At 50.8% G+C, this 253,196-nt stretch overlaps 2 protein-coding genes, 1 long non-coding RNA gene and 3 pseudogenes across 11 annotated transcripts; 4 read left to right on the forward strand and 2 right to left on the reverse strand.

Annotated features, from left to right (window-relative positions):
• Positions 1–7,424: 7,424 nt before the first annotated feature.
• ALPL (alkaline phosphatase, biomineralization associated) lies at positions 7,425–63,228 on the reverse strand. Of its 4 annotated transcripts, none has more exons than XM_084787928.1 (12): positions 63,089–63,228; positions 27,565–27,718; positions 22,764–22,883; positions 20,054–20,169; positions 18,846–19,020; positions 18,366–18,541; positions 15,130–15,273; positions 13,126–13,195; positions 11,763–11,897; positions 9,098–9,289; positions 8,861–8,980; positions 7,425–8,390 (listed from the first exon to the last, which is right to left on the reverse strand). In XM_084787928.1, exons 2-12 carry the CDS (start codon positions 27,623–27,625, stop codon positions 8,125–8,127), a joined length of 1,575 nt encoding a protein of 524 aa, XP_084644054.1. In that variant the 5' UTR covers positions 27,626–27,718; positions 63,089–63,228; the 3' UTR covers positions 7,425–8,124. The 4 variants fall into 4 exon arrangements, with proteins under 4 accessions (XP_084644054.1, XP_084644053.1, XP_084644055.1 ...); XM_084787927.1 differs by lacking the exon at positions 63,089–63,228 and adding an exon at positions 52,371–52,613; XM_084787929.1 differs by lacking the exon at positions 63,089–63,228 and adding an exon at positions 39,502–39,619.
• LOC311600840 lies at positions 12,187–16,722 on the forward strand. Its single transcript, XR_014780377.1, has 2 exons — positions 12,187–12,824; positions 16,385–16,722. It is a non-coding gene; the product is annotated as an uncharacterized lncRNA (long non-coding RNA).
• A 7,007-nt stretch (positions 63,229–70,235) lies between the features above and the next one.
• On the reverse strand, positions 70,236–70,918 carry LOC311599129 (aquaporin-3-like; annotated as a pseudogene). The gene has a single exon. The product of its transcript is annotated as an aquaporin-3-like (transcript).
• A 28,519-nt stretch (positions 70,919–99,437) lies between these two features.
• On the forward strand, positions 99,438–100,333 carry LOC311599704 (large ribosomal subunit protein eL27-like; annotated as a pseudogene). Its single transcript has 3 exons — positions 99,438–99,519; positions 99,823–100,014; positions 100,232–100,333. The product of its transcript is annotated as a large ribosomal subunit protein eL27-like (transcript).
• A 33,822-nt stretch (positions 100,334–134,155) lies between these two features.
• Positions 134,156–240,983, forward strand: ECE1 (endothelin converting enzyme 1). 3 transcript variants are annotated; one of them, XM_084788163.1, is made up of 19 exons: positions 134,156–134,295; positions 182,437–182,523; positions 188,583–188,724; positions 194,037–194,249; positions 203,529–203,650; positions 205,404–205,550; positions 206,254–206,319; positions 207,774–207,965; positions 215,237–215,379; positions 216,281–216,395; positions 218,426–218,536; positions 219,256–219,354; positions 219,894–219,971; positions 222,602–222,705; positions 231,330–231,440; positions 232,048–232,115; positions 233,501–233,691; positions 236,711–236,806; positions 238,759–240,983. In XM_084788163.1, the coding sequence occupies exons 1-19, from the start codon at positions 134,293–134,295 to the stop codon at positions 238,933–238,935; spliced, it is 2,265 nt and encodes a 754-aa protein (XP_084644289.1). In that variant the 5' UTR covers positions 134,156–134,292; the 3' UTR covers positions 238,936–240,983. The 3 variants fall into 3 exon arrangements, with proteins under 3 accessions (XP_084644289.1, XP_084644288.1, XP_084644287.1); XM_084788162.1 differs by lacking the exon at positions 134,156–134,295 and adding an exon at positions 174,536–174,558; XM_084788161.1 differs by lacking the exon at positions 134,156–134,295 and adding an exon at positions 182,147–182,292.
• LOC311600962 (large ribosomal subunit protein uL30-like 1) lies at positions 224,430–226,410 on the forward strand (annotated as a pseudogene). Its single transcript has one exon. The product of its transcript is annotated as a large ribosomal subunit protein uL30-like 1 (transcript).
• Positions 240,984–253,196: the final 12,213 nt, after the last annotated feature.

Here is a 253,196-nt window from a genome sequence, read left to right on the forward strand (position 1 = left end):
GGCTCTAATTGCGGCTTCTAGTGGAGTCACAAGTGACCCATTCCCCCAGCTGGTGTGAATCAGTGAGGTTGTCCTGGCCTGCCCCCCAGTCCCCAGTCCCACCCCACCCCACCCCTCACACCCCCCAGGGCCTGTTTTGGCTCTTATGGAGCCATGATGGGGCTGTGGCTGATGTCTCTTAAGGAGCCACTCTGTGCCATGCCCTGGGCTGGGTATTTTCTGTCCAGGGGACTATGCCATCTCTCCATTACTCTGTGACACAGGGACTATGGGAATTTTTTTTTTCCTGTAAAGGGAGAAACTGAGGGTCCAAAGAGGCAAGGATCCAAGACCCGTTAGCTTGGATGTGGCCGAGTGTGGATTTGAAACCAGCTTTGTCTGATTCCCCGAAGCTTTGTTCTTGGCTTGAGGCTAAGGAAAGCTCCGCCCCAGCCATCAAAGCCTCCATCCCGAGGGTCTCCCAAGGCATCCCAGGTCACTTGCTCTCCCACCACAGCCTCCATTCACACTTCTCTCAGCCATCTGCCCCATCGCCTTGGTCACAAAGACCCATCTGCCTGCTTTTTGCTATGCAGTTCTCCTGCCTCCCCAGTCCCCAGCCCATCCCCCCCCCCCCCCCCCACAGAAGTGGGAGCCAGGCCTGGAGAGTGGGGTGTGGCTGGGAGCCAGAAGCAGCTCCCTCTTCGGTGGGCAGGAGAGGAGCCTGCGGTTCCATGTTTGTTCTGGAGACCCAGCCGCTTCCCAGAGGAGACAGCCAGTGGTTCTCAGGCCGCCGCAGCCCCTTAGGCGGAGCCAGACCACGGCTGGCCAGCCCTGACGGGCTCCGCCAGGGCCTGGCGCTGGGTGGTCTGGGCAGCAGCCAGGGAAGCCTCAGTCTTGGCCTCAGGGCAGGGCCCATGACCAGAGCCAAGCTGAAGGGGACCTTGAGGGGTCCTGAGGAGATCTTGGGAGGTGGGGCGGTGGGCTGGACGCAGGGCAGAGGCAGGCACCAGGCAAGTGGCCAGGAGAGACTTCGGGGCCCCAAGTCCTAAGTCCAGGAAGGCACCAGGAAGGTCACAGTTGGATGGTTTCCACCCAGCTCCTGAGTTGGCCCAGGCAGAAGCCCACCATAGAGTTGATGGCAAAGTCAAGTGGGGTTTGTCCACAACCTGACTCTAGGCCCACCTCTTCTGGACCTGGGCTTTTCCATCCATGCCACAGGGCAGAGGACAGCTCAGAAAAGGCTCCTCCAACTGGGCAGCTCGAGGGTGGGTGGGTAAGTGGCCCACGCTGGAGGGCTATGTCTCTGGGTCCATACTTAGAGGCTTCTCCTTGACCCACTTGAGTCTGTCCACACAGATATCCCATACGTCATGCCTGGCTCTCCTCACCCTCCCAGAGGTGGATAGCCCGGAATAGAAGGAACGCCCTGGCCATTGGCGCTCTGTAATGCTGGGTAAATCACTGTGTGCTTAGAACACCACCATGACCCTGTCTGTGGGCACCTGGGGTTCTCCCTGTGCCCCAGGCTCCCCTGACGGACTGCCTCTCCACCCCCAAAGTCCAATGTGTGCCACCATCTGACTGTACTTACTCTCCCCAAATCTGGTCTTTCAGTATCTATAAATGGCACCTTCATCCACCTAGGCCCTGGGCCAAAACTTAGAAAGGACAGCCCCCAATTCTGCTCTTCCTTCCCCTCTCCACATGCCATCCGCCAGACAGCCCTGCTGGCTTCAGCTCCGCCACCATGTCTGTGATCCAGCCACTAGCCACCATTCTCCACCACCCCGTGCCACCACCACCTCCAACCCCGAGGACACAAGGGCCTCACAGGCCACACAGCAGCCCCCACTGCTGTCCAGGCACCATTCACAAAGCAGAGGAGCAAGTCAAGGCCCTCCACTCTCTGGGCTCCGTGGTGGCTTTTCCCTCTGCTCCCAGAAGTACACAGGCGGCTGTGTGGCCACAGCGTAGGGCCTGTCCCTACCCTCCTACACCCACTGTCCTTCCAGCCTGTCACCTTCTCTCTACCCCTCAGACATGTCAGCTCCTCCTCGCCTGGCTTTGTTCTTGCTTCCACTGCTCTGCTTTTTAGGGTTTTTTTTGCAGGGCCACCAACTTCCTGGCTGCGTCCCTGTTCATGTCACTTCCCCAGACAGGTCTTCCCTGACTACCAGCTACATGGCAGCACCCTCAGGACTTGTTTCTTTTCCGCAGAGTGGGGCCTGTCCCAGAGTTCCACCCGCCCTATGACCTGAGTTCGCTACCTGGAACCTTCGGTGGAAGAAACACAACTCCTGAAAGTTGCCTTTTGACCTCCGCACATGCACTGTGACTTAGATTCATGCCCATGCACACCCATCATGCACACATACTGTTAGGATTCTGCTACCTGCGATGTCATTGCCTACCTCCCACTGGGCGTGGCCCTACCCAAGATTATAAAAGGACAAACTCACCTACTGCTCTCTCTCACCTTCTCTTCTTCCGACCCACCTCCCTCTTACCTCTCTCTTCTTCTCTCTCCCCATCTCTCTGTTTCTCTCTGGAGGTACCCCTCCCTCCTTTCCTTCTCTCCCCATGCTCACATAATAAACTCCTCCACATCAGATCTGTTGTGTGGGGCACATATTATATTTCGTAAAATTGGTGGCCCATACGGGGATGGATCCCACCACCTTGGCGTCATGAAACATACAATAATAATAAATTACATTAAAAAAATTTTTTTTAAAGCCCGTGCCTGAGTTTCTGGGCTTGGCCTAGAGCCCTGGCTCTAACCTTCGCCGATGCTGAGGTTTCCCGTAGCTTATGACCTTTCTTGTCTGATCCTGTTGGTTCATCTGTAAAGTGGGGATAATAGCCCTGGTGTTCCAAGGGTGGTTGGTAAAAAAAAAAAATAATAAATAATAATAATAATAAATGAGCCCAAGCAATTCAAGGAGCTCTTGTGAGCAGTGTCTGAGACAGAGGGGGAGGAGGTGTCATAGACATAGCTGATTGGAGTTGAGAGTACTCGTGAGGGCACTTATGCTCCTACTGTGCGGGAAGCCTACTATGTGCCGGGGCCTGTGCGTGTGTTCCCACGGGTGGGATGGAGGTGGTCACTCAGACAACCCTGAGGAGCCCGGAAAGGGCACCAAGATGGGGGCAGAGGAAGCCATGCAGGGACTGGGAGCCTAAATCCTTCAGCCTCCAAATGCTTAATCATCACCCCCTGCATCCCCGGGAGCATCGCAGTGGGAGGTCTTTAGTTTAGCCCAGGGGGTAATTACAAACTTTGCTGTCTGGCTCTCTCCCCCAACTCTCCCCAAGGAACCCACAGTCCTGTGGCTTGTGGGGCTGGGGGACTTGTCCTTGGATAGATTAACACCTTAGAAGCAAGGGAGGAGGTAGGACCTTGGTATCACTTGTACCAACCATCTACAAGTGATGGGGCCTGGAGCAGGCTATCACACCCTTTGACCCTCAGCTTTCCCATCGGTAAGTGAGGATGATGCCATGTACCACATAGGACGATGGTGGGTTACGTGTGCAAAGCATGTCCTCGAGGCAGCAACTCACTTCCGTGTCTGGGCCACTTAGTATGGTGAGTAGCACACCAGTAGGTGCCTTGCTGCCTCTTGCTTTTGATCTCAGGGCATTTGGTGTGCTGACACCACTCACCACTCAGGCACTGGCCTAAACTTTTCAACAGCCAGGAGCCAGATTGCCGTGGGCGGAGTCTGAGGGTCCCCCCCCCCCCTTCCCACAGCCCCAGACTTCCCTGACTGGTGTGATGAGGCAGTGAGGCAGTCTTAGTGTGGCTGCCCAGCCTCCAGCATCATAGAAATGTCCTCCAAAACTGCCTGCTGGGAGGATGTTTCAGCAATGGTACTCATTATCTAGTACTTTCTGTGGCTCCCTGGGGTCTTCTTGGGCAACCAGCAGGCTTCTCAGAATGGCACCTGAAGCCCTGCTGCCCCGCTGTCCCAGCTCATCTCTTCCCGTGATGCTGCTTCTGAACTCTCTTAGTCCACAGGCCCACAGCCCTCCCCATGTCATCTCAGCTCATGAGCTGCCTTCTCTGTCCCCCTTGCCCTGTGCCTACCCTCTGGGTCCCCCAACTAGTTAGGTGTCACCTTCCTGGCACTCAGGCTCCTCGTCTTCCCTACTCTAGGATGGTGTCACCAGGCAGGGCCTTGGGGACAGTGGGTTTGTTATCTGTTCAGTCACCAGGGTGCAGCACAGGCCATGGTATCCATGAAGAAAGGGTCAGAAACTCGGCTTCCATGGCGACTCCTGAAGGAGCTGAGCAGCAAGATACAGGGGATGTCAGGGCCCGCAAACAGGCAGTTAGAACGCAGCTAACGGAGTGAGCAGCCCCGCAGCTCTTAGCTCATGGTTAAGCTCATGGTTAAGCCTGCGGGGCCTTCCAGCTTTCCAAAGAAGCCAGAGACTCAGGTCTTCCAGAGCATTGAAATGGAGGGTGTTCTGAGCATTAGTGGAGCTGTCCCTCAGACTTCCCACCCATCTCCCTCAGCTGGTACAGGGAGCAATTTTTGTCCTCCAAAACTTTAGTGACTAGAAGCCAGGGATGCACTCCCAGCTCCCACTGCACTCACCGGGTCCTCAGCGTCAGTATGCTAAGGGTGAGAACCTGGTGTGTTGGTAAGAGGTGGCTGCCCAACCAAAACTACATTTCCCAGCATCCTTTGCACTTTGTGGGCACGTGACTAGTTCCTACCAATGAATTTCGAGTGGAAGTTTTGAACGCTCAGATTGTAAAGCAGGGTGCTGGCTCTCCTTTGAGGTACTAGCCAGATAGATAGGACACCAGGCACATAGAGGTGGCTGCTGCTGCTGTGAAGAGCCAGGGTCTATGCCTCTCAGCCACGGTGCCCATCTGTTGACATGAAATAGGTTCACACTGTGTTATGAAGAGGACCTGCCAGCCCAGCTTTGTCCTTCTTGCCTGAGACTCCTGAGCCACTGGATGCCGATTACAATGGCGGTGGTTGCTGGAGGCAGAGCGGGGGGCCCACTGCCTAGACCCTTTTCTCAGACTGGGACTCATATCCCACGTGATCAGCAGCCAAGGTGACAGTGGTCCTACAATGTGTGTGAGCCGGGCCCCAGCCCTCTGGAGCGCGAGCACCTGGACATCTTTGACAGCAACCCAAAGAGCTGTGTGTTCACAGTGGGGTCTTCAGTGCCCACAGCATGCGAGGCTGGGATGTCAAAGAGCTACAAGCCTCTATCCACTGGGCTGAGAACGGCGGCGTGGGCCCCATGGCTCTCATTCAGCCGTGCTCCCCAGCCGTGCTCCCCTCCTGTAGCACAGGGCAAGGTTGTTCAGCTGATGTGTCTGTGCCCTGGAGGATCCTGATTCCGATACCTGGTCTGGGGTTCCAGCCCTTCAAGAAGCAATCTGGCAGCTCGATGTGACCTGGAGGTGGCACAGCCCTTAGCCAGGGAGGGAGGGGAGATGGAGAATAAACGCCCCACTTCCTCCACACGCCGGGGGGTGGGGGTGACTCTGAAGTGTGCCTCTCGCTCCCTCCTGCCTAGCCACACAACTCCCTTGTTCTCTTTCTTTCTCGGTCTCTGCTTCCTCACAGCTCAGTAACTCATGTCCAAAGCAGCCTGAGACACAAAGGCACGGTTCCCGGCCCCCCCCCCACCGCAACCCCCCCCCCGGTCCCCGCCCCCATCCTTGTCTCCAGTCCTTGTGGCAATCCTGTTCTTAGCATTTGCACTGGTGGACTGCAGGGGGTACAGCAAACAGCTCCCATGTGACTATATGGAACTGCTTAAATGCTGCTCCAGAGAGGACTGCAAAGGCATTTATGCTAACACCTCAAGGCACTGTGATGCACAGTTCAAGATGAGGCCCAAATCTCTGTCCTGGAGAAACTACCTACAGCTGCCTTTTCCATCCCTGCACCAGCTTAGCTGTGCTTCCGTCTTTGCACTGACTGCGAGGAAGCTCAGTGAAAACTTTTCTCAGTGTCCTTTCAGACCTGGAGGACGGTTCCTGTTTAACTGGTGTGAATTGTGAGTCACCGGCACTGGCTGTGTGACTGGGTGGGCAGGAATTTGGAAATGTATTAGAAGCAAATAAAAGATGTCATTAAGCACAGGAACGTTGGCATCGGGCAAATCTGGATTCAAGTCCTTGTCCCGCAATGTGGGGGACCTTGACAGTCATATGGCCTCCTGCGCTGTGGGTGTCCTCATTCATAAAAGCTGACTGACTAGACACAAAGCATCAGGCTAGCGTCACTGGCTATAGGCAGGGGTCAGTGTTCATTCTCACAGGCACAGGGACTTGAGGCAAGAGGGGCAAACTTGGGGGGACTCTGCACCCCAATGTCTGTAGCGTTCCCATGAGAAGTGAGAGTGGAAAGATCGTTTGCTAGGCTGCTAGACGTGCTGCAAGAGAAGGCACGCGTGCACCCAGTCACCAAGAACCTCCAGTAGAATCGTGTGCGCGTGCCACAGCACGCGTGTGGGAGGTTGGAGGACAGCATCGCGGAGTCAGCCTGCTCCTCCTACCTTCCTTGGGTTCTGGGGATCAAACTCGGGCTATTATGCTTGTGAGGCCTCAACGAGCATGGCCAAGCAGTTATTGAGCCTTTATGCAGTGCCTGGCACGCGCTCAGGATTTGCTGATGAAGGCACCAGGAAGCTGATACCTTGCACTAGGCTATGCAGTGTGTCTTGCAGATGACATGTTGTGAAGGTGCCGTGCTGCAGGGCACTGAAGCCCTCCCTGCTGCGGGTTTAGAGACAAAAGACTCTCTCTCTCTCTCTCTCTCTCTCTCTCTCTCTCTCTCTCTCTCTCTCTCTCTCTCCCCTTCCCTCCCTCCCCCCCCCTTTTTTTTTTTCTCGAGACAGGGTTTCTCTGTGTAGCCTTGACTCTTGACTGTCCTGGGCTCGCTTTGTAGACCAGGCTGGCCTTGAACTCACAGCAATCCGCCTGCCTCTGCCCACCAAGTGCTGGGATTAAAGATGTGTGCCTCCACCGCCCAGCTAAGACTCTCTTTTCTTTTTCTTTCTTTCTTTTTCTTTTTTGGTTTTTTGAGACAGGGTTTCTCTGTGTAGCCTTGGCTGTCCTAGACTCACTTTGTAGACCAGGCTGGCCTCAAACTCACAGTGATCCGCCTGCCTCTGCCTCCCGAGTGCTGGGATTAAAGCCACCACGCCTGGCTAATACTCTTTTTCTAATCCTCACGGTAACTTGTCTCCCATTGCCGTACACGGGGGCCCTGAAACATAATGGATCCACACCATGGCAGGCGATGATGGTAAAGTGCCACCCCTGCCCCGTCCCCACTTGGCTAGCAGGAGCCCTGGCATCTCTGCTCCCCATACCCTCACCCTAGGATCCAGAGTCCAGTCCTTTCCTGAGCGATGAGCCTATTTTGGTCTCTTTCCCACTGACCACAAAGACTCAGTGCTGGCCTCAGAAATATTTGGGACGTTTTATTTAAATGTCTTGTGTTCTCTTTTAACCAACACCAAAAAGAGAAATTAAAAAAATTTTTTTTCTTTTTTCTTTTTTTTTTTTTTTTCCTGTTCCAAACAGGAGAGCCGCTTCAGTCAAGGGTTGGCGAGCGTCTCTGGAGCTGGGTGGGGAGTGTGCGTCCTGTCCGGCTGGGCTGCTCTTCCCAGCCTGGCCACCCTGGGTAGACAGCCAACCCCGGAGGTGGCTTCCTGGGAGAGTCTCATCCTGAGCAGACCTGGTCTCCCCTTCAGGGAGGGCTGGACTTGGGGACTGGCCGTGACTATGGGGCCCAGTGTTCCAGAGGGAAGGGATGGGGGAGAGGAAAGGTCAGATCTGGAATGTTCCATGGAGGTTGCAGGGTCCAGAGAATATATTTGGTAGAAAAATAAGGTGCTTTGGGAATCTGTGCAGTGTGTCCTGCCTGCCCAAAAGAGAATCCTACCCTGCTGGCCAAAGGGCTATGAGCAGAGAGTAAAAGCAGGGCCAGGAATCGTCTGGCCGATGGAGGGCTCCGGATGAAAGCGAGGCAGGTAGTACCCTTCTGTTCCTGCTGGAGGTTGCCTGGGCCTCTCCTTTGAGTGTGGGCTACCAGGTGGTGGGCCACATAGGGAGGGGAGCTGGCTGTCCATTGTGGGCTTGTGGGACCTGGGCCCTCAGAACAGGGTGCTTAGTGGGAACAGAGCCAGTGGGAGCAACAGGGGCCCTAGGGTGGGGCTGCTCGCCGAGCTGGACCAGGCACAGTGGTCAAGGTTGGCCCCAATACAGGAGGCATACGCCATCACGTGGGGGATGTAGTTTTGCTCATGGACGCCGTGAAGCAGGTGTGCCATTGGGCCCTTGGCAAAGACTGCCACATCTTCCCCACCGTGGGTCTCGTGGCGCAGGGGGACGGCAGACTGGGCCTGGTAGTTGTTGTGAGCTGTAGGATAGAAACATCTTCTGAGTGCCTGCCTGGACCTCAACGCTGTGAGAGAAGCACCCCCTTTTCCATCACCCCGAGACTGGAGAGGAAGCCGGGGCTCAGCACCCAGGGGAGGTATTTCCCCAGAGGCAACTGGGTTCAAACCAAGCCTGCCTGATGCAGAAGACCACACTCTCAGCCCACTACGGAGTATCCATCCATCTAGTAACATGCATGTGGTACCCACTCAGGCCAGGCACCAAGCCAGGCTCATCAGACCCATGGCATTCTCCGTGCGTAAAGTCCCCAGAAGGCAGAAAGCCTTTTCATGGGAGAAATAAACGCAGAGAAAGGTGAGAGTCACTAAGGTATAGGAGTGAACCCAAACTGAGGTTCTGACCCAATCTGGGCTACTTCAAGACCACATCAGCCCATCCTTGAGGGATCGAGACCCTTTCTCCTCCCGGTCCTGGCTTTGGTGGCCTCACCATAATCCACCATGGAGACATTCTCTCGTTCACCATCTACCACCTTGTAGCCAGGCCCGTTGCCATACAGGATGGATGTGAAGGGCTTCTTGTCCGTGTCGCTCACCATGGGGGCCAGACCTGCACAGGAAACGGGGCCAAAGGTCACAATGAAGAACTGACAGCCTGGCCAACAGGCCCCTAATAACCGAGCTCCGCAGGAGGGGGGGGCAGGGGTGTCCTCTGTGGCCTACTCACCAAAGATAGAGTTGCCGCGGGGGGTGTATCCACCGAAAGTGAAAACATGTGAATGATCTGCCGTGACCACCGTCAAGGTGTCTTTCTGAGAAGTCATGGCCCCGGCTCTCCCGATGGCCTGGTCCATCTCTACTGCCTCATGCAGCGCCTGTTTGGCCTTGCCCTCATGGTGTCCGTGGTCAATCCTGCCTCCTAGGGACATCAAGAACAAAGGCCTCCCATGAGGTGACAGGAGAGGGGGAGCCATGCCCTCACAGGCCCCAGGACACTGTCATCAGATTAACATCTCCTTGATAGGGGATGACATTGACCTTCACCAGGGACTCCCCGTGCCAGGCCCACCCCAGGCATCTCACAGTCCAGTGGCCTTCAGAGGGCGAGGAAGGGGGATGTGGTCACAGGCCCATGTGGGTGAAGGGAGAACCATGGGACCAGAGAGCCTGGCTCCCTCTCTGACCCCTCTACTCCTAGATCAGCATTCTCACCTGCTTTAAGGGGTGACTGAAGGCTTCAGGAGAGGGAAAGGAAAGAAAGGGAGGGGGAGCATGGTTGAGTCCCTACTGTGTGCTAGACACAACCAAGAGGCATCTCGTTTAATTTCACAGCAACCCTGGGCAGAGGGGGTGTCTCAGCCCTGTGTACAGATGGAACAATCAAGGAACCATGGGAGGATGGTGTTCTCACGGGAGGTACTGGACAGGGGTTCAGGTCTGACTCATTTCAAAGCCCACAAGTTTTGTTTCCTCCATGAACAGAAACCATGGGGACTTCTGGATTTTCACCACAGGATAAGCCCCCAGTGCCTGGGCAGTGTTGTGGTGACCTTTCAGAAATGACAGTGGAAGGTTCGATCCCATAATGGTGGACCCTCAGAGTAGGGTCTTAGCAACCACTTTCCTTTAGCTGCCTGCAGGACGCCACCTAGTGGTCACTCCCAGTTCTGAGGGCTGTGAGCTGTGGCGCCAGGCGGTGCTCCCTCTCCACAAACTTTCCCCCTCGCTGCTGGCCTGGCTGGTGGGTTGGCAGGGTGGGCAGGCTGGCCATCTCTTTGTTGTGGTTCTGGGAGCAGCTGGCCTGGCAGGCTGGCCTGGCCCTGTTCACAAAGACGACCACTCCCCGGGGGACCCGTGTTCACCACCACTGGTTCCTGGCGCTTCCTCAGATCAGAGGCCTGCTTGGGGCCAGGCCGAGACCGCTGTGCTGGTGGGAACCCCAGAGCTTGGCAAGAAGGCAGCCTTAGCTGGGCTGGTGGCCACCGGCCTCTGGAGGGTGGAGGGACCTGAGCGGGCATGTGTCTATCGGGGACGTGTGTGTGTGTGTGTGTGTGTGTGTGTGTGTGTGTGTGTGTGTGAGCATGGAATGAGTGCATGTTATGTCTCAGCAGGGCCATGCAAAGGACCACAGAGGCAAGGGCTGTAGAAATTCTGGAAGATTCTTGGAACTCTGTTGCTTCCCATTGTTGCTTTGGCTACTATGTAATTACAATGATAGCAATGGAAACACTGAGGGATAACGCTCCCCCTCTGATCCCCTAGGGCTATGTCCTCGCTAGTTATGGGTGTGTGCATGGCTTCGCATGGGTGTGTGTGTGTGTGTGAAGACTGATGATGCTACGTGTCTTTTCTCAATCACTTCCCACCTTTAGTTATCTAGTTTTAAAGCATTTCGTTTTATTTTATTTTATTTTGAGGATTTCTCTGTTGTAGCCTTCGCTGTCCTGGTATGTAGGCTGGCCTCGAACTCAGATACCGCCTGCCTCTGTCTCCCGAGTGTTTAAACTAAAGGTGTTGAACAACCACCACAGCCTGGCTTAATTTTATTTCCTCTCTGACCACCCTGCCCCCCCTGCCCCCCCCCCCCCCGCCTCTGTGTGTGTGTGTACAGAGGGTGCCTGTGAAGGCCAGAAAAGGGTGTTGGATCCTCTAAATTGGATTTTTGGCCAGAAATTTATGCCCAGCGTTTTCCCAATTTGTAATCAGCCTTCTGTGCCCAAATAATTCGCATGACGTTTATTGCAGACTCCTGTGTCTGTGCTGCGCCCCCTGGAGCTGGAATGTTAAAGGTCGCAAGCTCTCTGATGTGGGTTCTGGGAACTGAACTTGGTGAACTTGGGTCTTCTACAAGAGCTGGGTTTGAACTGCTGAGCCATCTTTCCAGTCCGTCTACCTCCTCCTCCTCCTCCTCCTCCTCCTCCTTCTTCTTTTTTGAGACAGGGTCTCTCACTGAACCTGAAGGTTATGGATTCAGCTAGGCGGGCTCACTGTCGAGCCTCAGGGACCCAGCTGTGTACACTCCATTCAGTGCTGGACCACAGGCAAGCGTCACCACGCCCGTGTCACCTCCCTGGCCTCCTCAGATCACCACAGAGCAGGTGGAACTGTTTTTGCATGGGTGACGCTTAGAGACTGGATGGCCCTCCACAGGCAGAGCTTGGAGAAAGGCTTCTCCAAGGAAGACGGCTTCTCCTCTGCCAGGAAGCCCACTCGGACCGGGCTGGTGGACAGGCAGTTTCCGTCTCTTCCGAACTCCCATTGTCTTTGCTGGAACTTTCCGCCACACCCTCTCTTCACCCCCAAACTGGCAGTTCTCTTTGAAAGTTGTACCATCCATCCCACTGCCTCACCCGTGTCACGTTTCCGGAAGGTCCGCCTTCATCAGGCCCTACCTTCCACCAGCAGGAAGAAGCCTTTGGGGTTCTTCATCAGGATCCTGAGGGCCACTTCCACCATCTCGGAGAGCGAAGGGTCAGTTAGATTGTTCCTGTTCAGCTCATACTGCATGTCCCCGGGCTCAAAGAGACCTGTGGACGTAGGCAAGGATGTGGGTGCCGAGAGCCCTGAGCCTACTGGGAGGGCCCCCAGGAACTCGGTCGGGGTGTCACAGAGAATACAGAACTCCCTACATTCAACTCGGAGTAAATATGGGGAGGCTCCATGGATCCAGAACTAGGTTTATAGTTTTCATTATTCTCAGAGACCAACTCACCAGGGGCACGGGGTCTAGAGCTCACTTCACCAGGGGCACGGGGGGTACAGCTCACCTCACCAGGGGCACAGGGGCTACAGCTCACCTCACCAGGGGTAGGGGCCTACAGCTCACCTCACCAGGGGCACAGGGGCTACAGCTCACCTCACCAGGGGTACGGGGCCTACAGCTCACTTCACTAGGGGTACGGGGGCTACAGCCCACCTCACCAGGGGCACAGGGGCTACAGCTCACCTCACCAGGGGTATGGGGCCTACAGCCCACCTCACCAGGGGCACGGGGGGGGGGGCGGTGTAGAGGTGACAGCACAATTCTCAGGGGAGCAGAGGTTCTGAGGGGCCCAACAAACTTGCTGTTTTCAGCAGGTGAAAGGGTAGCTTGTGCGACTCAAACCCAAGAGGACGCAGCACCACGTCGCCTAGGCAGTGGACTCTGGACTGGGCTCAGTGTGGGCAACATAAGCACGTGTATATTTACAGGTGAGATGAGGGCACAGTGGCCTGTGCGGTGACGCAGCAGAAACTTAGGGGTCAATGTCCTCGGCTCACTCCCGTAGGAGAGCCATCCCTCACGCTGTCACACCATGCCGTGGCCAAACAGCGGCTCCAGGGAGCCCAGTATATTTTCTATGCCACGCCACCTAGCAAGCAGGAGCTGACCTCCAAGATGGTGCGAGCCACCAGCCTCCTGCAGCTCAGCCCCTGTGGTAAGCCACCAGCCTCCTGCTGGTAAGCTGGCCTCTGTGCCCATCAACCTCTGTTCCCCGCTTCCCCTGCTGGGCCCTACTCTCTAGGGAACAGGGGTTACCCCCAAGGACCGGCAGAGGCTGCCCTGGTTGGTTTTGCACTGGCTGTGACATGTACCCTCCCCTCTCTCATCGTAAGACTTTTTTTTTTCTTTCCATGCCAACTGGGGTTCATCTTCCTGCACAACTTAACTCCACAAACCAAACCTTCTTTCCTCCTCTGCACCCTGGAAGGCCCCGCAACTTGGGGCTGCCCCCTACAGGCCCAGCCATAGGCTCCCCTACCTTCTCTACTTACCTAAGAGGTAATCCACCTTGGAAGGGTCAAGGGCCAGCAGATCAGTGCGGTTCCAGACATAGTGGGAGTGCTGGGGAGTGCGGGGAAGGGGGGGGGCGGGGGAAGGGGGGAGGGAGGAAAGAAAGGCTGTGTCAGCACAGGCCGCGAAGTCTGGGGACTGCCCCGGCTGGCCTCAGAGTCAGGGTGGTTACGTTCCCCTGCCCTGAGCACCTACCATCTCTGTGCTCAAGAAATGACAGCTATGTAGAGATTATCGTGTACTGGGGACTGATTGGATCAAGGAGGGCTTCCTGATGGAGGGGACACCTTTTGCAGGGTCCTGAAGGCAAAACAGGAACTGATCCAACCAGAATCAGGAAACTGCTTTTCCCATGATGGGGTCACAGGGCAAACTTGAGAGGAGTGTAGGTCACAGCGACCTTGAATACCCACAGAAGGGAATGAGTGGTGTTTGGGGGGGCCTCTGGAGAGCCAGGTGGGGTGAAGTCCATTGGCTGTACCTTAGGAGTCCCATCCAGGAGGGGAGATAAAGGAGGAACTGCCTCTCCGTGAGGACAAAAACACAGAATGGGACTCTGCCTGGGTTATCCAAGGCTGGGCCCAGCACTGTAAGGAATTTGTTGTGTGTCTTTAAGAAAGCTTGCTTGCCTTCTCTGGGCAGTGGCCTTAGGAGTGGCTTTTTCTTTTTTCTTTTTCTTTCTTTTTTTTTTTTTGGTTTTTTGGAGACAGGGTTTCTTTCTCTGTGTAGCCTTGGCTGTCCTAGACTCGCTTTGTAGACCAGGCTGGCCTCGAACTCACAGCGATCCGCCTGCCTCTGCCTCCCGAGTGCTGGGATTAAAGGCGTGCGCCACCACACCAGGCTCAGGAGTGGCTTTTTCAATCCTCTAGGTTGCTCTGGGGTAGGAAGAAGAGGGACGCAGGAATGGAGCTCAGGTCCCCAGAGCCCTGCTGTGTCAGGAGCATCTGTTTTCTCTCATCCAACGCTTGCATCACTTTACAGATGAGGATGCCGGAGCACACACACACACAGCATGGTTATTGAGAACCACTTTTAGGCCCTTCTATGTATGCCCAGAATCTGGGACCCGACCCAAGAGCGACCCTACCAGGTAGGGCTCACGGCCATAGCAGAGGCCCCCCTCTCTACACCATGAGTCTATACAGAGAGTCCCATGGCAAGAAGGATGGCCTGCCGGCTCTGATCATGGAAGCTGGGGCAAGGAGGCGGGTGTCTCTGGTTTGTCTGTCCAAGCTGGCCCAAGAGGCGAAAGAGAACAGAGTGGCTCACTCCCACACCCCCTACCCAGCCATGGGGCTGTCCCCAGCCCTGCCCCAACCTTACTCTTGACTCAGCCACATCTCACCAAGTCTCCCCAGGGACCGACCGCCATGGAACCCTGAGAAACCCAACCCAAGAGTGACATCAAAGTGGCTGCCAGGATGCTCCCCCACTGTCTTCAGCCCTGACCACAGTCATTTCCAGACCCAGCTGCCCAGCTGGCCTGCAGTGGCAGATTTAAAGGGCCAGAGGCCTCTCAGAGGAACCAAAGCCTGGCCTAACCTTGCTCTAGCCTCCCTCTCAGCCCACCCATGCCCTGGCCCAGGGGTTGTCCTTTGAGGGCTTTACACCTCCCCCTCAGCCGGCACACTTCTGCTCGGCTGTGCTCTCTTGTCATCTGCCCAGCGTTGCCTGCCCGTGCCCCCCTACTTCCCAGGCTTCCTCCATACCCCCTCTAGATGCCTCCAGGCCCCGACCTCCTGCCATCCAAGTGCATGCCATTCCCGGTGTTAGGTGCCCAGCCTGTCTGGGGGTCCATCCAAGTGACTCCCTGACCCTGGCACCATCCCCTTTGGTGCCCTCCCTACAGGGAGCATGCATGTCAGCCCCTGCTCTGTAAAGGGTAGAGCAAACAAAACCCTCACTTGGAGAGGATGTTCAATACATGCTTGGGAGTCCCGTGGCCCAAGGTCCCACAGCTCACCCCACCTGCAGCCGTCGGCTACCTTGTGCCTGGGTTTGAAGCTCTTCCAAATGCTGATGAGATCTAGGCCGTCCAGCCTTGTGCCCCTGGCTTTCTCATCCAGCTCGTATTCCACGTCAGTTCTGTTCTTCGGGTACATGTACTTCCGGCCGCCACCCATGATCACCTGAGGGGCACAGGAGCCGGTGACACCCAGGGCTCTAAGTTGTCCAGAAGCCCCAGGGGTCCCAGCTTGGAAAGCAGATGCCAGCTTGGGTGTGTCAACTCTTACCCAGCCAGGTAAGGACTGGGCCAGTGTTCTTTCAGCCTCTATTTGCTCACATGGGAGAGATGAAATCGCTGGCCTAGCAGAACCGTGGTTTGGGGTTCCTGGGTGGAATATTAGTGTTCCCAAATGCTTACCACCCACAGCTTAACACACACCCCCTTTCCCCATAGGAAAGCCTTTTTTTTTTTTTTTTTTTTTTTTTACCGTGCAACAGACCCTGAGGCAGTAAGGCAGAGTAAGTCACTCAACCTCCAACCCTAGCTGCAAGGGAAGCAGCCAGCATTTTCTTACTACAGACTTGAGCACAGAGATGTGGTATCTTGGCCCTCAAGTACACAGTGGTACGTGGCACAGATGGATTCCAACCCAGAACCCACCGTTTCTCTACCAGAAGCCCCCAAGGGCTCTGCTATATTACACGGAAGCCCCATCATCCGGGAGTTGCTTCGTCCACATTGAGTGGCCTCAGCCAGGGAGGTCTCGGGGCAGCCCAGCTGGGAACCAGCCCGCTGCCTGGGCAAACACAGGCCGCCTCACGTCTGTGGAGTCACCGCCAGGCTAATTTTATCCACTGTGGCTGGCATGCGCGGGTGGGCGGACGGACGCGGGGTTGTTTGTTTTCCTAGGGAATCCATGTTTGAAGTCCTAACTATTTTTAAAGCAGGAGCCAAGAACATAACAGCCACAGCCCATGGTGACCACCATACCATGTCCTCCTGTCACCATGGGCACCAGCCCAAGCTGCTGCCCCTGGCTGACACCTGAGATCTACTGTCTGCAGATGGGGCCAAGTTCTACTCTAGTCTAGTCTATTACCCATGGCAAAACTAGGGTCCTATGGCATACAGAGAGAGCTGGGTGTCTTGGGCTGGCAGTGGGTGTGGGCAAGGAACCTAGGGACAGCCAAGAGCACCCAGGAAGACCAAGGACACTGAAGTAAAGACCCAACTCTACTGCTTGTTAACCAAGGGCCTATTTCTTTGATCTTGCAGGGCCTCAGTGTCCTTAGTCTATGAAATGGGAGTGACTGTCCGGAGAAGGATGGCAGGTCATCTAGTGTTGCTGGTGGATCCTACAATGGAAGACGCCCCTACAGAAGAGAGCAGTGGAGGTGGACAGATACGCTCCCAAGGAGGCTGGGGTCTTAACCCCCACCGTGTGGGTAGTTCAGACTGGGCCAGGGAGAAAAGGACTCCAGGTTGCTGGCTTCCTCTCCTGTTTCCCACAGAACCTGACCCCTTGGCATTATTGGGGTGGAACTGAAGCCCCCAATCTTCCTGCCGGGAGCGCGTGGTTCCCAGCCCAGCGGCGACTTCACACGGGCTCATTAAAGTCCCAAATAACAGACTTGATGTTTGCCTTTGGGGTTTGGGTTTTCTCTCCTCTCCTCTCCCTCTCTCTCTCTCTCTCTCTCTCTCTCTCTCTCTCTCTCTCTCTCTCTCTCCTCTCCTCTCCTCTCCTCTCCATATTTATTTTCAGAGTGGACACCAGGATTTTTATTTCATGGATGTCTGGGGGGCTTTTGGGGTGGTGATGACAGAGGGCAAATGGAACTGGAAGAGGAAAGTGGGGACACAGAGGGTTTTAGGACCTAATCTTTCACTCCTTGGCTCATGCCCTCACGGCTCCAGGAGGCCCCAGCTCTCTTCACTGTCCCCCAAAGCATCTCTCCCCAAAGTGCCTCTCCCTGCCTCAGCCACTCTTGCCCAAGCTGGCTAAAGAGTTACAGTAATTACCCCTGTGCAGTGGGACCAGTGTTCTCACACATGATCTCATCCTGGCCTCCCCACGGCCTGGGAGGCGGCAGGTGGGGCACCCTGGTGGGAACCGGGAGGAGAAGGCAGGTGGAAATGAAGCCAGGCAGCTGGCTGTGTCCCAAGTGGCTCTTTTCCTAAGAGGAGTCAACAGGACCACTGGTCCTGAAGGCAGCCTTCACCTGCCAGGGGGCATGAGACATTACAGGAGGGCAGAGAGAGTTGGGATCTGAATTCCAGGGCTTCTCTGAGCCTCACTCGGCCCATATTTCAGGCTCGGAGGATCTAAGCCATAGCCAACCCCCCTGGAAATTCTCTCCGAGAGCTGAGGCCTGCGTGTTAGAACCTGCTTGGTTGTTGAAGCATGTGTGTCAAGGGCGAGTGGCTTATATGTAAGGGCTGCCACTTGAACAACACTCACAGGGACCAGGCTCGGTGCCAAACTCAACTGGGATTTTCTTACTTAGGTCTCGCAGTGAGCTGTTGGAACAGGTCCAGTTGGCAGAAGGGTTGTCCAAGGGGAGGCTAAGAGAGGTTAACAGCCCAAAGCCACACAGCTAGCAACAAGCAAAGCAAGGGTGGGAAAAGGCATGGTCAGCTCTGTGTGCAGGTATGTGACACTCTGTGCGTGACTATGTCACTATGTAGGGTGGGTCATCTCTTAAGACCACACTGTGAAGGTTTGGTGGCACAATCCTTTAATCCCAGCACTCGGGCGGCAGAGGCAGGAGGATCTCTGTAAGTTCGAGACCAGCCTGGTCTACAAGGTGAGTCAGGACAGCCAAGACTACACAGAGAAACCTTGTCTCAAAAAACAAAAAACAAACAAAAAAATCAAAAACAAAAAAACCCACCCCCCAAAACAAAACAAAACAAAAACAAAAACCACAACACAAAAAACAAAAACAAAAACAAAAAAACAAAAAGACCACACTGTGAGTGTGTCATTGCATACTGTGTGTGTGTGTGAGTGTATAGTGTGTGTATGGAAGGTGTCAGCGCATACGGCACTCAGTTCTTCGGGTGTGGCAGCCATGAGGGTTCACCTTAAAGCCCCGACACAGAGAAACCTTACAGTGGATACCTGTCCCAACCACAAATCCCCTAATGAGTTGGGAGCTCTCCCAGGAATGAGGGAAACCCAGGCCTTTCCCAGGCCATCTTGGGTCTGAGGCACCCACCCCAGCACCTCGCTATCCCCCCACTGTCGCATCCACGCCTGGCCATCCTACTCACGTCAATATCCCTGATGTTATGCATTAGCTGATAGGCGATGTCCTTGCAGCCTTGGTTCAGAGCCTCTGGGGGCATCTCATTATCCGAGTACCAGTCCCGATCAGCCGAGTGTGCATAGGCTGCACTGGGTGTGGCGTGGTTTACCCGTGTAGTGGTCACGATGCCCACCGACTTCCCTGAGGTGTGGAACAGGAGAGGTTAGCATCCTTGTAGATAAGGGAGTCTCTGTGGACTTCTACCTCCCGCTCCCTGCCATAGACTGTCTCTCCCATCAATCAGTTCCTCTGGTTACCCGGGCCTCAGTTTCTCTCGTTTGCATGAAGGCAGGTACAGCCGAACACTTTTCCTGTACTCGAGGTGGGTGGGCTGGCATCCGCTCCTCCATCCCTGACTCTGCAGAGCCAGCTTCTGCCCAGCCATGCATGGATAGGAGGGCTAAGACCCAGACAGTCACAGAACTCTGCCTGTGACGGGGCTCACCGGCATCCTTGGCCCAGCGCAGGATGGAGGTGACCTCATTCCCCTGAGTGGTGTTGCACTGCGTGCGCTCCGTGGCTGCGCTCACTCCCACAGTGCCCTCATTGGCCTTCACACCACACAAGTAGGCAGTGGCGGTGCCTGCGCTGTCCGGGACCTGAGCGTTGGTGTTGTATGTCTGGGGGAGGGGGGTGGGTGGGGGGGAGAGGGGGAGATAGCAAGAGTCAGCCAGGGGGATTGGGAACCCACCATGGCCATCCCGTCTCCATTTCCATCAGGGGAACAGGATGTGAGGGACACCGCTGGCCACTGAGGTCCCCCCCAGAACCACAAGGTCACCTGACTGAGCTGCCTGCTTCCCATGCCCTGGTAGAATTCAAGGTCTCTCTGAGCAGGCGGTGGGGGGTGGGGGGGGGGGGTGGGGGGGATGGGGGGGGGGACACGGGGACTGTGGAGCCAGCAAGGGGTGGGAAGCTGACAGAGGAAGAATGTATGTCCCTGAAGGGATCCTGGGAGGGGAGGGCGGGTCTGAGAGTCCAACCTGGCTTCTCTGCTGCCTCTGCAAATGGTCACTGCTATGTCCGTACTGCCCAGGTAGATCCTATAGGCAGGCCTACTTCCCTGGCCCCCATGAGCCTGAGAGCTTGCTAGAGGTCTAGAAACTACAGCCCCCCACTCTTCCCCTAGAAGCAGCTGGGGATGGAGAAGGGGCTGATGAAGTGCTTGTTATATAAGCTGCCCCCAAACCAGGCCCCCTCCCCCACCCCAGTAACCACAGCTGCTCACAGCGTGCAGGCTGCTGGATAATTCACAGCCCTAATCTAACCTGGGAGGTGTGAACTAGCCTGACTCTACAGAAAACACAAGAGCAGGCACAATCTATCAATGGCCTGGGGGTCAGGACAGTGGCTGCTGTCAGGGAAAAAGGGACAAGACACAGCTCAGGGGACAGCCGGTCCGTGTTCAGTTGCAACGTCTAGGCGCAGTCACCCAGACACTAACAGCTTTGGGAAGATATGCACGCTGTACCACACACACTTTTTTTCTGGGTATGCTACACACACAAGAGGTTCTAGATGAATGAGCTAAACGCCTCAGAAGCCTTGGGAACCACTGCCTTTCTACTGGTTTCACAGTGGGACCCTGGGACCCAGGAGGTCTGATGGCCTCACAGTCCAGCGGGTAGAGAGCAGACCTAGGACGGGGCTTACCTTGGAGAGGGCCACAAAGGGGAACTTGTCCATCTCCAGACGTGTTTCTTCCCCTGTGCTGTGGTGTAGCTGACCCTTAAGGATGCGGGCGGCAGTCACTGTGGAGACCCCCATCCCTGTGGGGGATAGAGAGCTCAGACTCCCTCACGTCCTTTAATGAGCTTTCCCGGGCACCTAGAACTCTCTAGGTCAGTCCAAGACAAGCAAGGGCGGTGGGCAGCAGACAGAAGGGCATGCATTGTCATGGGACGGTGCCGCTATCCTTTCACGCTCTCACAGGCGACAGGTAGGTTCCCTTCTTCTAATCTATCCCTTAGAGCCCTCGCACACAAAGTCCTTTCACCGGCTACCAGGAATCATACTTTCAAGCTATGCAATGCCTCAGTCGCCGATGTCCCCAAATTCAATGCCACACCATACTCAGAGCCATTGTCCCCAGTCCCTCCATTCCCAGGGCCACTGTCCCCAGCCCCTCCATTCCCAGGGCCACTGTCCCCAGCCCCTCCATTCCCAGGGCCACTGTCCCCAGCCCCTCCATTCCCAGGGCCACTGTCCCCAGCCCCTCCATTCCCAGAGCCACTGTCCCCAGCCTCTCCATTCCCAGAGCCACTGTCCCCAGCCCCTCCATTTCCAGGGCCACTGTCCACAGCCCCTCCATTCCCAGGGCCACTGTCCCCAGCCCCTCCATTCCCAGGGCCACTGTCCCCAGCCCCTCCATTCCCAGAGCCACTGTCCCCAGCCTCTCCATTCCCAGAGCCACTGTCCCCAGCCCCTCCATTCCCAGGGCCACTGTTCCCAGCCCCTCCATGCCCAGGGCCACTGTCCCCAGCCCCTCCATTCCCAGAGCCACTGTCCCCAGCCCCTCCATTCCCAGGGCCACTGTCCCCAGCCCCTCCATTCCCAGGGCCACTGTCCCCAGCCCCTCCATTCCCAGAGCCACTGTCCCCAGCCCCTCCATTCCCAGAGCCACTGTCCCCAGCCTCTCCATTCCCAGGGCCACTGTCCCCAGCCTCTCCATTCCCAGGGCCACTGTCCCCAGCCCCTCCATGCCCAGGGCCACTGTCCCCAGCCTCTCCATTCCCAGGGCCACTGTCCCCAGCCCCTCCATTCCCAGGGCCACTGTCCCCAGCCCCTCCATTCCCAGGGCCACTGTCCCCAGCCTCTCCATTCCCAGGGCCTCTCTCCCCAGCCCCTCCATTCCCAGAGCCACTGTCCCCAGCCCCTCCATTCCCAGAGCCACTGTCCCCAGCCTCTCCATTCCCAGAGCCACTGTCCCCAGCCCCTCCATTTCCAGGGCCACTGTCCCCAGCCCCTCCATTTCCAGAGCCACTGTCCCCAGCCCCTCCATTCCCAGAGCCACTGTCCCCAGCACCTCCATTCCCAGGGCCACTGTCCTCAGCCCCTCCATTCCCAGAGCCACTGTCCCCAGCCTCTCCATTCCCAGAGCCACTGTCCCCAGCCCCTCCATTCCCAGGGCCACTGTCCACAGCCTCTCCATTCCCAGAGCCACTGTCCCCAGCCCCTCCATTCCCAGAGCCACTGTCCACAGCCTCTCCATTCCCAGAGCCACTGTCCCCAGCCCCTCCATTCCCAGAGCCACTGTCCACAGCCTCTCCATTCCCAGAGCCACTGTCTCCAGCCCCTCCATTCCCAGGGCCACTGTCCACAGCCTCTCCATTCCCAGAGCCACTGTCCCCAGCCCCTCCATTCCCAGAGCCACTGTCCACAGCCCCTCCATTCCCAGGGCCACTGTCCCCAGCCCCTCCATTCCCAGAGCCACTGTCCACAGCCTCTCCATTCCCAGGGCCACTGTCCCCAGCCCCTCCATTCCCAGAGCCACTGTCCCCAGCCCCTCCATTCCCAGGGCCACTGTCCCCAGCCCCTCCATTCTCAGAACCACTGGTCCCAGCCCCTCCATTCCCAGAGCCACTGTCCCCAGCCCCTCCATTCCCAGAGCCACTGTCCCCAGCCCCTCCATTCCCAGAGCCACTGTCCCCAGCCCCTCCATTTCCAGAGCCACTGTCCCCAGCCCCTCCATTCCCAGAGCCACTGTCCCCAGCCTCTCCATTCCCAGAGCCACTGTCCCCAGCCCCTCCATTCCCAGAGCCACTGTCCCCAGCCCCTCCATTCCCAGAGCCACTGTCCCCAGCCTCTCCATTCCCAGAGCCACTGTCCCCAGCCTCTCCATTCCCAGAGCCACTGTCCCCAGCCCCTCCATTCCCAGAACCACTGTCCCCAGCCCCTCCATTCCCAGGGCCACTGTCCCCAGCCCCTCCATTCCCAGAACCACTGTCCCCAGCCCCTCCATTCCCAGGGCCACTGTCCCCAGCCCCTCCATTCCCAGAACCACTGTCCCCAGCCCCTCCATTTCCAGGGCCACTGTCCACAGCCCCTCCATTCCCAGGGCCACTGGTCCCAGCCCCTCCATTCCCAGGGCCACTGTCCACAGCCCCTCCATTCCCAGAACCACTGTCCCCAGCCCCTCCATTTCCAGGGCCACTGTCCACAGCCCCTCCATTCCCAGGGCCACTGGTCCCAGCCCCTCCATTCCCAGGGCCACTGTCCACAGCCCCTCCATTTCCAGGGCCACTGGTCCCAGCCCCTCCATTCCCAGGGCCACTGTCCCCAGCCCCTCCATTCCCAGGGCCACTGTCCCCAGCCCCTCCATTCCCAGAGCCACTGTCCCCAGCCCCTCCCTTCCTAGTGTTACCATCTCCTAGGAACATGATGACATTCTTGGCCACGTTGGTGTTGAGCTTTTGGAGTTTCAGGGCATTTTTCAAGGTCTGTTGGGCTTGTTGACGCCAATAATCCGGGTCTTTCTCTTTCTCTGCAGAGAGAGGCAGTTATTTAGCAAAGTGGGGAATAGCCTCCTACCCCTAGAATTACAGACACCTCAGTCGCTCCTTGCTGGGGCGCTGAGATGATCTCAACATGGAAAAGAGAGTGAAGGGTTGTGAACAGGTTCCAGGAAACCCCTATAAACACTCCTGAAGACAATGGCATCTTCACAAAATGAAAAAACAAAACAAACCAAAGAAACAAAGAAAAAAAACAAAGAGCAGAGACACCAAGTGACTCTCCCAAAGACACAAAGCATGAGCAGACTTTGGCAGAGTTCGATTTCCCAGCCAAGCCCACACTTGCCCTTCACCAGCAGTGAGCAGGAGCAGCCATGCCAGCAGGCAGTAGGGAAGTATTTAACCTCTTCCAGAAATCCCTAGAAGTACCAGCCATCAATGATAAACTCTGCCTGGCTTGTTCATTACAGCAGGATGGGTGTGTGGGCCACTTCCGGTGAGAGCCTGAAGGCCGGGAGCTGGGAAGCAAGCCTCACCCTTGGTTGAATGCATCACACAAGGCATTCCTGTTGGGGTACCTGGAAAGGCAGGGCTGAGGCTCCATCTGCATCCCCCACTCTCTAACACTCACTACTGCCCCCAGGCCAGCATCTTAAGAGTTTGAGGATAAGTAAGAACTGGAGTCTGACCTTTTCCTCCCTCCCTCCCTCCTTCTCTGTCTCCATCTCCTGTAGTAACTAATCCATAGCCTTGGTACCCTGGGCAAATTACGTCCCTGAGCCCCAGTCCTCACCTGTCAAATGGGTTAACTGTACTTCTGACTCGGGGTCTTTTTGAGGACTACACCAGATGTGGAAGTGACCAGGTTCATAGAGAGGGCCCAAAGATGCCCTTTCACCTTTTCCCATGCCTATTTTCCAAGGAGATAACACGGGTCCTATCCCTGGAGGTATCCAAGGGGCTTCCTCTCTGGCTTTCCCTGGCCCCAGCAGACCTGCTCACAGCACTGGAAGCCCAAGGTTGAAGGGCCCTAACGGAGCCTCCTTCAGAAACCTCCCACTTCAGGCAGGGTGAGGCAGAGGCAGAAGCCAGAAGTGAAGGGTCCAGTGCCACAGAGGATGTCTGTGGTGTGGAGATACGGTCACATGTTCCAGCCTCTTCAGGTCTACACTTGCCTCTCAGGATAACACGCTGAGAAGCCTCTCTGTCCTGGCACATGCATGGGTCCCAGCCTCATGCCAAGAGTTCCACAAACACAAGCATCTTCTGTGGCTTCTCGGCCACCCCAAGGAAGGGTCATCACTTCCTCCCAGCAGGAAGGGAAGAGAGCAAAAATGAGGAGCCAAGGAAGAACTGGGGACATTCAAATCACCAAGCAGTGGCCACAACAGACAACCTAGAGGTGGGGAGGGGACCACACTCCATCTCAAGCCTTGAGCCCCGCCCCCTGCCTCCAGCCCTCCCTCCTCTTCTAGAAGTGTCTGCTGGGACTCCTAGTTTCAGACCTCACAGGAAAGTGCCCCTCCCCACCAGGGGAAGCTGGAGGCCTGGGCCTTGCTGTCCAGGCCTGGCTACCGGAACCCCAGGAATTCTCTCAACTCCCACAGCCCCGAGATGACAAGACTATGCCTCTGCAACTAGCTTGTTCACAAACCCAGATGCTTACCCCATGTCCCCAGCCCTCAAGGTCAATGGCTTAAATCACTGGTTCTGCAAACCTGGCTGATGCCAGTCTTCTACCCTGCCCCCATATCACCACCACCACCACCACCACCACCACCACGCACCCAGCAGAACACCCTGCGTCACAGAGCCTCTGCAGTCACTTGAGCGCCACTTGGGGGTTGAAGAACTTCATCCCCTTCTGACCACATGCCCATTTACCCCCCAGCAGTCAGGCAGACTCGGGGCCTGACTGACGCCAGTCTGTCCCATGTCATGATCTTTCTCAATACCAGCTCTGCCACCATTCTTAACTGGTCTTTGTTAGATTGGGAATCTGATGAAGATTCTGGGGCCTGTTTCTAAGAAGGCCTGAGTCAGTATCAAACCAACCTCCTTACTAGAGGCGGAGGAGTGAGTATTAAGCAATAACGGTTTGGATGACTGAATACCAAGAGACCATTGTTTCTGGGGACAACGGGCAGGGACCTATGCTCAGGATGTGACATCATGTGCTAAGGTGCTAATTAGTACTTACTGCATGAGGCCACTCCTATGGGGTCCAGAACACACTGAGTGATGCCTGGGAATGCTCCCTCCGCCCCCACCCCAATCTAGGCGGTAGCTTCACAAACACAAGTGTGTGTGTGTGTGTGTGTGTGTGTGTGTGTGTGTGTGTGTATGAAAACCCATCATTGAGGACATCTGAGATTGTGTTCTTTACTGTGAGTTATAATTAATTGTAAAAAGCAGACAGTATAACAACACAGCGCTCTCCTTAGAGAACGGCTAGCACGGGGCTGGTGAGATGGCTCAGTGGGCAGAGGCTCTTGCTGACAAGCCAGCTGATCCGAGTTTGATGTCTGGGACCCATTAAGGAGAAGGAGAGAACTGACTCATAAAGGCTGTTCGCTGATCTCCCCATGAGAACACACAAATGCACGCATGTGTATGCATGCACATGCGCACGCACGCACGCACACACACACACACACACACACACACACACATACACACAGTAGTTAAACTTTATTTTAAATGTCTAGAAAGAGAAATAAAAATTGAGATGTTGAATATTTGTAGATTTTTAAAAATTTGTTGCTTTTTTTTTTTAAGTATATATTTGTTTGTTTTTTATTTTTGTTTTTTGTATGGGCACCATGTATGTGTCTGATGGCCACACAGGCCAGAAGGGGCTGTTGAATCCCCTGGGATTATGAGCTGTTGTGTACGTACTATGTAGATGCTGGGAGTCAAGCTTGGGCCCTCTGGAAGAGCAGCTGGTATTCTTAAGCACTGAGCCACCTCCCCTGCCCCATCTGGTCCTCTGTTCGCTTGGTTTTGTTTCTCTCTTCCTTTTCTGTCTCTAGCTCATCTCTCACATCCAGGTTGATGGTGCGTGCTGAGAATCAGGGACCATGTCCAGGTGAACCTGAACTCCCATGGATGGGCCTCACTGGACCCCAGAGAAGATGTTGGCTTGGGAACCCCACTACCGTTGGAGTAAACACTCTGCGCCCCCATATCTCCTCGGCTAAAATAAGAGAATCCCTAAGAGAGGGGGAAAGCAACATTCTCGGTGCCCCCCACTTCTGTCAGATACTGAGTCAGTCCCTGCAACCCCTCAATGGCTCCAAAGAGGAGGGGTTATTACCTCCATCGGACAGGTGGGGAAACTGAGGCTCCCTGAGGGAAAAGCAGGGCTTTCAGCCATATGATGGATGGAGCTAAGGAGGGCTTCCCTCGCTGACTCAAGCTGCAGGAAAGATGAGCTGAGGAGATGGCTCAGGGCTAAAGTGTTTGCTGTGCAAGCAAGAAGACCTGAGTTCAAGTCCCCGATATGGTCCCTGTAGCCCAGTGTTGGGGAATCAAGACAGGTGGATCATGGGCCTCGCTGACCAGTCAGTGTAGTTTAAATATGTGACCTCCAGAGTCAGTGAGAGACCTCACCTCAGAAATAAGGTGGAGAGCTAGCTGGTGGAGAAGTGACCCAGAGGTTAGCAGCACTGGCTGCTCTTCTGGAGGACTTCAGTTCTCGGAGGAGCCACTCACCTAAGTGGCTCACAACTGTCTGGATCTCCAGCCCCAGGGGATCCAATGCCTTCTCTTTTCAGACCTCCATGGTCACTGCATGCACATGGCACACAGCTATGCATGCAGGAGAGAAAAGATATGCCACAAAAGAGAAACAGCTAAGGCCCAGCATGGTGACGCACGCCTTTAATCCCAGTACTTGGGAGACAGAGGCAGGCAGATCTCTGTGAGTTCAAGGCCAGCCTGGTCTACAAAGGGAGTCCAGGACAGCCAAGGCTACATAGAGAAACCCTGTCTTGAAAAACAAAAACAAGACAAAACAAAAGATAAACAACTAAAAGCAGCCCCTGATGTCAACAAGGAAAAGAAGAGTGAACATTCCCAGAAGCACTTGAAAGAGAAGTCAAGGCAGAAGGATAAACAGGGGAAACTGCAGAAGAACTCTGGGAGGTGCCAGGGCAGACACAGATCCAGTGGAAGCTGATGTGACCTATGTGGTTTTGGAGCAAGAGATGGAAGAGGCGGGGCGGGGAGAGACAGTGTGCATTTGAGCCAGAGATCTGAAGTTAGACCATAAAACACTAATACAAGAACTCATCTAGGATAGCGGATCACCTGAGACGTGGAAAGGGTTAAACACAATAACACATCATAGAAACGCTTCCATGGGTAAAACAAAGGAATTCCCAGAAAAACCTGGATAAGCAGTTAGGGGAGTGCACTGCTCTTGTTGAAGACCAGAGCTGGGCTCCCAGCACCCTTTTTAACTCCAGCTCCAGGAGATCTGGTATACTCTCTGGCCTCCACAGGCACCTGCAGGCACCCCCCCCCACACACACACGCATGCACTTATCTCTTCCAACTGAAGACAAGTTTGAAAGCAAGCTAAGGAGTCTTGCTTTAAGCATATAGCTCCCAGCTCTTAAATACTTTGGATGAGTCCATGATCTCGACCCCAGACCACACCAACCCTGCCTACCCCTTCCTTCCACCTGAGTCCGGAAGTCCTCTTACCTGGCACAAAAGAGTTGGTAAGGCAGGTGCCGATGGCCAGTACTAAGAATGGTGAGATCATGGCGTACCACGAAATCTGTTCCTCTCTGGAGCCCAGATGGGTGGGTGGGAAGAGGTGGGCTGGCAGTGTCAGCCGTTAATTGACGTGCCGATCCTAGAAATTAGAAAAGAAGGGGAAAGGTATGCGGGCGCAGCCCCAGAGCGGGTTTCTTCATTCCTGCCTTTGTTCATTGATTCACTCAGCAAGAGCTTGTTAAATACCAAAAAGCCATCGTTGGGCCACCACTCTGGGAACAAAACCACACGGACAGTTGTGTAAGTATAAATGAGTCTGCAATGCTAAAAGAAATCACCCCACCTCCCGGTTGCCCAATCTGCCCTGATGGCAGGCTTCTCATGCTGTACTGGCCGGAGCTGGGGTCTCCCGGAGAGACAAGGCCAGAGTCTCTTGCCTGTCATTCTGCAAGCTCTCAGGCGATGCTCTGGCTACAGCTCACTCCTGGACCACATCTCAGGAAGTAAAAGCCCACAGCCTTCTGCCTCCCTGTGTGCCTTATACAGCAAGGATAAAAGAGCCCGAGTTTCTTCACAAGGATATCTGTACACCAATATTTGCCCCATTCTATCAGAGAACTTACCAAGTCCTTGGTTTTTGGTAATCAATATATAAGCAAAAAAAGCATCTATGTAGCCCAGACTAGCTGAGGATGACCTCGAACTCCTGATCTTCCTGTCTATGTCCTCCAAGTGCTGGGGTTACAGGGGTGTGCCTCAGCAGCTGACTTGCTTTGATTTTTAAAAATCTGCATTTTTCCCATATTATTCACCCCCCCTTTTTTTGTCAATGCTGGGGAATCAAACTCAGAGCCCCACCCAAGTTGGACCATTTATTTGTTCTGCTGAGTTAGAACTCAGATTCTCTGGTCTGAGTTTGCATTTGTTTCCCTAATGACTAATGCACTGAGCATCTCCCCACAGGCTCCTTGGTCCATGAGTACACCTTCTGCGCTGGCATAGTTCCTGAGATAGTCTGCCTTGGAGCTGAGGAGACAGCTTAGCAAGTAAAAGCATCTGCCAAACAAGCCTCAGGTCATGAGTTTGATGCCCGGAACCTATAGCACGAGAGAAAGGATGACGAAAGTTGTCCCCTGGAACTGTGGAGGTGGCTCAGAGGGTAAAGGCACTTGCCTCAAGCCTGATGGTGGAAGGAAAGAACTGGCCCTTGATTAGGGATACAAACAACAACAGCAATAGTAAATTCGAGGCATACCCTGCATCCGCCCCACAAACCCACCCCACCCCACCCCCAAGGATGAAACCCAGGGTTTCAGGCAAGCCTCCTACAGCTGAGCCCTCCCTAAAATTTTAAAAGAAAACATTTTTTTAAAGGACGAATTTTTAATTTTTTTTTTTAAAGGACTGAAGGAAACACAGCAAACATTAATTGGTGGTTTGCTCTGGGTGGCAAGACTAGGTATGATTATTTCCTCTTAAAAATTATTTTCCAAGTTGCCTAAAATGGAGTGTGCATGAATGGCCTGAGCATGTTTTTTTAACTGTGGTCATGTTGTTGCGATCCCACGAGACAGCCCCACTGGCTGCTAGCTCCAGGATGTCCAACTGTCTGGATGGGGATATTACAGGGAGAGGTGTGATTTTTTTTTTTTAAAAAAACAAGGCAGGATGCGATTACCCCATTTGTTGTGGGAAACGGAAATGGCAGAAATTCTACAGTGAGAAAGGACAGACAAGCCTTCCAATCTACCACCCGAATAAGGAACTTAAGGTAAGGCTCTGTTGTAGGAAGGGTGGGGGGAGGAGGGGAGAAGGGAGAGGAAACACCCTCTATCCAGTGCCTAACTGCATTTAACCCCGAGGTCAATTTCAGGTGATTGCTAAACAACCTCTTGTCTCCAACTTCCTATCACTTCATCTACTTGGCATGCTGTTTTCAAAATAACTCTTCCCTAGGCGGGGTGTGGTAGCGCACGCCTTTGATCTTGGCTCTTGGCAGAGGCAGGCAGATCTCTGTGAGTTCAAGGCCAGCCTGGTTTACAAAGTGCGTCCAGGACAGCCAGGGCTCTGTTATACAGAAAAATCCAGTCTTGGAAAACAACAACAACAACCCCCCCCCCCCACTCTTTTCTGGTCCATTTGTGGCACTACACTGGCAGCCTCTACTCCAGCGGTTTTCAACCTCCTGGAGTTTGCGACCCTTTAATACAGTTCCTCATGTTGTGATGAGCCCTAACCATAAAATTCTTTTTGTTGCTATTTCATAACTTTAATTTTGTTACTGTTATGAATCTTTTAAAAAAATATTTTATTTAATTTTAATTTATGTGCGTTGGTGTGGGGGTGTTAGATCTTGGAGTTACAGACAGTTGTGAGCTGCCATATGGGTGCTGGGAATTGAACTCGCATCCTTTGGAAGAGCAGGCAGTGCTCTTAACCACTGAGCCATCTCTCCAGCCCCCTACTGTTATGAATCTTAATGTAAACATCTGATATGCAGGATTTCTGATATGTGATCGATCCCCCAAAGAGGTCGGGACCCACAGGTTGAGAACCATTAGTCTAAAGTTTCACCTCACTTAGGAATGTCACTTGGGTGCAACTTTGGGCACCAGGCATCACCCACCAAAGCTGAGCACCACATGGCTGCCATGGGAGCTCCCTTTTACTCCATGCCAGGCTTGTTACCTGTGTCCACTCCAGCGTGTGCTGTTGAGAACTCATGATTGACAGCACCTCACACGCCTCTCCCAGTGTGAGGCCGAACCAGGAAAGCCAGGACCATGGGCACACATTGACACCAATGGCACAACCATGCAGGCTGCAGCACCCCATAGGCGCCAACCGCCCCCCTCCCCCCGTTTCTCTGTTTTTAGTACTAGGTACAGAGACAGTGGAATAAGACGGCACAACTGTGTGGGAGGGGAACCTGAAGGGGACCCATGGGAACTTCTGAGGCACAGGCACCTAGTACTGATAAGGTACTAGGTCTGCCCGAGGGCTGGGCTTGAAAATCAAACCATCTCTTCCTTTACGGTAGGAACTTCAGTGCATGGGTGTCGCCGTCTCTAAGGTCGGAGGTGCCCTTTGGGGACAGTCAACGTGAGACATGCCTGGCAAGGGATTGCCAGTGGGCTTCTCACTAACAACTTCTGTAGCAAGGGAAGAGGAAACTACTGCCTCCAGATGAGAAGGGCACAGCTTTGAGAGGAGACATGATTAGCCTGTTCTCGTGAACAAGCAGGTGGCAGTGCTGAACCTTGCCCGCGGGGCTTCTGGGATTCCAGAAATAGCAGCGAGATTACTGTGGTAAGCCCAACCCCTCTATTTCCTCAAGTGTAAAGAATAGAAGTCCTCTTAGGCTGCCATGATTGTAGAGACCGGCCTCGCCACCCAAGTTTATATGGCCTCTTTGTAATCAAGCAGTCCGCACCGCTAAGCCTGGCTGTCCCTGATCTGTCCCCTAGCACCACGTGGCCAGCACTGTATGAAACCAATTGATTCAGCTGGTGAGGTGGCTGAGCAGATGGAGACACTTGCAGCCACGCCTGATGACCTGGAACCCACACGCTGGGAGACCTCACATAGGCACTGTGGCATGCGCGTACGACTCGCTGTCCTGCACGCAAAGTCAATATAAATATGTTTAAGTTAGTATAGGGGCTGGAGATAGGGCTCACTGGCCAGGAGCACTGGCTGCTGCTGCAGAGGACCTGAGGTTCCATTCCCAGCACCCACATGGCAGCACAAAGCCATCTGTGACTCTAGCTCCAGGGGCTTTGATGTCCTCTTCTGGGCTCTGAGGGAACCAGACACACATGTGATGCACAGACATACATCAGACAAAGCACTCTTACACATAAAATAAGAGCTCAATATTTATCAAGAAAACTAGCAGGGCAGTGGTGGCGCATGCCTTTCATCCCGGCACTTGGGAGGCAGAGGCAGGCGGATCTCTGTGAGTTCGAGGCCAGCCTGGTCTACAGAATAAGTTCTAGGACAGTCAGGGCTACATAGAGAAACCCTGTCTTGAAAAAACCAAAAGGAAAAAGAAGGAAAGGAAGGAAGGAGAAAGAAAGGAAGGAAGGAAAGAAAAAGAGCCAGCCAGCCATTGATCAGTGTGGGGAGAGTCCCCATCTGTACAGCGCAGTCCCCATCAGGGACCTAGGGCCTCTCTCAGTTCTTCCAGTGCTTTGACTGCTCCGCGGATAGAATTTAGGTTTTGTGACACAAACACCTCTCATGGCGGGGGAGTTACTGTGCGTGCCTCTGTTTCTTTAATGCTACTATAAAATACCTGGGTGTTTGGTTTTGTTTTTAATGTTTTGATCTTATAGGCTGAACTCACATTTTAAGCATTTTGTGTGTACGTGTGGGGATTCCTTGGCATTTTCTAGGTAGACAGGCATGTAATTTACCAAGAGCTTAAGGGCTAGCAAGCTGGCTCTGTGGGTAAGGGTACTTGCCACCAAGCCTGACAACCTGAGTTTGATCCAGGGGAACCATAGGATGGAAGGAGAGAACTGATATCTGAAAGGTTCCTCTGACACACACACATACACACACACATACAAAGACAGACAGACAGACACACATGCACACACACACAGAGACAGACAGACACACATGCACAGACACACAGAGACAGACACACACACAGAGAGAGAGAGACAGAGAGAGAGAGAGAGAGAGAGAGAGAGAGAGAGAGAGAGAGAGAAATGTATTTTTTTAAGTAAAAAAAGTTTTACTTTTCCCTTTCTAGTCATGTGACTTCTTCCACTGCCCTCGCCCCGACCTTTGCTTTATCACACTGGTCAGTAGTTGTAGTGTGAGGAGGAACAGAAGCAACAAAAGTAAACGTTTCTTCTCTGGTTCTGATCTTAGGGTTTTCACCTTTCAAGTCACCTTAGGGAATTCATCTTTCAACACCGAGGTGGCATTTGCAAGTGTGAGGTGGAGCAGATTTTGTGGGGACAAGCCAGGGATTTGGATTGGACATGGTGGGTTTGAGGTGTCATTGGGAAGAGCAGACAGTCAGATGTGAGACTGGCAGGCCTTGGCTAGAGGCATAAATTTGGGGATCAAAGGGTGTTAGCGACTCTTACAACCTTGATGAGATCATCTAGGAGAGGGAATGGGACGCAGAAGCCTCGTGATGACATCCCTCAGAAAAGCCAGGCTGAGAAGAACTGGGGGGTTTTTTCTTTCTTTCTTTTCTCCTTCCTTTTTTCTTCCCTCCCTCTCTCCCTTTCTCCTTCCTTCCTTCATTTTTTTCTTCCAGTCCTCCTTCACTCTTTCCTTCCCTCCTTCCTTTCTTCCTTGTTTCTACATAGAACCCCAAGGCCTCACATGGGCTAGGCAACTGCTCTGGTCCCTGAAATGCACTCTAAGTGGCCGCCCAAAGAATTTCTTTCACTTGGTAAAATGATGAAAGCCTTATGCCAAAACCTTACCGACACCATTAGGGAGAAACACGGTGAGTTCCCTAACACGGGCTTATTACCTGGCTGGGAAACAGATCTGTGTGGCATTAGGAGGTGGTGGTGGTGGAGACCCAGGAAATCCTTCAGCCTCCTGCCTCCGCTCAGACTCCTCCATTTTTTCTCACCCCAGAGGCTTTAGGCAGTTCAGGGTGAGAGACTCTGCTGGGCCCAGTCTGGGGGAGCCCTGGCTTCCTACCACCCATTAGTTGGAGAGGATGCTGGCCCATAGTCCCCTCCCACAGCCTAGCCTAGCTCCTTTGCCAGGCTTCCAGCTACGTGATCTGATTATTTAGGACAAGAACGCAATGGTTTTCTGGCCGCTCTGGCTCTGAGTGAGAGAGGAGCTACTTGGCAGGATGGAGAAGAGGCTGAGAGGCTGGGCCCGGACCCTGACAAGGGCATTCTGAGGCAGTGGATCGAGTCTGGCAGAACGCCAGTCTCCGGCTGGTGTCAATAGAGCCAGGACAGTCTGAAAGACCGGGATGAAGACGACCCATTACCAGGTACTCTGCCATGCCCACCTGTGAACTCACACGGCCTCCCAGCCATAGTTACTCCTGCCCTCATCACAGTTCAGAGAGCTGAGCTGGCGGGGGGGGGGGGTCCAGCTAGCTGACAACCACATACACACACACCCAGGCTGACTCAATTCATCTCCTTCTCCAGAGAGCGGATCAGTCTCTCCTGGCCTCAGTTTCCCCACCAGGGAGAGGAAGTGCCCATCCTTTTTCTGTCCTACATGAACAGTCATTTGGGGGTAGGGCATTTAGCAGGGGTTGGGGTCTCCTACCTGAGTGGCCTGGCCAGACGACAGGTGAAGAAACACAGCAGGCCGAGGGCCAGCATGAACAGGAGGAGGCTACCAACCGCCGTGACCACCATGTCCAGAGTGGGCGACAAGAGAGCCATGTTGGGAGTGCAGAGAGCCTTTAGATATGGCTGTCACTCACACTTGCTGGCTCTAAAGCCTGGGGTCAGCGGCTGTGCCCTGGCCATACCCCTGAGTTTAATCCCCTGGGATTAGGCAGGATGAAATGGAACCCACAAAGTTCCCCTCCCCCACTCCAGTCCTAGGAGACGTTGTGGGGAGGGCTACCTGCCGCTGTTTATTCAGCTTCGGCCATTCACTCCTCACCCCAGAACACTTGCTGAGCACCTGCTGTATACCTAACTCTCTTATAGGTTCTACAGAAATGACGGACCAGCCAGTGTTGACAACGCACCTACCATGTGGCAGGCACTCTGTGAGATAAAAGCTAAGAAGGGCCAGGGGTGTGGCTCACTCGGTGGAGTGCCCATCTAGAATGCAGAAATCCCCCATCTACATCACAGCAAACACGAAGCATGACAGGCTTCGAATGTCAGCCGGGCATTGTGGCGCATGCCTTTAAGCCCAGTACTCAGGGAGGCAGAGGCAGGCAGATCTCTGTAAGTTCGAGGCCAGCCTGGTCTACAAAGAGAGTCCAGGACAGCCAAGGCTACACAGAGAAACTCTGTCTCAAAACAAACAAAACAAAATGAATAGGAAAAAGTTTGATTGTCATTCCAGTACTTGGGGTGTTGGCAGAAAGGTCAGGAGTTCAAAGTCATCTTTGGCTACTGTTAATTGTCAAGAGACTCTAGAGTCACCTAGGAGACTGTAGTGCCTTTTGAATGCACCCACAGGGGATTATCATGATTAAGCTGAACTTGGAGGATCTGGGGACACCATTCCCAGGCTAGGCTTCTGGACTGGGTAAGATGGCAAAAGCATGGGACCAGCAGTGTGCATTCTTCTCGGTGTCTCCTGCCTGCAGGTTCAATGCAGCTGGCTGCTTCAGGCTCCTGGTGCCGTCACTTTCCCAACACGACAGGCTGTGTGCCTGGAACTGTGTTTCTCTGTGTAGCCCTGGCTGGCCTCAAACTCAGAGATCTGCCTGTCTCTGCCTCCAGAGTGCTGGGATTAAAGGCGTGCACCGTAGCCGCTGTCCCGGCCGTTGCCCCTCACCCCCACCACTGGGCAACACTTCCTTTATTAAATTGCTTTTGTCAGGATATTTTATTGAAGCAAAGGCAAAAGAAGCTAAGTCAACTACACAGTGAAGCAGCCTGGGCTACGTAAGACCCTGTCTCAGAAAACCAAAAATTAGAAAATTAATAATCAATAAAGCTCAGAAAGAAAGGCAGGCCCTGATGGGGGGCCTGACAGCAGCCGTTGCCCACGTTTCCCCCATTCACAAGCCAGAGAGATGTCTACAAGTCCAGAATAAAGTACCTACTGTGTGCCCAACACCACGTGAACCAAACAAATAAGGGCATCTCCATTTGCAGAGGAGAAAACAGGGTCAGTGGTAGGGAGGGGGTTTGAACCCAAAGCCACTGGCCTCAGAACTTGAACAGCAACAGGCTGGCAGTCACCTGAGAATCCACAAAGGCTGGAGGAGGTAGGAGCTAACGTTTACTGGAGGGACTGACTGCCTGTCCCCCACCTAGCCTCTCCTGCATCCTGTACTATCAACACAGTGCTGATGGTCCCACTTCACAGACTGAGAAATGGAGGCTCCGAGTCTCTCGGTCCCCACATGCACGTGTGTGTGCGCGCGCGCGCACGCACACACAAAATGCACAAATTAAAATGGGATGAAAATTGAGAAGAGTCACAGTGGCCCTCAGGCCTGCCTGTAATGTTGGGGATTCTGAGCATTTAATGGACAGAGTTGAAGGGACACTGGGGAAGATGGGTTTTCTAGAGGGATGCTGTGCCCAAGTTGAAAAAGGATAGATACGGTGACACACATCTGTAGCCCCATCATTCGGAAGGCTAGTGACTCGATGTACCCCCCCCTCAGCTAGCCACCTTCCAGGAAGAACAGAGATGCAGCTGGAGTCAGGTCCCTGTCAGCTCTCCCTGATGAGGCTGGGGAAGGTGTGGCAGGGACAGGGGCTCACAGCAGCCACTGTGCCATGAGGCCCTGCTGAAGGCCAGCTTTAGCTGCAGCGCCTAGGCGGAGACCTGGGACCTATCTCTCTCCCAAGTCCGATGTCTCTGATAGTCCCTTCTGGCCAGGGCATTATTCATTCACAGATGGGAGTAATTTAGGGCCGCCTTAAAGGGGTTCGGGAAGGGACACGCGCTAGTAAGAGTGGGCTGTGGGTAGATCCAAAAGGAACTTCCACAGACGGGGGTTGGGTGGGCGGTGGGGGTGAGCCAGACACTGGAGGGACAGAGCAAGCTCCGGGGCTTTAGCTGCTGGCTTCTCAGCAGGAAACAGACACAGGAGGACAAAGTCAAGGGAGAATATTGAGTCTGTAGGCCTCGGAGGGAACACTAGCCATCTGGGACGTCTCATCCTTAGCACAGCTGTAGACTGCCCTCCCTGGTCTGGAAAGTTCTCTGAAGTCCACCCAAGGACTCTATTTGTCCCCTTTCCACTTTCCCCTCAGCTCTGCCTGCCAGCCCCCCCCCCCATCCCAGGCCCAGTCAGGCATCACCTCCTAACATGGCACGAGTTTCTCTGCCCTTGGGCAGTCTGCGGCTGGAGAGGTCGGTGCAGCAGCCAGGAGGCCGAGAAGGCCTGCCAGGCCAACTGTGGGTGTTGGAAGAGGGCAGCCTGGCAGCCCAAGGGCAACACTGGGCCAGGCTGCAGGGGTGAACCTTGTCTCTGCGCCTCAAGTTGGATACCCTGGGGTGAGAAATCTCACCCCTCCTGTGCCTGGCAACTCCCTTGTGGAGTTAAGAGAGACTTGGAGCTGCCCTATAAAGATTCTGTCCATTTAACCAGTGGCAAAGGCTCAACTTGAACATGGGACAGGCAGTTGTGAAGGGTTGTGGGGCAGTAGCAGCTAATGCAGGGCAGTGGGCAGAGAGAATGGGAAGACAGAGAAGCGCTAGGCGACACATGCTCATATATACCTCGCACACTCGCACACACGTGTCACACACACGTGTCACACACACACACACACACACAGCCTCCCACTTGCCTGCTCACCTGAGGTTGAAATGGCTTTTCCTCCTGCACAATGCTCAAGGCAGAATTCAGCATCTAGATTGAGAAAATCACAGGCCCTGTCCCCTGGCCTGTCTGTCTCATTCACACTGGGAAGACACAACCTCCAGGCAGCGTGAGGCGCTTTCACGTCTAAGAGGACAGACGATTATGGGTGACCTCAGAGGGAAGGTCACCGGGAAGCCTGGCAAGTGTAGCTAGGCGAGGGAAGCAGCCAGGAAGTTCAGAAGCTAAGAGGCAGGATGCGCAGAATTTCAGTCAGGGACAGTGGCCAAGCCGACAGCAGGTGTCTGATGACAGAGAGGCCTGGAGTGGCCCCAAAGGAGTCAAAGCAGCACCTGGCTGTGCCTTCACTCACCATTGTCACCAGCCCTATTTCATAAGTGAGGGGTGGGCTGCCAGAGCTGGAATCGGAAAGTGCAGGGCTCACTCACCAGGACACCAGATAACCGGGACAACCCATGGGCTGCAGCCTAAGGCAAAGGATCACAGTGGAAGGAGGGACAGGCAGACCACGAGGGAGGTGGAAGGCCCAGGGCACCACTTTATAGATACACATCCTGCCCTGTGGGCCTGGAAACTGAGAGGGGAACAGGTTGAAGGTGACACACCAGCCATGCATTCCTTAAATGTGTCTCGGGCCCCTGCTTCTTCCCGTGCCATACCCAGAGCACCCACCCCAAGTGGCAGACATGGCAGTCCCATCCTAACATCAAAAGCCGAAAGGCACAGAAGGGGGTCCATGACCTTCCAGAGTCACACGGCACATTGGTGGGTCTTCTTCCCACTGGAGGTGATGATTAGAGGTGAGGGCGGTCTGCCAGGCTCGACGTAGATGCCAATGTTTTGAAATGGCACATCATTAAGAACATCAGCTGAGCCGGGCGTGGTGGCGCATGCCTGTAATCCCAGCAGGCGGATCACTGTGAGTTCGAGGCCAGCCTGGTCTACAAAGTGAATCCAGGATAGCCAAGGCTAATACAGAGAGACCTTGTCTCAAAATAAATAAATAAATAAATAAATAAAATAAATAAAAAATAAAAAGCACACCAACTGAGGCAAACACATCAAACACAGCTTCCGCGCCCTGCCCTGGCTAGCCCTGAGAGCGCAGTGCAGGCAGAGCGTGACGGTGCATGTCTTTCATGTAGGAACTTGGAGGCAGAGGCTATCCTGGTCTACATAACGAGTCTCAGGGTGGCCAGGCTTACTTTTACTTCTACTAACTCATTTAATCCTACGAGTAACCTGCAAGGCAAACAGTAAAGTTCCCCCATTCTGCAGATGGGAAAACAAGAGCGCACAGAGCGCTTAAGCGGCTTGCCCAGAGTCAAACAGCGAGTAAGCACATCAGACCCCAGTCTTCTATGTGGGTGTTTTTCTATTTTGGGGAGTCCTCTTGGGGTCCAAGGGTCAACTCCTAAAGGGGCACCCTGCCTGACTGGAAATGACCCTCCATTTGCTCTGCGCAATACATACGCAATAGGGACTGGATGACACCAGGTGACTCACTCTTCCCGAATCTCATTTGGCGTGCTTGTCTTGGGCTCCCAGGGGAGGGGGTTCCCCTTATCCCAGAGAGAGAGAGAGATGAGGTTACTCGCCTGAGGTCACTCCTAGTGGTCCCTGACCCAGCACCTGTGACCAGCTGGGCTGTAGAAATCCGCTGGGACTTGGGCAGGATGTTGACCCTGGATACACCCTACCTCTCCCACAATCCCCGGCGGCGGCGTCAGTCCATCCCCCTAGAGCTCTCTCAGGCAGCCTCTCCACCCCTAGCCTTGTCCTGGCTGTGTTCCCCCCCTCCCCGGGAGGACCTGGTTAGTCCCCCAAGACAACCTTGCGGGGAGGCCCAAGTAGGCGCTGCCTGCGGAAGCCACTCTGGGCGGGCCTGACATAAGCACAGTCGCTGATGGCACACGCAGGGAGCACGAAGCCGCTGGTGGTTGGCAGCCTGGACCCATAGCATCCTCTTTCCACATTCCTGTTGAGCCTGTGACCAGCTGTCAGGCTCCCAGCAACTAGGGTGTTTAAAGCTCTTAGCAGTGTGTGTGTTGGGGGGTGGGGGGCCGGAAGATAGGCTTGTGGCAGCTAATCAAGCCAGGCATGGTCTCTCAGGCCCTGTGTCCTAACACTTGGGCGCTGGAAGCAGGAAGACCAGGTCTTGCTACATCGTCAGTTCAGAGTCATCCTGGACTACATGAGCCCCTGACCCATGGTGGTGTGGTGGGACACTGAGTGCTCTTGCTGTTGCTGTAGGAATTGGAATTCAACAGGACAAGGGATGGTGAGGGAAAGCCACCCGTTGGGATAAGTGACAGCAAGTCAGCCAGCACAGTTCTGATTGGTGGAGGCTGTCTTTGCTCCCAGGGCACAGAGAAGCGAAGTAAACTCACCAAGGTCACACAGCAATTAATACAATGAAGAGAAAGTCTCCACAGGGCACTTACTATGTTCTTAAAGCTTTCTCTGCCATCACCCTAGGACCCAGTGTGGGCAAAAACCCCCGGGACCAAGTGTAGAAGAAGCTCATGGCTCACACAGCAAGCTGAGGGTGAGATGGGAGCTGTCAAGCTTGGTGGAGCGCTCTCATGAAATGCCACCCTAGCGGAGGGAGGGTCCTAGATAACAGGGCCACGCCACATGGGCTGGGATTGTGACATGGGATCCCTATGACAACAGAGTTCCCCAAGTTCAGCCTGGACTGGGCTCATCTCAGGCCACTTACTCAGCTCCTCCTGCCTTGAATGTGACCTGTCAAGGGGGAGGTAGTGCCCCCAGCCATGCCTCCCTCCCTGGTCTGCTCCGCTGTGCTCACTATTCCGCAGAAAGAGGAAGCCGCAGGGGCTACCTCAGGCATGCCTCCCCACCCCTAACACATGGGGGGATTGCTGCTCTATAAAGCTTCCAACATCAGGACCACATGGCAATGCGGTGACACCTGCTGTCGCATCTGGCTACTCTGAGTCCCTGCCCCTTCCCTACAGGGGAAGAAGCCTCCCTCTGTTCAGCTGCTGCGGGTGGGGTGACTAGCAGATGCTGGAACCTTCTCCATCTGGATGCCAAGGCACCGTGAGCATCAAGTGGGTAACAACAGCCTGTACAGTGAACTAGAAACCACCTACAGAAAAGCACGTGAGTCGGATGATGGTGTCTAGACCCAGACACAGCATGCCTGAAGCTCACCTCTGAACGGGAGCCAGTTCATTCTCCTATTGTTGACTTTGGCTTTTCTGTTGCTTGGAGCCCAGACGCTGCCCTCAGAACTCCAGTCCAGAGGGCTTCCCTCAGCCCCTCACACTGTAAACAATCACATCGGGTCATTCACGCTCAGCTGCTTGTTTCCACCAAGGGGAAGAAACGGTACAAGCAAGCTAACAGTGGGAAGACAGGAGTGGGACCTACACATGTGAATCCATGGCCCTGCGTGGTGGTGCATGGCTGTAATCCCAGTACTCTGGAGGCAGAGGCAGGAGGATTGCTCAGATTCAAGGTTAGCCTGGGCTACAAAGCAAGTTCTGGGCCAGCTAGGGTGAGACCTTGTCATGAGAGGCAGGGGGGAGGGGAAGGAGGGAAGGAGGGAGGGAGGGGGATGAGAGAAAGAGAGAGGAAGGAAGAGAGGGAGGAAAGGAAGGAAGGGGAAAAAAGAATTAGAGGGAAGCAGGGAGTGGTGACACACCTTTAATCCCAGCACTCAGGGAGGAAGAGGCAGGTGGACTGCTGTGAATTCGAGGCCAGCCTGGTTTACAAAGTGAGTCCAGTAATCCCAGCACTCAGGAGGCAGAGGCAGGTGGATCTCTGTGAGTTCGAGGCCAGCCTGGTTTACAAAGCGAGTCCAGGACAGCCAAGGCTACACGGAGAAACCCTGTCTTGAAAAACTAAAACCAAAACCAAAGAAACAGAGTCCAGGACAGCCAATGCTACAATGTCTCGAAGCCCAAGCCCAAAAAAGAGAGGGGGATTTCTAGCCAGCAATGCCCAGCATAGCTAGAAACACACACCTTCCCACAGCCTCTCATGGGCTCCATTTACCACTGTACACCAGGCCCTGTGCACCGTCAGCTGGGTCCACAGAGCCATATAATGCCCATCTTAGAGGAGAAAACAGAGACATGGAGGGGTGACATGACTTGTCCAAGGTCTCTGAGCTGAAAAGAGGTGGGAAGAGCCACATCCCAGATGTGCCCTTTGCCCCTGGTCACTGGGTAGCAGGGGTGGCGCTAGGCCATCGTCCCCCCGCCCGAGGCTGTTTGTTCCACCTGACAGCCTTCAAAGCAGTTAAAAAAGGTTAAAAGGAACAGACACGCGCAGTGTCCTGAGATCCTTGTCTGCTCCAGTGCCCAGGGACATTAGCAATACTCTCCCATAGACAGCTCACGGTTTTGTTGCCCAGCAGCCCTGGCACCTGAGCCTCAAATGACTGTCTGGGAGCTCTATTACCTCAGATGAAGTCGGCCCTGCACTCCTGAGACCCAGCTCATGTGAACTTCATACCCCCCGTGTCTCAGGGCTTTCTTCTGTGGCATCAAACAACAGGCCCTGGGCTGCTGTTTATCAGGCACCTACTGCCCACCAGGGGCTGACAGAATGGGTTCAAATCCCCTGTCAGTAGTAAGGCAGCTGGCAAGGAAGGGAACCTTGCTAAGGGGAAGCCGAGTCAAGGTGATACACAGAGACAGAAGAGAGAGAGAAGGAGGAAGGAAAGGAGGGAAGGAAGGAAGGAAGGAGGAAGGGAGGGAGGGAGGGAGGGAGGGAGGGTGGGAGGGAGGGTAGGTCAAAGAAGAGTTGACCAGAATCCATCTCCCAGGGTTGTACAGCACACACCACGACACTCACCAGGGCTGCCTGCACTCACACCTTCTGCAGGGAAAGAAACTGAAGCTAAGAGACAAAGGCGCAAGCCTGGGCATTGTAGAGTATGGAACTGTCTCTGGGCCCAGCCCATCTTTCCAGGCCAGGCTGGGGCCTCCTCCTGTCTCACTCCAAGACCTCAAAGCCCCTTGGGCTCTATCCCAGAAAACGTGAGCCCTAAACCGCCAACTCACTCTTGCCCTGTCTCCTCCATTAACTTCTGGCCCGTCACTGAAATCGCATTTACGTGAAGCCCACTAAAGCATGAGCACACACCCAGGGCGCACAGCTGGAGCCCACATGTAGGGTGGGGTGGGGGGCTCCCAACAAGCTTCCCCATCTTGGCTCGTCTGGTAGTCTTCCCAGCACTGGGTGTGGGTGAAGGGGGATCTTGGTCCTGGAGGCGGTTGACCTGGGGCGCCATGCTATACCCACCCCATCCTGCCACAGGGCGTGCCCACTCTACGGCTCAGTCCTAGGATATATGTGGAAAGTGCTTGCCGGGTGTTGTTATTTACTTACTTTTGCAGTGTTGGAATGAAGCCGAGGGCCTAGCCCGTGACAGGCAAACACTCTTATCACTGAGCTATACCACGTGTGCTTTGAGGTAGGTCCTCGTATGGTCATCCTCACTTTAGGGTACACAGAGACGCAAAGAGACCTGTCTAAAGTCACAGAGCATCGGAGCAGCGGAGCTAGGTCTACACTGGCCAACTCCAAGGCTAAGCAGTTTGCTGTTACATTGAGGTGAACCAGCCGAGGCAACAAGGGCCGACTAAGGGACAGCCCGAGGTTTTCAGGTTTTTCTCCAGAAGGAGCTTAAAGTCCAAAGAGGTTATGTGACCCTCACAAAGTCACGCAGCCAGCACGTTGAAGAACGGGGACAAGTATCTGGGATGGGGGGTGGGGGTGGAGGGCGGGGATGAAGGAATCCTAAGGAAAGACTGAGTGAACAGGAGGCAGCCCCTGAAAAGGCCCAGCCAGGGGCTATGAAGAAATTGTGAGTGATCCAGGGTGAGTCACGGCTGGGGAGGAATGAGTGAGGAAGCTGATTGTGTGTGTGTGTGTGTGTGTGTGTGTGTGTGTGTGTGTGTGTGTGTGTATCTATGTGGGGTTTGGGGGCTGTATGTTTGGTTTTGTTTTTCTGAGATGGAGCCTTGAACTCCTTTTTCCCTCCTCCTCTTATTCTTTTTTTTTTTTAAGATTTATTTATTATGTATTTTATTATCATTTAATATATATACAATGATTCATGTGTGCCTGCATTCCAGAAGAGGACACCAGGACTCATTGTAAGATGGTTGTGAGCCACCATGTGGTTGCTGGGGATTGAACTCAGGACCTCTGGAAGAACAGCCAGTGCTCTTAACCTCTGAGCCACCTCTCCAGCCCCCTCCTCTTATTCTTATTCTTTATACTTGCCCTATATAGCCCTGGCTATCCTGGAATTCACTATGCAAAAAGGCTGGCCTTAAACTCACAGGGACTGCCACTGTGGTCTTGAACTCCTAGCTCTCCTGCCTCGGCCTCTCAGTGCTGGGATGACAGATGTGTACCACGGTCCTCGGTTCCGCCTTCATTCGCTCCTGCTCTTTTCTGCTGTTGTTGCTTTGTTTGTAATGTTTCTAATGTTTCAAATTCGAGGCACAGCTCAGTGGTGGAGCGCTGGCCCCGGGTTCCATCCCGGGCACTACAAAAAACCAATTAAATAAATAAAGGCGCAGAGGTCCGTCTCTTCTAGACCGACAGAGTCCAGGGCTGGTGGGCTCCAGGGTGTCTGTGACCAGCTTGTGACTCTGTTTTGGAGGTCAAGCCTACACTGTGCTCTGGGTATAGCTGGGCAGGCCAGGGCCTGCACACCTTGATCAACAGTGAACGGAAGGGCACGGAGGATGTGGCTCGGTTGGCAGAGGGCTCCCCGACAACTGTGGAGCAGGCTACTGAGAGGAAACAGAAGCTTGCACCACGTGGAGCTGGGCCTTTGTGTGTGAGAGTCGGGGGTGGGGGGAGGCCACGCGAAAGCCAGACTGAATTCTTGCCTCTCCTTTTGCACCAAGATGCCCATATACCCAGACATGTACCCGTTATCCCTGGACCATCACAATGGATGCCCTTAGCTGGGAATGGGCAGCCTAGACAACATCAAAGATACGAGAGGTCACGGGAGGGAGGAAGGGGGACCCACACAGTCACCCCACATGTACCCTACGGGACAAGGGAGGATTCTGACCTGGGTGGATATCCCCCTGCCTCCAGGCTCCTCCCTGGGATGAGAGAGTGAGGCTCAGGCCTGGGCTATCAGGCCTGGAGAGGAAACCGTGGACCAGGTCACTATTGGTGCTGAAGACAGGAGAGAAGCCTACTCCTTCACCCCAAAACCCAGTACTCCTAAAATAGGTGAGGCCAGTGATAGCTTTGGGCGTCTGGGACAGGGTCTCATTGCCATCGTGTACAGCAGGCGAGCTGGCGTGTGAGCCGTCCAAGGACTCTTCTGTTCTGGCCTCTTATGTCCCTGTAGGAGTGCTGGAGTCACAGATGAAATCTACCGCCTCCAGCTCTACATGGGTTCCGGGGAGGTTTGCACTTCCTTATGAGGCTGACATACGCGTCTCACATGGCCAGCAATTCCACCCCAAGTACTTCCTCGAAGCAATGAAAGTCTTTCTGCATAAAGATTCCTACAAGAGCGTTCCGAGGAGGCTTGTTTGTAACAGCCCAGCTGGAAGGTTGAAACACCTGATAGCGAGCGAATGCGTCCCCAACGATGGGCTATTACCACCTGGACCAAACTCACAGTAGACAAAGAGGCTTCTGACCCAGCAGGCGGGAATGCAGCTCAGGAACATAAAAGGGCGGGAGAGTTCACACTTAGCATGTACAAGGCGGAGGGGAGGGAGGGAAGGAGGGAAGGAGAGAGATTCCTATCACAGACAAGAGAATCGCAACAACGAGGAAATGTTAAACCTTTATGTAAATAAATGTTAAATGTAGATTAAACGCACACATTGCTAAACCTAGAACCTACCAACGCTCACATAAGGAGACATAAAGAGCCTAAATAAAGAAACGGAGACCACAGTGAAAAAAAACTTTCCACAAAGAAAACGAAGGGCGAAGATGACCTCATCAGTAAATGCTACCCAATGTCATGACTTAACTCGAACTTTGGCAGAGAGAGAGAGAGTAAAACATCACCATCTAGTATGATGACCATGGTCACCTGTGCAAAGAATACACACTCAGCAAACCAGCCAGGTCCTCGGCCAGGGAGGTCCTAGGAGCACAAGTTCAGAGGCTTTTCATGGGAAAGTCTTTTATATGATGAATGACATTAACAGATTAAACAAGAAAAGCCATATAATTATCTCAAGCATCTCAAAATAATTTTAAAAGCATTTAATGCACTCCAAACACAAATTAAGATTCTTTTTAAAAGCTCCCAGTAGGGGCTGGGGATGTAGCTCAGTTGCTAGAGTGCTTGCCTAGCATGTACAGGGCCCTGGGTCCCATGCCAACACATCAGACAGGTGCTCACTGTGGTCCCAGCACTTGGGAGGGGAGGACAGGAAGGGGGAGGGCAGGAAGACCAGAGTTTCAAGGTCACACATGCAGTTCAAGACACCTAGTACAACCACTATATGTACACATCTGTGTACGTGTGCCCGCACATGTGTGTGCGCGTGCGTGTGTGCATGCACATGTGAGTGTGGAGAGGCACACGCATCCCATAATGAGTATGTGAAGGTCAGAGGACAATTATCAAAAGTTGATCCCCCCGCCTTCCACCATGTGGGTCCCAAGAACTGAACACGTGTCTTCATTCAGGCTTGAGGCCAAACGCCTTGATCTAGTAAGCCTTCTCACACACCTCAACCTTTCTCTCTCGAGACAGGGTCTCTCGCTGGAGCCTGGGATCACATGGGTCGGCTGGCCGGCAAGCTCCAGAATCACCCTGGCCCTAGCTTCGCAACACTGGGATTACACGGCTCTATCACCAAGCCCCTCTTTCTGTCCAGGCCCTGGGGTTGAAGTCAGGACCGTATACTTGAGCAGCGAGCATTTTACCACCCGACACGTCTCCTCAGCCCCGTGCTTATCACGATTTCTTTCCACATCAGCAGAAATCTGAGAACTAAAGGCAACAAGCGTGAATAGAGGCTGGGGGCACAGCTCCAGGGAGGAGTGCTTGCTAGCTTGAGGCTTGGGATTCCATCCCTAGCACTAGATAAAAAAAAAAAATTCATTAAATATTGTGAAATAGTCATCCACAGGAGGTATTATACAGCAGTGAAGAAGTGAGTCACAGATATATGCAAAAATATGGCTGAGCCTCAGCAATGGAAGATGAGAGAGAACTGTTAGAATTTACATACATACAGCATGACGCTCTTTCATCAAGTTAAATGTGTATTTTGTATATGCATCTACACATACATATGATTCTAAATGCTAATTCCAAAGCCGAAGTGGATCATGGGAGAAAGCTCACTGAGTAAGATGCCCATTGCACAGCATGAGGGCCTGAGCTCAGATTCCCAGAACCCTCTGGAAAGCAAGCCGACCAACAACCAACCAACCACAGAAATGATAGTGGGGAGGACACAGAGACAGGAAATTTCCTGAGGCTCACTGGCCAGCCAGTCTATGAGCTATAAGGTCAGTGAGAATCCTCTTGCAAAGAGGAAAGGTGTAGAGCAATTGAGGAAGACACCCGAGGCTGACCTCCACATGTGTGCATACACATGTGTGCATGCCCACATACATGCATACACCCACACTAAGTACACATACATGCATGCATACATACATACAGACAGACAGACAGACAGATGTGTGAGGAATAAGAAGCCACATGCACAGTGTCTGCCTCTGTATAATATTGATACTAATAAATAACAACAAAGATCAATGGTCTGGCCGTGGTGGTGCATGCCTTTAATCCCAGTGTGTGAAGACATTGAGACTGTCTAAATAAATGTCACAGCACACACCTACAGTCCTAGCACTGGAAAAGGTAGAAGCAGGAGGATCAGGACATCAAGGTTAGCCTCAGCTACATAGCGAGTTAGAGGCTAACCTGGGCTATGAGACACTGTCTCAAAACCTAGGGCTGGTTCAGCAGCCTACAGTTGAGAGACTTTTTTTTTCCCCCAAAGGAGTTTGGAGTCAACAGAGAATTTGGATTTTTAAAGAGACTGGATATTTTTAAAGAGGTAACTTCTTTAATCCCAGCTCTCAGGAGACAGAGGCAGGTGGATCTCTGTGAGTTCAAGGCCAACTTGGTCTACAAAGCACATCCAGGACAGTGAAGTCTAGAGAAATCCTGTAAGGGGGCATGGGGATTTTAAGGTGTTTGAATTTGTAAGACTGTAAGACTTCACTCGAGAGGCAGAGGCAAGTGGATCACTGTGAATCCGAGGCCAGCCTGGTCTACAAAGTGAGTCCAGGACAGCCAAGGCTAACACAGAGAGACCCTGTCTCGAATAACCAACAAATAAATAAAATGTTTTATACTGTGATGTCTATATTGATTTGTAATCTTTGGGATGAACAAGAAAGGAAAGGCTGTGGCTTAACAATTATGTGTCTATGTGTCAAGTTGACAAGAAATCAGCTGTCCTGACTAGTTTTATGTCAACTTGACATAAGCTAGAGTCATCAAAAAGGAAGGAGTCTCAGTTGAGAAAATGCCTCTATGGGCAAACCTGTAGGGCATTAGGGCTTTCTTGCTTTCTTTCTTTTTTGGTTTTCCCAGACAGGGTTTCTCTGTAGACCAGGCTGGCCTCCAACTCACAGAGTTCTGCCTGCCTCTGCCTCCCTGACAGGCCATTTTCTTAATTAGTGATTGATGGAGGAGGGCCCAGCCCATTGTGGGTGATGCCAACCCTGGGCTGATGGTCTTGGGTTCTATAAGAAAGTAGGCCAGGAAGAGGTAGCACACAATTTTAATCCCAGCACTTGAGAGGCAGAGGCAGGCAGATCTCTGTGAGTTCGAGGCCAGCCCAGACTACAAAGTGGGTTCCAGGACAGCCAAGGTTATACAAAGAAACCCTGTCTTGAAAAAATAAAAATAAAAAAGGAAGGAAGGGAGGGAGGGAGACTGGAAGGAAAGAAAGAAAAAGAAAGAGAAAAAAAGAAAGAAAGCAGGCTGCGCAAGCCTTAGGAGCAAGCCGGTAAGCAGCACCCCTCCATGGCTTCTGCATCAGCTCCCCCCTCCAGGTTCCTGCCCTGTTTGCGTTCCTGCCCTGACTTCCTTCGATTATGAACAGTGACATGGAAGTGTAAGCCAAATAAACCCTGTCCTCCCGGGGCTGCCTTGGTCCCGGTGTTTTATCACAGCACTAGCTACCTTAACTAAGGCATGGATTTATCTACATAGGCAACTCAGTTACGGAGCAGTGATAAGAGTGCTCGGAGACAGGTTGGCACTCACCCACAGGTAGATCCCAGTCCATAAAAATACAGTGACGAGACCCTCAGCAAACATCTGCACCATGCCAGGCGCACATAAGAAATGCTGCTCACCCTGGCTCAGAGAGGCCCAAGCAATCTTAGGAATTACGAACCATGTTGTTCTCACTCTTTCTGGGGCTCAGTGGAGCCACCACGCAGATCCCAGGCTAGATCACTACATCCCCTATGCCTATAGGCGCACGCTCCACCTACCGAACAAGGAAAGGCCATAAGACAGCACCCCCTGCCCCACCCGTTTCGGGGCTGGAGAGATGGCTCAGTGGTTAAGAGCACTGACTGCTCTTCCAGAGGTCCTGAGTTCAATTCCCAGCAACCACATGGTGGCTCACAACCATCTATAATGTGATCTGATGGCCTCTTCTGGCCTGGCAGGGGTACAAGCAGGCAGAGCACTGTATACATAATAAATAAATCTTTAAAAAAAAAAAAAGAGTTCCTGTTTCAGCCGGAAAGGCAGTGTGGGAAAAGACTGTTAGGTGGGAAGAGGCTTAGATTTAGTCCTGTCTCTCCTTGCTCGAGGACCATTTCTCTCCCTGGGCTTTGCTGTCCTGTCTGTACCCGAAGGGAGCAGGAAAACTGAGCCACCAAAGCTGTTCTGTTTTTAAGCAGCCACCAACAGGAGGCCACTCATCTCTGCAGTGGCCTGGCAGGTCCTGTCCATTCGACATTCATCTGGACCAAAGGCCGGATGTCCCAGATCCTACCTACCCCACTTTCTGACATCACCCCTAAGCTCCAACAACCCTCTGACCTCGGTGCCAATTTCTCTTCAGTTTTATTTTTCACACACACCCCCTTCCTTTTGCTCTGTTTTATTTCTGAGTTGTTTTCGGAGAGAAGGTCACATATAACCTAAATTGGCCTGGCATGTACTACACAGCTGAGGATGCCCTTGAACGTCTGACCTTCTGGCCTTCACCTTCCAATGCTGGGATTACAGGCCTGTGTCACTATGCTTGGTTTGTTCTCTTCTTACGGTTTAGGGTTTCCCCTTCTTTGTACTAGTCTTTGTGTAGTTCCTTCTCTCTCGCCCTCCAGCTCAGAGACTACCACCTCCAGAGTCCCAGTCCCCTTCCCTCAGAGTCACCAGCCCAGGGAGTCCTTGAATCCTTCAGAAGCCTGTTCCTTGTCTTCCCCGCTCCTATTGGAAACAAACTATTAACTTCTGCTCTCTTAGTCGGCCAGTGGTGGCACATGCCTTTAATCCCAGCACTTGGGAGGCAGAGGCAGGTGGATCTCTGTGAGTTCGGGGCCAGCCTGGTCTACAGAGAAAGCCCAGGACAGCCAGGGCTACACAGAGAAACCCTGTCTTGGAAACAAAACAAAACAAAACTTCTGCTGTCTTTCCCCAGGCAATGGAGCTCAGGCAGAGCCAGGCACTACTCTGGCTCCTGAACCGGTCCTGTCTCTAGGATAAGAGCATCCTTCTGTGGGGTCCTTTTCTGTTCATCCTGCCACAGACTGGTAACCTGGCCTGCCTTGAGCTTCCTCCACCTGAAGCACTGGTTTTGTGTGGGTTGTGGAGCCTGGTCAACCTCCCCAATAGGGGAACGGCCACATTTGCTGGGAACAAATATACTGCCCCAAGGCCTTGCCGGCAGCGGGCTAAAGGAAACTCTGCTCGCCTGGCGGAGTGCTTACCTAGAGCACACAAGGCCCATCTGCGGAACTGCATAAGCCAGGCGTGATGGTGAAGTGGAGGGAAGAGGATCAGGAGTTCCAGCCAGCTGTATCATGAGTTTGAGGCCAGTCTATGTCAGAGATCCCGTCGCAAACAAACAAACAAACCCAAAAAACAACAACAACACTAGGGGAGCTGGAGAGATGGCCCAGTGGTTAAGAGCTCTGTCTGCTCTTCCAAAGGGCCCAGGTTCAATTCCCAGGACCACATGGTTGCCCACAACTGTCTGTAGTTCCAGTTCCAGGAGAATCCAGCATCCTATTCTGGCCTCTGCGGGCACCAGGCATACAAGTGGTACACAGACACAGATGCAGGCAAAACACCCATATGTAAAAAAAAAAAAAAGGATTTAAAGAGAAGTAAAATACTATATAAAAATGTTTGTTGGATGGCTACTAAGTAAAGGTCCTGTAGCATCCTTCTATCTTCCCTGCCTCCTGACTCTCTCTCCCTTCTCTGCACTCAGAGGTACCAGAATACTGGCACCCACGGAGGGGCCGTTGAAATGCCACTCCAGCAGGAATCTCTTGGGACAAGGGTGCCTTGCTTCCTCCACCCGGAGCCACACTCCAAGCAGAGAGGGGCAAAGCCCTACCTAGCAGGGCTGCCTCTGTCCCAGGCAGCATCTGGCCCTAAGCTGCTACAGCCACTGGAACTGGCATTTTCCCTGGAGTCTACCCCGGGTAGCTGGAATCTGCTACAGGACAGCAGAGGCTGGCAGAGGTCTGCACTGTGAGCCCTGCTTGGCCAAGAGCCGCCGCGGGGAAGCACTTGGTTATTCAGATGGGGTAGCTGCCCGTGTGGGGAAAGGGCGCACTTCCCCCACCACAGGGAAACAGGGCAGCCAGCCCGGCACAGCCTGGGAGGAGGAAATCGGAGAGCAAAACTCTTGCATAAGTCACTGCAGGGAGATTCCCTCAGCCCAGGAAGACTCTAGAAGGGAGAGACAGAAACTCTGTAGAATCCGGCCCAAGGCCAGAGCCCTGGCTGGAGGCTTGGCCAGTGCTGCCACCCAGACTCCTGAGCTTGCTGCGGCCTCCCCCTGACCTGGAGACACCAGGATTGCTCTATGGGTCTCCACCCTTTTTACCAGGAACCACAGGGGGCAGATAAACTCAGCAAGTCAGCTCTGGGGCAGGGGGTGGCTACATGACTCCCTGGGGTGTTATGTAGTCTAATCTTTCTGCTTGCTCAACTCCTGTCCCCTCGTGCCCCCCCCAGGACCCCCTCCCCCCGCGCCCCACCATCGCCCAAGTCTGGCTCCAGAAGGAGCAATAGGCCCAACCAATAGGTTCAGGCACTCAGCCCACAGAGATTTCTCCAATGGCTCTGAGAGAGGCCAGCCCAGAATCCAGATCCAGGCTGCTGGTCAATTTTGGATTAACATTTCAGGAGCGGCCTGACCTTGCATGGACCCCTCCCCTACCTCTGTGCACCGTCACCTTTGAGGAATGGGGTTCCATAAGCTACTTCTTGGAGACTTTTGAAGCTAACAGAGAAAAGACGGGTAACAAGCCCTCTTAGCAGCCCGTGGGGGACTGTGTGAATGACAGTTCTCAGCAGTCCCCCTAATAAGCAGATTAAGGATTCCCAGGTTGAGAGCTCAGCACCAAATATTCTCAAGGGAAACATAGTGTCTCTTCCCCAAAGTCAAGCCCACCCAGACTGATACAAACTAACCCAGGAAACAAGCAGAAAGAATCCAGGCTCTGGGTTCGAATCCCAGCACCACCATCCGGCAGCTCTGTAACCCTGGTGTCAGGGTTCCTGTTTCTGTGTGACACACACAGCATGGCTTCCCTCCCATCTGGAAACTGTGAGACCTTCCTTCTCTAGATTAAGAGAGATGGCAGTCTGTGCACTGTCAATTCTGGGCGGTGTCAGAACTGGGTGGTGTCAGGGAACTCAGGAACTGACGCATTGAGTCAGCCTCACATGGGCTAAGGTGACAGGTCAGTTGCCTTCCCTAACAATGTCTCTGGACCCAGCCTCCAGGAAAATAGACAAGAAGCCTCAAGGAAGCTAAGATACTATTTCCCCCATCCCACCCCCCATGCATTACACAGAGCCCTGCCTATGCTCTTACATGGTCCTGCCTGCCCCAAGCCAGCCCAGTGAGGTGCCAGGAAGCCAGCTGGAAGCTTCCAGAATCCTCCAGACATCTGCCACAGCCTAACAGCTGGAGGGCACACTCAGACCTACTACTAGTCACTCACCATCTACTGGCCAAGTCCCCATGTGTGAGCAGAAATAGTGACAGCAGCAGGAACCACCCCCACCTCCCCAAGCCCAGCACTAAGTTACTGCACCTACCACACGCCACAGCGGGACAGTGAGTCAGGACCGTTCTCTTCTGAAAGCGTTCCCAGTTTGCAGACGGTCCCCCGTCTGCCAGCTTCTTCTACCCAGGGCACCCGTGCTGCCTGTTCCTGGGCGATGGTCACAAGATCCACCATGTGCCCTGCCCCGGGCTGGGTGAGTGTTTTCTTGGAAAAGTTTCACAGTCCGGGGCAGCAAGAGTGCTCACCTTGCACCTTCATGCTCTTATGCTCGAACTCTTGAGTCTGGAGCAGGGACTGGGCGGCAGGGGAACTGCGTGGGGGAGGGGCTTAGCCTTAGGGAGAGTAGCTTTTGTTCTCCTCCACAGCACCAGTCTGACCTGGAGAATATGCGCTGGACCTCTCTGAGCCGGGGTCGCAAGAAGTAAATCAATCCGCGACAGGCTTAGAACAAAGCTGGGCTGGAGATAATACCGTATTTTTAAATGAACTTACATGGACGTATGCATCAATTACTCCTCTCCAGACCTACGGTGGAGTTAATCAATATAGAAGCCGAGGGCAGATGTCATGCAAGGTCACTTTAAAAAAAAAATTAATCTCTGTGGAGTTTCATTCTTCAAATATTTATTCATCTAACAAGTACGTATGACGTCCCTGCCAGGCACAGGGAGCAGGTACACGTGAATTCAGCAAGTGATCCCTGGGACCTACTATTTATTTTTATTTATTTTCAGTTTGACAAACCAGGGTCTTGCTCCATCTCCCAGGTCTGTCTGAACTCTCCTCCACCTTCCTGGCTCTACATTGCAGTGAACAGGTGGAGGCTGTGGAGAGCCTATGTCGTGGATGGAGCAAGGGAGACCACAGCGGAGTGAGGGGAAAAGGTGGCCAGGAGTGGTTCAGGTGGTCCTCAGGCCACAGACCTGGAGGGCTATGGGGAAGCCTGGCAGGTGTGCTGCCTGGAAGTGTGGGGGGCCCTGGATCCCAGTGTTTTCTGTGAGGCCCTGCCCTTCCTGGGGTTCACGTGCTCAGCCAGGCACCTGTGTGAGATCAGATCACCAGGCTCAAAATCTCTAACCAAGCCTATAGTAAAGGGACCACAGGCCTGGAGAGCACCCAGCAGGGAGGCTGGGCAGGAAAGGACAGAGCTGAAAGAGCTGGGGACTCACTTGATAAGGCTTTTAGCTGGGCCTCCTGACTTAAAATTGAGGGTGGCTTTTGTCATCCATCCAATCCCCAGCAAGCTGCATTGCCTCTCTGAGCCTCAGTTTCCCCTCTTGATAAATAAAGACATTACTTTCAGGCATGACCAACCTTTTCACAGTGTGACAAGACATTGCTATCTAAAAAAATTCACACTCAAAAGCCACACAATTTTGAAAATTATTATTATTATTATTATTATTATTATTTTGAGATAGGGTTTCTCTGTGTAGCCTTGGCTGTCCTAGACTCGCTTTGTAGACCAGGCTGGCCTCGAAGTCACAGAGATCCACCTACCTCTGCCTCTGCCTCTCCAACTACTGGGATTACAGGCCTGTGCCACTTTTTTTTTTCTTTTCTTTCTTTTTCTTTTTTTTTTCTTTTTTCTTTTTCTTTTTTTTTTTTTTTGAGACAGGGTTTCTCTGTGTACCTTTGTCTGTCCTGGATTAACTATGTATACCAGGCTAGCCTTGAACTCACAGCAATCCTCCTGCCTCTTTTCTTAGTTGTCCTAAGCCGTATGCCCCAAGAAGTTTGTGAGCTTCTTGGAGATTGGACATGCCTGTAAGGTCGTCTGAGCTCATAAATAAGAAATGGCTTTAATGCCCAGCATAGTGGCACTCCTTTAATGCCAGTACTCAGGAGGCAGAGGCAGGCAGATCTGTGAGTTCAAGGCTAGCCTGGTCTACATAGAGAGTTCCAGGTCAGCCAGAGATACATAGTGAGACCCTGGAGAGAGGGGGGGGGTTGTTTTTTAACACTTAAAGAGCCTGGAAACTGAGGCTAAGGGTTTGAGTGACAAATCCATGTCATGTGGTGGATTGAAATAAACCTGGGATTTGTCCATACAGGCAACAGGGCAGGCCTAACCCCCACTCCTCTTAAATCAATACTCTTGAACCCTACCCAACCCCAAGTTTGAAGAACAATCAGAACACTCCCTCTGTGACCTCTGGTCCACCATACTCACTCTCTTTTTTCTTTATCTTTTTCTTTTTTCGAGGCAGGGTGTCTCTGTGTAGCCCTGGCTGTCCTGGAATTGCACGTGTGTGCCACCGTGCCCAGCTCATACACCCTCTCTTAAGCCTCAATTTCCCTTTTGCAGGGGTCCCCTTGTGGGTCCAGGGAGGGGCCTGGACTGGACTGGACCTTTGTGACGGAGCACATGCTTAGAACACGTGAGCCCTTGGGTTCCACTGCCAGCTCTGCCAATGGTAGCACACTCTCCACTCCCCCTTGCAAAAGAATGTCACTTCCTTAGTGACACTGGTGACCCAGGAAGCTCTAACATGGAGCCTGGCTGTCTCAGGACTGACTGGGAAGCAAGCAAGAGACTCGAAGCCGGGCGTGGTGGCGCACGCCTTTAATCCCAGCACTCGGGAGGCAGATGCGGGCGGATCGCTGTGAGTTCGAGGCCAGCCTGGTCTACAAAGTGAGTCCAGGACAGCCAAGGCTAACACAGAGAGACCCTGTCTCGAAAAAAAAAAAAAAGAGAGAGAGAGAGACTCGAGCTACACACTTGCCTTGAGTCAGTTTTGGGCTAGGGTACTAGGCTACTCTAATAATCAATCGCATGGATATACATAAACAAGGCTAGCAGAAGCCGGACGGTGGTGGCACATGCCTTTAATCCCAGCACTCGGGAGGCAAAGGTAGGTGGATCTCTGTGAGTTCGAGACCAGCCTGGTCTACAAAGCAAGTCCAGGACAGCCAAGGCTACACAGAGAAACCCTGTCTCGAAAAAACAAAACAAAACAAAACAAAAAAAGGCTAGCAGAGCAGCGGGTGGATGCACTGGGTGTTCCTCTGTCACTATTATTGCTACTTCTGTTCCTGCTATTTGGGAAGGGAGGGGAGCCTTCAGCTCTTTCCAGGAAGGCTCGAAACAGCCCCTTCGTTACTCCTCTGACTTAAGCCAGGGCAGCTGCTAGGCCCACAAACCAGAATTCTTCTTCAGGCTAAAGGTGAGGGCCTGCTGTGGCCCCATGAAAGGTCTTATATAACACCAGAAGCCAATTTGGGCAGTCTACCTGGGAATCCTTCCAGTGCTCTGACAGAAGAGCACCATGACACTGAACCCATGCCACCTGGACCTACCCCACTTCCCACTCCTGGTCCACGGCATTGCTAAATTAATCTGGTTCTGGGCTGTCTTTTCCACCTGTGTACCAGCTCTCATGGTTGATTAATGATGTCTGACACAGGTGCAGGATAGGGGAGTGGCAGCATGCATGCCAGCTTCGTGTCACCAGGGGACTAGGAAAGCCCTACGGCCCTGTCTCATTTGCATGAATGATGACTTTCAGGAAACATACTAGAAACTGGCAACAAGCGGACAAAAACACAGCGACTCAGCGGGATTCAAATCCGTGCCCTCTGATGCTAAGGATGACTCCTCTTAGGACTACACTGGCCTTCTGGACCAGAAAGGGGTGTAGCCAGACTGAAATTCTTTTGTCTGGGAGAGCAGATGCTGCTGCAAAACTAAGTCCAGCTGGGGCTGGGTCTCCTCCCTTTGGGGACCCCAAGCCTGTGTTACAAACCGCAGAGACAGATGGTTCAACTGAAAATAGTGTGAACAGACAAGTGTCCTGGGGTGGTACAGAAACTTTGTGTGGGTTTTTTGTTTTTTGGATTTTTTGGTTTTGTTTTGTTTTGTGAGACAAGGTTTCTCGTTGTAGCCTTGGCTGTAACTGTGTGACTTTTAGAAAGGTACTAACTCTGAGACAAAATAGTAAATTAAATACAATAAAGACATTCAAGTAACTAGCCCAGCTTCTGGCCCAGAATAAGCCCTTACAATTAGGCTTAAGGATGGATCAAAGCACAAGATGATATTATTTCCAAAAGATGCAGTTTGGAAGATAAGGGCTTGAACAAGCTGCAAAACGAAGCACACGATAGCCATGCTCGCCAGAAACTGAGTTACTGAACTTTCTTATTTCAGCATAAAATAGGGACAGACTCTTCAAGCAAGGTGGCTCGTGCCACTTGTGGGTCACGGAAGGAAGCAATGACAAGGAGAGATGTCTAATTCCCGTTTCCCAGTGAGGGGAATTTGTGTCTCACTATTCAGGGCTGTCACAGGACCAAATGAATGAGTCATCAGCAGTTAGAGACTTGGGGAAAGAGGGAGTGTAGGTTACTGGAGACTGAACCCAGGGACTCATGTATGCTATGGGAGCCTCTATCACTGTGCTAAGTTCTGGCACTTAGGCACTCACCTATTGCCTGGGCAAGTCTTGAACTTATCCTCCTGCCTCAGCTCCTAAGTAAAAAATAGGACTACGTCAGGCCTCCTTTCTTTTCTATTCTATTTTTTTTCTTTTTTCTAACAGATTCATGTACGACAGGTTGGCCTCAAACTTAATACATAACTAAGGATGACCCTGAACTTCCGTGCGCTGGGCTCGCCCTGCTGCCCTGCCGTGATTATGGAGAATTGGGGATGGCCTTCAAGCATTGTAATCAAACATTCTAACACCTGAGACACACCCCCAGCCTGATGGAGGCTTAGTGAGTGGAGGAAACAGGCAATGCCCCAATGGGCATACCTAGAAGGAAGGAGTTGGGGAAAGGGAGAGGGATTCAAGAGAGCCTTGACTTAGCACCAAAGGTGTGGTTCAGTCTCAGGCAGAAGTCACGTAAGTCCCTCTGGGGTAGGGTAGGAGGAGATGAACTTGGCCTATGCAGCCAGCTGGATAAGGAGATTCTGGGGGTGGGGGGGAAGAGTTTCATCTAGGACACCTGCTGTGTCACTGACAAAGGCTGCTAGGGTGGAACTCAGCAGCTGGGGACTGACCTAGCAAAAATCAGGTTCTGGGTCCTATTCCCTGTCTTGTGATGATGATGATAAATCTACTGGATAGATCTTTATAAAGGTCACACCTAGGATTTTCCAAATGAAAGCAACTCGCTCTGGCACTTGAAGACTTCCAAAGGTACATGAAAACGCTGGCAGTGGTCTGCCCAGGATTCTACTGACCACTAGGTGAAGGACACAACTTCCACCCAAATATCCCAGAGGATCAGGCCAAGACTCAGACATAAGCCCAGGTGAGGTTGATGTAATTTACAGTTATCTGGCAAGCTGAGGCAGAAGGACTGCCCAAAGTGTGTGGCCAGCCTGAGCAATATAGTGAGACCCTGTGTCAAAAAAACCAAACCAGAAAAATAGCAAAAGCCTGGGATTGTGTGTCGGGGTGGGTGGGTGTGGCTGGGGGCCCACAGCAGGGTCTTAATACACAGAAACTACTTTCCATACCCTTCCACACCTGGGAGGGGCTCTACCCAGAGCTCAGAACACCTGAGGCTGTTCAGCAGCAAGAGTGGAGGATGGGGCGGGTGTACGTAAGTGTGAGCTCCGGGTGGCTGGAAGCGTGAAGGATGACATAACACACACACACACAGCCGTGTGTCAACCTCTCCAAGCACAAGGAGCAAGGAGCTGACATCACTCTTAGGAACTGAAGTCCTCCCGGTTCACTTTGTGTGCCCCCCTCCCTCCCTCCAAAACAGCTTATTCGTGTACACCTTGAATCTCAGGCCTGGCTACAAGCCAAGAACCCCATATTTATCCACTGCCCACCCCACCCCCCACAACCTACATGCTGCCCTCCAGCTCCTTCTGAGACTCCAACTGAGGCTACTTCCCCACCCACCTGTCATCAAGGACTTTTTGGTGATAGCAAAGGGATAAAGAGAGCTGTGGCCAAGGTCATGAGATGAGGTGGCGTGACAAATACCACAAGAGTCCCTTCTTCCTTTGTTGCTTATGCCCAAGAGTGTAGGTCTGCCTTGGGCAGGCCCAGCTGGCAAAATGTCTACCAGTAAGCAATGAGGTCCCATCCCACAAACTTGCGGAACCCCGAGGTTCCACTGAAGCAGGCAAAGGCTCCCCATCTAGCCAGTGTCCCTCAGAAATGCTTCTAGGCCATAGAAACAGACCAGTCTCAATGTATCCACGGCCCCCACCCTAGCCCCCTTGCAGGCCAGCCCCAGGCACCACAGCCATTCAGATATATGCCTCTCTAACTGTGCCCCTAAACTACAAACTCAGAGGCAAGCTGGCTGTGTTGGTGAGGTCAGTGGGCTGTGCAAGGGATTGGAGTGCCCCAGGAACTGCAGGATGGTACAGCTGCCGCTTGCTCAGCTCACTGTGGCCAGGCTGGGGCGTGGCCCTGTAGAGTCTACAGCTTCTGATCTTCCAAGAGAAGCCAGAAACCAGTATTTTTATGTAAAACGAAACCACCCGGGGTTTAACTACAGCAGCAACTAAATTGAAGCTTTTAGCTCAATGTAGAAGCCAAGACTCCGGCTCCCGTGTCCCGTCTCTCTAACCTCCCAAAAATTTGGGCTCTCCACACACACAGTAGGCCAGATGTGAAGGGCATAAGCAACAAAGGAAGAAGTTTAAGGAAGTCCCACCCTCCGTCCTCTTCAGACCTCTTGATTTACAGATGGGGGAAACTGAGGCTAGAGAAGGGAGGTGACTTAGCCCAAGGTCACAGAGGTGGTTGATCAACACAGATCTCTCCCATCACACACACCATCTTCATCCTCACTTGAGTGGTTACAGCTTTTCAAACAAAGGCAAACCAGGGCTGAGGAGGTGGCTCCATCGGTAGAGCGCTCGTCCAGCCTAAAGCCCTTGGTTCCAGCTCCAGTTTAGGAACCACGCCTGGAGGGACACACCTGTAATCTCAGAAGTCAGGAGGTGGAGGCAGGAGGATCAGAAAAATTCAAGGCCATCCTCTGCTACATAGCAAGTTTTGTTGTTGTTGTTGTTGTTGTTGTTGTTGTTTTTAAAGATTTATTTAATTATGTATGCAGTGTTCTGCCTGCCTACCACAAGAGGCCATTAGATCACATTATAGATGGTTGTGAGCCACAATGTGGTTGTTGGGAATTGAACTCAGGGCCCCTGGAAGAGCAGACAGTGCTCTTAACCACTGAGCCATCTCTCCAGCCCACATAGCAAGTTTTAAGGCCAGCCTGGGCTACAGAAGACCCTGCTTCAAATAAATGAAAAAAGTAAATTAAAGACATACCGGGGGAGTGGCACACCAAGCCCAAGAGAGGCGGCATGGTACTGGGGGAGGGGGCGGTGGTCAATTTGGAATAATCCAGAGTCATGAGGCTGAGCCTAAGCAGCTGTGTGCCCCTGGACAAGCCTCCTTCCCTCTGGGGCCTCAGAGACGCCAATGGACACAGCCAGTGTCTAAAGGCCTGGCCAGCCTACAATTCTAGGCATCTCTGAGGCCTTCTCTACAGCCAGTACTTTGTGGCCTCCAATGACTATAAAGTGGTAATAATAATAATAATACTGGGAGGGCAAGTCCATACCAGCCAGGAAAGAACACCACAGTTTTCAGAGAAACCCGACTCCTGGTTACTGGAATTCAAAAAAGGACGATGGTAATGACATGGTGGGGGGGGGGAGCAGTTTAACCACCATCCTACAGTTAAACAAAAACACATCTGCTTTAACTTCATCTCACTCCCCCTCCCAACCACCCCCAACCCCCACCACAGCCCCTACCCTCGTCTCAAATTTTACCCCTTCATTTGAGAAGTTAAATCAAATACAAACAATTGATTTCATGCCACAAAGAGGCTGGGGTATTTTTTTTTTGAAGCATGGAAAACTTTAAGCATGAGCCTTTTTTTTTTTTTTTCCCTGGGAGCAATTACAAAGTGTTGAGGTTGGGGGGGGGGGCATGAGACGGCAGATAAATATAGAGTGCACTTTGGAGTGTTCTTTGCACATGGAGCATCAATAGTGATGCTGGAGCCACCATAAGCTGACACTCAGAGAGGGAAAGCAATTTGCCCCATGTCACAGCTAAAGTCTGGAACCAAGGTACTGACTTTGTTGTTGTTGTGTTTTGGGTTTTTTTTTTCTTTTTGGTTTTTTGTTTGTTTGTTTGGTTGTTGGTGTTGGTTTTTTGTTTGTTTGTTTGTTTGTTTGTTTTTTTGAGACAGGGTTTCTCTGTATAACCTTGTCTGCCCTGGAACTCACTTTGTAGACCAGGCTGGCTTCGAACTCAGAGATCCACCTGCCTCTGCCTCCCCAGTGCTGAGATTAAAGGTGTGCGCCACCACAGCCTGGCTTAAAGTACCAGTTCGTTTTACAATCCATATAGGTGAAGCCTAAAAGTTGGTAGACTGCTAGCCCTCAGTAACTGATGCCCGTGATTACCTCACATCACAGACGAGGAGACAGAGGGTCTGAGAGGACAGAAGCTTGTCCAGGGTCACGCAGCAGTGCCGATAACGCATTTTCAATCTACTGCCTCCCACTGTATTCTGAACAGCTCCAGAAAAAGAAGGGGAGAAAGAAAGCCAAAATAACAAAGATACCACACAGCCCAGCTCTGGTGTGCCAACGATGAGGGGACTGTTGTGCTAGGGAGCTCAGTCAGCATTCCTGTGGCCACGTGGAGAAAACTCTGAGAACCAGTTCTCAGCCCCGCTAGCTCCGCCTCCCACAAGGCTCTCCTCAAGCTCCAGGGTTTTGTGTTAATAAGCCCACTCAGATAGACTTCACTCTGAGAGTTTCAAAGCCCACTCCTGGATTCTGCCCCCCCCCACACACACACATCTTCCCTTCCCCAGAAGCCTGAAGCCCACAGACAGTACAGGAGAGAGAGAGAGAGAGAGAGAGAGAGAGAGAGAGAGAGAGAGAGAGAGAGAGAGAGAGGGCATAAGACCTGAACTTATAGGTCCTTGAATTCAGCCCTGGATGCTCAAGTGGCTTCTAAATGTCCCAGGGCAAGTTACTGTCCTTTCAAGGAGCTCCTTCACACGCAGGAAAGGATGGCATCTCCTGTCTTTGCAGGATAGAACAGGATAGGACCCGGTGCTGGGTAGTGAGGTGGAGGTGGATGGCAGGGGATCCCTGGGTTGGTCCCAGCCTGGAGCTCCAGTCTCCTCTCCCCAGATGTGTCCAGCAGGGAGAAGGTAGCATCTGAGTAACAATTAGGAGGGCACTGTACTCCCTCACGGCACAGCCTGGACAGAGTCTGGGCAAAAGTGGTTGACAGGATGGCAGGGTTCAGGAGCAATGGCATAACTCCGCACACGGGCTCTGAAGCAACATCTTCTGAGACTGCAGCTGGGCACAGCCTCTGCTTCCTAAAGCACAGGAACCTGCTAACCCCTTTGCAAGCTGTACTCAGAGGGCTGGCCACCCCCCCTCGCATCCAGTAGGTTCTCTGGACCTATGACCTCCAGCTCCTATACAACCTCACAGAGATTTTGAGCCACAGTGAGAGACCAGAGCTGCGCCCTGATCACACAGCTAGATGCCCTGTCTTCATTCGCGCTCCATGCTGGCTGCTCGTTGTGACACACAGGGTGACATCTTTACTCCTTTCTTTAGGAATTATTTCATTTTGATTCTACCATGTGACACTCGAATTTTCAAAGGCTGGGGGCAAAGTGTTATGTCAACGTTCGCCTCAACAGGGGGCTTTTTTGTTTTGTTTTGTTGTTTTCTTTGGTTTTTCAAGACAGGGTTTCTCTCTGTGGAGCCTTGGCTGTCCTGGACTCCCTTTGTAAACCAGGCTGGCCTCGAACTCACAGCGATCCGCCTGCCTCTGCCTCCCGAGTGCTGGGATTAAAGGTGTGCGGCACCACGCCCAGCCTGAGGGCTTCATTATTTACTGTACCATTCTCCGCACCTAGAACAGTTTACCACAAAGCCAACGCCTGGTAAGTATGCTTGGATTGCAGACACCCACCTTTCTGGCTGGTTGGGTCTTTTGGTTCATTGTAGTCCTAACATATAGATGGTACCATCACAGACATATATGTATGTATGTATATACCATTTTGAGACACAATTTCTCTAGGTAGCCAGAGTGGCCTCGAACTTACAGCATCCAGATTGCCAGCATCACCACGCCAAGCCTCTCTTTTAAGCAAAGATTCACAGGCGTACCCAAATCCTTTGCAAAGCCCCCTTCCCCCCAGGCCCATTACCCTGGACAGGGTTTTCCTCCGTCTTGCCTCGCCTAGGGTCCTGCCGCTGTGACTGTGCCTTTAACCCTTTCTTACCCAGGCTGGGCAAGGCAGCAGCCCCACTCTCACCTGCACGCAGCCCCGAGGCAGTCGCAGGCTCCTTCCGTTTTTTGGGCTTCCCCGCTCCCAGACATATTCTAAGCTCGTGGTCTCCGATTTCTCCCGCCAAGGATTCCAGCACGTGCCTCCCGGCTGCTCCCCAACTACTTTAGACACCAAAGGGACAGAGTGGCTTGGAACCACGAAGGACGCAGCTATGGGCTATGAGCCGCGTGGGCACCGGGAGCAGGTGCTTAGCTCGAGGGTGAGGTCCTGGGTGGCCACTCTGCAGGCGCTCCGTCCAGCATCCAGGCAGGCCCCGAGAGATGCGCGCCTAGGGCCGGAGCAGGAAGAGTGGCCGCGGGTCCCCAGGGCGCCTGACCTTCCACGTGTCCCCCATCGTGGCTAGGACAGTCACTGAGAGGCTGGCGAAGCGCGAGCGTGGGAGTTGGGCCAGCCGCGAACGCAGCATGCTTTCCTTACCTGCAGGCACCCGTGGGGAGGGTCTTTACCGGCGCGCGAGCGGCTGCCCTAGGGAGAGCAGTGGCGGGAGCGTTCTCTGGCGGCCACCTCCCCCGCCAGCTTATGAAGGCGGCCCGGTCCGAGCACCCGCCGGCCTCCCCGCCCCCGCCCGCCCCGCCCCCGGCCCGCGCCCCGAGCCCCACGCCAGTGCCTCTGCGTTGCCAGGGCGCCCCCTACTGGGAGCGCGGCGCTCGACCCTGCTAGCTGGGTTGCAGCAGGCAAGCAGTGTGGCCGGCCTTGACTCTCTTTCCCTGCGGCAGATCTTGGCCTCTGGGTGCAGCTCGCTGCCTTCTTTATCTTTGATTTCTCTGTGGGAGTCTTTGTCTCCCGGTGACTTGTCTTCTGTGCCTGTCCCTGCGCGTCTGTCTAGGAGTCTTTGTGCCCTCTTGGCTTCACTTAAATCTCTGTGTGTCACTCTGTCTATATATCCTTGTGTGTAACCTCGCATTATGAGCCTCACACTCCTATACCTTTCCTACCCAGTTTCTTTTTCGCCCTTAACCTAAGGCAAGAGAAAGCAGAAGGAGACACCCCCCCCCCTCAGGCAAGGCCCTCCCTCCCTATTGTCTTCTGACTCAGGGGCTCAGGACGCTCTGTCAGTCCCAGCCAGAGGCCCTAGGCCCTGCCTGGGGCAGATCACTTCCCAGGCAGTGGAGCCAGACTGTCCAGGCCCATAAGCCTATTCTGGTGACCTTGGGGGGACTGGCCAGTGCTCTATAGTAGGCAGGCACTCTCCCTTGGCTTCCCTTGCCTCCTGTGTGTGTTTGGAAAATGCACAGGAAACAAATTCTAGATTAATGGGAGAGGAAAGGCAGCCGCTGGGTGCTCAAGGCCTCACTCAGTTCCCCTGGGGACCACCACCTCCCTTCCCCAGTGAGAGCCAGACTGAGTTTGAAGTCTCTGATCTGTTTCCTGCTGAGAGCTCCTTGAGGTCAGTTTGAATGCCTCCCCATTTCCTCCTAAGAGGGGCGTCTTCTTACCGGCTACTACGGAGGCTGCCAGAAACAATTTGTACTTCCAATCCCCAACACCCAGAGATCTGAAAGCAAGGACCACAAGTTTTCCTGCACCCCACCTTCCTCAGCGCCTACACCACAGCCCTGACCAAGTCTAGCTTGACGTTCTACCTTGAAGCCTTGGGTCCAGGCACCGGCTATATGACATCTGCCATGGAGCCCATTGTACAGGAGGAAAACCAAGGCCCTCTAGAGAAAGCATGTGACTCATCGGTAAGCTCAGGGCCAGAACTGGAGCCTGATGCCAAAAACCCAAGAATGTCTGGATTTGTTTTCATTTCTTCTCGTCTTTTAATTATTACTGCTGTTTATTTACAGCACTGCTATGAAATTTCCGTTAAGAAATAAGTTTATGTTTTTACAGAGTATTGGGTAAATATTCCTTATTTATGTATTTCGTAGTGAGGAGGTTGTGATGGCAAAAGCAATGGGGGGGGGGGAGGGCGATGAATAAATGAAGCTTTGGACAGTTAACATCCCTGTCTGTAAGAAGCCGGCGCTGAGCCCAGAGCACAGTGCTTGGCAATTGCTCACTAACGCCAAAGAATGCTCAAGGTTCCAAAAGGCTAGAGATAGTATCAGCGTCTGTGTGCCAAGGGACATCCCAGGCACAGAAGGTCTTCCTTCCCAACAAAGGCAGAGCTGCCGTGGGAGCTGGAGGTGTTCTGTGTCACTACCATGGGCTCCCAGCACTGCCCAAGGGGAGTGAGCACTTCTGATTTGGCTCATGGCTAGCCCGAGACCATTATGTCTTCTTGTTGGAGAATCTCAAACATTCTCCAAGGGATTGGAGTGGCTGCTTGTCCACCCCTGCCACCTTCCTCCATGCTGGTCTCTGTCTCTCAAGAATTCAGTTGAAGAATAGAAGAGGTCAGTGGTGTCGCAGTTGCCTATATGCATGAGACCCTGGGTCTCAGATTCAACACAGAACAAAGCAATCAACTGAGATGTTTCTCCCAGCATCCCTTGCTCCCTCTGCTTTCTGGGTACCACTTTTGATGCTGTTTGAAAACCAGGAGGAGGTCGGGCTTTCACAGCAGGAGCCTGAGCCTATGGCTCTGCCCTGGCTGGCTAGTGGGCTGAGAAGGCATCTCCATGAAGACTCAAATTCTCTCTAGCTGTTTTGTCCAGAAAATTTGTAAATGCAGCCCAGATTCCGGGATGCTAGGTCTGTCTGCTCAGCTGGTGCAAGCAGCTCCTTACAGAGATCCCTCGCCATCTTTTGCATACGTGGTCTCCAGGGTACAATTTCTACCTGAAAGAAATGTGCAAACTGCCACCTGACCTCCAGGCTCCCTTGCCTGAGAGCTAGTCATTCACCCTGTCCTTATTATCTCCGGGCCGTGAGTTCCCTGCCTGAAAGAAGGCGCAAGTTTCACAGAGCTGCAGCTGGGTTTGACCTACACGTCTGTAATTCTTGTACTCAGAAGACTGAGACAGGAGGATCACAAGTCCAGTGTTAAACAGCTACAGAAAGAGAGAGAGAGAGAGAGAGAGAGAGAGAGAGAGAGAGAGAGAGAGAGCGAGCATGTCTTTCAAAAAAAAATCTGGATCACTGTGAGTTGGAAGCCAGTCTGGTCTACAAAGTGAGTCCAGGATAGCCAAAGGCTACAGAGAGAGACCCTGTTTTGAAAAATAAAAACAAAAACAAAAAAATCAGGTGAGGGCCAGGAGTCCAGAAGAATAGATGAGGGACCTCAGTGGACAGGGACAAAGGTAGAGGAGGCAGTGTGGCTCCTGGGGGTAGAAAAGATTGTCCAAAATCTGGTAAACTTCTAAAGGTGTGATTGTTGGGCTGGAGAGATGGCTCAGAGGTTAAGAGCACTGTCTGTTCTTCCAGAGGTCCTGAGTTCCATTCCCAGCAACCATAAGGTGGCTCACAACCATCTGTAATGTGATCTGATGACCTCTTCAGGCCTGCAGTGGTACATGTAGGCAGAGCACTGTATACATAATAAATAAATAAGTATTTAAAGGTGTGATTGTTTCATTTCAGGCCCAGGCCTAACTTAAGCTCCAGCTTTTTGACTCCCAGAGTCCCCTCTGGCCCTGCCTCCGACTTAGTATGAAAATAAACTTGGAGATTTAAAATAAAGGACTTGCTTTCTGGGTTCCTGACTCCACATAGTGACGTGACTCACTGGTTTCCCCAGAGCAGCCCTAACAGAATGGGGAATTCACAGAAGGGAAGAAGGGAAAGCAAAGTCCATCGTGAGCTGTCCGCTGAGGGACACTTCCTTTGTGCCTGTGAACCAGATGCAAAGCTCTCTTCCTGGTAAGACTCCCTTCATAACCCTCTCTTTAAGAGGAGGTCTCCCAGCACTCGGGAGGCAGAGGCAGGTGAATGCCTGTGAGTTCGAGGCCGGGCTGGTCTACAATGCAAGTCCAGAACAGCCAAGGCTACACAGAGAAGCCCTGTCTCGAAACCACCCCCCCCCAAAAGGAGGTCTCACTGTGTGGTGGTGATACAGACCTTTCATATCTGCACTTAGAAGGCAGAGGAAGGCAATTATCTGAGATTGAGGCCAGCCTTGTCTACAGAGACACAAAAAAAATGAGAGACAGATTGGGATGGGAGGCAGAGACAGAGACAGAGAGACAGAGAGTCTCATATTATCCAAGATGGCCTCAAACTGATATGTAGTTAAAGATGATCCTTCTGCCTCTACTTCCTGCATGCTGGGATTGCAGATGTGTGCCACATCTGGTGTATGTAGCGACTGAACCCAGGGCTTCATACATGCTATGTAAGCTATATCCTCATATCCCCAGCCCCTCTGAGGATGACCTTAAACTCCTGAATCTACAGCCTCTATCACCCGAGTGCTGGGATTACAGGCATGGACCATCTTGCTCAGTTTAGGAAGCGCTCGGCATAGAACCCAGGGCTTTGTGCTTGTCTGATGTACACTCTGCTTAGCTACACCCCTAGCTCCATTCTTGTCTCTAACAAGGAAGCACTCAGCTCCAGTAGGGCAGGAGGCTAGCAACTTCATGCATCCCACAAAGGCTTGTTGGATGCCCAGTATGGGGTCAACACCGCTCCAGGAAGTGCTGACACAAGTGAACAACGCAAGGGGGACAGACATCACTGGGAGCCTGCTTACAGAAGACAATACATATTATAAACGAGTAGATTACACGGTGATGAAGATGATGAGGCTACAAAGCCTGAGCAGATCCAGGTGTGCTGAAGAGGGGCCAACAGTAGCAGTTGTCCAAGCGAGAGAAGAGAAGGCTGTCCGTGGCCACTCAGATAAGAAGGAGAATTCAAACCCAGGGACCCTGTGTCAACTGTCTAGGCTCCTGTGCACTGTGTGGTGTAACATACCTTCCTGGGGCCAACCCCAAGCCTCACCCCATCCTCAGCTTAACTTGATCCTGCCCAAGATGCCCTTGCTCACCTCCCGTTCCTCTACCAACGCCGGGGTCCCTTCTCACACACATCTCTACTCCCCAGCCCTAGACCCCAGCATGTCAGCCCTCCTCTCAGCCCGTGGCCCACAGGGTGTCCTCCAGCCCCAATTGCCCTGCAAGGAAGTCCTTCTGACAAAGGCCCAGAGGAGTCTGCCCTGTAAGAAAAACTTCATTGTCCACCAAACAGTATCCCTATTTTGTTCTGATTTCTCAAGGGACTTGCGGGGGGGGGGGGGGAGGAGCGAAATCCAGGCTAGGAGAGGGAATATACTACTTCCTACTCTCAGGCCAAGAGCAAAGGTCAAGCAGCCTTCCAGGAGCTGGAGTCCAGAAGCCAAGGCCGACTCAGACAGGCACCGCCCCTCCCCGCACCCCTCTCCCCCCCCCCCCCGCCCCACCGGCCTTTGCCACAATGGGGTCAGGAAAGATTCCTCTCCTGTCAGTAACGGGAGAACTTGGCCACATGCAAGAGAGCAGGAGAAAGATCTCTGCCCCACAGGAATTCTTATCGTCTCCCTAGATACCATCCATCCTCCTGTCTGTCTGCTGGTCCGTCTCTGTCTTCCATGGATCCACAGGAGATGAGCCTCACAGAGACTCTGTTGAGTACAGCATCACTATAGCATCCCACGTCCTGCTAGGTACGGCAGCTTGATATTGGCCAGATTGTGGGTAGCTTTACATACATAGAGCTGGTGCTAGGAATTGGGCGGGGCCTCACGTGCTGAGTGTGAGCACAGAACCAGGTTCCAGGTTCCAGAGGCAGCAATATGTATTTTTTATTTTTAAAGAGTTATTTACTATGTATATAGTGTTCTGTCTGCACGTACACTTGCCCGCCAGAAGAGGGCACCAGATCTCATTATAGATGGTTGTAGGTCACCATGTGGTTGCTGGGAATTGAACTCAGGACCTCTGGAAGAGCAAATAGTGCTCTTAACCTCTGAGCCATCTCTCCAGGTCCAATATGTATTTTTAAAATGGTGTGTGGAGAGTGTGTGCGTGTGTGTGTGCGTGCATGTACGCCATGACACACCTGTGGAGGTTAGAGGACAACTTTTGGGAGTCAGTTCTCTCCTTTTGTCTTGTTGAGGTAGAAGTGCACTTACTGACCACAGCACTAAGTACTCCAAGCTTTCCAGCCCATACGTTTCCAGGTAATTCTGCCATTTCTCTTCCTATTTTGCCACAAGAGTGCTGGGATTGCACATGTACACCACTGCATCTGGTCTTTTGTGCTTTCACCTGCCATGCCACCTCCCTGGCGCTAGCAGCGAGAGTTTTAAAGGTTTCCTAAGGTGTCCAGTTTCTTACCTATTTTGCTTCCATTTGTCCATATAAACTAGTGACACAACCCAAGGACCTTGCCAGATCTTTGTGCCAGATTTAAAAAAAGATGTTCAAGAGCATATGCACTGGTCTTGCAGAGGACCTAAGGTGGCCTACAGTGACCTGTAACTGCAGCTCCAGGGGATCTGACACCCTATTCTGTCCTCTGCAGGCATCTGCACCTATGTGGACACACGCATTCCACTAGGCTCGCATGCACACATACACAGATACACGGGGGGGGGGGGGGGGGAGAGAGAGAGAGAGAGAGAGAGTGTGTGTAAATACTTACTTTTTGTTTTATGCATACATTTTACTCTTTTTATATATAAAAAGCAACAGCACATTGTTTATTGGAGGATTAAAGGAAGGAAACCACTTTTTAAAAGTGGGTTTTCCCAAACCAGGTGGTGGGGGCGCATGCCTTTAATCTCAGCACTCGGGAGGCAGAGGCAGGTGGATGGATCCCTGTGAGTTCGAGACCAGCCTGGTCTACACAGAGAGTCCAGGATAACCAAAGCTACACAGAGAAACCCTGTCTCGAAAAACCAAAAAATTAAAAAAAAGGTTTCCCTACCCCTATTCCTAAGACTGTAACATATGTATGTATCATTTTTAAAAATGGAAAATATGAAACTTATGACCTGGACTTCTTCCCCCCTTCCTGGTGTCTGTCTTATAACAGAAACATACTAGACAGCCCCTACTCAAGGATCATAGCTCCAGATATGAGCTGCACCCCTCTTATCCCTTTCCTTCCCCAGGCCTAGAAATCCACTTCTAATAAGAACAGACACACACATGCTCAGAAACGTGCTTCGGGGTCCACCTCCGTGTGGAATCCCTGACGCATACACACTCTGGCACTTTCCTCACTCACCTCCCTTCCCCTGGGCTCCCTTGAACTGCTTCCATCTGTTTTGAAAACTTGGTTCCTTGCCCTGAATGCCTGGGAAAAAGCACCACATGTACACACGCGCGCGCGCGCACACACACACACACACACACACACGCACACACACGCACACACACACACGCACACACACACACACATGCATGCACGCATACATTCTCACTCCCTCTCTCTCTGCACATTCTCTTCCTTTTGAGAGACAAAAGGATGGTAGGTCCTATTTGCTATCATAACTTGGCTTAAGGGTGGGAACCTAACCCTATTGGGCAGAGGTCAGTAGAAATTCTGGAGGCACCATGAAGCGGCGGGGGGGGGGTGTGTGTGGGGGGGGGTGTGGATACAGGGAGCTTCTTAGCTTCCCTGTGAGAAGCATCACAAGGGGGCTTTTAGAGCGTGGCCCCCTCACGGTCAGTGGGGGATGGCCGCTGCCCACTCAGATCTGCTCCCTGTGCTTTGTGGGGGCTAGCTTCACACTCTCTGCCTCAGTAGAGGGCGGGGCCTGCTCCAGGTGGCAGCCAATCATGAGCTGGTATACAGAGACACCAGCGATGGAGCCCAGGAGTGAAGAGACAATGGGTACCCATCACCAGTGACAGCCAGTCGTGAAGACTTCTGAGCCCTAGCCAGCCAGGGCAGTGAAAAGACGAGGGCTAAAGTCATGGCCAGGGTTGACAGCATAGCCAGAGCTGAAGTCCATGGAGGTTCCAATGACCAGGCCCACAAGGCCCATGGTGAAGGCCTCCAGGCCATGGGGACACACACAATGAGGGAGGCTGTACCTAGCAACTGATCAAAGAAGCCATTGACTATGTCCAAGTGTCCAGAGGGGTAAAGTGGCAGTGTGTAGATGGGCAGCATGATCCTGGACTTAGGTGCCAGGAAACAGATGACAAAGGCCACATCAGGGGTCAAGTGGGCTCCAGACACTTAGCCAGCCACCAAGACGGCAAGGGTGACAGCGAAGCCAAAAGCCAAGTAGATGGTGAGGAAGCCACCATGGGTGCCCTGGCTGAGCACCACTTGAGCCACAGAGCCACAGCCAAACATCACAAGGATGAGGGTCCCCAGGCACTCCACCAGCGCCTAGTGAAGCAGCCGGTAGGGGATACAGAGCATCTTCCTGCAATGGTTCATTGACTCCTTCTGTCGACCCTTGGCAAGGTAGCACCGTCTGGCACGCATGCATGATGTGGCTAGTGGAGAGCGCCGTAGAGAATAAATCTTTAAGAAATTATTTCCAAAGGAAATGACTTAGGCTCATTAGTGGATGATCACCAGTGGCCTCTAGCACGGCAGGTCAAAGCCATGGCAGGGCACCGCTAATTGGCCTCCGGCCCATGGTCCACATCTCAGTGGGAACAAGAGAAGCACTTGGTTCTCCACACCCAGTTAGACAAAGGCTTAACTGGATGTGGTTGGGAGGAACCTAGATTTTTAGTTTGATGTGCTAAGTCTCCTACTTCCCAGCTTTTGCTTCTAAATATAGTATGAGGTAGTGAATTCAGCTTTGGGGCTGGCTTGCTGCCCTCGCCTTCCCCCTTAGCAAAGCCCACTTCCCTTCCCATCCACACAGGCCCAGATCAAAGACAGCATGTCTCTCTCTCTCTTTTTTTTTTTTCAGGCAGTTACCAGTGAGCAGGGGAAAAAAGTGGCTGACCACTCCAAAATTCTGAAGTTGCCACAAGCCTGCGGGGGGGGGGGGGGGGGGCGCGAGGCGGCATCTTTGTAGGTGCAACTTTGACTCCCACAGTCATCAGGCTGTAGGGGTAGCCAGTGCCTTCACTGCCAGCTGGGTGGGAACGCTGACTTCCCAACTCTGGCTCACCTTCTTGCCCCCGCCCCCTCAGCTCTGAAAGGTCCACATGGCAGAGCCTGCAGTGTGCGGCATCCTGTTTCTGTTCCCAGTTTCTGTAGCAGGGAGTTGTCCTAAGTAACAAAGATCCAACTCCTCAAGCTGGTTTAAAAACTAAAGAATCTCTCTGCTCAGTAAAATGGAGTCACTTGATGGTAGCAGGACCCAGTTTTTCTCTTTTCCTATTTCTCCCTCTGCTTCCAACCAGATGAGACCCCCCCCCGAGGATATATGGAAGTCAACCCTCAATATATCAAAAAGAGGAGTGGGGCTCAGGGGATAAAGCAGTGGGGGCTAAGTTCAGCTGCAGTAAACAAAGTGCAGAGTGGAGGGGGAAAGTCACCCAAAGTCAACCTCTGGCCTCCCCCATGCACTCACACATAACACATACTCACACACCTGTACACATGTGTGCCCATTCACAAAATAGCCGTGCATACATATAGACTTGAACACCACACATTCAAAGGAGGAGGAGGAAGGGGAGGAGGAGTGGGGAGGAGGAGGAGAGGGAGGCGGGGAGAAGGAGGAGGAGAAGAAGAAGGAGAAAAAAGAGGCAGGACAGTGGCTTATGTCTTTAATTTTACTACCTGGGAGGAAGAAGCAGGCAGATCTCTGTGAGTTCAAGGCCAGCCTGGTCTACAGATAGAGTTCCAAGAGAGCCAGGGCTACACAGAAAAAGTCTGTCTCAAAAATAAGTAATTAAATAAGAGAAAGGAAGAAGGAAGGGAGGGGAAGAGAGGGGAGGGGAAGGGAAGGGAAGGGGAGGGAAGGAAGGAATGAGGCTCACCAGGCAAAGCATTCGCAGCGCAAGAGCAAGCCTGATGCTAATTCTACTGCAGCCTATAAAAAATAAAAGGAGAAAAGCGACTTCATGATATTGTCCTCCGACCATTCCAGAGTGCATGGCAAGCTCATGCCCTTGTAAGCACGCTTATCATCCATACACAATAAAAATAAATAAATACATTTAAGACAGACAGGATGGAAGGAGAAAAGAAAGGAAACCTATTGCCTTAAAAAAAAATTTACAAGTTTGGACTCAGGGAGTCTTGTGGGCTGACCTCCATCATGGCTTCCTAAACCAGTCACCACAGCGACTGATGTCAGCCAGTGCAGGCCCACCCATGGAGACGGGTGGATCCTACCACACATCTTCCCCCAAAAGGGAAGAGAAAAGTGGGTGCTGGGGAGGCAGCTCACCGACGCCCACACACAGTGGCTTCAGCATTTAGAGAGCCCTCCACTCTCTTGTTTCTATGAGGTTCTATATTTGCCAAGGCAAATTACTTTAAGGTAAATAATATTAAAACAGTGTGTGGTGGCTCAGGCCCGTAATCCCAGCACTCGAGAGGCTGATGCAGAAGGATTGCCACAAGTTCCTAAAGCAGACTGCTGTACACAGTGACTTCCAGGCCACAGTGTGAGATCTTGTATCAAAAGTAAATAAAACAAATCCAAAACAGAGAGCTGGGATGTGGCTCAGTTGGTAGAGAGCTTACTCAGCTTACACAAAGTCCTGGGTTCAAACCCCAGCACCGCATAAGCCAGCTGTGGTGGTGCACACCTATAATCCCAGGACTTGGGCTAGAGGCAGAAGAATTCAGAGTTAAAAGCTATCCTCTGTTGCATAGTGAGTTCGAGGATACCCCGAGATACGTGAGACCCTGCCTTAACATACCCAAAGTAATAATAGCCATATTTTATATGTGTAAATCTCAATGTTTTTGTTTTGTTTTGTTTGTTTGTTTTTCGAGACAAGGTTTCTCTGTGTAGCTCTTGCTGTCCTAGAACTCGTTCTGAAGACCAGGCTGAACTCAAACTCAGATATCCGCCAGCCTCTCTCTCCCAAGTGCAGGAATGAAGACATGTGTCACCACCACCCAGCCTCAACGTTTTTTTTAAACATATGTGCTTTCTGGCTTTTAATTTGACACAAGCTAGAGACATACCCGTGAAGCTGGAATCTTAATTGAGAAAATGCCTCTGTAAGATTGGCCTGCCACCCAGGCATGGTGGCACACGCCTTTAATCCCAGCACTTGGGAGGCAGAGGCAGGCGGATCGCTGTGAGTTCAAGGCCAGCCTGGTCTACAAAGCGAGTGTCCAGGATGACCAAAATAACATGGAGAAACCCTGTCTCGAAAAACAAAACAAAATAAAACAAACAAACAAAAAGACTGGCCTACCAGCAAGCCTGTGGGAACATTTTCTTGATTGGTCCTTGATGGGGGAGGGCCCAGCTCACTGTGAGTGGTGCCAGCCCTGGGCAGGTGACCCCGAGGGCCATGACAAAGCAGGGTGAACAAGTCACGGTGAGCAAGCTAGTAAGCAGCACCCCTCCACGGCCTCTCCTTCAGTTCCTACTTCCTGGTTCCTGCATTGAGTTCCTGCCCCGACTTCCCTTCATGACAGCCTGGGACTGAGACATGATCTGAAATAAACCCTTCCTTCCTCAAGCTGCTTTTGCTCGTGGTGTTTTCTCGACCACAGCAATAGAAATTCCAACTAAGACAATTTGTGAATCATCTCTCTCCACGCAAGGAAGCTTAAATGCAAAACAAAAGATTAGGTTGGGCCTGGAGAGGTGGCTCAGCACTTACGAGCATTTGGGTTTTTGTTTGTTTTTCCGAGACAGGGTTTCTCTGTGGAGCCTTGCCTGTCCTGGACTCACTTTCTAGATCAGGCTGGCCTTGAGATCCGACTGCCACTGCCTCCCACTTAAAGGAGTGCACCACCACCGGTTTGCTAAGAGCATTTGTTTAGGTCCTCCAGGCTCAGTTCCTTCCACCCCACATGACGGCACACAGCCATAAACAACTGTAGTTGCAAGGGATCTGACCCCATCTTCTGACCTCTGCACATACGTGTAGGCATACATCCAAAACAATCACACCCCAAAACCAGTTATTTTAAGGAGAGATCAAGTGGAAATGCCTGCAGCCTCATCACACCGAGGCATCCCACTGAACACCTTGATAATGTCTTTCCAATGTTAACTTATACAATAAAGAAAAGCTTTAAAAGGATTGGGTCATGGGATGCTTCCCAGGCTCATGCAGACACTGCATCCCATTTACTCCTCTGGTAGCCCTCCTGGTCTCCACTGTAGAGATAATGAAACAGAGGCTTGAAGGCCAAGCCAGCAGCAGCTCCTAGTGTTACTCCTAAATTTTGTGGAACTCCCCAAACAGACCACCCAAAAACCAAGTCCAAATGCAATGGCAAGGAAGTCTTTATTGCAGGTTCGAACCCCAGGGCCACCCCTCCAATGTACTGACCCAGCAGATACAGGTAAGTGGCCTCGAGTCTCAATTGAGAGGGGTTTTTATAGGTTTTAGACAAAGAAATGGGTTTTACAGTATATGATTGGATGGCATTAGGGCAGAAAAGCTGCAAGCAGGGAGCTATAAGCCTTGGCGTTTCATGGTTGGGTAATAGGTGTAGGGGCAAGTTGGCCTATAGAAAAGATTGGTTGACAAGGCAGTGGTGGCACATGCCTTTAATCCCAGCACTCAGGAGGCAGAGGCAGGTGGATTGCTGTGAGTTTGAGGCCAGCCTAGACTACAAAGCAAGTCTAGGTCAGTCAAGGCTACACAGAGACAACCTGTCTCAAAAACAAAAAACAAACAAACAAAAAAACCAAAAAAAAAAAAAAAAAGAAAGAAAAGATTGGTTGAAGCAGTCATGGGGGCATTAGAAACTTTGGCCTGGCTTCTCCTAATTGGTTGTTGCTATGTGCCAGACCACATGCTGGTCAGCTTGACCAGCAGAGAGTATGTTTGGACTTTCCCAAGGTGAGCTGATTGTGTTGCTAGGGAATATTTTTCTGTTTAGACTAGTTTGTGGTTTTTCTGGAATCTGAGTTCAGCCCTTGGCTAGGTTTAACACAAAATGGAGTTTCTTCTTCAAAATGGAGTTTGTCTGGTCCTTACATTAGGAGGCCCCTGGCCTTGGTGCCCTCGTGCCAAAGAAAAGGATCTACTCACGGGGCTCAGATGGGGTCGTGGTGGCTTGAATGAGAATGCCCCCACAAAGGTTCATATGTTTGAGTGCTTGGTCCCCAGTTAGTGAAACTGTTTGGCAAGGATTAGGAGGTGTGGCCTTGAGAGAGGAGGTGTGTCACTGGCGTGGTTCCAAAAGCCCACACCAGGCCCAGTGTTTCTCTCTCTCTCTCTCTCTCTCTCTCTCTCTCTCTCTCTCTCTCTCTCTCCCTCCCTCCCTCCCTGCTGCTTGAAGATCAGGATGTAAATAAAGTTCAGTTTCACGCCCGCCTGCTTCCTGCCATGCTGACAATGGACTAACCCCCTGAAACTGCAAGCAAGACACGATTAAAAGCTTTCTTTTGCTGGGCAGTGGTTGCACAAGCCTTTAATCCCAGGATTTGGAAGGCAGAGGCAAGTGGATCTTCAAGTTCCAGGCCAGCCTAGTCTACAGAGTGACAGCCAGAGCTACACAGAGCAACCCTGTCTTGAAAATCAGAACACAAAACAAACCGACAAACAAAAAGCCTTCTTTTCTATGAGTTGCCTTGGTCATGGCGTCTCTTCACAGCAAAAGAACATTAGCTAAGACAGGCGAGGTGGCAGAGTGCTGATCCAGCACGTACCAAGTGAGCCCTAGCATTGCCTAAACTGTGTGGCACACGCCTGAAAACTCAGCAGTCAGGGAGTAGAGGCAGGAGGATCAGGAACTCAAGGTCATCCTCTGGAGCTTAAGGCCCAACCTGGGGATACATGAAATTAAAAAAAATTTTAAAAAAGGAACAGACACGAGACATCCCCACCACTTTGTCCAAGTAGTGTCAGTCAGTGACCCTGAACTTGGATGGCCGCGAGAGGTGAAGGGTCAAGTTCTCAAATGCTACTCTCCCAACTGACCCAGGGTCCCTTTTAAATGAAAAAGAAAACGACACGACTGCTCCTAGGTATGATGGAAGAGAAAGTTTATTATAGATATGTGGGAGAGCATAGCCAGAGGCAGAGACGTCTGGGAGAGTCCGGAGTGGACTTGACCCTGAGCCGTGTAGGGAGAGGAGGGGAGAAAGGAAAAAGGAAGAGAGGGAAATTGGGTACAGCAGCCAAGAGGCCCAAAGGTAGAAAGAAGGGGGCGGGGCAACCAAGATGGTTGGATTATACAGGGAAGGCTAGCCCAGGCCCCTGTGGGGTGGGATTGTTCAGGGTAGCGGATGCAGTGAGGTACTTTGAACTCTTCCCCCATCGCCAGGAAGTGGGAGTGTCTGGGCAGACTTGGTAGAGAGACTCCTCCTCAGCTAACCCTCCAATCTCAGCTGCCTTGGAGTGAGCCGGGATGGACTGGAGGAACTGAGCCTTGAGAATTCTCCCACCGAAAGGCTGTGGAGACCGGCCACAGCTCGCATCTGCAGAACAACCACGTGGATTCAGACGGTGGCACCACTGGCTGTACAGCTTTGAGCAAGTGGGTTACTCTGTGCCTCTGTGTCCCTTGGAATAACGCAGGGCACAGGCGAACCCTTCAATTTAGCAGCCGGCACTCCCGGTGTTTTATTGTCTATCAATACTAACAAGGGTTTGGTGGTTTGCTCACGACATCCAGAGCCCCATGAAAGGTAGAATTTGAACAGTCGCCAGTCCAGACCATGCGCTCTCTGGCTTTGCAGTGTAACAAAGGCCTCCCTGGGGTTCTCCCTGTGACAGCATCAAGGCCTCACAATGCTAGGGCCTAGAAGAGAGACCTGACTGACCCAATTGGGTCACATTTCCACTCCTGGTGCAGTCAACCATGGGTAGGTACAGGGCTATGCAACGTCAACCTGGCAGCTCCCAAAGGCACTAGCACCGGAACGCGACGGCCCAGGCTAGATTCAATCATCCAAAGTCTTGAGGTCATGAACGATTCCTGTTTTGTTCTCCAATGAAGATGTGCATTTGCTGTCATGCCATGACATGCCCAAGTGTACAAGTTCAGCAACTACCCAGACTTGTCCCCAGATAGAAATAGGTGTTGTACCAACCAAGTTTACAACTGGAGCCTGAGCTAAGAAGATGCTCACAAGATTAAAAGGTCAAGGTCTCCTGTGTGCCAGAGCCCAGCTCAACCAGGGAAACCTGAGGAAGTAGAATCCACTACTATGATTGAGGGGATGGGAGCACAGGGGGAAACTGAGGCACCTTGGCTCCGCCTTCACTTTTCCAGTTTCCATATCTAAGGCCTGAGAAAGCTGGCCAAGGTTAACTTCCTTAGCATCTCCGTCACATCCTCAATGTTTCATGTGACCAGAAAGGGTCCTGCCCAGGAAAAGCCACACTTCTTCCTAAGAGCCCCCAAAATTAAACACAAATAAATAAATAATAAGCAAACTTGCCAGTCAATACATGAGTCAATGAAACTAGAAGGTCTCAAAAGAAGATCTACGAATGGCCAGGAGATTTTTTTTTAAGTGTGCAACATCCTTAGCCATCAGGGAAATGCAAATTAAATATGATTTCAGGATCTCTCTCCCCAGGCAGAATAGCTGTCACCAGAAAAACAAATGATAACAAATGTTGACAGGGATGTGGGAAAGAGGAATCTTTATTCACTGCTGGTGACGTGTAAACTGCTACAGACATTATGGGAACCAGAGTGGAGTTTTCTTTTCTTTCTTCTTTCTCTTTTCTCTTTTTCTTTCTTTCTTTCTTTCTTTTTTGTTTGTTTGTTTTTTGAGACAGGGTGTCTCTGTGTAGTCTTGGCTGTGCTGGACTCGCTTTGTAGTCCAGGCTGGCCTCGAACTCACAGCGATCCGCCTGCCTCTGCCTCCCGAGTGCTGGGATTAAAGGCGTGCGCCACCACTGCCCGGCTTTATTTCTTTTCTTTTCTTTTTGAGACAGGGTTTCTTTGTGTAGCCCTGGCTGTCCTGGAACTCGCTTTGTAGATCAGGTTAACCTGGAACTCACAGAGATCTGCCTGCCTCTACCTACTGAGTGCTGAGATTAAAGGCATGTGCCACCACATATGGCTTAAAGTGGAATTTTCTGTATTTAAAAGAGAAAAAGGAAGAAAAGATGTACATATAAACTATCATATGACCCATCTGTTTTACTCCTGAGAATATGCTCAAAGGACTACATCCTTGCCCAGAGACACTTGCACATCCGTGTTCATAGTTGCTCTGTTCACAATAACTAGGAGATGGAATCAGCATAGATGTCCATCAGTCAATGAACAAATAATGGAAATATGGTACAGACGCACAGTGGGATCTTATTCAGCTGTACAAAAGAAAATGAAGTTATGACATTTTCAGGAAAATGGATGGGACTTGAAATTCAGTGCGATGCATCACTCAGGTTTAAAAAGACAAACACTGCCTGTTCTCATAGGTGGAGCTCAGCAGCTGATTTTGTTGCTGTTTTTGGGTTTGTTTGTTTGTTTGTCTGTTTGTTTGTTTCAGACAAGGGCTCTCCAGATAGCTCTAGATGTCCTGGAACTCACTATATAAACCAGACTGGTCTCAAACTAACAGAGATCCTCCTGCCTCTGTCTCCTGATTGCTGAGATTAAAGGCGTGTGTCACCACACGTGGCTGCCAGGTGCTAATTTTATATATATATATGCATTTATGTGTGAGTGAGTGTGTGTAGTTAGGAAAGAGTCCATAGGGGGGAAATCAGCTTTCAGAGAGAGGGGTGGGGAGGTTAATAAAACATAAGTCATAAGGGAGTATAAGGGAGACTATTTGGGGTAGTCAGGAATAGGGAGAGATGGGAGGAGCAGCCAAAACTAAGCAGGTGTGAGAATGCCAGAAGAAAACCAGTTACTTTGTGTGCTAATTTTAAAATTCATTATTTTGTTTCTTCTTAAAATGACCCACAAGCAATCCAATTTCTTTCTTTTTGGAGGCTGGAGGAGAAGCCTCATCCCACTCACCCCTGTGCTTCTTCTGAGGGAGACCCCATGGACACAGATTCACGAGTTGGTACCCGTAGGCATAAAGTTATCATGTAGTTTAAATGCTGGTTTCTGTACACCCTCCCCCCCCCCCCATGTCTGGTTGCAAGCTTTGTTCTGAGAATTTCCTGACTAAATGTTGTGTAAACTCTGCTCCCCAATTGTCCCCTTTGTGTCAATAAAGCAGCTTACAGCCATTCGATGAGCAGGGGAGAGAATAGGGCTGAAGGTTCCCAACAATCACATGGTGGTTCACAACCATCTGTAAAATTTAATCTGATGCCCTCTTTTGGCATACATCCAGATAGAGCACCCATATACATAAAAATAAACAAATAAATCTTTTTTAAAAATAGCCTTGGGGCTGGAGAGATGGCTCAGTGGTTAAGATTGCTGCCTGCTCTTCCAAAGGTCCTGAGTTCAGTTCCTGGCAATCACATGGTGGCTCACAACCATCTACAATGAGATCTGGTGCCCTCTTTTTGCGTGCAGGCAAAACACTGTATAATTAATAAATAAATAGTTTTTTAAAAAAAGAAACAAGAAGTCTCATTGATGTTAGAGAAAAAGCCAAATTTAAAAAAAAATAGCTTTGCTGGGCGTGGTGGCACACGCCTTTAATCCCAGCACTCGGGAGGCAAAGGCAGGCGGATCGCTGTGAGTTCGAGGCCAGCCTGGACTACAAAGTGAGTCCAGAACAGACAAGGCTACACAGAGAAACCCTGTCTCAGAAAACAAAAAACCAAAAACAAAAACACAAACATGTACCTGGGCCTGACGCCCTGCTCACAGCCATTTAAGGATGCTCTGGTTGTTGCTCCACACCATAATACTATCCTTGTCCCAGCATTGCCTGACTTCTGCCAGGAGAGAGCAGGCAGATGGTAACCTGCCCTAAAAGATTAGTAAAAATGATAATGTGACCGCCAACTTCAGAGCCTGGACACTGTATTCCAAGGGCGGGAGCCAGGGAGGATTGTTCAGGCCTCAGAGCTGGGCTGGTCAAAACATGTCAAAGTAGAGCCTGAGTGGGGCTTTCTGAAAAACATTATCCCCAAACACCAACATGTGATTGGATACAGAAAGCTGCTTGCTGACCAGGCAATCATTCCTTCACTGAAGCAGTGGGTCAGCCTCCGCTAAAATGACCTCTGTCCAGCGCTTCTGCCTTCTCTGCATATCTCTGATACCAGACTAGAACTTGTCTAGGTGACAATTGTAAAGACTGAGTCCAGGTGTGATGCTACAAGCCTGTAACCTCAGCATTTGGGAGGAAAAGGAGGAGGGAATGTCGGGAGTTCAAGGTCAGCCTGGTCATTCTCAACTACATAGTAAATTCCAGGCCTACTTGAATTACAGAACAACCTGACTCAATGGAGAAGGAGAAGAAGAGGAGAAGAAAAGAGTTGACACTTGGTGCCTGGAGAGATGGCTCGGAGGCTAAGAGCATTGACTGCTCTTCCAGAGGTCCTGAGTTCAATTCTCAGCAACTACATGGTGGCTCACAACCATCTATACTGTGATATGATGCCCTCTTCTGGCCTGCAGGTGTACATGCAGGCAGAGCACTGTATACATAATAATAATAATTTTTTTTTTAATCCTGGAAAGAAAATGGCAGCTGGGCATGGTGGCAACACACCTTTAATCCCAGCACTTGGGCAGCAGAGGTAGGCAGATCGCTGTGAGTTCAAGGCCAGCCTGGTTTACAAAGCAAGTCCAGGACAGCCAGGGCTCCACAGAGAAATCCTGTCTGGAAAACCAAAGAGAGAGAGAGAGAGAGAGAGAGAGAGAGAGGGAGAGCTAGCTGGGTGTGGTGACACACGCCTTTAATCCCAGCACTTGGGAGGCAGAGGCAGGTGGATCACTGTGAGTTCACAGCCAGCATGATCCACAAAGCAAGTCCAGTACAACCAAGATAATACAGAGAAACCCTGTCTTGAAAAACAGAAGAAGAAGAAGAAGAAGAAGAAGAAGAAGAAGAAGAAGAAGAAGAAGAAGAAGAAGAAGAAGAAGAAGAAGAAGAAGGAGAAATAAATTTTTAAAAGGCAACTACACGGATGGGAGATGCGGGCTGCCATGGACAGGAAAGCCGTTAGACATTTGATACAGGTCTTTCTTTTGTTTAGAATCTTTGTTCTCGTGGCTTGAGAGGATTTCCTATATAAGGTCCAGGTGGATGGCCACTTGTCCCCAGAGGCCAACTAGCATTTTCCTCTACCTGGTGGCTCTTTCCTTGTGATATGGGCAGGGGACGAGTGATAGACTCAGTCCATTCAGTGTTAACAAGGAAGGAGAGGAGCTGGGTGCATGACAGGCCTTAAGGATTATGCACCTGAAACCTTGAGTCTCTAGTCCCTGTTACCATTTTTGCTGCGTGCCCTGCTGTGCCCAGGCAGGTCCCCTAAGACCTTGCTGCCTCTCCTCCAGCAGTCAACAAAGATTCCTTCTGAATCGATGACAGTTTTCTTAGCCACCTGCTGTGTATGAGGTCAAGTTCATAATTAAATCACACATTTGCTTAGTCCTTTAAGGGAGACACAGGTTAACAGTAAACTTGTATTTCCTGATTTCTCAATACAAGGTTGAACAGGTATGGGGCCTTGCCCTGCCTGCTGCTGGTCTAAAACGTTTCCCACTGCCACGCGTGTGTGTTAAGATACTGAATGACCGATCACCCTGGTCCCCAGACCCTTTTAATAAGGTCTTAGGTATTCCCAGTGTGTTCTCAAACTCACTATGTAGCCAAGGATGGATTTGAACTTCTGATCCTCCTGTTTCTGTTTCTTGCGTGCTGGGATTACAGGCATGCACCACTCCGTCTGTTTTTATGCAGTTCTGGAGATGGAGGCCAAGGCTTTCTACATGCTAGCTAACCGAGCTACACTTGGATACCAGCCAAGATACCTCCCTTAGCCCTGTTCATTATTCATTTACAAATATTTTATTTGTCTTAAATGTAAGTATATGAATGCTTTGCCCTCATTTAAGTGCAACATGTATGTGCAATGCCTAATGTGGTCAGAAGGGGGCGGCAGATGTCCTGGAATTGCTATTACAGTCATTTGTGAGCTGCCAGCTGGGAACTGGGAATAGAACCCAGGTCCTCTGCAAGGACAGCAAGTGCTCCTAACTGCCCAGCCATCTCTCCAGCTCCTTCATAATATTCCTTATTCTTTAGCCATTTTCTCCACCTGTGAAGGAACACATTCTGTACCCGGATCTCCCCATACCTCCGGGACAGTAAGTACTGCAGGGGGTTGTGGGGAGTAAACTTGAGTTGCTAACCTGACACTCCAGCTGGAGGTAGGGAGCAGGCGAGGTCCCTGACTCACTGGCCAGAAGCCTGACAGCAGAGAGACCCTGACAGGTGACAGACATTTCTGAATTCCGATCTTGCTTAGGCACAAGAGCAGCCCTTGGGCTGGGCCAACCCACAACGCCTTATCCTGCCTTCACCCTACCCACCCTTAGCTAGCCACTAGTGGTCACTCTAAAAAAACCAAGATGTGTCCAGAGTGAGCAAGATGGCTCAAGTGGCATGTGCTGCCAAACTTGAGGACTTGCGTTCAATCCTCAGAACCCACACGATGGAAGGAGAAACAGATTCCTACAAGCTGTCCTCTGACCGCCACACTCACACTGAGGCACACACACACATGCACACATATGCACATGCATATATGCACATATATATACAAACACACACATACATAACACACACAGATACACACACATACATACATGTACATACAGATACACACAGGCCTACAAGTTGTCCTCTTACCTTCACATTCACACTGAGGCATACACACATAAATGCATGCACATACATGCATGCATACAAACAAACACACATGCATATACATACATGAACACACATAATACATACACAGATATACACGTGTGTGTATACACATACATGCATGCACATGCATGCATTCATACAAAACACACACAAGCATGTATTACATATACACAAATATACACATATACATGAACGCGCGCGCGCACACACACACACACACACATAAAATTTTGAAGTTTTAAAGTCTTCAGTATGCTAGGAAAAGGACTAAGGTCCCAAAACGACCAAACACAATTGGTGAAAACAAAAGTTGACTCGCACTGTCTTTTTTTTTTTTTTTAATTTACCTTTATTTTATATGAACCCGTGGTTTTAGATTTTTTTGTTTTGTTTTGGGGTGTGTTTGTTTGGTTGTTTTTGTCTGCATACATGTCTATGTGAGAGTGTCATATCTTGGAGTTACACACAGTTGTGAGCTGTCGTGTGGGTGCTGGGATTTGAGCCCAGGTCCTCTACAAGAGCAGTCAGTGTCCCCAATTACTGCGCCATCTCTCCAGCCCCAACTCGCACAGTTCTAATCTAGTATTTTGCAATCAGTAAACTTACCAGAGGCATAAAAGGCACTTAGTTTTGGTGTACTCGTTAGGTATGTGTTGTGGCTTCATGCTATTTATATTTTGAGTTACCTAGGAAGAGTTGGCCAGAGATGAGGCCACCCAAGGTCCAGAACAGGGCCTGGAGCCAGGAGTCTGGTCCCTAACATGGCTGCTCCTAGCTTGATGTTCTATCGTGCCACGCCCACCCCCTTCCTCCAGACCTTGCCTGCTTTATCACTGTCCCTTGAAGCATCTTGAGACCTGAACTGTGGAACTGTTCCACCCACCAGCGCTGACTGGGTCCTGGTGATTTTGTTTATGTGTTTTGTCTTTTCTTCCCAGGGATTGGAGCGGCAGGCAGGAAATGATCCTGAAAACAATGCCCACGTTGTTAATTGCTCCCTTATCCCAGTGGGTCTCTGCCAGTTGATCCTGGGCCAACAGGAAAGTTCTCTGGTCTTTGGGGTATTTTGGAAAAGAAGCAAGATAAATTCCACTCCACGACACTGAGCAGGAGGCAATGTGCTTCTTCTAGAAAATTCTCTCAAATTCCAGACAGCTGTTATTCCCTGTGCCTCCGCTGCACCACCTGAAGTGAGGCTGGCTTGCTATGTTGCTTCTGGTGGCTTTTGTTTTGTTTTTAAATACCGGTAGATTTTTTTTTTTTTTTTTTTTTTTTAGAATTAAATAAGAACTGGAAAGCCAATCTTGCTTGCTATAAATAGAAGGCAATCGTGAACCTTGGTTTCCATGAATACAAAATGCATCAGTAAATTCTAGCTCCAATCTGTTGCCTGCCTCAGGCTTTTAGCAAATAGCAGGGAGCACTGATGGTGTATTGACTCAGGAAGGAAGAAGGAGAGAAAATTGAAAACTGAAAAAGCCTCCTCAGCCTGTGAATTGGGGTCATTAAGAGCGTATCTAGGTCTTGTGCTGGGCAGCGAGGCTGTGAACACGCCGCAAAGTGTCTCCCAGAACCGTTTGAATTCAGAGTGCTAGGCAAATGCTCCCTACGTGGCCAGGTGGGGTGGGGTCGGGCTGGGCGTGAACATGAGGGCAAGCTATGAGGGTTGTGACAGGCCAGCTTTGAAAACCAGTAACCTTTAATGGAATGGGGGTATAGTCTGTGGTCTTGTGTGATGGGGGCAGCACCTGCTGCTGGCTTTTTGGGTCTCATAATCAGGGATGTGGGGTGAAGGGTCTCCTTACCTCACCCCCACCCTGACTCTGAGCCCTGGGGGGCGGGGAGGGGTGATCCATCTCTACTCTAGCCGAGCAAAGCTCCACTGCGACCCACGGCATTGATACCGACAATTCTTAAGAACATTCCTTGGCGGGCCACTTCTCCCCAGGCTTTCTTTGGACTTCTGGGACACTCAGGACCAATTACCCAGTAGGCTGCCAAGCGGAGGCAGGAGGGTGCAGCTGTCTCACTAGCTGGAGAGTTTTACCCCCAGGGGTGTGGGGTGGGGCAATGCTTAGGGCACTGAAGTGCAGCTTTGAGGAGACCGTCTCTGGAATCTCTCCCTCTCCCTCTCCCCCTCCCTCTCCCCCTCCCCCACCCCCTGGGGAGCTTCAGGTTCCACTTCCTTCTCTGGGTTTCTACTTCCTGTCTTACCCCCCAAGGAATTGGAGTGATGGGGTCAGGCTCAGGTGGAGCCTCACACTGGAGTCAGGGGTGTGTCCTTAAGCAAAATGTGTATGCACGTGAGCGAGCATATGTGTGCACATGTAAGTAAATGCCAGAAAACAACCTAAAGTGTCTTCAGGTGCCTCTTCTTCTTCTTCTTCTTCTTCTTCTTCTTCTTCTTTTTTTATTTAAGACAGTGTCTTTCATTGACCTGGAACTCTTCCCAGGCTAGGCTCATTGACCAATGAGCTCCAGGAACCTGTCTGTCTCTGTCACCCCATGATTGGAACTGCTACCACAGGGTACTACCAACGCAGTGCAGCAACATCTAAATTCCAGGGACTAATAGGCAGGGCTTTTCTGCTACAGCATGGGCTAAAACAACTGGGCCCCAAACTGAAATTTTTCTTGTTTCTTTGCTTGTTTTTAGTTTGATTTTGTTTGTTTTTCCCTAATAGTGAGGAAAGAATCTTTTATTGTTTGACATTACTAAAACATAGGATTTTTTTAAAAGATTTATTTATTTATTATTATTTACAGAGTATTCTGCCTGCATGTGAGCCATCAGGCCAGAAGAGGGCACCAGATCTCACTATAGATGGTTGTGAGCCACCACGTGGTTGCTGGGAACTGAACTCATGATCTTTGGAAGAACAGCCAGTGCCCTTAACCTCCAAGCCATCTCTCCAGTCCAACATAGGAGGTTTTTAAAAATGTATTTATTTGTATGTACATTTGGTGTTTGGCCTACATATATGTCTGTGTGAGGGAGTCGGATCCACTAGGATTTGCGTTACAGACAGTTGTTAGCTGCCATGTGGGTGCTGGGAATTGAACCTGGCTCCTCTGGAAGAGCTGTGTCCCCAGCCCCATAGGAGATTTTTTAAAGGTTTTGAGGTTTTTGGTTTTTGGTTTTGTTTTGTTTTGGTTTTTGGTTTTTCAAGACAGAGTTTCTCTGTGTAGCCTTGGCTGTCTTAGACTAGCTTTGTAGTCCAGGCTGGCCTCGAACTCACAAAGATCCTCCTGCCACTGCCTCTGGAGTGCTGGGATTACAGGCGTGCGCCACCACACCTGGCCTAAGACCCAAACTTCTAAACAGGTACAATATACTTAAAAATGTGTTTGGGGGCGCTGGAGAGATGGCTCAAGGGTTAAGAGCTCCGCCTGCTCTTCCAAAGGTCCTGAGTTCAATTCCCAGCAACCACATGGTGGCTCACAGCCATCTGTAATGTGATCTGATCCCCTCTTCTGGCATGCAGGTGTATATGCAGACAGAATAATGTATATATAATAAAAATAAATAAATCTTAATAAAATGTGTTTGGGCATTAAAGATGGAAAGGAGTTTAAATAAAGTGGAATACAGGGAAGGATGTTAAAATAAAAAAGAAAAATGAAGGATAAATATATCCAATAATTAATATATGCCTTTGATCCCAAAGACAGAGACAGAGACACATAGGTTCCTTGTGAGTTCGAGGCCAGCCTGATCTACAGAGTAAGTTCAAGGTTGCCGGGCTACACAGAGTAATCTTGTCTCAATAAGGATAGAGGAATACAATATTGAACATTATAGTGTGTAAAGTGTCCCAGATATAACTTACAATCCTACAGGTCAAGCAATTATAGACAGATAGATACTGATTATGCATACACACACACACACACACACACACACACACACACACACACACATATATATCTCAGAGTGGAAGAAAGGAGATATGCTTGCTTTGGGGAGATTTTACACTTGTTCCAACAGGAAAGGAAAAGCTATGTCTTCCATTCAAACTGATAAAAATCAGATATGACAGACGCCGACCCCCTGAAGATCTTGGACACACACAAGAAGAAACAAATCAAGACCAAAACAGGTGATGTATATGCTGGTCCCTCTATTGAGAATAGCTCTTTAAGATGCTAAATACATAAATGTCTAGCCAGGAGTGGTGGCACATGCCTTTGATCCCAGTACTCGGAGGCAGAGGCAGGTGGATGGATATGAGTTCGAGGCCAGCCTGGTCTACAAAGGGAGTCCAGGACAGCCAGGGCTACACAGAGAAACCCTGTCTCAAAAAAAACAAACAAACAAACAAAAAACCCAAAAGAAAACCCATAAATCTCTATACATATCCAAAAATTCTTGTTGGACACCTAATCCTCAAGACTTATTATGGCATTCCTTTATATGATATAAATAAAATTTTATATTACAGTTTGGTCCCTGACCAAACTAGCTTATAGAGAGAGACAGATGTCTTTCTCCCACTCAAACAAAGAACAAAGAGTCATCTCTAATTGATCTGTGTGTACTTTGCATTCCATACTTAAGTTATTATAGAACTATATATTGCTTATGAGAGTTTATATATTTACAGAACAAAAGGACTGAACATCGATGCAGTACGAGCGACTTTGACAAGACTCATCCACCAGGATGCTGAAACGCTAAAGCACATCATTTCAGCATCCCGTACAATCCAGCATCACACTGCTCCCATTGCTGATTCATGAAAACTTGCTTCCAGGACGGCTTCAAGGCAGCTAGCTCAAATCGTCCCGCATCACAGACTGTTCCAAACAGGACTTCGTTTAAACCTGCATTTTTCCCAACCCTTAGAGACTGGATAACAAATGCTACTGCTAGTTTACTTAACCATTTTCCCTATTTTATTTGGGCCCCCCCAAAAGGTATCCTATGTCCCAAATCAGCAGGGAGCAATCTTTTTTTGTGGGGGGGGGGTGGTTCAAGACAGGGTTTCTTTGTGTAGCCCTGGCTGTCCTGGACTCACTTTGTAGATCAGGCTGGCCTCGAACTCACAACGATCCGCCTGCCTCTGCCTCCTGAGTGCTGGGATTAAAGGCGTGCGCCACCACGCCCTGCTCGCAGGGAGCAGTCTTAAGAAGAATGACGTCCCAGTCCCTTAGGTTGAGGTAGGTGGGTTTTGGTTATTCTGTTGGGCAATGGGTGCGTCTGTCACCATTTAAGAGAGTTAGTTACAGGTTATTAAACAGTCTTGATGAGAAACAAAACAAAACAAGGTTTAGAAACTTAGATTTCTGTCTTTCCTTTTCTCTATCCTTTTTTTTATCTATAAGCCTTTTATTTATTTATTTATTTTATTAATTTATTCTTGTTACATCTCAATGGTTATCCCATCCCTTGTATCCTCCCATTCCTCCCCCTCCTATTTTCCCCTTACTTCCCTCCCCCTTTATATGCTCATAGGGTATCAAGTCTCTTCTTGGTAGCCTGCTATCCTTCCTCTGGGTGCCACCATTCTCTATCCTCCTTTCTACTTTCTTTCTTAGGGAAAGGGAAAGGGATTGAGAAGAAAAGGGGGAAACATAGGAATATCATATAGGAATAATATAGGAAAATAGGATAATGATATATTATTGAATCTACTCTTCAACTTAAAGCTACTGTCATTATCAAATAAGATTAATTTTGCTTACATTAATATAGATTATTGTATATTACTACAGGTCTACGGTTTTCATTGGAATACATCTTTGTATATTGATACAAAAATTAAGGTCGTTACGACATAATGCATATTATATATATATACTTTTTTGTTGTTGATTTTTGAAACAGGGTTTCTCTGTGTAGCCTTGGCTGTCTCCTGAATTCACTTAGTAGACCAGGCTGGCCCCAAACTCAGAGATCCACTTGCCTCTGCCTCCCAAGTGCTGGGATTAAAAGTGTGGGCCACCACGCCTGGCTCCATAATGTATATTTCAACTCTTGTATAAGATATTATACCTATGTAACTCATTTAAAGATGCAATGTTTCCTTCTAGTCCTTTATATAGCTACTTTTATAATCTATTTAGATAATTAAGTAATTCAAGTTAGTAGCCAGTCAATCGAGCTCATTGTCATGCCGGATACTAGATTGTCACAAAAATATACATCCTAGTTTAGACAGACAGTAAATAGTTAGAAACAAACAATGTTTGCCTATTCAGATGTGCTATAGATAGACAGATAGACAGACGGTCTTTAAAAATCTCAGAGACCTACAGAATATGACAGTGAAAGTTTTTTTTTAATTAATTTAATGCTTTTGGGGGGGGGGTTTGAGACAGGATTTCTCTATATAGCCTTGGCTGTCCTGGACTCACTTTGTAGACCAGGCTGGCCTCGAACCCACAGCGATCTGCCTGCCTCTGCCTCCCGAGTGCTGGGATTAAAGGCGTGCGCCACCACGCCCGCACAATTTAATGCTTTTTTGACTTGAGACATTTCAGCTCCTAGCAGCACCCCGTTCAACTTGGAAGAAGATGATGAGCATCAAAAAAATCTCCATTAAAAAAAAGAAAAAAAATCTCCATTAGGAAATGGTTTCTACTGGGCAAAGAAAATCCCCTATTCCCTCTGCACACAGAATTCTGTCCGAAATGGACAAGACTTAGATGCAGGCAAAGATGACTGGCTAGTTCTGCCAAGACAAGGTAAGATGTCCTTCATATTTCCTGCCTCACAAAAATAGCTGTCAGGCCTACTGGTCCAGAAGGCTGAAAACGATGCTCCAGTGTTACAGGAAAATACTGGGTGACTGACCTGACATCAAACTGCCTCTGTCATCTATAGCTTTGGAAGCTGCTTGCCTGCACTTTCTGCTTACTCAGGTAATAATTTTATTCCTTCTCAAGTGTCTGATGGGGTTGAAGACAATAGTTACAGTCTCACAGATAGACTTAAATTGTTTAGGATTTTAAAAGATGTTTTAAGTTTAAGAAGATGTTAAGTTGGTAACACAAATTAGGATAGAAATTGAGTTAGGTACAGAACTTTAAACTCATCAAAATAAGATAAATAATAGAATATTTTTCCTAAGTTGCCAAATACATGTAGACTGGACATTGGGAGTGTATAATATACCTTATAGTTATCATAATTGTTTCATATTTACTGTTGTACTAGTTATTATTAAAAGAAAAAGAACCCTTTATTAGGCAAAAAGGGGGAAATGTTGGAGTTGATCTGGAGCTACTATGTATTCAGTGTTAATTGCTTGCCCCCCAAGATCCTTATTGTCCTATGAGCAAACTCTCTTGTATCCAAGGTAAAACTGTATCCAAAGTAATATTGGGTAAACCTTGCCTCCCAAATTACCCCCTGGTTGGATAGTAAAAGTTGCTGACAGCCTATAGTTGGTCAGAGAGAGAAATGAAAGCAGGACTTCCTGGGAGAAAGGAACTCTGGGAAGAAAAGAGGAAAGTCCTTTCAGCAGGAGACATGAGAGGAGATGCATGTGACCATAGGCCACGTGGCTTGATGGGTGGGGCTAGGCGGTCGGGTTATTAAATGGTTAGTTGAGAGTCTGCCCAGCTAAGGCCTAAGCTTTGAAATTTTATAACGTCTCGGTGTCTTTATTTTTATGGCTGAAGGGCCACCCAGGGTGTTACAACAAAACCCAGGGTGCTACAACAAATAGGCCCATGAACAAAATGACCATGGTAACAGAGACGGAGGTTATGCGTGGGCTTGACAACACGGACTTCAACTCACTAGGGCTGACCTGGCTACAGCTGCTACCGAGCAGCAGGTCAGCCAACAGCAGAGATCAGCACTTAACTTCCAGTATGACATCATTCTCTGGGGTGACCAGAAGGTGACTACATTAGACCATTTCCCCCATGGAAAAGACAATGCTTTGTCCTTACTGGAGTAGAACTTATTCTGGTTATGGATTTGCCTTTCCTGCGTGTAATGCTTCTGCTAAAGCCACCACCCATGGCCATACAGAATGCCTTATCCACGACATGATATTTATTCCACACAGTATTGCTTCTGACCAAGGAACTCACTTCACAGCCAGAGAAGAGCTACAGTGGACCCACGATCATGGAATCTGATGGCCTTACCACGTCCTCACCATCCTGAAGCTCCTGCCCAGAGAGAGTGATGGAATGGTCTTTTGATGACACAGTTACAGATCCAATTAGATGGCAGCAGCCTGGAGGGCTGGGGTAAGGTATTCCAGAAGGCACTGTGTGCTTTGAGTCAGTGTATGGCAGTCTCTTTCATAGCCAGGATCCACAAGAGCCCATGACTTGAGGGGTGGAAAAAAGGAACAGTTCCACTCTCTACCACCCATAGTGACCCACAAGGAAATTTTTTGCTTCTTGTTTCTCTGACCTTAAGTTCTGCTAGTACCAGAGGGAGGAGTGAATGCTCCTGCGAGCAACCACAACAAACACCCATTGAACTGGAAGCTCACACGTCCCTCTTGTCGCTTTGGGCTTCTGATGCCCTTAAGCTAACAGGCCCAGAAAGGAATTAACAGTGTTAGGAGGGAGATTGACCCAGATTGCCGAGGGAAGTTGGGGTTGCTTCTCCACAAAGGAGGTAAGAAGGATCATGTCTGGATGCAGGAGATCCTTTAGGGCGTCTCCTGGTGCTACCATCTCCTGTGATTAAAGGCAATGGGAAACTACCACAGCCTAACCCAGGCAGGATGACAAGGGGCACAGACCCGTCAGGAGTGAGGGGATGGGTCACCCCTCCACATAAAGAGCCAAGACCAGGTGCAGTGCTTGCTGAGGGTGGAAGAACGTAGAATGTGCAGTAGAGAAAGGTGGTTATAAATAACAGCTAAAGTCATGTGACCAGCTGCAGAATTGAGGATTATCATTGACACGAATGCTTCTGTCGTATTTTCTCAAGAACGTGTTTGGGCAAATATTTGTGTCTTCTTTGGTCAGTGTCTTTGTCATCTAATGCAGCATCAATTGAGAGAATATCAGTGGTTATCATATTCAAATTTTGAGATGCCAAATGAATGTCCCTCAAGGGACAAGGCCACCTATTGTAAAATACATAATGTGTTTGTGGTTGTATGTGGGATAGTTATATCATGTTATGCATAATTATGACCTAGTATTGTTTTTTCATTTGGAAATTAAGCATGGCCTAAGGAGATAGGATCGTGTCAAGTTGTCAAGGGGTGGGTTTTGTGGTGGTTGTTCTTGGTTGTCAATCTGACTACATCTGGAATTAAAACCCAAGTGGCTGGGTATGCCCTGTGAGGTTTTTTTGTGTGTGTGTGTGATCTGAAGTGGGAAGAACCAGCCTAAATCCAGATGTTTTGAGGTGAGAAGGTCCACCTTGAATGTGGGCCACACCTTCCTGGTGGCAGCCTATATAAAGGATAAAACTGGAAGCACTTGTCCTTATGTCCTTAGCCTGTTTGCCTCTCTCTCTCTCTCTCTCTCTCTCTCTCTCTCTCTCTCTCTCTCTCTCTCTCTCTCTGGCTAGTTCATTTCACTGGCATTAGAGCCCACTTCTTCAGGATTCCAGCATCTACTGAAGACCCACTGAGGCATCCAGCCTTGCAGGTGCGCTGAACAACTATTGAATTCTTGGACTTTCCATAGGGAGACAGCCATTTTGGGAAAAGTTAGACTACAGACTGTAAGGTATATATATAGAGATATATAGATTCATCCTATTAGTTCTGTTCCTCTAGAGGATCCTGACTAACACAGCTCCTAAATAACGAGCCAAGGAGAACCTTCTTTTTTTTTTTTATAAGTGAATGACCTTAGGTGTTTTGTCACAGGACCAGAGACACAACTAATGTGGCTGTCTTTGGCTTCTCTTTGCTCCTATGCTGAAGACGTGATTTCAGGTCATGGATGACTAAGCCATCTCTCCATCCCAGAACCAGAGACATCTAATCTTCACCCTGCTGTGGTTCTCCAACTAATACTTATCTCTCACCTTCCCCCACCCCGCCACCCCAGACAGGGTTTCTCTGTGTAACAGCCCTGGCTGTCCTGCACTCACTTTGTAGACCAGGCTGGCCTCGAACTCACAGAGATCTTCCTGCCTCTGCCTGCCGAGTGGTGGGATTAAAGGTGTGTGCCACCACACATGGCTCTTATCTCCCATCATTGCCTCTTGACTATAACTTGCAGGCAGGGGCCTTGGTTATTTTATTTGTTTGTTTGTTTGTTTGGTGTTTTAGATAGGGTTTCTCTGAGTAACAACCCTAGCCGGCCTAGACCTCCCTTTGTTTTTTGGTTTTGGTTTTTTCAAGACAGAGTCTCTCTGTGTTAGCCTTGGCTGTCCTGAACTTGCTTTGTAGACCAGGCTGGCCTCGAACTCACAGCGATCCGCCTGCTTCTGCCTCCCAAGTGCTGAGACTAAAGGCATGCGCCACCGCGTCCAGCACTAGACCTCCCTTTGTTAACCGGAGTTAGGAGGATCCCTGGGCTTGCTGGCCAGATGTTCTAGCCAATCAGAGAGCTTCAGGCCAGCAATGAGACCCTGTCTCAAAAATTAGGCTAGATAGCAGCGAAGAGACCTGAAGTCAACCTCTGGCCTCCACACGTGTGTGTACACGTCAGTATGTACATACACATACAAACACATGAATACACACCCAAATTCTGACAAGAATGTGTAGTAAAGGCAACTTGGCATTTCCTACAAAACTAAATGTACTTTGAAGTCTGACCCAGCAGGCTTCCTTCTTGGCAAGTGACTCAAAAGAGCTGAAAAGAAGTCCACACACACACACACAAAACTTGTGCCTACGTGTCTATAGCAGCTTTGTTCATGACTGTCTGAATTGTGAGCAACGTTGTCCTTCAGCAGGCAATGAGTCGACATGCCATACTGTCTACAGACAATGGGATATTATTCAGTGGGGGAAAGGCAATTGGCCATTAGGCCACAGAAAGAGCCTCTACTGTATCTTACTAGGAAAGACGCCAACGAGTCAATGTCACCTTTTACTGATTTCCAACTGTGATGTTTTGGAAGAAAAGCAAAGCTATGAAGACGGTAAGAAAGATCAGTAGCTGACAGGGCAGAGGTGGAGATGGTGGACAGACAGAGGGAGCAAAGCGTAGAGGGCTTTAGGGCAGAGAAACTGTTTCATCTATCACCACAGTGACAGGGGCCAGTCCAGACCCATAGTGTGCCCCACAGCAAGAGCGAGCCTCTCTGCACACTTTGGACACTGGGAGGCGATTTGTTCTTTGGAAGTGACATATGACTATGGTTGGGAATAAAAGAGGAGGCTTCCTGTGTGTGGAGTGGGAAGGGTATGGGAAAATTGTTTCATCCAGTCATCCTTGCCGAGAGCCTAAACCTACTATAAAAAAAAAAATTTTTTTTTTTTGAAATTTGTTTTGTTACATTTTATGTATTTGGGGCATGCATGTACATACGCAGGCACACACAGAGTTGGAGGACAACTCGTGGGGTCTGGTTCTTAGAAGCCTGAGTCCCTGAGATCAATCCCAGATTGTCACACACCAGGCAAGTGCTCTACCGCTATGCTACAGCTCCAACCCCTAAAAACGTTTTGTTTTTTGTTTTGTTTGGAAGGGCCTGAGGATGTAGCAGAGATGGTAAAGTGCTTACCCATTGTTCACAAAGCCCCGGGCTCCGCCCCTGCTGCATGATCTATAATCTTAGCACTCAGGAAGTGGAGGCAGGAGAATCAGGAGGAGGACCTGAGGAAAGACCGGAAGGAGGAGGAGGAGGAGGAGCAGGGGGAGGAGCAAAGGGAGGACAAGTATTTATGGATGTAAATGGTTCTTCTGACTCTAATCCAGAAGTCAGAGTCTGCAAATTAGCTGCCCCCAGGCAAATTCTCACGGGAGCAGAGCAGGTTCATTTGCATGAGTCCAGGGTGCCACTCAGTGACAACCCACTGCGTAGATGCTCCCGAACTCCCATGCTGCCATGGACAAGGGTGTGTGGGAAGGGTCGTTTGAAGGCTTCCCTAGATGAAAGGCAAGATGTAGCAGTTTTATTTCTGGGTTGTCCCGGTGTCTGGGGTCAGTGCCTGCCTGGAGACTTCCCTGGAGAAGGGCTTTGCAACAACTGATTCTGGCAAACCTTTGTCCTAGTTAGATAAGGAAGTCCAGTTCAGATTTCCTTCTGGGGCCAGTGAGATGGCTCAGCAGGGAACGAGTGAAGTAGAGGCCTTGTCCTGGGCTGTTGTTTAGACATGACTCTCCCCGCATCCTCAACACACATGCACACAGGAGGCTGCTGTGTTAAAGCTTCATCCCCAGGTGGGAAATCTCATCACTGGGAGGTGTTTGGACCAGAATCTGGGGCTGGAGAAGTGGCTCAGCAGTTAAGAGGACTGGCAGAAGGCCCCGGGGTTAATTCCTAGCATCTATATGGAAACTCACAACTGCCTGTCACTCCAGTTCCAGGGGATCTGCCTCCCTCTTCCGGCCTTCACGGGCACCAGGCAAGCACACGGTGCACAAACCTGCATGCAGGCAAAACACCCATCTACATAATAAAATGAAATAAATCTTTGCTAGGCATGGTGACTCAAACCTTTAATCACAGCACTCAGGAGACAGAAAAGGGCGGATCCTTATGAGGTCAAGGCCAGCTTGGTTTACTAGTGAATTCTAAAACATGCAGGGCTGTGTAGGAAATGAGGACTTTTGGAGGTGGGGCCTGGTTGGAAGAACTAAGTCATTAGGAGCCTGTTCTTAGAAGTGATATCTTCGCCTGGCGTGGTGGCGCACGCCTTTAATCCCAGCACTCGGGAAGCCTAGGCAGTTGGATCGCTGTGAGTTCGAGGCCAGCCTGGTCTACAAAGGGAGTCCAGGACAGCCAAGGCTACACAGAGAAACCCTGTCTGGAAAAACCAAAAAAGAAAAAAAAGAAAAGAAGTGATATCTTCTTTCTTTCTTCTTTTTAATTTTTCGAGACAAGGTTTCTCTGTGTAGCCTTGGCTGTCCTGGAACTCACTCTATAGGCCATGCTGGCCTTGATCTCAGAGATCCATCTTCATCTGCCTCCCTAGTGCTAGGATCAAAGGCATGTGCCAGGCCTAGAAGTGAAATCCTGTCCCAGGTGTCTCTGTCTCCTTCAGCTTCCTGGCAGCCATCAACTGAGCAGCTCTTCTTCGTGTCCCCAGCCTCCACCCTGGAGTCCTACCTTGCCACGTACTGAAAGCATGACTCCAGCTGGCTGTGGCAGGAAACCTCAAAAACTGACATAAATCCTTCCCTTACATTATTTTCCTCAGAAATTTGTCTCAGTGACAAAAAAAAAAAAGTCTAACTAATACAATATGCAAAAATGAACTGGAATTAGATCAAAGACCTATACAGTTCTAGGAAGGAAACAAAAGGCCCTCTGTTTGTGAACTTTGGTTTAGAAATGGGTTCTTTTTTTAAAAAATTATTTATTTAATCATGTATACAATGTCTGTCTGCACATTTACCTGCAGTCCAGAAGAAGGCACCAGATCTCATTATAGATGGCTTTGAGCCACCAGGTTGGGAATTGAACTCAGGACCTTTGGAACAATAGTCAGTGCTCTTAACCTCTGAGCCATCTCTCCAGCCCTAGAAATGGGTTCTTAAGTATGACTCCAAATGCACAGACTACAAAAGAGGAAATAGATGAGTTAAAAGTTCTCGTCCATCAAAAGACATGAAAAATTAAAAATGCCCACAGAGTAAGAGATTGAAAAACATAGGTCTGATGCAGTCTAAAGGCTGGGGATGTGGCCCAGCAGCATATAAGACAAAAGTGAAAAATATGACATTCATAAAGGTCTAGCATCCAAAGTGTGTGGAGAAATCCCAGGACGGGTGAGGTAACTCTTCCTATAACCCTACTGCTTGGGGAGTAGAGGCAGGAGGGCCAGAGGGTCAAAGCCATCCTTAGCTATGTAGTAAGTTTGCTGCCAACCTGAGCTATGTGACTCTAGGTCTCAACACAATAATGATTAAGAGTGGAGAAACGACTAAATCCACAAAACAACACCATCATAGTGACAATAGTGGAGAAATGACTAAATCAACACTGCTCCAAAGACACACAAATGGCTGATAAACACCAACGCCATTCGCCCCCTGGGAAATACAAATAAAGACCAAGGTGGGACAAAGTATATCCTACTGTGGAACAGCAATAACTGAAGTCACAGGTGATGGGAGGCCACCAGCTGCTTGTGGGTGAGTAACTCAGAGCTGGGACAGCTGGGCTGTAGTTCCTCAGAATATGAAAGATCTGATTGCCGTGTGACCCGGTGACACCACTCCTTTATAGTGGTCACTCCTTTTGAGTGACGCCACTCCAAATAAAATCTATTTTTTATCTTGGTTTCTTATATCTCTTCCTCCTTTCTCCACCCCGATCCCTTCCAACATCCCAACACCAGGTAGGAGACAAAGAAGGTTAGTGGGGAGACGGGGCGTAGCTCTCTTTGGCTACTTCCTGCTGTGTTATAGGATGTTTGATCCCATTATGATCCCTGAGATTGTGAGTGGTAAAAACTTGTCTTTGGTCCCAATGTGATCCCCTGAGATTGTGAACTATAAAAATCTGTATTTGATACCACTGTGATCCCTGAGATTGAACTGTAAATCCCCATTTCTTGTGGTTGAGCCCTAACACACCTTTAACCCAAGGCCTTTCTGTTTATTGTAAACAGGTGATTAAGGTGTGGCTCAGCCAGCCTTCCACACACCTTTAATCCTAGAGCTAACTGTACACAGCATTTAATAAAGTTAACCCTAGGTCAAGAGGCAGGGCAAGAAAGCAGCTGACAGGGATTAAAGAGCTGGAGGGACTTTGAGTCGGGGGTTTATTTAAGACAGCTGTAGAAGCAGACGGAGTCTTTGGTTTTTGATGCTTTAGCCTCTTTAGGTTGAGATTTTAGCTCAGCTCTTAGCTCTCTAGCCCTTGAACTCCTCAGCTTCTTGGCCTTTGGCTTTTCAGGCTTTGAGCTAGCAAGCCTTTGGCCTTGGGTTTTTTTTGGCCTTTTTCTCCTGGACTGCCAGCTGAGCTAGCAAGCCTTTTTGGCCTTCTCCATTGGGACGTGAGCTGAGCCAGAAGTTCAGCTGGGTGCTCTACCTGTTTCTCTGAGCTAGCAGGTTTTTCACCACAGCATCTGGCTCCTGAGTCTTTATTGGTCAAGTACAACCATCAGGGGGCCTGGAGAGGTGGCTCAGTGGTTAAGAGCACTGATTGGTCTTCTTAGAGGTCATGAGTTCAATTCCCAGCAATCACATGGTGGCTCACAACCATCTATAATATGATCTGATGCCCTCATCTGTGCTGCAGATGTACATGCAGACAAAGCACCGTATACATAATAAATAAATAAATAAACAAACAAACAAGGATTTCCAATTAAAACAACACTGTTGTTTAGGGTTGTCAGTTTCTTCAGGGCAACACCAATCTCCATTGTCAGGATATTCAGCCAGCAACAGCAAACGCAGCAGCAGCCTTCTCTTCCTCCTCCAACCTTTTTTCTAGCCTCTCTCTCTTTCTCCCTCCCTCTCTCTCTCTCTCTCTCTCTCTCTCTCTGGGATCTCATATTTATACTTTCTCAGAGTCCACCCAAGATGTTTTCCAACTGGCAAAGACCAGGCCTCCATATGAGGTAGTCTCCTGCTGACAAAGATCACGTGCCTTCTCACAAGGCTATAACTAGCTGTGGACAAACTGGAAAAGCCCCCGTATCCCACTCCCGGGATTAAAACAAAAACGTCCTTACATAACATAATTGAGTTTTTAAAGAAACCAAAACTTCCACAACAACCCCTGATGGACAATCAAGAGTTCACACAAGCATTTAAACCAGCAGTTCTCAACCTGTGAGTCGAAACCCCTTTGGGGATCGCATATCAGATAGTCACATTATCACCCATAACAGTAGCACAATTACAGTTATGAAGTAGCCATGAAGTGATTTTATGGTTGGGCGTCACCACAGCTTGAGGAACTGTATTAAAGGGTCTCAGCATTAGGAAGGTTAAGAACCGTTGGTTTGGTCCTTTTTTTCCTTTCTGCTGGGTGCCGGCTGCTTGCTGGGCAAGTTCATGAAACCTGGGAAAGTGGTGCTGGTCCTGGCTGGGCGCTACTCAGAATGCAAAGCTGCCATTGTGAAGAATATTGATGATGGTACTTTAGACCGCCCTGACAGCCATGCTCTGCTGGCTGATGGCACCTCAGACCACCCTGACAGCCATGCCCTGGTGGCTGATGGCACCTCAGACCGCCCTGACAGCCATGCCCTGGTGGCTGATGGCACCTCAGACCGCCCTGACAGCCATGCCCTGGTGGCTGATGGCACCTCAGACCGCCCTGACAGCCATGCCCTGGTGGCTGATGGCACCTCAGACCGCCCTGACAGCCATGCCCTGGTGGCTGATGGCACCTTAGACCGCCATGACAGCCATGCCCTGGTGGCTGATGGCACCTCAGACTGCCCTGACCGCCATACCCTGCTGGCTGGAATTGACCGCTATCCCCGAAAAGTGAGCTGCCACGGGCAAGAAGAAAATCACCAAGAGGTCAAAGATCAAGTCCTTTGTGAAAGTTTCTAACTACAGTCACCTCATGCCCACCAAGCACTCTGTGGATATCCCCTTGGACAAGACTGTTGTCAACAAGGATGTCTTTAGAAACACAGCCCTAGAGATGGCTTAGTGGTTAAGAGCACCGCCTGCTCTTCCAAAGGTCCTGAGTTCAATTCCCAGCAACCACATGGTGGCTTACAACCATCTATAATGTAACCTGGTGCCCTCATCTGGCCTGCAGGTAAACAAGCAGACAACACTGTATACATAATGATAAAACAAAATCTTTTAAAAAATAAAAAAAAAAAAGAAACCCAGCCCTGAAACATAAGGTCAGGCAGGAGGCCAAGGTCAAGTTTGAGGACTGATACAAGACAGGGAAGAACATATGGTTTTTCCAGAAGCTTCGTGTTTAGGTATATATTCATTCTCATCATTAAAAAAAAAAAAAAAAAAAAAAGGAACCATTGGTTTAAACAGTAATGTCATAGTACCAGGCATGGTGGTAGCTCCCAGAACTTCAGGAGGCTGAGGCAGGAAGATCACAAGTTCAAGGACAGCCTGGGCTACATGAGTGAGATTGTCTCAAAAATATAAACACAAGCTGGGCAGTGGTGGCGCATGCCTTTAATCCCAGCACTTGGGAGGCAGGGGCAGGTGGATCACTGTGAGTTCAAGGCCAGCCTGGTCTACAAAGCGAGCTCAGGACAGCCAGGACTACACAGAGAAACCCTATCTCGAAAAACCATAAAAAACAACAACAACACAAGACAAAAGCAGAAACTAAAAGGTTTTGATCTGGCGTTCAGAGCAGTACTACTCACAGTGGTAAAAACACCTCAATGTCCATCAACTCGTGAGCCAGTGAAGGCTGGTACACACACACACACACACACACACACACACACACACACACACACTGTAGTGTGATATTCAGAATGCAGCACAGCATGTGCTACAACAGGGAGAGATCTTTCTGTGTGTTCTGAGTCAGGGTCTCTGGGAGCCCAAGCTGCCCTCAGACTTCCTCTGTAACTGAGGAGAGCCTTGAACTTCTGATCTTCCTGCCTCTACCTCCCAGACATTGGGATTCCAGATGTACACTAGAGCTTCTGGCTGGAAAGTTCTTGAAAATTGTGCCGAAAGAAGGAAACCAAGCATAAAAAAAGCCACACTATGCTTATTTGCTTGTGATGTGAGAAAAGACGTTAGACCCAAAGAGAGAAAGTCTGCTCACAATAGCACAGAGCACAGTGATGGAGGGAGTGACTGTTTAACAGGTGCAAGGAGCGGGAATGGGGGAGACAAAGGCATTCTGGGACAGAAGCATTCGCACCGTTATAACGGTTCTACCTAAAGGACGCATTGGCTCTCCTCTGCCATTTCAGACTAAGAGAAAATATCAGAAGTAAGAAACAAGCCCTTACTGGGTGTGGTGGGTGTGGTGGCGCACACCTTTAATGCCAGAACTCGGGAGGCAGAGGCAGGTGGATCTTTATGAGTTCAAGGCCAGCCTGGTTTACATAGAATCCAGGACAGGCAAGGCTACATATAGAAACCCTGTCTTGAAAAAAAAGAAAGAAAAAGAAACAAACAAAGAAACACAGAAACAAAGAAACAAGCCCATGCCAGGCACCAAAGTGATTTTTGTGTCTGGTCCAAGACTTTCATCGGTTTATAAATTACCCGGTCTAAGGTGTTTTCTTATAGCAGCAGGGGTTACCTAAGACAGTTGCCCACCAATGTAAACACCATGGAGGCACTGTATGTACACTGTAAAGTAGTTTAAAAGGCAAGTCTTATGTTAGATGAATTTTACCCCCGAATGGATTTTTTTTTCTGTTGTTTTTATTTCAGACATGATCTCATGTAGCCCGGTGTTCCGAACAGCCTGGATAATGACCTATACACCCCATATTTTCAGCTTTGAATGAGTGAGTTTTTAGGGATACAACAAACCAAAGAACCAAAGTAAAAGAATAAGTAGCAAACAAGAAATGAGGTAGGGAGAGAGATGAGCTAGGGGGCTGGAGAGATGGCTCAGCGGTCAAGAGCACTGTCTGCTCTTTCAGAGGTCCTGAGTTCAGTTCCCAGCAACCACATGGCAGTTCACAACTGTCTGTAACTCCAGTTCCAGAGTATTTGACATGCTCTCACAGACATACATTCAAGCAAAACACCAGTGCAAATAAAATAAACAATTTTTTAAAAAAAGGATGATCTAAAAAAAAAATAAATAAAAATAAAAATAAAATGGGTAATCTAATTGGGAACTCAAAACGTCCAACAGAAATTAACAGGGAAGCCCCTGAATGGGTCTTCTGTCCATGGTGAAGATTCAGCATTCTCTTTCCCTCTGCTGGAACTTTTTGTTTGTTTGTTTGTTTTTTGAGACAGGGTTTCTCTGTGTAGCCTTGGCTGTCCTGGACTCACTTTGTAGTCCAGACTGGCCTCTAACCCACAGCGATCTGCCTGCCTCTGCCTCCCAAGTGCTGGGATTAAAGGCGTGCGCCACCACGCCCGGCTGGAACTCTTTTTTTTATTAGTTTTTTAAGACATTTTTTTTTTATTACATATACAGTGTTCTGCCTGCATGTACACCTGCATGCCAGAAGAGGGCACCAGATCTCATGATAGATGGCTATGAGCCACCATGTGGTTTCCGGGAATTGAACTCAGGACCTTTGGAAGAGCAGGCAGCGCTCTTAGCCTCTGAGCCATCTCTCCAGCCCCCTAGGGATAACATTTTTAAGTGTGGTGGCTGTAGCACACTAAGCATCCCTATGCCAACTACAGAAGCCCAAGCATTTGGGGGTGATGAGTCGGACATCTGTCTGCAGCGTCTTCTCATGTGGTTTAAAAAAGTCACACAGCTGTACTGTCCAACACCACAGCCACTAGCCACAGGTAGTGATTTATGCATAAATTTACATTAATTAAAAATGAATGCCACCAAAGAGCCCGTCCCCCCATTAGTAGCCACATTTTAAGTGCCCAGTAGCCACCTGGGGCCAGTGGGCAAAGTCCTGAGCCATCTAAGTGTAGGGCCCTCTCTCATACAGAAAGTTCTAGTAGCCAGTGCTGAGGCATGCAGACAAGGAGAGCAAATGTAGTGAAGAAAGTGAAATGTAGTGAAGAATGTAGTGAAGAAAGTGGTGAATGACAGGTCTTCAGGAATGTGTGCCGTGACTGTCCAAGTGCTTTGGAAAGTTCCAGAACACTGTCGAACAGTGCTTGTGCTTGTTCACCCATCCCGTTCCTGGTACCTTCTCTCTGGGGTGAGTTATGTGTAGAATACGGGGTGCTCTTTGTGCCCCTGAAGACACATGACTGGGTAGGGATTGTGCAGTTAAAATGTGACTTTGTGTTTAGTGACTTAAACTTCCTTAGCCAAGCACCTATTTAAAAAAATCAAAACGAGCCAGGCGTGATGGCACACGCCTTTAATCCCAGCACTTGGGAGGCAGAGGCAGGCGGATTGCGGTGAGTTCGAGGCCAGCCTGATCTACAAAGCGAGTCTAGGACAGCCATGGCTACACAGAGAAACCTTGTCTCCAAAACAAAACAAAACAAAACAAATCAAAATGTCTGAAAAGAGAAGATCTTTCCTCTGGGGTTCAAGAACGCTCTTAGCTCTGGTCCAAGCACAAAGCAAATGGCTCTTATTTTTTACATTTGTTTGTTTGTTTTTTGGGGGCCCCGTGCATGTGTGGAAGTCAGAGGACAGCTTGTGGGTGTCCTTTCTCTTCCTCCATCATGTGGGTCCCAGGCATGGAATTCCGGTTGTCAGTGTGGGTGGGTGAGTCCTGTTCTGTGCTGAGCCCTCTCACTGGCTCCACCAAGCAGGTGTTCATAACAGGAGGCGGAGCGTGTGGGAGCCCCAGGGTGCTGGCAGAGGGACTGGACAGACTGTAGAGAGAACTGTTCTAGCTTCTTGCCTTGAGGAGACACCCCACCCCCCCACCCCCCACCCCCCGGCTAAACTACAGGTCATCTGTCTGCTGGGGACCCCATGACCATGCTGCTAGTCTAGGGCTTGCTTTGTCAGCAGCCACAACAACAACAAGGTCATGACTGTGTGTGTGTGTGTGTGTGTGTGTGTGTGTGTGTGTGTTCATGTGTGTGCAGGTGCATGTATACATATGTGATGTTTCATGGCGAGGGCAGGGGTTGATTGTAGGTGTCTTCTTTTTCTGTCTACTTCATATACGAAGGTGGAGTCTCTCACTGGAACCTGCGGCTGTATAATCCAGCTTTCATCATGGATCCTGAGGGCTGGGATGACAGGCAGCTACCCCACCCGCTCTGTATTCACGCCAGTCCTGGCACGCCAACCTCGGTAAGTGCTTCACCTACAGAGCGCCCTCGTCCTCTCAGCCTCCGTGCTGTGGCTGTTTAATACAGTCAGGCGTCTCCCCTGCATTGGTATTAGGATGCTCTTTGGAGCCACTGGAGTGGTGGCTCTTCAGGCCTCAAGTGACAGTTCTACATCAGTCGCTGAGCCTTTCCCCAGACTTGTAAGGTTTATAAAACCCTAAGCTCAGGCAGCAGTAACTCCAAAGGCACCAGAAAGGCCAGAGCGAGCACGCTGAGACCTCAGGGCATGCATCTGTGGTTGCATCATCGGCACAGTGTGACCTGTGCCCGTGGAAGGGCTCCGGACAGGGACTCTGCGTTATCTGCTCATTTGTGGAGCAATGTGACATTTTTCTACCCTCACTGGCCTCCTCTCCTGACCCAGATTCAGACTAGAAAAGGAGACACTGGGCTGGGCTGGACCTTATCTTTTAAAAAGTTTTTCGTTTGGGCCAGGCGTGGTGGCTGGTTTTTCAGAAGAGGGTTTCTTTATGTAGCCATGGCTGTCCTGGACTCTGTAGATGAGGCTGGCCTCGAACCCACAGAGATCCTCCTGCCTCTGCTTCCCTGAGTACTGGGATTAAAGGCATGAACCACCATGCTCTGCTCTTTTTTAAAGTTTTTTTTTTAATTGTGTCTTTGTTCCTCTGTTGTACATGTGGTCTCGTGTGTGTGTGTGTGTGTGTGTGTGTGTGTGTGTGTGTGTGTGTGTGTGTGTGTGTGTTCATATACCGTGGTACACTGGTGATAAAATGACAACTGTCTGGAGTCAGTTCTCTCCTTCTACTATGTGGGCCCTGAGACTCGAACTCAGGTCCTCAGATTTGGCAGCAGGTACCTTTTTATACACAGAGCTGTCTCACCAGCTCCTGGACCATCTCTTTCAAAGAGAGCCTGCAGGATGGCTCACAATCTTACCCCACCACTTACTTGCTGTGTGACCCAAGTCAAGTCACTTTGCCTCTCTGAGCCTCCCTTTTCCCATCTGTTAAAATGGCCATCTCTTCTGGTTGTCCAAGGGTCACAGACCCAAGCTCAAGGCTCAGTTTCCTCAAACTGGGGTATAAACTGGGGTGTGGTGGCGCACACCTTTAATCCCAGCACTCAGGAGGCAGAGGCAGGTGGGTTGCTGTGAGTTCGAGGCCAGCCTGGTCTACAAAAGGAGTCCAGAACAGCCAAGGCTACACAGAGAAACCCTGTCTCAAAAAAAAAACAAAAACAAAAACAAAAAATGTCTAAAGCAGTGGTTTATCTATATGCTCATTATGAATTCAAAGCAGGAGTTTTTAACTTTTTCTTATTTCAAATGTACATTATGTGCTAAAGCAATTTTTTTTATGTCAAGGTTTTCCCAAGAAACAGGTGTCTGTCTTGTCTTGTCTAGCTAACCATTTACTCTTTGTTTCTGTATTCACATGGTCTTTCTTTTTTTTTTTTTCTTTTTTTTTTTTTTTTTCGAGATAGGGTTTCTCTGTGTAGCCTTGACTGTCCTGGACTCACTTTGTAGTCCAGGCTCGCCTTGAACTCACATCGATCCACCTGCCTCTACCTCCCGAGTGCTGGGATTAAAGGCGTGTGCCACCACGCCCGGCTCACATGGTCTTTCTTATCGTGGTGTACGCCTGAGCCTTACCCTTGGACTAAACCTCGAATGAATGTATTTCCTTGGTTATTAATTTGTTCCGATCTTGTTTTCTTCTTGGCGTAATTCACGTGGAGGTTCACAGAGCTCCTAGCAGTTTTTGCTTTTTTGGCAGGAGGGTTTTTAAAGTTATCTGAATCAATTCAGGAATTAGAAAATCATCTACGGAAGTCTGCCCAACAGAAAGAGTAGCGCCTATGAAGGGATACTATTATGCTATAGGCGATGATGGTCTATTCGTGCTCACCTGTGTTATGCCAGGCATATGGGACAAGGATGGAAAGGCAGTATAGCAACAGTAAGCATGGGGCTAAGTCCTTGGGGCTTTGCCTAAGCCAGGGACACACCCACTCATCGGCCATGCAGAAACGAGTGGGCTGCCTCCAGGAAGCTCACCTGCTTGCTTTTGCCCATCCAGCATGCAATTGCTAGAGGACAGGCATGTCCTCTTGAATTATATGATGATTCTGTTGACTATTCTGTTCTCTCTTTTTTTTTTTTTTTTTTTTTTGGTTTTTCGAGACAGGGTTTCTCTGTGTAGCCTTGGCCATCCTGGACTCACTTTGTAGACCAGGCTGGCCTCGAACTCACAGCGATCCGCCTGCCTCTGCCTCCCGAGTGCTGGGATTAAAGCGTGCGCCACCACACCCGGCCTGACTATTCTATTCTCATCCAGCAATAGCCAGGCTCCTGGCTTTCTGTTCTGTTCAACCTAACCCTGTCATTATCAGTTCTGTCCCCAAATTCTCCCTTTGCTGACCAGTGAGTGTCCTTTCAAGTTGGATATTATTGCCTTATAGCATAGCCCCGTTGTTCTTTTTTCGTTATTCTATTTTTGTTTATTCTTTCTGGATTTCATATGCGCATACATGCATTTCAAGCATATGCACCCCTCTTTCAACTTCTCCTGGGTCCCCGCTCACATCCCTTTCCCAATAAAGTTTTGTTCTCATTTGTGCGTGTGTGTGTGTGTGTGTGTGTGTGTGTGTGTGTGTGTGTTTGTGTGCGTGCATGTTTATACACATGCCTACAGAGACCAGAAGGCATTAAATGCTCCAAATCTTGAGTTACAGATGCCCGTGAACCACCATACATGGGTGCTGGGAACTGAGCTCTGGTCCTCTGCTTTCAGCTGTTAAGCCACCTCTCCAGCCCCTCTTTTCTCCTTTCCTCCTTTTGTTTTCATTAACTCTGAGTGCAGCTAGTACTGTCTGTGCATGCACAGGAGCAGGGCCTCCACAGAAACAGTGTCAACCTGCCAGGGACTAGGCACTCAGAGAAAACAGATTCTCCCTCCCCTAGCTGTCATTAACTGTTAACCCCATCATTCCTGGGTCACATTCTCAGGATCCACCATTTATTTGTTCAAGGAGACGAGGGGCCTTTGGTGGAGAACAGTACTTAGAAGCCAGGATCTCAGCCCTTGTCAGTGGGAGGACTAGGGAGCCCTGTCTCCACGCCCATCCTGCCTGGGCACCAGCATTTCAGGCCAGGCTTCCGGACTCCTGTACTGGAGCGCCAACCCTCTTCACAAATGCCCACCCAACAACTTTAGAACTAGATTTTTCTAGAAAGGAAGAAAAAAGGAGAAAAAAGAAGCTAGCTAGTTAATCTCTGGGCACTTCAGGTTTTTTTAATTTCCCTTTGTGTCTTAGAGTTGGTTGTGTTGACACGGAAACATGCTATCAGTTTTCAAAGGTGGGTCTTTGATCTGGTAATTATTGTATCGGGTTTTCTGTGTGGGTAACTATATAATCTGTAGGTAATGACTATTTTGCCTCTTTTTTTTTTTTAAGATTTATTTATTTATTATGCATACATTGTTCTGCCTGCTTGGACCCCTGAAGGCCAGAAGAGGGCATCAGATCTCATTACAGGTGGTTGTGAGCCACCGTGTGGTTGCTGGGAATTGAACTCAGGACCTCTGGAAGAACAGTCTGTGCTCTTAACTGCTGAGCCATCTCTCCAGCCCCCATTTTGCCTCTTATCTTACCATCTTTACACTTTTTCATGATGCCAGCAAGAACCTGAGAGTAAAATGAACTATTAACTACAGCATCAGGGATACTCCATCTGTTCCTGGATTCCTTTAAGAATATACGGGGCTGGAAAGATGGCTCAGCAGTTAAGAGCGCTGTCTGTTCTTCCAGAGGTCCTGAGTTCAATTCCCAGCAACCACATGGTGGCTCACAGCCATCTATGACATGATCTGATGCCCTCTTCTGGCCTGCAGGTATACATGCAGGCAGAGCACTGTATACATAATAATAAATAAATAAATCTTAAAAAAAAAAAAAGAATATATTTTGACTGGGCAATGGTAACAGATATCTTTAGTCCTAGCACTTGGGAGACAGAGACGGGTGGATCTCTTGAGTATGAGGACAACCTCGTCTACAGAATGAGTTCCAGGACAGCCAGGGCCACCCAGAGAGACCCTGTCTTGAAAAAACAAGCAAAAAAAAAAAAGATATATTTTGGGAGCTGGGCATGATAATTCATGCCTGCAGTCCCAGCCTTGAGAAGACAGAGGAAAGAGGATTGCAAAGTTGAAGGACAGCCTGGTCTACATAGAAAATTTTAGGACAGCAAAGGCTTCATGGTGAGACCTTATCTGTAATAATAACACTAATAATATCGACCATAACAATAATATTTTTGGGTTTCACAATGCTATACGCCTGTAATACAAGTATTTGGGAGACCAAAACAGAAATTCAAGGCCAACCTCAGCTACATAATGAGACCCTCAAAAGAGAAAAACAAACAAACAAAAGAAAATACTAGGCTGTGAGTAAAGCCAAGTACCCCCTAGCATGCACGAAATCCTGGATTTGATAACAGATACTTCATAAGTATGTACTTTTTTTGTTGTTGTTTTTTGAGACAGGGTTTCTCTGTGTAGTCTTGGCTGTCTTGGACTCACTTTGTAGACCAGGCTGGCCTCGAATTCACAGTAGTCCACCTGCCTCTGCCTCCTGAGTGCTGGGATTAAAGGTTTGTGCCACCACACCCGGCTATAAATATGTACTTAAAAAAAAAAGATTTACTTTTGTTTGTTTGTTTTTTCGAGACAGGGTTTCTCTGTGTAGCCTTGGCCATCCTGGACTCACTTTGTAGACTAGGCTGGCCTCGAACTCACAGCGATCCGCTTGCCTCTGCCTCCCAAGTGCTGGGATTAAAGGCGTGCGCCACCACGCCCGGCAGATTTACTTATTATTATGTATACAGTGTTCTGCCTGCATGTACACCTACAGGCCAGAAGAGGGCACCAGATTGCAGTATAGATGGTTGTGAACCACCATGTGGCTGCTGGGAATTGAACTCAGGACCTTTGGAAGAATAGCCAGTGCTCTTAACCTCTGAGCCATCTCTCCAGCCCTAAATATGTACTTTTAACAAGCTGGAAAGATGGCTCAGCAGTTAAGAGCACTGGCTGCTCTTGCAAAAGAACTGGGTTCAATTCCCAGCACCACATGTCAGCTCACAATCACCTGCATCTTCATTTCCAGGCCATCCAACACCCTTTCTGATTGCCTGGGGTACTGCATGCACACGCACGCACGCGCATGCGCGCGCGCGCATGCAAACACACACACGGTTCACATACTTACATGAGGCAAAACACTCATATACATATACATAAAAGAAATACAATTTAGAAATATGTATGTTTGACTCTACTTTTTTGGATTTGATTTTTGTTTTTGTTTTTTTTTGGCGGGGTTGTTTTTGTTTTTTGAGACAGAGTTTCTCTGTGTATCAGCTCTAGCTGTCCTTGAACTCACTCTGTAGACTAGGCTGACCTCAAACTCACAGAGATCCGCCTGCCGCTGCCTCTCTGAATGCTGGGATTACAGGCATGCGCCACCACCACCCAGGCCTAAAAGAAAGTTTTTTTAGATGTATTTATTTTATTATTTTATGACTTCATGTATGTCTGTGTACTATGTTCATGACTGGAAGAGGGCATGAGATCCTCTGGGCCTGGACTTACAGAGGGCTGTGAGCCACCATGGGGGTACTAGTCATGTGTCCAGTCCCTTTCTAACTTTTGGTAAGTTTTTTTTTTCTTTTGGTTTTTCAAGACAGGGTTTCTCTGTGTGGCCTTGGCTGTCCTAGACTCACTTTGTAGACCAGGCTGGCCTCGAACTCACAGTGATCCACCTGCCTCTGCCTCCCAAGTACTGGGATTAAAGGTGTGTGCAACCACCACCCGGCTACATATTATTAATTTTTTTTTCTATTCCTGGTTTACTAATGATTTTTGAGAATGCAAATGATCGTGACTTTCTGAAAAGCTTTTTTTTTTTTGGGTCCACATGCCTTCAACTAGATGATCTTGCGGCTTTTCTCCTTTAGTCCGTTGATTAACCTGGAGAACTTAATGGCTGCATTTTCTGAAGGTTAATTCTCCTTTCTTATCTGGGATAAACCCCACTTGGTGGTACTTTAAAAAAATAAAATAAACATAGGATTGAGCTACCTGATATTTTGCCGGATTTTCTCACCTTTGTGTTCAAGGTGAGAAGAGCCTATGATTGCATTCTTTCAGTTTGTTCTCAGTTTTAAAAGTAAGATTATCCTGTCGAATTAAAACAGTTAACTGCACCCTCTTTATTCTGAACCCCTTGCTTTAGAACTGAGACATGGGTTTTTTTTTATAAGTTCCCAAGGAGGCATGGCAGCATTTTCTGTCCTGAGAATACCTCCCTTGGAGGTGTTAGAAGTCTGGATTTGCCAGGCTGAGGGAGCTGTGGCCACAGCGTAGCTAACTATGCCTGATGCTGCAATCCAGGAAGGGAACAGCTGCATCCGCAGTAAGGCCTCACCAGGCTGCAAGGGAGTTTGTTTCTTGGTTTCCTCCTCCATAAAGGAAGCCAGTGGGCATGACAATGCGGGGAGCTCATCAATCCCTGGCAGTTGTGGGTCCCGGATGCCACCTTGTATATGACCGTTGCTGTGGGTCCGCAAGCTCGGGGAGACGGTACTTGTGACCTGGTATGGATTTGCATCTCTGAGAGAGAAGACTCTGGGCCTAAGTCTTCTGAAATGACAGAGAGGGACCGCAAGGGAAAAGGGAAGGGAAGAAGAGGCTATGCATGGCCAAGGGAGTCAAGTGTGATGGGCCACTGTCCCCACACCTGGGTCTCCCCAGCCCTCCACGACAGGTGGGACTCTGGGTCTCTGGCAGCAGGCCTGACCTTGCTGGATCCTCACTGCCCCTGGAGCTCCCTCCTTTCCACACCCCTTCTCCTTTTCTGCCCTCCCCCCTCCTGCCCTGCTTCTGAGCCCTTCTCCCTGATGCCAACTCTAACCCACAGCCCAGGTGGCCCTGCCAGCCTGTTCCATTCATTCCCTAGCCCCTCCCCTGTCTCAGCCTAGATTCTGTCCCCTCAGTCGCCGCCGCCGGACAGGTCTGCTCCCCTATCCCGCTGCCCCACTCATCCAAGCAGTTATTAAATACAGCTGTGTTCTTCATCCCGTCCACTATAGAGAGCCCCGAACCCTCCCGGCTCATGTACGGTGGCTGGGACGGACCTGGTTGCTCTCTACACAATCTGGGTTGGCGCCATTCCTACTCTGTTCCACGAACTGGGGCTTCAGAAGTGTCCTGGGCATTGCTCTCTTGGGTACCACATCTCAAAGCAGCTTTGGTCCGCCCTGGGTGTTTATCTGCTGCCCCCTGCTGGTCAGTTTGTTTAAAAAAATCAACCGACCAACCACCTACAGTTTTCCCGTTCATAGCTGGTCACTAAGCCACCCTTCCCAACACTCAACATGGGGGGCAGGGGGTTTGGGGGTGGCAGACGTGGTGGCACATGCCTTTAATCCCAGCACTCTGAGAGGCAGAGGCAGGAGGATTGCTGTGAGTTTAAGGCCAGCCTGGTCCACAAAGCGAGTCTAGGACAGCCAAGGCTACATAGAGAAACCCTGTCTTGAGAAAAAAAAAAATCAGCCTGGGGAAGCCCTTGACAGCCCGACCAAGAATCAGCAACTGTTTGCTGTTGTTGTTGTTGTTGTTGTTGTTGTTGTTGTTGTTGTTGATTGCGTTTGTGCTTGTTTTTCAAGACAGGGTTTCTCTGTGTAGCCTTGGTTGTCCGGTACTTGCTTTGTCAACCAGGCTGGCCTTGAGCTCACAGCAATCCATCTGCCTCTGCCTCCCCAAATGCTGGGATTATAGGTGTGTGCCACCAAGGCCAGTTGTTTTTGTAAATTGGAAACTAAGATCCTAAGATAAAGTCACTTCACCAAGGGACAAAGATAAGCAAAACAAAATAAAACCAGAGCATTTAGGGCCAGAGCCTGTAAACCTAACTACTCAGGAATCCAAGGCAGGAAGATCACTTGATCTAGAAGTTAGAGACCAATCTGGCAATATGACAAGGAGATAGATAGATAGATAGATAGATAGACAGACAGACAGACAGACAGACAATGATAGAAATAGGTAAATAGGGGTTGGGGACTTAGCTCAGTGGTAGAACGCTTGCCTAGCAAGCCAGGCCCCAGGTTCAGTCCTCAGCTCTGGAAAAAAAATAGGCAAATAAATGATATGTAAATATGTAGGTAGATAGATGATAGATTATAGATAGACAAACAGACAGACAGACAGACAGTTAACCCAACTTTGCTTGGGCTTCAGAACAGCCCCAGCTCCTTAAAAACTGAAGTTTCTCATTCTCCCAGAGCTCTGTTCCCAAGCACAGCTTGCCTGCTCTTTTCTACTCTCAGTGGCTCACTCTCAGACTGTTCCACACAGCACACAAGACGCAACTTCCCTTCATGAGACAGGTGTGGTGGCAACCCACCTACGATCCCAGCACTTGGGAGGTAGAGGCATGAGGATCAGAAGTTAAGGTCATCTTTAACTACATAGCAAATTGAAAGTCAGCCTCCACAGCCCATCCCTCCAACCATGTGTCCCCCATACCCTCCCCTGCAGATGCTCTACCCGACACCCACCCCAAGCCCTCCCAACTGTCTCATCTTGAAAGGAAAAAACAAAGCAGAAGAACCTCCCTTTCTCTGACCCAAACTCCAACTGTTCGCCTGTTTTCTCAGAAAGAAAATCCTTAAGAGAAACGGGCCAGAGGATGGAGGCGCATGCTGCAGCTTTGCTGGTACACACTTGCCTGGTGTGCACAAATCCCAGAACTATATAACCAGGTCGTGCACTGCACACTGTGGTCTCAGCACTCCAGAAACAGGGGCAGGAAGATCAAGAGTTCAAGATCATCCTCAGCTACATATGGAATTCAGTGTCAGCCTGGAGTGCATGAAACCCTGCCTTATACTGGGTGCGGGGAGGAAGGGGGGCCCAGGAATATAGCTCCATGGCAGAATGCTGACCCTGAGTTTGGTGCTGGATGCCACAAAAACAAACAAATGACAACTCTGCTTCTGTAACCCCAAATAATGGTAAGCTGAGGAAGGAGGGATCAAGTGTTCAAGGCCATACTTAGGGAGGACAGAAGCTGGCAGATCTCTGTGAATTCGAAGCCAGCCTGGTCTAGAAAATGAATCCAGGACAGGCAAGGCTACAATAGAGAAATCCTGTCTGGGAAAATCAAAGACCAAAAACAAACAAAACAAAACAAGAGTTCAAGGCCAGCTTGGGGCTACTGAGCAAGTCTCCTTTCTCAGAAAATAAAAGAGGTTACCCATTTGTTTCCTTCTCCTTCTGAGAGGGCTGTTCTGGATTTTGTCCCATGTTCCCCAAGTCAGGCTGATGGAGGCAGATGTCCCTAACCAGATGTCCAGCCTCAGCACATCTGACCTCTCTCTTGGCAGCACTTGACACCCTGGGATGCATCCTGTACATGTTATGACTCCACTTGGTTTTGATCCCTCCCATCTCTACTTCTCAGTCCCTTTTGATGATTGCTAGTGCTCCCCACCCTGTCTCAGACCCTCCCTTTCATCCCGTTCTCTCCTAGGGTGACCATATAGGTGTGCTACTAGCTTATAGCAAGTACCGCAGTCCTCAAGGTGATTGGCAAGCTCACCTGTCAATCTTGCAGGGATGTTGAGGCCTTACTCTGGCTTAATCTTTCCTCTGATCCCAAGGGGGGCATCCAGCTGCCTGCACTTGTCTCCATGTGGGCACCTTAAACACATCTCACTCTCAGTTTGTCAACTCCGATCTCCCCAGTCTGACTCTCTAGCACACTCCACCCATAAATCCAGTACTCTTTGTTTGTTTTTGTTTTTTGTTTTTTGTTTTTTTGAGACAGGGTTTCTCTGTGTAGCCTTGGCTGTCCTGGACTCACTTTGTAGACCAGGCTGGCCTCGAACTCACATCGATCCGCCTGCCTCTGCCTCCCAAGTGCTGGGATTAAAGGCGTGCGCCACCATGCCCAGCTAACCCAGTACTCTTCAGGAAAGCCCCCTCCCTTGCCCTTATCCATCTATACCCTGGCCTGCCCACCCATCTCAGCATCTCTCCCAAGCCTCCACTGTACAGTCGCCCTAGCAGCTCCAGACTTCCTGGCGTTGTGTCCAGCAGTCCCCCGTTCAGTACGCTCACCACACAGCAGCAGACTGATGCATTTGATTGTGACGTCATTCTACCTGAAGCACAGATGGTGGCCGTTTGAGGAAGAGGGACAAGATCTAAATCCTTAGTACAGCCTACAAAGTCACCTGCTCTGGCCCCTGCTGGGCACTTCCTGCCTCCTGGGCACTCCAGCACCATGGCCAGATCCACAGCATCCCTACTACCTCAGAACTTCTGCTGATACAGGTCGCCCGGACCTCTCTCCTCCCCTCCCTTCACCCAGTTAGCTCCTATCTGCCAGAGATCACCTCAAGGAGTCTCTTCTCAGGGAGGCTCCGCATGATGACCCTGAGGACAGGCCAAGTATGTGACAACCGTTCTCAAGGAGCTATGTCCTTTCTTCCAACAACCCACCTTGCAATCCCCTCACTCATCCAGATGACTAACATGTCCCCAGACATGTCCCTGGGTGGGCACAAATCTGTGCTCAGAAACTCTTAGGACCTGGGAGGGGGGGAGTGCAGCTAGCTACATGGCAAAAGGATGGAGTGTGTGTGTGAACCCCAACTTTTCATCTGACCACATAGAGAGTCACTTCAGTAAGTAGTAGTGGCCTGGTTGGCTCTTCCAGAGGACCCAGGTTTGAGTCCCAGCACCCACATGGTGGCTCACAACTGTCTGTAACTCCAGTTCCACATAATCCAATACCCTATTCTAGCCTCTAGCACATCCACGCAGGCAAAATAAGCATATGCATAAGATAAAAGTAAATCTTTTTTTTTTTTTTAAGGTGATGTCAGTCCAGTGGAATGGCTCAGCAGAGAGAGATGCCTGCCATGAAGCCTAACGGCCTACAGCCCAGGGACCCACACGGTTGGAGGAGAACCAGCAGCTCTCACAGGTTAGCCCCTGACCTCTACATGTGCATGAGGTCACACAACTCCCAAACTCGCACACATACACACAAATAAATAAATGTTAAAAATAAATAGTATCGAGGGGCCGAGGGGATGGCTGTCTCTGGGACACGCTTGTCCCACAAGCTCAGGGACCCGAGTAACACGGATGGACAGAGCTGGACATGGTGGCACAAGCTCAGAATCCCAGTGCTATGCGGGCAGACACCAGCAGATCCCTGGGGCTCAGTGACCAAACAGCCCCACCTACTTGGTGACTCCCAAGCCAGTGAGAGCCCTTGCCTCAAAAGGAAGATGGACACTAGCTGGGAAATGATAGTGTGTGAGACCTGCTGCCCAAGCATCACGACCTGAGTTCGAATCCCCTGGGACCCATGTAAGAACTGGGCACAAGCACACATGTACCTGTAACTCCAATACTTTGGGGGGGATGCAAAAATAAGATGGCTGGGACTTGCTGGCTACCAGCCTAGCACCAGGTCCAGTGACAAACACTGTCTTAAGGGAATACGGGGTAGAATGACAGAACAGGGCACCTGACGTGCTTCTTGGTCCTCTGGCATCCATAGGCAAGCATACATGCGAGCGTGCACACACACACACACACACACACACACACACACACACACACAGAAACACGTACACACATACATGTAGTCATCCATTTTTTCCTAGAAGAAAACTTTGTCTGTCTGTCTGTCTGTCTTCTTTCCTTCTTTTCTTCCTTCTTCCTTCCTTCCTTCCTTTCTTTTTTGAGACAGGGTCTCATCCTGTCTGCTGTAACAGAAACCTGTAGCTCTGATTGGCATGAAGTTCTCTATGTAGACCAGGCTAGCCTAGAACTCAGAGGTCTGCCTGCCTGTCTTCTAAGAGCTGGCATCAAAAGTGTATACCACCATGCCCAGCTTTTCTTTTCCGTTTTCCGGTACCAAGGACTGAACCTAGAGCTTTCTGAAGCCTGCCTCCTCTTCTTCCTCCTCCCCACCTCTCCTCTTCCTCTCTTCCTCCTCCCCATCCCTCCTCCGTCTCTTTTTCTTCAATTTTTATTTTGAAACAGAGTCTCACTAAGTTGCCCAGGCTTGCCTCAAACACATTCTTTTACTCTGTAGCCCTGGCTGACCTTGAATTTATGCCTCGACCTCCCAATTAGTGAGGATTACAGGCCTGAGCCACAGGCCCAGCTCCCGTTCATCTCTTATTACAGAAGCAATAGGTGATTGTTGTAGAAAACAAAACAAAACAAAACAAGAAAACACAAGCTTGAGAAGGAAATATGGTCCTATGTGCACACTGTTTTCCAAACTGCTTTGTACCCTGTACATGGCTACAGGACCCCACACATGTCAGCATCTACGATTCTGTAGTTCAGACGTGATAGCTTGCTGTCTATACACAGCTGTTTTCTGTGTGTGCATCTATATGTGGTATCCATGGCAGGCAGGTGCATAGATGTGTATGTGTGTGTGTGTGTGTGTGTGCACACAAGCATGCATATGAAGCCAAAGAACACCCTCTCAGGGACAATATACCTTTTTTTGTTTTTGTTTTTGTTTTTGTTTTTGTTTTTTTGGGGGAGAGGATTTCTCTGTGTAGCCTTGGCTATCCTGGACTTGCTTCGTAGACCAGGCTGGCCTCCAACTCACAGCGATCCGTCTGCCTCTGCCTCTCGAGTGCTGGGATTAAAGGCCTGCAGCACCACTCCCAGTAGGCTAGGCTGGCTGGCCAGAAAGCACCAGGGACCTGCCAGTTTCTGCCTCCCCAGCACTCGGATTACAAGGATGGATCTCCATGCCCTGCTTTTTCTTCCTTCCTTCCTTCCTTAATTTTTGAGAGCTGGCATCTCTAACTTTCCATTGTTGGTTTGTTTTGTTTTGTTAATTTTTATGTGGACCTTTGGGATCAAATTCAGTCCCTCACACTTACAATACAAGTACTTTACTGACATATTTTCCCAGCTCCAAAGATGATTTTTCCAGTCTCTCTCTCTCCCCTGCCCCTCCCCCCATGTGTGTGTCTCTGTGTGTGTGTGTGTGTGTGTGTGCGCGCGCGCGCGCGCGTGCGTGCGTGCGTGTGTGTGCACGTGCATGTGTGTGTGCGTGTGCACTCACATGCTCACATGTTGTATCTGTGTTCAGGTAGAGAGGCCAGAAGAATATGTCTGACGTTCTATTCTGGCTCTGTCACTCTCCACCAGATACCTCACTGAGTTTCTTCCACTCAGTCCTTAGCTCTTCAGCACTTGCCACACCCCTCCCCTCATGTTGTTCACTCAGGTTACCACTAGAGGGCAGTCATGCTCCATGCCAGCAGCCTGTCCTCTCCTGCCATCCGGTGGGTTTCTGCCTGGACTCTCAGACCTGGGGAGGGGAGAAGAGGAACAGCAAGCAGTAAAGAAGAGACCAAAGAGTGACCCTGGCTCCCCAACTTGGATATCACATTTGTTTGTTAGTTTGCTTGTGAGACAAGATCTCACTGTGTAGCCTGACCTGACCTGGACCTTGCTATATAAAGCAGACTGGCTGGGCGTGATGGCGCACGCCTTTAATCCCAGCACTCGGGAAGCAGAAGCAGGCAGATCTTCATGAGTTTGAGGCCAGCCTGGTCTACCAAGTGACTCCAGGGCAGCCAGAGCTCCACAGAGAAACACTGTCACAAACAAACAAACAAACAAACAAACAAAGCAGGCTGGCCTTGAACTCACACACCTGCCTCTGCCTGGTCTACAAAGTGAGTCCAGGACAGCCAATGCTAACACAGAGAGACTCTGTCTCAAAAAAAAAAAAAAAAAAAAAGTAATGTGTTCAAACATATGCACTCCTCGTATCAAAAATGAAGGGCATTTGCTTTATAGAATCATCTATCTCGCCAGGCATGCTGGCACATGTCTTTAATCCCAGCACTCAGGAGGCAGAGGCAGATGGATCCCTGTCTGGTCAGCCTGGTCTACAATGCGAGTCCAGGACAGCCAAGGCTACACAGCAAAACCCTGTCTCGAAAGAAAGAAAGAAAGATAGAAAGAAAGAATCATCTATTTTTATAATTTGCAATTGAAATGATCACAGGCTGGGAGTGTGCTGTTTGATGTCTGTGGTTGCTTTAGTGACATTAAAATTCTTAGTTCAAGTTGGCAGCACCCTCCAGGCACATGGACTTCTCCCAGGCCCCAGAGCTGAGCTCACCACACTGAAGAAGTCAGGCATGCTGAGTCCCACTTCCTGATTTCCTCACCCCCACCCCCTGTCAAACCGAGGCACTGGCTCAGGCCAGGCAGCTCTGGGTGGTGGGCTGGGCCATTGGGGCGTGGGCTGGGCCACTGGGGTGCCTTTGAGCTAGTTCTAAGTAAAAGGGAAGGCCTGCATTCTAAAAATCCCAGCGGAAGCCTCTTCCTAGGAACACGCATGAGGATCCCCAGAGACCTGAACTAGTGTAAGGCTCTGTGGCCACAAGGCCAAGGGCAGCTCTCTGGCCTGGTACTCACGGCCTGACAGTCCAGTGTTGCTCTGTTTGTGGTAGGTTTTCTTCCCCTTGCTTCCCTGTCTTGTACCAACATTCTGGCAGCTTCTACACGGCCGGGCCTTTGCCACTATTGGTGTGTCTGCCCAGGGTGTGCTCACTACTCACTCTCTCTCTCTCTCTCTCTCTCTCTCTGTCTCTTTCTCTCTCTCTCCTTCCTTTTTCCCACCCTCTCTTTCTTTCAGATATATTTATGTCTTAAAAGATTGCACAGGTTACACACGTTCACTACAAGAAAACAAGATTATATGGTGAATGAAAGAACAGAGGAGGGGCTGGAGAGATGGCTCTGCGGTTAAGAGCACGGCCTGCTCTTCCAGAGGACCCAGGTTCAACTCCCAGCATCCACATGGCAGCTCGCAACCACCTGTCACTCCGGGATCCAGCATCTTCACACAGACATAAATGCAGGCAAAACACCAACGTGATTAAAAGAAAAATTAAGACAGACAGACAGACAGACAGACAGACAGACAGACCAGAGGAGTAATCTTAGAGAAGGGAGAGACATTTTCCTTAGTGTTATAGTCACTGCTAAGGTACCTATCCATGCTTGGGTCAGCAAGCCCTCAACCATGCGAGGTAAGCAACGAGTGAAACGCACTAGGTTATAATAATGGTACAAAAGTAGAAGGGAGGCTGTTTGGGGAAAGGTAGGTATGGTGATTTAAATAAGAATGGCCCTTGGGGCTAGAGGGATGGCTCAGAGGTTAAGAGCACTGACTGCTCTTCCAAAGGTCATGAGTTCAATTCCCAGCAACCACATGGTGGCTCACAACCATCTATAATGTGATCTGAGGTGCACTGTATACATAATAAACAAATCTTTAAAAAACAAAAACAAAACAAAACAAAGAACGGTCCCCACAGGCTCATATCTTTGAATGCTTGGTCTCCAGTTGGTGGAACTGTTTTGGGTGGAAAATAGGAGGTGTGGCTATGTTGAAGGTGTGTCACTGGGAGTGGGCTTTGAGGGTTCAAAAGCCCATGCCAGCCCCTACCCCACCTGCAATTTTCAGATCAGGTGGTGAGCCCTGAGCTGCTGCGCCAGCGTCATTCCTGCCTGCCTGCCGTAGTTCTCCCCGCCATAATGGCATGGAGTCACCTGCAACCGTAAGCAAGCCACCTATTAAGGGCTTCCTTTCAGAAGTCATCTTGGTCACTGTGTCTCTTCACAAGACAGAGTCACAAGACTCAGCAGGAGTGGGTGTGGGATGAAAGAGAAGTCACAGGAGGGAGCCAAAAAGCATGGAAATGCATAGTATATGCTTATGCAGACAGCACAGTGGAACCTGTTACATGTAAGTAATACATATTAATGTCTATTTTTTATTTTTTTGGTTTTTTGAGACAAGGTTTCTCTGTGTAGCCTTGGCTGTCCTGGACTTGCATTGTAGACCAGGCTGGCCTCGAACTCACAGGGATCCACCTACCTCTGCCTCCCGAGTGCTGGGATTAAAGGCGTGCGCCACCACCACCCAGCTACATATTAATTTTTAAAAGATAAAGTAACGGGGCTGGGGAGATGGCTCAGAGGTTAAGGGCACTGTCTGCTCTTCCAGAGGTCCTGAGTTGAATTCCTAGCAACCACATGGTGGCTCACAACCATCTATAAATGCTCTCTTCTGTCATGCAGGGGTACATGTAGGCAGAGCACTGTATATGTAATAATTAATATATAAATCTATAAAAAAAAGAAAGTAACAAGTGATCTTGTCATTCAGAAACAATCATGATCAACTGATTAGTTATTGTTCCTTATTAGTTAGTGATTAGCTATTGTATAGTAGTTATTAGCTATTGTATAATAATTATTAGCTATTATGTAGTAGTTATTAGCTACTGTTATATATTCTTCCATACATATATTTATATCGGCAAAATGTAAACAAGACCTGTAGAGAGTATTAGTGTACACATGTACAGCCTCGCATTTTAGCAGATTTCCTTCAACTCCTTTTTCCCCCTAAAAATCTAGCTTTTTGAGTCTCAGATCCCAGGCTGCCCTAAATTGTACTATGTATCCAAAGCTGACCTTAAACTCCTGATCTTCCTGCCCCTACCGAATACTAAGGTTACAAACATGTGCTGCCACGCCTTGGCACCTCTTTCCTTTTAAAATAAAAATTGTCACTGGGTGTGGTGACACACATCTTTAACCCCAGCACTGGGGGAGGAAGAGGTGGGCAGATCTCTGGGAGTTCAAGGCCAGCCTAGTCTACAAAGCGAGTCCAGGACAGCCAAGGCTACACAGAAAAATCTTGTCTTTAGAAAAAAACAAAAACAGCCAGGCAGTGGTGGCGCATGCCTTTAGTCCCAGCACTCGGGAGGCAGAAGCAGGTGGATCGCTGTGAGTTCGAGACCAGCCTGGTCTACAAAGTTAGTCCAGGACAGCCAAGGCTAACACAGAGAAACCCTGTCTCAAAAAAACAAAAAAACAAAACAAACAAACAAACAAAAAACCCAAAAACAGAAACCTGTCAGAAATGAATTGTCCCTGGACTCCAAATGACAAGAGGCCATTTCATTTAGGAAATGCCCTTTTTTTGGTGCTAAAGCACAAGAAGGGCTTTCTCATACAGGTGATGCTGTGTGGACCATGCCTGACAGGATTCATTAGTAAGGCACACATTCCACTCGGGGTTAACTCCCTCTTTGTCTTCCAGGAGGGCGTTACATTGAAGCATTTTTCAGTAAGGACGGGGCCTGACCAGATTGAATGCCCCCCTCCAACACATACATGGAAGTCTTGGTCTCCGAACGAAAGTGGGGGAGATAACTAGACCCTGATGGCTTCTGGACCAATCAGTAGATGTCTGTCATTGACCACACCACCAGAAGGTGGTAGAAACTGAGAGGTAGAGCCTTGATGGAAAAAGCGCACCACTGCCAAGGGAATGGACCCTTGAAGAGGACATCTGTCCCCAGCCCTGTCCTCCCTCTCTCAGTCCCTTCCCCGATGCCAGGAGGCAAGCAGCTCCTTCACCACAGTGTCCTGCTTTGCCCTAAGCCTGAAAGTAGTGGAGCAGGGACCATGGAGGAAAACCGTGAGCCAAAAGGACTCACCCCTTCCCTATGCTGTTAACCAAAAGCACCAAACAAGGAGAGCTTGGGGGTGAGGTGTCTACCACCAGAGCCTTGGAAAAAAGCAAGTGTTCTGCTGGCTTAATGCCACAGCCCTGGGAGACAGGGGCACCCCTGTGTAATGCGGTACCCCTGGGAAGCTTGGGAACGTTTGGTAGATTACAGATGAGGTGTTACGTCATGTGCTGCTTGGAAGAACTGCAGTGACGCAGCCACTTTGGAAGATAGCTAACATAGTTTCCTGAGATGTCAACACACATATTGAGTGCCACCCAGTAGTTCCACTCCTAGTATCCAGTGAAATGAAAATGTCTGTCCCCGTGAGGACCGAACTTAACTGTGACACAGCACTCCTCCGCAGGCAAAAGCCAGGAGCCAGGGAGACACTCAGAGGGTAAAGGGACTTGCCAGAAAGCCTGATGATGTGAGTTCAGTTTCCAGGACCCACATGGTAGAAGAAAACGACCATCTCCTGCAAGGTGTCCTCTGACCCCCACACATGCTCTGTGGCCAAAACAATGTTTTTTTGTTTTGTTTTGTTTTTGTTTCGCAAGACAGAGTCTGTGTTATCCTTGGCTGTCCTGGGCTAGCTTTGTAGACCAGGCTGGCCTCAAACTCATAGTGATCCACCTGCCTCTGCCTCCCAAGTGCTGGGATTAAAGGCGTGCGCCACCACGCCCGGCCCAAAACAATGTAAAAGCAAAAATAAATGGAATCAGCTGACACCCACAGTACAAGGGAGAAATAGAAAATGGCCATCAATGCAACAGACCACCTCTGTGATCTGCACAGGGAGACCACTGACCCTCAGGATAGCCTGGACACCACAGGAAGAACGTGAGTACAGATGGCTGCATACTGTCAGAGTCCACTTCTGAGAAGCTTCTAGAAAAGGGAAAACCATGGAGACAGAAATCAGATTGGTGCATGAGCGCGCACGTGTGTGTGTGTGTGTGTGTGTGTGTGTGTGTGTGTGTGTGTGTCCATGTCCCAGACTCTGGTGACAGCCTGGGACAACAGAAAATAAACAGGAGATATTTGGGGTGGTGGTGTAAGCATTCCCCAAACAGATTGTTCAGATAGCCACACAGTTCTGGGAATTTACTCAAAATCATTGAGTTGTATGCTTAAAATGCATGACTAAGGCAGCCTATATACTGCTCTAGGGAGGTGACTGAGGTCGGAGAGTGATGAGCTGAGGCTAGAATCTCAACACAGAGAGATTATGTCTGAGGTGGGGGTTGAGGGGTGGGGGTTGGGGTGGGGGAAACACAGTGGTACACACCTATTATGTCAGCACTTGAGAGATGGGGCAGAAGCACTAGGAGTTTAGGGTCATTCTAGGTTACATAGCAAGTTTGAGACCAGCCTGGACTATGTAAGACTTTGCCTCAAAAAACAAAAAAACAAAAAAACAAAAAACAAAAAAAAAAGAAAAGAAAAGAAAAGAAAAGCCAAACACAAACAAACAAACAGAACAAGAAACAAATACCATAGTGTGAATTCTGTCAGTGCAAGTGCAGTGAAGCCATGATGTAATGGCTTTGTTTTGGAAGTGACGACCTATGGCCTGAGACCTAACAGGACAGGAAGTGAGGCAGCTCGGGTAAGGGCTGATCTGGCTATGCTTATCTGCCTGGTGGGAGCCCAGTATTTCTGGAGCTGTGAGTTGTACTTTTTGTCCATAGTAAAAACTCCTACAGGCTTTCACTATGTAGCTCAAGCTGGACTGGAACTCACTTGGTAGCCTAGGCTGGCCCCAAAACCTCCTGATCCTGTCACTTCTGTCTCTTAGGTACTAAAATGTAGGCATGGGCCACACACTTGGCTGTGAGCCCTCTTCCACACACACCATCTGTAGGGCTCACAGAAAGGGCTCACAGCAGCTGAGGGTTGGTCCTAGACTACACACAAGTGAAGGCAAGTACTGGACATGAGTCTATCCGTGTCTGGTGTCAACATTAGTAAAATGTCGGTCTCCATCAGGGTTATTTTTTTGCCCCACCCCACCTCAGCCCACGATCTCACACTCGCTGACTACGTGTCTTTTGTGGAGCTTGGGCCTCAGTAGGCAGTGGAGGTGCCTGGGCACGTGTTTGGCTAGGAGGCACAATGACTTCATGGTGTCTCCACAGACAGCAGCAGCCCAAACAGTGTGAGTCATGCGGTTAGAGAGCGTGAGATCTCAGCACACCTGACAGGTCACAAGGGCATCCGCCAACCCGGATGTTAGAACTACAGGCTGGGAGGGGACCAGTCTGCCCACTCTCCTCCTGTACCCACCCAGGGGCTTCTCTCAAGGGCTTGCAACTCTTAGCAACAGAACTGAATGAAATCCCACAAGGCCATTTCCCAGCTGTGTGATCTATAACTTCACTGAATAAGGTTGTCCATGCCAGGCTTAGGAAAGAGAGGGTAAGTTGGAACCAGAATTCACCTCTACACAGCCTCGTGTTCTGCTCTTTGCATCCTGCTGGGAAGAATGGCTTCCTACCTAGCGTTCGCTGTGTGTTCTCTATCCATGAGCACAAAACCCCTGATGTCTTATGTGCTTTGGGCACTCTTCCCTAGGATTAGGAGTCAACTGACCAGGAAGGATCAGCCATCACCCACTTCTCACAGCTCCCCAGATGGTGCAAAGGGACCAGCGGGGTCATAAAACTGAAGATCCAACATTCCGTTTTATATCCAAGGAGACTGAGGCCTAGAGATGCTCATAGCCTTCTCCATACTCAAGGGCCACAGCATATGCAGTTGCAGAGGGAATCTACACTCTCCCCTCCCTGTAGACTGTAGGATGATACGTAAGTCGTGGTGGTGGGTAAGAGTCATAAAACTGGGGCTGGAGAGCTGGCTTACAGCTTAAGAGCCCTGACTGCTCTTCCAAAGGTCCTGAGTTCAATTCCCAGCAACCACATGGTGGCTCACAACCATCTATAGTGAGATTTGTTTCCCTCTTCTGGTGTGCAGGTGTACATGCAGGCAGAAGACTGTGTACATAATCAATAAATCAATCTTTAAATCCCACATTGCCACAGGTAGGCTGCATGCCATGGGGCAAGTCACTTCACTCCTCTGACCCTCGGGGTTTCTTCTGTTAAATAGGGGGGAGGGGTGTCCCAGGAAGCCTGGAGCAATAGTCCTTGTATCAAGGAATTTGATTGACAGTTGTGGAGCACTGTGGGCTGGGCCTGTAAATGGGCTGCAGAATTGAGGTCAGGCTGAGGAGACCACCAGAGCAAGCCAACTGGGCAGGGTGGGGCGGGGCTGGGTGGGATGGGGCTGGGCAGGGTGGGGCTGAGTAGCCACATGGAGCTGTGGGTGAGCTGAAATGGGGAAGGGCCCTACCTGCCTCCTGTTAGATCTAAGTGGTCAGGAAAGGTTTATGATCTGGACCCAAGTAGCTACCTGCTGAGAGAAGGGCACTGGGGTGGGGGGGGGACAGCTTCGGCAAAGGCTCTGAGTCTAGACACAAACTTGAAGAGCGCCTGGCCAGGCCCCTACTGCTTCTGCAGTGTGAGCTGCAGGCTTAAGATAGCACAGAGGAACGGCTGTATCCAGGGGCCTCTTTCCTTGGACCTGAGGTACAAGGGACGAACCCTGACTGACTACTTCGTACTTTTCCATTTTTAAACTCAACCTAATCTTCCAAAGACCTCTTCAGAGTACAGGTGCCACTCTCAACTTTAAGAGACCAAGTCCAAAAAGAGTAAAGCTGGGTTAGCTTGGCAATGCCAAAAAGGAATCAAGGAGTCTGACGTAACTGGGTATAGTGGTGCGCACCTCTAATCCTAGCACCCAGGAGGCTGAGGCAGGAGGATCGAGAATATTCTAGGCTACAAAGTGAGACCCTGTCGAAAAGAAAAGAAGAAGAAAAAAAAACTGGCGGGAGGGGGGCCTGGAGCCCAACAGCTTAGGACAAGGCCTCAGTAGACAGAGATGAAGGAAAAAAATGGAGACAGAGGCAGCAAGAGTCAGAGGCCTAGGTATAGAAAGCTCAAAGACAAACAAGCCAAACCTGTCTGCCTCAAGTTCTAGGAACCCTGACAAAGCCAACAGCCTTGCTTGGAAGCCTTGAGTCCTGGGCTTGGAACTGGCAGGGTGGCCCTGACCTTTCCTATGCCTTGGTCTCAACAGTCAGAGCAATCTGGTTCTGGCTCAAGGACACCTGGCTCAGGGTCTTTCTCCAACCCTCACCTCAGCCCAAAGGCTGCAGCCAGCCATAACTGCAGTAGCTGATGACCACCCCATGGAGCCCCCACCTGGCCTCAGGACTGCTACTCTTTGCTTTGCCTCTGAGACTAGTCTTCCAACAAAGCTCTAACCACAGCAGTCCCTGATGGCCCAGGGTGAACTTCTCCATCCCTCCCTGCAGCTCAACTGCTGCCCACTTTGCCCCAGCTTCAAGGACCTGGCACTTCTTCCCACGACTGGGGCTTTGGACAGGTGAGACCCACTACCTATTGGACTCTGTGAGGCTCTCTTGACGTAGCCAACTCTGTCTTTCTCACTCTTTTTCAGCTCCCCCACTGCTCCCCTCCCACTGCCCCATAAATATCTTCACTGTTACCCAAGTGGGCCTTGAACTCGCTATGTAGTGACATAGTAGAGCGTTTGCTTAGTTTATACAGAGCCCTAGGAATTCAGCACCAAGTGAACAAACTCAGTGTGCTGGCACACGTTTGTGATTCTAGCATTCAGGAGGTAGAGGGAGGAGGATCAGAAGTTCAAGGTCAACCTGGAATCATGACCCCCATCACACACACACACACACACACACACACACACACACACACACACATAAAAATGATGGCACACACTGTTAGTCACAACGTTCTGGAGGCAGAGGCAGAGGCAGACAGAAATTTTGAGTTCCAGGCCAGCCTGGTCTACATAGTGAGTTCCAGGTTAGCCAGGGCTACACAGTAATACCTTACCCCACAAGCCCCCAGTGAAACTGAGCACAGGTGTAGCAGTGTTCCTCTGCGTCTCAGCACTTGGGAGGTGTGAGCAGGAAGATTGCACTGAGTTCAAGGCTAGCCTGGTATACATCATGAGCTCTGTGCCAGCCTGGGCTACACAGTAAGTGCCTGTCTCAAACCTCCCCCTCCAAAATACTAAAATTAAAACAATTAAAAATTAAAAGGGGAGCCGGGCATGGTGGCACACACCTTTAATCCCAGTACTTGGGAGGCAGAGGCAGGTGGATCACTGTGAGTTCGAGGCCAGCCTGGTCTACAAAGCAAGTCCAGGACAGCCAAGACTACACAGAGAAACACTGTCTTGAAAAAAAAAAAAAGAAAGAAAATCCATTTATCAGATTTAAATAATAGACAAGCTGTTTTGTGCCAGCTCACCCACGTGTGACCTTGGACATGTGCTTTTTCCTTCCCAGCCTCTATTTCCTCATCTGTGAAATGGGGATGCCATCTCCACTGAGCTACTGTGGGTGTAAACGGAATCACATGGAAGAGTGCCTGGCCCAATGCCTGGTGCACAGAACAGAGGCCATGCATTTCAGCAGGTAGCATGATGGAATCCCTTTGTTTACTTAAAGGAAAACAATTTTTTTGTGTGTGAGACAAGGTCTCTCTATTACACAGCCCCTGATCTCTAGGAACTTGCTACGTAGACAAGGAGGGCCTCTGCCTCCCGGGTGCTGGGGATTGAAGGAGTGTGCCACTACATTGGGCTCCAATTTTTTTTTTTTCCCTTTTCAAGACAGAATTTCTCTGGGTAGCCCTGGCTATCCTGGAACTTGCACTGTAAACCAGGCTGGCCTCAAACTCAGAGATCCGCCTCCACCTGCCTCTGCCTCCCCAGTGCTGGAATTAAAGGCATGCATCACCACTGCCCGGCTGGCTCCAACAATTTTAAATTATGATTTTTTACTCCATGCATGGGAGTTCATGTCTGTGTGCCATGTGTATGCCTGGGGCCTGAAGAAGTCAGAAGGAGGCTTTGGAAGAGGGTGATTTTGTTTAAAAAATAAAAAATCAGTCGAGCATGGTGGCACAAGCCTTTAATCCCAGCACTCAGGAGGCAGAGGCAGGTGGATCAATGTGAGTTCGAGGCCAGCCTGGTCTACAAAGTGAGTCCAGGACAGCCAAAGCTACACAGAGAAAACAAAAAAACAAACAAACAAACAAACAAAAATCTGTTGAAGGTGAGCCACATTGAGGCTGGTCTTATTCCTTATTGTACTAGAGTTATTACTTCCTCTGCTGAAGAATTAAGTTTTTGAAAAAAAGTATTTATTGTATGTGTGTACATGACCTGTGTGGGAGGGGGCATGCACATGCCATCGTGAGTGTGTAGAGGTCAGAGGACAAGGGTGGACGGCGGATGCCAATCCTCTCGCTCTAGCTGTGGGCTCTGGGGCTGGAGCTCAAGCAGTCAGGTTCTTCTGGCAAGAGCCTTTACCTTAACACAAAGCCACCTGAGAAACAATATTTTTATTTATTGTTCTTATTTCGTATCTATTCAGTTCCTTGTGTCTATGAGATCAAATCTCAACCATCACTCCAATAAGTTTTCAACATTCTCTCCCTGCTTTGCTTTGCTTTTTTTTTTTTTTTTTTTTTTGTTTTGTTTTGTTTTGTTTTGTTTTTTCGAGGACAGGGTTTCTCTGTGTAGCCTTGGCCATCCTGGACTCACTTTGTAGACCAGGCTGGCTTCAAACTCACAGCGATCCGCCTGCCTCTGCCTCCTGAGTGCTGGGATTAAAGGCTTGCGCCACCACACCCGGCTCTTTCTTTCTTTCTTTCTTATGGTTTTTCAAGACAGAGTCTCTCTGTGTTATTCTTGGCTGTCCTGGACTTGCTTTGTAGACCAGGCTGGCCTTGAACTCACAGTGATCCACCTGCCTCTGCCTCCTGAGTACTGGGATTAAAAATGTGTGCCACTCTGTTTCTATAGTCCAGGCTGGCCTCAAAATTGTGATACCCAGCCCTGCCCCCGCCCACCTCAACCTCCATGCCTGGGCAGGCCCCCTGATATTTCCTGTCTCCTTCCTTCTTCCCTTCTGCCTGCACTCTCTCAACACCTCACACAGCAGTCCATTCCCCCTCTCCCCCCTTGCTCCCCCCCTTACCCCCCCCCCCAACGCCCTGAGTCCATGTCCTGGACCCTTTGCCCCTCTGGTCAGGGTGCAGCCTCCACCCTTTCTCTGCAGCTCATCTCTCTCCCTTCCCTCTGCTCTACACGCTCTACATGGGGTAAAGCCCAGGGCAGCTGCCCAGTTTCCTTCCTCGAGAGGAAGGGAGGGAGCCGGCTATTACGGTCTTCCTCTCACAGGCCTGGTGAACTCTGATATCCCACTGCAGCCTGCTGGGGCCCCCCCCAGAGAGGTCCTCAGGTGTTCTGGCTACAGAAGGTCCTGCTGAGGAATGCAATGTGGACACCTTTCTGCTGTTGTCTATCTGCCCCTTCTCGGTGGGATCTTTTTTTTTTTTTTTCTGAGACAGGGTTTCTCTGTGTAGCCTTGGCTGTCCTGGACTTGCTTTGTAGACCAGGCTGGCCTCGAACTCACAGTGATCCACCTGCCTCTGCCTCCTGAGTGCTGGGATTAAAGGCGTGCGCCACTATGCCCGGCTTCTCGGTGGGATCTTACATAGTCCAGGCTGTCCTTGAATTTGGAACAGGACATGGCCCTCAACTCCTTTTTTTTTTTCCCCCTGGATTTACTTTAATTTTTACTTTATTTTTTGTTTTGTTTATTTGTTTTGTTTTATTTTGTTTTGAAAACAGGGTTTCCTCTGTGTAGCCTTGGCTGTCCTGGAACTCACTTTGTAGACCAGGCTAGCCTCGAACTTACAGAGATCAGTCTGCCTCTGCCTCCTCAGTGCTGGGATTAAAGGTGTGGGCCACCACCGCTCGGCTTAATTTTATTATTTTATGTTTACTGGTGTTTTTTGCCTAGATGGAGTGTCTGTATACCATGAGCAGGCCTAGTTCCGGGGAAGGCCAGAAGAGGGCGCCAGAACCTCCTGAACTGGAGTTAGAGCCGGTTGTGCTGGGAATTGAACTTTGGTCCTTTACAGGAGCAGCCGGTGTTCTTACCCACTGAGCCATCTCTTCAGCCCCAAGCTTGACCTTCTGCTCCTCTCGCCTCCATTTCCCAAGTGCTGGACTCCAGGCATGAGCTGGTGTGGAGCCACACTGGACGCTCTTTTATTCTTTCACCAGCAACATGGAAACAGGTTGACTCTTGGCTGCTCCACTTTAGAACTGTCACAACTGTCAAGCCAACGCCACAAAGCACCAGCCACCAGGTATGTGTCTGGCATTCCTGGATTCTCAAAAAGCCTTCTGGAGGAGGTGACTGTAGATCCCTGGGTAGGGGCTAGAGGTGCCAACGGCTCTTCAAATTGACATCCCCTCCTCCTTGAGCTCCATATGGCCTGGAGTGGCCTCTCCTAGAGCAGCACAGACAGGCCGTGGTCATGGCATCAGGATGCCTCACTCTACTCCTGGTTTTAGTGCTGGACCAATCAGTAGCTTTGTCAGGCTGCAGGTCCTGCCCCATCCATGTGGCCCTGAAGAAGTGAGGAGACATATAGTCTCTCCTTTGCTTTCTTATGTACCTATGTGTTTTCTGTGTATGTGTACATGTGTGTGCCTGTGTGTGTACACATGTGTACGCTGTGCGCTTGTGTGTGCATGTATGTGTACTTGTATGTACATGTGTGTATGTACTATGTGTACATACGTGGGTGTGCACATTGTATCCTAGTGCACATGGAGAGGTTGGAGGATGATTTGTCGGAGTCAGTCTTCTCTTTTCACCACGTGAGTTCCCAGGAATAAACTCAAGTCATTAGGCTTGGTGACAAGCCCCGTTACCCACTGGGCCATCTTGTCACCATCCCCCCTACACAGAGCTAGGACCACACCTCGTTCTTGCTGACTCAGGTCTTGCTCCACTGATAGAACATTCCAGAATGTCTATGGTGTATGTGAACAAAATGTAGTCATGAGACTTGACCTTTGGGGGAAAAAAGTTTGGTTTTAAAATAGGGTATCGTGTAGCCCAGGCTGGCCTGGACTTAGCCTGAGCTGGCCTTACAGCTTAAGCTGCTGTACTTCACGCTCTACTTCCTATGTGGCGGGATTGCAGCCACCACACCCTTATGCCACTACACCCTTTATGTCATTTATTGTTGGGCTGTAAAGAAGAACAAAGGGCACACAGATGCTAGGGGACTGCTAAAGGACCTTTTACTAACTGAACACACTCACTGTGTCCCCCAAGCCCTGACATCACAAAGCCGACCAGAAGCTTCTGTGCCACTTGGCCATCATTCCCTCTTTAAGGCGGGCTTAAGTCTGACCCTGATACTACAGATTCATTTTGCTTCTTTCTGAATTCTGTTCTTTGGCAGTGTGTGTGTGTGTGTGTGTGTGTGTGTGTGTAGCGCAGTGTCTCACTTTGTGGCTCTGGATGCCCTAGAATTCACTATGGAGACCAAGCTGGCCTCGAGCTCACAGAGATCCTCTTGCCTCTGCTTTCCAAGTGCTGGGATTAAAGGTGTGCATCACCACAAATAGCCGCTGAACTTTTTCATAAGTAGAGCAAGTGGGCTTCCGGTTTTGTAGCAGTCTGCAAAGCACCTGTGGCGTACGTGAATTCCTAGAGCTTCCATAGCGGTAGACTGGAACAGGCAGGAATGGCAAACCCCATTTTACAGAGGAGAAACCAAGGCTTGGAGAGGAGCGAATCTTTACAGCCATACACTAGCAAGCGCAGAGCTGAGGTAACGGGATCTCCCCAGGTGGCACACTGAGACTCCTGTGAGGTCACTTGAGGAGGAGCCAAAAAGGCTGAAGCCGACCTGGGACCATAGCATAGTTTGGTAGAGTGCTCCCAGCATGCATGACGTCAACACCACACAAGCAGGCCATGGCGGTGGCCACCACGTGTACTCTCTGCACTTGGGGGTGGAGGGCGAGAGGGTCAGTTCCGGGACACCTTCCACACTACAGGCTTATACAAGGAGTGTAGCCGAGTTACAAGAGATCTGGAGAGAGAGAGAGAGAGAGAGAGAAAGAGAGAGAGAGAGAGAGAGAGAGAGAGAAGAAATAGGTGAGGGGTGACCCACAGAAGGAGGGCTCTGACACCTCAGGCCTGGCCGTCTTTGAGGCCCACCCACGTGGGGCCTACCACAGCTTGCATTCTTGCCCATGCATCCTACCTGCTGCTGTCCACATCCTAACTCTGTGACCTCCTCGCCACGCATGTACTCCCCACAGTGGGAAATTCAGAGTGCTGCCAAGTGGAGGGGGCTGTGGAGCACTGCACCACTCTGTGGGTCCCGTCACCCACCCCTCCAAGCTCCCACGAACACACAGCAGAGGAACAGACAGCCCCCTTCGCATCCAAAGCCTGTGCCTGACTTTTCTTTCCCTGGTGTGTCAAGGGGCCCTTGGGGTTGTTCCGGAAGCGGGTTTCAGGCAGCTTTTTCTACTCATCATCCCTTTAGTATTTGGTTCTTTCTCTTCCCAAATCCATGACCATCTCCAGCCATCCAGCCCTCTCCTCCTCCTCCTCCTTCCCTCTTTGTGGATGGTAGGCAAGATGTCCCACCCAGGTCTTCCCTTCCTACTTCACCAATGCTTAGCCATTTTTCAGAACCCCATCTCAGTTCTCCCCAGGACAGCTTTGTCTCTCAACACAGCCTTTTTTGCATTAGTTTCTTTTCTTGGCACCATACAAATGTAGATGACAAAAGTCAAGTAAGTATGGGATGGTGGGTACAATTGTAACCCCCCAAACACTCCGGAAGCAGAGGTAGAGGCTGGATTAGGATATCTGAGCTAGCCTGGGCTAGGTACTTAGACCCATCTCTGGTTTGTTTTGTTGCTCATTTTTTTTCCTTGTTTGGGGTTTTTGTTGGGGGGGGCATTGATTTCTAATTTTGTTTGTTTATTTGTTTTTGAGACAGGGTTTCTCTGTGTAGTCCTGGCTGTCTTAGAACTTGCTCTGTAGACCAGGCTAGCCTCAAACTCAGAGATGCACCTGCTTTTGCTTCCTGAGTGATGGGATTAAAGGCAAGCACCACCACCAAGGCCTGGCAGTTAGTTTGATTTTTAGTTATGTTTATATGTTTGTCTGTGGGGGGTATTATGCGCATATGAGCACAGGTGTCTGAAGTTGCCGGAATACAGCGTTGGATTCCTTGTTGTGAACCACAGGATACTGGTGCTGGGAACCCCCACTCCTGCCTGAGCAAGAGCTGTACATGGTCTTAACCACTGGGCCATCTCTCCAGCTCTGAGAGCTGTCTTTAAAAAAAAAAAAAAAAGCCCCACAGCAAAGTCACACAAACAAAACGCTCATGTTTACCACACAGGATGCACTAACCTCTGTCTCACAAACTGAGCCATCTACAAAGTTGTGGTAAATCTCTGCCCGGTTTCTCAACCGTGTGTTCCCGCCTACGCGTGCACCAAGCGGGATTGACTCTTTCACAGCAGGCACAAAGCCTCTTTCTACCACACCTACATGCATGCATGCTCAACAGGTCACAAATGCGCAGCTCACACAGCACAGTTTCCTGTTCTTTCCTTCTCTGCACCTGCGCAGCAGGCATGAGGAGAAAGTTCCTCTACTGGAGGTGTAAGTGCCCACGCTTACAAGGGCCTTCATTCCTCTTCTCGTACATCGTTCTGTTGCCCCTCTCACAAGCGCAAGCGTGCGCATATGTACACACACACAAACACACACACACAGAGTAACAATCCCCAAATATAGTCCGCTGTCTTTCCATATAAACACACAGGCATGCGGGAATCCATCCCTTCCCCCTTTTCTGTCCCCTCCTCTCTGCCCTCCTTCCTTGTTGCACACAAACACACCCCGCAGCTGCAGTGCTCAGGGTCATACTACAGTGCTGGCGTCAAGCAGAAGACAAAGGTCACCGAGACACCCGGAGCCCCAACTGGGCACAAGTGGGCCTGTCGCCGCTTCCATATGTCCCTAGAGCGGGTCTCGGCGAGGTCTGGTTAGGTGCGTTAAGCTGGAGGCTTGGGCACGCACCCCTGGACCCACAGCCATCCCGGGCAGCTAGTGTATCTAGCGCTCCAGCACGCCACGGGTTAAAGAGCCCGCGGAGGCGGGGGAGTCCGACCTACAAGTCTGATTGGCTGTGGCTTCCTGGGCCCGCAGCCCCCGCGCTTCGGTATTGGTTGGCGGCGGGCCCCGCCCTCTGGCCTGGGCCCCTGAGCCGCGCGCGCCGCCCCGGCCCCAAGCCGCGCAGTCCGAGCGGAGGGCACGGTACAGCGCAGCCGGAGCCGGTGCTGGAGCCTGAGCCGGATCCTTAGCGGTGGTGCAGCCGGAGCCGGGCCTTTCTGAGCCCGCGAGCGATGGTGAGTACGTCCGCAGCCCGCAGCGGCTGCATGCATCCCCGACGGTCCCGGCAGCGGCGCGGCGATGGCATCCTGGCTGGTTCGCGCTTGGCTGGGCGTCCCCTGCAGCTGCGGCCCACGTCCCGCGCTGTTCGCAGGCTTGGAGCCCGTGGCCGTCCGGGCCGCGAGGACCTTGGTTCTCGGCTGCTGGTCCTGGCCTGGCGTGGTTGACTCGGGGTGGCGCGTTAGGTTTGGGGGAACAGTTGATAAGATAGGTTTGGGGTGTGTGCACGTCCCTGAGCTTGGCTTGGCTTGGCGTGGAGACCTTGGGGGAGGCTAGGCCGGGCCGATTCAGATACGTCAGGGTACAGCTGGACTTGAGCTCACACCCCTCATAGTTCAAGTGGGTTTGGGGTTCGAGAACGCTCTGGACATCGTGAGAGACTGGGGTCACTTTTCTACTGTGGCTGATCCTGCTGTGGCGTATGGAAGGGAAGGGGTAGCTCAGAGCGGAGGGGACAGTCTGAGATTCTGCGAGTTATCTGGCGTTCCCAGCACCTCCCAGTAATCAATCCTCAGAGGAGGGCCGAAGTGCTGACTCCTATGGGCAAAAGCTCCAAGGTAAAGGAGGGGTCCTTGAGGAAGGGGGATTTCTTTGGGGACTCAAGCCTCAGGAGAGACATCTAATCCAGACAGTGTTGCTTTTGAGAGCTTTGGGGCGGGGAAGTTGGCTTTGGCCGAGAGCCAAGGCCTCATTTTGCCCCTCCATCACACGCCAGGGCCACTTGCTTCTCTCTCTGATTGCCTCCCATAGAGCTGGGCTCTTTGCCCTGTGCGCTGGCATGCAAGACACGCTCTGTGGTCTGAGGAGATCTGCCTGGGCTCTCTGCTGTTGGTCCCAGAGACTTGCCTACCTCTGTGATGTCACTTTCAAGCCTGAAGGGGGGTTCACTGAGGAATGGAGAGGGTGCCATGGAGAGAGTTGAAGGCTCAAGTGAGGGCTGCAGGATCACCCCCTGCCTGATCAACCCGTTTCTCTCTTACCCACTGGCATCCTTCCCATGAGACATTATTTGCCCCTCTAGAGACTGATGACTCAGTTCTACCCCCAAGGTGCCCAGAGAGATCATCTTGCACCCGACTTAGCTCCCCCATTAAGAATCTCCCAGGAATGTGTTGCTTGAATAGTTTCGTGGCTGGGGGTTGCGTCACCTGTGGACCAGCGCTTGTTTTAAGGCCTGAGGATGTGAGAGAGCAATAAAAAAAAGGGAGAGACTTCGAGGTCATACATCCTTTCTCTGTATCCACCCTGACCTGAGCTGCTCACAAAGAGGATGTTTTCCCTCCTCAAAGAGCACCAGAAGGTCTGGTGTGGTGGTGCATGCCTCTGACCCCAGTATTTGGTTAGCCGGGGTGGGGTGGGGGTGAGGGGGGGTCTGTTTGTGCTGTGGCAGGCAGATCATGGGTTCGAGGGCAGCCTGACTTCAAACAGAGCAACTAATTAACATAACAGCCCACCCTGCCCTGGGAACATTTGATTTTAGTTGTATGAGTGTGTGGCTTGCATGTGTGTAAGTGTGCCACACGTGCGCCTGGTACCTGCGGGTGCCAGAAGAGAGTGTTGGCTCTCCTGGAACTGGAGTGACACCATAGTTACGGGGCACCGCGTAGGTGCTTGGTTACCCACATGATGGCTCCTCTGCAAGAGCAACAACTGCTCTTAAGTGGCTGAGCCATCTCTTGACTTGAAAAGCTTCCAAGCCCAGCTGAAAGACCTTAGATTTTGGCCTAGGACAGATGTGGGTTCTAATCCCACCACGTTGCATCGTAACCCCATTGTGCCCGCTCCCCATAAAGAGATGGTAGTGTCCCTGTCTCCGAGGATGGTGTGGAGATGGCGATGAGATAAACCCAGGTGCGAGTGTTTGGTGTGGAGACTTTTCCTCTCTTGTATAACCTCAGGAAGTCCTGCTAACCATCCAGCCTATTTGCTGGTCTGAAGGAGGCATTCTCGTTTGTCAGTTTTGGGAGAAGACGACAGTGACTCAGACAAAATGTTTCATTTCTTGTTTAACCGAGACCCACAGGGTGCTTGCTCTGGGTCAAACCTTGTACAAAGCAGGAAAAAGTGACACAAACCATGTGTGTGGATGGAGCTCTCACCTGTCCCTGAATGCCCTAGAGTCAGGTGTCCTGTCCTTGGGGGGGGGGGTTGGAGCAGGGGAGGTGGCTGTGTCATGTCAGGCAGGTGTTCCCTTCTAGCTGGTGAGGTGGGAAGAGTCATTAAGCCAGATGTAATCTGAATAGGAAAACTTGTCCCAGTCAGGGGAACTTGGGTGACACTGGACCAGAGGTGTAGGGACAGAATAGGGCTGGTTTACCACAAGTATGTGGGAGCAGGTAAGAGGGGACAAGGCAGGCATGGGAAATAGCAGGGAAAGAAAGCAGAGGCCTTGAGTGCCCCCAGAGGGAGGGGGTGCGGGAGCTCAGTGTAGTCCGCCGCTGACGCACACTGTTGATGCACCGTGAGTGGGTGAGGTGAAGGCTGACGTCAGGCCTCCTTGGGTTCCCCCTAACGCTGGTTCCCGTGCCATCCTTCCCACGAGGGGCTGGAATTCAAGGCTGTTTCCACTCTGAGTCTTAAATCCAGCTTCCCACCCCACCAGCAGAGAGCCCAGGTTTTCCTCTGTCCCCTCCCCCCCCCCCAAAGTTCCTAATGGGATTCCTTTGCCCTGTACAGGCTGTTTCCTGTTGTTGGCGCTGGACCTCCATGGTACTCCCAGCTCTCCACCCAGGTCTCTAACCTCTTGGCAGAAAATCAGCAATATTCTTAATGGCCTCCTGTTGAAACCCCCCCCCCCCCCCCAGCCTCTGCCCTCAGAGCAAGCTGTGGGATGAGGGCTCCCAAGAGGCTTTTTGCATCATCTGCCTCCAGGTGTCCTCAAAACACCCAGCTGCAGGCACTGAGGTGGGAAGGAAGTGGTCCAGGGGCCCAGAGCTAGGCGGTATGTAGCATCAGCCTGCCAGATGCTAGGATGAACGGCTAGCCAGGCGGAGGGGCTGAAGGCAAGGAGACGCCCCAAACTCCCTGAACACTGTTCTGGTGGTATCTTTATGAACCGGTCCATCACGTTCCACACTGGGGAGGGTGGCTGAGTTTCGGCCTCTGCTAAGTGGAGCGATATCATCACTGGACAGAGGTTGGATTGAAGATGAGACCCACATTTTGAATCCTGATGTCCTGTCAGTTGGGCTGTGTGACCTCACGTCAGGCATCCTCGCTCCCTGTGCTCCCTTCCTACCCTGAGGCACAGACGCGCTCTGCTATTGAGGATACCGACATGGAAACACGCAGATGTCATTAAAAACACAAGCGACAGTGATATCGTTTGAAGAGAGGAGGGGTTCCAAGAGTACCATAGCTGCCACCTTGCCCTGAGCAGCAGGCCTGGCCTGGAAACTGGGTTACACTGGATTATTCATGTTTCTACGCTTGGTCTTGGCCGGGTAGCCAAGCAGCGATGGTTACTCATGTTTCTTTGCATTGCCCCAGTTTTTGCTAAAGAAGGAAGAGATGATCCCAGTTTCTAAGAACTGCGGAGACTTCCGCCTTGCCAGGAGTGGAGGCCCTGGAGAATAGGAGGTGCCTGTTTATCTGCTGAGGGGAACCATCAATAGATTACTTAGTTTGTGCCTGTGTCTGCTCTGTCCCGCCCACTTCCAGCGTGCACCTGGCCATCGTCATCAGTGCACTCAGCCACCGGTTCAGCCCGGGCTGGCACGAGACTCGGCGGGGCTGCTGTGGTCAGTGTGGCTGAGACTGACATGTCTCTGCCACAGTCGATGGGCAGAAAATGGCAAACGCAGTTCCTGTTGCTATGGAGACATGGGGGGGTGGGGTGGGGTGGGGATGGGCAACCTGGCTGCAGCCTGAGGAATGAAATCAGTGGAGCTGGGCTCCAAAGTCTGTTATTCCCACCTTGAAGAGACAAGAGGCAAGAGGATTGCCAGAAGTACATAGCGGAGACTCAGAACTCAGTCTTGACGCCACCACAAAAGTATGAGTGGGACCAGGAGGAGCTTCAGGGAGTGGGAGCTGTGTGTGCAAGATGAGGTAGCTGGCCTCCGGACACTGGCTCATGTGGGGTACGGAGGAAGATGTCTGTCAGCTGGCCAGAGCAGGTGCTCTCAGGGAGGACCGTGAGGGAGATTTAGGTGATGTTTCTAAGGGTCGTGGGGAGCCACTCTGAGTGACAGGCTTTCATCTTCTCTTGAAGCCTGGAGATGCATTTTAGGTCTGGCGTGGTGAAAGGAGAAGTTCAGAGTTCACTTCGGGAACTGAGGACTTGACTAGGTAGCGCAAGGCTTTGGCCTCTAGCTGCCACCCCATTTAGCCTTCCTAAGGAACAGGCAGAGGTATTGGGGGCTACTGGGACAGGGTGCTGGGCATGAAAGGCTAGGGGTCCAGTTCTTTTGACAGGAACCCCTTTGTTCCCTATTCTTGGGTCTCACTGCCTATGAGTGGTTGAGCTAGGACAGGAACTCCCTGGCTTCAGAGACAGTCACTTCCGGTCTGGCATTGCCTAGGCCCCTGACTGGAGGCGCCCTTGGATTTCTGATCACACACTCCAGTGTATAGGTGGCACAGTCCCTAGCCCAGAAGAGCCCACCTCCTGGTCTGCTCTTTTGCCTTCTTGGCTAGGGTGCAAGGACCAGGGCGTGGGCGGCAGCCAGGAGGACTCCGGTTACAGTGTAAACACATCGTGTCAATATTTACTTCTGCCTGGAGCCAGAGCCTCCTCCTCCCACGTGCTGCCCCTGCAGGTGCTCTAGACAGGCCTGATGAGAAAAGCCAAGATCAAGTGCAGAGACTTCCCAATAAGACACTCTCCCATCCCAGGCCTCAGTTTCCCCATTTGCAAAATGCCATGGCTGGAACAGTCGATAGGCATTTTCAGGCAGTTCCTGTAATGCAAGCATACTGAGCCCAGCCTTGACCATGTGTGGGCCTGGTTTGCACCTCGCCTTACCATTTGCCTGGTGGGACGGTGGGCATATTTCATATGACCCTTGAGCCTCCGGCCTTGTGCCCTTTGTAGGAGGCCCCTATTTCGGATGGTCAGCTAGAAGAACATGCTCAGCAGAGCTGGCACAGGAAAAGACGGAGAAATGGCCGTGGCAGCCCTTGTTATTCCAACGAAGTGTTTTATGATTCTCTGAATCCAGACACTGGCTTGCGTCACTTGGAAACTGCAGCCAAGGGTGGGGAATCTAACCTCAAGGCCTCCTATTGCTCTGGGGCCAGCACTGGGCTTAGAGAGCCCAGGGCTTGAGTAGGAACCGCCTCCCCAAGTCAGATACTGGAGCTTCTGCTGAATGGGCTGAGGTCCAGGACTGAAATGACCTCCGCAAAGTGTGGCTGGGAGAGGGGTGCTGAGGGTGGAGGCAGTTCATGTGGAGGGAGGGAGGCTTCATTTCCTAAGCAGTTAATTTGTAGAATTGAATCCACTGGGCACATGAGGGGACTGCAGGGGGGCACTGGCAGGCCTGAAGGCGAACAACTTGTGAGGGCATGGTAGGGCAAAGCAGGGTTCTAGGGACCAGAATCTCAGGCATGGTTCTTGGACACCAAGCCCAGGACCTGATCTGATTATTTCTCCTCCTCCTCCTCCTCCTCCTCCTCCTCCTCTTCTTCTTCTTCTTCTTTTTCTTTTCAAGACAGGGTTTCTCTATATAGCCCTGGCTGTCCTGGAACTCACTCTGTAGACCAGGCTGGCCTCAAACTCAAATATCTGCTTGCCTCTGCCTCCCTAGTGCTGGGATTAAAGGTGTGCACCACCATTGCCTGGCCTGGTTTCATCAGTTTTTTTTGTTTTTTTTAATTGCTTAAATAGGGCTGGAGGGATGAGTCAGCCATTAAAAGCTAGGCTCACAACCAAAAAATTGCTTAAATAGTTCATTGAGATATGGTCTCATGTAGCCCAGGCTGGCCTAGATCATTCTGTATAGCCTGGTCACTCTTATGTAGTTGGAGTGAGCCTTGGATCTCTACTTCTGCTTCTACCCCATGAGTGCTGTGATTACAGATGCTGTCACACCAGGTTTATGCAGTGATGGGTATCGAACTCAGGACCTCATGCATGCTAGACAAGCACTCTACCCATTGGGCTATGTCTCCAACTCTTTTTGCTTTGTCACTTTTTGCTCTATGCTTTCTTCTCTCTGAGCTTTGTTTCTTCTCTGATGTGGAACTGTTGGAACTTTTTTTGTACAGTAGTTGTGCAAGAGTGAGAACAGATCCTGGTTCAGGAGCCCAGCACAGTGTTAGGGAGTCCAAGGGTTCCTCAGAACCCAGATGTGATGAGAAGACTCCCCAGGGCACATGCATCCTCCCCAGCCTGGTTTTGCCAGTGTGCTCCTTGCACAACATCTGGACCCAGATAAGTACCACTTTCACAGCTCCCATGGGCCCATCAATTCCTGCCCACCCCCCCACCCCACCCCCATCCACAGGCAGGCTGCCCAAGATGTGCTTTCTGTCCCTTTTGAACTTCATCAGTGTCAACTCTTACAACACAAGCTCCCAAGGGCCTGGCCCTCATCAGCTTTGGCCAATTCGGAATGCTTCTGAGGGGCTTCTCTCCTGGTCCCTGTTCTGGAATCTTCTATTCATTAAAGCTGCCTTGTGTTGTGTTGGGTAGATAAACTTGTAAATACCCGTGACTGACATCTGGGTTGCTCTCAATTTGGGGCCAATGTGACATTCTTGTTCCTGTCTGTACATGTCTGGCTTACGTAGCTGCCACACCATCCTGTGATGTAGTGTTCCATTTCAGAGCATAGCACTTCCCTCCCTGTCACCAGCCTAGTGCTTATAACATGCTTCTAGGGCCTGCTTGTCTCAGACCCTGGCTCCTCCTTGCTAGCCCTGTCCCTGCCCCCGGAGCCTGGCAAACTCAGTGTTGCATTCTACCAGATTTAGATTCCTCTGTACTTGGCATTCCTCGGGTTAGGAAAGGGGTTCTGGCCCGGGAGGGGACTTCTTGCCCTCTGGCATGTCCTGCCACTCATTGGCTATATGGCTTAGGCTCATATCTTGCCCTTCCCCACCCTGAGTTTGTTTCCACCCTCTACAAAGCATCACGTGGATTGAAGGTCTCCATCACTGGCTTCTGGTCCTCCCTCATTTGAGGACCACTTGCTCCAATCAATAGGGCCTTCCTACCTCCAGGGTTGGGCCAAGATAACCTCAGCCCCAGCCACTCTGAACCTCTGCAGAAGGCCCTGGGAGAGAAGATGGAACCCTCCGCTCTCAGTCTCCTTCCTGGTAGCCTCCTTCCGAGACTGCCTCACCCTAGCAGATTTAGAAGAGACAGCCTTGGCATCAGGCCAAACTGAGTGTGTGCTCGACCACTCCCCGGCTCTGCCCTTAGGCAGTTTACTCCATCTCCACCTAACAGGGTTGAAAGAACCAAGTGAGGTTCCAGCTCATCCAAATCCCAACCTGCAAGGATCCCAGGTCCGGTGGGGGGGAAAAAAATCTGACACCTTGTGTAAAACCCACCTGCCAGAGACGTCACTTCAGAGAGAGGGAAGAAAGCAAAGTGGGGGGTGGCACTGGAGAGGGGCTGCGATGCGGAGGCTCTAGTTGGTAGCCAGAACAGGAAGGTTGGGGGGAGGGCAGGAGGGTAAAGATGTGGAGGAGGGATTTGGGGGGGGGGGGCCAGGAAGAACAGAAGGTGCAAAGATTCTGTGATGGGGCCAAAGGGCTGGGCATGTTAAGGTGGAAGATGGCTGATGTGGCTGAGCAGTGACATGGAGGGACAGCAATAGGAAAAGGATGGGTGGGAAGTGGGTTAGTCACGGGAGCCTTATCCAGAGGGGAAGTGAAGAACTGGCATTTCATCCTAAGAGTGACGTCAGGTCCCTGGAAGGTTTGTTTGTCTTAGAAAGGCCTTGGCTATTATGTGGGAGATAGATTGAAGAGGGCAGGAAGGAGGCAGAGAAGCCCTGTCCAGTAAGAGATGTGCCCTGGCCTAAGGGTGTGGCTGTGCTTGGCCTCTCCAGAGGCCGGGTTTTAGCTGCTTTAGGATGGAGGAGGCTAGAGGGTGGTCATGCAAGATGCTTCTAGACCACCATTCCTGGTAGGAAGGCTTGGTGTGTCGTCACCAGCTCGAGATAGACTATCTTAAATTGACCCTTGAACTCAGCCACGTCATTCTCCCAAAGTGACCCAGTTATCACCACCCTGCTCCCAGGAACCCAGAGTGCCTAAGCTACTTCGCTTGATGATACACACCCTGCCGACTGAGACATGAGGACAGGGGTCATGGCTACAAGGGACACCAGCTTTGTGCCCTTGGCTACAATCCTACTCCGGGCAGTCCTGTGGCTTTGTGGTTCCTGGGGTGGCACCACTTCTTCCTCTAAGTGGTCAGTGTTTTCCTGGCTTCCAGGAACAGTGGGCGGGGTGGGAGAGATATAGAGAGCAAGAGAGTTCACAGAAGTCTCTGGAAATGGGATGTAGGTGTCCTGTAGACTTGCTTCCTCTTGGGGAGACAAAGAGTAGAAAGAGGGGTGGGGAGCTAGCTCAGTAGATAAGGGTGCGTGCTGCTTGAGTATGAGGACCTGAATGCAAATTCAACATGATGTAAAAAAGATGGGCGTGGCCCCACGCTCATAACCCCAGTGCTGTGAGAGTCAGAAGTAAGAGGGTCACAGGACCTTGCTGGCTGCCAGCCTGGCTCCAGGATACAGGGAGGGATCCTGCCTCCAGGGAATACATTGGAGCATGAGAGAGCAGGATACCTGAGGTCCTCCTCTGGCCTCCACACATACATGGGGGCATGTACTGGCACACACATACATGGGGGCATGTACTGGCATACACATACATGCACATGCACCCACCCTCATGTGCATCGTCAATATCACACTCTCAGACACCAAAAATTTAAAAGCAGAAAAGAGCTCAGAAGGGGCAAGAGTCTGCCCCAGGCCGCACAGCAAGTTCAGTACAGCGACTTAGAGCCGGATCCACGGTCCTGATCCTGTGCCGTGCCCTTTCTGTTCAGAATGTGGCTTCTGGAGGCAACAGGCAAGGGTTCACCTCTGTCACTGAGTCCCATCGGGGTTCCCTTGGTAAATGAGCATCTCTGAGCACTGGTTTTCTCTGACATCGGATGGTTGCTAACACCTTCCTCTGTGAAGCATGGCTGAGGACAAATGCCAAGTTCTCAGGCCTGTAGGTTGTGCACAAAGCAAGTCTGCTGGGATGGTTCTGACGTGTGTGTGTGTGTGTGTGTGTGTGTGTGTGTGTGTGTGTGTGTACACTCGCACACTCTTGTGGATAGACTGAGGCCAGAGGACAACAGCCTTGAGTATTGTTCCTCAAGCAATGACTCCCCTACCCTCCTTTTCGTTTGTTTTTTTTGAGCCTGGAATTTGCCAAGTCAGCTAGGCTGTCTGGTCATCCAGTCTGAGGGATCTGCCTGTCTCTGCCTTCCCAGTTTTGGGATTACATGTGTGTTCCACTATGTCAAGTTTTTCTTTCTTTAGTTAAAGATCTATCATCTATCTGTCTGTCTGTCTGTCTGTCTATCTGACTGTCTGTCTATCTGTCTATCTATCTTGTGTGTGCCTACATGAGTTTATGTACACCATGTGCGTGTAGGTGTCCACAGAGGCCAGAAGAGGACATTTAGTCCCCTTGAACTGGAGTTACAAGTGGATGTGAAGCCCCCTGATGTGGGTGCCGGAAACCAAACCCCGGTCCTCTGTAAGAGCAGTAAGCCAGGGCTCTAGCAACCCTTCCTCTGTGGGTTCTAATCTAGAACTCAGATCTTCTTGCTCGCAAGGGAAACTCTGCCCAGGCCCCTGCCTTAAGTCTTTTGAAGAGCTGCAAGCGGCTGCAGTTGTCTTCCGTGCAGCTTTCCAGTCCCGAGGGACACAGGTAGATGGGACGTGAGAAGATTCTTTTGTTTTTCTGAGGCAGGGTTTCTCTGTGTAGCCTTGGTTGGTCTGGACTCTGTAGACCAGGCTGGCCTCGAACTCACAGAGATATGCCTACCTCTCTGCCTCCTGAGTGCTGGGATTAAAGGCGTGCGCCACCACGCCCGGCTAAGATTCACTTACCATCGTTCCTATTTTATAGTTGAGGAGACTGAGGCACAGAGAGTTACTGATCCCTCTTAGCCAGTAGCCAAACTAGATTAAAAGTAGTTTATCTATTTTTATTTTATATGTATGAATGTTTTGCATGTATGTATGTATGTATGCATGCATGCATACAAGTATATGCATGTATGTGTACCAAATATATGCAGTGTCCAAGGAGGCCAGAATAGGGTGTTGGATCTCCCGGAACTGGAGTTGCAGACAGTTAGTTGAGCTGCCACGTGGGTTCTGGGAGCTGAACCTGGGTTCTCTGCAAGAGGGGCCATTGTATTAGCCACTGAGCAATCTTTCTGGTTCCAAGAACTGGATTTGAACTTGGGTGTTTTGGCTACAGAATCCAGGTGCTTTGTCTTGACTGTGGAGATCAGCAGACAGTGTTCTCTCCTTTCAGCATGTGGACGCAGGGTTGTTTGACTTGGTAGCACTTTCACGGGCTCAGCCACCTCATGGTCTCCGGATCGGAAGTTCTTAAGCACTGTGTTAATCATTGCTGCCCTTTAGTTTACTTTCCTCCCCGCGGTCATTCTGTCGAGGCAGCTGTGTGGACTCTGGGCTTCACCTGCCGTGGGAAGAAAGTTTGCAGTAAGTCTTCTGAAGTCATTCTTCAGCACAACTCTGGGATGAGCAGATTCAGGCGCTCAGGAAAAAAAAAAAAAAAAAAAGAACCCGAAAGTTGGAACCCTGGCCAATCCAGGGCGAGGATCGGGGATTAGGATAGACACCTTTAGAAGGGGGAGGAAGGGGACTTGGAAGGCAAAAAATGGTGGAACTCTAACAGGACTCACATCTGGTGGGTGAGAGCCAGGCAGTTTCCCACTCAGGCAGAGCCAGAAGTGGCAGAGCCAGGACTGAACCCGGACAGCCTGGCTCCAGAGTGTGCGCTCTCACGTATGTGAGGTGTCAGCTCTGCTGCCTTCTCATCTGCTCCGGGAGCTGGGACTTACGTCCTGGTCTCTCCACAGAGCCTACGACAACCCACCAGTTGTTTTCTCTTTCATCCTCTGCCTCTGTCCTTCATAACATCTGTCCCTCCACCAGGGAGTCTCTGCCTTTGTAGATGCCTAGGACTTGGGGTGTCCTCAGGACACCCTCATTCCATTCCTTAGAGTGCCTGTGGCTACAGAGGAGGAGCACAGGGAGACCAGCAGCGAAACATTTCCAATCTGCTTCGCAGGGACCTTCTGCGAAGGTCCACACCCGGCACCTTCTCTGTTCATAGCAACAACCCTGAGGCCATTAGCTGCTGTTAGACACAGCTGCTCATTGGATGAGTCCAGTATCCAACATCACAGGCTAAGCAGGTGTAAGGATTGGAGCCCGGACAGGTCCAACTCTGAGGCTTGTGCCACGCTTTTAAGCTGCTAGGAACAACCTAGGATATGACGAGCCCTACCCCTTTCTAGTGACAGTGTTGTCAGCCTGTGCCTGGTCTCCCTGGCGTCCTAGGGCCATGGAAGCAGACCATGGTGCACGGCCTTCCAGGTTCTCAGGTGTGTGGGAGGACCACCAAGAGGGATACTGGCTACCAGGGCATCTTTACTTTCTTTCCAGAGAGCCTGACTCATTAGGTCTTGCGTGGGGTTCAGAAACCTGCATTTCCAACTGTCTCCCTGAGTCTCACCTTGAGCGCGCGTGCGTGCGTGCGTGCGTGTGTGTGTGTGTGTGTGTGTGTGTCAGAGCTCACTTGGGAAATTACAGCTGGTTACACGCCGTCAGTGTGTGTGTGTGTGTGTGTGTGTGTGTGTGTGTGTGTGTGTGTGTCAGAGCTCACTTGGGAAATTACAGCTGGTTACACGCCGTCAGAATATCACTCAACTGGGGAAATCAATGAAGGAAGTCCTGAGGGAGATTTCTAAAGTCATTGAACACCTTGGGGAGGAATGGTGCCTCCAAGAGTTTGGGGGGGAAAAAAAAAGAGTTTGGGCAAGGTGCCCAAAGCCAGCTTAAAGTGGCTGTGGTACTTCATACTGCCTGTCAGCTTGACAAAATATAGACTTACCTAGCAGGCGAAGCTCTGGGCACGTCCGTTAGAGAGTTTCTACTCCAGGTTACCTGAGGTGAGAAGATGTAGCCTGAATGTGGACAGCACATTCCGTGGTCTGCAGTCCCAGACTGAATTCAAAAGAGAACGCGAGGTGAAGAACAGTCTTCCAATTGCCCCTGACTTCTGTCTTCCCTGGTGTATGTATGTGTGTGTGTGTGTGTGTGTGTGTGTGTGTGTGTGTGTGTCTGTGGTTTGTATCTGCTGCCTGACATGAGTCCTGGGACAGAACTCAGATCTTTTGCAGGAGCAGCGCATACACTTAACCACTGAGCCATCTCATCCCTGTCTTAAACTATAAACCTCCCTTAAGTTGCAGTTGATGACAGCATCAAAAAATGGACCTAATAGCCGGGCGTGGTGGCGCACGCCTTTAATCCCAGCACTTGGGAGGCAGAGGCACGTGGATCGCTGTGAGTTCGAGGCCAGCCTGGTCTACAAAGTGAGTCCAGGACAGTCAAGGCTACACAGAGAGACCTTGTCTCGAAAAACCAAAAAAAAAAAAAAAAAAAAAAAAAAAGGACCTAATTCAGTGGCTGAGCTGAGATCAGAACCTGTGTCCCTGAGCTGCCAAGGCTACATTCTTTTCAGCACCGTGTTGCCTCCACTCTGTTAACCACTGTGGGGGGGGGAGTGGGGGGGGTAGGGGGGTGGGGGGGTGGGTGCAGGGGTTGTGGTGGTGGAAGGAGGTAGGGGGTCGAGGCACTTGCCACCAAACCTGACAGTGTGAGTTCTATCCCCAGGAGACACCTGGTGGAAGGAGAGAACTGACCATGTGACCTGCAGGTGTGTTCTGACCTTCACACACGCACACAAACACACGCAAACACATACAAACAAACGGTGACCATTTATTGAGTGCCGACGATGTGCCAGACATAGGCAGTCTAATTAAAAGCCCTGTGTCTGAGGAGCTATCCTGTCCCCCAAGGCAGAAAGGTTGTTCCCAGAGGGGAGAAACCTGCTTGGAGAACTTGGAAGGGTGAGTTAAGTGTTTATAAGAGTTGCTCAAGGGACTATTTGCATATGACCTATATAGCATTGTCCCGTGGAGCTGGAATAAACACCAAGGGTAAGAGTGGCCTAAGGTGAGGCCAGGAGGTGGCCATGGGTTGCCCCTCCCCTCCCCCACCTAGCCACACAAGCCAGGAGAGAGCTTTGACCTTAATATTCCTTCATTTCTTCTATACCAGTCTTACTTAAGCCCAGAAAGGAAGAGGCAAAATTGGTAGCTGGCAGCGTGGAGACGTCCCTTGAATTGGAAGGGTTTCCGTCTGTGTGGTGACAAGATTCCTCTTGCCTTCTGTCAGGCCCATTCCAGCCCTTGGGTGGAGATGGGTTTGGGGGAGGGTCATGCCTGGGGTTGGCCAGGTGATGGAGGCAGAGGCAACAGATATGGAGGAGATGGCGTTGACAGCGCGTTGTGATTGATGGAGACAGGGTAAGATCCAGCTCACTGCTTTGACAGATGACAGTTTGGAGCCTAGACAGATGACAGTTTGGAGTGGCTGGTGCCGCAGCAGAGCCCAGATGCTGGCTGGAAGCTTCTCCCGACCTTAGGCCTTCCAGCCAAACCCTGGCTGGGATGGATCCACGTTGCTGGCAGCTGCTTTTCTGGAGTTCTCTTCTAGGCTTCTGGTGGCTGCCAGGGGGTGGGAGGTGGTGGGGGGAATGTGGGGGATGGGGGGGGTGACCTGCATCCCTGCAGCGCCTGGGACTTCAAGACAGGGAATGCCTTGATGCAAAGGTTCTGTCTTTGAAGCGGCCAGTGGGGGAGGGGCAGCACTCTGACCTCCAGATTCTTTCCCGTGACCTCTCTGACCCTGGAGAGACCCAGGCCCTTGGGACTGGGGAGGTCTGCACGAAGTGGGCGTGGCTACTAGATCCAGGGTGCACAAGTAGCCCTTCCCTGGGGGCTGGGAAGGGGTCCCAGGGGTGTGCCACGATGTCTCTGCCACAGAAGGGAGCTCATGGGTCTCCCCAGAAGCCGAGGCAGTCACCCGTCTGGCAGTCACCTCTGTGTTTCCTGTCTTCTCCAGTTGGTCCTCTTTGGCTTGTGTTATCTCTGAGGGTTCAGTTACCAGATGTGCAGCTGGGACCAGGTCTCTACCGCCTTCCTTTGGGCCATTGACTCCTTCCTGGGAGCCAAACAGTTGGGAATCCTCTCTATCTACTCCCTTTGGGGTTCCCCCTCCTTTCTCGCGAGGTCTTGAGGTGGCTGTCCTTTAACCACTGGAACTGTCCCATCCCTGGACCTGGCGCCCATGCTCTGGGAACCAGCTTCACTGTTTGCTTAAACACCTGGAGCCCCTTACTTCCCTTCCTTAAGTTTCACAGGGTCCTGTATCTGCCTAATGCTTAGCAGGGGCTCAGAAGCACAACCCCCCCTCCCTCTTCTGCCCCACCCTTCACCCCCAAGGCTCCCCAGCCCCTCCCACGTGAGTATTTCTGCACTCGCTGGGCACGGAAGGCTACAGGCCCAGTGCCCTCTAGTTCAGGTCCCTATATCCTGTGAGCCAGCAGGGAGGCAAGTTTAAATGGGCCAGGATGAGGCTCCATTATGGGAATCACTGCATCAGGCCAAAGGTCCAGGACCATTAATGCCGCACGTTCTTAGTGCCTCCCCGCCTTGCTCCTCCCGGTCTGCTCCAGAGAGCATGAGATGGATGGACCCTGGATTTATTAGGCATTAACTCTTAGCTAAGCTGCAAACGTATTGTTTCATATAGTTAACCCAAAAGACATGGGTCCCACTGCACCCCCCCACCCCAAAATAAAGGAGGTTCTTGTTATAATTCTTGGCATGGTCCCACAGCCCTGGCCTCAAGCAGTCCCTCCTCAGCCTCCTGAGTAACTGGGACCACCTGGCTTTTGTTCATATTTACACGAGGAAACTGAGGCCAACATCTCAGAGCCAAGAGGTGTCAGGCTTCTCATTGAGCCTGTGCTTTGTCAGTCCTGGGGAGCATCCATTTTCCAAGCCATGATGGTTCACTTCGGCTCAGAAAGGCCACTGCTGAGAGGGGTAATGGGAGGAGGAGAGGGTGCCTGGGAGCTACCAGAGACGTGTACGTGTGAGTGTGTGTGTGTTCTGTCCGAGGACACTCATGTCCTTCCACGTGACTGAAGGGGACAGGGACTTCCCAGAGGACACAGTCTATGACCTAGCTCCATACTGGGTATTTAGGAAGGGGAAAGGGGAGGGAGGGAGCCCCTGGCAGGGCTGTGCCATGTGCAAGTGGGCAATCCTGGGGCTAACTCATGTTCACATGGTCCCTAGGGAGATATTGCTAAGGCTTCAGTATTAGCTAATGACATGGGACAAACTTACAAAATTGGCCTTGTTCACCCAACCTGGTTTCCACACTACTGCTCTACTGCTTTTTGGTGTATTTTTTTTTTTAACAATTAAAAAAAAAAAAGATTTATTTATTTGTTTGGGTTTTCAAGACAGGGTTTCACTGTGTAGCCCCGGCTGTCCTGGAACTGACTATAAACCAGGCTGGCCTCGAACTCAAAGACATCTGCTTGCCTCTGCCTCCCGAGTGCTGGGACTAAAAGTATGTACTGCCACAGTCATCGCTAGCCAGCTTAAAAGATTTATTTATTTTATTATATTGTGTGTGACCATTTTGCCTGCATGCATGTTTGTGCATCCCATGTATATGTGTACTTGCTGCCCACTGAGGTCAGAAAAGGACATTAGATCCCCTGGGACTGGAGTTACAGATGGCTGTGAGCAGATATGTAGGTGCTGGGAATTGAACCTGTGTCCTCTGTAAGATCAACCAGTGCAAATAATCACTGGGCCAATTCTCCAGCTCCCTGTCTACTGCTTTAAAAAAAAAATGCTTTTAAAGCCTGGTGTGGTGGCACACACCTTTAGTCCCAGCACTCGGGAGCAGAGGCTGGAGGATCACTGTAAGTTCGAGACCAGCCCGGTCTATAAAGTGAGTCCAGGACAGCCAAGTCTACACAGAGAAACCCGGTCTCGAAGAACAAAAAAACAAAAAACAAAAAAAAACAAAGCTTTTAAAATTACTTTATGTATGATTTGCGTGTGATGGAAAAGGGGCACGTGTGGAGGTCAGAGGACCACTCTGGGCTCAGTTCACTTCTCACATCTTTACCTGGAATCCAGGCACTGAACTCAGATCATTAGTTCACATAGCAAGCGCCTTTACCCGCTGAGCCACCAGCTGCCTGCAATGTACATTTTTAGAAAGCAGATTCCTAAACACAGCACATCTTGCACAGCACATCTCCTGAGATCTTGGGCCCTCCACTAAGGAGCTTGCAAACCAAGGAAGGCTCTTCCCTCATGGGAGCTTGGTGAGTGAGAGTCGCGCTGTTTCGGGCTGCCTGTGAGTAAGCCACAGAAATCACTCAGGAAAGTCCTGAGGAATTTTTTTTTCTTTTCTTCAGTCAGTTTTAATTGAGCAGCGTGGGAAACACCCAGTGACACATGCGAGGTTGGGCAGGGAGAGGCAAGGCAGCGCCCCCTCTCTCTGTTTGTCTGCACCTTCCTTCTGTCTTCCTGGGGACCAGGGCCATCTCAGCCCAAGCGGGTTGGAGGATGGACTTAGTGACCCGAGGTTCCCCAGCTGTCTCAGCCCTCCCGAGGAAAATGACTCATCTTTCTAATGAGGAGAGCCTCCCTCTGTGTGGGAAGAGGAAAGGGAAAGGGTAGAGGAGGGACGGTCCCCTCTGGTTCCCTTCAAACCTGATTCTCAGTTCTGAGGAACCCTTCAGCCACCCACGGAGGGACACTAGGGCCACTGTTGCCAGAACTGATAAAGGCTGTCAGCTCTGAGAGCATCTGGTTACCTCTGTAGGACTGGGCTGGGCTGAGTAGATGGAGGGTTCATCTTGGTACCCTATGGACCAATTCTCGTCGACTGGCTGACTGGCATCCATCGTCTCCCCCTTCTCTGCCTACCTATCATCCTTAGAATGGCAGCATATAGATCCATTGGCCATGTCCTCTTAAGCCTGAGCGAGCTAAGAAGGAACATAGTGCACATAGAATACCCCTGAACATGCCCTCCCCAGACCCCTCCTTCTCAGTCCTCCTGGTCCTTCCACACGTCCCCCCACCACCACTACCGGCTGACCATCGTGGGACTGTAGAAATCTGGCTTTGGTAAGGGAGAGGAGTAAGACGGTGGCAGAGCAGGCAAGAATGGCTGTGCCAGCTTCCCTGGTGACAGACTCAGAGCCTGGGTACAGTCCATCATTGCCTGTCCACTGTCCCAGGCACTTCCGAGGTAACTTGAAAGAAGCCATTTTTATTGGAGACTTGCTTTTCTCATCCGTAGAAGATGAGACCCGAGCACCAGTCACAGCTGTGAAAACATCTGCACAGCAGCTATTTCCTTTGAGCCTATGCTCAGAGGTCACCTCAGAGAGGCTTTCTCTGGGCATGGATTCAAACTTGGCCCTCATCTCCCAGTTTGTGTCCCCTTCTTGGTGTGTGTGTGTGTGTGTGTGTGTGTGTGTGTGTGTGTGTCTGTCTGTCTGTGTGTTTGTAAGCATGTGTATGTTTGTGTGCGTGTGTCTGCATGTGTGTGTTTGTGGGCATGTATGTGTCTTTGTATGTATGTGTTTGTGTGTGTGTGTCTCCGTATGTGTGTGTTTGTGAGTGTGTGTGTGTCTCTGTATGTGTGTGAATGTCTGTGTCTGTGTATTTGTGAGTGTGTGTGTGTGTGTGTGTGTGTGTGTGTGTGTGACTGAGAATTGAACCCAGGCCTTTGCTGTGTCAGAACTCTAACAATGGGTCTAACCTCAGCCCTTTTTTACTTTGTATTACGAGCCAGGGTCTAACTAAGTTGCCTGGGCTGGCCTTGAACTCACTGTAATTCAAGCAGTCCTCACACTTGCCGTGCTCCTGCCTCATCTCTGAGGAGCTGAGATTAGAGGACCGTGCCACTGGGGTCCTGTCTGGCTCCCTCCCCTGTTTGGTTGTTCTTGGCATTTGCCACAGCTGACTGCTGTTTTTTTATCTTACTCTTCTGCCCCCTCCCCCTATTCCAGATGTTCATGAAGGCAAGGGCTGTTTTCTTTGTCCTCTTCTAAGCCCACTCAGAACAGTGCTGGCACATAGTAGGCATGCAGGTATTTGCAAAAGCAATAATTGGGGGACCAACAAGATGCCGGCAAGCCTGGCAACCCAAGTTCTATTCCCGGAAGTTGCTGTGAAAGAAGAGAACTGACTCTTGCAAGCTGTTCTCCAACCTCCACATACACTCCACAATAAATAAGTGTAAAAGAATGAAGTAATTAGTGGAGGCAGGGGTGGAAGAAATGCCTAAGAACACTTTTTTTTTCTTTGGTGTTTTTTGAGACTGGGTCTCTCTGAATAGTGTTGGCTGTCCTGGACTCATTTGTAGACCAGGCTGTCCTCCAAGTCTCAGAGATCTGCCTGCCTCGGCTTCCCCAAGTGCTGGGATTACAGGCATCTGCCACCATGCCAGGCCACTTGTTGCTCTTGCAAAGGACTGGAGTTCGATTCCCAGAACCCACATGGTGGCTCACAACCACCTGTGACTCTCTCCCCGGGGATCTGATGCCCTCTTGCCTTTGAGGGCACCCTCACATACATCTGTGTAAATAAAAAGAAAAGGTCAATTTTGGGGAGTTGAAGAGAAACCTCAGTGGTTTAGTGCACTTTTTCTTGCAGAAGACCTGGGTTCGATTCCTAGTGCCCACATGGTGGCTCACAACCATCTGTAACTCCAGTTTCAGGGGGTTCAATGCCCTCTTCCGGCCTCTGTGCATACCAAGCATGTACATACATGGTACATATAACAACGTGAAGGCAAAATACTCATAAAATTAATATAACATATATAACATATACATACACAATATACATATACATATATATGTCATATGTGTATATGCATATATTAAGAAATCTTGGGGTTGGGGATTTAGCTCCATGGTAGAGCAATTGCCTAGCAAGCACAAGGCCCTGGGTTAGGTCCTTAGCTCTAGAGAAAGAAAGAAAGAAAGAAAGAAAGAAAGAAAGAAAGAAAGAAAGAAAAAGAGAGAAAGAAAGCAAACAAGCAAGCCGGGTGTGGTGGTGCACGCCTTTAATCCCAGCACTTGGGAGGCAGAGGCAGGCGGATCGCTGTGAGTTCGAGGCCAGCCTGGTCTACAAAGTGAGTCCAGGACAGCCAAGGCTACGCAGAGAGACCCTGTTTCAAAAAAAAAAAAACAAAAAAAAAAAAAAGAAAGAAAGAAAGAAACAAATCTTTGGGCTGGGTGTGATGGCGCACACCTTTCTTTAATCCCAGCACTTGGTTGGCAAAGGCAGGCAGATCTCTGTGAGTTCGAGGCCAATATGGCCTACGTAGAGAGTTCCAGGACAGCCAAGGCTACACAGAGACACCCTCTCCCCAGTCTCAAAAGTTAAAAATAATAATGAAAAAGAAATCTTTAAAGAAAAGGAACAAGCGGGGAAAATGAGTGTGTGTGGAGCGAGTGGGAGGATGGATGGCTTGAGCAGCCAGCAGTGGCCGGCCTGGGTAAGGGCCAAGTACACATTGGTCCCTCTCCTGCCTGCTCAGCATCAGCTGGTCCCCTGGAGGTTCATGCTTGGCTTTTTACATTTGTGCTTTCACAGTAGGGCACGAGATTGCCCTTGGGCACAGAGCGAGCACTTTTATGGTAAAATCAAAAGGCACGGTCGGGAGTGGAATGCGAGCAGGCACGCTTTTTACAGAAAGGAGACTCCGCCAGGGCTCTGGCCGTGTCTCCCAGCCCACCAGGCACAAGTATACTTCAGTTCCCAGGGCACCTTGGGAAAGCACAGGAAGCCTTGCTTTGGGAAATGAGCTCAACTCCTGAGTCCCAAACCCCAGCCAGGGCTTTTCAGGAGACCTGTGTTTCCACTGGACCCCTCTGTGCTGCCCTCAGGCCCTTCTCCCTTTCTCTCTGCAGTTAGTCCCTGAGATCAGGAAACCTGTGCTGTGTCTTTAAGAAATGAACAATTTGGGGGCTGGAGAGATGGCTCAGTGGTTAAGAGCACTGCCTGCTCTTCCAGAGGTTCAATTCCCACCAACCAGATGGTGGCTCACAACCATCTCTAATGTGATCTGATGCCCTCTTCTGCAGATAAAGCACTCATATACAATAAATAAAATAAATCTTTAAAAAAAAAAAAAAAGAAATGAACATTTGATTTGGAAAGCTACAGACATGCATACTCATCTGGTTTCTTCTCTCCCAGTCCCCCTGATGAGGTTCCCCTCTTTCCCAAGATGGCAGTAGGGAGACTTAGACACTCTGTTTCCATAATTGTGCTCGATACTGAATGCACTTACTTGTACAGGCTTTGACATACATGTCCTTTCCTCCCCCCCCCCCCCCCCCATTCTGGAATCCTGTCTGGATATCATGTGACACTTAGTTGACACTCTCCTTAGCCTCCCCTGGCTGGGACAGTCTCTCAAGCCTGTTGTGTTTTCTACAACCTTGACAGTTTGAGTACTGTTCAGGTGTTTGGGGGCGGGGGGCGGGGGAGATATCCCAAGGCTCATCTGTGATATCTTCCTGGCGAAGACACCTCTGCCCATTGTCGCTGCCCACACCCTGGCCCTGGCCATACTGCTTTCCTCTGTGTAGCCTTGACCATCATCCGCGTGAGCTGAGATGTTGACAGATGTTCCTTTTTCCCCATCTGTGACCCATTTCTGTCTGTCCTCCCCTTCTTTGCACCTGTTTTGTACTCATCTCCCTCCCTTGGTCAGGCCACACACCTCCTGCTGCTTAAAACCCTCCGTGCTACCTCTTTCCCAGCTAGCCTTTTCCTGTGTGCCCTTCTTAACCAGCCAAACAGGAAGTCCTGTAACACAGCTTCCGCTTCCTCCCTCCTCCACACCTTCGCCTAGGTCATGCCCTTCTCACTTCCTGCCCTGAAACCCTGAATTCTGTGAATGTGGGGATCCTACATAGCTTGCTTTCTCCTGTCCCTGCAGGACTCTGGATGGGGCCTGGATCATGGTAGGTGCTGACCCAGATCCCGTTAATTTAGCACGAAGGCAAGTGAGCATTGGCGGAAAGTTAGGGCAAGCACTAGGTTGCAGCAGTGACAAATGCCTCTCGTCATAGGAGACATGCCTCAGCCTGGGAGCTTAGAGAGGGCTTCCTGCGGAGGAGACCCTATGATCTGAGGAGAGGGACACGGGAAGACCCTTGCAAAGGCCCCGTGGTTTGTGGGAATGTGAAAGGCAAACAAAACAAAAACAACAACAAAACCCAAACAAACGAAAAACCTGTCACTAGGACACAGGGTCACAAGGGTGGGGGCAGCTTGTGCAGTGAGCCTGAGCAGGGTGACAGGGCGCGAGCCTGACATTCTTGCAGGCTATAGGCATGGTTGCGAGCTTCACCTTTATTCCCAGAGCAGTAGGAGGGCCGGGCCGCTGGACAGGGCTTAAAGGAGGATGTGGCTCAGTTGGGTAGAGTGCTTGCTGAGCATGCATAGAGGCCTAGGTCCCATCCCCAACATAAAATAAAACCGGATATGATTGTGCACATCTGTAATGCCAGTACTTGGGAGGTGAAGGCAGGATCAAGAGTCCAAGGCCAACCTAGGTACATAAGACTCTGCCCAAAAAAGGTAAAAAAAAAAAAAAATAATAAATAATAATAATAATAAAATAGAGGTGCACAGGTTGGAGAAGGGAAGGAGAGGGAAGAGAGAGTATGAATCATGATCCTTTTCCATCACATGGCCTTGGACACCATCTGTAAAATGTGGCTGCATCCCCCCCGCTTTGAGGGGTCACTGGGGGGGGGAGGGGACGTGAAGCAAGAGGGGCTGCACGTGTGAATGCCTGATACATTCCTCTCTCATCTCTCCTATGGCCCCAAGCTGCTAAGGCTCATTAACAAACCACTATTCCAGGCTAGCCCAGCCTTCTCTCTCTTCTCAGGAGCCTGACCTTTGGCCCTGCTGGCCACCACTGACCTCTGCCCTAGGAGGGAAGGGATTGCTCTCTGATTGCCCTGCCCCATCTAATCTGTCCCTCCCCCCACCCCCACCCCCGGTCCTCTAATCAGGGATGAGCTAATATCCCCATGGCCTGCCCTTCCCAGTCCCACCTGGACCAGCGGGGCTGCAGAAAGAAGAGCAGTCTCTGGGCCTGCTCACTCTCACCTGACTTCCAAGCTCGAGCCTTGCTCTGGGTGAAGCTGTGGTTCCCCTCTCCCTAAGCACCTGTGTCCATAACCCATAGCTGTGACCTTGTCTAAGCCAGCAGCTGTCATAGAAGGCATAAACCAGTCTTGCCTTTCTGCAGATGAGGAGTGACTCCAGGGAGGTGTCCTTCTGCTGGGCTTGGAGATGGAGGGCACAGAGGGGGCTCCCCTGAACTTACCAACTATTTCCTTGCCTTTGTGGTCTTAAGCGTGTTTTTTTTTGCCAAGGATAACTACTACAGATCTCCCACTTCTGCTTTTTAAGTGCGGGGATTGTTGGCGTGTGCCACCATACCTGGCTTCATCGCTGTGCCTTTCTGTCCTACTCACCTGGGTAGCTCTTTAGTTCAAGTCCCAACAGCTGGGGCCCAAACCCACACCACCTTCTTCTATTTATTTCACTGGTCCTGGAGCACCTGGAGCCTGCTATCTCTGTCACGTGTTCTAGGGCTTTGGGGTGGGCCACATGGGAAGGGTCCTGGCACAGCCCGAGTTCGTGCTCTTGCCTGCTACATGGCTTGGCAGAGTGAGAGAGCTTGACTGGTCATTTACCTTAGGAGCATCTTTTGGTGTTTCCATGGCAACCGTGCAGCCAGGATGGATGCTTCAGCTTCAGCTTGCAAAGGATCATCAAATCCTTCTTACTGGGGGTCGATGGCAGGAAAAAGATGTGTGTGTATGTATTGGGGGCAGGGGGTCGCTGAGCATCCACACTGTTAGCTTGGAGCATACCCTGGACTTTGGGGGGCAGGCAGCACACCTCCACTGTACACCTCACGGAAAGCTACCCTGAGACTCCCGCCGAGCCTCTGTTTCCTCCCTTGTAGGATGGGGCAACAGGGCAGCATCTAGAATTACTTAGGAGGCAGGCGTACCTGCGAGAGTTTCTTCACTGCATTATGTGAGATAGGAAGCCTCACCCTGAATGTGGGTGACATTGTCCCCTGGGCTGGGGTCCCAAGCTGAATAAAAAAGAGAAAGCAAGCTGAGCCCCGGCATTTGTCTCTCCCTGCTTCCTGACTGTGGATGCAATGTGACTGGTCACCCACACTCCTATCACCCCGCTTTTCCCACCAAGATGGATCGCACCCTCAAACTGTAAGCCAGAATAAGCCCCTCCTTTGGTTTCCTTCGTCAAGCCTTTCGTCACAATATTGTGGAAAGTAATTAATATAGAGAGCCAACCTTGACCTCAGATCTTGTCCCAGCTGCCTTAGTAGTCATAGGAGCCACAGTCAGGGCTCTTCAGAGAGAGGAGGAAGATGGCCAGTGTCATTGGGGCCTTGTAATCAATATGGTCTTACGGAATATTGCTGGAGCTCGGCGGTCGTGGCGCACGCCTTTAATCCCAGCACTCGGGAGGCAGAGGCAGGCGGATCACTGAGTTCGAGGCCAGCCTGGTCTACAAAGTGAGTCCAGGACAGCCAAGGCTACACAGAGAGACCCTGTCTCAAAACAACAACAACAACAACAAAAAACTACAACAACAATAACAAAAAGAATACTGCTGGAGCCGGGCGTGGTGGCACAGCACGCCTTTAATCCCAGCACTCGGGAGACAGAGGCAGGTGGATTGGACAACCGAGGCTACACAGAGAAACCTTGTCTCGAAAAACCAACAAAACAAAACAAAAAGAATACGGCTGGCCCCTTCTGGGTTTCAGTTTCTCTTCTCTAAAATGAAATTCTGCAATAGGACTGCTGGGAAATGGAGCCTATACCTGACCCAACATGCAGTCTCCAGCCCTCAGGAAAGTCACTCAGGGAAAGTACTTCCTGGGGCCAGGCCTTGGCTCCCAGCAGATTCGGGATCTGTCTGAGGAATCTGCTGCCCAATGGGGAGCCCCCTCGTATGTGCCGTATAGATTCTTCTGGAGCCCACAGTGTGTACCCTGCCCCCTATCTGGCCTTATCACTTACATGACGGTGTCTGTGTCCTTGTCCTGTGTCTCCTAGGAGACATCTAAGCAGCCTATTGGCTAAGCTGGGTCTGAGTCTCCAGCCTGTCCCTGGGCAAGTGACTGTTTCCTGGCCCCTCATCTTCTGTAAAAGTGGCTAATAACACTTGTGGCCTTGGTGGGGGAGGGGGCGGTCATGAGAGTTATGGGGTTGCATCAGTGAAGTGCAACAGTGAAGATGGGGAAATCCCTCTTCCTGTTTCTAAATCAAGAACCCAGCAGCGGCAGGCCTCAGGCAGTGGCCAGGGATGGCCTGGCAGCTGAGCCTGGGGCTTCAGGAAGCTCCCATCGCCCAGATGGCTTAGAACAGCGGTTCTCAACCTTCCTAACTCTACAGCTGTTTAATACAGCTCCTTATGTCATGGTGACCCCAACTGTAAAAATGGTTTTTTGTTGTTGTTGTTGTTGCTGCTTCATAACTGTAATTTCGCTACTGTTATTAATCATAATGTAAATTTCTGTGTTTTCTGGTGGTCTTAGGTGACCCCTGTGAAAGGATCGTTCAACCCCCCCCCCGCCCCCCCCAAAAGAGTCATGGCCCACAGGTTGAGAACCGCTGGCCTAGAGGAAGCAGGGCCCCTATGGAGCTTCCCGGAATGAAGAGAGAGAAGGAGAAGCAATCGCTATAGAGTCATGATGCGGTGGGGCTGTGTGACCTGCAGATGAGTGACTTGGCCTCTCTGAGACATGCTTGCCTTCTGTGAAAATGGGCCAGTGATGCAGCTCATGAAGTCGCTGCACTTAGTTGGCGAGCTATTGAAAGCGAAGTGCGTGGCAGAGTCTGGCTGCACGTTTTTTATTTGCACTTAGGATGTGTGTTCTCAGTCTCTGGGTGACTTTTTGGCCCATACTCTCCCCAGGAAACAATAATACATTTTGTTCAGTCTTATCTCTCTGGCTCCTTCCTTGAGCCGGGCACTGTTTGGAGTTCTTTCGCCACATTACGTCATTTCATGGTCACCATGCTCTGAGACTAGCTCTGCTGTCCCCCGTCCCCCGTCCCCCCACCCCCCTTTATAAATGTGGAGGCAGAACCTCCCGGCACTTGGCTTGGCAGAGATCAGTTCTTCTTGCTTCATCCTTATTTGAGGTGATCATGAACCTGGGTCAGGACGTCTTGCAGGTGCCGTTAGGACACAGCAAACGTCCATAGGCAGGGAGTCTGACGGGGCAAGGCATGCCACAAGATGAAGCTGACCTGGAGTGTGTTCGTGGGAAGCTCATTGTAGGCGCCATGGGACCGCATGTGTTTATACAGCCTGTCCTGGACAGGCAGGGGGCCCTGACCATCTAGTGTAAACATCCGGACACTTGTCAGCTCAGGGGAGGACAGAGGCAAACCAGGGACCAGCCTTCAGTGCCTTTCTGCACCTCGCTTGGTGCTGGGGTGCCCTGGTGGATGGATGAGGAGGCGCCACGGAGCTGACATTTACTGCACACTCAGCATGTGCCAGGCCGTTTGCAGACAGCGTCTTAGTACATTGTGTGGTCTGGTTTATTATTTTACTCAGCTGATGTAGAAACTGAATTGTAGGAATTGTACAAACCTAATTCCATTGAAAACCACAGAGTTTGGCTTTCCGGGAGGATTGCCTTAGTCTATTTTTTTTTTGTTGCTATAACAAAAATAATCAAGACCAGGTCATGAATAAAGAGTTGAGGTTTATTTGTCCTGGAGGCTGCAAAGAGCACAGTGCTTGTATCTGAGAGGACCTTCCTGCCACCACATTCCAAGAAGGTGAGAGCATGGCATCTTGGGTCTCACTCTGCAGCCCAGGCTACCCTGGAACTTGCTAAGTAGACCAGGCTGGCCTTGAACTCAGAGTTCCACCTGCCTCTGCTTTCTGTGTTCTGGGATTCAAGGTGTGCCCCACCACACCTGGCCCTCTTTCCTCTTCTAATGAAGCCACAGGTGCCACCATGAAGTCCTCACCCTCATGACCACATCCAGTCCTATCGACCTCCCCAAGACCACACATCTTTTTTGCTAATGTGAGTTTGGGGTATAAGTTACTAACAGACACTTTGGGGGGGTTTGTTTTGTTTTTTAAAGATTTATTTATTTATTTATTTATTTATTATATATAGTGCTCTGCCTGCATGTACACCTTTGGGTTAGAAGAAGGCATCAGATCACTTTATAGATGGTTGTGAGCCACCAGGTGGTTGCTGGGAATTGAACTCGGGACCTTTGGAAGAACAGCCAGTGCTCTTAACCTCTGAGCCATCTCTCCAGCTCCTTGTTTTGATTTTTGAGTCAGAGTTTCTCTGTATAGCCTTGGCTTTCCTGGAACTTGCTCTGTTGACCATAGAGATCTGCCTGCCTCTGCCTCCCAAGTGCTGGGATTAAATGTGTGAGCCACCACTGCCCGGCTTTGGGCGAGGGGACATTTAAACCACAGCTGAGGATGAATAAATGGAGTGCAGCTTGGCCAGTCTCCCTGAACCTGCCTCAGTGGTGCTGTTTCCCAGGCAAACTTAGTTCTACCTCAGAGACACCTCCATCTGCCGCCTCTGATTCTTGCTATAGACCCTCCCCCAAGTCTACTGCTTTCACACAAAAATGTGAAACTTGTTTGGGTCATTTACTTAAGTATTGGGGCTAGAGCACAGGGTTTGTATCTGACAGGCAAGTAAATGTTGTGCCATAGAACTTCTCCATCACAGGGCAAGGGACAGACCCAGCCAGGGTGCCTGTCAGATTCAGCTGATTTCTCTGAAGCTTGATGTCACCTCTGGGAAATCAAGATCTCACCAACTCTGGCAGCCTAGGCCTGTGGGCTAGGTCTCAGATAGGCTCAGTAACTTGGAAGTCCTCAGAAATGGGGTTTTAGTTGTAATCCTAACCCCTGGGTCTGAAGTGGCACGGCAGTGAGTTTGAGGCTGTGTTGGGCTATGAAGAAAAAACAAAAAGAAAGGAAAGAAAAGGATCGAATGGCCTTTCGATGCCACACCTCCCCCATTGTGGGGTGGGGAACACTGATGCCCAGGGAGGGGAAAGTCTTCTCCAGAGACTCATAGAGAGTAGTCTGGGTAAAGTTGGGGTTCAGATTCCCAAGGAGGAACCAAAGGCCAGATCTCCCTGTGTTGATGACACGGGTCAGGAAAGGACAAGATGGAGCTGAGACTCCCCCGATGCCGTGGAGTCTCAGGCACTCGGGTAAGGCCCACACGTGTGCCACAGCCCAGCTTTTCTCGTGGCTCAGGCACTGAATACTCCATGCCTTCTGCTCCCTGCTTCCCAGCCCCGAGGCCTAACCTGCTCCCCCACTTTTCCCCTGAGTACAGTCACCTTTCAGTCCCACAGAGAGACCGCAGAGCTGGGGGTCACATTTGACCCAGCGGTACACATGAATGGAACCTGGACCTGGATGGCATTTGAACTTGTCCTCTGGTGCCTTCAAGGAAACACCTCAAACTGAGAGAGGTGACGTGGGTGCCGGTTTGGTTGGAGAATATTCGGGTCCCATCTGAGTCTGTCTCTGAGCCAGAGGATGGGCAGTTCTACTGCAAGATTGACTAGCCCTGCTGTAGTCAGGGACTTGCAAATCTCACCCATAGGGCTAATTTGGGTCCAGGCTAGCTGCAACTCCAGAACAGGACACAGTTTCAGGAGGCAGAGGGAAGCCAGAGGGAATAAGCCTTTTGAGGGGAAGGGACTGTGTGACTGGGGACCCTCCTCCCCAGGCAAAGAACAGAAGTTTGAGGTGTCATAGAGGGACTGGACGAGTCCAGCCAGAACCGGACCTGGTGGCACACGCCTTTAATCCCAGCACTTGGGAGGCAGAGACAGGCGGATCGCTGTGAGTTCGAGGCCAGCCTGATGTACAAAGTGAAACCCTGTCTCGAAAAACAAAACAAAAACCAAAAACAAATCGAGTCCAGCCAGAGCAGGCCGGTGATGAGGAAGCCAAGACTGCCTAATACCCTGAGGCCTGGCGTGTCTGTAGGCAGGGACAAGTGGGCCCTTCATCTGAGGTCTGTGGGACCATCTCTCACCCTCTGTGCATTTCGGGAGACTTCCACATCTGTCTCTCTCCAAAGTCTGTGCCTTTTTGTGGTGATCCATCAACAGACCTCAATGAAAACACAGGGTGGCAGAAAAGCCATCCAGCCTGTGAGATAGAACTTTCTGGAATGTACAGTGGGATGCACTCCGACCCTGAGTGGCTGTGCTCTGATGACACACAGCATGAGTCACAGACCACAGGCTGTTTACTTCCACGCCGGTTTGTCCCTAACTGTTGGCTCTGAGCTGTGTCCACTTGGTGTCCTGGGGTTCATCAGCCTCTGGCAGGGCTTCCTTTGTTGCTGCTACCAATGCTCTGATGCCTCCATGTCATTGGCTCCTGGGGATCACAGTTGACTCCAAGGGGCTGTATGTTGCTGGGTGTATGTTAGAGGGAAGGGAACCGGGGAAGGCTCCAGATCTGCCAGCGATGAACAGCATCCAGAGCCTGTTCATCACCCAGAGCGATGTCTGGTCCGTGCAAGCGTCTGGTCATTGATTGAGTTGTACCAGATGCTGGGGAATGTTTTCAGGGTCTTGCCTAATGCTTTGAAAGCAGGGTCTTCCCTACCTCAGAGAACGCTTTTTTTGTTTTGTTTATTTGTTTGGTTTTTTTGAGACAGGGTTTCTCTGTGTATGTAGCCTTGGCTGTCCTGGATCGCACTGTAGACCAGGCTGTCCTGGAACTCACAGGGATCCACCTACCTCTGCCTCCCGAGTGCTGGGATTAAAGGCCTGCATCACCACCGCCTGGCTCCCTCAGAGAATACTTAATCATGTGTCTTTACCCCACCCCACCCCCACCCCCAACCCAGGCCAGCTCCTTCTCTCCTGAAGCTGTTGTGTAGACATGTGGGAACACAGGGGAATGAGGCAGGCTATAGATGCCTAGGGGCCCAGATGCTGGGCTCTTTGAGGTGTCTTGGAAGCTGTTAGATTGAGTGGAGCCAGTGGTCTGGTCACCTTTGGCCTAGGAGACCACCAGGGTTTGGGAGTTGAGTAGAGTCTTGTCTGGGGCTGACCCATGAGGAGCTACAGAGCTTGGAATCCGGCCAGCAACCGATGACATCAAATGAGGAGAGAGTCCTCGCTTGCAGCCATGAGCGGCCCTGTTTGCTAGCTGTGTGCTTTCATTTCTAGTGAGGTGAGTCTATGGACTGAGTGGCTGGTGGATGTAGAATTAGCAGCTCTAATGTTGACTCTCAGCCTGACGCCTAGATAGTAGTAATTACAGAGCAGGTGGTACAGGTCAGGTGTCACCTGCCAGGTGGACCTGATGACATTGGAGTCACAGCATCACAGGAAAGCCATCGGCCAGCCTCGTCAGGATGTTCCGAGAGGGGAAATAGGAGGCAGAGGAGGGTGGGGGAGAGGAGGCAGAGGAGGGTGGGGGAGAGGAGGCAGAGGAGGGTGGGGGAGAGGAGGCAGAGGAGGGTGGGGGAGAGGAGGCAGAGGAGGGTGGGGGAGAGGAGGCAGAGGAGGGTGGGGTCTCGGGGCCAACACCAGAAGTGAGCCCTGATTTTCCAGCTAGATTGGGTCAGGAGAGGAGGCTATCCATTTTTGGCAGGCATCAGGTTCCAGGCTTCCTGAGTCCTCTCTGCTCTGTCCGTCAGGCTGATTGCTCCCTTGGAAAAGAAGAAAGCTTGTTCCTAATTGTCCTTTATACAGTTGCAAATTGTCTCTAGAGCTGGGCTGAGCAGAGCCAAGCTCTAGAGGGGAGGGGAATCCCAGGCTGGGTGGCTACAGAGCCAGCCTTTCGGGGACCCGAGAGGGGGTTTGGGAATGTCGTCTGCATGAGTCTCCCAGGCAGAGGTGCTCTTCCCAGCCCAGAACACTCCATAGTACCTAACTGTTGCTGAGGCCTGAGATCTCATCCTCACCAGCTGTGTGACCTTGAGCTGGTTATTGGCCCTCTCTGTGCCTGTTTCACGTCTCTCCATGAGTCTGCTTAGGATGGCTACATTATAACCTGCACAGCTCAGAAGTGAGTCATCCTGGGGGTGGGGGTAGTTAGAGGCTTTTGTTGCTGTTGCAGATGCCTTTGCTATTCACCAGCAACAACCGTGGGCTCTGCAGTCCTCAGGTTGAACCCCGGAGTGCATTCCAGCTGTCTGGGCTGTGTCTCTGTGGCAGGGACATTCCTGTGTGGTCACGGCAGCACCCAGCATCACAGCAGGTGTCTTGTCCCAGGAGTGCCTCCCAAGAGAGCACTTGATTCTGATGTGTCTTTTCCTGGGTCCTGGCATTCATGTCTGAGGGGGCCCAGTGAGGTCAGATTTCCTGTGCTCATTCTCCACATACCCAGAACAGTGAGGCCACTTGTCCAGGGCTACACAGCAGCCAATTACAGGGACCCACCCATAGTACAGTTTATATAGTCTCCAATGTTGGCTCTTCCTCTTCCAAGACTAGGGGGAACATTTGGTTCTCAAGGAATCTAAGCCTGGTGCCCATTCCCAGTCTCCTCTCCTTGATTCTAGTACTCCCCCAAACTCCCTCAAGTCTACTCCACTTGGGGGACCACTCTGAGCCAGCACAGCCCTCCCCTCCCTGCTGAGAGTAGGAACCAGCCTGTCCAAGGCCTCTCCTTTTGGACCCAAATGATCACATGTGGTGGTGGTGGTGGGTGGAGTGTCAGGGACCTATCTGGTGGGAAGCTGAGCCTGGGTGGGCTTCCTGAGGCAGACATTCCTGGTCACCAAGGCAACCGCAGCTCAGGAGAGTGTTTGACTGAGGATCCACTCTGATTGGCTGGGGCTGACAGTGTGGCGTCTCAAGAGGCCTGGGTGTTGTGTGGGGTGGGGAGCCGGTCCTTCTCGCTGACAGGGAAGTTCTGCATCATGGGTGGGATGGTGGGGATAAAGAGGCAAGGTAAGACACAGGCATCTGGAGCCACACAGACTCGTCCCTGAGTCTTCCTGGCTGTGCAGCCAGCACAGGTCTCTGCCCTTATGGGTTTCTGCAATGTTGGGGGGGGGAGGGGGTACAGACTGTGTACATGGATCAGATGGACAGCATCAGTAGCCAACCACGCGCGCTGCCCGTTTGCACCGTTCTGTTCCCATTCGCAGCTGCGACTGTGGGGTTCTTTTCTCTGGCTAATAAGGGCACTCACAGGCTGCAGGTGTAGCTCACTCAGTAGAGAGCTTGCCTTGCGTGGGCAGAGCCCTGGCCTCCATCTTCCAGCACCACATAAAATGGGTCTGGTGAGACACAGGCTGGTAATCATAGCACCTGGGAGGTGGAGGAACGCTGACCAGAAGTTCACAATCACCCTGAGCTACCCAGGCTCAAAAAAAAAAAAAAAAAAAAAAAAAGCCCAAGCTACTGGCCTATGCGTCTTATACCCACACTTGGGAGGCTAAGATAAAAGGATGGACGTGGGTTCGAGTCCCACCTGGACTTCATTGAAACTGCCCATCTCCAAACAAGCAATAAACACAACGAAAATCTAACAAGATATCTCAGTGAGTAAAAGCACTTGCCAAAGCTCGTGACCTCCCCAGAATTGCTCACTTGGTAGGAGGAAAGTGACTCCCGATTCTCTCCCTTCCTCTACCTCTGTCTTTCTCTTTCACGAGCACACACTCCCACACTAAGTAAGTATAAAATTAAAATCAGTATATATATAAATAAACATCTAAAAAAGTAGAAACTCAGGCCTAAGAAGGTCACGTCACTTGCCCAGGTCATACATGCAGCAGGTGACAGAGTCAGGATATAAATGCAGGCTGTTGGGGGCTGGAGAGATGGCTCAGAGGTTAAGAGCACTGACTGCTCTTCAAGAGGTCCTGAGTTCAATTCCCAGCAACCACATGGTGGCTCACAATAACCTATAATGTGATCTGATGCCCTCTTCTAGCCAGCATGTGTACATGAAGGCAGAGCACTGTATACATAATAATAAATAAAGAAATCTTTTTAAAAAATAGAATAAATGCAGGCTGTCAGCAGCCCATATGCTTTACATACTTGCCTGCTATGCTGTCCTGTTTTTTGGTGTCATACATGCCATCTGTCTATCTCATACATGTATGATATATGTCTGTGAGGAACCATGAGGTCAAGTGGGGTGTCTTCTCACCCCAGAAGCCCATGGTGTGCCTGGTGTGCAGCGCAGGACAGATGCGTTTATCAGTGGGGGCTGTGGACGTCCTGCATGTGAGATACGAGGAAGCCGGTGGTGTGACGACCCAGCGATGGCCCAGAGTGTGGGAGCCCAACTCTTTTTTTTTTTCTTTTCTTTTAGGGAAGGAGGGAGGAAAGGAGGGAGAGAGAGCGAGAAAAAAGAGAGGGGGAGGGAGGGGAGGGAGAGAGAGAGAGAGAGAGAGAGGGAGGGAGGGAGGGAGGGAGGGAGGGAAGGGGAGAGAGAGCTGGGAGCCCAACTCTCAAAATGGATCCCTCATTCCTGGCTGCCCAGGCTTTCAGCGTATCATTGGAAGAAGCCTGCTTTGAGCATAGATCCTGTCCTCTCCGTGGGGCGCAGCGGGCCCATCTCCTGTTTCCACATAACCATCTCCTTGTCATGTGGGGTTTCTGGGATGCACTTGATGCACATGGAGAGAAGAGGTGACAGGGCTTGGAAGAGCCCAGGCTAAGATTTTCTGCTGAACTTGGCCAGGCTGCTGGGTTGGTCGGGGCGGCTGAGGTGACCAGAGCCTGACCCCTTTAGACTCCATGATCTGGTAGCAGGTGGGTCCCGGAGTCATCTCTGGCAGCACCATGGTGTCTGACGATGGATGGCTGTACAGGCAAGAAAATGAACACAGAGGACTCTCCCGATGGTAGTTTAGCCGGCATGGGCCCAGGCTGGTTCTGTCACACTGTGGTACCCCTGTCCATCTTGTGTGCCAACAGCAGCTCCCTTCCTTCGGGAACCATCCTCTCACCATGGCAGTAGTTAGGCTGTCAATCACAGTATTGGATCCCACCCCCACTGTCGCAGGGCATGGCATATGAACCAGACCTGGCCAAACTGACATCTCCCCCTGGGACTTTGTCATTCAGTCCAGGCAGGGACATGGGTTTTTAGGCTGGCACCAGTGAGCACGGCTGGCTCCCTTACTGGGAAGGGTGTCTGATCTCAGGAGGTGGGAGTGAGTGAGGCTGCCACACGGGGGACTTGACACCGTGTCAGCATAGGGGAAGCGTTCCCAACAGCGTCATCTAAAGGTCTGGATCAACTCCTTCCCGATGCCTGATCCTCCATCCCTTTCAGGCAGCACCAGCAAGAACCTTACTTCCTGCCTTACAAAAATCCAGCTAGAGTTGAGATTATGTCATTTTCAAACCCGAGGGCCCCAGGTAAGGAGGCTCCCTAAAGATCCTGTGTGGGGAGGGCTCTCGGAATATGCACCGGCGGCAAAGACAGCTGGTGGAAGGGTCCGTGAGAGCTGTCCGCAGATGACGATGATGTCTGTACAACGGAGCTTGAGCATGTGACACACTCATTCACTTACCCCGTCCATTCAGGCTGTATCAGGCTGCGTTCCAAACACTGTGTAAGGGGCCGATTGTCTTCCCGACAAGCCAGGAAGGCGGATACTGTTGTTTTCGCGCTTTACAGGTCTGTGCTCACTCAGGGCCACACAGCGAACCTTGAGCTCCACACAGTTTGGCTCCCCTGAGTTTCTGTTCTTAACCAAGAGTCAGGTGTGAGTAGACCCGATCCAGCCCAGAGTTCTGTCCGTGCCTCCTGGTCCAATGGGGATGAGGTTGCAGTAGCCACAGCTGGGATGTGGCCCTGGAACTCTGGAGGCCCGGTGTGGCCTGGGTGATGGGGTAGGAAGACAGAGGGCCCTATGGATTCTCTCTCTGAGGACAGGACGGTGGGGTGCTTTTCCTAGTCATTTCCTAACCCGGGGCGGATGGACCTGGACCTGGTGCCAGACTCCTGCCAGGCGTCCTGCCATTCTGCAAGCTGTGATGTGATAATCTCCACTGGTGAGTGATGGGCTTTGGCTAGGCCCCGCTGAGCCCTCAGCGGGAGGCTGGTGACTTTAAGAAGCCCTGGCTGGTAGCCCAGTACTGAGGAGTTTTTAGTGGCTACAGCCAGGAAAGCCCTCAGCGGGCAGGAGGAGTGTGAGTGTGTGTGTGTGTGTGTGTGTGTGTGTGTGCGCGCGCGCGCGCGCGCGCGCGCTCTCGTGCTCTGAATGCTGCAGTGTTGCAAATGGGAGAACGGAGGAGCCCTGGGGACCTTGTGCAGCAGCCAGGCTTCAGCTTGCCCTCCATGCCCAGGCACCTCCCTCATGGTTTTCTCTTCACATTCAAAGGCTAAAGCTCTGTTTACAGGGAAAGGTGGAGGCTCAGCCAGAGAGAGAGAGAGAGAGAGAGAGAGAGAGAGAGAGAGAGAGAGAGAAAGAGAGAGAGAGAGAGAGATGGTCCTGAGGGTTCCGGAAGACGTGTCAGAGTGGGGGGGGGGCCCTCAGGTTTCCCAGGCCAATCTCAAAACACCCTTCCTCTTGTTATCCCCAGTTCTAGAGAAGGGATTTTTTTTTCCTGGTGACAATGACAGGTGCCTTTGTGTCTGCAGGGAGGACATAACAGTCCAGGAATCCCTACTTAAGTGGCTTGTAAGGTTGGGGCTAGGACCGAGGCTTCCGTTGTCCCCCACTGGCTGGAGCTAGGAGAGCAGGCCAGCCAGTCTGGGGGGCTTCAAGTAATAGGAGCTGCTTTGCTCTGGAGTGGAATAAACTCAGTACAGGCCCAGCCCTGGACATTAGGGCTTTGCTAACAGAGGGGCCACAGAGAGGTGACAGGAACAGCTTAAGTGAAGATCTGGACCTGGGGGAGGAGGTCCCTAAGGGGAGGGTGTACCAGTCCTACATGGGAAGAGACAGGGCTTGATCATTGCTCCTTGCCAAGAGCAAGCCACACAGCTTTCTACAAAGTAGCCTGTTCTAGACTCCCTGAGGACACAAGTGGGACCCATTGGGGGCTTAAGAAAACAGTGAGTGGGCCTAGAGAGATGGCTCAGCAGTTAAGAGCACTGGCTGATCCTCTGGAGGACCCAGGTTCAATTCCTAGCCCCCCGCATGGCAGCTCACAGCTGTCTGTAACTCCAGTTCCAGGGGATCCATTGCACCAGCAGCAGGCATCTGTATAGTGCACAGTCTATGCATGCAGGCAACATAACCACATACATAAAATAAAGCAAATCATCAAAAAAGAAAAAAAAAAAAAAGCAAAGGAAAGCAATGAGCATGCAAAAAGGGATGCTGGAGGCAGGATTCCACCTCTAGCTGACTGGGCCTCTCCTTTGCCCAGCCACCTCCATGCTAGAGGCTTGCCTGTCTCCTCCCATTTCCTGTCTTGAGCCCAGTGCTCACAGCCGCTGTCTGTGTGGGCACAAGCGGTTCACTCTCTTGGCTGTCAGGCCCGAGCTCCCCACTTCCTGCATTCGGTTACTTTGCTGAGGTATGGAGAATCCATAACCTCAAACTTGGGGGGCAGGTAACCCCCAGAGGATGGCCTCTGTGGTTCATCGTAAGGTCTCCCCGATGTCCTTGTGGGGCTGGACAATGACTTGCATCAGTGACTGTGCCAATGATGTTTAAAGTTGCTTTTCCAAAGCTCTCAAAGCCAACTACTGGGCTTGCACCTTACTGGAGGGGTCCTTTCTCCCTGAGAACCCCTTTGAGGAAGGAACTGCAGCCTTCCTGTGTACAAGAAGAGACTGAAGTTCTGAGAAGTGGCAGGATACGGATTAGTTTAGGAACTCAAACTGGAGTCAGCTCACCTGGGTTTAGATCCCAAATCCCACCCAGAGGGATGACCCAGCAGCCCTCTGTGCCTCAGTTTCCTCACCTACCAAAGAGAACAGGTAACAGTACCCATCACTACTTTTGTGAGGATTAAATAAGAGAAGCATTTAAAGCAGCTAGCATAAAAATAAAATAAAATAAAGTAGCTAGCATGTAGTAGTGTTTGGCTGGGATACAGCAAGCACTGAATGAATATCCGTTTGATGAGATGATTTCAGCCAAGTTGTTTATTTCTCTCCCACACCACAATTTTCATTACTGAGAGTGAGGACTCTGTCTTGTTTGATGATATATTCCCAGTCGGACATTCATTTCCTGGGATGCAGGTGTAAGGTACATGAATGAATGAATGAATGAATGAATGAATGAATGAATGAATGAATGAGCAAGCAGATGAATACCAGCATCTTGGGGCTTCGAAGATGTTATGAGGAGGTTTGAGTGGAGTTGGGAGGACAGATCTGTCTGACTATAAGCTGTGAGCCCTGCCAACTCTATTCCCAGCAGCCCATATGATGAGCCTGTTTCTATCTGTCCCGAAGGCGGTCCAAACCCCTCCAGGCAGAGGAACTTCTCTAAAGATGGACGCAGCTCCTTGTTGCCCCAATGTGACCACAGCAGTGTCTGTTGCTGTTCGGGCTGTTCCCAGATCCTATTCCAACCACCCGGCATGGGGGCCAAGTGGGAGTTTTCCCCTGTGCTCAGCAGCTTTCTCCCAGGCCCGCAGCATCGAAGCCAGCCTCTTCTATCTTTTCCACCCACTCATTTTTCCAAACCCTCACAAATAGAAATGTCCCCACTGGCCCTCACGCTGCTCCTAGGCCCCCCTGCTCTAGAACTTCGGGGTGGACTGCTGACACAGCGGTCCCTCCTACAAGCCCTTCTAGGCCCCTAGTGCTCTGTGCGCCCTAGAAACATGAGTGGATGTGCCCAGCCTTAAGAGGGAGGAGGAGGTATAATGTTACCCCCAGACTGAGGTCATTGAGGCCTGAGGGACATAGTCTGCTGAACGCCCCCCCCCCCCAGTGGTGAGGGCCAGAAGTGGCTTTACCCCCAGGTCTAATGAGGCAGCTCACAACTAACTGCCTGTAACTCCAGAGGATCTAATTCCTTCTGACTTCCATGCCATGCCCATGATTGTGAGCAGACACACAGGTGTACACATATATAAAAGTAAAATATACCTTTAAAAAAAAAAAACAAAAAAAGGCCAGGTGTGGTGGTGCACACCTTTAATCCCGGCACTGGGGAGGCAGAGACAGGCGGATCGCTATGAGTTTGAGGCCAGCCTAGTCTACAGAGCGAATTCCAGGACATCTACGGCTAAACATGAGAAAACGCTGTCTTGAAAAACCAAAAAAAAAAAAAAAAAAAAGGGAAAGGAAAAAATTTTAGACTGGGTCTCATAGCCCAGGCTGGCCTTGAACTCACCACGTTGTTGAGGATGATTCTCCTTCCTCTACTTTCTGAGTGCACTCTTCATCCCCCCAGGTTATGTGGTGCTGGGGGTTGGTATGTATGGCTTCCTGGAGCACAGACAAACCACGTGACCAGCTTGCCTAGGTTGCATCCGCAGCCCCAGTTTAGTGCACTTAAGTTGCCACCTGCGGCTAGTGGCCTCTGTTCCGAACACCGTGGGTCTGAACGGTTCTTTTGAATAGCAGCCATGCATGTCTTTAAACGCTCGCCCAAAGGAGTCAGGCCCACTTTCCACCTTGAGTCCCTGCCATACTTCTGTTTCTGTGTCATTTCTGTGGAGGTGTCACTTGGGTAGACTAGAGCACACAGGTGACAGCTGGATGTGCTTTGAGAAACACATATGCCAAAAGAACCACAGTGAACCCAAGACGGGGACACTTCTAAAATGTCCCCATTTCCCAGTCTTACCCCATTCCAGGAATTCCACCTTCTGAGGCCACCACTTTGCAGACATCTGTCAACCAACCACTGAGTAGCTGGCCTGGCTTAAAGCTTCCCGTGAATCTTTTCCCCCCACATTTGACTGAGGAGGCTCCTAGCAGGAGGCATCTTTTCTCTTTGTTGCTGGTCTTGGCGCCAGCATGGCGAAAAGGAACCACCAAGCCTGGGCCTCAGAGAGGACGTCGCCAGGAGGAGTGAGGCTGGGCTGTGATGCTCTGGGGACCTGTGGCCTGTCACTGGTAGGGCATCTACCCTCCGGCAAAGTGAGAACGTGGACCTAGCAGCATTCATGCGTTTTTGGTTTTTGTTTGCTTGTTTTTACAAAGGAAGGGAAATTAAAACATATTGATTTTCATGTAAACTCCCTACTATGCTGGTATTTTTAAAACTTTGACACATCTGAGGGCCAGATTTGACCAGCTGGCAGTGGGAGTGTGAGCCTGTAAGGCGGCAGTGACAGGAACAGCTGATATTTGCTCTAGCCCTTCCTTTGTCTCAGGTTCTTATCCTGTGAACTCCCTTAATCCTTGTAATGATTTTTTTAATAAATCCATCTCAGAGTTGAGCAAGCTGAGCCACGGCCAGGGATTGAGTTCCTGGCCCTAGGCTGTAGACTGAGCCCCAGGATGAACAGTGATTTAAACCCAGCTGGTTCTAGGGACTTGGTTCCTAACCTTATTACCCATACTCCTCCAGGGTTCAAGGAAAAATGAGGGTTCTTTGCATGGTGATGCCACCTGAGGGGCAGCTTCACCAGCCTGTGAGGTGCTAGTTCTCTGGTCAGGCCTGATCCCCTTGCCCACTGAGACTGCCCTGGCATGGACCAGTTTCATGTGTGGGTGCTTTGTTAGCAGGCAGGTGATGGGGACCCCAACTTGAATAGTGCTGGAATGTCAGTGAGGTAAAGCGAGAAGGGTGGGAGCCTGGTAGATGAGCAGTTGTGGGAGGTATGAAGTGGGGCCCAGGAAGGCGAGGGTGGAATCAGACAGGGCGAGGATGTGCTGCTGCCTCAGGGGTGCTAAGGGCTGGGCACCCTGATGTGTCCAGACAAGCCTGCTCCCTGGAGAGGCAGAGGATAAGAATCATTGGCAGGGCAACCTTCTGTGTCCCGGGAGCAAGGCCAGGGCGTGCTCAGCTGGACTCCCATCCCGACTCTCACTCCAGTGGTCTTTGTTTTTTTTTTTTTTTTTTTTCGAGACAGGGTTTCTCTGTGTAGCCCTGGCTGTCCTGGAACTCCCCTGTAGACCAGGCTGGCCTCGAACTCACAGCGATCCACCTGCCTCTGCCTCCTGAGTGCTGGGATTAAAGGCGTGCGCCACCACTGCCCAGCTTTTTACATTTTCTTAGAGATAGAGCCTTAGGTATTCTCCCGACCTCTAGCTTAATTATGGAGCCAGGGATGGCCTTGAACTTCTGAACTTCTTGTCTCCTCCTGGGTGCAGGAATCCTGGGTGTATACCGCCACACCCCGTGCTGAACCAGAGCTTCATGGGTCTTAAATACATCAACTCAGCTGCACCTTAGCCACTGCAGCACCTCTGTTTGTGTTGTTAAAGGGCAAGTTGATGTCAGATCTGTCGTGTCACCCTCCTGTCCCCCTGCCCTCACCCTAGTCATCCTGCGGCCCATGGAAAGAAGAACCGTCTCTGAACCCTGGCTGTCACTCACAGGCTGTGTGACCTTGGACAAGGGTATGGGCCTCTCTGAGCTTATTTCTCAGCCTTGAGAAGAACTCATCACGCCCACCTTAGACCTCAGTGGGGCTGGCCAGCATCGTCCACATGAGTTGGGGTTCACAAATCAGGGGTGTGCCGAAGCTTCCTGGCCCATCTGTTTCCTCCTCTATCTAGCCGTGGCCTGCCCACCAGGGTAGCACAAATAGTAATTACCACGACTTCCACAAGCTGTTTCCTGGGTGAACCTAATTATCGAGCAGGTCAGTCACGTTATAAATATCATTAAACCAGGCAGATTGGCTTTGTCCTAAGTTTTACGTGATTAGATCAGCAAATTGTTCCGGCGCCGTTGGCTTCCTCCTCAGCTGTGGACTTACCCAGCCTGATTGTCCCTCACAAGGGTGCCTGGAGCACCAAGGTGCAGGTTGTCTGTTGGTGGCTCCAGACTCCTCGGGGCCAGCTTGTTTGTCAGCCTCGTACACAGTGCTCGGAGAAGATCTGAGAGGTGATGCCAGAGATGGACAGAACCAAACAGGTGCGAGGGGAGAAGGCAGGAGGTGGGGGCTGCTCTTTGTCTGCCGTGGGTTGGAACCCCCAGCGATGGAACCCAGAGTCTGGTTCTCCAGATGTGTGGCTGCTGGGTGTGTGTGAACACCCCTCTGCGGTCCTTTTAATTATACCTGTGGGTCCTCCTCTTTCCCTCCTGAAGACCTGGCTCTTTCACAGCCCGCCACATGCAAGGGGGCCAGTGACTGAGTGCCACTTCCCTGCCTAGGCACCAGTCCACCACACATAAAGACCCGTGTGCTGGGGACTCCTCCCATCCCCGTGAGCTAGGGAAACCCCGAAGTACAGGAAGGAACTGAGATGCCAGGCTGCGTTTACAATGAGACGCTGAGGGCCAGTTGGAGAGGAGAGGGGGGAAGGGTCCTGGTGAAGTCCTGGAAGGCTGCCTGGAGGAAGATATCTGAGCTGAGGAGTTAGCTGGTAAAGAAATCTGAGGGTCGTGGGCATGCAAAGGCTCCAGAGCAGGAACCTGTGCATTAGGGAACCTGACTATCTGTTTTGCAATGGTTCTAGTGTGCATGGGGGAGGGGCTGTGAGAGATCGCAAGGGTCTGATCCTGGGGTGGAGAAAAGGTCGAGGGGCCAGCTGGCAGTTTTCATTCTATAGCCCTAGAAGTCTGTCTGTTACAGGACCTTGTGATATATATATAACAAAATATATATGACATATAAAAAAATATAAAATTTATTTATTTTGAGTTTTTTGATTTTGGTTTTTGTTGTTGTTGTTGTTGTTGTTGTTGTTTGTTTTTTGAGATAGGGTTTCTTTCTGTAGCCTTGGCTGTTCTGGGCTCGTTTTGTAGACCAGGCTGGCCTCGAACTCACAGCAATCCGCCTGCCTCTGCCTCCCGAGTGCTGGGATTAAAGGTGTGCGCTACCACGCCCGGCTACTTAATTTGTATTTTTCTACTCAGAGGTCAGTGGGAGACAAGCCACAGGGAGATCTAGGAAGTAGGAGGCTAATAAAGGAAGGCTTCCTGAGGGAACTGAGCCGCTGGGGCCATGACTGGAGGTCAGAGGTGACTGATGGGGGCTACGTGGTAGGAGGAAGGAAGGGGAAATGCATTGGGTCACCCATGCGTTAGGAAAGAAGGGGAGGTGGCCAGCCAGGCATGGGCACCAAAGCAGCTGGCAGCAGCGGTCCTCAGGGCCTTCTGGGTTTAGGTACACAAGTCAAGATGGGCCAAGCGGGTATGTGTAATGTTTCCACCATCCTGTACACGGATCACTGTGACCCACTCCCAGGCATGGCTGCCATGTGTCTCAAAGGAACCAGTCAAAAACCTGACTTCTTCTGCATATTCTAACCTCGGTGGTCCCCTAAACCTCAGCTTTAGACCTCCCCCAACTTCCACTTTATGTCCAGTATCCCACCCCCCCCCACCCCCGTTCCCTGCTTAAGCCTGTGCCATGAAAGCCTTTGGTGGCCCAAAGCTGAGTCTCTTTCCCCACCTACCCAGTGCTAGCCCTGTATTCCCACAGCTCAGATGGAGTGGCCTGTGGCCTCCAAAGAGCCTAGCATAAGAGCTGGGCCCTGGGGAGGAGCCACAGGAAAAAAAAGGAACGAGGGAAGAGGCATCAAGAAGAGGAGGAAACCCTGAGGTCAACTCTTAGTTGTGCTAACCAGCTGGCCTCAATCTCCAAACCTGTGAAATGGGTGTCCCAGGGCTGGTCCCACAAGGTGACTGCAGACATGAATAAGATAAAGTCATAAGAGAACCTTGGGGAAAAAAAAAAGGACCTTGGATCTGGATGCTATCTGAGTCAGCAATTTGGGGATGGATGATGACGATGATGGTGGTGATGATGATGATGATGATGTGCTGAGCTTGGGCTCAAACCCAAGGCCTTGGGAATGCAAAGCACATACTGTACCACTGAGCTATATTGCTAGCCTTGGCCAGTTACATTTATTTACTGTTTTGTTTAAGACAGTATGTGTCTGTACACATGTGTGTGTGTGTGTGCGTGCGCGCACACCTAGGCACTTATCTCTAATAACTCATTTGTGTGTCACAACACTCCTGTGAGGGGGGCGCCCTGTTAGTTACCCACTTTTCCAAATGATACAACTGAAGCATAGAGATGGGAGCCTCTTGACCAAGGTCACACAGCTGGGAAGTGGCAGAATGGGGCAGCCGCCTGTGGTTTGAAGCGAGAGCTTTGGCAGACTCCCAACTCCATGCCTGTGGAGTGAGTGTGTACCGGGTGCCACGTAGCAATCCCACAGATCCCAGCCTGTCGCTGGCAGAAACAAACGATGGGCACTTGGCCACAAGGGTGGCCCCCAAAGCAATGGAGACTTAGAAACAGAATGTGAAAACAGCTCAGGGTGTGGCCTCCCGGCCCAGGCGCAAAACTCCGCTTTCTTTGTCGCCTCTGACACACTCCAAGATTCCCTGCAGATCCCCTGCCTTGGGCAAACCAACCACATGAGCCATGTGAGTGACTAAAGCTTTTAGGGCCCATGGGATTCCTGGGTACCACCAAGCCATGGGCCTTTGTCATCAGAAACTCCTAAGCAGCTTTGTGTCTTGCTAATGCTCATCCCAGACCCATGATGGCCACCGCAAAGTGGGTTTTCAGATCTGGCACCATTCTCATCTGGTTCTCATCGCTTTCCCTGGACAGCTGGGCACCAGAGATCTGGGACCCACATTCCACAGGGAGCAGCAATTCCCACTTTACCGTTCTTGATCTCAGCCAAGCCCCCCTTTGTGAACTTAAACCCAGATGCAGCCCAGATTTCTCAGCGGGGTGGTGGCGGGGCCGGGGGGGGGGCGGGGGGGGGGAGGCTCCCCACAAAGCAGCAGTTCTGCTTTTCGGAAGCTTAAGGGCAGGGTGTGGCACCCATATAACCACAAAGGAGGCCATTAAAACAAGCCCTGGCCATTCCGCCCTGGCACACGGCTAGTCTTCCTGGGGCATTCAGACTTCATGAGGTCCCCACCTGAAGTAGTCCTGCCTTCCACAAAGACCATAGGCCCTGGTATCTAGGACCCAGGCTTGTGACCTGACTCTGGTCCTCACTTTACTTGTGTAGCCTGGCTTCCAATGATGCCAATATGGGTTGGGCTTGCAGCTAGGTAGAAAAGCTTATATCTCAGCTACCTCAGGGTCCAGCCAGGGCACTGGAGGGGTGAATCCTCCCTACCCCTCAGTCATCATCTATTTGATAAGGGGACATAAGGATGTTGCCTGAGAGGGGTGACGTGCTCTGAGACAAGAGAGACAGTCTTAAGTGACACCCAGTAGGTGTGCGGTCCGGTCACCACCTCCCGTTCCTCTGTCTGTGGAAGACACACCTGCTGGGCTGGCCCAGGTGCCTGTGGGGACTCCTTCATCTGTGGAGAGTACCTGACAGGTCCAGAGAGAGGACAGCCATTGCTGGAGTGTCACCCACTCAGCCATAAAGTTCTCCCCCTGAGCAGAGGTGGGTGAGAAGCTCAGCACATCCGAGGTAGGTGCAGTTTCACTTCAGGCCCCAGTTAGTATTGCAGGAATGGGGCAGGGCTTTTGTGGGCTGGGGAAGGAAAAAAAAAAAACAACTTTTTGCAATGTTTTATTTCTCTTGAGAGGCACCTGGGCTGCCTACGTCATCTAGCCACTTAACAGTTGCGGTGGGATGGATGGGATGTGGTTGTCCACCCACCCATTTGCGCCTCTGCTCAAACATCTAGAGGCTCTATCTAGCCCCAGACTTGGCCCCTGAGGGAAGACACCAGCTGTCTTCAGCCCACTTCTATCTGAAGAGATGCCTGCTCTAGGGAGGTGGTATGGGGAGGGGCCTGGAGGGGCTTATCATGGGGAGGGGGTGGGGTGGAGAATGCTGTCAGCAGTCAGGAGGTTTCCCAGAAAGGGGAGTTCTCTGAAATGAACTGGAAGTAGGCGGAGCCATTGTTGAACCTGCCCGCAAGCTACCGCCCATTGCTTTAGTTTCATTCTGCATGAGAGGGGCCAAGGAATCCCACTAAAGGGAAAGGATACCGGGCTGAGGGGGGGTGAGTGGGCAGATAGGGAACAGGAACCCTTACTTCTCTGGCCCTCCTAGGTCCCAGGGGAGGTGTTCGTTAGGGGAACCAAAACTCTTTTTCCTCTGGTGATTGGCACCTGTCAGTGCAGCCAGATGTCTTGTTTTAGAAAACCCTTAGATGTTTCCTCCGGGAATGAGGTGAAAGCAACTCCACCCAGGGAGAGAGAGAGGGGGGCAGAAGTTTCCCCCAACCCTCGAGGTGGGGTTGGAGAAATGGTTCAGTTCCCAGCACCCACTGAGGATCCAATGTTCTCTTCTGGCCTCCATGGGCACCAGTTATACATATGGTATACATGCATACATGTAAGCAAAACACTATATACATGAAATAAGAATTTTAAAAATATTTATTTATTATTATGTATACAGTGTTCTGGCTATACATATACCTGCGGGCCAGAAGAGGGCATCAGACCACATTACAGATGGTTGTGAGCCACTATGTGGTTGCTGGGAATTGAACTCAGGACCTCTGGAGGAGCCTTAGTGCCCTTAACCTCTGAGCCATCTCTCCAGCCCAAAATAAAAACTTTTAAAAATCTTCTTCCCCCAAGACAAAGTGTAGCTCTAGCTGGCCTCGAACTCACTTTGTAGACCAGGCTGGCCTCGAACTCAGATATCTGCCTGCCTCTGCTTCCTGAGTGTTGGGATGAAAGACGTGCTTCACTATTCCCAGCAACAAATCTTTTTTTTTTTTTTTAAGATTTATTTATTTATCATATATACAGTATTCTGCCTGAATTGTGCCTGTAGGCCAGAAGAGGGCACCAGATCTCAGTATAGATGGCTGTGAGCCACCATGTGGTTGCTGGGATTTGAACTCAGGACCTCTGGAAGAGCAGACAGTGCTCTTAACCTCTGAGCCATCCCTCCAACAAATCTTTTTTAATGTTGCCTACAAGTACATATGTTAAGTGTACATGTGTGCAGTGCCCGTTGAAGCCAAAAGAGGACATCTGATCCTCTGGAACTGGGGTTACAGATGTTTGTGATTGCCATGTGGGTCCTGGGAACCAAACCTGGATCTTCGGCAAGAGCAGCAAGTGCTCTTAACCACGAGTCCCTCTCTGCGGCGAGCCCCCCCCCCCAATAAATAAATCTTTAAAAAGAGATACCTCTCCCGCACACACACACACTGCTTCCCACCCCCTCCCCTAGGACCTGTGTCCGTTGGATGTGTTTCTATGTTCCTGTAGACATTTTATTAGGAGCTGCAGCTTTCATGAGAATTTGAAGGCACTTTAACCCCTCGCCACTAAAGAACTGCTGTTGAACACCTACTCCATGCTTGGTGCCGTGGAATGTTCATAATTCTGGGCTGTGGGGGGAAGAGTGCCAAACAATAAACACCTAAAAACAGCAGCAACATTATTAACTGGGTGCCGGTGGGTGTATGTGGAGACACACCTGCCACCCCAGTCATTGGGAGATGGAGGTGGGAGGGTTGTGAGTTCAAGGCTCACCTGGGCTACATAATAAGACTCTATCTCCCAAAACAAAACAAACCCAATGGACACAGTAAGTACTATAAGTAAGTAAGAGGACAGCTGTAAGAGATTTCAGGGAGCTTCTTGAGGGGGGATGATTTGAACGTTTAAGCAGGTGGCATTTAATCTGAGAGTCTGGAGCTGCCTGTGGGAGGAGCAAAGATTAGAAAAGAACGTTCCAGTTGGAGGGAGCAGTGCCTGCAAAGGACTTGGCTGAGAGCAAGCAACTTAGGTATCTGCAGATCTGATCAAAAAGCCAGGGGAGAGATCTGGGGCCTTGGTGGTTGGCAGTTGAAGGAGAGGGTCTGTGTCAGGCAGCCCTGAGCCTGGCAAAAGGCCAGAGAACACAGAAGACTCCGAAGCAAGTGTAGTGTGATGAGATTTTCATTTATAATGGCTGGCTAACTCAGGCCGTCGAGTGGGCCGTCAGAGGGAGCGTCCTGGAGATGAATGCAAGTGGTCAGATTTGACAGCAAGCACTTTTACCAGTTGACTCATCTTGCTGGCCCATAAAGCCTGGAAACTCCTAGGGGCCACCTTCCTTACTGGCTCCGCCCCCTACCTTGGACAGACACCTCACTCCTCCAGTCTTGTCCACTTGCGTCATCTGCCCAACAGTGAGAGCCAAGTTGGGACTGAACAGAAATGGAGGGATGGCTCAGTGGTTAAGAACATTGGCTGCTCTTTTGGATAATCTAGGTTCAGTTCCCAGCATCCACATGGTGGCTCACAACCATCCATAACGCCAGTTCCAGGAGATCCAATCCCCCACTGTGTCTGCCACTGGCATCAGGCATGTGTGTGGTCAGAGAGACAGACGGTCGGATGGACAGACAGGAAAAACACTTATACCCATTTTTTAAGGCCTAAAAAAAGAGAATAGAAATCACTCTTTGGATAGCTGAAAGTGTTTGAGTGACTTATTAGAAGTGGGGTACCTTTTGAGAAACTAGGTTGGACCTTTGGGGTCCTGAGGTGGGAAAGAGGGTGTCTCCTTCTCCATCCCTGTCAGAGACCACCTGTCCAGCCTGGGTCACAGGAGAGGTCCCTATCGAGGGAGGAGACACTTTAAGAAAGGTCTTGTTCTCCTGAGATGGGACTTCACCTACCTGGGTTCTTGAAAAGTATTTTTAGAATTTTAATTAACATTCAACTTTGGATCTACTCCAAAGCGGTGAGGTTTTACTTAGTTTTGCTATATTGGGGATAAAACTGAGGGAGTGAGCTACCACTGAGCCACATGTCCAGCCCAGCCCAGCCCTGGCTAAAACAACGATTACCCCGCCCCCCCCCCCTTTTTTTAAATTAGGGTTTTGATATATAGACCAGCCTGGCCTTGAACTCAGAGATCTGCATACCTCTGCCTCCCAGGTGCTGGGATTAAAGGCACCACCATGCTCCTCCTCTTTTTTGTGAGAACTCTTACTTTGTTGTTGTTGTTGTTGTTGTTTGGTGTGTGCATGTCTGTGAGTGTATGTGCTGTGACACACGTGTAAAGGACAAAGAACAGCTTGTGGGCCTTGGTTCTCTCTTTGCATCATGTGGATCCTGGAGATGATTCTCAAATGGTTGGGCTTGACTACCAGCACCTTTACTGGCTAAGGATTCTAAACTTGTATGGGAGGGCCACTTCCTTTGAGGGTGGGTGGCAGACGTCAGATTCACTCAGCAGTTTCCATCGTGTCAGGGGACTTCTTAGAATTGTGTGAACTTCATTCAGCACCCTGGCTTTAAAACTCCCGAATTAGAGGGAAAAGGAAGCGAGATGTGAGGGGATTCCTGGCTCCACCTTTTCCCGCTAGCCTTCTAGCTCGATGGAAGACCCCCGTGTCTTATCTAAGGGCTGATGGGGAAGGAATCTGTCTTTATTGGGCTAGGCTTTGCTGACCTTGACTCTTGGTCTCCGCTCTTCATAATGAATGAAGTTTCTCTGAGGCTCTATCCTGCCAGCTAGTCTGGAGCAGGGCACGAGAAGAAAGAGATCTCCACACCCCACCCCAACTCTCGCGGAAGGCCCAAGAGGGGCATGTGCCCAGCAGGCCACGCCCACCTCCCAGCGGGACCCCGCCCCCGGCAGCCTGCTAGTGGAAACACCAGGGGACCCGACCCAGACTAGGAGTCGCGTCGTGGGGTACAGCATGCGGAACAACGTGTGGTTGTCAGCCGTGTTGTCCGCTCTGGGGGTGAGGCAGGCGCGGCGCGCGGGGGAGGGCCGTCCATTCGTGGGCTGATCTCGGGTGGCCGGGGCGGGGCGGCGCGCCAGGGCCGGCTTCCCCATTTGGACTATGGAGACGCTGAGGGAGTCTGTACTGCACTTGGCATTGCAGATGTCAACCTACAAGCGGGCCACGCTGGACGAAGAGGATCTGGTGGACTCACTCTCCGAGGGCGACGTGTACCCCAATGGCCTACAGGTAAGAACCCTGACCTTTGCTGCTCGGGCATGCGCAGTCTGGCCTTATCCTCCTACCCACCCGCCTCCAGTCTGGAGGGAAAAGAGGTGGATTGTGTACCCAGCAGCTCTAGGCCCCCCAGAGGACCCTTTCCTGTGCAGCTGTGCTCCGAGGACCCATTCCTGTGCTCTGAAGCTGGCCTCCATCCCACCTGCAGTCCCATCCATCCCTCAGATACAGAGTTGAAGTACAGAACTTTTCACAGAAGAGCCTGGGGTGGTAGTGGGGGTTACACAGACCTGGACCCAGCACCAATAGTCTAAAGCTGTCCCAGCTTTGGCATGGCGGCCCCGCCTCCTTGGAGCCCTGTCTGTGAAGGACTACCCCTTCGTATCTCTCTTCTCTCTAACTACCTCCATTAACAGGGCTTGGGGGTGGCCTTCTGTCCTCTCTCCTTCTGTCCTCTCTCCCTGCGCTTTGCCGGCCTACACTGGGTTCCTTCCTTATAGGGCCTGCCCCTGTAGGAATCCCACAGAGACTTGACATCCCTGGCTTGCCGGTGCCTTGCAGGGGGCCTGCTGCCCAGGCTTTCTCCTCTCCTTTGCCTGGGGCAGAGCTTTCAGAACACAGGCAGAAAATTTGGGAAGGTTGCTGAGAATTTGGGGACATTTTCTGTAGGTGCCCTGCAAGTCTTCCTTGGAGCCTCCATGACTTCCCCCCAGACAGTGCTAATTAAAGGCGTGTACCACACCACCACCAGGTTTATTGTTGTTGGTTTTTAAAAATTTATTTAATTTCATTTATGTGCACAGGTGTGAGGGTGTTGAATCCCCTGGAACCGGAATTCCAGACAGTTGTGAGCTGTCATGTGGGTGCTGGGACTTGAACCTCGGGTCCTCTGGAAGAACAGCCAGTGCTCTTAACTGCTGAGCCATCTCTCCAGCTCTGTTGTTGGTTTTTTGAGACACAGGCTCTCATGTAGCTTAGACAGGCTGTGAGCTTACTGGGTAGTCAAGAACGGCCTTGAAGTTGAGCTTCTTCCGCTTCTGCCTTCCACACACCGGGATGTCAGGCTTCCACACCCAGGTGTGTGCAGTGCCGGGGACCAAACCCAGGGCCCCGTGTTTGCTGAGCTACGTGCCCTCTCCCTGCCCCCCACTAATACACAGTTGTCCGTGGTGTGTCAGGAGCACAGAGCTTTCTTTACAAGACGCACCATTGTTGTTTGCCCACCTCTTAGAGCCTCTGCGAAGATTCAGATAGGCAATAATGATTTAAAAAAAACAAAAGTTGCGTCTGGTGCTCTGAAAATGGACTTAGGTGTCACAGAAGCTCACTGCACCTGATACCTCAGGGGTGCCCCAGAAAATAACAGCATTTTCCTTCCAAAGCTCTGCTTCATAAATGCCGGTTGCCTGGTACCTTGTCTCTCTCACTTATGTACATGTACAGAGAGAGAGGGGCGGGGGGAACAGACAGACCAGACAGAGACACACACACACACATACTCAGATACAGACAGATACAGACAGACAGACAGACAGACAGACAGACAGACACACACACACACACACACACACACACACACACACACACACTGATTGCAGTAGCTTAAAGGAAGATGGCTGAGGTTATACCTGAGCTAACATGGGAAGCCTAGCCACAGCTGTCTACTAAAAACCTTTGAAACACATCCAGTTACTTCTGGGGGAGCCGGGGGGAGGGGGGGTTGGCAGGGGCGGGAAGGTTGGAGATTAGGCAAAAGGAAAGCTGAGGTACAAAAATCTCCCACCTACACCTTCCCACTCCCTGCACAGGGCTGTCTTTGGAGAGTGATTTGAAGGACAGACCCACTTAGGACTTTCAGACAACTTCTTCCTTGTCGGGAGGAACCTTCAGCTCCATCCCCCAGTTATAGCGTAGGACTCTTGGCCAGTGGGTTCTAGACTCTGAAGTAGCCCCTCACACCTGGTAAGGTTACCCACCTTCCCTCCCGTCCCCCACCCCCTGTGCTGGAGAACTGGCTATTCCTCCTGGGAAGAAAAAAAACGTCTCCTAAGACTGTGATTTCTCTTAAAGGTCTGTCCTTCTGGAGTCCCACAGGAGGGACTGTTAAGCTGTCACCATCCTCTTTAAGATTAGGCGTGGAAGGGCAGGTGCCAGGTGGGACTTTGACAGAGTTGCAAAGACAGCATAGTACTGCTCAGGGCTGACCTCAGTGTCCTCAGCCGGAAGTCTACCTCATGGAAAAGTTACTGGAAGGAACTTCCCCAAAATGACACCCCCCACGGAGACAGGCTCTCCCCCCCCCCCCCCCCCCCCCCCGGCCGCGAGACTGAGCTGTCACGGTCTGCCTGCTCTGAAAAGCTGAGTTTGAGGCAGAGAGCCGGCATGATGCTGGGCCTCTGGGCTCCCCGAGAGAGCTTTGGCAGACAACTCCTGTTTGCTGCTCCATGAAGCCAGGTTGCTGGGGCCCCTTAGACTCTGAAAGCTTGTTTAGCCTGGTTCCCACCCCTGGCTCTTCTCCTGGGCCCTGGGGCAAGCACTCTTCTTCACCCGCAGAACTTGTTCTTGCTATAAGCCTAGGTGAGCCAGGCGTTCACTTCTGTAACCGAATATTTATCCCCACTTATAATGGGCTTTGTTTCCCCGTGCACTGCAAACCCTGGGAACAGCAGGGCTGGACACCTCTTCTTTCTCCCTCCCAGTCTGCTGCTGTCTCTAGCGCCACCCCTCTTCTTGGGCCTCCCCCCTCCCCCTTCTCTATTTGGAGGGCATCCCTGTCTCCTGCTCTCTGTTTCTACCTCACAGTGTTGAATAGGGCGCCGAGCCTGCCAGCGGGCTGAGAGTCCACAGCGACTTTAATTCCATCTTTGGGGTATCATCTCAGTGCCTTGGCCAAAAGCCACTTCCCAGTCACCTCTCAAGATGGACTGGGCTCCTTGACACTAATCCTTCTGCCTTCCAAGTGGCCACAGCCTGGGTCCCTATAATCGGCATGACCTCCTTTCTGAAAGAAAGCATGAGATCACATATTTCCTTGTGGTCACCTCATCTCATGGGGTCCTCTCCAGGGCATAGGTATTGGGGGCGGGGCGGGGCTCAGGGAAAAAAGGTAGAGTGGTACCCTGATATCACCCAGACCCATCCACCACACTGGAATTTGCCCAGCCTCTCCTGCTCCTAGCCCAGAGCTTCCAGGTAATGCTTGCCCCCAGGAGCTGCTCCGAATTCCCTCTGCCCTGAGGCAAAGCCTGTCCAGAACCTCAGAAGTGCCTGGCCCAGCAAATGAAAGTCAAGCAACGAAACACGACAAAAGTCAACGGTCCTATTTTCAAAGCCCGTTTGCAGTTCTTACTCGGAACTGAGAATGTTTTAATTCAATTCTGACTTGATTCTAATTTAATTCGCAGTGGATGCCATCTGTTTGGATTCAACACTTAGCTTGACATAGAACAATGATGTCCTATCCTGCTTGTTTTTTTCCGGGGGGTGGGGGGGGGCGGCGGTGGGGGGGGCGATGGGGCCCCTGGACAGGAGCTGTGCCATCTGGAGAGATGGCTTGTTTCTCTGTGCCCTCCACTTCTGCCCCAGAAGCCCCCATGAGCTGCACATCCTCCGGAGCGCACGCTAGTACCTGGTCTTGGGAACTCTCCCACTAATCAGCAAAACAGAACAAATGGGTGCCGGGCACAAAAAAAAGTCAGCTCTCAAACATTTCTAAGCTGTCCATTTGTTTCCTCTCCTCCTTCCGTGTTCTTTTCCTCAGCCATCCCGTCTATCCTCCCCCCTCGCCTCCAGGATGTCTTTTCACCTTTCATCTCCTTGTCCCCCCCCACCCCACCCCACAGCACTTTAGTGTCCTGAGGAGGTGGCGTTGTCCTGCTTTCTCCAACCCCCCCCCACAAGCTGAACAGCCTGTCCCAACAGCTCCCCAGCATTGCCATCAAGCAGAGGAGGCCTCTGGAACCAAGGCCCTCCTGCCTCTGTGCTCTGTTACCTGAGCCACAGCCGTGGGGCAGGAAAGACCACGAGGTGGAAGAGGAAGGCTGGGACAAGTCTTAGAGCAGGACAGCCACGTGAAGGGACGCTGATGTCAGTGTCCCCAGCAAAGCTGCACCTGGCACAAGGTCTTGGGGGTGGGGGAGGGGAGTCTCTCTGAGCACCAGAACCTGAGGTACACTTAAGTGAGATAACTGACGTTCAAAGGGTGCTGTGTCTACAGGAGCGTGTGTCCCAGGTTGTCTCTAAACAGGCGAAAGTACCCTGGGCAGAGACCTCTAGCTCTTCCTGTTTTAAGAAAGCTGACAAGCCGGGCGTGGTGGCTCATGCCTTTAATCCCAGCACTCAGGAGGCAGAGTCAGGCGAATCTCTGTGAGTTCGAGGACAGCCTGGTCTACAAAGCAAGTCCAGGACAGCCAAAGCTACAAAGAGAGACCCTGTCTCGAAAAGAAGAAGGAGAAGAAGGAGAAAAAGAAAGAAAGAAAGCTGACAGGATCTCCTCAGATAGCCCTCTGTCTCCCTGCAACCTGGCCACCACCATGGGGTGTACACCTCCTGGGCAGTCACAGAAGTCTCCGATTGTCAGCATCCTTTTCTCAGTTTTAGATCCTAGTTTTTCTTCTGTAAGAAGTCCTCAAGTTCCTCTTTCTCTTTTAGCACCCAGGGGGTACCCCAGGCTGGCCAAGATACCCTTCCCTAAGGTGACCCGTCTCAACTCTCAGGTGCCAGTTGTGGGATGCCTTCTGACCTGCTCTGGGGGCACCCCTGCACAGCTCTGTGGGAACTCAGTAAGACGGTGGCATATCCCTGGGTCCCCTAGTGTGCTGGGGACCCCTTAAGGACTGCTGTTGTCCCTCTCCTTGCCACCTCCTCCTCATCCACCCCCAAAGGGCAGGTGCAGTGACGTCTCTTCCAGTCCTTTGGAGGGACTTCCTGTTCTTTCTCAGAGCTATGCCTTGCACCCCGTGACCCTTTCCTCTTTTATTTGTCCATACCCAACCCAGACATCACCTGCTCCAGGAAGCCTTCCCTGTCCGCCCATCTCTTCCTTATCTGCCTCCTCTCCTGACAGAAAGCAGTCAAAAGCAAAGGAATCCATTTCTGCCCAGCCGTTTGTACAGGGTGACGTCACTGAGCGGCCCCACTTTCTGGAGACAACTTCCTGTCCTGTGCCCCTCCTGGCTTTTGCAGAGAACCTCTTAGAACAGAAGGGACCCTCCACCGCCTCTACCCCCACGCTGGCTTTGGGTGTGAAGAGCTTGGGCTGAGGGTCCCCAGTGCAGGCATATCCCCTCCGGCCCCCTGCCCCCAAGGAGCTGCCACACCCTCTGCTTCCCCTCATTGTGCCTCCTTTCCTGTTTAGCCAGACTGTGGAGGAGGCCCTGGCACATTTTTTCTCCCTGAATGGAGCTATTTCTCCTCTTGTCTTCCCCGACCATCCCCTAAGACCCATGTCTCTTGGCCTCTGGAGGGCTCTGGATAATCTGCTGCAAATCTCAGGCCTGTCTATTCAGTTATGAGATGAGTGATCGGGGACCTGGGTTTCCTCGTTTGTAAAAAGAGAAGTGTCCGACAAGGCAACCCTAACAAGATTGGAAAGCCTTAACGGGCTGCGTGTGTCCCCACTTGTAGAGAGCAGGATCTGTGGTTGTGTCATGCCGTGCTTGTTTCTGGCTCTGTAGATGTGGGGGGCTCTTAGGAAGGCCCAGCTGGCCGCCCTGTGAATGCCTTCAAGTCCAAACATCCTGTTCTTTTTTGAGCTCCTAACTGGAGAATTGAGAAAGCTGTAGATCCCTCCCTCCCCCCCCCCCCCCCCATCTACCGGTATCGGGTGTCAGAGCAAACACAAGCCTGCCTGAGCTGAGCTGCTAGCTCTGGGGTCCGACAGCAAATCGAAGCTACTGGCCAGGGCAGTGGTTCCTTTCCTGGATTAGGGCAGAATCTGTGGGAACCGGACCACCCCCTGAGACAGCCGGATGCCTCCCCAGGGTGTGGGTCTGCAGCAGACCCCCTTTCTTTTGGGGAAGGGGGGCCCTGGGCTCATGGTCTCGCCCCCCCTCTTGCCTCCTCCCCTGCAGGTGAACTTCCGAAGCCCCCGGAGTGGCCAGAGGTGCTGGGCAGCTCGGACCTCGGTGGAGAAGAGACTGGTGGTGCTGGTGGCGCTTCTGGCAGCAGGCCTGGTAGCCTGCCTGGCAGCCCTGGGCATCCAGTACCAGACAAGTAGGTGCATCTGTGATTTGTAATTAGCTTAACCATCATTCCTCTATGCAAGAGACAGGGGTCCTTGTTTAAGCCTCCAAAGCCAAGGAGAGAGATGCCTAGGGGCTTAGGGTCCAGACAGATGGGAGGCTTTCAAGACTTGCCTGGATTACTTAGTGGGTTCAAAGCCTTCCTCAAGGCAACAACAAAAAGGATGTGAGTTCACAGCCTGGGCTAGCAGCTTCATGGTTGGACAAGCCACTTAATTTTTACAACCTACATTTCTTTTTTTCTGCTTTAAATATAAGGAAAAGTGCCTTGTTGAGGGATGACTCTAATGACCTTTGTCTGGTACCCCTCAAGGATTTCTTCGGTTAGCTTTGGCTCTGTTACTCTGATGGTGTGGCTACTGGCCTTCCTTAGTCTCACGAGTATAGAAGTAGTGGCCTAGTTTACCGGGCACATTCCGTGGACCTCTCCTCACACTTACTCTTCCTCCCAGAGCCACGTGAGGTCTGGTGGAGGCACTGAGACCAACTCACCCCAGGCTGCAGGCCAGGGGGGTTCAGTCTGGAAGTTGCATTTGCTCACAGGTTTCCCAGGGGAATCCAGAGCGAAGGCCCCAGCTTTCTTTGTAATCAAAGTGCCCTCCAGAGCTTGGAAGCACCCCGGAAAGACTGTAGTACCTCATGCCCCAGAGACTTTGTGTGTCTCTGTGCGTGCATGACTCTCCTCCCTGTTGGGTGGTCATATGATGGTGGCTCCTTCTGACCTGTTGGGATAGGTCCCTCAGTCCCTGCTGTCATGTGTCTCTCTGGCCCTGTTGTCACGATTGGTCCTTCTAGTCCTGCTGTTAGGAAGGGTCTTCTGGCCCCTCTGTCTCTGTTGGCAGAATGGATTTCTCTGACCCCACTGACATGCTGGGATCATGGGGAGAGTGGTGCCAAGCTGAAATCCAGTCCAGGGTCTCCTATTCTCCCCCCCCCCCCACCAACTGTCTACTTTCTTGTCAGTCAGAGAGAACAAAGGAGGGTTTCGGGGTCCCACCCACCTACTGACTATCATCTACCCCATCGTGATGGCTATATTGAGTCTTCTCCACTATGAGGATGCTTGAAGGCAGCCATCTTGGAATGGGATGGGGGCATTTTGGTTTCCTGAATAGAGGTCTGGGGCTTCATTCATATGTCTCTTCTATGTGGGATATAGTCATTCATTCATTCATTCCACAAGCATCATGAGTGCTTACTCTGACTGGCCTAGGTATCCACAAAGTGCTTAAGAAATGTTTGATTATTTAACTGGCTAACCCATGGTGTATAGAGATGTCTGCTGAGTCCATGCTTTACTGATTAAGTACTTATTTCTGGGCCTTTAGCCCTGTGTCCGGCATAGTGTTTGCATGCCATGGGTGTGTAGAAGCTGAATAAATGAATGGCCAGATGACCAAAGGAGAATAAAGGAGAGTGGAACTGGAAACAGCCTTTCTCTTCCAAGCGTGTGTGAGTGTGTGTGTGTGTGTGTGTGTGTATGTGTATTTGTGTATGTACCTGTGTCTGTGTTTGTGCATGTCTGTGTGTGTGTGAATGTGTGTGTGCGTGCATGTGACTGTGGAGGTATATATATGAGTGTGTGCACACATCTGCTCCATCAATAGAGCACAAATGGAACATTCTCTTTCTAACAGTTACCACTGTCCTAAGTCAGCTTCAGTTCAGAGCATCCTGCCAGGCAGTGTGGGCCCATCATGGTCTTCCCAGCTCTTGGTCCAGAGATGGAGAGCAAGCTACTCTGGGGCTCCCCTTAGGAACCCCAACATGTTTCTCCAGCAATCAAAGAGTGCTCCCAAAGGACAGCTTCTTAGTAAAAAGCATCACGGGGCTGACAAGATGGCTCAGTGGGCAAAGGCTCTTGCTGCCATGCCTGACAAGCTGAGTTTGGTCCCCAGATCTCAGACATTGTTGCTACCAGGTGGGACTCATAGGGGCAGATTCCAGTGTCTGCATCTGTCCCATGCCTCTCCCTGTCTCCTAGTCTGGACCTGAGAGAAGAATGGCCCTCTCGCGTGGGTGGAGCTGAGCTAAGGACCAGGTTACCATTGAGAAAAGCAGCAGCCACCTTGGCAGAACCTAGCATTGGCTGCATCTGAGCAAATACCAGGCCAGACAAAGCAACTCCTCAGACAATTCTGGAAGACCTACCTCTAAGCAGTGTCTGGGCCCTTGAGGACATTCTGACCTACCTCCTGGCTATGGCCTCCTTGCCAGAGACTTGCAGCCGCTTTCCAAAGAGCAGCAAGAGTCAACACAAAGTTCTTCCAGGAAGATTTATTTTTTTTAAATATACTTTATTAATTTATTCATATTACATCTAAATTCTTATCCCATCCCTTGTATCCTCCCATTCCTCCCTCCCTCCCATTTTCCCCATCTCTTTATTTTATTTATCACCATGAGTATTTTGCCTGCATGTTTGTGCACTTCATGCATGCTTGGTACCTGCAGAGGTCAGAAGAAGGTACTAGAACTTAGAATGTAGAGTTGTAGATGATTGGGAGCTGCCATGTGGTTCCTGGGAATTGAACCCAGGTCTTTTGGGAGAGCAGCTGGTGCTCTTAACCACTGAGCCATCTCTCTAGCTGGAAGTTTGTTTGCTGAGTGTGTGTGTGTGTGTGTGTTGTGTGTGTGTGTGTGTGTGTGTGTGTATGTGTGTGTAGAGGCTCATGTGCATGTGAATTGGTCAGAGGACAAACCTGGATGCCAACCTTAGGAATGCCATTCACCTCTATTATGATAATGTCTCTCACTAGCCTAGAGCTCACGTGTTATGCTCAACCAGCTCTCCAGCAAGCCCAGGGATCCTCCTGTCTTGACCTCCCCAGCATTTGGAGTACAAGTGTGTGCCTTCACTTCTGGCACTTGTACTGGGGTTATAGATGATTTTTTTTTTAAACGAACCTATTTTTTTATCCCTGTTCTGCAAAGTATTTTCTGGCCTCCTGGGGGCCAGGTACATGACTGAGTGGGTAAAGGCACTTGCTGTAAAGGCTGATGGCCTGAGTTCTAGCCCAGAGCCTACATGGTAGAAAGAGGAGAACACTGACTCCTGTAAATTGTCCTCTGATTTCCACACATGCCATGGCACACAAAGTCGAACAATACACTCACACATACACACACACATATACACAAACATACATGTATACTTACACACATGCATGTTTTTAAAGAATTAAAACATCTTCGATGGCAGTGAGGGCAGGTACTCTTGGATGAGTAAATTAGATCTGAGCTGGTTCCTGCCTTCTTGTTTTTTTTTGGGTTTTGGTTTGGTTTGGTTTGGTTTGGTTTGGTTTGGTTTTTCAAGACCTAGTTTCTCTGTATAGCCTTGGCTGTCCTAGACTTGCTTTGTAGACCAAGCTGGCCTTGAACTCACAGTGATCTACCTGCCTCTGCCTCCTAAGTGCTGGGATTAAAGGCGTGCGCCACCATGCCTGGCTGTTCCTGCCTTCTTAACTGAACATCTGTGTCCCAGAGCAGTGGAATGTTTGTCCCCTCTGCAGCCAGTGACCAGGTCTTAAAACACTTTGATTCAATAGATCGTTAATTCATTCCACAGACATCATGGACCAGCAATGGATGCCGGGGAAACAAGTTCACACGCTAGTAGGGAGGTGACATAGCACAGTCCACGATAGGACAGCAGATGCCCCAGGCAGGAAGGAGCACAATGCGAGAGGGTCTGGGAAAGTTCCCAGGGAACAGTGTTCCATAGATGAGAGGGTCAAAAACTAATCAGTTGGTCAGATGAGGACCCCGCAAGCCATTCACTAGTCACTCAGATAGACACTAAGTTCCTGATGGGTCACGGATACTTGGTTAGATTGGGTTTTTTGCTTTTTGAGACAGGGCCTCTCTGTGTAGCCTTGGCTGTCCTGGACTCCTTTTGTAGACCAAGCTGACCTCAAACTCACATAGATCCACCTGCCTCTGCCTCCCAAGTGCTGGGATTAAAGGTGTGTGCCACCACTCATATTGTTTTCAAACCCAAGTCTCCTTACTGTGTGTCTTGTGGACATTTCCAGCCAAGATTTTTGTCAGACTTGACTTCCTGCCATTTACTGAGTAAAAACAATAGCTATTATTTTTCCTCTCCAAATATGAACTTATATATCATAATAGTGAATAGCCTTCCTCAAACACACAGGCCTTCCCTTTCCCCTCATAAAGTTCTAGCCTTCGCGGTGGCCGGGAACTGGGCTGTGTGGCTCTGAGTAAGGCCGTCTGATCTAGTGTTACTGTAAGTGGTACCATCCCCCTTGCCATATAAAGGCTCTCTGTGGGCTGTGACTCAGTGGGAGAGCCCTTGCCTGGCATGTGCAAAGCCCTGGCTCCATTCCCAGCCCTTGAAGAAGATTCTTCTCAGGCCAAATACCAATAGCACAATAATTTTGTTTCGTTGTTTTGGTTTGTTCTGAGATACGGTCTCCTGCATCTCGGACTGGTTTCCAGTAACTCCTTGGAGCTGATCATGACTTTGAACTTCTGATCTTCCTTTTCCTGTGACTCCCAAATGTTAGGATTACAACCTGTGCCACTCTGCTCTGTTTTATGTGGCACTGGGTATTGAACCTGAGGCTCTAGCAACTGAGCTACATTCTCTGCCCTAATTGTGTGTGGGTGTGTGCGTGTGGGTATGCAGGTATGTGTGCATGTATATGTGTATGTATGTATGTGTAGGCTTGAACATGTGTATGCATACATGTGTGTGTATATATGGTATATGAACACACAGAGAGAATCTGTAAGACATTCAGTGTTAATTTTATTAAAAAGATAAATGTGTAGACAAGAAAATGAAACAGAAGTCTTCATGGTGGCAGCATTGCTGAGAGAAACATCGGCTTAGTTCTGAGCTCTTTGTTTTTTTGTTGTTGTTGGTGGTGGTGGGTTTTTGTTTGTTTGTTTGTTTTTTTCTTCTGAAACAGGGTTTCTCTGTGTAGCCTTAGCTGTCCTAGACTTACTTTGTAGACCATGCTGGCCTCGAACTCACAGCAATCCGCCTGCCTCTGCCTCCCAAGTGCTAGGATTAAAGGCGTGTGTCACCACCACCCCGGCAGTTCTGAGCTCTTTGAAACCACTGAAGGGCGTTTACACAGCTAACAAAAGTTTTATTCCATGTGACAAGAGACTCTGAATCTACTGAGCTTTTAGATCTCACGAGGGATCTAGTAGCCAGCCAGCTAGGCCAGGGCCAGGGAGGGCTTGTGGCCCCTGGGCTCCAGGCCATCTGCACTGCTCATCTCTCATTGGTCTCTTGTCCTTGACTCTCAGGAACGCCCCCGGTATGTCTAACCGAGGCTTGCGTCTCAGTGACCAGCTCCATCCTAAACTCCATGGACCCCACGGTAGACCCTTGCCAGGACTTCTTCAGCTATGCCTGTGGGGGCTGGATCAAAGCCAACCCCGTGCCTGACGGCCACTCACGCTGGGGGACCTTCAGCAACCTCTGGGAACACAACCAAGCCATCATCAAGCATCTGCTGGGTAAGTCCTAGGGGACCAGCAAACAGGTTAAGGAGGGTAATGTCCCGCACTGTGTGACCCCAAGTGAGCTGGTTAACTCTGAGCCTTGCAACCTGAGATCCACAGTTTGTGGCACTAGGGAGCATGTGTGAGAAAGTCGTCACTGGCAGTGTACACTGAGCTCCAAGCCGTGGCTTTCAAGGCACAGCTCGGGCTCCTGCCTGGCACTGACTGAGTGAAAGGGGTTGAGACGGGACCCAGATCAGAGGGGTATGCTTTCATCAGTGGTGGTGTCATGGAGGATGGGAGGTGGGGAGGGGGAGGTAGGGTGTATAGCTCAGTCGATAGAGTGCTTGCCTGGCATGCATCAGGCCACGGGTTCAGTCCCCAGCTGTTGTGATATTAGCACAAGCCTGTAACCCCAGCACTGAGAGGAAGAAGCAGGAGGATCAAAGTTCAGTTTAAAGTCAACCTAGACTTCATGAGATCCTGTCCCAAAACAAAACAAAACACACACACACACAGGAAAGAAAGTGAGGTGACATGAGCCGGGCGGTGGTGGCGCACGCCTTTAATCCCAGCACTCGGGAGACAGAGGCAGGTGGATCTCTGTGAGTTCGAGGCCGGCCTGGTCTACAAAGCGAGTCCAGGGCAGCCAAGGCTACACAGAGAAACCCTGTCTCGAAAAACAAACAAACAAGCAAAACAACAACAAACAACAGAAAGTGAGGCAACAACTTGTCAGAGAGCCTGTCACTCAGTAGGTAGAGTCACCTTGGCTGCTGCTGAAGGATGCCTGACCCAACAAAGTCCTGTGGAATGTGGCCTCCATGTTGAGACTCCAAGTCCGCCCTGCTTACTGCTGTACTCTGGTTCCCACCTAGGACCCTGCCCACCCAGTGCCTCCTCTCCCAGACAAGTCCCGGCGTGCGCTGGCCCACATGTCCTGATCTGGAGAATCTTTTTCCAGCTCCCTTCCTGCTGCCCTCTGCCCTCTGCCCTCTCCTGGGGCTCCCAAAGCATGAGGAGGACCAGATAATGAAAAATCTATTCATTCATCTGTCAGGGAACAGGGGCAGCACTTAGACTCATGAATACTTAATTGTGTCTTGGCAGACGGTTGGATTTTTGAGACAAGGTCTCCCTGTGTAGTCCAGGCTGGCCTTGGATTTGAAGCAGTCCTCCTGCCTCCATTCCCAAGTGCTGAGACGACAGGTGGGGGCCACCACACACCCAGCTTGTCAAGCTTTTTAAAGCTCTTCGGCATACTGAGGAGTAGGTGACACAGAAGTAGCTGCTTCAAAGAGGACAAATCCTCTCTAAGCGACGGAAGTCATCTCAGGAGATGGAAATGATGCCGCTTTATCAGCATTTTTAGGCAGCGTTGTCCTTCAGGTACAAGTGGGTTAAGGACACCCCAGCCTCGGACCATGGCTGTTGCTAGGTTACCTGCCACCCTTTCCCCTACAGTCCCCAGCAGCTCCTTGACAGCACCCCTCATCTCATCTGAAGCAGGTTGTGTCTTCTTGCCTCAGTTTCCCCACTAACTTGTCAGGGTTCATGAGGAGTGACCTTCAGTCCCGGGCTATGACTTTCTATTCACCCTGTCCCTTGGGGTCAAGTTGGTGGTAGAGGGATCTGCCCTGTGCAGTAACAACCTATGAAGACCAGACATGGGGAACAGCAGGGCCTGGTGGCATCTGGGTCACACTGCCCCCTGCCCCCATCTTGACTGTTTGTCTAGGGACCTATTCTGCATCACAGTCCCCAGTCTGTAAAACGGTCTCAGTGCCATGTGATAGAGAAGGTTGCTGTGAGTGTAGACTTGTACACGGAGGCTCAGGGGCTGAACATGGGGCCTGTCCCCTAAAACGTCCCCAGAGAAGCACAGCTGCTGCCCTTCTGGTGGCTGTATGTGACTTCCGAGCAGACTCCTCCCTCACAAGCTGCATGAGGGTGGAGGGGGCCTCCCAGGTCCTTGGTTCCGCCCCCTTTATAACATGGAATCTCATGGATCACCGGGAAGGATGCAGCGAGGGATCAGGGGAAGGTAAAGTCACAGACTGATTTAAGACTCAGCACGGCATGGACCAGTTATCAGGGAGAGAGGTACTGGGTTTGTCTGCGATGTGCTGTACTCTATTATTTGTTTTTCATGATGCACCCTCGGAGGTACAGGCCTGTTACCCGTGATACTCTGAGGCAAAAATGGATTCCCTAAGAGATGGTGGAGCTATGTTGTCTCAAAGCCTGTGCTTTCTCATTCCCAGCTCTCTTTAAACCACATCCACTATGGAGAGATGCCCCGTAAGTTTTGCTTGGAACTAAGGCCTGTGGCTTACTTTCTCAACGGCTGCTTGGCTAAGCCCTGCAGGCCAGGCAAGCCCTAAGCCCCACACAGCTGAAGTCACCTCTGTGTTATACTGTTCAGGAACACACACGCACACACGATGCATGTCCTAGGGACACCGTCCCAGCCTCCCTCCTGGGAACTAATCTAGATATGGCTCTTCAGCGGTATCTTAATTGCCTGGGAACCCCACGAAGGAGCAGAAAGCAGGTGAGGGAGTGACAAAAAGAATGCTGAGGGCTTAAGGCCTACCTAGCCAGTTTCAGCATCCCTAAGACAAAGGGTTAGCCAGCGGGCCTCAGAAGGAGCCAGGTAGGCATTAAGAGCTGGAAGGCACTGGAACATGGAGGTTCTCAGGACTTCCAGGGTAGCCTGGAGTGGGCTGTCAGTGATAGGGAGATAAAGAGGGGCATTTGGAGTGTTAGTGAGGATCCTGCCGCTGGCCCAGCAGCACAGCTGTTTACAAACAAGCCATACCCTTCCCTCCCTCCCTGTCTCTGTCCTCCCTCTTTTCCTCCCTCCCCACCTCCCTCCCTTTCTCCCTTCCTTCCTCAAGGTCTCTAGCCCAATGCTGATCCCCTATGAAACCAAAGATGACTTTTCAAATTCTCACCCACCTGTCTTCACTTCCAAAGTGCTGGGCTTACTATGTCCGGCCTGTACAGTGCTGAGGGTGGAAACCCTAGACAGGCATTACCAGTATCCGTGCTATGTCCCCAGCCCAAGCCACGCATTCCTTTGATGGCTGAATTCACCGTGGGCCTCCCAGAGGGTGGGCTGACCTGGGGCCAGGTGCCACCGTGGCTTGTCCTTGAAGCTTGGTAGCTAGAAGGGGCTGACCTCAGTTGTAGGGAACATAGACTCTGCCACTCCCTTAGGCTGACCGCAGGGTCTCCCGTAGGATTGGGGAGAAAGGAATGTGGCTTCACACCATCAGGAGGTAGCCAGCTCCCCATCACCCCTTAGACTTGGCTTGCCTTTGGCTTTCTGGCTGTACTTAGCTCGAATTATTTTACCATCTAGACAGCCTGCAGCACAAAGCCTTCCAGACCCATATCTCCCTCCCCGTCTTATATGTCATGTTGGTGTGTATGCTTGCCTTTGTACATTCCTGTGGAGACCAGCGGTCAACCCTGAGTGTCTTTCTCGGTTGCTCCTCTACCTTACGTTTTTGAATCAGGGTCTCTCGCTGAACCTAGACCTCACTGTTAGCGCTAGACTGGCTGGCCAGTGAGGCCTGGAATTGACCAATCTCCAGGCCCCTGCATTGGGGTTACAGATACATGCTGCGACACCCACCTTCTACCTGGTGCTGGCTTTCCAAACTTAGATCCTCACTGATTGAAACGCTGGAATGAGCTAATTGCAAGGAGAAGTTATAGTGTAAACATAAAGGTTTATTGGGAGCAATAAACCTAGTGCTGGAATGGAAGGTGTGTGCCACCCACTTCCTTCCGGATTTTAAGCCTTTCTCCCTCTTACGTCTTCTACCAAAGGGCCTCCTGGGCCTGAGCCACACTGACGGGTACGTCCCTTTCAGACTTACATAGCATCTTATGAGAACATAAAGCCGAACATGGTGGTGCATTCCTGTAATTGCAGCGTTCCAGAGGCACAGGTGGGAAGATCAGGGGTATTAAGTATGTCGTGTTGGTGTGTATGCTTGCCCTTGTACATTCCTGTGGAGACCAGCGGTCAACCCTGAGTGTCTTTCTCGGGGGTATTGCTATGTATTAAGTTTATGGTCAGCCTAGGCTATATGAGAGAGCCTGTCTCAAAAGCAAAAAATGGGCCGGGCATGGTGGCACACACCTTTAATCCCAGCACTCGGGAGGCAGAGGCAGGTGGATCGCTATGAGTTTGAAGCCAGCCTGGTCTACAAAGCGAGTCCAGGACAGCCAAGGCTACACAGAGAAAGCCTATCTCGAAACAAACAAACAAACAAACAAACAAACAAAAAAAGGCAAAAAAAGGATAAGTACTTAAGTTTTGTGATGACTGAAGCAGCACAGATTCCATAAAGAACAGTCAGCTGTCGGGGCTGGGGAAGAGTGCTTGCCTGGCCTTGGCACGCACAAGCCCCGGGGCTACTCCAGTACCAGAGCTGGGGGGTGGGAGTGGAACAGGGGATGGTGTATGGGGCTGGGGTGATGGCGGGGAGGAGATAGCTGCCTCCCTCTGTTTCTTGTATCCCTGATGCCAGTCCTCTCTGAGAACATAGAACATTCCAGTCTCGTGAAATGAATTAATGTTGGTGACTGGTGTCATGAATTTTATCATCCCGTGTCATCTCATTTCCATTTTGATTATGTTTCCCCAGTATTTATTGTCTGGGTTTCCTCTTGCCCTCTTGTGTGGTGCCTTTACACTTCCTCCTGGTGCAGTGTCTGCAGCAGCTGGCCCACTTTCACTGTAGCATGTTTTTGGTAGATTGGATGATTCAGGCAGGGAGATGGGTCTGGGACTTCTTAGGGGGTGGGTGTGGATAGAGTGTCTTCTGGCCTGGTTTTTCTGCACACTGGCTGGCAGGAAGGAGCAAGAAAACAGAGACTAAAGCACCAGTCCTGGCCTCAGCCACTTACTTATATGACCTTGGACTGCTTCGCCCCATCACTTACCTATAAGTCGGGTGCCATCCAAGTAAGAGCCACTGCGGGCAGTGTTACGACAAGTTACACCCATGACCACACCCACATGCAGAGAGCCATTCTGCTTTCTCAGAGCCTTAAGAATGCCTGGGTTCAGGGCTGGAGAGATGGCTCAGAGGTTAAGAGCACTGGGTGTTCTTCCAAAGGTCCTGAGTTCAATTCCTAGCAACCACACGGTAGCTCACAACCATCTACAATGAGATCTGGTGCCCTCTTCTGGCCTGCTGGTGTACACGCCGACAGAGCACTGTATAAATAATACATAAATTAATTTTACAAAAAAAAAAAAAAAAAAGAATGCCCGGGTTCAAATTCCAGCATGCGCGTCAGGGGATTTGCCTTTGTCAGCAGGCTCCTTCCCCCTCCTGGCCTCCTTTTCCTTCTCTTTGGCCGGTAACACCAGATGCCTGTTTCTGTGTCCTGTGATGGTGAGCTACAGGCCTGGCCCTGGCCTGCACTTCGCTCGGCACCAGGAAGTGGCAGTGCTGTTGTCCCAGAGAGCTGGGCGCCTCTTTTATCAGCCCTTCTTCTCCCTCTCGCATGGCGCTCTCGAGGCGTGGAGCTGGCTGAACTGAGTCTGTGGTTTATCTAAAACAAACACTGGCCTTGCCTGATGGAGACTCCTGGCCCCGCATGCTTCTGCCCAGACAATGCCCGTGGCAGCCAGGGAGAGCGAGGAATTCCCAGGCACCCTGCTCCTGCAGCTCATCTCAGCCTCTGCTTGCCTGGCTGCCTGGGCGTTTGCTTCCTAACACCAGGAGCGATGTGAGAAAGGGATCCAAGAAAAACTCCCAGAGGAAAAGAGAGCACCGATTAAACGGTGTGCTGTCTTTCCTCTCTGGGACTTTGGGGGAAGTGACTGCAGAAGTTTCTGGAACGCGGGGTCCCTGGAAGGAAGTAATGAGGCAACTGGAAACTCTGTTGTCTGCTCCCATGCTGCCAAATGATTTCTATGCCACTGGAGCCCTGGAGGTCCCAGAAAGTTCTCCTGGCTTTCCCAGCCCAGTCAGTAGCAGCAGCTGCTGAGGAAGGCGAGCCTAGTGCTTAGCTCGCTTTCCTTCACGTTCCGAGTGCTCTTCACCCCTTCTCTGCCACCCTCTCGCCCAAGACCTGTCTTGTTCACCTGATCGATCGCTGTACCTCCCATGCAGCTGTCTTGTGTGTTCTCCCACAGGTGTGAGCATGTGTGTGCATGTGCGTTTGGAGGCCAGAGAGCAAGGTCAGGTGTTTTCCTCCAGTGCTCTCTGCCTAATTTTTTGTTTGTTTGTTTGTTTGTTTGTTTGTTTGAGACAGGGTCTCTCGAAGAACCTAGAGTTCATTGATTCTGCTAGGTGGGCTGGCTAGTAAAGGCGAGAGTTCCTCCTGCCCCCATGCCCTGACCCCTGCCTTCCGGCGTCATGGTTACAAGCTTGTACAGCTGTACCCAAGTCTTACAGGGGCGCTGGGGATCTGAACTCAGGTCCTCACGCTTGCATAGCAGGCACTGTACCGACTGATCCAATTCCCTAGCTGCGTACGGCTAACTCAGTTCAGTTCAGGTCCCTCGAGCTGGAGCTTGCGAGGTAGTAGCTGCTCCTGATTGAGGCGGGAGGAGGAGGGCGGTGTGCCTCAGGCTCCCCTGGAGTTTCTGCCCCGACCAGGTCAACACTGGCACACAGGTGAGATACTCCTGGCAGAGATATGAGTGCCATCCTCATACTGCACCCACATATTCTGCCTCCCTTCCTCTCCTTACAGGGTTTGGGGAGACGCCATAGAGTCCATACAGGATGTACCCAGACACCAAGGTCTCAGCGCAAGGGAGATTTATTACCCCAGAGGGGCAAGCAGGGGGCTGGCTGCCTCTGGATCAGACAAAGGCAGGCAGCAAGCAGCAGCGGGTGTCTTGTTTGTTTGTTTGTTTGTTTGTTTGTTTTTGCGGGAGTGAGGTTTTTGATGAGAGAAGGGAAGTCCGAGCTAGCGTGCATTGGTGAGTCCTGATTGGACAGGTTAGCCAGGGTAGCCAGATGATGAATTTTCATTGTTTAGTCTCAGGAAGGAGTCAGTGGCCAAATAAGGGGATAGACTTAGGGGGCTAGCTTTAGGAATGTCGTCTAACAGTTTAGCGAGGGAGAAGGAGGAGGGGGCAAGACCTGCTGGCATCGTGTCTGCCATGTTCGGGCCTGTGTTTGCCATGCTCAGGCCTGCTAGCCACCTTCACTTATCACCCCCTACCCCCCCAGATAGGATGTTCTGCCTTATTCTACATGAACCCTGGGCTCTGCTGTTGTAGCACATGTGGCTGAGGGCCTACTGTGTGCCTGGTTGTCCTGGGGACACAAAGATGTCCCTCAGCCTGAAGCTAGAGCAGGGTTTTCTTTCTCTTGCCATCCTCCTGGGCTACCTGCAGTTTCTCTTTTCATTCTTCCGTTCTATCCCCGTGTGTGCTTTGATGCTCTTGCCACTGCTGGGTGGCTGTCTCCCTACTGCCCACGCATCCCTTATACTCAGATGCCAACCCTGGGAGCTGAAGGCTTCACATGAGCATGGCCATAGACACTAAATGTGTTCAGGGAGGCCTCTCTCTCTCTCTCTCTCCAGATGCCAGGGAAAGGGAGTCCGTGGCCTCCAGCTGGATCTCAGAACGCACTGTGACCACCACAGCCAGGCTGTCCCTGGGGAGCCTGTCTTTAGGTCTCTTATCTCAGTGGCCTTGGGGCCCTGGGGAAAGCAAATGCCAGGCTCATTCCCAAGCGCAGAGTTCCAACCCTCGCCTCTTAGGGTCATGGCCAGAGCCAGGTGTGGATGGGGAGAGAACGCTTCTGGGGCTTGGCCAGCACCTGTCCGTTGGTTCTGCTTTCCCTTCTAAAAGCTGAGCTGTTGGGAAGTGTTGCCATGGAGATGAGGGCCTGAGTGAGGGACACACCCCCTTCCCATCCCTGCATTGCACATCAAACTCTTCTGTTTCCACCCTACCTCTAAAAGCAGCAGCAGCCTATCACTCCCTTGGGACTTGGGGGGCTCCTGTGTGTTTCCCAAGGGCCTCCAGATGTGTGTGGGTACGTGTGTGTGCACACGTGTGTGTGCAAGTACGTGTGTGTGCAGAGAGAGGGAGAGTGCGTGTGTGTGTGTGTGTGTGTTTGTGTGTGTGTGTGTGTCTGTGTGTGTGTGTGCATGCTCACACTTGCTCAGACACTGGAGTTCTGGCGTACAGTAGGCCCCTTGATGGCCTGAGCAGCACAGAGTGGTGTGACAACCCTGGCAGCAGCAGGGACCCTCCAGGCCACACATGGGCAGGCATGTGACCTTCAGCAGGGGGCATGTAGCATAGGTGCTGAGGAGGAGGAGAGGGAGTCTCCTGGGTGCCTGGGAAGCTCTGAGCACCCCACCCCCACCCCAGGAAAAGATACTGCCCTAGTAGCCGAGGCCACCAGGGTGGGAAGTGGGAAACAGCCCTTTGAGCTGTCTGTAAGTCTAGCCCTCTTGGGAGGAAGCAAGAAGTCAGTTCCTAATGAATGAGGCCTTTCAAGTCATGTCCAATTCCTGCCTTTCTCTCAGGCAAGGTCATCTGGGATCTGAAAACCGTGGCAGGGTTCCCACCTTCCAGGCAGGGGACTCGGGGGCCACGTGCTGCCTGGTAGGGAAGCCAGCTGTCCTGCTGGGTGGGCTTATTGATTATTGATCTGGTGAATCACCATGACTGGGTTTATTTGCTTTGCGTTTTCATGTCACTGTCTGTCACTGGAGGCACTCAGGGCAGGAACCTGGAGGCAGGAGCTGATGCAGAGGCCACAGAGGGGTACTGCTCACTGCCTTTCTCACCATTGCTTGCTTTCTTGTAGGACCCAGGGCCAGCAGCCCAGGGATGGCACCATGGCACCGCCCATGGTGGGCCAGGCGCTCCTCTAGCAATCACTAATTAAGCAAATGCTTTACACAGGCTTGCCTGTAGCCTGATCTTACCGAGGCATTTTTTTTTCAGTTGAGGTTCCCTCCTCTCAGATGACTTTAGCTTGTGTCAAGTTGACACAAAACTACCCGGCAAAGCACAAGCTGTGATTTTAGAAACATATCTGTAAGGCCATCTTGCAGAGAAGAAAAAAACCAAGACACGCTTTTTATAACAGTCAACTAAAATTGGGGGGGGGGCACCTCTAATCTTGTCAGCTCTGCCCAGAGGAGAGGCCCTCACATATGACAAGGGAAAGGCTTCTCCGCTGTGGACGGGGATTACCATGTTGTTTTTATACAGCTGGGAGTTCTGGGGATCCTGGAAGGTCTCGCCCAGTTGGGACACAACTCTGTTCTTTCTTGACATTCTAGAAAATTCCACGGCCAGTGTGAGCGAGGCAGAGAGGAAGGCCCAGGTGTACTACCGTGCGTGTATGAACGAGACGAGGATCGAGGAACTTCGGGCCAAGCCCCTGATGGAGCTGATTGAGAAGGTGGGTGCTCAGGTTGGACATCCATGGACGGCTTCCCTCTGCTCAGCCTCCCGCCACCCACCTCTGGCCTCCGCCTCAGCTCTCAGTTGCCTCACACCTCCAGCCACCACACCCAGCCAGAATGCCGAGCCCATCTGTCTGCTGAGGGTGTTAGGGTTGCCTGAGCATGTGTGTGCATGGCTCCGCGTGGGTGGTTCTGTCTGTGTGGATGGTCTAGGGTGTGCATCTGCAGCTGCTGGGGAGATGCGTGTGTTAGGTCTAGGTGGGGGCAGGGACCATATTGACTGTCCCTTCTCTGCTGCTGTTTTGGTCCTGCGTGTGCTGGACCAGAAGCAGCCTAGACTCTTGGGTCAGAAATAGCTCTCTGCAGGAGGAGGAACTTGCTGATTACTAATAAGTTGTTCATCTATTTCTTCTTTGCTCTGTGTGTGCGTGTGTGTGTGTGCGTGTGTGTGTGTGTGTGTGTGTGTGTGTGTGTGTGTGTGTGTGTTTGGGGGGGGGGTTCACATAGCTCAGGCTGACCTCAAACTACCTATCTAGCCAAGGATGCTCTTGAACTTCTGGTCCTGTTGCCTTGACCTGCTGAATGCTGAAACTACAGGCATGTGCCACTATGCCCGCTTCATGCAGTGCAGGAGACTGAACCCAGGACATTGTGCAATCTGTCAACCGGAGCTGCATCACTAGTCTCACGCCCCCAAGCCAGTCCATCCTGAGCACATTTGCAGTCTTGGGGTGACCTCCAAGGAGGGCTGCCCAAGGCTAGCCAGGCTTTCTGGTGCAGACAGAGGTGGCTGGGAATGTTTTCTGGCTATTCTTGCTCCCTCACAGATTTTGCCTCTCAGCTCACCTTGGGGGAGGTCTTGTAGCATGGTTGGTGACCCTGGGGCAGTATCCGTCCCTCCTTCTTCTCTTGCTTAGGTCCCATGTGCCAAGCTAGGAAAAACCAAGGGCAGAGTGTCTGTACACATGTGTATTTGGGCATATGGTGGCCAGAAGAGGACAGCAGGTGTTCTGCTCTGTCACTTGCTTCCTTATTTCCATGAGATAGGGTGTCCACACTGATTGGGGAGTAAGGTTGAAAGTCAACAAGCCCCCGTCACCCCCCACACACACACACACATACACACATACACAGTCCTCCCATTTGCTACAGCACTGGCCTCATAAGCATGCATGAGGCTGCGCCCAGCTTTTATTGTGGGTGTGCTGGGAAATTAAACTTCGGCTTCCATGTTTCCAGGGCAAATGCTTATTACCTGTTTGCAAGACAAGATGCCCATGGCTTCTCAGCCTTTTTCAAAATATGGAGCCTTTCCCCCATAGACACCTTTGGAATCACATTTTAGTAACACACAGGTGACTCAGGAAGCTGTGTCTATGGCAGAGTCTCAGCCCATCTCCATCCCAGCCACGTGGGAGTAGCAGCCTTATATGCTCTTAGCACACTTAAGGACACGTGGCTAGATGTGGTGGCACACACCTTTAATCCTAGCACTCGGGAGGCAGAAGCAGGTGACTCTCTGTGAGATCGAGGCCGGCCTGGTTACAGAGTGAGTTCCAGGACAGCCAGGGCTACACAAAGAAACCCTGTCCTGGGGGAAAAGAGGTCAGAGGACTGAGGGCTCTAGGGGCATAGAGCATGCGGCTCAGTGATTTGCACAGGGCCCTCACATCATCTCACCACAGGGTCACACCCGTGCACACACACGCGCACACACCACCACCGCTGCTGCCTGCTCTCCCCCCACAGCTCGGAGGCTGGAATATCACAGGACCGTGGGCCAAGGACAACTTCCAGGACACGCTGCAGGTGGTCACGGCGCAGTACCGCACCTCACCCTTCTTCTCCGTCTACGTCAGTGCCGACTCCAAGAACTCCAACAGCAACGTGATCCAGGTGGGCTGCGGTGATGTGCACTCCCGGACGTGGCTGGGGACACCACCTGCTCCCCTGCCTCAGCCCCTGGCCTTTGTGGCTCTGCTTGGAATGGGTTGGAGTGCATCATCTCTCCCTACTTTCCCTTCACCCAGCCATACCACCCACTTGCTGTGTGACCTTAGGCAAGTGGCTCAGCCTCTCTGAACTGTTAATTTCCTAGTCGGCCACATGCACTGTAAGTCCTACCTGCGCTGAGGGATGTCAGGATGGGACCAGAAGGCTTCTGTGGTTCTGGAATGTTCTTCTCCTCCCTGCCCCAGCCTCAGAAGGCTCTTTCCCACCATTGTCTCCACAAGTTCCTGTTTTAGTTCTTCAGGGTGGCTGCCATTCCCCTTAGAGTCTAAAGGAAGAACCAGAGGATCAGAAAGGTTTAGTAACTTCACCGTGCTCACACAGCTTGGGGTAGCTTGAACCATGTGGACAGTGTTGGGTGAAATCATGTTTTACCTAGGTCAGGGGTTGTCTAAAGAGGTTTTCTCGGCCCTTCAGAAGAACTCAAGTCCCTGCAGATAGGTACCTGTCCCATCTTTGGTCCCTGGGTGGATGTGGTGGTGGTGGTGGTGGTAGCTGCCAGCTCCTCCTCCTGTTCCTGCTGGTACCTGCCCCAGGGCAGGTGGTAGCCAAGCAGAGGACCTCCCTCTCACCCCAAGTCCCTCTGCAGGTGGACCAGTCCGGCCTCGGCTTGCCCTCTCGAGACTATTACCTGAACAAGACAGAAAATGAGAAGGTGAGCTCGCCCGGCCTGCCCCACTGTACATGGCATTGCCTAGCACACCTGGGCAGCCGCACAAACTGGGCTTTTATGGAGAGCTGGGTCTCCTGAAGGTTGACAGGCAGCCATGGTGGGGAGGGGTGCCCCCAAACCTTCTGAATCGCGGTTAAGTGTTGCGGACATGAGGGGCATCGTTTATCCCTTCTCTAAAGAAGACAGTGGTGGTGGCCACCACTGTTTGCAGGTCCTTAGCCTTCTGTGGCCTTCTGTCAAGCTGATAGGACTGTCACCTTGCCCTGTAAGACTCAGAGACACGCCGGGCACACGCCTTTAATCCCAGCACTTGGGAGGCAGAAGCAGGCAAATCAGATCACTGTGAATTTGAGGCCAGCCTGGTCTACAAAGCAAGTCAAAGACAGCTAAGGCTAACACAGAGAGACCCTGTCTCAAAAAGAAAAAACAAGACTCAGAGACACTCTGTGACTGACTGTTCACAGCCATTAAGTATGAGGCCAGTGCTGCCACACCTGGAGCCAGCTCCTCCAGAAACTTCTATGCCTGCAATGCCCTTGGGGAAACCTGGCCTGAGGTTCACACAAGTGTCCTTTCCTTAGTCCACCTGTGCCTGCTCGGCGCTCGAGGCTGGGGAGATGGTCCCCAAGGACCTCCGTGGAAAAGAGGCAAAGCTCGCTTGACTGATACCCAGCTGGAGGCTCAGCCTCACACTGTTAGCGGAGGGACAGCTGAAGCACATTAGCATAGGGGCTTAACTCGGGTGGGGACACACAGTGGCAGGTGGCTTGGAGCAGGCACGATGACAGAATGAAAACTGTGCCAGTGAAATGGCTTAGCAGGCAAAGAGGTTTGCCATACAAACTGGGCCACATGACTTTGATCTCCAGAACCCGCATAAAGTGGAAAGGAGAGCTGAGTCCAAAAAGCTGTCCTCTGACCTCTCCATATACAGCATGGCGCATGCACTCTCCAGTATACACACACACACACACACACACACACACACACACACACACACACACACACACACCATGCACGCACAGCAGGGTGCCCCACCCCGGGGCCTGTAGAAGCACTTCAGTTCAGTCTGAGGACCATGGGGAGCCAGCAGGCAGGCAGCATCAAACTCAAAGCTACGATTCAAAAGCTAGGCTTGGTGGTACATGCCTGTAACCCCAGCATTTGGGAGACTGAGACAGGAGGATTGCCATGAGTTCCAGGCCAGCCTAGGCTACATACTAAAACCTTTTAAGGAAGGAGAGGCAGGTGGATCTCTGTGAGTGCAAGGTCAGCCAGGGCTACACAGTGATAGCCTTTCTCAGTTCAATTAAATGTGGGTTTTCTGGGTGAGTCAGGCCTCTCCTTGGCTGTGCGTGCTGCCTGCAACCCCGTCCTGCCTTCCTCTAGCACAGAGGACAGCAGGTGGCTGCCACCAACAGTGCTCGGTCCCACAGGTACTGACTGGATACCTGAGCTACATGGTCCAGCTGGGGAAGCTGCTAGGCGGTGGGGACGAGGACTCCATCCGGTCCCAGATGCAGATGATCCTGGACTTCGAGACAGCGCTGGCCAACATCACCATCCCCCAGGAGAAGCGCCGGGATGAGGAGCTCATCTACCACAAAGTCACGGCCGCCGAGCTGCAGGTAAGCGAGAGGCTCCCCACGCGTCAGGGGCTGGCCTTCAGTGGACCCGAGCTTCAGACCCACCTTACAGCATCCTCGAAGTGGCCTGGTGAAGGAGGGTGTTGATCTACCTGGTCACAGGTGGAAAGACTGATGCTCAGGGAGGGACCCAGGATGCTGAATCGAGGCTGCTGAGATGTTTGCCTGGAGGCTGTGCTGGTGACCACAGCTCCCACGGATGGGATGGTCTCCTTCTCTCATCTACTGTTTGCCCTGTCCAGGTGATGGAGCACTGCAGCTCTCTGGGCTATGATGTTTCCCTTTTCTTTTCTTTTTCGTGAAAAACTCCTACATAGTCCTTCCTGCCTCTATCTCTAAATGATGAGATTACAGGTGTGTCACTTTCTGTGGGTTTTTTGTTTGTTTTGTTGTGTGGGTTGATTTGTGTGTGTGTGTGTGTGTGTGTGTGTGTGTGTGTGTGTGTGTGTGTTTTGTCTTGTTTTGTTTTGAGACAGGGTTTCTCTGCGTTGTCCTGGCTGTCCTGAAACTCTATATCTATAGACCAGGGTGGCCTCAAATTCAGAGATCCATGTGCCTCTACTTCTAGTCTCTGGGATTAAATGCATGTGCCCCCACCACCTGGCTCACTTTATTTTTAATGGGGTGCTTGGGATGAACCCAGGGTTTTCTGCTTGCTAGGCGAGTATTCAGCCAACTGAGCTACAGCCCTAGCCTTTCTCTGCAGGGCAACCAAGTGACATGGGTAGGGCCTAAGAGCTCCTAAGTGGCAGAGGAGCTGGCTGAGACTCAGGCTTGGCTCCCTGAAGCCTGTGACACACTCTTGGGTTGTAACTGCCCCCCCTGGACCTGTACTTTCTCTTGATTGGTGTGACCGGAGATAGAGCTTTTCCAGTGCTTCTGTCACTCTTGTCACTCCTGTTGTAGGCTGCCCCCTGGTGGCTGCTTGGGCTTCAGGGCTCCTCAGTTGATGGGCTGCTGGTTCCTTGTTTTTGTTTGTTTGTCTTAATTTTATTTTATTTTATTTTTGGTTTTTTGAGACAGGGTTTCTCTGTGTAGTCTTGGCTGTCCTGGACTCACTTTATAGAGCAGGCTGGCATCGAACTCACAGTGATCTGCCTACCTCTGTCTCCCAAGTGCTGGGATTAAAGGCATGCTTCCTTTTGGTCAGAATTGCTGTCCAACCTTGTCTTAGGCCCCCAAGGGGAGAGGGACCTCTCTCAGGTGACATTGTTGACTGAGCCTTGTGCTTGCCCCAGGAAGGACTGTCTCTGTCAAAGTTTCACCATCATGTTTTCATGGTCATCCCATCTGGGCAGCCAGCTTTTATCTGTCCGTCCCTTCTTCAGAAGGTATGCTACATTTTACATCTTCCTTCCTTCCTTTCTTTTTGGTTTTTGTTTGTTTTTGGTTTTTTTTAAGATTTATATATTTATTATACAATGTGATGCCTGCACATATACTAGAGAGGATATCACATCTCATAGATGGTTGTGAGTCACCATGCGGTTGCTGGGAATCGAACCCAGGACCTTTGGAAGAGCAGTCGGTACTCCTAACCTCTGAGCCATCTCTCCAGCCCCTGGTTTTTGGATTTTTGAGACAGGGTTTCCTGGAACTCATTCTGTAGACCAGGCTGGCCTTGAACTCACAGAGATCTGACTGCCTCTGCTTCAGCCGTGCCTGGTTCATGTTCCTTCCTTGAGGTGCACATGGGCTTGCTGTCCTGTGCTTCCCAGCTAGTAGCCCAGGAGGAACCAGTGCTTGTCTATCTGCGAAAGGCTTTGGGGAGGAGAAGCTGGGGCCTAGGCCTGGGCAGGAAAGGCTAGGGACTCAAGTCTAATGGTTGCCACACTAAAGCCAGGCCCTAAGAGTCCCAGGAGGAGCCACAGCCCTCAAGCCTTCCGCAGCTGCCAGCTGCCTGCAGGTTCCCAGGAGATATGGTGCCTGGCCGGTTGTTATAGAGACGGGTAGTCTGCGTCGGGCACCATCTGGCACTGTTTTCCACTCTGAGGCTAAAAGGTTGAGGGAGATGTTGTTTGCATGGCACGATTTGGTTTGTTCCAGCCTTGCAGGTCTTACCATGGTGGCCTCGCAGTAGCCTGATGCTGAAATTGATGCCCAGAATGGTATAGGGCACAGTGCTCACCAGAGTCTGGACCCCACCTGTACTTTTGAGTTATTCTTCCGCAGAATAAGGGGAAAGAGAGATGATTGGTTCTGCATTCGCTGCTCCTCCATGCTCCGGTGGGAGGGGTCCCTTCAGAGTCAGCAGCCTACGAGTGCCGGCCAGCGCTTGGCCTCAGAACGTGCCACCACCTGACCCATCTTAAGCCATGTGTGAACCTGAGGCAGGTCACATGACTCCACCCCCTGAGCCTCAGTCTCCTTCCTAGTAAAGAAGCACATGACCCCGCTCTGGGCCGGAACTCAGAGGTGAATGGGGGCTATGGCCCCTGCCTGCCTAAGGGACAGCGGTTGTCCCCTTTAACTCTCGGGGTCTTTGGAGAACAGCTGCTAGGAAATGTTAGCCAGCCGAATGGGCAGATGTGCAGGTACAAGAAAACATGTCTCACCTTAGGGATGCCCTGGACCCCATGAGGCTGGACTAAAGCCTCTCTACCCACCTGCCCGTGGGATATGGTGATGCAGAGAGAAGTGAGCATGTGCAATACAGATGCTTGCTCTTTGTGACTAGCAGTGTCACCTGGGGTGTGTGTGTGTGTGTGTGTGTGTGTGTGTCCCACATACATGCACTAAAATAATGACAATTAATTTAGCGCAGAGCATCTTCTCTGATATCTGAAGGCTTAACTTTTCTTTCCAAACTCTGGGCGAATAAAGGCACAGCCAGCTCCATCATGTGGTTCTCGGCTAGCCCTGCTGCTGTACTGCATGGCTGCAGGCTAGCCCGGAGTAGAGGCTGAATTCGGGGCCATGAGTCAGATGCCCAGCGTTGTTTCTCCAGTCTCTTCTCCCTTCCTTCATAGGAGCTTCTGTGTCAAAGGTTGCCGAGGCGTGAGCTCCGTCCTCTCCCTGTTTCCCCTTTGGGCATGGAGTCTTAGCGCATCTTCTCTTTGTTCTGTTTTATTTCCAGTGCTGGGAGCTGAAGCCAGAGCTCTGCACATCTAGGCGACTGCTTTCTGCCACTGAGCTATACCCCAGTCTTAGTCTATCTGCACATGAGCGCAGTACCCGGCAGAATCCAGAAGAGGGTGCTGTTGCCCACTGAGACCCCTCTCCAGACCCATCTATATAGCTAGCACAGGCTGGCCTCAAACTACATAGCAGGGCTTGCTATGGAGACCAGGCTGACCTTAAACTCACAGACATCCACTTACTTGTTTCTGCCTCCCAAGTGCTGGGCTTACAGTCATGCCCACCCATGGCTAGCTATACAATGTCTTTTCACCAAATTTATCTTTTCTTCTCCCTAACTCCTATCAGATCCCACCCCTCACCCATACCAACTTCATGTCTTCGTCGCTGCCGACATCATCGTCGTCTTCATCTTTTTCTTCTTCCTCCTCCTCCTCCTCCCATCACGTCCAGTTTGTGCTGCCCGTGTACTCATAGGTATGGACCATCCACTGCAACATGGCCGACCTATGACAAATCCTTCCAAGAAAACTGACTCCCTCTTCCAGAAGCCTTAACTATCTGTAACTCCCGAGCTAGGGGTAGGGCTTGGGTGCCCCTCTCCCTCCATTGTTGGAATGCTGATGCCTTAATCGTATACTGGCAGCCATGGCTTCAGTGAGTTTGTGAGTTCCCTGTCCTGTCGTGTCCCAGAGGACACTGGTTTTGCCCCTGCACAACTTCAAGCCATAAATGAGATAGATGTCCATATCACACCTTCAGCCTTGGTAATTTTGAGACAGGGTCTTACATAGCACAGACTGGCCTCAGACCCACGATCCTCCTGGCCTGACCTCCCCAGTGCTAGGATTGGAGATGGGCACCACTCTGCGGCTCTCTCTCTCACTTCCCAAGCCTCTTTGAGTTGGTTGGTACCCAGCAGGGCCCCTTGGCTTCCAGTGTGGAAAATAGAGCTCATCGGTGTCCTCAGGGGGACTGAGTCACAGCAGAATGTCCCAGTTGACTAAAAGAACCGTCTCCGTGGAAACGTGTTAAGTTAGGAATCTCTGAGGCAATCGAGGCTGGAAATTTGAAAATCCTAGTGTCCACACACAGCTCCTCAGCTCACCCCCACGGCACGTCCCAGCGGGAACATCTGCTCACCCTATAGGAACAGCTTGTGTAGAGTCCGTGGTGACTTTCATCACTGACGTCTCTGTCGGAGAGCGTTCCGGTGACACGTGGTTCTCACCAATTATGTGAGCAGTGACATTTGTAAACGTATCCGTTTCCCCGGGTCCTTGCCAGAGGATCCTGCCATCAGGTGGCTCCGACTGATCCCTGTTAAGATCTGACAAGTGCACCAAGCCACCCAAAGGCAGAGGATCTGTCAGGAGGAGGGCGGGGAGGACAAGGCAGGAGACAAGGATGCTTGGTATATGGCAGGCCATTTCCAGAGGATGGAGCAGGCAGCTCTGTTAGAGAAAGGCTGTGAAGTGGCTCTGAATCTATGCTCTGGTTCCTGCTGGGGACTCCCATCAGGTCTGCTCACTCGCAGTTCACATCTCTCTTGCTCTGGGCAGCAGGGATGTACTGTGGCACACTGGCTGCCTGCCCACTGCGCTGTTCAGTTTCCAGCCCAGTACAGTCAGCCTTGGGAACACTCAACCATCAATGGCACAAATCAACCCCTTGCTGCGAAATGGCTCGTAGTGTTAAGCGGTTCCCACTGGTGCCTTTGGGAGCTGGACACACCCTCAATTTCATCTCTGCCTTCTCAGCTCTCTCCTGCAGTGGCTGAGATGCTCTTTGAAGCCCAGAAACAGCGTCCTAGGGCTGTAGCCCATGTGCTTAGTGTGTGGGAGGCTCATTTCAACCACCAACACTGCCAACAAGCAAATAACCTAGAGGTGACGGAACACTGCTGTGTAGGTCTGTACAGGCTTCAGCTGACTTGTGACCTTAGGAAAGCTACCCTTCCCCTTGTACAGAGTCACCTAATAAGTGGAGGGTCTTAGGGCTGACCCCCATTCTCCCTGAGGACAGGCTGTGTGCTGCTTGAATTTTCCCAAAGAGGAGGGGCTTTATAGCTAGCATGCGTGCCTTCTTTCTTTCTTTCTTTCTTTCTTTCTTTCTTTCTTTCTTTCTTTCTTTCGTTTTTTCAAGACAGGGTTTCTCTGTGTAGCCTTGGCTGTCCTGGACTCGTTCTGTATACCAGGCTGGCCTCGAACTCACAGAGATCCACCTGCCTTCCTTCCCAAGTGCTGGGATTAAAAGCATGTGCCATCACTGCCCAGCCTCACTTCCTTTCTTTGCTTGACATTTTCTACTTCTTTAAGGGGAATGAGAACAGAATTTGACATTCCTCAGGGCCACTCTGAGACAGAACTCAAATAATGATTGGAATAGCCTGCCATCGATGGCTCAGTAGCTAAGAGCCAGGTACCCATGATGCATTGCTGTAGACGGGCATCTTTGCTGAAACACAGTCTCTGTAGCCCTGAAAGACCTCAAGTTCTGAAAAGTAGCATACTAAAAATAACAGGACATGTGGATGCCACGGGGCTGGGGCTGCCCATTCCAAAATTGTGCAACCCAGCTTGGGGACACTGTGCTAAGTCAGGACAGGAAGCTACAAAAGGGCAAGCTTTGGGGGTTGGGGGTGAGGAGGGCAGCTCAGTGAGAGAGCATTGGTCTTCTGTGTTGCAAAGCCACGGGTCCAATCCCAAGCATCATAAGAAAAAAAAAAATAGAGGAGCAAAGACTGTCGTTTTTGTGTCTTCGCTTATCTGAGGTCCTTGGGGCAGTAGATTTATAGGGGCAGAAGATGGAGTGAGTGTTTCCCACCTGCTGGGGACTTGGGAAATAGGGAGTCTAGACTTCTTTTAGCCTGGCAAGGCGCTGGGAAACAGGCTGGATGGGTGATGACAGCAAGACAGTGACCGGCTAATGGCACACAGCCGGAGTCAGGCATGCTCAAGGTGAGCCTGGCATGATGGTGCAGTCACATCAGAGGCAGGAGGGGAGGATCACTGCGAGTTCAAGGCCGACCTGGTCTGCATATACTTCGTTGGGGGGAAAAAAAATGAAGATGACGATACAGGGCTGATGGGATGGACTCAGCAGTAATGGCGCCTGCACCAAGCTAAGGGCCTGAGCTAGATCCCCGGGTCCCACACAGCTGAAGGAGAGAACCAACTGCTTTAAGTTGTTCTCTGAACTCCCTGTGCATACTGTAGCGTGCACACACACACAAATAAATAATGTAAATTTAAAAATGGGGATAGCCGCCGGATGTGGTAGCACCTGCTTTAATCCTAGCATTCTTGGTTTGTCTGTCTTTCTTTCTTTCTTTCTTTCTTTCTTTCTTTCTTTCTGGTTTTTGGAGACAGGGTTTCTCTGTGTAGCTTTCGCTGTCCTAGACTCACTTTGTAGACCAGGCTGGCCTCGAACTCACAGAGATCCACCTGCCTCTGCCTCCCTGAGTGTTGGGATTAAAGGTGGGCGCCACCACAGCCTGCAGGTGCTTGTTACTTTCTGAAGAGGAAGTACAGTGAAATTGGGGGAGATGCAGAGGTGGCCATCACCCTCCAAGCCCTTGTGCATGTACATGCATTGGAAAAGAGTCATATGTAATGTTCCATATGGCCCTAGCTGGTCTTCATGAGAGCCCCAGGTGAAGGCTGGCCTCCAACTCAGATCTGCCTGCCTGTCTCCCGAGTGCTGGGATTATAGGTATGTGTGACCATGCCTGGCTAGTTATCCCTGTTTTTATTTCTTATTTTTATTTACCTCTTTTAAGACAGGCTCTCACCATGTAGCCCAGGCTGGCCTGAAACTTGATATGTAGCCCATGCTGGCCCAAAACTCATAGAGATCTGCCTGCGTCTGACTCCTCAGTGTGTCAGCTTTCAAGTGAGGTCTTTTTAACTTTTGTTCATGCGCATGTGCGTATGAATGCAATCAGTCACCTCACCAGCCCTCCCTCAGATGAGGTCTTGTCACCTCGTCCCTTAGACTGCTATACACGGAAACTCTGGCCAGCCAGCTCCGGCTCTGCCCTGCACTCTGGCACATAATGTCATATATGCTGCTAATCAGAAGGCCATGATGCCTTCTTCTGAGGAATGTCCGGGAAATCTGGGCTTGAGGGGTAAGTGGCCTGGTCACCCTCACACTGCCCTCTTTCCTTGCAGACCTTGGCACCTGCCATCAACTGGTTACCCTTCCTCAACACCATTTTCTACCCGGTGGAGATCAATGAGACTGAGCCCATTGTGGTCTACGACAAGGAATACCTAGGACAGGTGTCCACCCTCATCAACAACACTGACAAATGGTAAAGGCGACAGGCAGGTGCTAAGGGGACAAGATGGTCTGGGGCAGCTCCCTGGCTGGCAGCCCTGCCCTCAGGCAGGGTGGGGACAGGTAATGTTTGGACTGGGGTTGGGGGCAGGGCCCTGGGGGGGGCTTCTGTGCGAGGGTCCTGGTTCGAATCCCTGGTCCTCCTCCCATGGCTCTGTAGCCTCAGGACAAGGGTCTCATCCTTCCCCGAGAGCTAAGAGAAGGCAACGCTGACAAGTACTGAGGCCTAGTAAGTGCCAGGTACTAGTTTCGCTTAATACCCAGTGACACTTTATAGATTTTAAAGGCAGAAGTGTTAGAAGGTATAGGGACAAAGAGGAGCTCCTAGGATGTGTGTTATATGTGTTTGCATGTGCACATGAGAGAGGTTTCCTGTCATCGGGACTGATGCTGTTCCCCTGGCCTTTGTCATCTTCCCTCACGACATCTCAGCTCTCTGCAGACTTTGTAGTATTCCATCCGGTACACATGTTCGTCTGTTTACCTTTCCCTTGCCGGATGTTCAGGTTAAAATGGACGTCCTTGTGCTAAGGTGACTTCTGTACAGGCATGGCAGCAGCCACAGATAGGTTTCCTGTGCCCTGGAGATGGGACAGAAGGAGTTGCCAACCACAGAACCTTGAACCTAGGTGACCATAGGCCCGCCTCCTTCTAGCTGGCATTTAATGAGTACCAACGGCATACCTGTGATTACATTAGACACCAAGGGCTTTCTGTGGTGGAAGAGCTGGCCTTTCCTTTGAAGAGCTTAAGTTCCCTGTGCTTAGAGATGGTAGGCAGCTGCATTGGCAGGCTAGAGGAGAGCTTAGGTCAGAAACTGAGTTAGAGCTCTACCCCGGGGGTCTCTGAGCTCTCCCTGGCTCCTGTCACCACAGCCTCCTCAACAACTACATGATGTGGAACCTGGTACGGAAAACAAGCTCCTTTCTGGATCAGCGCTTTCAGGATGCCGATGAGAAGTTCATGGAGGTCATGTACGGGACGAAGAAGGTGAGCATGCTACTGTGTGCACCCGTGCACGGGCAGGGGACCAGGGAGACTGTGAGAGAGAAGCTTGATACAGGAGAGTAGCATGGAAAGAGAGTAGCTTGGTACAGGAGAATCCACTGACGTTCATAGGCTAGTTAACCTGATGGAACAACAGAGACCCTGCCTTAAGGCAGAAGGTGCAGACCAGTTCTTGGCCTCTGACCTTCACACACTTGCCCATGCTTACATGTGAATACACACAAAATTTTTCTTTTAAAAAAACTTTTTAAATGACGTAGCATGTTTAAGTAACCAGTTCCATGACTTTTGACAAATGAAATCACAGAGGTATTCACTACCCCAGGCCAGATGGAAACCACTCCCAGGACTACTGACCTCATCCTGAGCAGGAAGTGCCTGGGTGGGGCTCTCACGTGCACACTGTGCCAGCTTCTTGTTCTCAGATTAACCGTGTAGGCGTCCTCTTTACGTCTGGGTTCCTGATGGTCTATTCCTTGCTGTGCCAACTGGCGCATCCCATATGAAATCCCTGTGTTTTGACTGGGCAGTGATGGCGCACACGTTTAATCCCAGTACTCAAGAGGCAGAGGCAGGCGGATCTTTGTAAATTTGAGGCCAGCCTGGTCTACAGAGTGAGTTCTAGGACAGCCAGGGCTGCATGATGAAATACTGTCTTGAAAAACCAAAGAAGGAGAAAAAGAAGAGGAGGAGGAAGAGGAGAAGGAGAAGAAGAAGAGGAGGAGGAGGAAGAAAAAGAGGAAGAAGGCGCTGTATTTTGATTATCCACACATTGCTCTATGAAACCCTGCATTTTGATACCCATCTGTGATAGCCCGCTGTGTTTTGAGCAGTTTGGGGCTGATTAAAAAACAAACAAACAAACAAACAGGCTTCCTTGAGTGTGAGTGGCTGTTACTGCCAGCTCTCTAGGGTGAAGAGGACCCCCACAGCAGCAGTCGTTTACCTGAGCTCCCATGTGACTGTTGTCAACACTGTCCTCAGGGACTGCTGGGCAGGGCCAAGTGAGAGCGGGACTTCCCAGGGCTACAGCCCTACACGGCTACAGCCTGCATTTATGCTGCTCAGGCATCTGTGGACTTGAGGACTTGTGAGAACAAAGAGAGCCTTCTGCCCTGCCTGGAGCTGTGCTCTTTCTAGGAGGCTGCACTGAGGGTGGGGTCCTGGCTCTCTGGGAAGGTTTTCCCTGCATCCTCTGGGAGGCTGGAGGAGGTGGGGCTAAGGTGGGAGGGGCCAGGGAGTGACTGGTTTCCCATTCTAACCACACCCCTCACCTGCTCTCACTCTCCAAGACCCTGGAGGAAATTTTATCTTAGTTTTGTTTTTAGGGTTTTTTTGTTTTGTTTTTGTTTTTGTTTTGGGAGACAGGGTTTCTGTGTCCTGGACTCGCTCTGTAGGCCAGGCTGGCCTTGAGCTCACAGTGTACACAAAAAAGGCTGACCTTTGAACTCCTGGTCCTTCTGCCTTTACTTCTCCAATTCTGGGATTACAGGTGTGCGTGCACCTTCATGCCCAATTGAGTGTGTCTGTGTGTCTTTCTGTGTTTGTGCAGGGTCTAGCCTGGAACACACTATGCGGACCAGGCTGACCTTGAACACAGGGAGATCTGTCTGCCTCCATCTCCTGAGTGCTTAGGATTAAAGGTGTGCCGCACCATACTCACTGAACGCTCCAGGTCCCCAGGCCTTTTGGGACCAGGCTAAAGAGAGAAAGAGAGCCTGACTCTGTAGCCCAGGCTAGTCTCAGACCTCAGGTCATCAATTCAGGGCCATCACGCCTGTCTTCCCCACCCCACCCCCTTCAGTACTGGTGATAGAACTCCAACCTCATAGAAGGCAGGCAAGCACTCTGTCACTGAGCTGTTTCCCCAGCCCTGAGTCCCCTAGAGTAGCCCCCACTGGGTCAGAAAAGGGTATCTCCTGAAGCTCCAGAAGACAGCACAGGCCCCTGGTGGCCCCATTCCCAGGCAAAAAGGGGCCGTGGCCGCTGACAGCCATGTATATGTTTTCCAGACCTGTCTTCCCCGCTGGAAGTTTTGCGTGAGTGACACGGAAAACAACCTGGGCTTCGCGCTGGGCCCCATGTTTGTGAAAGCAACCTTTGCTGAAGACAGCAAGAATATAGTAAGTGCCTCCTGCGTTAGGGGCGCTAGGGATGGAACCCCGGGCCCCACACATGCTAGGCAGGTGCTCTACAGCTGAGCTGCATCCCCGGCTCTTGTTGCTGCTTTGGTTGCTAGTGGTGCTGGCTGCCCAGAAATTATGTCAGCCGGCGGTTAACAAACAGGCTCCAGTGGGAGTCAAGGCCTCTCCGCCTTCAGTCTCACCACCCCTGTTGCTATATAATGCCACCAGCCTGTTTTCTAGACTCTCCCACCTGTCTTTGGCCTTCAGGTCTGTCCATGACATAGTTACCTCCCAGAGCTGCTGTCCATCTCTGGAGTGATGGTGACCGTTTTGAAACTGTCCCTCAGAAGCAGAGTCTCTAGATTTCAAGGCTCATTCCATTATTTTTTTTTTTTTAATTGTCGCTCTGGTCAGTTTGGGAAAGGCTACAGATTCTAGCTTTCTCGGAAGGAATCAAGAGCACTGGTCCATGTTAAAGACTCTGAAAGATCCTTCAACAGAGTCTTCTTCAGCTTCCCCAAAGCTGCCTCATCTTACTTGACCCTGAGTTCTGTTAATGAGAGGCCAGCCTTGTCTTGCAGGATTCTGTCAGGGGAGGGTGGGGTAAGATACATGGCTCCTCTCTAACCCGGGTCTAGCCTTCTGCACGGGCCCTCTGGTGATGCCGGAGCCCAGCTCTTATTTCCTGCTGTGGCATCTATCTGTTCCCCCCCAAGGCCAGTGAGATAATCTTAGAAATCAAGAAGGCGTTCGAGGAGAGCCTGAGCACCCTGAAGTGGATGGATGAAGATACCCGGAGATCGGCCAAGGAGAAGGTGAGGCTACTTGGGAGGACAGAGGGCACTAGCGGAGGGAAGGGGTGGGGGACGTTCTGTCCAGTAAAGATGTGCACGGATGACGTTGCGCTCTGTGACTCTAGCGGGACTCAGAACATCCTGAGGCCCCAGTGATGTGGTGTCAGGAGACATCCCAGAGCAGAAAGGGGGGAAGGACATACCCTAGAGAGACTAGACCAACCCTTTCGTAAGAGCCGGCTCCTGTGATGAGTAACCCTTCGTCCTAGCTCGTTCCTGCAACTGTGACCTCTCTCCTCTCACCACTGTTCTGCATGGGGTTCACTTACAGTATTTAAATTTTGGGGTACACATCCAAACCGTGATGGCTTTCTTGGGGGAAAATGACACCTCATCAGAATTTACCAGACTCATTCCAGGAAAAGATGTAGGAGCCTTAAGGAGGCGGGAGGCTGCCCTAGGCTCCCCTTGGCACAGACCCTGAGCCTGAATCCCGCAGAGCTGGGGCCAGGCTTGGCCAGCATCATTTGACATGGTCTTATTCTATCCCTCCTGTCCAGGCGGATGCCATCTACAACATGATAGGGTACCCCAACTTCATCATGGACCCCAAGGAGCTGGACAAAGTGTTCAATGATGTAAGTGGCCTCCACCTGCCCCTCACTCTCCTCGATGCCCGCGTGAGAAGTTGCCAGGGTGGGTCTGATTTAGATGTTGGAGGTAGCATAGTTATGAGCCTGTACCAAAGTGATGTGGCATGGGGTTTGGGGATACGGGCTCGAGGAAGGCTTTTCATGTCCTGGGTCAGTGGGGAGGGGGTCCATGTCTCCCTAGAGCCATCATCAACCATTGCTCAGTGGTTACTATTGGAACAGGAGCAGTGCACCCCACTAGGAGTGGCCAGCTGCCGGGATTGAGTGGGAAATAATAAATGAATAGAGCAGGGTGCCTAAGCGGTAGTGCTTAGAGTGTACGAGGCCAGAGGTTCCATCCCCAACACCACAGGACAGGCAAAAGAAGGGAGGAATAGCCAGATGTGGTAATGCGTGGCTAATCTTGGCATTCCAAAAGCTGGGGCAGGAGGGGCAGGGGTTCAAGGCTATCTTTGGCTACCTAGCAAGTTCAGGATGAGCCTGGACTACGTAGACCCTGCCTCAAAGGTAGACCCTGCCTCAAACAGCAAACAAACAAATCAAAAGATTGATGGAGGCATTAGAGAGCTGGCTCAGTGGTTACGCCAGCCAGCCATGCACATAACTGCTCTTGCGGAGGCCCTGCACTGGGTTGGGTCCTCAGCACCCACACTGGGCAGTTTATAACCTCCTGCAACTCCATCTTGAGGAGACATGACTCCTTCTTCTGGCCTCCCATGGTCACCCACACACACACACGTGTATACTGGCACACACATGCATGTACACACAGATACACATACTTTTTTTTTTTTTGTGGCTTTTTGAGACAGAGTTTCCCTGGTCTTGGCCATCCTAGACTCACTTTGTAGACCAGGCTGGCCTCGAACTCACAGCAATCCGGCTGCCCCTGCCTCCTGAGTGCTGGGATTAAAGGCGTGCACCACCACACCTGGCCCCCCCCCTTTTTTTTTTTTTAATGATTACTTTGGCTGGGTGGAGGTGGTGCACATCTCTAATCCCAGCACTCAGGAAGCGGAGGTGATGGGGATTTCTGTAAGTTTAAGCCCAGCCTGGTCTACAGAGTGAGTTCCAGGACAGCGAAGCAGCCAAGGGTACACAAAGAAACCCTGTCTCAAAAAACAAAAAAGTATTACTTTGAAGAAATGAAGGAAGCAGATCTTCAAAGGCACAGTCAGTGACCCTGAAGTGTCCCCAGGGACCAAACTGAGCCCCTCGCTCCCCGCTGCTGCTCCCAGACATCCTCCTGCCCCTGCATTCCTCTCTTCCTTCCTCAGACAGTGCCTGGATCCTTGGCTTTGACCTTGAAATGAAAGAGGAGGCATACATCCCAAACAGCTAGGCATCAAGGCCTAGTTGGCAAGCCCTTGCTGCTTGGAATTGTCAGCAAATCGACTGGCCCACATGATTAGGTCTTCAGCATTCTCCTAATTGATAATTGTCATTTGGGACACTTTTGACATTACAGTAGCCTCACCTCATGGTTATATTTACAACCCGAATCTATTAAAGTTACTGCTGAGGCTGTCAGACTCTGTCTGTAGCTCTGATTCCTTGAGAATCATTTCAAATGTTCCCGAGGACTCCTGGAGGCTGCCAGGTGCTGCCTCCAGACCTGACTCTGCGCCCCTCCCCCCCCCGGGGACCAGTGTCTGACAGATGTTTCTGTTGCCAGAAAGATCTAGAATGCATCTGAGCAAGAGCTCTGCATTTGTCAGGGAGAGAGAAGCCAGGCTGGGTGTTGAGGGGTGTTTGAGGGTGCAGCTGGGTGTTGAGGGGTGTTTGAGGGTGCAGCTGGGTGTTGAGGGGTGTTTGAGGGTGCAGCTGGGTGTTGAGGGGTGTTTGAGGGTGCTGCTGGGTGTTGAGGGGTGTTTGAGGGTGCAGCTGGGTGTTGAGGGGTGTTTGAGGGTGCAGCTGGGTGTTGAGGGGTGTTTGAGGGTGCTGCTGGGTGTTGAGGGGTGTTTGAGGGTGCAGCTGGGTGTTGAGGGGTGTTTGAGGGTGCTGCTGGGTGTTGAGGGGTGTTTGAGGGTGCTGCTGGGTGTTGAGGGGTGTTTGAGGGTGCAGCTGGATGCTAAAGGGTCTATGAGGATACATACCCCGACACTTCTGAGAGAGAGTGCAGCTCCAACCATTCGATCTGTGCTACGCATAGGGAGCTATTTCATTCAATTAATTTTTATTTTATTTGCTGACTCAGGGACAGGGTCTTATGTGACAGTCCATGGTAGCTTTGAACTCTGTGGCCAAGGTTGACCTCGGACTTGTGATTTTCCTGCTGGTAATCTCAATTTCCCCTCAAGTGCTGGGATTACAGGCATGCACCACTATGCCTAGTGCTGGGAACTGAACCCAGGGCTTTGTTCATTCGAAGCAAAAAGTACTAGGCGCTACCCCAGGGCATCTCACAGCACGCATGACCCTCAGGGGCACGCCTTCATGATGATTTTAAAGTGTCTTTGAAGTGGAGAGTCAAGGCAAAGGGAAAACCTGAGCCATTCCAGTCTCTGGCCTGCAGGCTAATTTGGTTAGCCTTGTGGGGGCCTCAGTTCTCTCGGTTCTAGAAGGTTCCCAGCCTGACCACGCTCTGATTTTTTGACTCTTTTCTATTTCCCCAGTACACAGCAGTTCCTGACCTCTACTTTGAGAACGCCATGCGCTTTTTCAACTTTTCATGGAGGGTCACAGCCGACCAACTCAGGAAAGCCCCAAACAGAGATCAGTAAGTCCCCCAAAGTCGGGAGACCCAGAATGACCTGCAGTGGGTGGAACGTGGCTTCATCGCTTGCTTGCCATGAGTCAGATACAGCTGTCATGAGCACTCTCTGAGGAACGGAGCTGGTCCTCTCACTTGTCAGATGTAGAGGCCGAAGACCAAAGTGGGTCGTGGTGTGGGGCTGTGGAGTCAGCATCTCCTCATGCCTGGCCTGCTGACAGAGTAGGTGGTCCTCCTGTCCCAGCACTGCTGACTCAGTAGCCTTCAGAGCTCGCTTCTCATTCTTGGCCATGGGAAGGAAGAAGCTCACTCTTGAGTCATTGCGACAGCAAAAGGTTAGAACTCCTGGGGAGGGATGGGCCCCACGTGGTCCTCTATTCCTCATGACCGAAAGTGGTGGCTTCTCCACAAGGGCTGGAAGAAGGTTCCAGATGTGCCCCAACAGCTGTCACTACTGAGCCACACTACCACAGCAGCAGCAGCATCTAGGGAACTCTTTCTTTTTTTTTATTTTATTTTTTTTATTTTCTATTTATTTATTTATTTATTTTTTAATTTTTTAAATTTTTTACTTTTTAATTTATTTATTTATTAATTACACAGTGTTTTGCCTGCACGCCAGAAGAGGGCACCGGATCTCATTGTAGATGGTTGTGAGCCACCATGTGGTTGCCGGGAATTGAACTCAGGACCTTTGGAAGAGCAGGCAGTGCTCTTAACCGCTGAGCCATTTCTCCAGCCCGGGAACTCTTTCATAGGCACCACATTTTGGGTCAGAGTATGGCTCAGTGGTAGAATACTTGCCTGGCACATGCAAGGATCTGGGTTCGATCCCCAGCCCTGCAAACTGACCGAGAGCTTCTTAAATCAGAATAGCCTGGAGCAAGATGCAGGGTCTATCTTTTATTGTTTTTGAGATGGGGATCTTAGGATGTCATCCAGGATGGCCTTGAACTCCTGAGCTCCAGTCCTCCAGCCTCAGTGTCCCGCACCCAACAGCAGGCACGTGCTGCTGCACACAGCTTTGGGTATTTTAGTGTTTTATCTAATAATAATAATAATAAAGTGCTTGCTAAAGAAGTGTGAGGGCGCTGTTCATCTGTCACCTTGTGCAGGCGAAGGAAACGTAAAGATTCCTGGGGCTTGTCCCACCTGCCAGGCAATAGTCAAATTGGCAAGCTCTGGAGAGGAGGAGAGACCTTGTCTAAAAAAATTAATGTGAAGCCGGGCGTGGTGGCGCACGCCTTTAATCCCAGCACTCGGGAGGCAGAGGCAGGTGGATCGCTGTGAGTTCAAGGCCAGCCTGGTCTACAAAGTGAGTCCAGGATGGCCAAGGCTACACAGAGAAACCCTGTCTCGAAAAAAAAAAAAAATTAATGTGACAATAATAGAGACACTCAACAGTGACCTCTGGCCTCCACACACCGATGCATACATGTGCATATATCACACACAAATAAATGAATAATACCCGTGAGCCAGGCGCAGTGGCACACGCCTTTAATTCCACCACCCGGGAGGTAGAGGCAGGTGGATTGCTATGAGTTCAAGGCCAGCCTGGTCTACAAAGTGAGTCCAGTACAGCCACGGCTACTCAGAAACCCTGTCTCGAAAAAACAAAACAAAACAAAAAAAAACCATACACCATACACAAAAACAGGTAGGTAGATAGGTAGGTAGGTAGATGGATGGATGGATGGATGGATGGATGGATAGATGGATGGAAAGATAGATACTCTTTTTTTTTTTTTTTTTTTTTTTTGGTTTTTCGAGACAGGGTCTCTCTGTGTTAGCCTTGGCTGTCCTGGACTCACTTTGTAGACCAGGCTGGCCTTGAACTCACAGCGATCTGCCCACCTCTGCCTCCCAAGTGCTGGGATTAAAGGCGTGCGCCACCACGCCCGGCTAGATAGGGACTCTTAAGCTAAGCATGTATATTATACTCAGGGTAGAGCACTTACTTGTCTGGTGTGTGTGACGCTCTGCATTCTATCCCCAGGTCACAAAACAAAAACAACACAAACCAAAATAAAGCAAACAATAAAAATCCCTTTAGAAAAGTCAGACACTGGGGCTGGAGAGATGGCTCAGCAGTTAAGAGCACTTCCTGCTCTTCCAGAGGTCCTGAGTTCGATACCCAGCAACCACTTGGTGCCTCACAAATATCTATAAGTGAATCTAATCCCCTCTTCTGTGTCATGCATGTGTACATGCATGTAGAGCACTAATATTTATAAATAAGTAGATCTTTTTTAAAAAGAAAGAAAGAAAGAAAGAGAAAGAGCAGCTGTAGCACTGGAAAGATGGCAGAGAAAGGGGAAAGAAAAAAGATCCCTTTGGTTCCAGAAAATCTCCTGAGGAAGCGGAAGGCTTATGAGGCCCTGAAAGCCACCAGGCAAAACAGGCGCTTTGGGCAAAGAGAGAGAGAGGAAAGGGAAAGAATTCAGGTCTAAGCGAGTGGAATCATTTGTACATGATTCCTGGCGGTGGCGGCGGCGTGACAAGATGCATGCCCAGCGAGTAGGCGTGAAGCCTGGAGCTTTGGAAGTGCCTGCTGAGCCATTCCTTGGCCTTCGTTATAGGCCTGGAAGAGATTGAAGGAGTTGAGTTTGTTAGTACAGAGGAACCCTGCGAAACTTCGCCTGAAGAAATTGTTCAGCGCCACCCCTCAGACTGTAGGGTGTGGAGCCTTACGTGACCTGGGGATTTCCAAGTGTGAAGTCTGTCCGGCAGCTCATCTTGAAACGTGGACAAGCGAAGATGAAGGATTAGACTGTCCCTCTGACCGACAACACAGTGAGTGAGGAGCCCCTGGGGGACATTTGCTGTCCTTTGCCTGGAAGACCTCATCCATGAAATTCCCTTCCCAGGGAAGCACTTGCAGCAGGTCTCTTCGTTCCTGTGCCCTTTCGACCTCTCGGTGGCCCGTCATGCTACCAGGAAAGGAGTGGGATTCCTCAAGGAGATGGGCTTCCTCCCCCCCACCCCCCACCCCCCCACCCCCGCTACCGGGGTGAACGCATCAATCAGGGCATCCATCAGCTGAACTAGACCAGGACCAGGATCCCCAAAAGCACGTGCACTGCAAGTGTTTCTGTTGTTGAAAACTATCACGTGTCTTCGGAGAAGATTATTTTTCTGCCTTCAAAAACTGAAGAAAGGGGCCAGGAGAAAGACAATAGGATACGAGCATCGCAGGCACCTCAACGCAGCCCAGGTCCATGGGAAAGGACTCTTGTTCTCCACATTGGCTGCCCTTGTCTCAACCCAAGCCATGGAGGGAAGAATTGCCTGCTTCGTCAAAAAGGAAGGAAGGAAGGAAGGAAGGAAGGAAGGAAGGAAGAAAGAAAGAAAGAAAAGTCTGATTCCTCTAAGCTCAGTACTGCTCCTCAGATTAATTTTCTCAATCCTAAAAACATTTTACAAGAGTTCTTAACCTAGGTAATGGCAACTCCCCTTTGCCTCTGGCGCCCTCTTGTGGACAAGAGGTTCAGACACCTGTTTCCTCTAAGCATCTCATCCTCAAGGTACTTGCTAAAGCACAAGGAGATGGGCGTTTAAGCTTCAAAGTATAGCACAGGCATGGCTACCAATTCATCTGAATTTCTCAGTTTAACTTAGTCTTTCAGCTAAATTTTGTACATTTTTTCCACTGTCTTTACGTGGCTTAATGACACCCAGCAAAATACCTCTGTGGTACTCACTGGGAGAAAATAGAAGGATTAGGCTAGTGTGAAGGTATTGTTTTTCTTTTTCTGTTCTCCGTTGGCTCTCCCTCTGCACCAAAAAAAAAAAAAAAAAAAAAAACCAGTGAAACACCAGCTATTTGATTTACTTTACATGGTTGGTTACAACCTTTTTGGCCTTAGGACCCTTCCATATGCTTAAAAAAATAACACCTGCTGTCCTCAGATCTGCGGGTGTAGCTGAGGTCACGGAGTGCCTGCCTCGAGTGCTTGGGCCTTGGCACCTCATAAAACCCAGTGTGATGTGCACCCCTTAAGTTCTAGAACTTATAAGAGGGAGGAAGGGAGAACAAAAGATAGAGGTTACCACCCCCCACCCCCGTGACATAGTGAATTCTAGTCCTGAAGACATGAAACGTAGTCTTAAAAACAAAAACAACCAGATTATCAAAAAAGCTCTTAAAACATTCATTCTATTGACTTTACCCGAAACTTATAAAATTAGTGTCCTCTCAAAAATATATTTATGTGCTGCGCATGGTGGCACATGCCTTTAATCCAGACACTAAGGCAGATCTCTATGAGTTCAAGGCCAGCCTATTCTACAGAGCGAATTCCAGGACAACCGCTGCTATACAGAGAAACCCTGTCTCGAAAAACCAAAAAAAAAAGCATATCCTCTGGTCTCCATGGATACCTGCACATACCCACATGCAGACAAATATATGCACAAACAAATAAAAAGTATTTCTAGATGTTTTTTATTACATATATGAGTGTTGCCTGCTTGTCTGTGTCCATGTGCATGCATGGTACGCACAGAGCTCAGAAGCAGAGGTCAGATTCTCTGGGACTACAGTCACAGATGGCTGAGAGCCACCGTATGGTGATGAGAGCCAAACCCAGGTCCTCTAGAAGAGCAGCTAAGTGCGGCTGCTGGCGGTGGCGGCGCACACCTTTAGTCCCAGCACTCAGAAGGCAGAAGCAGGTGGATCTCTGCGAATTTAAGGCCATCCTGGTCTACAGAGCAAGTTCCAAGATAGCCAGAGCTCCACAAAAAAAGACCCTGTATCAAAAAAAAACAAAAACAAAGAACCGACAAGCAAAAAAAATGGCTTTTGCCGGGCTTAGTGGCACACACCTTTAATCCCAGCACTCGGGAGGCAGAGGCAGGCAGATCGCTGTGAGTTTGAGGCCAGCCTGGTCTACAAAGTGAGTCTAGGACAGTCAAGGATACACAGAGAAACCCAGTCTTGGGGGGGGGGGAGGAAAAAAAAGTGCTCTTAACTGCTGAACCATCTCTCTAGCTCCTAAAATATTTTGAGTCTTTTATAGGTAGATAGGTAGTATTGTACTTTGTTAAAAAAAAAAAATTTTTTTTTTTCAGGACACATTCTGGGGGTGGAATCAGGGCCTTTCTCTACCACTGAGCTATATCCCAGGATCCATCACTTTCTTTATTTCTGGCTTAACAGAAAGCAGCTGGACTCTCATGTCGGCCTCACATTCATCTGCTCTAACATGCTATTTTGAAGTATATGTAGAAAAGCCAGCGTCACACAGACAAATGGTTAGGGAGGAGAGAGGTTTGGGCTTTTTGGGTTTTGGGGGGTTTTTTGTTTTTGTTTTTGTTTGTTTGTTTTTGTTTTTGTTTTTATTCTTTGGTTAGGCTTTGTTGTATTTTTAAAATTTTTTGTATTTTTCTTTTATTTTGAGGACAGGGTCTCTATCCCTGGCTGTCCTGGAATTCTCTATGTAGACCAGGCTAGCTTCAAACTCAGAGAAATCCTGACTCTCCCTCCCAAGTGCTGTAATTAAGAGAGTGTTCCACCATCTCCAGCAGGAAGGGGGAAGACCTTAATACTTGTACATATTCCTATTTCATTTATTTTTTAAAAAGTGTCTGGGTGATAGTGGTGCATCCCTTTAATCCCAGCATCCGGGAGGCAGAGCTCCTGGTCAGCTTGATCTATAGAGTGAGTTCCAGGACAGCCAGGGCCACACAGAGAAATCCTGTTTAAAAAAGAAAGAAAAAGAAAAAGATTTTACTCTGCGCGCGCACGCACACATACAATTATTTTATATATATACTTATTACATATACTTGTGTGTGTACGTATGTATATATGTATATGTGTGTATATGTATGTGTGTATATATATATTACACAAGTACTTGTGGTGACCAGAAGAGGGCGTCAGATCCCCTAGAACTGGATTTTTTTGTTGTTGTTGTTTTTGTTTGGTTTTGGTTTTTTGAAACAGGGTTTTCCTGTGTGCCCTTGGCTAGCCTTGAACTCACAGAGCTCTGCCTGCCTCTGTCTCCTGAGTGCTGGGATTATAGGCATATGTCACCTACACCTGGCTAGATTTTGTTTGTTTGTTTGTTGTTTCTTTGTTTGTTTTGGGGTTTTTTCGGTTGTGGTGTTTTTCTTTTTTTTTTAAGGTTTATTTATTTATTATGTATACAGTGCACATCAGATCACATTATAGATGGTTGTGAGCCACCATGTGGTTTCTGGGAATTGAACTCATGACCTCTGGAAGAGTAGTCAGTGCTCTTAACCGCTGAGCCATCTCTCCAGCCTCCTGTGTTGTTTTTCAAGATAGGGTTTCTCTGTGTAGCCTTGGCTGTCCTGGAACTTGCTCTGTAGACCAGGCTGGCCTTGAACTCACAGAGATCCACCTGCCTCTGCCTCTTGAGTGCTGGGATTAAAGGCGTGCGCCACCATGGCCTGGCCCTGGAACTGGATTTACAGGTGGTTGTGAGCTGCCCTGTGGCAGCTGTGGACTGACCCCAGGTCCTCTGGAAGAGCAGCCAGCGCTCTTAATTACTGAGCTATCTTAGCCCACCCAGATAATCTATTTTGAAACCCCACATTTTTGTCATGCGTAACAGATGACATCAGTTGTTTCCCCAGAGATCATAAACTGGCTCCGCACATTCACTAGAAAATGTTCAGAATCTGCGTCCAAAAAGCCTATGGTTTGCCTGGCACTCTGAAAGTGGAAATGGCGCAAGGACGCCCATGTGCTTTGTGGGCGTTCCCCACTGGGGCACATAGAACAAGAGGCTTGTACTAGGGGAGTGGGGGTGGGGGGTGGGGCTTAATGGTTCAACAGCTGTACTGCCTCTCAAGGACATTCAGAGAGTGAGGGTGGCTTGTTGGTGTGGGTTTGGGGTGGTTTCTTTTTGAATGTGGGGTTTGTTTGCACATGTGTGCTTGTTTGCATGAGTGTGGGCGCAGGTGTGAGTGCCGTGCTCATCTGCGTTCATAGAGGGCAGATGTGAGTGTCTTCCTCCATCAGTCTCTGCTTTCTATATTGAGGCATCTCCTTCTTGAAGCCCCGAGTCACTAGTCTAGCTCACAAGCTTATGTCAAGGTTCCCATCTCTGCCTCCCAGGGGCTGGGATTACAGGCTGGCCACAGTGCTCACCTGCATTTACATGGGTGCTGGGTACCAGAGCTCCAGTCCTGACACTGCATAGCAACACACACCACTGAGCCATCTTCCTAGTTCCCCCACCCACCCACGCACCCTCCCTGCCTTTTTTTTTTTTTCTTTTTGGTTTTTTGTTTTGATTGTATGTTACCCAGGTTGGCCTTGAACTCACTATGTGACCCAGGATGACTTTGAAATCCTGATGGGATTTCGGGCACCATTCACAGCTACGTCGACCTGGTTTTTGGTAGAGTGCTTGTGTAAAATGACTGTTAATATTTAATACTGATTCATACAATTATTAAGGGGGCAGTTATTCCTTAAACCACCATTTTATAGATAAAAGATACAGAAACTTGTTAGATTGTAATAAGCCTTAAAACACTAGGGCTGGGCAGATATGAGCCCTCTAAGCTATCTAGTCTGCTTCCCACCAGAATCTGCATAAAATACCTGCACTTGTTCCACTTGGGCTGCTTCTGCCCCCTCAGGCCAGTCCTTAGAGCAAGCTGCTCTTGGCTGAGTGCTCCTGATGATGCTAAGCCCTGGCGACCCGCCCCTTTCTTCCTCCTTCCTCTCTTTTCTTTGTGGTTCTTCTGTGACACTCCCGCCCCCAAGCCTGAGAACCTTTGCTCCACCTACCTCTCTTCTGCCCAGCTCAGGCTGGAGGCAACTTTATTAGCCAATCAGGGGTAATTTAAGAGGCAAGGGTCACACAACATCATTTTGGATACATGAAATTTCGATGGTAGGACAGTAAGGATCTTGGGGGGCAAGCAATTTAACTTTTTTTTTTTTTTTTTTTTTTGGTTCTTCAAGATAGAGTGTCTCGCCGGGCGTGGTGGCGCACGCCTTTAATCCCAGCACTTGGGAGGCAGAGGCAGGCGGATCGATGTGAGTTCGAGGCCAGCCTGGTCTACAAAGTGAGTCCAGGACAGCCAAGGCTACACAGAGAGACTCTGTCTCGAAAAACCAAAAAAAAAAAAAAAAAAAAAAAAAAAGATAGAGTGTCTCTGTGTAACCTTGGCTGTCCTGGACTCACTTTATAGACCAGGCTGGCCTCGAACTCACAGGGATCCACCTGCCTCTGCCTCCCGAGTGCTGGGATTAAAGGCATGCACCACCACGCCTGGCTAGCAATTTAACATTTTTATACATCAATCCCAACATGCCTGTGAGCGGGGAGGCCTTTGGTGTCCCTTTAAAGCACTTTGAGAACTGCTGATAGAGGTTGACATTGAACTCTCTCGGTTCTTTTTTCTTTTTTCTTTTCTTTTTTTTTTTTTTTTTTTTTGAGACAGGGTTTCTCTCTGTAGCCTTACCTGTCCTGGACTCACTACATAGACCAGGCTGGCCTCGAACTCACAGCGATCCGCCCGCCTCTGTCTCCCGAGTGCTGGGATTAAAGGCGTGCGCCACCACCACCTGGCAGACTCCACAGTTTTAAGGCCCCCCTTCTACCAGCTTTGCCGGGGTCCTCACGTGTGCTTGTGGCTTGCAGGTGGAGTATGACCCCACCCATGGTGAATGCTTACTACTCACCCACCAAGAACGAGATTGTGTTTCCCGCTGGAATCCTGCAGGCGCCGTTTTATACCCGCTCTTCTCCCAAGTAGGTCATAACCTGATGCTCTTTCCCAGCCTTTCCCTGACCTCAGCAACCCCCAGTCCAGTCTGGCCCAGAGCCCATAGCTGACCACTTAGCCAGCCAGCCTCCATGAGCCACTGGTTCCTGGGGAGCCCAGAAAGCCTGGAATTGGGAGACAAGTTGCCGGGGAAACAGCTTCTGTGGCCATGTGGCCCTCCTGGCCACTCTTGGCTCTGGATGCCCCTACATGGTGGGGCTGGGAGGAACATGTCACAGAGTCGGGATCCCTCTGGACACAGAGCTGGAGAGAAGGTCTTCTGCCTTGTGTGTCATGCAGGCCGGCCTTGAAAGCCAGAGCCCTGGATTTGAGTCCCAGGCTCCATATTAACTATGTGACACTTGGGCAGAGGCTGACCTGGCCCTAGCCCCAGTCCATTCTTGGGTGTTAAGACCCAGCTCTGCTGAGTGACTTACACAAGTACATGGCCCCCAGAGGACAAGTTGACAGTGGCTAACCATGCCCCCCCTTCCTGTAGTCTCCAGAGGCCAGATTCCCAGATGCCCCTGTTATATTTCTGGCCCAAGGGGTCACATAGCTGGCTTCACCCTCACCTGTGTGTTCCTCCTCCAGCGCCTTGAACTTTGGTGGCATTGGTGTCGTCGTGGGCCACGAGTTGACTCATGCCTTCGATGATCAAGGTACAGGTTATGTGGGGGCCCCCATACAGGCAGAACCGGCCCGCTTCCTGCCCTCCCCATCTGTTTGTTTCCTGGTCCCTTCACTCCTAAGGAGATTCGTACAGAGGCATCAGTGTTCAAAGGTTGCCTCTGCTGCCTTCTGACGGGATGACTTTCAGCCAGTCCCGTTACACGTCCACACTTCTCTTTATCCGTGACTGTGAGGAGGCCGTGTAGTGGTGGGAAGGTCTGTGGTTACCATGAAGTCCCTGCTCATGGAAAGCGCTTTTGTTTGCTTAGGTTGGCAATAGTATTCATCAGGGAGCATACAGTTCTCTACCATTCTAGAAACTTCTCTGGCCTGACCATAGTCAGAGAAATGGCAGTCAAGCCCACATCATTAGTTAACAGCCAGAATCCCACCTCCTGCCTCCTGCCTTGGGGACCCCGTAGCCCAGAGGGAAAGGCTGCGCCTACCTGTGGTCCTGGCACTGCCTGCCCTGGCTAGAATTCTATTCCTTGTGGTCAGGGGCCCTTAGCCAGTTTTTGTTGTTTGTTTGTTTGTTTGTTTGTTTTGGTTTTTCCAAGACAAGGTTTCTCTGTGTAGCCTTGGCTGTCCTGGACTAACTTTGTACACCAGGCTGGCCTCGAACTTACAGCAATCTGCCTGTCTCTGCCTCCCGAGTGCTGGTATTAAAGGCGTGCGCCACCACCGCCCGGCTCTTAGCCAGTATTAAAAGCAAGCTCTGAGCCGGGCATGGTGTCGCATGCCTATAATCTCAGCACTCAGGGAGCCAAGGGCAGGTGGATCCCTGTGAGTTCAAGAAACTGAGTCTAGAAACTGAGTCCAGGAGAGCCAAAGCTACCCAGAGAAACCCTGTCCTCAAAAAGCAAAAACAGCAGCACTCAGGAGGCAGAGGCAGGCAGATCGCTGTGAGTTTGAAGCCAGCCTGATCTACAAAGTGAGTCTAGGACAGCCAAGGCTACACAGAGAGACCCTGTCTTGAAAAACCAAAACAGAAACAAACAAACAAAAAAACAAACAAACAAAAAACCAGGCCAGGCATTGTGGCACATTCCTTTAATCCCAGCACTTGGGGCTGTAGAGACAGGTGGATTGCTGTGAGTTTGAGGCCAGCCTGGCCTACAAAGCAAGTCCAGAATAGCCAAGGCTACACAGAGAAACCCTGTCTTGAAAAAACCAAAAGAAAAAGAAAAGAAAAAACAAAAACAAACCAAAAAAAAAAATCAGCTCCAATCCTCTGTGCCCTTGAACATCAGTGGCCTGGACTGCTTTCCTGCGTGATCTCTGGTATGATTGGCCAAGCCTCCATCACATAGATTGGCCACGCCCACCCTTATGGCCTGGAGGGTCGCACTGTGTGACCACTGCCCTCCCTCCGCAGGCCGGGAGTATGACAAGGATGGGAACCTCCGGCCCTGGTGGAAGAACTCGTCGGTGGAGGCGTTCAAGCAGCAGACGGAGTGCATGGTGCAGCAGTACAGCAACTACAGTGTGAACGGGGAGCCTGTGAACGGTCGCCACACCCTTGGGGAGAATATCGCCGACAACGGGGGACTCAAAGCAGCCTACCGGGTATGTCCGCCCCCTGTGGGCCCTGTCCCGGGACTGGGACCGAGTCTGTTCAAGCGTCTCACTGGATAGAGGACCATTACAGCAGCTCCATGCACTTTGGTTTGCTGGTCGGATAAATGGGGCGGAGTGCTGACTGAGAAAGCGGGGAGCTTTGGGGCTCAGCCCACAGAAGGCTTCTTGCTAGAACAGAACCCTGTCTTCCTGACTTTCCAGAGGTAGGGGTCTGGGTGGGAAAGGGACTGTACTGATTGCTTTTCTCACTATGACAAAACAGCTGACAACTTAAAGAACAAAGGATTTAATCTGGGGTGCAGTCGGGGGGGTACAGTTGGCAGGCACAGTAGGAAGGCACAGTGGCAGGAGTAGGGGAGCTGACAGGTTACATTGCCTCTGTAGCCAGGATTTAGAAAGCAGCTAGGAGTGGCCTGGGCTTTAAAGTCTGGGGCCCCCATCCCCAGTGATCGACTTCCTTCAGTGAGATGCCCCTTCCTAAAGATTTCACAGTAAGCACCACCGTTTAATAACCAAGCGTTCAAACATAGGAGCCCACGGGGGACGTTTCACATTCAGATCACAATAGGGACACTGAGAGAGTTCTAGGTTCGAGTCCCAGGGCTGGCATAATTCACCAGAGTTGCATGGCTGAGAACTCCTAACACCTGAGGAGTGGGCCATTGCGAAAGTAAAACCAGGTCACTTGGACCCACTCCTGATCTAGAGAGACACTTAGAGATGTCCGTCGAGTTAAGGTAGAAGAAAACAACTGGCCGAGAAAAGGTGGGTATTGGCAGAGGGCAGTACAGGGCTTCTTCCTAGCTGTCACTGTAAGAATAGGCATGCGGAAAAGCACTGTTTCCTGGGGCTGTGATGCGAGCAGGCTTAGGGTCCCCCAGCAAGTTCAAGACTTGGTGTTAGCCTCGCATCTCTGTTTTGCAGGCGTAGGAACTGAGTTCAGAAGTATTCTGTAGTTGGCCTAACCTCTGTCTGTCAGGAGGCTTGTTTGGTGAGCCTTCTGCCCACCTGTGCTGTGCTTAAGGATGCTGCAGAGTGAAACTGGCAGGTGGGAGCTACTCCTGCCTAGCCTGTGACATGACAGTGGCAGAGGGTAGGCGAGAGCCTGGTGACGGACGGAAGAGCCTGTCTGCTATTGGTTGGGTAGAGAGCATTAAATGGGGCCATTGATGGGTTGTGGGGGCCACAGGTCCAAGGCTGGCCTTCTGGAGGAAATGACATTGGAATTATGGCCTGCCAGGGGTGTCCAACCTTCTGACATTGCAACATGACATTATTGCCAGTAAACTGCATAATTGGGTTGCAAAAAAAAAAAAACTTGTTGACGGTGAAGCTTGGTTGGTAGGCGCTTACCTGGCATCGTGAATCTCAGGGTTTAATAACCAGCTATCCATAAAAACCAGGCATGGTGGTACATGCCTGTAATCCCAGTCCTAAAGGTAGAGGCAAGCCAGCCGTGGTGGCGCACGCCTTTAACCCCAGCACTCAGGAGGCAGAGGCAGGCAGATCATTGTAAGTTCAAGGCCAGCCTGGTCTACAAAGTAAGTCCAGGACAGTCAAGGCTACACAGAGAAACCCTGTCTTGAAAAACCAGAAAGAGAAAAAAGAAAAAAAGAAAAAGAAAGAAAAAAAAAAGACAGAGGCAACAAGATCAGAAGTTCAAAGTCATCTCAGCTGCCTAGCAAGTCCAAGGACAGCCTGGGCTGAATAAGACCCCCATCTCAAAAGAAAAAAGAAAGAAAGAAATCACAGAGGGCTCCTGTTTTAAGTAAGTTTATGATTTTTGTCTTGGGCTGCATCCATAGCTGTCCTTGGCATGGTAGAGCCTACAGCCCCACGTTATAGGTTGGACATAACTGTATTGTAAAAAGAGACAGAGAAAGGCCAGGGATGTCATCTCAGTAGAAAGAAAAACAAGTGCAGAAGCCACAAGGTGGACACCAGCCTGGCACATTCAGGGACAAGAAGCAGTGGGGGACAGCGTGGAATGAGTGTGCTGAGCAGGCGCATGCATGCGATCAGCACAGTGCAAGCCCCATACCTGAGGAGGGAGCTTCAGTTCTACCTTGGAGACCCTTGCAGGGTTCTTAGAGAGGAAAATGGGCTGGAGAGAAAATGGCTCAGCGGTTAAAGGCACTGGCTGCTCTTCCACTCAGGAAGGCTCAGTGAAGCCTCTGCTTGGAGAAGGCTGTCTGTTTTGGATCAGCCTGAGTCAGGGTGACCAGCCTGGAGCAGCTGCTAGAGGGAGTGTGGGGCGGGGTGGGGCAGGGCCAGATCTGGGAGGTTTGACTTGCTTGAAAGACTCAAAACATCGGGGCCCCCGGTTAAGAGCACTGATTGCTCTTCCAGAGGTCCTGAGTTCAATTTCCGACAACCACATGGTGGCTCACAACCATCTATATGTGATCTGATGCATACTGTATACATAATAAATAAATCTTTAAAAAAAAAAAAAGAGTCAAAACATCTCAGCACTCTGGAGGCAGAGGCAGGCGGATTGCTGTGAGTTCGAGGTCAGCCTGGTCTACAAAGTGAGTCCAGGACAGTCAAGGCTACACAGAGAAACTTTGTCTCAAAAAGCCAAAAAGATAAAAAAAAAAAGAGTCAAAACAGCTCTAGTCTTTGGCCTTGAGTCGCTGGGGAGGGGGTGCTGTTGAACATGACAGGAAAACTCGATGTACACCATATGTGTGCTTGGGGAGGCGGCAGTGGAGAGAGCGATCACCCCGTTTGTACTCTGTGGGATGGAGATGCATCTTGGGTCCCTGACTGGGGCCACCGAATACGCCCATCTGGAAAGGCTGGAGTGGAAAGCAAGCGTACATTTGACCGCTGGCATGACTGTGTTTTAGGCCATAGGGTTGAATTCTGCCCCTTTTGGGTGAGATCATAGAGGGGAGCTGGTGCCCAAACATCTCCCCCAGGAGGTGCAGCTTCCCCCCCCCCGCCGAACCTCCCCCCATCCTCACCTGGGTCACCTCTAAACTCTGGTTTTCGCTTCTCCCAGGCGTACCAGAACTGGGTAAAGAAGAACGGAGCCGAGCAGACACTGCCCACCCTGGGGCTTACGAGCAACCAGCTCTTCTTCCTCGGATTTGCACAGGTGAGCCCACTGGGAGGAAAGGCAGGTGTGTTCCGTTGTGGGGATGTCCAAGAGCCTTGGAGCCAAAAGGCAGGTTCCCCTCAGATGGCACATTCCCAAATCAGAGAACTGTCTTTGGAAAATTCCACTACACAGTGATTCTCAACCTGTGGGTCTCAACCCCTTTGAGGTTGTGGGGTGGCACGCTGTCAAGCAGCGCTTTCACAGGGCCACCTAAGACCATCAGAAAACGGAGACAGGTCAGGCAGTGGTGGCGCACGCCTTTAATCCCAGCACTGGAGAGGCAGAGGCAGGTGGATCCCTGAGTTTGAGGCCAGCCTGGTCTACAGATTGAGTTCCAGGACAGCCAGGGCTACACAGAGAAATCCTGCCTCGGAAAACAAACAAACAAACAAACAACAAAAACAGAAAACACAGAGACTTCCATTATAATTCAGCGCAGTAGGGAAATTACAATTGTAGTTTAGCAACGAAAATGTGGTATTAAAGGGCCGCAGCATGAGGAAGGTTGAGAACCGCTGCCCTGTGCTGAGGTGAGACGTAATGGAGGAGGCTGGAGAGAAGCCGCTCAGTGGTTAAGAGCCCTGGCTGCTCTTGCGGAGAACCTGGTTCGGTTCCCAGCACTATCACGGTGCCTCACAACCATCAGTAACTCTAGTCTCAGGTGGCGGGACATCCTTTTCTAGCCTCCAAGGACACTGCGAACAGGAGGTGCCCAACTGTCGAATGCCCACCTCTCTGCACAAAGGTCACAGTTTCCTTCTCAGCACTGCTTAGCCATGAAGGGCATGCCAGCACATGGCTAGAACCTCAGCACTCGGGTGAGGAGGCAGAGGACCAGAAGTTCAATCTACATAGCAATCATTATCGTTATTATTATTTATTTATTATTTATACATATTCTGCTTGTGTGTGTGCCTGCCCGCCAGAAGAAGGCACCAGATCTCATTGTAGATGGCTGTGAGCCACCATGTGGTTGCTGGGAATTGAATTCAGGGCCTTTGGAAGAACAGACAGTGCTCTTAACCTCTGAGCCATCTCTCCCAGCCCTTTTTTAATGGTTTTTCAAGACAGAGTTTCTCTGTGTATCCTTGGCTGTCCTCTGACTCACAGTGATCTACCTGCCTCTGCCTCCTGAGTGCTGGGATTAAAGGCATGCGCCACCACCGCCCAGCTGATACGTAGCAAATTTGAGGCTAGCCTGGGCTATCTAAGAACCTGTCTCAAAAAAAAAGGCTTGTGCCCTGAGGATTAGAGAGCACGGTGATCCAAGATTCCTCCTGCTAGGTCTAAGATTCTAGAAGTTTCTTTGTCTTTTGTTTTGTTTTGTTTTGTTTTCCTTGAGACAAGGCCTCAGGCTGGAGAGATGACTCAGCTGTTAAAGGCCAGGTTCATAACCAAAAATATGAGGCAAGGTCTCACTGTGTAGCCCAGGCTGGCTTCAAGTTCATAGAGATCTGCCTGCATTCTGCCTCCCTAGGGCTGGGATTAAATGTGTGTGCGTGCCCTCATGCCCGAGTTCTAGATGTTTCTTAAGTTTAAGATAGACTGGGTTGTCCCTGAGTCTGTGTCCAGCCACAAGTCTTCTGTTGGTGCCCAGAATTACCAAGCAGCTAAACAGGGTGTCCTCCCCAGCAAAGGAGAGTTCTGGATCAAATCCAAGTTGTCCCTAATGTTTGGCAGACTCCTGTGTGCAGGTGAAGCCAGGTGCGGAAGGGTCAGAGACTTTGCTCTGGCTGGAGGGCCGCAGGGCAGGAACACCTGCTGCAGAGGGTGCCCACCGTGGGCATATCTGTCCCCTGGCCTCCTTACTCCACCTGCAGGTCCTCCTGGCTCCCTGGGATCTCAGGCTCATTCTGCTCCTGTCATGGTGGGGCCATTCTAGAAGCTTCAGGCCCCTCACAGTGATCATCGCCCCCCCCCCAACCCCAACTTTCTTTCATTTACACAAGGTCTGGTGCTCCGTCCGAACACCTGAGAGCTCCCATGAAGGCCTCATCACCGACCCGCACAGCCCCTCCCGCTTCCGGGTCATCGGCTCCCTCTCCAACTCCAAGGAGTTCTCAGAACACTTCCACTGCCCGCCCGGCTCCCCCATGAACCCTCATCACAAGTGCGAAGTCTGGTGAGGGCTAAAGCGCAGAGATCACACAGACGGAAGGAGGGAAGGGGCCTGCGACCCAGCTCCCTCCAGCCTCCGGGACACCGCCCAGCCTCTCCGCCGCCTAGGGCCCCTTCCCTACCCTGGAGGGTATGTAGCCGTCCTGTCCAAGCCTGCGATGGAGGCTCATCACTCGAGCCCAAGGTTTGACCCTCTCCGAAGCCCTGGCACCCCAGACACCCAGGTGTGATGCTAGCAGGCATTTGGGCGTCCAGCTGGTGGCTTGCCAGCCCTGCGTCCCACGCTGACGGTGGCAATGGGACACAGATCCTTGCCTACATCCAGTGCCAGAGAATACCACAATACCACTGTGTCAAATGCTTTAAAGATATATTTTTTGGGGAGACTTATTTTTTAAGCATTATGGAATACACTGGAAATCTTCAGGGAAAAATGCATTTAAAACACTTTTTTTTTTAAAGAAAAGATTAGTATATTTATTATGTTTTCTTTTTCTAAGTAACCTGTGGACAAAGGAAGCCCCAATGATCTACCCCAGAGGACCCCAGGCTGCTGAACGGGATCCCCCATATTTAGCACTAATTTTAGCCCATTGTTGGTGTGATGGCTTGTGCAGTCGCCCATGCGACAGGGGACATAGGGGCCAGACAGAGCAAGGCGCCAGCTGAAGGGCCTAGTGTGGGCACAACCTTCTCAGCTTACCTGTCCTGTCCCTGGAGTCCAACCACGGGAACCCCAACAAGTTGATACCTATGGCAGCATGAAGCCATAATAGAGGGCCCTCCAGATAACTTGGGGGTGCCTGAACAATCCAGTCTAGACCATAGGAGCCCCTTGGGGCTGAGATAACTGCCCCCCATCAGATGCATACTGTTGTCCAAAGATGTCTTTTTGTTTTTGTTTTTGTTTTTGGTCCCACCTCTCCTGGCCTTGGAACCTGCTGCCTCTCTGTAGTAATCCCCGACATCCTGAAGTGGTCAGCCTCACTGACCCTCTGCATCAAGGGAAAATAAAAAAGAGAAAGCAGTCCGGTTCTCCCTCCAAGCTCTGTAGCCCGTAGTTGCCCTGGCCTGGTTCCCAGGAACCCCTTTCTCTAGTGCCTTACCTGAGGATGCGGCCCTTAGTCTTTCTCAGTGGAGCCCCCAAGTGTCCTGACTAGAAACCAACACCACAGCCCCACCCCCCAGGGCCACCTTCCCAACTTGCCTACAGGGCAAGCATTCCAGACGTCCAATGGCAGTGCGCTGCTGACTCGCTCAGGCTTTCAGCCACCCGAGGCACTCACATGGAATCAACCAGTCCTTGTAGGTGGAGAGATTTTACTCTCTCTCTTCCCCCTCTCCCTTCCCCCCTCTCCCCTTCTCTCTCTCTCTCGGAGGTGGGGTGCTGTGAACCAAAGAAAGCTGAGAAGAATGGAAGGTTCTCAACCCCACTGGGCTACAGGGAATGTTGTCCGCCCACGGCATCACCCAACAGTAGATGTATAGGTTCCTTTGGGTGGTACCCTACGGCGGTTCTCATGACTGCTGTAGGGAGGCAAGCCCTTGTGGCCTGTGAGCGAGGAGCCCCGTAGTACCCACCACAGCCCCTGGCAGGCGGCAACCCCTACGTTGCACGCACACCAGAAGCCAGAGCCCTTCTTGGCCAAAAAGCACAGATAGTGTAGCCTCGGTCCTGCCAGCACAGGGCTAGCCTTAGCACCGGGGCAGAGAGCAGCAAGCAGGCCCCAGACAAGGTCCCTGGTCCTTGTAAGCACGTCCGAAGTCTCACAGCTCTTCAGGAAAAGGAAGCACAGGAAGCAGTGACAGATGTGTGGGAAAGCAGCAATCCACCCCCGCCCCGCCCCCCACTCCTCTGGAGATTTGAGCACAGCAGAAGTGAGAAGGGCAGATGCCCCTCAGAAAGACCCCCCTCCTCTCGAGCTCGGAGCTTCCCTGCGGGTACAAGGACATGGGGTTCGGAGCTGGGGAATCTATTTTTTGTATTACTATGTTTTGTGCTACTGTAGTTTAAGTGTGGCACTATTGTAATTAAAATAAAGTACTTGTACCAAGGGCCAGGTGTCTTGAGTGTCCGTCCATCTTGGGTGATGCGTGTCTGGTGGGACCACAAAGCTGCCCAGCCTTTCAGAAGTCTTAAGACCAGGCTGGAGAGATGGCTCAGAGGTTAAGTGCACTGACTGCTCTTCTAGAGATCCTGAGTTCAGTTCCTGGCAACCACATGGTGGCTCACAACCATCTATAATGGGATCTGGTGCCCTCTTCTGGCTTGCAGGTGGACATGCAGGCAGAGCACTATATATAAATAAATAAATTTTTTTTTTTTTTAAGTCTAAGACTCTGATGAATACCAGGTCACTGCTGTGATGTTATATGTAATAATTAGATATAAGGGAATAAGGTATAATAAGGTGCCAGGCAGCAGAAAATATGTTGTAGAGGAGTTTATTAAATGAGCATGGGGGGGAGAGGAAAAAGGGAAGGGGTACCCCAGAGAGAGACAGACAGGAAGAGTAAGAAGAAGAGAGAGAGGAAGGGGGGGGAGAAGAAAGAGAGAGAGAGAGAGAGAGAGAGAGAGCGCGCACACATACACACACACACACACACACACACACACACACACACGCACGCGTGCGCAGGCGCGCGCAGCTGCGCCTGTTTGTCTTTTTATATGGCCCTGGGCATTGCCACGCCCCCGTGGCAGGTAAACAATGACATCATAGGCGGACTGAAGCAGAATCCTAATACCTGCTGCCTGTGCCCACCTGACCACTCCTCCTGGGAGGTACTTGCCTGAGTATCCCCTGCCGGTGAGAACTATGCCCTCCCCACACGCGTGCACTTGCACACACATGCAGCCACGCACACAAACACAACGTGCACACTGTAAGAATCATGCTTCCATTGTCTTAGAGCGAATAGACTTTCCAGTCTCAGATGTTTGGGTACAGTAGGGAGTTTTGAAGCGGGTCAAGAAAGAGCCAACAGTTTTCTATACATTCTCTGTCTACAGTGTTCTTCCATGGCTGCTGTGCCTCACAAACTCCTACCCATCCTTCAAGGCCCCACGCACCATCAACCTCTCTAGGAAGCCCTTCCTCGCCTCCTGGTCCACCCAGGCTTCTCTTTCTGACTACGGTATGCTCGTTTGCTGGACCGTTGTAACAGCACAAACCAGCTGCCTAACACAAAAGAACATTTCTTACAGTTCTCCAGGCTCAAAGGCCAAGATCAAGATGTTGGTAGGGTTGGTTTTTTTCTTGGGCTGCCAAGGTACAGTGTCTGAAGTCTCTCTCCTGGCTCCCCGTGGCATCCTACCTGCGCACACATAGGATGGTACTGGTTGCTACGCACCCCTTTCCCAAGAACACATAACTCAAGCCACAGTGGCACACACCTTTAATCCCAGCACTCGGGAGGCAGAAGCAGGCGGATCGCTGTGAGTTCAAGGCCAGCCTGGTCTACAAAACGGACAGCCAAGGCTACACAAAGAGACCCTGTCTCAAACCAAAACCAAAAACAACCCAAGTAACATATAACATGTCCGGTCAGTTTCCCACTGTACCCCCAGGCCCTGGCCTGCAGGTGTCAGTACTCCTTTTTTAATTTTAATTTTTATTTTTTTTGACAGGGTTTCTCTGTGTAGCCTTGGCTGTCCGTTTTTTAGACCAGGCTGGCCTCGAACTCACAGAGATCTTCCTGCCTCTGCCTCCCAAGTGCTGGCATTAAAGGCGTGCGCCACCACTTCTCTTCCCTAAACACTACATCCTTGCCACAATCACAATGCCCCTGCCTCCTGCCTGGCTGTTCAGGGCTTTCCCTTCCAGCTGAGGCCTGCGGAGACAACCAGGAAAACTGGAAAATGTAAGTTATTTGACGTCATCAACTCTGTGAGCTAAGGAGTCTGCAGAGCCTCCTTTCCATTCTGTGCAAAAGAGGCGGCAGAGAAGCCCTTGTGTTTGGGTTTGATTTTTGCTTGTTTTTTGGAGAAGCCTTTCAATTCCCATAGACTCCGGTTCACTAAGTTCACTAATGGGCCTAAGGACAAATGTCTTTCCATGACAACTGTGCCAATTCTCTGAAGATGAGAGAGTGTGTGCAGAGGCACACCCTGCCCCCCCACCCCCGTGCAGAGGCACACCCTGCCCCCCCCCCCCACAGAAAGGCCCATACCATCCATGCTTCCAGTGCTCGCGGAAGCTCATCTGTAATTCCAGTATACTCACAGCCCGGACCCCAACAGAACTGCCTGTGGGCGGTCGTGGATATGGGCGGTCGTGGCTGTGGGTGGGCATGGCTGGGGTGGGCGTGGCTGGGGTGGGCGTGGCTGTGGGTGATGTGGATGTGGGTGGGCGTGGATGTGGGCGGGCGTGGGTGTGGGCGGGCGTGGACGTGGGCGGACGTGGACGTGGGCGGGTGTGGATGTGGGCGGGTGTGGATGTGGGTGGGTGTGGTGCTGACCATTATAGCAGCTAAGATACATTGCATTCTTATAAATATTTATTTATTTGGTTTTGGGTTTTTTTTTTTCCTTTTCTTTTCTGAGATAGGATTTCTCTGTGTAGCCCTGGCTGTTCTACACTCACTTTGTAGACCAGGCTGGCCTCGCACTCACAGAGATCCACCTACCTCTGCCTCCTGAAAACTGGGATTACAGACGTGTGCCTCCCATCCAGCTGATACTTTGTTACCTTTTTTTTTTCTCAGAGACAAAGTTTCTTTGTGTAGCCTTGGCTGTCCTGGACTCTCTTTGTAGACAGACCAGGCTGGCCTTGAACTCGATACATTATTACTTTAAACAGAATTTTGTTAAGGCGATTGATGTGAATGAAAAAAAGCACAACAGTAGCCAAGACTATTTTGGTTTTTGTTTTGTTTTGTCCTTTTTATTTTTTTAAAGATTTATTTATTTGTTATGTATACAATGTTCTGCCTGCATGTTTGCCTGCACACCACAAGAGGGCACCAGATCTCAATCTCATTATAGATAGTTGTGAACCACTGTGTGGTTACTAGGAACTGAACTCAGGACCTTTGGAAGAGCAGCCAGTGCTCTTAACCTCTGAGCCATCTCTCCAGCCCTCTGTTCTATTTTTTGTTTGTTTGTTTAGTGTTTTTTTTTTTTAAGACAGAATTTCATGTAGCCCAGGCTGGCCTTGAACTTGTGGTATACCTGAGGATGACCTTAAACTTCTAATCCTCCTGCATCCACCTCCCAAGTGCTGGAATTACATGGGTACACCAGCACCCTGAGTTTATTCTGTGCTGAGAATGGGACTCGGGACCTCATGCTGAAACGTGTCTCTGACCCTCCCAGGTGAGCATGTCGTGTGATGACCTAGAAAGAGAGGTAAGTATGTAACATATGAGACAGTGGTACCAAGTAAGCAAGGATGTGCAATTTGATCAAGCACTGCATCCCCTATCTGGGAGAGCAGGTACATATGGTGCACACATACACACAGGCACTCACACTCACAAATTAAAATAAGTCTTAAAAACAAACGAAAAAGGGCTGGAGAGATGGCTCAATGGCTAAGAAGAGTGCTGTCTGCTCTTCTAGAGGTCCTGAGTTCAATTCCCAGCAACCACATGGTGGCTCACAAGCATCTGTAATATGATCTGATGCCCTCTTCTGGCATGTAGGTGTACATGCAGGCAGAGCACTGTATACATAATAATAATAAAGAAATAAAATCTTTTTCAGGAGGGCGGTTTCAAGACAAGGTTTCTCTGTGTAGCCTTAGCTGTCCTGGACTTGCATTGTAGACCTTGATTGTGGCCTCAAACTCAAAGGAATCCACCTGCCTTTGCCTTCAGAGTGCTGGGATTAAAGGCTAAATAAAATATTTTTTAAAACGAACAAACAAAAGAAAGGCCAAGTGTGGTGGAGTAGGCTTTTAAGGAGGCCTTAGGGGTTTTGTTTTGAGGCAGGCTCTCATACAGCTGTGGCTGTTTTGGATCTAGTTACGTAGACCAGGCTGGCCTCGAGCCCCAGAGCTCTATCTGCCTCTGCCTCCTGAGCACTGAGACTAAAGGTGTGCAACCACACCTGATTTAGCTTTCTTTTTTTTCCCCCAGAGCTGAGGTTGGAACCCAGGGCCTTGCGCTTGTAGGCAAGCACTCTACCACTGAGCTAACCCCATGCTTTGAAAGGTTTTTCAAAGCTGTTCCCTGGAGATGTGTGAAGACCGGAGCGGGAGGGAACTGGAGTGGAAGTGGAGGAGAGAGCAGTCTGGACGCATCTTAAGTGGAGTGTATGCCACACACCCAGGGTAGCAAGGAGCCTGTGCCTGGGCTCTATCCACTATTTCTATTTCTTTTCCTCTCGTGGCAGTGTTAAGGTATGACCACAAGGTGGCGCCAAAACACAAAAGACTAGGCCTGGGTCCACAGGCCAAAGAACCTGCGCTCCTCAGGTGCGTTAAGAGAGAGCTGCTGGGGTTGACAGGCCCCACCCTCACTCGTTACGCATTAGAACGGATGATTAAGGAACCTGGACTAGGCTGCTGATCCTGTGAGTTCTAGTCCATCCCATAACTTGGGCACCTTACTTTTCACCTCTGAACCCCAGCACTGACAAGAATAGAGGCCCAGGCCCCATATCACCCTCATTTTAGAGAGAGGCTGGCCAATAAAGAACTCAGTGTTTCAGACTCCAATACCTGTAACTCGTAATTATTAACCTTAACCTGGTTGACATTAGAGTCACCTGGGAAGGGGGGGGGGCCCTGAACTGAGGAACTGCCTCCATCAGATTGGCCTGTGACCTTGTGGGTGAAGGGGCGTGGGGGGTATGGGGCAACAGGGGGTGTAGAGAGGGAGGGGCCAATTGATGCTGGAGAGCCAGCTCACTGTTTGTGGTACCACCGCCCGGGGCAGGTGGAACCGGGGCTGTATGAGGAAGGAAGGGAGCAAGCCAGGTGTCTAAGTCACTGTTCCATTGCTGTGAAGAGACACCATGACCAAGACAACTCTTATGAAAGTATTAATTTAAATGGAAATTAAACTGCTTACAGTTTCAGAGCGTGAGTCCATGACCGACCGTCAAGGCAGGGAGCAGGAGAGCAACCATAGTGCCAGAGCGGTAGCTGAGACCTTAATGCCCTGAGCTGCAGGTAGGTGGGGCTAGAGAGCCGGCCTGGCATGGGCTGGATGATGAGGATGAGGATGAGGATGAGGATGATGATGATGGTGGTGGTGATGATGATGTTTTTTCGAGACAGGGTTTCTCTTGTGTAGCCTTGGATGTCCTGGACTCACTTTGTAGACCAGGCTGGCCTCAAACTCACAGAGGTCCACCTGCCTCTGCCTCCCAAGTGCTGGGATTAAAGGTGTGCGCCACCATGCCCAGCCCTATGGTCATTGTTTTATTGCAGCCACAGAAAGTGATTGAGGACACCAGGGGTTGTCCATCCCTGGTCAGTAGAAACTCTAGCATGTCTGTCACATGGCTGCAATTTTATTTTATTTTATTTATTATTATTTTTGTTTGTTTGTTTCCAGACAGGGTTTCTCTGTGTAGCCTTGGCTGTCCTGGACTCGCTTTGTAGACCAGGCTGGCCTCGAACTCATAGCGATCTACCTGCCTCTGCCTCTCAAGTGCTAGGATTAAAAGTGTGCACCACCACAGCCCGGCATGGCTGCAATTTTTATTATGTATACAGTATGCATCAGATCACATTATAGATGGTTGTGAGCCACCTTGTGGTTGCTGGGAATTGAACTCAGGACCCTCTGGAAGAGCAGTCAGTACTCTTAACCTCTGAGCGATCTCTCCAGCCCCGGCTGCAATTTTTAAAAAGATATTTTCTGACTACTTGGGACAGACAAAAAGCAGTGTTGTGAATCACACATTTCATCCCAGCACTTGGGAGGCAGAACAGCAGATCTCTGTGAGTTCAAGGCCAGCCTGGTCTACAAAGTTAATCTAGGACAGCCAAGGCTACAAAGAGAAACCCTGTCTCGAAAACAAAACAAAACAAAACAAAAATGAAAGAAAGAAAGAAAGAAAAGAAAAGAAAAAAGAAAACAAAACAAATCAGTGTGGTGGCTCACACCTGTGATCTCTGTTAGGCATTCGAGGCCAGCCTGGGCTACATTCTAATTCCAAAACACCCAGAGCTCTAGTGTGATACCTGGCCGCAAGCCAACCTACCACATTGCTCAAACTTTTAATTGCTAGAGAAATCTAACTCTCATCCTGTACTCAGTGAAGCTCTGGGACTGGGAATCTGGACCCCGCAAGTAGGCCAGCATGGCTTCACACTCACTGACCTCCTCAAGCTGAGGAAGACCCAAAACTCCCATCCTCCTGTCTCCACTTAACACCATACCCGGTTCCTCTTCTTCCCGCTCCCACCCCCAGAGACAGGCCTTCTCTTTGTAGCCCTGGCTGTCAGGGAACTCGCTCTGTAGACCAAGCTGGCCTCAAATCTGCCTGCCTCGGCCTCCTGAGTCTAGGGTTAAAGGTGCATGCCACTACCATGTGGCTTTTTCTTTTTCATACATATATATTCTGTATGTGTCCCCTGTGTACCGTAAGTGGAGGTCAGTGTGGGCGTCGGTTGTCTCCTTCACCATATGGATTCTGGAGGTTGAACTCAGTTTGTCATGCTTGGTGGTTGTGGTTGTTTGTCTGTTGGTTGTATGTGTTAAAGATGGATTTATGTATTTAATGTGTATATGTGTGTGCCTGAGTATACATATGTGCACCTTGTGCACACAGGAGACAGAGGGCAACAGAAGAGGGATTGGAGTTACACACGCTTGTGTAACTGTCTTGGACTCCCTTTGTAGACCAGGCTGGCCTCGAACCTACAGAGCCCTGCCTACCTCTGTTTCTCAGAATTCTGGGATTATAGGCCTGCCCCCACTGCACCGGCTCCTAGCCCCTATTTTAAAAATAGAATCTTCAGCACTCGGGAGGCAGAGCCAGGCAGATTGCTGTGAGTTCGAGGCCAGCCTGGTCTACAAAGCGAGTCTAGGACAGCCAAGGCTACACAGAGAAACCCTGTCTCAAAAAAACAAAACAAAACAAAAAATAGAATCTCTTATTTGTTGATAGTTTCACATACATAAACAACGTGTCTCTAGCATATCCACCCACTCCAGCCTTTCATGTCCTGCCCTCTTCTTTTGTGTGCTTTGGTGGGGGCCAGTTTTGTCTGTTCGTTTCTTTTTGTTTGTAACCATTCCAATTACTGCTGTCTGCCTGAATGCGAGTATGCTAGCTTGACCCTGAGTAGGTAACCACAGCCAAGGAGTGCAATGGACGTGTCCTGTCCAGAATGGTTTATTTCATTAAATTAACAAACTAATTGAGGGAGGATCTTACAGCTGGGTGGTAGTGGTGCGTGACTTTAACCCCAACACTTGGGAGGTAGAGGCAGTTGGAAGTCAGCCTGGTCTACAGAGTGACGACTTCCAGGATAGCAGAGAAACCCTGTCTCTGAAAAAAACAAAAGCAAAACCAAAAGAGAGAGAGGAGCTTATTATGTGCCCCAAGTTGAACTTGAACTCCCTTTTCAATGGCCTTGAACTTACAAGCCTCCTGCCTCAGGTCTCCTACCCAAGTAATGTGGGCATTACACATGTTTCCAAACCTAGCAATTCCATCTCGCTCATGTGCCTCAGTTTCTCCATCAGAAAAAAAGCAGGTTAGATGTGACTGGACACTGAGCAGAAACTTCCTAGCCCTGCTGTACCAAACTGCTTCTCTGACCCCTCCCTCTCTCTCTCTTTCTTTCTTTCTTTCTTTCTTGGTTTTGGTATTGTTTTTCTTTTTTCTTTTTTCGAGACAAGGTTTCTCTGTATACCCTTGATTGTCCTGGACTCCTTATGTAGACCAGGCTGGCCTGGAACTCCCAGAGATCCACCTGTCTCTGCCTCCCAAGTGCTGGGATTAAAGGCGTGTGCCACCATGCCTGGCTGTTTTGCTTTTTTCAAGGCAAGGTTTCTCTGTATAACTGCCCCGGCTGTCCTGGAACTTGCTTTGTAGACCAAGCTAGCCTCAAAATCACTGAGATCCACCTGCCTCTGCCTCCCCACCACACCAGACTTTCTTTTCTTTTTTACCCATCATTTATTTATTCTTTCAACAATGATGTATCACTTCATTTCCAGGTGCAGGGAACAAACCCAACGCACACCAAAACAGGAGTTGGTTGGGGTGGCGTTTGGTTGGAGGCCTGTTTATTCAAAAGCCGTCTTTGTCCCTCCCTTCAGCCATCAATCCTTGATGGCTAATCCATGTTTGGAATAGGGGGAAAATGTGCCAAGAGTTTATTTCTGTGCATCTCTGGGAGCACACACAGGAGCACACACACTCACATTTATATATAACATTGCAGCCTTGTTGTCATGGGAACCAGCTTTTGGTATCTTTGGGCATATGAGTGGGGGAGCTTTGATGGAGCACCCCCTGCATGCACTTTTGTGTGTCTTGAGATCCCGCCAGGAGAGTTGCCCCTGAGAGATTTTGAGGGACCTTTTGATCATGGCTGTGTATTTTTCTCACTGACCTTGTCAGACGTGAGTGAATGGGGCTGAAAGACTAAGTGTTGAGCTCAGCGGCTGGCCGACATGATCCTCTGCGGATGTCGCTTGCTGACCCAGCAGCACGATGCTTGGGCTTTCCCTCCTATGAAATGCTAAGGGCTGGAGGGAGATGTGACTGAAAAGACACAAGACAGCCAAGGGTTGTATTCTCAGAAAGATTAGCCGCCTTGGCCGCTTTGAAGGTGCATGGTGCCAGCTTGGGGAAGGGGCCGAATGCCAGCCAGAGGGTGAGAAGGGCAATTGCTGTTCTCTGAGCCCTGGCAGTAGGCCTGAGCGAAGCCTGTTGTACATTCAGTCCCCAAGTGAGCTCTGGGAGATGGATGTTGTCGGTCTCAGTGGGAACCTGGGATTGGGGAGTAGAGGAACCAGCTAGGTAGGAAGGGGATGAAGCTGAGACTTGAACCCAGGTCCAGAGCCCTGACCTTACACATCATGGTTGTCTATTTACTGTTGTTGTAACTGAATGCCACAGGCCGAGCAATATTTATTGGTTGTTTTTTTTTAAGATTTATTTTTAAGATTATTTATTTATTATGTATACAGTGCACATTAGATCACATTATAGATGGTTGTGAGCCACCATGTGGTTGCTGGGAATTGAACTCAGGACCTCTAGAAGAGCAGCCAGTGCTCTTAACCACTGAGCCATCTCTCCAGCCCCAAGTTGTTTTTCTTTTTTTTCTTTTTCTTTTTCTTTTCTTTTCTTTTCTTTCTTTCTTTTTTTTTTTTGTGTGTGTGTGTAAGACAGGGTTCCTCTGTCTCTCCAGTGCTGGGAGTAAAGGCATGCGCCACCATGCCCGGCAGTGACTATTTCATTTTTAAGCATGTGTATGTATGTCAGTTCAAATGTGCGTGACTGTCTGCAGAAGGCCAGAAGAGAGCATTGGAGTCCCTGGGGCTGAAGGGGATTATGAGTCACCTGACATGGACACTGGGACTTGAAGATCGTCTCAAGAGCAGGGCATGCGCTTAACCACAGGACCATCTACCCAGCCCTCCCTCCTCATAATTATTTGTTATTCATACAGTAGTCTGCCTGCATTGTGCCTGTAGGCCAGAAGAGGGCACCACATCTCATTATAGATGGCTATGAGCCACCATGTGGTTGCTGGCAATTGAACTCAGGACCTCTGGAAGAACAGCCTGTGCTCTTAACCTCTGAGCCATCTCTCCAGCCCCCTCCTCCCTTCCTCTTAAAAAAAACAAACCACTAAGGGCCAGGCATAGTGGTGCATGCCTATAATCCCAGCACTTGGGAGGCAGAGGCAGGTGGATCTCTGGGTGTTCAAGGCCAGCCTGATCTGTAAAGTGAGTCTAGGACAGCCAGGGCTACAAGGAGAAACCCTGTCTCAAAAAACCAACAACAACAAAAAAAATCAATTTAACTTAATTTAAATTTTGTATTTTAAGTTTATTAATTTATTCAGATTACAACTCAATTATTATCCCATCACTTGTATGCTCCCATTCCTACCCCCTCCCACTTTCACCCTATTCCTCTCCCCTAGGTCTATGATGGAGGGGGACCTCCTCCCCCATTATATGGTCATAGACTTTCAAGTCTCATCTTGGTAGCCTGCTTATTCTTTCTTTGAGTGCCCACCAGGCCTCCCCACCAAGGGGAGGTGGTCAAATATGGAGCACCAGAGTTCATGTCAAAGTCAGTCCCCACTCTCTACATAACTGTGGAGAATGTCCTGTCCATTGGATAGACCAGAGCAGGATTTGATGTTTACTATTGTATTGTCCTTGGTTAGTGCAATAGTTTGAGTTAGACCCCCTAGGGCCCAATCCACAATGTTCTTCTTGTAGGTTTCTAGGACCCTCTGAGTCGTTCTATTTTGCCATCTCCTATATTTCTCTTACCTAGAGTCTCAGTAGGATGTCCTCACATCTATTCCAATTTTTAAATTAAATTTAAAAAATTTTTAAGGGGCTGGAGAGATGGTTCAGTGGTTAAGAACAGTGACTGCTCTTCCAAAGGACCCAGGTTCAATTCCCAGCACCCACATGGTAGCTCACAACTGTCTTTAACTCCAAGATCTGACATCCTCACACAGACATACATGAAGTCAAAACACCAATGCACATAAAATAAAATAAATAAATAAATAAATAAAAAATTTTTTAAAAAGAAAGAAACAAAGAAAGAACTCAGTCAGTGAAATGCTTGTTTTGAAAGCATGAGGACCTGAGTTCGAGCCCCGGCACCCATGTAAACAAGCCAGATGCATGGCATATGTTTGTAATCCAAGTGCTGAGGAGGTAGAGACTTGAGGACCCTTGGTGGTTCCTAGCTCACCAACCTCGCCTATCAGTGACCTCAGGTCACAGGGAGAACCCTGTTTCATGAAGCAAGGTGGGAGTCTGCTGAAAACACCCAAGATTGACCTCTAGCCCCACGGACATGCTTACACATATGCAGCCATTTGTATATGCATGCGCACATGAGCATACATACGTACCATGAACATTATTATGTCACTAGCACCATCATTGGCTTCCACTCTTTCATGACCTCATTGGATCCTCAGTCTACCCTTCAAATTACCATCAGTGTGATTTCTGGGGGTTCGGTTTCCAGTACATGAACTTCAGGGGTACACACTGGAGCCATGCTATATACTACATACTTTTGGTTCATTTACTGCATTCTGTTGTTTGTTTGTTTGTTTGGTTGGTTTGTTTTTCAATGTTTGTTTGTTTTTTAAAGACAAGCTTTCTCCATGTAGCCCTGCCTGTCCTGGAACTCTCTCTCTCTCTGTAGACCAAGCTGGCTTTGAACTCCTAGAGATCCACCTGCCTCTGCCTCCCAAGTGCTGGGACTATAGGCGTGCGCCACCATGCCAGTCCCATTTACTCCATTCTGGGCTCAATTCTAGGCCAGCTGGAGAGAATCAGCAAGGAATGGAAACCTAAACACTCTCCTGAGAACCCCAAGTCCTGGTGACAGTGACATGCCCTGTCATGGGCAGCCAGCAGGATGCCCAGCCTCCCTGTCTCTCATAGAGTCTTCTGCTGTGTGAGTGTGAGCTGGCTCCCATTGCTTTTGTGAGGACTTACTCTCTCCTGATTTTGCAGCGAGGGGGTGGGGTAGGGGCTGGGGGGGGGGGCGGCTTGTGCTTGCTAAGCATTTGCTCTATGCATGAGCCACAGTCATCCCCATCAGCCTCATCATCAAGTCAAGAGCTTAATGACTCTGTTGGGGATGACAGGCAGGCAGGCCAGCCACCCTGAGATCTGAACCGAAGCCACTTGCCTTCCGGACCTGTACTTCTTCACCATAGTGTCCTTCTGGCCCAGGACGTAGGGTGCCACCCACCGATCTTCAGCCCATCTATGTGGGATGGCTGGACCAGAGATGAGGCAACAATGAAATGAGGAGGAAGGAGATCTGCTTTTTTTTTTTTTTAAACATTTACTTATTTATTATGTATACAGATCTCATTATAGATGGTTGTAAGCCAATATGCGGTTGCTGGGAATTGAACTCATGACCTTTGGAAGAGCAGTCAGTACCCTTAAGCTCTGAGCCGTCTCTCCAGCCCCATGAGATCCGCTTTTCTTTTGAGATTCTATTTCTCTGTGTGGCTCTGGCTGTCTGGAATGCATGACGTACACCAAGCTCGTCCTGAACTCCCAGAGATCTTCTGTCTGCCTCTGTCTCCTGAGGGCTGGGACTAAAGGCGTGTGATGCCACCCCTCATTT

This window comes from Acomys minous (assembly GCF_964271855.1).
Source record: "Acomys minous genome assembly, chromosome: 6".
NCBI lineage: Eukaryota > Metazoa > Chordata > Mammalia > Rodentia > Muridae > Acomys > Acomys minous.

Excerpts from the sequence above, each read along its gene's own strand:
- ALPL (XM_084787928.1), bottom strand. The coding sequence starts at position 27,625 with ATGATCTCACCATTCTTAGTACTGGCCATCGGCACCTGCCTTACCAAC. Across the intron at positions 15,274-18,365 it reads ATAACATCAGGGATATTGAC|GTGATCATGGGTGGCGGCCG; the intron begins GTGAGTAGGATG and ends TGTGCCCCTCAG. Across the intron at positions 8,981-9,097 it reads CCGCGGCAACTCTATCTTTG|GTCTGGCCCCCATGGTGAGC; the intron begins GTGAGTAGGCCA and ends TTTCCTGTGCAG.
- ECE1 (XM_084788161.1), top strand. The coding sequence starts at position 182,248 with ATGCGGAACAACGTGTGGTTGTCAGCCGTGTTGTCCGCTCTGGGG. Across the intron at positions 218,537-219,255 it reads CTGAAGACAGCAAGAATATA|GCCAGTGAGATAATCTTAGA; the intron begins GTAAGTGCCTCC and ends TTCCCCCCCAAG. Across the intron at positions 219,972-222,601 it reads TGGACAAAGTGTTCAATGAT|TACACAGCAGTTCCTGACCT; the intron begins GTAAGTGGCCTC and ends CTATTTCCCCAG.